General features: G+C 42.3%; 2 protein-coding genes across 2 annotated transcripts; one reads left to right on the plus strand and one right to left on the minus strand.

Moving 5' to 3' along the window:
• Nucleotides 1–13,576: 13,576 nt before the first annotated feature.
• Nucleotides 13,577–37,209, plus strand: LOC135881705 (dual specificity phosphatase 29-like). Its single transcript, XM_065408386.1, has 3 exons — nucleotides 13,577–13,752; nucleotides 31,776–31,996; nucleotides 36,962–37,209. The coding sequence occupies exons 1-3, from the start codon at nucleotides 13,577–13,579 to the stop codon at nucleotides 37,207–37,209; spliced, it is 645 nt and encodes a 214-aa protein (XP_065264458.1).
• Nucleotides 37,210–50,279: 13,070 nt separating this feature from the next.
• Nucleotides 50,280–243,458, minus strand: KAT6B (lysine acetyltransferase 6B). Its single transcript, XM_065407517.1, has 17 exons — nucleotides 243,394–243,458; nucleotides 234,893–235,783; nucleotides 142,015–142,123; nucleotides 136,415–136,530; nucleotides 136,070–136,151; nucleotides 127,917–128,049; nucleotides 121,241–122,172; nucleotides 120,141–120,262; nucleotides 118,210–118,325; nucleotides 116,641–116,782; nucleotides 110,510–110,671; nucleotides 104,804–104,897; nucleotides 61,633–61,864; nucleotides 57,890–58,049; nucleotides 56,997–57,263; nucleotides 55,289–55,583; nucleotides 50,280–52,759 (listed from the first exon to the last, which is right to left on the minus strand). Exons 2-17 carry the CDS (start codon nucleotides 235,511–235,513, stop codon nucleotides 50,280–50,282), a joined length of 6,063 nt encoding a protein of 2,020 aa, XP_065263589.1. The 5' UTR covers nucleotides 235,514–235,783; nucleotides 243,394–243,458.
• Nucleotides 243,459–243,793: the final 335 nt, after the last annotated feature.

Genomic DNA, 243,793 nt, shown 5'->3' on the forward strand with positions numbered 1-243,793 from the left:
TTAAAGAGCTCAGAGGACCCCCCTCTGTCTTAGGTTCAAAGTACAGCAACCTTTGGTTAAGTCTAAAGTAGAGATGAATTGGGCATGTCCCAATTTTTCCAATAGCTCATCTGTGCGTGGCATTGGATAGTTGTCAGGACGAGTTACAGCATTTAGCTTACGGTAGTCCACGCAAAAGCGTATTTCCCCATCTGGTTTGGGAACTAGAACCACTGGAGATGCCCATGCACTGGTAGAGGGGCGGATTATACCCATCTGTAGCATGTCCTGGATCTCCCTTTGTATAGCAGCTTGGGCATGAGGTGACTCCCAGTAGGGTGGGGTTCTAATTGGGTGAGCATTACCTGTGTCAATGGAGTGGTATGCCCGTTTGGTCCGTCCTGGAGTGGCTGAGAAAATCGGTGCAAAGCTTGTGCACAGCTCCTTGATCTGCTGTCGCTGCAGACGTCCCAGGGTCGTGGAGAGGTTCACCTCTTCCACGCCACCATTCCTTTTTCCTTCGTAGTAGACACCTGCAGGCCACTCCGCGTCATCTGTTTCCTGGGCTGTAAACTGGCAAACGTTTAATTCTCTGGAATAAAAGGGCTTAAGAGAATTAACATGGTATACCTTAGGCTTTATGTTGGAGGTGGGGGAGGCTATGAGATAGTTAACAGCTCCTAGGCGCTCCTGGACCGTGAATGGTCCTTCCCACGACGCTTCCATTTTATGGGCCTGGAGCGCCTTTAAGACCATGACTTGGTCTCCTACTTTGAAGGACCGTTCTCTGGAATGTTTATCATACCAGGCCTTTTGCTCTTCCTGAGCATCCTTTAGGTTTTCTTTAGCAAGGGCTAAAGAGTGTCGGACGGTGTTTTGTAGGTTGCTTACAAAGTCTAGAATGTTAGTTCCTGGAGAAGGCGTAAACCCCTCCCATTGCTGCTTCACCAACTGTAATGGCCCCTTAACCTCGCGGCCATACACAAGTTCAAATGGTGAAAACCCTAAACTGGGATGTGGTACAGCCCTGTAGGCAAAAAGCAACTGCTGCAACACTAGGTCCCAATCATTGGAGTGTTCATTTACGAATTTACGTATCATGGCCCCCAAAGTTCCATTAAACCTCTCCACCAGACCAGGGAAGTGGTACCTGGAGAGGAGTTGCTAGGATGGGCTGGTGCATCCTGCCTAGCCCTTGCTACTTCCAGTTCATGCTTCCTTTCTTTTTCTCTCACCTCCTCTTTGGCTTTTTCCAGCTCTCTCTCTTTTTCTTTCAGCTCCATCTCTCTTTCTTTCAGCTCCATAGCTCTCTTGTGGGCCCCCTCTTTGGCTTTCTCTTCTTTGGTAGTCATTTTCCTGTTTTCTTGTGCTGGGTCACACCCCTCTGCAGTTGACTGAAACTGGGATGTACTCAGCTTTGGCTGCTGCTGAGTTAACAGAGACTTTCTAACTAGCTATTCACGAGGATGTAAAAAGAAAAAAAAACAATTCAGCTTGTAAATTGCCTTTACCAGTCAAAGTTTGCTCGCTTTGAACCCTTCTCTTAACAAAGGACCTTGTTAAAAAAAACTTAACACCTCTGCCTTCAGGCAAGGAGGGAAAGATATGCATCTACCTTCAGCTCTGCTTTCCAAGCAGCTAGAAGGAAAAAAAAAATCTTACTGGCTTTTGGGTTTAAAACGATCTCCACCGCTGTGCCACCATGTCAAGGCTGTATCCCCACTTTGAACTTTAGGGTACAAGTGTGTGGGCCTGCATGAGGACTTCTAAGCTTAACTACCAGCTTAGTTCTGGTCCGCTGCCACCATTCCCTACCCTGGGAAGCTTTTAGAAACCTCTCACCAATTCCCTGGTGAATACAGATCCAAACTCCTTGGAACTTAAAACAAGGAGAAATCAATCAGGTTCTTAAAAAGAAGGCTTTTAATTAAAGAAAAAGGTAAAAATCATCTCTGTAAAATCAGTATGGAAAATAACTTTACAGGGTAATCAAACTTAAAGAGCTCAGAGGACCCCCCTCTGTCTTAGGTTCAAAGTACAGCAAACAAAGATAAACACTCTAGTAAAAGGTACATTTACAAGTTGAGAAAACAAAGTAAAACTAAGACGCCTTGCCTGGCTTTTTTACTTACAAGTTTGAAATATGAGAGACTTGTTTAGAAAGATGGGGAGAACCTGGGTTGATGTCTGGTCCCTCTCAGTCCCAAGAGCGAACAACCCCTTAAAACAAAGAGCACACACAAAAGCCTTTCCCCCCCCCAAGATTTGAAAGTATCTTGTCCCCTTATTGGTCCTTTGGGTCAGGTGTCAGCCAGGTTACCCGAGCTTCTTAACCCTTTACAGGTAAAAGGATTTTGGAGTCTCTGGCCAGGAGGGATTTTAGTACTGTACACAGGAGAGCTGTTACCCTTCCCTTTATAGTTATGACAAGGACCATGTTTTTGTTTCCCGTTAGCATTCAGAGGGTACTAGTATGTAGACAGTCATACTGCTAAATTAGATCCAGATCTGTTGCATACTCTTGAGTACACGAGAACTTGATCTCAGATATTTCTCTCTCTCTCTCCACCCCCCTCTCTCCACCCCCCTCCCCTCCCTTTCTCTCACATGCAGTGTTTGCAGCAATATTTTTTTTCTTTGTGTAGATCTTATGTTAAGTGGAGTTAAATAAGAAACCTCATGTTGCACATATATGGAGCTTGATAGGGCCAGGATTTCACTCAAAGTCAATGGCAAAACTTCAGTAGTCTTTAGTGGGGCAGGATATGCAATGAACAGGGAAAAAATCAGTATTCTAACCCTCTACAGAAGAAAGTACAGACATGAATGATTTTTCGTAATGTTCATTTCATGCGTGGAAATGTTTCAACAAAACTCCTGGGTTTTCACTTTGTTTTCATCATTCAGCTTAAGTACAAACAGCAGTAAATAAATTCACACCCTGGAGTCTTGGAGTGAAATCTTGATTCCATTGAAGTCAATGGGAATTTTACCACTGATTTCAATGGGGACAGTCCATGGGCATTGTCCTGGCCATGAAGTCCACTAGGGACTTTGCAATTGCTATTTGATTTTACATGGAAGTCACCCAGACACTATGGTGATGGACAGCAATATAAAATCTTAATGGACAGATGGTGCCAGTCTGCTCTCCTGAATTGTTTTGCTGTTTTCTTTCCTTCCTACAGTGCTCTGAAGATCTTTACACACTCACACATATATACATACTAGGCATTGCCGGAGAAAAAATGGAGTAATACTGAGGCTGCAGAATCCTAAGAAGTCAAGCCAACACTTTCACACATGGGTGAAGTAAGTTAGGCATCAGTATCCATATTTAAGCCCCTACATAAAAGTGGCCTGGCTATCAGAGATGCTGATCAATGAAACCTGCAGGTGCTTGGAACGTCTTAAAGCACAACTGCTTTTACTAGAAACAAAACAAGTTTTAACCCAAGCTAACACTGCAGTGAAGACAAGCCCTAAGTGTCTTCACTCATGCAAGTCAATGGGGCTATCTGTGTGAGGAAAGTGAACAGGCTCTCATTTGGGGAAAGCCTGACTAGTTCGCTGTGGACCTTCCCCAACCTGGCTTCACTGACTGATTATTCCCCACCCCTACACTGCACATGAACTAAAAGTCACATATCTAATCACTTGCTTTCTACTTGGAGACTTTGTAAAATAACTGTCAGCATGCCAGGCCTGGTCTCAGAAAGAGAAGGACCAGCTGGAACTAGGCAGATACCATTACTGGCCTAACCCCCTGTCATGTTTCTATAGCTTGACATTTAGTCACAGAGGGTGAAATTCACCTTATGCAGAGGGCTGGTACAAGGGCTAGGTACCACTTAACACCTCCCCAAGAGGGCTGAGTTTAGCCCATGGAGTATATTTGTGGGATAAGCCATTACACCTTGAAGAAGTGGTGCTCTAATCTTATCTCTGCACCACACTCCCTCCTCGATCAATTCTTCCTAAAAATGTGCCAGGCTCCCCCTCCTTCAGCCTGTAGCAAGGTGGAGGAAATAAAATAATGTACTATTAGCATGCATTATTTATATCACCGGAGCACCTAGCAGCCCTAGTCATGGACCTGTTCTACAAACACAGAACAAAAAGACAATCCTAATAATCAAAGTGCCTTACAAACAATCAAGTCTCCTAACACCCTTGTGAAGTTGGCAAGACGTAACTGCATTTTACAGCTATGAAAAGAGTCAGATAGCACAGCTGCCAGTAGCAAAACCAGAATTAGAACTCAGGGGTGTCTGGTTCACAGTCCTGTGCTCTGACCACTAGACCAAGAAACATTCTTCTTTATAGGCCACAAGCATCATGTGGGAGGTTCTGGTGTCCACTACATCTATGACATGTGACTGTAAAAGTCACCTGCCTTTACTGCTTTAAGCCAATGACTCTTTAGCCTTTAGAAAACTGTTGCTAATAGAGACTGGAGCTGTGTCTACACAACAGGGTTATGTCACAGCACCTTAGCTATGCTGCTATAATCGCTGTAGCATAGACATTGCCTAATTGGGGACATTGGCAGGAATTCTTGCTGTTTAGCCATGGACTGGGAAGCTGAAATGGCTGCATGCCTGTGGACCCTTAAAGAGAATAAGGAACTAGTCAGAATAGACAGGCAGATGGGAAAGAAGAATTCTTTGCAGCTAGGGAGGCAGTGTGGGATAGTAGATAAAGCATTGGAATATGAGTCAGGAGATTTGGTACTATTTTTGGCTCTGCCACTGAACTGCTGTGTGATCATAAGTAACTTATTTCCCCTCTCCATGCCTCAGTTTCCCTCCCGCCTTTTGTCTTGTTAGATTTTAATTTCTTTGGGGCAGTGATCATCTCTCACTGTGTGTTTGTACAGCACCTAGCACAATGGGTCCCTGGTCTCAGCTGGGGCCTCTAGACTCTTTCACACAGATAATACAGGCAGAACTGGCAACAAGAGATGTGTCAGACTTGGGTAGTCTTGAGAGGGCTTTGTAGCTATCTAAGGGCAAAGAAGAGGAATCAGCTGCACAGGGACAGGGTTGGTTGAGGTTCCTGCAGAGAGTAGAGGACACATTCTCTTTTTTCCTTGCATCGGTCCTTTTCTCTCTACAATAGACGTCTGGACATAAATCTCACTGAGCAAGTTGTCTGGTGGCTTGGCATGCAGCAGTAAGATTTATACAGCATGTCAAGCCAAAATATTTAGAAACAATAATACTTTGGTTTTTACAGAATGTCTTGTATCCATGGACCTCACAGTGCTTTAGAAACGTTCAGCAGGGCACATAAAACAAGGGTGGGGTATCTACCCGTCATTACTGGAGATCACAAAACTACAACTTTCGCGTGCAGATCTGAGCTCCAGAGTTCGGGGATGTTTTGCTCCCCTTTATACATGGGACAACTGACACGCACAGAGGTTAAGGGTATCATTTCCAAGAAAGGCCCCTAATTTTGGGACACCCATGACCTATTTTCAGAAGTGCTGAGCACCCACAACTCAGTTGGAGCTGCACCTGCTCAGCACCTCTGAAAATCAGCCCACGGGTGTCTCAAATTGGATGCCCAAAGTGAATACCCAGAGTGGACACTTGTGGAAATTTTGGCCTTTGGGACTAGCCCAAGGCCACACAAGTGAGTCAGGTGCAGACACAAGACTATATTTTCTGACTCCCACTGGACAACGCTCCTTCTCTGAAACAAACACCAGACAGCCCAGCTCTAACAATACTGCAGACTTCCCTTCAACAACAACAACAAAAGATAAACCACAAACAATTCCATTTGGCAACTGTGGAGTGGATAGTGAGCATAAAGAAGAGATTCCTTTGCAGAGCCTAATGCATGCTGCTTATCCAAATTAGCTGCACAATTACTTCTATCAATGCAAAAATAGTTGAATGTTTTTTCTAGTGCACAGCACTTGAGAGAGACTTAAAATGCAGTGTAATTTGCCACAGTGTATGTCCTGAAGTGGTTTGCTAATGAAAAGAGGATTAAGTTTCCATTATTCTGAATTACCATTTTGTGAAATCACTAACAATATTTTCATTTATATACATATAACCCGGGGGGTGGGGGGGAATATTCCTTCCAACCAAATGCTTAACAAATAAAATTCATTAGATAATGTGCACTTTGCTCTTATTTATGCAAAGTAAGATTAGGGTATAAAATTGCAGATGCCGGAATTTCTATCAGCCTGTGTCTGATGATAAGTTTAAAGATCATCACATTGTCATTCAGAAGCAACAGGTTTTGAACCTAATGGTTATGTCCTGGTTTGCAGAAGGGGTGAACCCTGCAAATGACTCAGGGTGAATAGGGGAAATCATGCAAGGAGCACCAGCCTCAGCTCCCACTGAGAGTTGGCACTGAGTAAAGACTAACTACTAATTAAGAAACTCAGGGCTTGGCCCTAAGGGAATAGACAGCACTCAGCATCTCTGAGGATCAGGCCCTTCACGTACAGCCATCTGTCTGAGTCTTGCATGGCAAGGGGCCGGAGAGTAGCCCAAGAAAGTTATAATATTTGACTCTTCCATGGCACTTTTCCTCCATAGATTCCAAGGGAAGATAATGCATATCAATCTCCCCACCCATTTTCCAATCAGAGAAACAGAGGCACAGGGAGATGACATGACTAGCCCAAAGTCACACAGTGAATCAGTGACAGAGCTGAGAACAGAACTCAAGTCTCTTGTCTCCCAGTCCAGTACACTCTCCACCCAGTAAATAGCCAGCGGGGCTCGAAGCACACTGCTCAGCGTGAAGGAACTGACTTGGTACAGTGGCATAGCAATTTCTTCTCTCTGGAGCATATCTTAGTTTCTCCTCTGTAAAGTGGGGATTCCTATTATTTAATATTTCTACTGAAGGGGCATCTCAACACTCCAGTCATGGATTAGGGTCCTATTGTGCTAGACACTGTACCCAAAAATGATGGCCCCACACTCCAAAGACCCTACAATCTAATAAGAGTGCTTCCCAAAAACTCTATGGAAGAAAACGGACATAGAAGTGGTAAGTATTGTTATTCACTGTCAACAGGAGAGAAAAGCAAAGCTGAGACACACGTTCTAAGTCTGTCCTATAAAATAGACCGAGCCCTCTTAAAAAAAAAAAAAAAAAAAAAACTGACTTTCCCTGCCATAACTTGATTTGTCTTAGACATAATTTATCATATTTATATTTGAGGCAGTATCCAGGGGCAAGAGAAGGAAAAGAAATCCAACCAGTTTTTAACCTCTAATCTAAATTCAGGGGGTTGATTTGGGGAGCAATCCTCCCTTAGCTCTGTCTGTCATACACATAGAAGACAATGAAAGGGCAGATTAGAGTGACTTGGTTCTTTGACTGACACTAACCTTTCCTCCCAAATAAATACTTGACAGTAATTAATTCCAGAGCTTGTGCAGCAAGCCAGCTTTTTATAACTGAAACAACATTATTTCCTACTTAAGTTTAGAATCAAATCTGAAATATATATTTTATTAGGGGAGTATCAACGAATGCTTCCTTGTATTGTAATTCAATTTAAATATCCCCGCAGCAGATAGCATTGGCAGGGGATGAAAGTGCATAGTTTGCTTGAGAGTTCAGGGGGGAATACGGCTTCCCAAGACAACCAGCAGAACTGAGCGCGTCTCAGAAGAGGTTCCATTTTCAGAGTGCTAACAAAGCTTAAAACTGAAACAGTATGTTGCAGTACCACAGATGATCATTTGCAGATGTAACTATCCAGTTTTAAGGTCTGCACTTTAAGTGCAAGACTATCGATGTTACAAATCCATGTTCTGTGATCACCAGATATAATTACCAGGGACATCTTTCTCTCTCTCACACACAGACTCACTTAAGGAGCCAGGCCTAGAACCTTCATCAGTCCCTCAGTATCAAAATTACAGGCCTCTTCCACTTGAGCTAAGGAGAGCATTCTCCCAGCTAGCACCAGCAATAGGTCCTTTATCCTCAGAGTCTGCCACTAGAAAGGCACAACACTCCTCTCTCACCCACGCAGTTAGAACACATTACGTTGGTGTCTCTGTAAATAATGTTAGACAGCCAGTGTTAAACAGACTGCTGGCATGAGTGTGCTTTAGCCATTAGAAGAAAGAGTTCTCCTCATGAATTATTGCTGAAGGTGCAGAAATAGAACTCAATGCTTCTAAGCTCTGCAAAATACAGTGCAAGGTGGATATGCCAGAACTGTGAGCACTCACGTTTCCTTGCAAAACTCAGAAGCCCGTTTAGCCAAACAACCAGTGCCAGTCTAAGAGGTGGGTGGGCAATCAGGGCAGAAGGCCTGGGGACCAAATCGGCAGGGGTGGGGGGGGTGCACATTGCTCAACCTTCCCCCTATCCCTTTCCTTCTCAGCTGGTTGCCCCTGGGTGTTGTGGGGGAGGAGACAAAAATGTGTTCCATGGGGGGGGGGGGGGGGAGAGGGGGGAAGGGAGGGAACTCCTAGGACCAGCCCTGCAAACAATAATATATTTTAGGAAGTTTGGCTGAAAGATGGTGTCACAGTTTCCAAGGACTGTGAACCTTTGACCCCTTTGTGGCCTCCATGAGAGCACCCCTCTTAAGTCTCAGGCCTGTAGCCATCAGCTTTCTCAGGTCAAGATCCCATGATCCACTCCCTCCAGCTGGGAAAATTAAGCTGCAGAGTCTTGCAGGTCACTGTGATCACCTCAGCAGTCTGACCTTAGCTCAGCACCCTGCGGTATTCTTCTCTGTTGGGCAGCAGCCACCTACCTGGTCTTGCTTCAGGCTAGCTGCTGCCTCATTTTCCTGTCTCTCCGGCTGTATCTCCCCACCTTCCCAGGAAGGGCTCACTGTCATGTCCAAGTCTCTTTCCAGGCAGCATTTTATTCTTCAAACATAGAACTCAGGCAAAAATATCAAACACAAAAAGCAATACCTCTGCCCACCTCTCCTGCTACAGCTCCCAGAGACTTCTCCCATGGCGTCTCTCGCAGCTGAAAGGAGGACACACCATTCCCTTCAGGGCCTACCACAGGAGCCAGTCTCCCTCCTGGAACTCCTCTCAGCTGAGCTCTCTCACCCCTTAATAGGGATCACCTAACACCTTCACAGGGCTGGCTGACCCCAGGTCTTTAGGGGGTGACCAGCCAGCTTCCATAAAGCAAAGTACTATTTAATCAAACAAAAGCATTACAAAAAACAAAAACAAAAACTTTAAACACAATAAACAGCTTATGTACATGTCTAGCTTACCAGATGTCCCCCATCTTCTATATGGAGAGCCTCTCACAGGGCCTGTCCTCCTTGGTCAGTTTCATGCCAGTTCTTGGATTGGGTGAGAGTAACCTTTTCCCCTACATCAGAGTGGGCACTTTATATGGTTTCCTGTTCTCTGGAACCAGGTCAGACCAAGCTATTCAATTTCCCCTAGTGAGATGGGCCTTGTTATCTGCCTAGGGATGTAAGGGTTTGCATTCATTATTTCCCCTCTCTCCCCACAGCGATTTTAATCCCTGCAGGAAACTCTTTAGCTCTCCAAGAACCCAGAATACAATCCTGAGCCCATAAAGATACGTATCACTTCTATAAAGCTGATGCAATAGTCTTTGGATAGTCCATGTGTCCATAATCTCTGTCACAGCTGGATCCCAGTGCTAGTGAAAATGAGCCCAGTTTCTGAACAAAGGTGCACACATCCCAAGCAAAAAGGAGCTTCACAATCCTGCATGTGGTTCAATAGAAAATAGCCATTTTTGTTGAATTTTGTGGAAAAGCAACATTTCATAGGCACCATTTCCGCCCCTCCAAATATCAGTGAACAAATCCAGTAGCTAATTTAGACGAGTTTGGGGGAGCCAGTCCAGGGTACTTTGCCTGCAAGGAGTGTGGGTTTCTAGCCACTGGGAGGCAGACTGACATATTTGGGAGGATGGAGTCCTATTCCGTCACCTCCCTCTGCTATGAACCTCCTTTTCCAACTGAACTGCCCATCACTGCTGCCTATTGCTTAGACTCATGACCAGCAGTGGGGACTGCTGGTTGTATGAGGAAAGCAGGCAGGTTTTATGATCACAGCATACACATAGAGAAGTTAGAGAAGAACAAATACATTGCAACCTTCCAGCAAAAGTAACACTACTACAATTCTTAGAATTTAGAACAAGAAAACCAAAAACACAGAGACACTAAGCAGGCTGCTCCCAAATTCAGAGGCACAACTCACCCCACTATACTCTAGATTGGCTCAGGTTGCACACATCTCTACAGAGCCCCCTTCATCTACAAGCAAGACCAGGAAACTCCAGAGTAATTAAAGGGAAAGCTCTACAATTTGAGTACAGGTTTCTGCAGGGAGATGGAAAAAACAATAGAGACAACGGGGGAGAGCAAGTGGGCAAGGCTAGCAGCTGTGCAAGGCATGTGGACAACATGGAGGAAGGAAAGTTGGTTTCCAGTTGATGTTTGGGAAGGAGGGGAAAAAAGGAAGGAAACATTGAAGACAAAAACAAAACAACCCTCCCCCTACCACCATTTTAATTTAGTGCTCCAAGGTGAGACTGGGAGAACCAACACATACAGGGCAACAGAATTAAACTGTATTCAGAACACTTTGGATAGAATCAGTGCAGACCTATTGCCTTTTGCCCACTCCCGTATTCTAAGGATTTTGGCTCCATAGAGAGGAACACTTGTCAGAGGAACTGACTTCAAGCACAAAGAACAGATCAAACTTCGAGATGAACCCAGAATTCTAGCTTCTAAAGACAGGGTTTGACGTGGAGATCAGCTGCATAGAGTAACATTCCACAGGCAACTCACAGAACAAAGGCTCTCTTTGTCTTTGGTAACCTTACTGTCCATGAAAGAAGAACAAGAGAGGCATTACAATCTCTGTGTGCTTTGCAAGAACCCTCCTATGATATGCTGCCTGGATCTATGGCACGAGCATCCTTTTTGTAGTATGCAATGTTTCGGAGGCAGCATGGGTATGAAGCTAAAGTTGTGTCAATTTGGACTGAACGTGACTCAAATATACATTTACCACTTGCCATTTGCGTCCCTGCTGTCTCTGATCCTCTACTGGGGATGTACTGGGTCAATAAAGAGGTTGCTCTTTAAAACATGTTCTAACTACATTAATAGCTCCAACTCACTATAGTCCAGATTGAAATTACCGTGCCATGGAATTTCCCCTGAAATGTTTTGTTTTTTTCTTAATGTGACTAGACTAGATTGAAAGTAGTGGGAATCTGAGAGCCAGATTCTCAGCTGGTGCAGACCAGCACTGTTGTGTTGGAAGGCTGGCTCAAGGTAATTTTCCAACAGACAGAAAGGTTTCTGTTTGGCTTTGGCTAGGTTAGGATTGAATGTGTTTAGTTAGATCACGTTAGCTAACATATGTGATGGGTGTGTCTCCACCAGGAAAAAGGTGTGTTCTTCCCAGAAGGTAAAATCCTAATGACAAAGCAGTTTGTAGTTTTCACGTGTGTCAGCAGGTCAAGTTAAAGCCTAGGCTCATAGGGTACATCTACACTCCATTAAAGAAAACCCGTGGCACAGAGCAGCTGTCCAGAGTCAGCTGTTTCAGGCTTGTGGGGCTCAGGCTGCAGGGACTGTAAAATTGCCATGTGGACATTCAGGTTTGGGCTGAAGCTCAGGCTGTGAGATCGAGACTCTCATACCCTGGGCTCCAGCCTGAGTCCAATGTCTACACTGCAATTTTATAGCCCTGCGAGGCCAAGTGCTCGGGGCTCTGAGACTCACTGCCATTGGTCTTTTATCGCAGCATAGACCTTAGGCCTTAACGTGTGTGAAACCTACACATTGCCTTGTCCTCGTTAGGATTTCACCTTGAGTTAACTAACAAATGTTTCAAGTACACACCTTTTCTCCTAGTGAAGACACCGGCTTAGTGAAAAGTAGGGAAGGAGGGGGAGATTGGGATGATAAGGAAAGAGAAGAAGCCATCTTGGCATCCATCACTGGACAGACACAAGGGGCCAGAGCTCTTGCAAGCTGAGAAAGATGGGTCCTTCAACAAAAGGGGTTGGAGACTCTGGGACAAAAGATTGGTAAGAAATCTATCTTGAACCAAAGCTGTAGCTCATTAAGTCTTAGCCATTAGAAACCATCTTTTTATTTTTGTTTGTAACTCTAATTTTATTTCATCCTTTAACCTATGCTCTTTTGTTAATAAACCTGCTTTACCTTTAATCTAAACCAACCCAGTGCTGAATGGAAGTAATTGTTAACTCCAGTTAATGTGGAAAGTGACTGGGCATTGTCTGTTCAAAGGAGCAAACCAACCTGATTATCCCTCTGAATGGTCCAGAAAAGGGCTGGACTTTGCAGAGCACATGGTTTGGGGAAAATGTGGGACTGGGGGGAGTTGGGGTTATCTTGCTAGGTATAACCAAACCCAGTGGAAACTGGAGCAGGGCTGTTGTGTTGTAGGCAGGCTGCTGGGATCGGAGCGCTGAATCGGGATTGCACAGCCCACAGACACTCGGGGAACTACACGTTCGTCTGCTGGCTGTTGGTGTCTGGGCTGTTAGCCACAGCAGCAGAGCAGTTAGGGCACCCAGGGTTACAGGGCAGGCAATGACACAACCCCTCACTGGTCTGGGTCGCACCCCACAACATGGCGGTCTATGACCACAGATGAGAATTAAAACTCCTCTTTAGCTGAAGATTGCTCCCTTTGTTTAGCATGCAGCCTTTCCGAGCGTGCAGATGGCAGTCACGCTTGCACTCCTGAGAGCAGGTTCAGTCGGTCACACCTGCTATTAGTGCCCTGCAGCAACAGGGCAAACTAGGAAGCCTGGAAACAGTCACTTAAATGTTCAGTATGCAGAGCCGTGTGAAAAGTTTAATAGAGTAAAACAAGGGCACGCCAAGGCCAGCCTTAGGGACAAACTCAGCCACTCTCTGATTTGCTGTATGTTAGATAAAGGTGCAGCCTGTGGAGACTAATGACTAACAACCTGGAGTCCAAGTCTTACCAGAAGGGACCATTGCGATTGTTTAGTCTGACCTCCAGAGAGGCCATAGAACTTCCCTGAATGGATTCCTGTGCGAACTAGGGTAGATCGTTTAGAAAAAATGTCCCATCTTGATTTTAAAATTTCCACTGATGGTGAAAATTCCCTTCACTGGCTCTTTGGAGGCCTGGGGGGGGGGGTTTCAGAAGCACCTGAGGTCAGCTGAACTGTAACCCCTGACTTTCCTGGGAGCAAACTACCTCTGGGAGCAGAGTTGGGCCAACGCTGAGCGCTTTGGAAAGTCCCACCCTTTATTTGTCTTCACTGCAAGCAAGTTTATCCAATGAGCTACTTCTAATTCCTCTCTCAAGGGAGCCAGCAGTACAAACGAATTCCGATTGTGGGGGCTGCATCTGCCAGAGAGGTGTCTATCATTATACACAGCTCCAAATCCAGGCATGTTGGTTGTGTTGCTCTCAGTGTCACAAAGGGGGGTGGGGGGGCTTTACCAGAGTGGACCCGGCTGGCTTTGACACTTCTCCCAGCTTTCTATTCTTTTTATGGTTGCATTTTAGTTACTGTCACGAACCAAGTATACAACGCCATATTATCCCCTGGGGACAAGATGTCTTCAGCAGATTTGAACATCATGAAGAAAAGTGCCTATGCAGCAGTGAAAGTGGACCCCGACGGAGACTATTATACCCCCGGCACATTTGAACTGGAGCGGCTCTTCTGGAAAGGCAGCCCAAAGTATACTCACGTCAATGAAGTCTGGCCTAATCTCTACATCGGAGATGAGTAAGTGATAAACGCAACCCACCAATGGAGCCACAGGGGTTCCTACCCCACACTCTGTTAGCCAGCACATAAGCTGTTGCTGGCAGCCCAAACCAGTGCTCAGTATAGGAATAAGGCAGCCTCAGCCCTTTTCAGGATACACAAAAGCAAAGATTTCCCCTTCTAGTTTTCAAGCACCACAGCCCAAAGAAAAGGTTTTCATAGCCATGTAGGCATCTCTCCTTACCAAGGATTACAGTAATGGTGCAATAGTGACAGCAGGACAGGCTGCAGCATTTGTGGGTAGTCATGTACTATTTTTAGATGGTTAATTTCAAGGAGTAATTTGTCATTTATTACCAAGTGACAGTCCCTCTGTCATGTTGAGTGAAGGGCACAGGCTGAGTGCACAGAACCATGGGTGGGACTGGCTTTAACCTGAAATGGAATTGTTGGAAGTGATTGAAGAGTCTTCCCAAAAGCTGGAAGCATTTCAGTGTTGGTAAGTCACAGCCTGGCTGGGGGCAGGGGAGTGTGTCAAGGAGGAACAGGGGGGCTCTTGTGCATTAAAACTGTCCAGGCATTAAACAAATTTGTCCTTATTCATAGGGCTAGGCTACTTTGAACTCGTTCTCAGCTGCAGGGTGCATCTCACTGCTCTTAGCAAATGAACGTGAAAGCACAGGATTAATCTGGAAATGGCTATAATATTCTGTTATACAGAACTGGCTCCATACACAGACAATCAAACCTGTCTGCAGAGCAGGAGAGCTTTTCTTAACCCTTAGGCACTATTGGTCGAATTCCCATTTTCCCCCTACTCCCTTCCCTAATGGGATATTTATTTTACATCATTACTAAAAGGCAAAAGCTGCAGCCCCACCAACTCCGAAGTATTCATAATATTTTTAAAAGGTCCTAAATTCATCTCCTGCCAGATTATAAAAGTGGAAAGATAAACAGCTTTTTAAAAAAGTTATTTGAGTCCCAATATTGTTGACCAATTAATTCTGTGGCACCAGAAGCAATAGAAAGACCCACCTGAGAGATCTGGGCTATAAGCATCCAGAGGCTAACACTTTACAGAAGAATTTTTTCCCCCCCCAAGTGTGGCGATAGTCTGGCCAACAAGCTCAGGGACAAGGGGGGGAAGTGGGGAGTGATTTTTGTTTCATGCTAGATTTTTTTAACCCAAGATTCAGCAAAAGCAAAATGGGCTCTGTTAAATTCACCTGGCACTTTCTTTTCCCTTCCGGAATTATTTTTAACGTAATAGGTGGAAGTATTCTTCACTTGTCTTTGTGATGAGTCTTCAACTCTGCCCCTTTGAGCTGGTGCAGAGAGGCCCAAGTGGCCAATCAGAACATTCAGGGTCCCTAGACACAGGCCACCATCTACCAACGGTTATTTTTCCAACCACAATTGTTTCTGTAATTCTGCCTTGTTACACCTCGAATTTGAACATCTATAAGATAAATGCTAAGTATAAAGCACTTGTCCACTAAAGCAATTAATCAGGGAAACAAAACAGAAGCCCCACTACTTTACATGAGAATATTCAGAGATACGTTGTTCACTTAGCTGGGGTTGGCTGTTGAGAGAGTATCTTTTGGGGGGCAGAGCACACTAACTCCTAAGAAAATGGGGCAAGCTTTTAAGAATAGGTGGGAAAGGGTCACATGATGGCAGCACTGCAGGTAAAAGCCATTGTGTCAGAAGACCTTGCTAGCCCATCCCTGAAGCATGGGCTTCACAATGAAACATTTTCCCCACACTATTAGAGGCAGGGAAAGAAAGCCATATGAGAAGGAGAGATGACTGAGGATCAAGGGGGAAAGGAAAGAAATAAAGGAGGAATGGAAACAGATGAGGCCCAGCTTCACTAGGCTGATGGCCCACAAAAAATTAATTCTTTAGCTAGGGCTCCAGTTCACATAGGGTCCAGCCTCCAGTCCTCAAGGATTTGGGACATGAACTGATCACCAGGCAGGACTCTGGCCCCATTACTGGGACAAGGTGGCAGTTAGGCATTTAATTCTAAGCAGATGAAGTCCAGGATAATGGGGCCATAATAATCCATGTATACACAACTCCACATGCTGGCACATTGGCAGTGCTGCTCTCAGTGTCCAAAGTGTCTTTATTAGAGTGGAACTGATTTGCTTTGACACTTCACCCAGCTTTATGTTCCCTTTTAGTTATTTTTATGTCCTACGCCAGGGGTGGCCAACCTGTGGCTCCGGAGCCACATGCGGCTCTTCAGAAGTTAATATGCGGCTCCTTGTTTAGGCACCAGCTCCGGGACTGGAGCTACAGGCGCCAATTTTCCAGTGTGCTGGGGGGTGCTCACTGCTCAACCCCTGGCTCTGCCACTGCTCCTGCCCCCATTCCACTCCTTCCCCTGAGCCTGCCATGCCCTCACTTCTCTCCCTCCCCCCCCACGAGCCTCCTGCATGCCACGAAACAGCTGATTGACGGGGCTGCCGGTGGGTGAGAGGCACTGGGAGCGGGGGGGAGCTGATGGGAGGATGCTGGCATATTACTGTGGCTCTTTGGCAATGTACATTGGTAAATTCTGGCTCCTTCTCAGGCTCAGGTTGGCCACCCCTGTCCTAAGCATTGAACACAAGATAAGCCCCTTGGGACAAGATGACCTTATTTGTGACCAACAGCTTCCGCCCTCAACTCATCAGTGAGCCTCGTTTTAGGGCCTGGTTGAAGAACTGGTCACCAAATAGCTACTGTGGAAAAGGCAACAGATGTCAGGTTCATTTTGGATCCTTATCAACCAGGCTAAATTAAGGGCTGCCCTTAGAAGAATTTAGTGGCATGCTCATTACAAATCAAGTGTACACACACATACAGAGTTTATCTTCAGAGCCTCCACATCTGGGCCTCATTCCTGCCTTCTGCATTTATGAGGTTAACAGCCACTGCTTATGGAAATGCCAATTAATTATCCTGACTACATAACCACAGCATTATTCTAATGCAACACAGGCTATCATGGAGCCCTGTGAGGCCACTCATTCCTTTTGTTACAGGACTCCGCTGCAGCTGTTTCCCAGAGGCAATGAAATCCTCATGAGGCCTGTCAGGCCCAGAATAATCAAAGCCTCAAGTTTAACATCCTGTGTTCAGCTCCAATTGAAGTTTTCCTCCAGCAAGTTCTAAAGACTTTTAAGACCAGACCTTGGAGACGATAGGAGCCTCCCAGTGACAGGAACAGAAATAGGCTTTTGGTTCATCCATGACCAGGATTAGTAACATGTAGATCATCTTCAATAGGATAGGGAGCTGCTTTGTTTTGTTTCCTTCTTTTAACAGCACTGTTTGATGTGAGGCACATGTCTTCTTCAGGTGGCCTGGTTGGCTGATCCACAGCCATAGGGTACAACCAAAGCACAAGCAAAACTGGTGCTCAGAGGGAAACCCAGCTCCTAGTGCAGAGCCAGAAAGTAGAGATGGTAGCTGCCAAATTGCCCATCACTATGGCTGTGATTCTGGGTTAGATCCAAAACTAAAAAAGGCCCATTTTCTGGTTCCAGAGTACCATTCACAAGCTTTCAGCTAAAGATGATGGTGGTCTCCTAAGATCTTGGCCTCATCTGACCTCATCAGACCCCAGCTCTGATTAGGCCTCAAGGTCTGAACCCTAGCCAGAACCTAATCTATATCTGAACACTGTCTCATTGGCCTGTCTCTACCAAAAAGAGAAACTAATCAAGAGATCCCTCCTTACATAATACATTTTAAGACTAACTTCCAGCTGCAAAGCAGAGTCAAACTCCTGTAGGTTTGGTGAAAGGGAGCCTTCTCTATAGTTCAGCTGGTAGAGCTGACAACCATGCTTGCTACCAGGGGTGTGGTCTGAGAACTGACTCAGGCAATTAAGTGTGCAGGTAGCGCACATGGAGAGATCATCTAGAAGATAGGAGACTGTGCTAATTAAGCACACAGTGAGTGTTTAGCCACCCATTGATTGACTCCCTCCCCTTCCTGAAGGATTTTGTCTGGCAAAGTGATGTGGCTACGTATCAAGAGAAATGCCATTTGGATTAGTTCAGAGGAAATCAGATGGGAATTGGCTCAGTGCAATGCACAGGTACTTCACACTGTTTAGAACATATGAACTCTTAGGACATCCACTGGTATTAATCACATAAAAATAGAAACATTCCAGGTCGTATTGATAGTGACCCAGGAGGTAGAAATATGTACACAGAATGGAGAGGGTGTGGGATCATTTTATTTTAAAAAGAAAGAGACACACATGTTGGAAGGTTTCATTGTAATATTAGTATAGTCATCTGCCAGTCTTAGTGGAGGCTTTATGAGCTGGAAGGTAAATATGTAACTCTATACAAAACAATCTCTCAGGGACAAAAAGTGATGATATGGACTTGAGCTTTAAATGCCAAGATACAAGCAGCACTGGCAGTTTACCCTGACAGTCCTCCTCACAAATCATTTTGGTCTCCAGCTGATTTGCAACAGTTGAAGCAATAAGGAAGAGTGTCAAAGTCTGAAATTAATTGTCTATGTCAAAAATGTTTCAAAACTCTCATGCTTTTGATGTGGGGAAGGTTAAGAGGAGTTTCCTTGCCTATCACAGCATCTACAAAACCTCAGTCAGTGGATTTGCTTTGGGCACTGGATTGCTCAGTGAACCCTGGCTTTCCCCACTCAGCAACTGATGAGTTCCTCTGGTTGTGAAGAACTTGCTAGGTAGTTTGCAGAGGGGAAAAAATTGCTCCAATTCATGCATCTGTGAAGACAAGGCAATGCCTTGTGGGGGACAAATGCTACATTATCTCTACTTAATCTGCAGCCAGCAGTGCTACTCTAGATGCAGGAGAAGTTGAGGAAATCTCCCAGTATTAGTGGAGATTGTCAACAGCTGCCTTAGTAATGGCAGGTTGCAGACCACTCTTAAGGAAACAGAGGTACTGTCTATATTCAGGAATTCCTCATTTGACACTGAACATCTGGCAAATTAGTGCCCTGCCCCTAGCCTTCCCTTGGTGGTTAAAAATACTTGAAAATTTATGAAAAGACAATTCCTTCCACAGTATCTCATTGCCTCAGATTTTCTTAACCCTTGTCAATCCGAGTATTAACTTGAGTATGATACAAACTAAGAAAGCAGCTGTTCGTGTTGCTCAATGATCTCCCTCAAGTGCTGGATAACAGATGAGTGTCCATAATGCTATTAGATACACCAGCTGCCTAGTGAGATAGCACTGACTATGAAATGCTGTTGACTTACCTGGGGGCTATAGGAGGAGTAGATAGTGTTGCTCTGTGCATTTCTTGTTGAGTGATCTCAGAGGGTAGACTTTGCTTCCTGCAGGGCACTCAGAGGTTTTCACCGGGCTCCATCTTGTCCCTCCCCATTTAACACGTGTGTGAGGCCATTGGGAGGGTGAATGGAGAATCATGGTGGTGTCTTCAGTATGTGGATGACACCTGGCTTGTGTTTCTGTCTCTTCTGACCAGATGGCGCGGTTGAGCATCTTCCCCAGTGTCTGGCTGAGACTAAAGCACGAATGAAGGCTGGGTTGTTGGTGCTCATGAGTGAAGTGCCAATGAGAGTGGTGGCGATGGTGGGTTGGGGTAAACAAGAGAAAGGGAAGGGCAGTATTATTTTATTTTGCAATAAGGGTTAGCTAACTGTTGCTGGGATGAAATAGAATTTGTAGCAGGACTTGTCTTTTTGCTATGAACTTTTATTTTAAATGAAGATCACAAGCTTGGATGGGTACCATCTTTTTGTCCTTGTATAAATCTTAAAGAAATAAGTACTATTCTTTGAAGAAATGGCTGCAATTGAATTATATTTTTGATTGGGCCATTTCCCCCCAACTCAGTACTAGGCAACATGTTCTGAGGTGTGCATATAATCTAAAGTAAAAAGGGATTTCATCTTCTATTTCCCCCATATGAGGGTCATTCCCATCTCAAGCACCCCCTTTTGTCACAGAACTTTACAAACACATTGATGGGTCCATCTGCCTCATATTCCACTATAGAGGCCCTGATTTTGTAAAGAGCTGAGCCCCTGCTTAAAGGTTTTGCTGCATAAGGATGGACTTGAGCACACGCTTGACTTTGAGCATACACTTAAGTGCTTTGCTGAATCAAGGCCACCGTACCCAGTATATCTCTTGTTATTAAAAGGCCTGGTGGGTTTTTACTCAGGGACCCAAACTTTCCTCAATGCCTCCCTTCCTAGATTGAGATGTATTGTCACTTTCCTAATTATCTCCCAATACAGTACTTCACCTTCCCTGCTCTGAAGTGCATTCAAGGCAGACATTGAAGATCATAATGGCTTATGCCATGTAAAAAGAAATCAAGCGCTAAAACCCAGATGGCCCAGAAGAGTAAAATGAAAGCGATTGGAGGATGTCAAATGCTGATAGTTTCACCTACGCTGGGCATTTAGAGCGAACTTTTCCTGGCATTGTGGCTTTATGTTCAATTATTACCAGAGAAATAGAAATATCTATCACATTTACAAGGCAATAGCATCACATAGGGAGGGAGTAAGACAGAAAACTCTTAGCTGGACTATTAAACTCGGGTGGAGAGCTAATTGCAAGAGGAAGAACTTCTGTATCATGTGCTAGCTCAAAACAAATTAAAGATTGAATTATAAACCCTTGAACAAGGTTTATAATTCACACTAACAGCCTTTGTGTGGCCCTAGCTCACTAGCTGCCTTACCCAATTGGTGTTGGGAGGTATTCATGTTTTACATACTCCTTTCTTTCATCTAAAATGCTATTACTACAGTAGCAGTGGAAGAAGAAGATGGAACAAAAGGAAACGCACACACCTTGTGATCTACCCAAGAGTTCTAATGATGTTAAAACACAAAGGCACTAAACTATGAACTGAGATTTTCACAAGTGACTCATGGTTGTCGGTGCTTCTACAGGAACATCTACACCAAAGGTTTGGGTTGTGCTGTAAATCAACCCACCTGCTTACCGATTATCTTGAGTTAATTGAGATGCTTGTACATTCTAGTGTGTGCCCTGCACAAATATTTGTTCCTGGTCATGGTTGTGTGAGCTACGACTGGGAACACTATTTGCATTCAGAAATGTGCATGAGCTTCTACATCAGAATTTACAATCATGTTAGTTATCTCAAGATCATTGGCAATCAAAGCGACGAAGAGTCCCGTGGCACCTTATAGACTAACAGACATATTGGAGCATGAGCTTTCGTGCCTGAATCCCCACTTCCTCAGATGCAATCAAGTCACTTCAGTTAAAGCAAGACCAAAACCTATCACTACTATTTATTATTTTAGAACCTAGGAGCCCCAGGTACAGACCAGGATCCCATTGTACTAGGTGCTGTATAAACAGGAAAAAAATGGTTTCTGCCCCAAACAGCTTAGAAACTAAATATAAGAAAAGAGACCACAGATGGAGACAGACAGATGGGGGCATGCAAGGAAACAATGAGACATTATTAGTCAGTATGATCGGCAGTGGTCTCACCTTGCCAGCAGCCTACCTGTTGTAAAGGGCCTACGGTTGCCAATTTGGTTGGACGCATTCCTGGAGCTTTCATCACATGACAATCTTTAGTTAAAAATTGATCTTTAGTTCCTGGAGACTCCAGGGCAATCCTGGAGGATTGGCAACCCTAAAAGGGACCGATTATCAAAGGGCTAATCTGCAGCACGTTCTGAAAATTCTTTACGATATCTCAAGTTGGGCACTCAAAATCACTAGGCACTTTTGAAAAATCTTGGCCTGAGGACCTGATCCTTTGTTACTATGAATGGCAAAACTTCAGTTTAAGCCAATAGGAGCAGGTTATAAATACAGAACCTCTTGCTAGCGGAGGGAAGAGGTCCTGTTAAGGACCTAACACAGCTTAGTTACTGGAAAGGGAAATCACACCATTTAAGCTTGCTGGAGCTCTCTAAAGAAGAAAGCAAAACAGCATACGAGGTGGAAGCAGTGGCTGTGGAGTGATTTAACCATTTATATTTTTCACAAAGATAGTGTGCTCAATGCTGTACAGAACAAAGGCACAAAGTCCTGGCCCTGCAGAATATGCAACGTACTAGAAATCATAGGAAAAGTTCCTGGTATAAGCCTTCTACAGAAATTACAACTAACCCTTTCAGACGGAGGCAGCCAAACCCATATTGAGGCATCTAAATACATAGTCTTACCTGCAGAGGTGCAGAGAGCTCACAACTGGATCTGCAGGTGTGCATTCCACTGAAAGTCGGGCATTTATTAAGGCACCAGTTCAGTAAAGCGTATGCTTAAATTCCACTGAAGTAAGTGCAATCTAAACACATGCTTAAGTGCTTTGCTAAACTGGCATCTTAATGCCCAGAAATGGATCTGAATGCTTAACTTTGAGCACTCACGTTTGAAAGTTTTCTAGTTTTAGCAGCTAAAGAAGGAACGGTTTGATCTGGGCCCATATTAAACAACTGGTTATGGGACAGGCACCAGTGGGAATAAATGGCCTTTTCTGTGGTAACCTTGCCTGCAAAAGGTCAGTTCTGAACTCGAGCAAGTCCATAGAAGAGCACTCAATACAGCAGAGTTTAAAGCAGTTGACCCGAGAGGCTAAGCTAAGAGGAAGGCGAGGATGACAGACAATTTAACATCAGCCTGCACAAAGCACTAAAGAGCACGATAGAGAATAATCCTTCATTGGCAGGATGATGGTCTAGACAGACCTCAGAATGTCTCTTCTGTATCTTATATCTATGATTAATTCAGAGCAGAAGAGGGACTCACAATGATAACAGATTTTGTTTATCACACCGTAAGCATTTGTAATGTTTAAGATGGATCAGTTGCTCCTCTTCATCCAATCTCAACTGACAGAATGGCTACATGAATAAATACATACCCAATATGCCTCTGCTAATATAAGGGGTTAGTCCAAACTGATCAAGAAAAATTATACTAAAGCTTCAGGACATAAGATAGTCAACAGCAGGCATCAGGAAGGAACTCCATCCTCTAGCCCCAGCCTCAAAATATGCTTGCCCACGACGCCTTGGGAAAAAGGAAGGGCAAAGAGGAGTACTTTCCACTGAAACTTCAGGTATTGTCTATTGCCAGGATACTGCAGTACGTATACCAGTGGGCAGCTCCAATAGCATAGACCCCCATGTCTGTAAATCTAAAGAGCCCTGGGAGGTTTCATTTAGGTACTGTAAGGAGAAGTAGAATGGAAGTGACTATGCAGATATAGAAATACCATGCTAATCTGGGAGTGGCTATGATAAACCCTGTGTTAACCCTTGGGCTTGCCCAGAACACACTAAATGTTTTCCGGAGCCTGAGCAGACGCTGACTTATCTGAGCACTGATGCTGTTAATAGAAAAGCACTGTGCCTTCACTCTGACAAATGAGACTCCTGTGTGCTCACTAAACATTACGGCCACTGAACACTTAAATGCGAGATCTCAGAGCCCTGCAACGCACTATAACTAAGGCTCTCTACTGGTATAGTATCTGCATCTAAGGGCTTGTCTACACTACAAAATTAGGTCGGATTTATAGAAGCCGGATTTATAGAAGCCGGTTTTATGCAGCCGACTGTGTGTGTCCCCACATAAAATGCTCTAAGTGCATGAAGTCGGCGGACCGCGTCCACAGTACCGAGGCTAGCGTCGACTTCCGGCGCATTGCACTATGGGTGCCTATGGGTACCTATCCCACAGTTCCCGGAGTCTCCGGCGCCCATTGGAATTATGGGTTGAGATCGCAATGCCCGAATGATGCAAAGCAGTGCCGCGGGGGGTTCTGGGTACATTGCGTCACGCACCTCCCCCGCCGTCACAGCAACGGCAGACAATAGATTCGCGCCTTTTTACCTGGGTTACCTGTGCAGACAACATACCACGCCAAGCATGGAGCCCGCTCAGCTCAGCTCACCGTCACCATATGTCTTCCGGGTGCCGGCAAACGTGTGACTGCATTGCTAAACAGCAGCAGCAGATTACTGCCTTTTGGCGGTAGACGGTGCAGCATGAGTAGTAGCCTTCATCGGCGCTCGGGATGCTGGTAGCTGTGGGGCTGGCAGCCGTAGGGCTGCATTGCACCAGCCCCTTGCCTTTTGGCAGTAGATAGTTTATTTCGACTGGTAACCGTCCTGTCAGTATTGTCTGCTGAGCATCCAGAAGAGGCCGAGGGCAATCTGGGTGCTCAGCAGATCTGAAAGAAGAGCTTTCCTCAGGTCTGAAAGCAAGTAAATTTAGAGGTTGCCTGAAATGCTCATAGACTATTGTAGCCTGAGCGCCTTTACTGAGCCTTCTGGCTACTGTACAGCAGCAACCCCTTGCCTTTAACCGTCCTCGTTGGACAATGATGGTTACCAGTCGTAGTATACTATTTGCTGCCAAGTATTGGCTGCCAAGCACCCAGAAAATGCCGAGGGCTATCAGTCATGCTGCACTGTCGTCTTAAGATGTAAAAAATAGATTTGTGTTTTATTCATTTCCTTCCCCCCTCCCTCCGTCAAATCAACGGCCCGCTAAACCCAGGCTTAGGAGTTCAATCTCGGGGGGGGGGGGCATTCTGTGTGACAGTTGTTTGTATTTCTCCCTGATGCACAGCCACCTTTCTTGATTTTAATTCCCTGTACCTGTACGCCATGTCGTCAGTCGCCCGCCCCTCCCTCCCTTCTTCCCCTGGTCTTTAGATACTAGTTTCGCGCCTTTTTTCAGACCAGACGCCATAGCTAGCACTGGGATCATGGAGCCCGCTCAGATCACCGCGGCAATTATGAGCACTATGAACACCACGCGCATTGTCCTGGAGTATATGCAGAGCCTGGACATGCCAAAGCAAAACCAGGAGGACCAGCTGAGGAGGAGGAGGCGATTGCAGCGCGGCGACGATAGTGATGAGGAAATTGACATGGACCTCTCACAAGGCACAGGCCCCAGCAATGTGGAAATCATGGTGTTACTGGGGCAGGTTCATGCCATGGAACGCCGATTCTGGGCCCGGGAAACAAGCACAGACTGGTGGGACCGCATCGTGTTGCAGGTCTGGGACGATTCCCAGTGGCTGCGAAACTTTCGCATGCGTAAGGGCACTTTCATGGAACTTTGTGACTTGCTTTCCCCTGCCCTGAAGCGCCAGAATACCAAGATGAGAGCAGCCCTCACAGTTGAGAAGCGAGTGGCAATAGCCCTGTGGAAGCTTGCAACGCCAGACAGCTACCGGTCAGTCGGGAATCAATTTGGAGTGGGCAAATCTACTGTGGGGGCTGCTGTGATCCAAGTTGCCAGGGCAATGAGAGGCCTGGTGATATCAAGGGTAGTGACTCTGGGAAACGTGCAGGACATAGTGGATGGCTTTGCTGCAATGGGATTCCCAAACTGTGGTGGGGCGATAGACGGAACCCATATCCCTATCTTGGCACCGGCGCACCAAGCCACCGAGTACATAAACCGCAAGGGGTACTTTTCAATGCTGCTGCAAGCCCTGGTGGATCACAAGGGACGTTTCACCGACATCAACGTGGGCTGGCCGGGAAGGGTACATGATGCTCGCGTCTTCAGGCACTCTCTTCTGTTTCGAAAGCTGGAGGAAGGGACTTTCTTCCCGGACCAGAAAATAACCATTGGGGATGTTGAAATGCCTATCGTGATCCTTGGGGACCCAGCCTACCCCTTAATGCCATGGCTCATGAAGCCATACACAGGCAGCCTGGACAGGAGTCAGGACCTGTTCAACTACAGGCTGAGCAAGTGCCGAATGGTGGTGGAATGTGCATTTGGGCGCTTAAAAGCGCGCTGGCGCAGCTTACTGACTCGCTGTGACCTCAGCGAAAAGAATATCCCCATTGTTATTGCTACTTGCTGTGCGCTCCACAATATCTGTGAGAGTAAGGGGGAGACATTTATGGCGGGGTGGGAGGTAGAGGCAAATCGCCTGGCCGCTGATTACGCGCAGCCAGACACCAGGTCGGTTAGAGCAGCACAGCAGGGCGCGGTGCGCATCAGAGAGGCTTTGAAAACTAGTTTTGTGACTGGGCAGGCTTTGGTGTGAAACTTCTGTTTGTTTCTCCTTGATGAAATCGCAGCCCCCCCCCCACGCACCCGGTTAACTCTACTACCCTGTAAACCAAGCACCCCAACCTCCCCTACCCTCCCCTCTTCAAGCACCACTTGCAGAGGCAATAAAGTCATTGTTACTTCACATTCATGCATTCTTTATTAATTGAGCACACAACTAGGGGGATAATTGCAAAGGTAGCCCGGGATGGGTGGGGGAGGAGGGAAGGAAAAGGACACACTGCACTTTAAAACTTTAAAACTTATTGCTGTGGAAATCATCTAGGGTGGAGTGATTGGGTGGCCGGAGGCCCCCCCACCGTGTTCTTGGGCGTCTGGGTGAGGAGGCAATGGGACTTGGGGAGGAGGGCTGGTGGTTACAGAGGGGCTGTAGCGGCGGTCTCTGCTCCTGCTGTTGGTTACAGAGGGGCTGTAGCGGCGGTCTCTGCTCCTGCTGTTGGTTACAGAGGGGCTGTAGCGGCGGTCTCTGCTCATGCTGTTGGTTACAGAGGGGCTGTAGCGGCGGTCTCTGCTCCTGCTGCCTTTCCTGCAGCTCAACCATACGCAGGAGCATATCACTTTGATGCTCCAGCAGCCGGAGCATCGACTCTTGCTTTATGAGTAAAAGTTGACGCCACTTCTGCTCTTCAGCCCGCGTTTCAGCACGCAACTTCTCCTCTTGAGCACGCGATTTCTCCTCTTCAGCCCGCGATTCAGCACGCCACCTCTCCTCTCGCTCATATTGTGCTTTTTTAAAATCAGTCATTGACTGCCTCCACGCATTCTGCTGTGCTCTGTCAGCGTTGGAGGCAGTCTGTAGTTCAGTGAACATTTCGTCACGCGTCCTTCGCTTCCTTCTTCGAATATTCACTAGCCTCTGTGAAGGTGAAACATTTGCAGCTGGTGGAGGAGAAGGGAGAGTTGTTTAAAAGATACATTTTGGAGAACAATGGGTACACTCTTTCACGTTAGATTTTGCTGTTCACATCACACAGCACATGTGCTTTCGTTACAAGGTCGCATTTTTACTCTTATATTGAGGGCCTGCCGGTTTGGTGTGAGAGATCACTCACGCAGTGCCAGGCCACAGATTTCAGCTTGTAGGCAGCCATGGTAAGACACAGTCTTTTGGCTTTTTTAACCTTGTTAACAAGTGGGGATGGTTTAAAACAGTACTGCTCTCATTAACCATACCAAGCACCCGTTGGGTTGGCCATTTAAAATGGGTTTGCAATGTAAAAGGAGGGCCTGCGGTTTCAGGTTTAACATGCAGCACAAACCCAACTAACTCCCCTCCCCCACACACCCAATTCTCTGGGATGATCACTTCACCCCTCCCCCCCACCGCGTGGCTAACAGCGGGGAATATTTCTGTTCAGCAGAGCAGGAAGGGGCACCTCTGAATGTCCCCTTAATAAAATCGCCCCATTTCAACCAGGTGACCGTGAATGATATCACTCTCCTGAGGATAACAAAGAGCGATAAGGAATGGATGTTGTCTGCATGCCAGCAAACACCGGGACCATACGCTGCCATGCTTTGTTATGCAATGATTCCAGACTACGTGCTACTGGCCTGGCGTGGTAAAGTGTCCTACCATGGCGGACGGGATAAGGCAGCCCTCCCCAGAAACCTTTTGCAAAGGCTTTGGGAGTACATGAAGGAGAGCTTTCTGGAGATGTCCCTGGAGGATTTCCGCTCCATCCCCATACACGTTAACAGACTTTTCCAGTAGCTGTACTGGCCGCGATTGCCAGGGCAAATTAATCATTAATCATTAAACACGCTTGTTTTTAAACCATGTGTAATATTTACAAAGGTACACTCACCAGAGGTCCCCTGTGTGCCCACAGGGTCTTGGGTGAGTTCGGGGGTTACTGGTTCCAGGTCCAGGGTGACAAACATATCCTGGCTGTTGGGGAAACTGGTTTCTCCGCTTCCTTGCTGCTGTGAGCTATCTATGATGTTCTCTCCATCCTCATCTTCCTCGTCCGCCGAACCCGCTTCCCTGTCTCCAGTGAGGGACTCATAGCACACGCTTGGGCTACTGGTGGCTGCACCCCCTAGAATGGCATGCAGCTCCTCGTAGTAGCGGCATGTTTGCGGCTCAGCCCCGGACCTTCCGTTTGCGTCTCTGGCTTTGTGGTAGGCTTGCCTTAGCTCCTTAATTTTCACGCGGCACTGCTGTGCGTCCCTGTTATGGCCTCTGTCCTTCATGGCCTTGGAGATCTTTTCTAATGTTTTGCCATTTCTTTTACTGTTTCGGAGTTTGGCCAGCACTGCTTCATCTCCCCAGATGGCGATCAGATCCCGTACCTCCCGTTTGGTCCAGGCTGGAGCTCTTTTGCGATCCTGAGACTGGGACTGGGACTGGGACTCCATCACGGTTACCTGTGCTGATGAGCTCTGCATGGTCACCTGTGCTCTCCACGCTGAGCAAACAGGAAATGAAATTCAAACGTTCGCGGGGCTTTTCCTGTCTACCTGGCCAGTGCATCTGAGATGAGAGTGCTGTCCAGAGCGGTCACAATGAAGCACTGTGGGATAGCTCCCGGAGGCCACTAATGTCGAATTCCGTCCCCCCTAACCAATTCCGACCCCCCTAAGGCCGATTTTATCGCTAATCCCCTCGTCGAGGTGGTGTAAAGAAACCGGTTTAAAGGGCCCTTTAAGTTGAAAGAAAGGGCTTCGTCGTGTAAACGTGTCCAGGCTTAAGTCGACTTAACGCAGCTAAAGTCGACCTAAACTCGTAGTGTAGACCAGGCCTAAGTTGGTTGCAGTGTTGTTGTAGCTGTGTTTGTCCCAGGATAGCAGATGCAAAAGCTTTTGAGCTACACAGATCTCTTCTTCAGGTCCTTTGTAGCTCAAAAGCTTGCCTCTCTCACCAGCAGAAGTTGGTCCATTACCTCACCACCTTGTCTAATATTTGCATTTAAGGCATTAATTTCTGACAGTCTCCTGAGAACCCAGTCAAGGAAACAGGAAAATTACATCCCAGATGAATGTTGCAGTGTCAAATGTTAATATGTCTGTCATGTGACCTATTGTTTGGCATTGTCTCTGTTCAGAACAATAACAATGTACATTGTTTAATTCAACTGCTATTTATTAGATTGAGCTGCATTTGCAGAATCCAAATTTGAATTTACCTCTCATGGACAGTAAATCTTTATTTTTCCATTGACCCTGACTACAATGTGGCCCTACTTGCTATTCAGCAAGGATTCCACTTGCAGGGGTTCTGAGCACAGAATTTTTAACTGAAAGCATCATTTCATTGCGCGCGGGGGGGGGGGGGGGGGGGTTTGGGAACCACGACAAAACGAAACCTGAAAGCAGAATCTGTGTTTCACCTCAGGCATGGCAGACTCAAGAGAGTAGGCTAAGTCACTTGCCCTGGCCTTCTCCCCAGAAAACTATTTCATCTTCTTTTTAAAGTCAGGGTCAGCTTTAGAATCATAGACTATCAGGGTTGGAAGGGACCTCAGGAGGTCATCTAGTCCAACCCCCTGCTCAAAGCAGGACCAATTCCCAACTAAATCATCCCAGCCAGGGCTTTGTCAAGCCTGACCTTAAAAACCTCTAAGGAAGGAGATTCCACCACCTCCCTAGGTAACCCATTCCAGTGCTTCACCACCCTCCTAGTGAAAAAGTTTTTCCTAATATCCAACCTAAACCTCCCCCACTGCAACTTGAGACCATTACTCCTTGTTCTGTCATCTGGTACCACTGAGAACTGAACTCTAGGCACCGTTCCAAGCATGTGCTTGGGGCGGTACTTTTCAAGGGGCGGCACTTGGTTTGTTTGTTTGTTTTTGCTTCGGTGGCGGCACTCCACCCCCCCCTTTTTTTTTCTTTTTTTGCTTGGGGCGGCAAAAAACCTGGAGCCAGCCCTGTTTAAACTATCAATCTTTTTGATAGTATTGTAACGGAGTTACTCTGTGCTCGCTAGGTCTCTATGTGGGGCACATCTACACGGAGCCCCCAACGAGCGGGGCACTCAAGTTGTATGAACTGTAAATAATTTCTCAGTTCACTGGCAATTCTGAAAAAAAAATTACCATCTTGGGTTGATCTGAAAACAAATTATTTTTGAAATTTTCAGCAAATCAAGTAGTCAGAAAAAAAACGGTTTTGGGTCAAATGAAACATTTTGTTCAACATCGGCTGAAATGTTTTGATTCTGAGCGTTTTAAATGTTTTTAAATTTATAAAAATAAAACAAGTAAATTTTGAAAGTCATTTTGAATCAAAAAACGTGAAACAGTTAGTATAGAAATGAAATGTTTAGATTTGTTTGGAATTATTTTTAGTTTTATTTTCCTCTGAATCAGTTTGACATATTCTACACAAAGCCACAAAATGTTTCAGTCAACCAAAATCCGCATTTTTTCCCAAAAAATTTCAGTCGAAAAATTTCACCCAGTTCCGTGGCTCCTCCTAACCATCTCGGGAAGTAGCTCTGAGAGGAAGTTCAGGGGGGTGAGCATACTTCCTGCCTGGGGGAGTAGATGAAAGTGTGTTTGAGCAGTAGCGGCAGCAGGAGACTGCACTGACTCTGGGCTCTCCTCCAATAACAATGCTGTGTCTCTATTGTTCACTGAGCTCGCGGCTGTGTAATTGTTCTGGGGACTCTGCTAGATTGTGCTAACCCACCAAAACAAAGAGCCCACGGTAACAACAGTAGAAACTGACCGTACAGTCTTACCATGTATAAAACACACAGCTTATTAGACACTGCTGCCAAACAATGCTCTTGTGTGGGAGCAATTAGAGCTATGTGCCTTGATGCAGCAACAGCTCTTCTGCATCCCTCAAGGAATTCTCAACCACACTTGTGTGCGCTTGGGTACAGCGGAGTACAATTAGAATTTCCTTTTTGTATCTGCTAGCCAACAGGGTTAGGAAGAAAGGATAAAGGATTCATATTAAAAACATAAGAACAGCCATACTGGGTCCTTACAATCTTTACAGGGCCCATCTGTTTGCTGGGTGTTTGTACAGCGCCTAGCACAGTGGGGCCCTGATCCATGACTAGGGCTCCTAAGCACGAGGGCCACATTAATAATAATAAATAACAATAGGTTGTTCTTATCAACAGGTTTACTGAAGGTTGGACTGCCACTAGTCCTGTCCTCAGCACGCCTGGGTGCCCAAGCATGGAAAGGGAAGCATTAGCTTTGCACATCCCGACCAGTTTAAGAAGCTTGAATATTTTCAGTTTCATTCCCACCCCCACCCAATAGATTCCCCCTCATCCCAGGCGCCAATTCCTCTTCACTCCAGAAGTAGGAAGTATCCCCTTTTACTTCTCTAAAGAGGTTACAGCTCTAAATCAATGGCTGATATGTGACCTTCGGGTATAGTGCTTTTGTCTTGAGACACCTTAACGTGATCCGTTAGTACATGGCAGCAAGGAGGAGGCTGACAGAGCTTCTAGACCCTCTGGACACATGAGCATGAACAAGTTTTTTCCTCTAAGTGTAGAAGGGAAAAATCCTAGCGGTTGCATTTCTTTCAGAGGTAGTAAGAGCCATGTGAACCCTAGCTGAATTTAATCCTCATTTGTAACTGACTCTTTGATTAGTCCTGTCATATTAAATGCTGGGAGAGAATGTGTCAGATGGTTAGAGCCAGGGAGTGGGAGGAAGGATTAATGGGTTCTATTTCTAGCTCTGCCGCTCACTCAGTTTGCGACCTTGGACAAGTCAACTTAACCTCTCTGTAGCTCAAGTTTCCCCCACTGTAAAATGGGTAGAACCAATAACAGCTCACAGCATATGGCTGCTAGGCAGCTCAGTTTGTTTGTGACATCCTGGGATGAAAGGTATTGTGTAAAGGCAGGGGATCAGACTGTTTTTTTGAAGTATCATCAGTGTTGTTGTGGTTTATCACTTGCGAAATAAGAGAAATATTTCTGAGCGGATGCAGCATGAGAGAGCTCCATTCACACACCTGACAGTGACGTTTGTTTAACAGGAAAACTGCATTAGATCGCTACAGCCTTGAGAAAGCCGGCTTCACCCACATCCTCAATGCAGCCCATGGCCGGTGGAATGTGGACACAGGACCAGATTACTACAGTGACATGGCCATTGAGTACCATGGGGTAGAAGCAGATGATCTCACCACCTTCAACCTCAGCCAGTTCTTTTATTCAGCTGCTGAATTCATTGAAACTGCACTCCAAGATCAGAGAAGTAAGGAGGGGGCAGAGTACGGTCAGAAAGACCTTGTTTGCTACAGTTGATCTCAGTGCACGAGTATTCATCAAAAGTAGCCACTCCCAGGGGGTGAAACAGGCAGAGACAGTCAAGGACCACCGGCAGAGGACAAACAAGCAATGGCTAATAATGGAGCTGGTCATTTCGGGAAAGTCAATGCTGGTATAGGGTTCAGGTCATCTCACAGCCAGGTCAGCCATTCAAATCAATGGGATTTGGTAGCAATCCAAGAGTCCTTACCTCCTGATGGGCCAATGTTAAGCAGCTATCTCCCTGGCAGACAGGTGTCCCTAGCACAAGCAGCACTCATTTTACACTCCTATGAAGCAAACAATCTCAGGAGGAAAGTTGTGAACTCAATGGGCCATGGAGCTAGTCTGCCATTCCTAGAGGTGGTCCCTTTCCAGTTAGCTGTGAGGCCTATTAGCAGGGTATCTGCCCAGGCTGTACTTATCCTGCATATGTAGGACTCCAGTCTCCAAGCCTGTCACTTCAACATTTCTTACACTAAAGCATTAGGTTTGCTATAGAGACATATCAAAGCACTTTAGTACTTTTGCCATCAGATCATCTCCAAGCTGTAACAGGGATTTATTTTTGTCAACTTCCAAGCCGTAGGAGACTGAAATCACTTTGACAGCACAGATCTGGAAACATTAGTTAAAGCCTTTGTAATTTCCCAGCTTGATTACTACACTTCATTATTTGCTGACCTCCAGCAGCGTTCTAGCTAAGGGTTTAAGCTGATGTGAAGCACCACAGCCGCGACCCCACACTGTCTTTCAACATTTACTCCGGTTCTTATTTTTAAAAAAATCTCAACAGGGTGTTTTACCAGGAGCCAGCAGAGAAACTTAAGATCCTCCTGCTGACCTACAAAGCCTTTAATATCAGAGGGCCACATATCAAGTTTCCAACCTCTTGTCAACTTGTGTTCTTGGCTGTTTAGATCAGCAGCTGCTGGTTACCTGGCATACCCCCAATAACCAGCCAGGTCTTAAGCTTTCAACAAGTACAGTCCTCAGCTACAGAATTTGCCCCTGTTAAGGCAGAAAGACAATAAATCATCACTATTTTAAAACTGAAGTGCCAGTAGCATTATGTGTTGCTTTAAGATTTTATGTTCTTAGAAGGAAGAGAGGTCCATAGGTGAAGGAAGCTACTTAAAATTGACAAGACTCCACCCAAGTACTGCTTCTGGAAAGGGTGGGGAATAGTTAGATTTTCTGGGTGGCTGAAAGCGTCTGATCTCTAGCCTCACTTCTAATCACATTCCTAGAGAGGGACTTAGGCCTAAAGAGCTCATCTACACAAACATGTAGTTTGTGGCAAGCTGGGGTGTGAGTCTAGCCCACACTACCCTGCCACAGATTAACTATCTGCGTGCTCCCTGCTGACATGCGTTGAGTTCATTAGAATGCTTTGCTCCAGTCTTCTTTAAAAAGGGACTTGTTAACAGTTCTTTAGAGCACTTTGAGCATGTGCCAGCAGGGTGCACCCGGACAACTAGTCCACAGCAGGTTTGTGTGGGGTACAGTCACACCCCAACATGCCACGAACAAAATGTTTGTGCAGACAAGTCCTTAATAGCTTTCACTTCCCCATCCCGCAGCCTTCCCTTCCTGTTCCCGCATCACAGCATGAAAAACATGGTAAACACACAGAAGTCAAGAGAGAAGGACTGTTTCAACAGCACTACATTAAAGTGCACAAGCAGGGTCTACATGGACCTGTTAGTGCACAGCACACTAGTGCACTTTAGAAATCAAAGCCCTGTCGTGCGCATTGCTGCTCCATATAGACAAGCCCTGAGAAGTCTAGTGTGCCTTGTGTACTGATAAACGGTAGGGGGAGAGACTCAAAGCAGTTTGCAAGGCTCAAGCTTCAAAGCTTCCAGTTTAAAGGCTGTATCAAACACTCATGAAGTCTTGAGGCTCGACCAAGCATCAGTGCAGCAATGAAACAGAAGCCCGACTCAGAGAATGGAATGATTCACTTATTAAAAATACTTCTGAATTCAAGAGTAACTAAATGTGTAACGCTGACACTTCTGTATGTAGCTGTTCTTCTGGCTGCTGCATTGGTAAGGTGTTTGAATAACAAGGACAGAGAGTTGTTTTGTTCTTACATACACTAGCGATATATATAAAGATAACCATTGCCTGTAGTAGCCCTGGAGAAAAGAGGACAAGAATGCAAATAAATTCATGTTGGGGAAACAAGGGGCACTGAATACATATTACTCATACTGCAGCCAAGTATGGCACCATTAAGCCTCACCTTCTTGTCCAGATGGGGATGGTCATTTTAATGCATTCAGTCAAACATACACTTGCAATAGATTTAGGGCCTTTTTTTGCTGATACAGCGGTTTCAGAAGTATTGAAGTGTGCATTTTCCCCATTCAAATAGTGGGCTACAGACATAGGACATGTGAAGAGATAAGAGGCAGTTAGCCAAGCAGCACATACTCCCATCAGTTCAAGGGATCAGCCTTAAAGAAAGCTTACACAAGAGTACATAACTACCCTGTTCGATAAAGACCAGTCTCTGTTTAGCCACCTAGCATAGCAAGCTGACACTTCTTTCATATGCTTAACTTAATTCCAGGCATCCTAGGAGTATAACCACCCAGCATGTTTGTCTTGTTAATGCCCCTCAGGTTCCTAACCCAGACTTTGGAGTAAGTAGTACAGAAAGGATGGTTCAGGGGCCAGGGCACTAGCTTGGGAAACCTAGGTTTGATTCTTTGCTCTGCCACAGACTTGCCGTATGACCCCAGGCAAATCACTTAGTCTTTCTTTGCCCTGGTTCCCCATCTGTATGATGGAGATCCTGACCTCCCAGAGGGGTTGTGAGGATAAATACAGTAAGATTGTGAGGCATCCAGATACTATGGCCATACAAGGAGCTTAGCAAGATAGATTAGCACTCCAAAGCATTTGAACAGCAACACACAAACAGGCATCACTTCACCCACCCACACACTGCACAATTGGGCCCTGCAAGACAGGGAAAGTTCCCATCTTTATGGAAAGACCTCCAGGATCTTTAATGTTCACGCACAGCAGACAAGTTCTCCATCCTTGCTATTTCCAAAGAGACATGCACATTTTTCTCCCTCCTTTACATGATATAAAATACAGGTTCTCCTCTTGCCACTGATGCGCAGAAAGTTCTTCTCGGTTTCCCAGCTCCCCAAGCAAAGCCTTTATCCCTCAGCCTTCCCCTCCTGTCAGTTATTTACTCCACCATTCTGCCCCAGCCCATTTAAAAACCGGAGGCTCGAGCAAGAGTGAAGGGCTGAACAAATGGGAGTTTTCATCTGTTTCAAATATTCAGAGTAATAATAGAAGGGATTATCATTCTCTGTTATCAGTGAGGCTGGAAATCTGCCATGATGCCTCTACAACTATCTGCTGGGATTAGGATGCAAGCTGTGACCATTAATCCCCTTGTGCTGGCAGTTCTTGATGTGTCCATGACACAGCAGTGCTGCTCCTGCCAGGAAATCATTCCCTCCACTCCCAGCATCAAGGAACGAATTGCTAGGAGTCGAAGCCTGGCCCCACCGGATGTAGCCGACAAAGTAAAAATGCCTCTGGCCTTGCAATGGTGTTTGTGGTGTTATTTGACCATAGGAGGTTGTGGTAGACAGAACTTCAGATGCTGCCTTTATCAGGGTACACTGATTTAAAAAAAAACCCAAAAACTCCATGGCAGCTAGTCTCAGAGCCCAGGTCTATGGACTTAGGCTCCTGGGGCTCACACTACGGTGCTGCAACTAGTAGCGTAGACGTTCCTGCTAGGACTGGAGCTCGGACTCTGAGACCCACCCTCCTCGCCAGGTTTCAGAGCCTGAGCAGGATCTCTCCTGCCATACACAAGCCCGAGTCGGTCGACCCGGGCTCTGAGACTTGCAAAACTCCACCCCAGCTTTTCTCCTTCCAAGGTTTTGTAGCCCACAAGCCTTTGCATCAGTTCCTGCAGCACATGGAAGGGCCCAGTACCACTCACTCTCCTCCACCGGCCCCTGGCTGCTGCCAGTGGGGGACATCCCACTCTCATTCATTTGCCTTACAGCAGCCCCGAGAGGCTCTGGCAGAGACTGACACCTCATTGTGCTAGAGCTGCCTATACGCAGTAAGAGACAACCCCGATCCCAAGAGCTAAAATCTAACCAGACAAGACGAACAGGGTGGGATGAAAGGAATTGTCATCCCCAGATGAGACACAGGGGGATTAAGTGATTCGTCCAAGGTCACACCAAAAGTCTGAGGCAGAGCAGGGAACTAACTACTGAGTCATCCTTCCTCTCTGGCCCCTGGTATTCATAGACTCCTAGGACTGGAAGGAATCTTGAGCGATCATCTACCTGCACTCATGGCAGAACGAAGTATTATATTACTAAGTATTGGTAGGGAGCAACTGGACACATCCTTTTCATCCTCCTGGAGGGCATGAGTATCTGGTTCATCAGGACCTCGCTGGCGCTGGACCTCTGCCTCCTAATTCTGCCCTCCACTCAGAGAGCACACACTCCTTGATTCAGCAGAATGAGTGAAGCACAGTAAATCATGGATCAGTGGGAGCCCAATAAAGGGGAAGCTGTAGCTTGGCTTAGCTGGTTACCTACTGTCGCATTGCAGCCCATCCTGCCTGGCTGTAAATTGGCAATCCTCCAGTTAAAGCGTTAGGAGATCCAGATTCTATAATGGGACTCACTGGGTGACCTTGGGCAAGTCACTTGACCTCTCTGTGCTTCACAGTCCCTGCCTGTACAAGAGGATGGTATTTACCTGCCCTGCAAGGAGGCTGTAAAGCATATTAATGGCTGTGAAGCACTAAGATCTCTGGGCGGAAGGCCCGAGAGAAGGGGAGAGTGTTTATTATTGGTAAATCTGAAAGCCTTCTCTGTATTTGCTCTCTTCACTTGTGCAGACAAGATCTTGGTTCATTGTGCCATGGGACGCAGCCGATCCGCCACCTTGGTCTTGGCTCACCTGATGATTTACAAGAACATGACAGTGGTTGATGCCATTGAGCAAGTGCTGCAGCACCGATGCATCCTCCCAAACCGTGGCTTCCTGAAACAGCTGAGAGAACTGGACATAAAGCTGGCTCTGGAGAGGACAAATGCCAAGAACGGCATCCAAGTCAATGGAGAGGAGCATGGCACAGAGATCTAGCATTCCTCATGCCCTGGGGTTACTGGAAAAACACCTAGCAAGAGAAAACTGGAGTTGGAAAACAATACTGTCAAAAGTCCTTTGTTATAAGTCCAGAGGGAAGAATCAATAGCATCTGAAATGCCTTAAAGGGAATCTCAGGTTGGAGACAAGATAAATGGAGAGCGGAAGCAATCTCGTTAGGGAGCGTAACACAGAATCCCCTCATTTTAGTGCTGTTCTTCAGGGCTCTGCTGTACAGAAGAGAAAAAGGCGGGACTTGTGATGGAAGGCAGTGGCTCTATAAGAGCTATAAGGGTGGTGCCCAGTACGTAAAGGATCGGGTAAGCGTGCAAGTCCATGAACTGCGATTCAGGCCCAGCTGCTCCTGCTGCCCTATTACAATAAATGTTGAACAGCTGTTATTTTAATACCATTTGTGAGGGGCTAATTTATCCCACCGCAAACCCACATGTAAAGCCTGACACATTTACTTAAATATAATCACCCCATGGCACAACTACATTTATTATACATGTCAAAAGGTGTTAGCTGAATAAGGAAGCATGAGCCCAGCTTCACCTGTGTTGCCTTGGGTTAGCAGAACCTTTCCACATAGTGACGCACCCTATGATAACTGCCAGTTCAGCACTCACTAGTTTGTGAGTCCATGCTGTAGGATCTAGAGAGAGGGATAGGAGTCCTAAACAGCCTTGCAAAGCCTGAGCCAGAACCCAGAGCTGTAATCCTCCTTTAAACTAACTGGGGTGGGATACATGGGCAGTGGATGAAGCTTCCCCTGGGGGAGGCTAGCTCCTTGTCCCACCTCTTCCACCTGCAGCCCCACTCACACTCCACCCCTGTTCCACCCTGCTCGGCCCCCCCTGCTGCCGCCCGCCACATCTCTACTCACTCCCCCGCCCGCTGCGAGACACCCCCACGAACTTCCCCACACACCACTCCCTGCATCCCTCCTCATCCTCACCGCCTCTCGCCTCCTCATCCCGCCACCCACAGCCAGTCACCTCCTCACTCCACCGTCCACCATGTCCCCGCTCATCCCTGCCCACCATGATACCCCCCACCCACCGCTGCTCACCTCCCCACTCCACCACCCACCGCAAGATCCCTTCCACCTGCCGCATCTCTCCTCACCCCCCACCTACTGCCACTCGCCTCACTCCACCGCATCCCTCCTCATGCCCACCTGCCACCACTTGCCTCATTTCACTGCCCGCCATGAGACCCACCTGTCCAACCATCGTTCGCCTTCTCACCCTCCACCCATCGCATCCCTCCTCATCCCCCTGCCTGCCACCGCTCACCTCCTCACTCCCCCACCCACTGCAAGACCCCCCTGCCTGCTGTGTCCCTCCTCACCCACCGCCACTTGCCTTCTCACTCCCCGACCTGCTGCTGCTTGCCTCATTTCACCACCCACCATGAGACCCCTCCTGCCCGCCACCTCCTCACTCCCCCACCCACCGCAAGACCCAGCCTGCCACATCCCTCCTCACCCTCCACTCCCGTGGGGGAGGGGGAGTGAGGAGGGAGGCAGCAAGCAGCGGGGACCTCCGGGATGGAGGGCGGGGGGAAATGGAGGGAAGGAGAGGAGAGGAAGAAGACTCACCAGGGAGCAGCAGCAGGCAGTGGGGGCCTCAGGGAAGAGGTGAGGCCACCACGGCCCAGGTGTCCAGCGGCAGGTCACCGGCAGCTGCACCAGGGGAGGCTTAGCCTTCCCTGGCATATTATTCCCACCGCCCATGGCAGGGTGGAAAAAAGAGACTTTGGGTTTAGCTCCCTGTACCCAAACACAGACTCCCTTCAAACCCCCAAAATCCTAAAGCCAGGCCTGTTGGAAATGAACCAGCGCTGTAACACTGCAGTTTCATCTATTGAGGCTATTATTCTTTGACAAGGCCAAAAGCAGACGTTTATGGGAAGGGTCAGAGATATGATTTGTATCTAATCCGGGGAAAATAAAATGCACTTTGTTTAAGTGTTTGCCATTCTCAGTCTGCGTCTTTGAAGAATGGCCAGTTTTTACTCTGTTCCCACCTTCCCCGCTACTACCACATCCCTGTCTTATTTGCCAGAATACAGTTGACGATAGTCACTAAGAACAGTTTGGGGGCTGGTCCGGAGGGGGTGTCATGCACCACTCTCTCAGCGATGGGGTGCAAGTCACCTGGAAAACGTAGTTATGCTCCAGCATCCTAAAGCTTGAATCTATTATTTGAATATGCAGTACCGAACTCCAGCAGGATACGATTTGGTTTGGTAAACCGATTCTGGGCAGCTGTTTGACGCTCATAAGGCCTCTTACCATCAACTTTCTTCCAATCGCTATTGGGGAGCGAAATTCCAGAACAGCATTACAAATGGGAACATTCAAGATGGCATCAGACCTAGCAAACTTCTCAACAGGTAGCTACTGTGAGCAGCGGCCGAGGCCATTGCCCATTGCTACAGCCCCCTGCTGTAGAAAACATGACAACACAAAGAGCAAAAAATTTGTCGTAACTGAGTTTGGGAAGCCAATGAAACATCCCGAGCTCCCCCCACTGCTGCATGATCAGTGCCACCCTGCCATCCCTCTTCCAACTTCTTTACCAGTTACTGCAAGGTCCTTTTTCCTTTCCCCCATCTCTTCTCCCCAGCCCCGCATCCCCCCAGTTATGGCAGTGCTGGGGGCACATTCCCTCTGTTTGGATTTCTGGGTTCTCCTCCACCTCTATGCTAGTCTATATAGGTTCCCGTACCAAGTTCATCACCGCAGTATCTGGGCCCCTTCCAGGGGTGCATTAAGTAACATGACTAATGTCTGGCCCATTTTTTCTCTCCCCAGGGGGAGATGAGTGGGCAGAGGAGTGTTGTGTTCTGGATTTTCTTTTTTTCCAATATACACACACAGTTCATAATATGTTTAGGGTAGAGAAGGCAAAGTCAAAGCAATACACTTCGTGCTGAGAGTGGAAGGCAGCGAGGTTTGGGATGACCCTTTGCTCCTGTAGGAGCTTATTCTGCCGTCTCAGCCCAGCCCCCAAGAAGCTCTGTCTCTCTATCCTTATTGTAGAAAGTTCCACCATGCCAGAGAAGAGAAGTTGCTCAGCAGTTCCTGAGGTCCCCTCCATTACCTCTCTTCCTCACCAATTCCTGCATTACAGAGCACCCAATTCTCTCCTCGCTCTCCTCCAACCCTCATTCCATTACTCCAGCACTGGACACCTGTTTCCCCTGCCCATAGGGAAGTTGCATTGTCCGACGAAATAACCACAAGGCAGGAGCCAGGAACCACTGTGTTCTATCCCTAGCTCTGCCACTGGCACAGACTGTGAGCTCTTGGACACATCACCAGCCAGGGTGCACGGATGGGCTGGGGGAGAAGAGATGGTGCCAGGAGACTGCAGTAGCCACTGGGCTGGCTGTGTAGGGGAGAGGAGACATGGATGATGCCAGCCAGGAAGGAGGCACCAAAAGAGGCATTTCTGGGCAGGCCTGGGAACCTGGTCTCCCCAACCCCAGCTCCCTCAGCTTTCTGAGAGGTGTAATCAAGCTCTTAACTTGGCTGCTTGTTTCCCCCTTTTATTCCCGGGGGGATAACACCTACTTCACAAGGTGCTTGAACATTAATGTCTGCACAGCACTTTAAACGTGGGGCAGGGAACTGCCTTGGGTACCATTAACTAGCCCTCCTCCCTCTTAACTACTGCAGTATGAGGCACCCATTTCTCCCTCACCGGGCACCTCTCTTTACCCCTCCATTAACCCCCCAGCCCAGGAATGCAGCTCTAGGGTATGCTATATTCCGGACCCCATACCCCAGGTAACCCTCCCATTTCCCGCTGAAGCAAAGCTGTTCGGCAAGGTGATGCTTTGGAGAACTAGTAGGGACAGTCCCGCCTGCCCCTGGAAAGCGCACAGCCCCGTGTGTCAGAGCGACATGAAGCCTCGGGATCCTGTCTGACTCGCCAATGAGGCTGGATGCCATGCCAGCGCCAATAACTAAAATCCCTCTTCCGCCACCAGCTTGCTAGGAACCTTTGCTTCTCCCTCCGGGATGAGGACCTGGCCAGGCTGGTCCTGCAGGATTCCTGTCATTCACTATATCAGGATGTGAGGGTGAGAACAGCCCTCAGGCTCCAGCTGGTATAAAATGTGGCAGTAATCACCTTCATGGCTTAGGCCACTGTGGATGTATCTAGCCTTTGCGCCAGTTCCTCCTCGGTCCCCCAGACAACTGCTGCTCCCAGTTTGGAGCCTTGGTCATAATCATCAAAGCCAGGAATGGATCCGCACGCACCTATGTTACACTCTGCATTGCCAGCCATCTGCCACCAGGACAGTCAGGAACAATGCAGCTCATAAAGCCCAGCATGAAGTATGCCAGAACCAGGGACAAAGTATTCCCAAGCAGATTTGGCTGTAGAAGGAACTTCTGGAGGACAGGAGATGACTTCAGAGTCTAAAAGCCTTTAGGAATGTTGCAATCACTTCCTCTTTAATAACGCTTTTCCTCCATAACTGACGGTCACAACTTCAAACCACCTCCTGTTCCAACCATCCACTCCCACCCAAAATCCTACCCCAGCAGAACTTTCTATAAGAAGGAGCCAGAGACTTCATGAAGTACATCAGGGATGTTACTGTTCCCAATCTATTTTACACGGAAGGTGTTCAGATGCTCCAGTGATGGGCAACAGCACAACACCGCCACCAAATAGATCAATTTAATCACACAGAAAGTGAGTGCTGGAGGGTTTCCTGACCTGGAAGCTGCTGGGCAGCTAGCTAGCCAGCCAACCATCTCATTTGTGCCACCTCCTGGCTTCTCTGTTTTTACTCTCTTCATGTGACAAGCTCTAGCAGAGCAGCATGCAGAGAACACACAGATGAAGAGAGTCGCGCTCTCATTCTGCACAGCAGCTTTTGGAACAGGGCACAAAAAACAAAACAAAATAAAAACCAACAGCAACAACCCCCTATCCCCCCCCCTCCCCCCCCGCACGACATCTCCTGAGCAGGTCAGGAGCACAGCAAAAAATAGGAAATAGAAATACTGCCAAAATACACAACTGTCAACATTACACATAGCACATCTCTTGTAGGTTGCACCATCTAGTTTTAACAGGCTTTTGCTAAATGTTCGAAGCGTCCAAATGTCAGAAGGCTCGCTCCTAATGAGTTTAAAGGTTCTGTCTACCATACATGATTGACTGGGATACAAGACAACGAACGAAGTTAGGAGAGAAAGATGTCCCCTTATTGCTAAGGGCTTTGTTCTCCTGGAGCAGCACTTGAAACAAATTTAACTGCTCAAACAATATACGTTCTCTCTCTTGAGCAAACTGCTATTTCCTTTGGGCTGCTAAGGAGTGGTTTATGCTTAACATTATAAACAACCATGCTTCAAATAAAAACAGTTTTAATGAGGTTCTGCATGTCTGCTTTTTTAAAGAGAAAAAACACACTGAAGAAAGACAGTGTAGGTTAACCTGAGGATGGAAAATAAAACATTTACAAACCACCATATTGTTTTCATTATCCAAGACGGAGCTGTTGCTATGCTCTCATTTATAACTGTTTATATCACGAAGAAGGAGCTGGACTTGGGCCACACTACAAAACATTACCATGCTCAAACATGGCTGCCAACAATTGTGTTAACTGACACAAAAGGTGCCGATCTACTCTGCCCACCAAACCCTATTCAGCATTGTGTCACCTAATACTAGCACTGGGAACTACATTCAGACATGGTGAAAGTTTGCAGCATGGACCAGGCCTTGATGTTTTTCCGCCTAGTCAAGACAGAAGACTAAAACAAATCACATTACTTCCATACCTTATTGACACCCTCAAAGGGACACAATCAACACTCTCTCCTCAGGAGTTTGCTCGTCTAACTCAAGATCTCAATTAGAGAAAGGCTCATCTTCATGGCCCAGGGAAATTATTGCCTCACAGGAAACCAGAGCGCTTTCTTCTTCTGTACCAGGTGAACCACAAATTAGGGTACTACAGGGAGACTGTGGAATCGAAGCAGGGAGAGCGAGCTGAAAGTGGGACAAAGCATCTCAAGCAGATGGGGTGGATTCTGTCTTTGAAGGCAATGAGAAGCTGCTCTTTTGGGGACGTCTCAGGGGAGAGGCAGAGCTATACCACATTCCCGAGGAGCCTTGTCTCGAACTGAGTTCATGTAAGCACCGCTCATGGACTTTACAAACCGACTGTCGCTAAGTGTGTTTCAAAGATGTATTTTTGGATGCCTTTTACCTGCTCTTTGTGGGACCTGAGTAGCTCTAACGCGAGATGGTGAGAAAGGGATTCCTGTTTCTTCATTCTCCTGGGGCAGCCATCATCCACCCCCCTGCAACACCCATGTCACAACACAGGCTGGTGCCACCAATCATGTAGTGTGCATATTTTGCCACTCCAAACCACCTCAGAAAGAAAATTCTGGGTCTAAAGCATTCACAAAGGCTTTGTGCAGGAGATAGTTTACCCTTCCTCCCTCACAAAGACCTTCCAGGCCAATCCCTCAGTGTGCACCTCCTTTTCGACTGGAGCAATGAATTAATTTGGAACAGCTGACCCAGACCTAGTATCCTGACCATCTTTGTACTTAGAGCACACAGCTGTAGACTTTCCTCTCTTCTGAGGAAGAGTTACACTCTTCTTCTTGCCAATAAGGCCTATACATCCCATCACACTTTCATAGGTCCTCGCGTCGACCATGCAGACAAATGGAATGCATCATCGTCCTCACTTCGCTCTGGTAGGTGGCAGCCAGTGAGGATCAAACAAAACTCATCCTCCCCTAGCCAGGGTACCAGCTGTTTCAATTCCTGTCCTTGGCCAGTTTGGTGGCTGTCCTAGCTAGAAGTGGATTTGTAGCTGGTTTGTTAGTAGGTCCCTTATTGTGAAAAACAGACTGGAAATTATATTACAACAAAGCTCTCTTGGGTCTGAGGGACAAGCGAGTGTCTGCACAAGTCTCACTGGAAGGAGAGAGCAGATGAAAAATTCCATTTCCGGTGACCTGTTTGCTACTGATGGGGATCAATTGGGTTTGTGAGTAGTGATTTCCCCACCAGGGATAGGAAGCAAATGCTGAAATAATTAAATGAATCCATCTGGCACAACAATGGATCATGTGCTCCTAAGACTGAAGGCCCACTGCTTGCAAGCTGCACCCAGGGACTAGATCAAGCCTATTATGCAGAGATTCTCAACTGGTCTGTGCAATACACACTGGCTCTTCCTTATTTCCAGAAGCTTGTTGCATCTTAAGAAACTTAAATATTTCCATAAGATTACTTTCCAATATAAGCAATTGCTGTACTTACCTCAGGGATGTTCTTCCATAGTCAATGGGAGGAGAAGAGTCCATGTATTAAAATGTGGCCCATGCTAGGAATATAGCTGAGTCCCCCTGCTACAGTGGTTGTTAATAGTGGGAAGGGACTGCCACATGGCAGTCTTGCAGACCAATTCTCTGTTTTCCCCTATTAGCAAACTCATCAGCTTACAAAACACAGGATCTGAGCCATTTGCCTATTAGGAATCTGCAAGTTGCCATCGTACCATAAAGATAAAAACAAGTTCTCCTGAAAGGAACTGATTAGAGACCAATACCTTGAGGGCTCTAAAAATATCACAGGAAGGGCCAAGTTGGTTGTTCTCCGTCTAAGGCTAGAGGACTCTTCTGGATGCTGCTCCCTAGGAAACTAGTGCTTGGTCCAGTGAGTAAAATCAATACAACGTTCGGCACAAAAAGAATGAAAAATCATCATCATCCTAACAAGGGTGTGGGAAAGGGAAGGGATTATAAAAAATGGTGCAGAGAGTAGCCAGCCAGAGTTTCCAGCTGGCAGGAGCAGGAACAGCCAACTCAAGGTACTCTGGACAGTCCAGTCAAACCTGTAGAAGTTGTCTCTGCCCTGCTGACTGGCTGTTTGCTCCAACTCCCACCCTCACAGCCTCTTCACCAGTTTTATTCCATACCTACCCTGCCTTACTCTCCCCTCTGCCCCTCCACTCCCTTTCTCTTTTCTTTCCCTTTAGCTCAAGCCCTCCTATGTAAAGCCACCCATTTAAAAAACACCCTAACACCTGCAGAACTAACATCATGTTTGCCACCATCACACTGGTCACGCTGCTGGTGTGTTATTGCCCTTCCCCCACCTGTCTTGTCCAGTTAGACAATATTGTCTCATTGTTTCCATGTACTCCCCATCTGTCTCCCTCCATCGGCCATCTCGTCTTATTCTTGGATTGTAAGCTCGTTGGATCTTTCTGTTCTGTGTTTGTACAGCACCTAGCACAATGGGCGATGACTGGGGCTCCAAGGCACTGTGAGAATACATATAAATAATCATAATAAGAGGTAGGAAGCAAACTGGCTGAGAAAGAAACAAACATCCAGTATCCTGATGCAGGACAGGTGTTTTGCTGTATCATGATTGGTTGCCACCTGCCTGACAATGAAAAAGGACTATGCCAATAGTCTGCAGCAGTGGCAACCAGGCAACAGAAAATACTTTTTCTATAGCACCTTCCATCAGAGTATCTCAATGTGCTTTTACAAACATGAGTTATTCAAGCTTATCACTCATTATCCCTATTTTAGTGAGGGGGAAATGAGACACAAAGAGGCTAAGTGACATGCCAAATTTACATACAAAGGTTCTGGCACAGCCAGAAATAAAACCTCATTCTGCACATTAGCCACAAAACCCTCCTGCTTCCTGACCTTCTTGATCATTACTGATCTGGGCTTCATTTGCACTGAGAGAGGGGAAGTCTTCATCTGCCATTACAAATCCCCCAAGCCATCCAGTCCCCAATAATCACTGTAATAATGGATTTACTAGACACACATATGCTCCCTATGTGTAAAAACAATCAATCAAAAGACCTTTGCTGCATCAGTTATCCGTTTTTGTATCAGTAATATGTAAATTCATAGGTAAATTCATATGTAAATGCAGCAGGGTGACCCCTCCCTTAATATGGCAGTTTGCTGGATTATTCCACTGTCACCATTCTCATTATCTATATATGCATAATATACCAAATGGAGTTTTGCATCAGCCAATCTGGTTGACAGCTAGTTAATTTACTGGTAAAAACTCATTATGTGCAGATTTAGGGACAGTGGGATTATTAAAAGCTTTTGTGTCTGGGAGTGATTACACAATACCTGCTTTCTGTTGATATTACAATCCTTCCAACAGGATTAGCTCGCAGGTTGGGTCTTCCTAATTTGGTTAAACTAACCCAAACTTAATGTGCAGTGCTAATCACTTACCAGTGATTGACTGACAAAAAACTGAGCAAAACTGGCATCTTGGGGAGAGTGGTGTTTCAGTGCATTGGGATTTAATGGCTTGCACGTCAAGTGGGCTCGGTTTACAAATGAAATATTTGGCCACACTAGGAGCGTTTTGCTGTATAGCTTATTCCAGCCCCCACTCCCACAGCAAAATAAGCTATACCGGCAAAGGCAGTTTTGCCAGTATAACTGCATCTACACTATTTACCGCTATGTCAATCAGGGATCACACCTTATACTTCTGACCAACATAACTTTTCTAGCGCAAGCTGAGAGTGTAGATCTGACCTAAGTGCCAGCCATGCAAACTCGCCAGAGGTTCAGAGTCAGGCGGGTTCTTTCCATCTTTCGCACCACCAGCCATAATAAAAGGTTCTGCTATCCTAACTAGGCCCTCTTCACACTCTAGCAACCCCATGTTCTTCCAATTATTCCTACAGTAGCATTTGTGCAAAACTCATGATCTCCACAGGGAACACAGATTACAAGTCAGCAAATAATTCTGTTGATCCACTCAATGGAAGAGAATCCAGCCGATATTCTCTTTGCTATGTTGGTTCTGCAGGGATAACAGGAGTAAAAGAAAGTGAAAACTTCTTTGTTACTAAAGTGAGCAGAGGTGAGTGATACTTAATCTACATAGGGAGCAGATCTGTTTAGGAAGATAGGAGAGTTTTACAAAGCAGAGTTGTTAGCATATAAATGCCACAAATGAAGAACTCAAAAGATGTCAAAAGCATTTGTCCTTCTGAAAGTAATTTGTTTTTGAAATTAAGTATTTGAAAAGTATTTATTGTGTGCACACAGTACACAATTTTCCACGAAACTTTCCATCATATATTACAATGCTAAGTTCTAGCAATACTCGAGACGCAGCATGCTCAGGGCCAGAGCACCACACACTAAAACAATAGATGGACCTGGCGTGCCAATGAGTTACAGTGCTGTAAAACTGGAGTCCCACAGAAGTGGGTAAGGCCCAGTTGTCTTTATTTTTGATTTCATATAAATATACAAATACAAGTCACATAATATGCTGCTTCTATTTCAATGTGCAAACATTTACCACACAGAGCTGCAGAGCTCTAGTTTAGAAATTCACACACACACAAAATCCTGCACGTGTTAATCTCCCATCACACATTGAAATAAGCAGTGTTTTCTTAATTTCTCTTTCTCTTTGTTGTATTTCCCTAAAAATAAAGAGGCTATGGCAAAAACATTATGGCAGATGCTGCTCTTGCAAAGATGTAGGCAGGTGTTTAGCTTTATGAACTATTCATAGTCCCACTGGTTTCAACAGGACTATTCAGAGTGTATAAAGTTAAGCATGTGCATAAGTCTTTGCAGAATCATGCCCTTAATGCAGCATTCTGGTTGACAGTTGAAACTCCCAAGAGGCAGGGGTTCAAAGTTATGATTCTCACAACCACTGTAGCCCCTGTTCATACACACACCTACATGTGTGAAGTTACGTCACACGAGTAGCCCCATCAAATTCAAATGGGATGGTTTAGACATATAAAGATACTCACATGTGTAAGAGCCTGCAAGACCAGGGCCTTAATCTGACCACACTGGACATACGTATTAAGGTGTGTTGTTTTTGTTAAGTAATACACACATTTCTGACTTTTGAGCAGTTAGATGCCCACCTATGAAGCTTCTTTTATATATGTTTTTCAAGGATGAATTAAGATGGCTGATGCTTTTATTACGTCTACCATGTTTTAAAACTGAAATTATGAAAAAAAAGTCAATATCAGCTTTAAGTGTAGAAACATTTTTAGAAATTCTCATAAGGATATTTCTTTTTGTGGTTTTGTTTCACATGGACCTGACCTAGATTTGACAGACACATTTCATGATGACTGCATTTATGAGACATTTCAATTTTTATATATCTACAATTGCCAGGACAAAGTTGTTTAAATATGCAAAACTGTGCGGAAAGTTAAATTCTGGATGTACAAAACATCTTGGAATCTGGATAACTCTGCATTGAAGATAATAGTCAAAAGGACAAAGGGAACGCAGCTTTACTATTGAGAGACAGCTCAGCACCAACATTGTGTACACTACAATAAAAGAGCCTTTTAACAAAGTAACAACTTTTTTTTTTGAAAGAAAAGCTCTTCACATTAATTACATATTAATTTTTTTGTAATGTTTTATATACGTAATTATTCAATATTTTGTTTTATTCAAGTTTTTTTAAATTATCCTAGATATTTTTATTTTCACAAAGTATACGCAGTTGTGAAGTGTAATCTACATTTAACCTTTAAAGGCCTAATCCAAAACCCATTGACTTTAAGAGGCTTTGGATCAGGCCCCCTAGTCAGAGAGATCTGTAAAGAACACAGTAAGGCAAAGTGATAATTTCCCATGCAACATCAGACTATGACAAACACAAGAGGCTAAAAATGGCTCATCATAATTTATTTTATGTTAAAATGTACAGCTTGGGGTTGTTGGTTTTTTTTCTTTTTTTTAAGTGACTGACTAAAAAGATAACAGATAAATACAAGAGTGTCACTGGGTCCTATTTTACACATGTATCAAGCCTCTTCTGCTCGGCCCTTACAGTCACTCTGTACAGGTACAAAGGCTACAAAAAAGGAAGCAATATAAACAGACACATAACTTTTGCCTTTTTACATGCGATCTGTAAGCTTAGTTTGAACTATTCACACGCTACTGCTCTATTTTTTTCCCCTTAAAAAATAACTTCAATATTTTATAAAGATAGAAAAATCTACAGATGGAATGAAAATGTAAAGTTAGAGGCATTTCCATAAAATAGCAACTTTACACCAAATTCACTATTTTTTAAAATCCTGCCAAGTATTTGGACATATGTGAAAATGTTTCAAAACATGACAAATAAACACTGAGATATGCTTCATTCAGTCAAAAAAAGTCTGCAATTATAAAACAGAAAGCTGCCTTTTTATTCCCCCCTCCCCCAAAAAAACCAGAAATCGGTCACCAAAAATGGAAAAGAGTCTCAACTTTACACCAAACATTTAGCAATAAAACCCTTTGAACTAACAAAAATGTGAATAGCTTTTACAGTTTTTTTTATTTTTACAAGTTTTATAATTAACAAAAATATAGTTTTGTTTTTTTACCCTCAAATTAGGGTAACCTAATCAAGGCAAAAAACTTAAGAAATGGCTTACTGTTAAGCACAACACTTGTACAGTACTACAAAATGCACTGTCACTAACAAAGACATTAGCGGCATGCGGAAGTGTCACCTTAAGAAACAAAATGTACAATAAATGAAATGCTAAAAGGCATTTACATGTGGGGGAAAGTGGAGAGAAATCTCAGGGTCCAGTACTAAGTTTTGGAGTCTATGTATCCACATTTTTAATGGGAGCAGGCACATAAAATGGCTCTGAACCATTGGCTGCTGTGTAATTGCAGTTCGTATAAAGAATTCTTCCTTTCCAGAGAACTTCAGTTAAAATTAAAAAACAAACAAACAAAACAAAACAAAAAAAACCCAATCCCACCCCCCTAAAACAAAATCAACAAAAAAGAGAGGTACCCCCCCCCAAAACAAGAAAAGAAAAAAAAAAAAGAAAAAACAAACTTGTATAAGGCTTTCTGCTGCATACAGCTTTTAACATGGTGACAACAAATGTTTTTGCATTCACACCAATTGCTGGTTTTGAAATCGTACTCTCCTATTTGTGCAGATCAATCCAATACGCCAGTTTGGTAATCTGACTCTCCAAAGAGCCTACCTTCTCATGTAGGATCCATTAAGAGACTGTTTAGACATGCCAGTATTCATGTAGCCATGATGCCCAGGAGGAGTGTACATCATGTTACTGTGTGGTGTGGTCTGCATTGGTTGCTGTGCATATGGCTGAGTTCCCATCATTCCCATCTGCATCTGCATAGGGTACTGGGGTGTTTGATTCATATATCCGTGGTTACTATGATATCCGCTGTTCATCATGGGCTGGGACATACTATATCCATTCATAGCATTAAGGGTGTTCATATTCATGTTCACTGAATTGACATTATAAGCGGGGGCTGGCATCAAATTTACACTCATATTCATACCACGTTGCATCGTTAAGGTCCGTGCGGGTCCTTGCATAGCCACAGTCTGTGAAGCACGCCCATAGATTTGTGACTGATGGGCTGCTGCCGCTGGGGGCAGAGGGGCTGATTTGGTTCTCACAGACACATGGCCTTTGCCAGCCATCTGAGTTTGCAGTCTTTGGGTATGGGATATTCCAATATTTGATGCTGCCATGTTACGCTGCAAAAGGGGAGGAGGCAAATTCATGGGAGGTGGAGTAAGATTAGGGGGTGGGGTCATAGTAGCCTGTGCTTGGGGTCCTCCAGGAACAGTGTGTGGAGACTGAGAAAGCTGAACAAGCCCTGTGTTACTTAAGGGTGTGGACAAAGAGGCACTGTTTGCATAGGAAGTTACAGCAGCTGAATGGCTGTAAGGCAATGAATGATCCATAAGTGTGTTAGTTAACTGTTGCAGTTTGGCAAGGCTAAAGGTAGCAGATGGCTGTGGGTAATGCCCTGCTCCAAATTCACTCTGACCCATTCTTTCATATAGGCCAATGTTGGCATTGCCAGTCTCTGGGATTTCAGTTAACTGCATAGGTGGTGTAAAATTAGCAGCCATGCTGCACTGAGATAACTGTTGGTTGCTGCTCGGTGGCCTTTCAACAACACAGCCTTGAGGAGATTTTACATTACAGGTAGGAGGAGAATTGATGTTGGTTTGTTGCATCATACTGCAGCTTCCATTAATATTAGACATTTGCTGCGTCACTGCACAGCTACTCTGTGTTAGGTTACTAGATGTAAGGTTGCTATACGAGCAACTGTTTTGGGAAGAGTTGTTTCCACAGATGCTACTTCCCATTGTAGAATCATAACTGCTTGGGTTTTCATAGTTTTCCGTTGTGCTCTCGATGCTTCCTAGATCACTAAACCCACTATCCACAACTTGTTGTGAATGATCAGAAACTGATGGGACATCCATCATTGGGCTGGTCTCCATGTTCTGTAAAGATGGCACAGAGATGGCACTTTGATCTGGGCTGATTTGAGCATAACTGTTCTCTAATGGAGGAACGTTTGGACTATTAACAGAACGAACTGACTGGCTAGGATGAGAATGGACAGATGAGACTGGGCTACTGTGGTCAGATTGTTGGCAATCATCCAGTGTGGTCATTTGTGGACTTTGATCAGTATGAGTATAATTCTGCAGGCTTCTACATGCCTCTTGCGTCTCTGAACAGTCCTGAAATGCATCTTCCTGTTCACTTGTTTCCTGGGTTAGAGACTGGACTGCTTGTACTGTCTCTGAATCAATCTCCATGGTTTCAGTACTTTCTTCCTTGAAATCAGAATTTAACTCTTCACTCTCCTTTTGGTCCTGATTATTATCTGTATGATCATCATCAGATTCAGGTACAGGCCCCGAATCTTCAGTAAGCTCTTTATGGTCACCTTCACACTCAGCTGCAAGGTCAACACCACAGTCCATTAAGTCCTCCTGATTTGAATTACCAGTTTGTACATTTAAGTCTAAAAAAGACTCCTGGTTGTCTAGCACTTCTTTGAAGGCTTCTCCTGGTAACTCCTCTTTCTCCACTTCTGTTGAACCCATATGGCTATCATCTTCATCATCTGCATCATGATCCTCATTGTGAGATGGTTCTTCCTCCTCTTCTTCCTCCTCTTCATGATCATCCAAATGCTCAGGCTCATCTTTTTGAGCGCACATTTCCTTCTGTGGGTCTTTATCTTGATTTTTTGCACTGGCAACATCTTCCTCTACATTTTTTTCTTCTTCCTCTACTTTCATTAGATCATTTTCTATGATTTCAAAGGGTTCATTGGGTGGGTTTAGAAGCTCAGGTTCCAGCTCTTTTACCTCATCTTGAGGCTGCAAATTCTTAATAGGCTCTTTAATCTCCTCCTCTGCAATAGCAGGAACTTGGCAGGGCTTGTCTTCAGATACTTGCTTCTGTTCCTCTACTATTACCTGGTAGTCAGGCTCCATAGGAGTCTCAGGTGGGGTGTATAAATTAAGTTTAAAACCAGGCTTTCTTTCTTTGTTCTGCCGCCACTTAGATGGACCACGCTTCACTCCTTTGGGCCAGCCCTGTTTACACCTCAAAGGTTCAGGATTGTCTTTAGTGCTTTCTTCCAAGACAGCTACATCCTCTGTGTTGTCTTTGGGAAGCAGAGAATAGAGAAAAGAAAAAAAGGTCTTAGTTTGCATAAACAAATCCATTTCCATCAACAGACAGAACTCATTAATCCAAAATTAACTTATACATTCTTTTTTAAAAAAACTTTGGATAATTAAACAAAAGTTATACTGCCAATAAATAGATACTCTTAAGCTAACCACACACGACAGTAAGTAGGGGCAATATTTACTATACACCCACTGCTTCCCACTCAGTAAAACTGCACAAGAGTTTTAAACATTATAGCATACTAGCTGAATAAATGTAGACAGATACCTTATTTGTAGCACTATAACAGTTAGCCTCATAACTATATATGTATTTAAAAATGCCATCTGATACTTCCTGAAAGAATTTTAAGCAAAAAACATTTTTAAACTACAGAAAATGTACCCTACAAACCTTTTATTTAATATGAACTATCTCCTCACCTTGTGGTATTTATAAAATGTGGTGGACAAATAGAATACAGAGCTAGTTTTCAGAATAAAACAGAATGCTACAAAGTTTACAATTGTTAATCTCTCCCACTAGTGAGATAAACCAACCCCATAGTGATTTTTACACACAAGAGCTCACATACATGCACCCCTTTATACAGTAATATGTACTTTTATAAAAGATGGATATCAATTCTCATTATCTAGATATGGAATGCATTACTACACCCTTTTTGTTACTGCAGAAATGATACAGCTGCTGGATACACAAAGGTGCTTTAACTCTAGGAAGTACTATGCTGAGTTTGATGCACATAAATTATTGCTCCAATGCTGAAAAAGGAAAATAAATTTTCCTCCTCACAAGAAGTGTCTTGCAATACAAACCAAAATGTGGGGGGAGATTCCATGCAAAAACACATTCTGAAACAGAACTAAATAAAATTGAAAGCAGAGACGAAATTAAAAAAAACAATTCAATTAAAAACAATTAGGAAGAAATGTATTTTGGTGTTGAATACCACTGCCTTGAAAGACACAGCTTCAGAAAAAGTGTTACACTCTTAAATACGACCTCCCACTGAAAGGGTTACTCCAAACGCATTGCAACAGTTGGTTGATGTGATAACTAGACTCTTAAGCCTCATCTATACACAAATACCAGTATAGTTAAAGCAGTACAACCCCACTACTGTGGATGCAATTTTATCAATATAAGTGTGCTTACACCAGTACAATTTATTTCTGTACAGGAAGGGGGATAAACTATACCAGTATAAGGCACCTTTACACCGGTAAAACGGCATCTACACTAGGGGTTGTACTGGTGTAACTATATTGGTAGACTATCACACCCCTAACCAACATGGTTATACCAGTACAAAAGCTGTGTGCGAACCAGGCATCAGCAGATGATCTCTCAGTTGGGCAACACAAAAATTTAACTTCCCGACATGTCCTGAGAACTATTAGTTCTCCAGTACCAAAGAGATACCTGCAGTTTTTGAGAAAAAAGTGTTTATATGTAAGAATCCATAATTCATTCCAAAATTGGAATTAAACTGATGTTTTCATCTGAGAGTCAAGAGGGAGAGAGATGAGGATTTTCCCAAAACTGCTCATTGGTGAATACACTTTACATCCTTTAGCTTTCCAGCTGGGCAATATCCTTGAAATCTAACTTGGTGAGCAGCTGTTAAAATGTGCATTACATAAATTGTTGTGCACTTTTTAGGGAAGACCTGGGATCCTAGAACCAAACATCTCCCTACAAATCAACAGAAGAATCCGGGACTTTGGCAGTTGTGCCAGGGCTTAAACAGCCCCAGGCTATTTTGAAAGATGGAAAGGGAAGTCTCTGGATGCTCATGGTGGAAGAATGTGAGATCTCAGAGTTTATTAATATAGCATTGCAGAACTGCCAAACTAAAGTGAAGAGGACATAGTTCCTGGAGAACTATGCAAATTTCAGTAGTTCTCATAACTAAATTGCTGTCAATGCTGAGTGCAAAAAAAAAAAAAAAAAAAAAAAAGTCTTCCGTATCAACTACCTCCTGCTTTTTGTAGATAAAGGTTTCATGAAACAAACTAAAGAGAAAGAAATCCCCTGGTTTTTCCTGGAAAAGTATGAGGAGGCCTGTTGTAGATATACAAGATTACATTTTTGTTCTTTCCCAAATGGTAAATACATGAATATCCCAAACTGAAACAAAACCTGCTAATTTTCTCCTGAACAGGAATAATGAACTGAGGTTAATATACTGAAGAAGCTGTAACAGGACAGAGAGAGAGCAGAAAAATTAAACACTAAAAATACTGAAAAAAGAGCAACATGCCTAAAGCTATTACACAAAGCAAGCAGATAAAGTGGGACTAATAGCATAAAGCATATCTCAGAGGGCCGGAGCATTAGTAAAAATGCATGTCATTTTGATCGTGAAATGTAAAAATTTCAACAGCTCTGAAAAGCTGGTCACAAACCGGCTAGTTAACTACAAAAGCAAGTGTTACCTTTGAATCCCAAGTGACAAGTTAACTTTAACATAGTTTAAAAATAATGTTCAACTTACTTCCACACTGAACATCATTTTTATAATGATTGTCTTTCTCCTCTTTGTCCTCCTCTTCCACCTGGTTCTGCCTACCAGGTTGATACTGGAATACTTTTCTGATCACAGGCTTTAAGTCATCATCTTCCCCATCTATCTCACAAGTAGGTTCCAGCTGTGGCATGGGCCGCTCTTCATCCGAGTGATCAAAGGGCTCATTCAACACCTCTGTGGTTTCAGAAATTGTCTCTGTTGTGACACTACTATTAACCCTTCTGCGTTTACGACCCCTTTTCTTTTTCAAGATGAAAGGTCTCTAAAAAAAATAATTCCAAAAAATATAACAATGAACTGTTAGAGTCCAGGAGGAGTTAGCTGACTTGGTACATAGAGAACAAGTTAATTTTTGTGAAATGCGTTTATGATGGTCTAATCTATTTATCAATTTAGAAGTTAGCTTATGTTACACTTTTAAATCGAGATTCGATTTTTTACTGCTATATATTAAACCCATACAGTTAAGCAATGAGTGTGTACCATCTGAGACAGAATGCACACTGTAGTCTTTGTTCTATGAAGGTGAAAATTAAGATCTACAGTTTATGGTTGGCTTCCAGCCTTTACTCTGGTTAAATAACTAAAAATTCACAATAGTAGTATATAAAATATTTATGCTTACAAATACCTGGTTGTATACTTAGTATCTCATAATTCCACTAAAAACATTTGCAAGACTCAAATGTACATCTTACGCTTTTAGATTTCAGGTTCCTTAAAATTATGAAGCTGCTTATAAACAAACAAGCAGAAAATGATAAACAGCACAGTGCCAAGACAAACAGTCCAAGTCTCAAACTTGGTATAAATAATAGCAATATATTAAAGAACGTTACAGTTTAGCAGCTGTAGAAAAGAAGGGTTTGAACAGGTTCAACTAAAATTTCAATGAGATTTATTTCCACTGTTACCTATTCATTTCTCAAAGATTCACATTTACTTTAAAATTCTCTAACCCAAAATATACACAATGGGACACTCATCTGTAAATTCTTACCAAAGCAATGTAAATACATGCATTAAGCCAAGTAGCTTAACATTTATGGGTTCTTAAATTAAGTTACTAAACATTCAATGTGATTACATAATTTTCAGCAAAAAAAAATCAATACTCAAGTTTAAGCAGAATTTAGAGGGTTTAGTTCTTGGAATAAGAAGGCTCTGTTTAAGAAAATAGAAATGTAATATTTCAAGAAACAAATTTTTCTTAAAAAAATGCATTTGCTTTATTAACATATCTTGCAAAAGACCTTCTTATCCTGCTAATCTTGTAACAGGAGAAAACAAATAATTGATTTGACTCCATCCCAAAAGGACAAAAAAAAACCCAAGTGAGGGTATGGAAGAACCAATTAAAATGTTTAATCAGTACCAACCCTAAACAGCAGAGGGCAGTCATTAGTTTTAAAATAAATTCTAATTCTGATGTTTAGTGCCATCCATTTTTTCATAACAATACAAAAAAGTCAAAAGGAAAACCAAACTTCCGAGGAAACAGCTATGAACTAGAAAGGGCTCAGTGTGCAAACAATTTAGATAAAAAAAATGAACAGTCTAAGGAAAGCTCGTAAACAGAAAAAAAACCTGCCTTTTTTTACATCTTTTTGACAAACATGGTTTGATTGTAATGGACACTGAACAACTTTAACTGAAAGTGCTAAAAGTAACATACCTTTCTTTTTATGGCCAGTGATTGTGGTTTGGTCAGCCGTGGAGGTGAACTTTGATGATTCCCATCCCCCTCATCATCCTCACTGCTTTCTTTAGATTGCTCCGTGGATTGCCCTCGCTCTCCAACCACTGCCACACTCTCTGGAGATCGCAAGTATTTATTTTTAGATTGTACTTTTGCAGGTGATTGCCTACTATTAGTTCTTGTGGAGAATATTTCTTGCTCTTCCTTTTCCCAGCAGCTAGCCTGTTCCATCAGACGCTCAGCCTGAAGGGTTGGGGTTAAAATAATGGGTCACTGAAACGGTATTAGCCATATCAAGTTCAGCTAAAGAGTTACAATAAGTCAATCCTGATTAGCACTGCTGCCTAACCAAGCAACAACATTTCAGCTGAATCATCTAGTAGCTACTTTACAACAGTTAGGATAACAAACCAAAGAAGATTGCATTTCATGGGATATTTAGCACTATTAATGATGCAGCGAATTGATTTAAGTCCTTTAGCACTACATTACATGCCCACTGACATGGATCACTTTGAGCAAGTTCATAAACACAAAGAATCAATTGACACTGCAGCCTTTGAGCTCTGCACCAAATCTGATCTGATTCCATGCTCCTAGACTACTTCAGGAGCAGTAAATACAACTTCATAACAAGCGAAACAGAGTTTAAGTTTTCATATTCATTTTCCAAAACTTACTGTACAATCTCCAAAAACCCTGAGTTATAACTGATTAGTGCTGAAGTGTTTCACACAAGCAGTTTTCCCCATAACTAAGATCTGACAATGTTAAACAATGCTATATTTAAGACAGCCTACTACTTAATGATAAAGACTGGAGAAGAAATCCAAAGGAAAGGAATTCAGACAGACAATGTCTGCTGTTACCTCTTTTTCAGCTTCCCTCTCTTCTTCAGAAACCGCAGCATTAGAAACAAGCAGTGGAGTCCATCTCAAACTTTCTGGGTCTACTTCATTGACGCGTGGATTAGCTTTTAGTTTCTCCATGTGGCTTGAGATCAGTTTTTCCCTTCTAATTATTACAAATCTAGAATTCAAAAAGGATTTTTGATGTTAGAAAAACATCAAGATAAAACAAAACAATCTCACATCTTAAATCTCGCATAACTGCTTTGGAAAATAGAGGTCTGGGTAAAAATAGAGCGGGAGATGGAGACCACTAGATACACATTATTATATCTTACATGCATGCAGGAGAAGTATCACTCATGCTGGTGTTTTTTATCAGAACAAAAATGAGTATAATAATTTAGAAGATAAAAGAGGGATATTAACAGGATTAAATAGGGAAAAGGAGAGAAAAGAGAATGCTCCTGCAGCAGTAGATGTTTACAGACATGTGGAAGATGTCTGAGCACGGACCCCAGGGCCACCTTGCCCATCCCTGCCATAACTCTCTCCAGTTGTGATACAGAACATATTAGAACAAAGCAGAATATACATGGGACCATGGTGCTTAAAACTGGGAAAGTTAGTGACTAGAGTATCAGTCCTGTAAACAGGATCTGATTGGGCAGGAAAGCAAATTACAAATACAGGTATTCTAATAGAAGAAACAATACATAAGAATGGCCCTACTGGGTCAGACCAATGATCCATCTAGCCCAGTACCCTGGCTTCCAACAGTGGCCAATGCCAGATGCTTCAGAGTGAATGAACAGAGCAGGGCAATTTCGAGTGATCCATCTCCAATCATCTAGTCCCAGCGTCTGGCACTTGGCGGTTTAGGGACACCACGAGTATGGGGTTGCGTCCCTGACCATCCTGGCTAACAGCCATTGATGGATCTATCTTCCATGATCTTATCTAATTCTTTTCTGAACTTAGTTTTACCTTTGGCCTTCACCACAACCCATGGCAATGAGTTCCATAGGTTGACTGTGCCTTATGTGAAAGAAGTACTTCCTGATGTTTGTTTTAAACCTGCTGCCTCTTAATTTCATTGTGTGACCCCTAGTTCTTGTATTATGTGAAGGAGTAAATAACACTTCCCTGTTCACTTTCCCCATATCATCCATGATTTATAGAACTCTGTCATATTCCCCATATCCTCTCTTTTCTAAGATAACTTAAAGAGCAAAGCAATCCTTTGGTTTTCCTTGGGAACCACTTCTATCATGATACCTGTAAGAAACTTAATGAACTGAAGGGCAGATGGGTATAGTTGGCACCTTGTATTTTTTCATATCTATCTAGTTATATATAGTTATTTGGAGAAGGGGGGAAATTGCATGGGTAGATGTATATAAAAACCACGTGTATCTGACTTAATCCCTTTCTCCCACCCTTTGTGGGTTGCTTTTTAAAATTTGGATGCTGTTTGGGGCAGGGACCATGGGCCAAATTCTCTGCACAGGTCCGGTGAAGGCAACAGAGCTGCATCACACATATACCAGCAGAGAATTTGGATTCATGCTTTCATATTTGTTTGTGCCAGGTGCAATGGGGCTCTGATTGTGACTGTCGCCCATGGATGCTGCTTTCATTGTGCAGGGGATTCTGGAAGGACGGCACAGTGCTGTGCAGACAACAAAACTATGGTTTCAAAATCAAAAGTCTGGAACCTGACACAGAAAACACAACACACTGATCCTGCAAACACATACACATGTGAGTAACTTAATGCACCTGAGTACATAACTATTCACATGCTTGAAGTTACTCATGTGCTGAAGTGTTTGCAGGATCGGGCATTGGTGAGATTATTTCTGTTTATCGAGAAGCATCTGTTTATAAACTAGAGGCATATACCATTATTTTTAGCACCACATCAAAAACCAAACATGGAAAAATATACACTGAAGGATCCTCCCAACTCATCACCATATACATGGAGACTCTCCCTCCTTAACCTACTCATTCCACCCAATCAAGGAATTTTATCTCATGGTTTGTTCTCATGTAAGTTATATTTTAATTTGCTGCATGACTGTTGGAGATTGTGTGACCTAAAATACAAAACAATATTTCTCAAGACAAAATATAAACCATCAGAATATTTGGGAACTGTCGTGGTTCCCTTCCCGAGCACAAGCAAACTCTTAACTTCCTTTAACAAACCTTCTCTCCAAAGCACTTACATGCTGTGTCTGACATTGCAAAGTAGAACATTATAATCCTAAATTACGCCCTATCAAGATTGGCAAAATCAAGGGCAGAGATCGAGAATAGCTAAAATGAAGGATATTACCATTGGCTCTCCTCCTATGAAGGAGAACGCCTGCTTAATTCCTATGTAGCGCTGCCGACTTTTGTGATTTTATTGCAAGTCTTGTAATTTTAGGGTCATTTTTAAAGCTCCAGCTCCTGGAATCATGAGAATCAAATGTCTAGCCATCATAGTTGCAGAGAATAGCTTGTAAAGTGAGTGCACTCTAACAGCTCAGAAACCAGAAGGCAAAGAAAAAGAACCTCAAAAATATATATTTTTTTTTAAAAAAAACAAAACTTATTTTTAAGTTAATCTCATATTTTGGTGATGGACTCATGATTTTATTTTTAATGCCTGAGGTTGGTAATAATGCCTACAGCAAAATGTACATGTGTTATCGAGTCCACAGTTACTGCCTTCTTCCTTGCTTTGTATGATACATTTTCCCAGCAATCACTGTCCCTTCACCAACTAATTTTGCAGACTTTTCGTTTCTGAAGATGAAATTTTCAAAAGTGTTTAAGGGCTTACTTACGCTATAAGGCCTATACCAGCGTGGCTCTAGTGTCACAGCTATGCTGGCACAACCCCATAGTGTGGATACAGCCTACATCAATGGAAAGGTTTTTTCTATCTGTGTAGGAACACCACTTCTCCAAATGACTGTAGCTAAGTTGACAGAAGCATTCTTTCATTGACCTAGCTGCGTCTACGCCGGGGGGCGGGGGGGGGTCAGGTCAGCATAGTTATGTCACTCAAGGCTCTGGATTTTTTATATCCCTGAGTGATGCAGTTAAGTCGATCTAAAATGGAGACCAGGCTCATGAGACATGGAAGCACAGATTCCACTGAAAATTAATAAGACCTGTGTCTTAAATCAGTTAGGCCTTTTGATAATTCCACCCTAAATGCTAAATCTAAATTTTTTCAATAAAGTATATTCATAAAAAGAGACATGTAAAAAAGGACCCTGTCAACTTTAAAAATCTACTAATGTTACAAGCGCTATTAAAAATTTCTATAAATGAAAGCAAATAAAGAAAAATATTCTACTGTTTTGCTTTCTCTGTGCATCTGCCTGAACTTGTATATTGTCAGTTAGGTTCCCTTGTTTGTGTGTCTTTCACACAGTAATAAGAGGAGAAAATCTTTTTTTTTTTTGGTGGGCGGGGAGGGAGGGACGAGGAAAACATGATTGTAAAACAATGAAAATTAGTGAGGGGACTCTGGCGTGGGTATGCTATCTGAAACTACCTTCAGTTTCAAAACAGGTGTTGGCTAGATTTTCAAGTTGGCAGTCCCTTCTAAGGCAGTGACTATCACCATTAAGCCTTCATAAAAGTCTATGCAAAGTACACTAGTTTTTTCCTATGATAAAAGGTGTACTCTCAATGAGTATTGCTACAATGAATATTTTTGTCTTCATAAGTACTCTCCAAATAGCATATGCTTTACTGACCTGTCTTCCCTCCTGTCTATCATGCTGTGCTGCTGCAGGGTTGTAGCAATATCATGTGGACACATTCCAGTGGCTCGGCTCATTCCCTTGATGCTGATATGTTTTTCATGGTGGCAATAAAGGTATTCTAATATGACGCTTTTCCAGTAGGCTAAGTATGAGAGACGACCCAGATCAGACAGCGGCTTTTCAGGGGACCCTGCTTGTCCCTCTCTTCTAGAAAGTAAATAACCTAACAGAGGGAAGAGAAAGAACATTTTATTGAACCAACTCACCTTGAGAATTTAGGACATGTCCTATTAGAGAGACTATATATAACAGACATGTCAATGCGACCACATGCTATGAAAACAAGAGAAAGATTCAGCTGAAAAAAAGGCAGAAAAGGCTGTCTTTCCCCGTTCCAGTAGTATCTAAGAAGGTTTTGTAGGCCTTATTTTTCTGAATTCCTTATAGCAAACGTCAGATTCATTTGTGTGGTATCAGCATTTCAAACCTGCATCCAAAATGTTTTAATCATGGAAAAAAATAATTTTTTAGGTCAATAACTTGAACAAACACACTGTCATTTAGACGGTTTCTTGCCAATACTGGAAATCAGGAGATAACATGGAAGTTCTTACATGGCACCATCACAGGGAGTAACAGTCAATTCACTTTTCCTATTGGCAGCTGTGTATTATCAAAGAGTCACCTTGACTAAAATGCAATAAACAATGTACAGTATAACTTGTGGGTTAACCTGAACTTGTGAGAAATATTTTTTAAAATGCCATCTCCTTTAAGTCAGCTGTAAGAACATTCAGCTAGCTCAAGTTTTAGGTCTTCCACAGTAATTCCCTATTTTGCAGTATAATACAATAATCCTGTTCAAAAATGTCTTCCTCGATATATACCATGTAGGTCTCAATGGGATAATCTAGGCTAGTCCTTTAGCCTGCCTCAATTTCAAGAAGCTTTAAATTATAAAACAGAGCAAACCTGCTTAAAGATAGTGAAAAAAAAATCTGGAAGCTGTTATTGTAATTAAAATCTATTTACGGAGAAGAAATGGCATCAACTAATGATGTCCACCTTTCCCTGATTAAATACTCCTTTAGCTTCATCTTTATGAACACTATTCAAATGCAGACCTTAAACAGCAGGTGCCCATATTTATGAAATTACATTGCTCAAAAAGTGTCAAACTAGAGCCCACCAGCACCGCTAGTTTTCTCTCTTACAAATAACTTTCTAAAATGGCTTGATGCATTAAACTTCAAAAACGAGTCAGAATTTCATTTCTTTAAATCTCAAAGCTCACTGCAAATGCGCCTTTACCATAACCAACTTTGCGTATCCCAAGACAAAATCAGCATATTCCCCATTACATTTCTGATTCTCCCCCCCCCCCCAATTTTAAATCAATATTTTTCACTATAAATTAAAGCCAGGTGGTTAACATTTTGGTTAGTGAAAGACAGTCGTTCTTATGGACTTATTTCCTCGCTTTTCTGCATACTTTATATTCTCCAAATCAATATTTTATAGTGTGAAACAATGGTCTTTATTTTTCTTCTGTTGTGGGCCCCATCAGGGCTGACAATTGGAAAGTGTATCTACTCTGATCACTCTCTTGTCTCTGGACCACAAAATGTCCATAATACAGAAAGGCAGACATGCCATTACACACAAGATGATTAGTAACATCGTGGGTGCAGTTAAATATTATTCAGATATCTACTAGTCTGTTAATAAAAGGATTTATGACTAATAAAGCCTTCTAGTTCATTAGGAGGAAAGTTGCCCCACAGGAAATGTAAAGTCTGCTTAAACATATGGAAACCATGAAGACACCTGGGCCAGTACAACCTGTTCTATTTGCCACACAACTGCCATCTTATATAGTGCTACTTAAGCTTACTGCAGTGAGGTAGCCTATAACAATATACCCATTATATACGGTAGTGCCTTACAATGTCTGTTGACTAAGATACATTTTCTAACAAGCTAAGTCACTGTGCATACAGAAGACACTGGTCTTCATGTTCTAAGACTGATTGTATTTGGTCATTGTGTACTGGGTAGGCTGAAGGCCAAGAATAAATATCTTGCTTCAGACTTTGCTATACCACAGCCCCTATTTACACCCGTACATTGTGTACAATTTTGGGGAAAATTTTAGTTTTAACTGATAAGAATTCTAAACCAGCTTACTTATGCTGTAAAGTAAGACAAACTTTGTATTTAATGTATACTAGATGTCACTGCTAATGAGACAGAGTGTGAACTTTCAGTTCAAGAAATGGTGGGATGGTTTTAGATGCAGGCAGAAGGAGCATCTGGGTTTGTACAAGGATATGAAGTGTCCCATAATGCAGAGATTGAAGCTGGTTAAATTATCAAGTTATTTGAAATCATCAGCTAATGCCATAACTTGCAAAGACACTCAGACACAATCTTTTATGTTGTTTTGCTTTTTCTAACATCATGCCATGTATTATAGTGTTACTGCTCAGTGTATACTCTCCCAAAGTATCTTTGCATATCATTATGGTTGTGTAGCCTAGTGAATAGAGCACTAGACTGGGATTCAGGAGACTCTGTTTCCATTCCCAGTTGCTGGGTGACCTTGGGTAAGTTACTTAACCTCTGTGTCTCCACTTCCCCCCATCTGTAAAATGGGGATGATTATCTCCTTTATAAAGCACTCTGAGAACTACTGATGCAAAGCACTACATAAGAGCGAGGTATTACTATTAGATCACTATAAATAACTTTACAATTTCACCAATTTATACTCTGGAGCACAGGCTCCTTCTGTTTGCTACAAACTCATACTCCCAGAACCTCCTACTATAAAACTTTGTCTACATTAGGGGCTTGTTAATTACACCCATTCCAGTGTAACTAACAAGGAGGTAGCACTGGTGTGAATTTTCCCCCTAAAATTCTGCAGTACGCACAGAGTAAAATGATAAAAAGTTTAGAAAACTTGACCTATGAGGAAAGGTTAAAAAAACTGGATATATTTAGTGTTAAGAAAAGAAGACCGAGAAGAAGAGGGACTGATAAGTCTTCAAATATGGTAAGAACTATTATAAAAGAGGACGGTGATCAACTGTTCTCCATGTCCACTGAAAGTAGGACAAAGAAGCAAGTGACTTAATCTGCAGCAAAGGAGATTTAGAGTAGATATTAGGAAACTTTCCAACTATAAGGGCTTGTCTATACTTACGCGCTGGTTCGGCGGCAGGCAATCGAACTTCTGGGTTCGATTTATCGCGTCTTGTCTGGACGCGATAAATCGAACCGAGAAGTGCTCGCCGTCGACTCCGGTAATCCTGCTCGGCGCGAGGAGTACGCGGAGTCGACGCGGAGTCGACGGGGGAGCCTGCCTGCCGCGTCTGGACCGCAGTAAGTTCAAACTAAGGTACGTTGACTTCAGCTACGTTATTCACGTAGCTGAAGTTGCGTACCTTAGTTCGAATTGGGAGGTTAGTGTAGACCAGGCCTAAGGGTAGTTAAGCACTGGAATAAGGGAGGTTGTGGAATCCTCGTCACTGTAAGTTTTTAAGAACTGGTTAGACAACCAGTTAGACTTGCCAAGGATGGTCTAGGTATACTAGGTCGTGCCTGAGCACAGGGGGATGGATTAGATGACCACTCAAGGTCCCTTCCAGACCTACATTTCTATGGTTCTATGGCCTACCAGGATGCTCGTATCATATTACCGTAAAAATAATTTGCACTCACAGTGTAAATAGTGCAGATTAAATAATAAGTTCCTCTTACTTACAGTGTACACAATTTAATTGGTTCTGTGATTTAAATTACATCTATTACATTAAACTTACCAAACAGATGCCAAATAATTGATCTAAGTTGCGGGTAAATAAAAAACATTGATCTTGGTAGCTCGTGTATTTATCCTGAAGCATCTGAAATGAGTACAACACGCCCCTGTTAAAAAGACAGCCCCAGTGCTGGTATCTCCATCTAGTCTTAATAATGGATATTGTCAAAATGACGACCTAACAGATTTTCTAAGGATATAACCCATGACTTGAGACTAGGAATGCTGGCAACATTTGGAGGAAAAAGCACAATAAACAGCCATTAGTGGAGACTGTTTGTTACGAATAAGAAGTGAAGCAAAAGTACTACTAGGTCTAACTTAGTTAAGAAAAGAGTCCCCTTGCTCTCTTCACAGGGATGCATGGTGCTAACTAAAAAGTATACCAGACCCATGCACAATAAAATTAATATCCAGAAAAATATTAACATTTAGCACTCCTAGCCCTGTCTCCAGTTTTGAGAAACAATTTGTCCATGCACATTCAGGCCCCTAGTTTTGTTGTATGAACCTCCTCATTACTACTACACTTCATCAACAGAAGAGATTAAGATTATATATGGGGAGGGGGGAAGAACTGTATAATCCTTTTTAATTAGGAAAACTCTAGTCCACAAATTTAAGAGCAGAGAAGTGTAGCCCCCTAGGATTCCCATTAAAGAAATTATAGCAAACAGGAATAAGTCCCCGTTCGAACTGTTGCTATGCTCAGTTTGATACTTAATTCCCTTGGAATCCATCTGAATAAGAATTTATCTATGAAAGATTCTGCAGAATGCTTATTTAAAGCAATTAATTATATATGTAAGTAATTTATTCTACATTGAACAATTCTGCAAAAAGCAATCTTTTTAATATTTATGCCACCTTTATGTAACTTAAGAACACAATCTCCCTTCTTTGGCCTCCATGGTTACACTCCTAATGAGAGATGGGCCGATATTGCAGTGATCTAGATTTTGAATACTCCAAAGTTTGGGGCTGTCTGGATCTAGGGTTCAATTTGAATTAATCCTGACTCGCCAAGCAAGAGACTCAGCGGCTTACAAACATAGTATGAAAAAGGCAACCCTGAGCCATCATTTTCTGATCAAATTCACACATTAATATAAGTTTTTTCACAGCATCTTTCAATATCCCATGCTAGGGAAGTATCAAGCCAATTGTACCAAGTCTCTCTGCTGACAGGGTCATAAATCTGAGATCACATATATGTAAGTGTGGTCAATTCGGCTTCCTCCAGAGACTGTATAGTCTGAGGGAAGCAAAACACCAAGCTCAGCAGACTGAAGCAAACTTCCGTTTAATCTGACTGGAAAATCAGTTCTTTTTTCCTGGAATTGAGATATTTTGCTTTGTGCCGTTCTCCCTACAAACTCTAAATGAAGCTCTAACTTGCTGCAGGACCTGGCCACGTCTTTTCTACCCAGTTACCATTCAAATCTGTATTGAAATAATGAAGTCTTACTAATCGTTTAAAAAAAACCACAAAGATTTATTAAACTACAATTGCTGTCTCCGTGGATTCAAGACGAGACTATCATGAAGATGCCCAAACAACTTCTTAGTTTGGGTTGGAACGGGGGAGATCAGTCCCAAAAAACAAATCAAGTGACAAGTGGTCTGGAAGAAAACTGCACAGAGGAAGAAGTAAAACAGACAGAAAAAAGTTCCCCGCTAGAAAAATTAATAGTATCTATTTGGAGACCATTGCTATGAGCATTATCCTGTCAAAAGGTCTGCAGAGGAATGAAGTTAAGCCAGTCGGGCTTTATAAAGATGTCCAACTGCTGAGAGACACAACTGGATAGCTGTCTTGCGGATCTTCTCCGTGGGGGGCTGATGCCCTTTCTGCCCATATGGCTGTTGTGGAACATGGACAGTGGGCTCTGATCCCTTCAGGAATTAGTTTATCTGTCGCTGAATAGATATTTCAGTATACAGCACCCAATCAACCTACCTATAGAGGATTTAGTTTCTTAAGCATTTACAGTGAAAGGAAATGAATAAATATGTTTTCCTTGTTCTCCTGACGTGATTGGCTATACTAAGATAAATTTTAACTGCTCATTAGCACTTGCCATGTTTTTCCTATCATGTTAAGAGAATGAGGGAAGAATGATCTCCTCTGATATATGGAAAAGTTAACGTTAACAATGAATTAATTGAGAGTATGATCAACAACCTTGTCCTGGGGGGAAGATGAAATAATATTTGTGTCTTCTAAATGCAGATGTTTCAAAATTCTTGGAAAAAGGAAGCATGTCTTTATGTAGAGGAAACACAGGGAAATAGAGGTGACTGACTTGAAGGGATACAAGAGTTGTAGCAATTTAGAAAGATCTCATGTCAAGAAGATAGAACTAGCTGCTGTGAAAGAGAAGGAAGGAAGGAAGGAAGGAGCCCACAACCCGATGGTCCTCCTGTTTCCATCAAATGAGGAACTGGATCACTGTGGATGAATGTTGTACTCTGCTTTTCATCTCTTGTTAAGAACAGCTGCAGGCCTTCAAGGAATCCCTGAAGCTCTCATGGATGTGTAACCTGAAGACCAAGAAGCTGCAGATACAGATGGATTGATGACATCATTCCATGACACTTCAGAAACCAATGTCTGGATCTTATCAAACTTTTTCTGTGTCAGGAAGACTTTGGCTCTCCTTGTGTCAATCCCAACTCGTAGGTGGACTATCCACTCAGAAAGAATCAGATAGCTCTTTAGGTTTATGGAAGTTGTCTTCCTAGTGACTTTGAGCATCTGATTGGAAAATCATCTAAGAAAAGTCATAGCTGAGCTATATGGGGAATGACTGGAATATAAAGATAAGCTTCTGCCAGATCCACTGAAGTAAGAAGGTCTCCTGCAGTGACAGTGAAAGATGTTGTCAGTGCTGTGGAATATTGTTGCTGCTGTGGCATTGTTACTGCTGCCAGTGTTGCTGTTCTTGGGGCGCCAATGTCAGCTGCACTAGCAGACAGTGGAGAATGTTAATTCAGCAGACCTCAATGTTATTCACAAGAAAGACCACAGGCTCGGTTCGGTGGCAAAGGCGATCAGCCAGGTTTATTTGTCAACAAAGCACATAGAGCCTCATAGGAGCTACAGGTACACTAATACATGTATGCCTGCGACAAGGTACCTGCTCAATCAGTACACCAGGATGCTGTTCCCCTGGCTAGTACAAAGTTGCCCCTCCTAGGACTTCTCCTTTTATACATGGATACAAACAAGTTACATAATACACTCCAGACGTTGTTAGTTACCACCCTTATCCTTATACCTGCTAGTTCGAACGAAACATTCTTATCCATTATCCTGTCATCCCATCCTTATCTTACGAGGGGTCGGTATATTCTTGTACCATCTCTTAGTAATGCGTACATGTAGTTACTCAAGAGATGTGTGTTTTTGTACCATCCTCTCCAGTCAGGAATGTGCTTACGTGGTATTAGCTAATACCTACTGTGTTGTTATTTTGTCAAGGCCAGGCCAACTCTGATTCACAGCCTTTGGTTTAAACTGTTAGTTATGCCTAGGGCTCCAGCCAGGTCTACAAAAGGTAGAGTCTGCATCCTGAATTTCATCTTCTTTGTTGACTTGTTCAGTTCCTCTTGAGGTCTAAGATGGCCTAGATATCTTGAGCCCGTGTGCTCCTCATCCAATATGGAGTAAGAGAGGAAATCCATGCCTGAAAGGGCCAGACCTTCTTCTTGGGAAGGAGGGAGGCCTGGATGGATGCCTGATTCCTTGCCAGGTGACTATTATTCAACTAAGAACAGACATTCAGGGAATTCTGAAGCTGTTTTCCCCTTCTGTTGTGGACTGGAGTGAAGAGAGTTGGGGGGGGGGTGGATTTTTGGATTTACCCATGAGGAATTCCTGAGTGGTGAAAATGGTCTGGCATGCTACATCCCAAAGAAAGGAAAAGCAATGACTTTCTCTAGAAGAGATGTTTCTAGGGAAACCTTGGCTGCTGTGGGGGAGGAATGTGGAGCCCCCTCTCCCCCAACAACTCATTCACACTCTAAAGGCCTTCTCCTGGCAGAGCATGAGTCTGTAGGCTGACAGACTTCCTTTCTGCAACTCCTGAGATCTCCTCACAGATGGATTCCTCTCATCTTTCTGCTAGCTCTGCTGTCATGGGGAGGGAGGAACAAATTGGAGACAAAGCTTCAGGGTAGTCCAATTTGGGATGCAAAACTCCAGAAATTTGCTGCTGGAGTGCTATTGGCTTAGGCAAGAGTGCTGATCACTCCACTCTGAGGCAAAAAAATGTGGGCATGTTGACTGAAGGGACTTGGCCAAAACCTAAACCCATGTCTGAAATGCTGCTGGTATGTGAGAGGCATAACAGAAGCTGCTTTCAGGAAGAGGCCAGAATCTAGAATGCATGTTTTAGATTAAACACTGCTCTACAGCCAAAATGCTTCTGAAATAAATGTAGTCAAACTTTACTAATTCTGGGTCACTGAGAACGAAAATGATGCTTAAAATTGTTGATTGGCTCTAGTTTTCAAGATATGCTATTGGGTCAGGATATACGACCCTTGATTTGGGAATGGCGGAGGATAAGTGAGTTATAAAGGGAAGGGATCTCAATTTAAACCAGAAATGACTAAAATACGTCTTTGACTGGATCTATGAATAAATCTATGACTGGGTTTGGACAGTACTTGCTTTTTAGGCAAAACAATGAATGATGCAATCTGAAGCTGGTATTGCGTCATACATGATATGAATTGCATCATGTTATTCCTAGAAGTCATGGATGATGCAATCATAATGAAGCTTACATCACTCTGCTGAACAAATTGCCCTATATCAGCTCTAGAAATCATACAGTGTCGTGCTCTCTTATTTGTCAGTGTTTGATTTTGCAAAGGGACACATTTCTGTTTAGCCAAAGTGAGCAGAGATGCCTCGTACTTGTATGTGAACAGTGCAGATAACTTCTGCTATGTTTGTGGTGAAGTGACTTTTGCATCACAAAAGCGCAGTATAAGCACTATGGTTAAGAAAGCCTATCACCTTTATTTTGGCTGCAAAATTGGAGATCAGGACAAGAGGTGGGCCCCACACATATGCTGCAACACTTGTGCAACAAATCTTCGCCAGTGGTTGAACAGAAAAAGGAAATCTATGCCTTTTGCAGTGCCAATGATTTGGAGAGAGCCAACAGATCATACCAGCAATTGTCACTTCTGCATGGTGCCTCCAGTTGGGAAAGGTGTGTCAAAGAAGAAAAAGTGGACTGTGCATTATCCAAACATTCCATCAGCTATACGCCCAGTACCCCACGGAGAAGGACTGCCGGTTCCTGATGCACCAGAATCATTCTCACTTGAGTCAGACGAGGAAGAGGAAGAGGATGAAACTTCTGGTCCTGAACCATCAATGTCACAGGACCCACATTTTCTCCCATCCTCCTCCTCTGAACCACACCTCATAACACAAGGTGAACTGAATGACCTTGTCAGGGATTTGGAACTACCCAAGAGTAAGGCAGAGCTGTTGGGCTCCAGACTACAGCAGTGGAATCTCCTGGCAGGTGATGTTAGGGTTTCCATGTTCCGTGACCGTCAAAAGGATCTTGTCCCATTCTTCTTCATGGAAGGTGATCTTGTAGCCTGCAACAACATCGATGGTGTGATGGCAGCCCTCAACATCGTTCACAATCCAGATGAGTGGAGACTGTTCATTGATTCATCGAAGACGAGTCTTAAAGCTGTTTTACTGCATAATGGCAATGTTTTGCCATCAATTCCAGTTGGACCTGCAGTCCATAGGAAGGAAACCTATGACAACATGAAACAACTTTTGAGGTGCATAAACTATGACCAACATCAGTGGCAGCTTTGTGGCGATTTGAAGGTTGTTGCTCTCTTGCTTGGTCTGCAGACTGGATACACAAAGTACTGCTGTTTTCTCTGCGAATGGGATAGTCGTGCAAGAGATTCCCACTACATCAAGAAAGATTGGCCACTCCGACAGTCATTGGAGCCTGGGAGGAAAAGTGTTCAGCATCCACCACTTGTTGAATCAAGGAAGATTTTGTTACCACCCTTACACATCAAGCTGGGTCTGATGAAGAACTTTGTCAAGGCCATTGACAAAACACAAGCAGCTTTCAAGTACCTCCATGGAAAATTTCCAAGGTTATGTGAAGCTAAGATAAAGGAAGGTGTCTTTGTTGGTCCTCAGATTCGTGAACTTCTTCGAGATGATGCATTTGACCATGCACTGCGTGGCAAGGAAAAGACGGCATGGAAAGCCTTCCAGTTAGTGGCAATACATTTTCTCAGAAACAACAAGGCAGACAACTACAGGTTGTTGGTGGAAAACCTCCTCAAGGCATACAAAAGCCTTGGTTGCAACATGTCACTAAAGATACATTTTTGGCACTCTCATCTAGATTTTTTCCCACCAAACTGCGGAGCAGTGAGCAACGAGCACGGCGAGCGATTTCACCAGGACATTGCAACAATGGAGAAACGCTATCAGGGCAAATGGAGCCCATCAATGCTTGCAGACTATTGCTGGACAGTGACAAGAGATGCTCCATTTAATGAATACAAGAGACAAGCCAAGAGATGCCGAGTAGACACTGAATAGGACTAAACTATGTACAGAATAGTTTTTTGCCTTTTGTTTCATAATACATTTTATTTATATAACCCTTTTGCTGATTTTTAAAGTGTTACATAAAGGACAGGTGAAATATTATCATGTAAAGCAACCATAAACACATGAAAAGACCTAGGTTTACAATTTATGATTAAAACTCTACTATCTACACAATATACATAGACATAAAATGTAAAAACTTAAATATCTTAGAAACAGTAGCCAATCAGTTGTTTTAATTGTCATATTTGAATTCAGCACATCAAAATACATAATAAATAGCACATTTTATCTCTGAAGCAGACGACTTCTCAAAAATTGTAGACCAGTGTTACCATCTAAGCCAGTCCCTAAGAGTCACAGAATTTTTAACTAGCCATCTGATGCATTCAGCACACTATACAGAGGCACATTTTTGGAAAGTTTTCCTAGAACATACTATACCTCTGGACTCAGCAGACTTACAAATTGGCATCTACTGAGAGACTTGCTGCAGTGCTCAAGGGAAAACAGTTATTTTCAACAAGGTTGTCATCATTTCTTCAACTGGACTACATGAATTGGTTCATACCTCATTTCTTAATAGACTTTAAACTTATCACTCTTTGCAGCAGCATCCATTGCACTTTGTTAAATACAGACACAGTCTTGTGGAGAAAGCGGTCTCTTCCAAATGCTCGCATCTTGTTCTGCTGAAATTTTGAGGATTTTATGGAGTTTTATGTAAGACCCCCTACTCATGAAATAACCTGTGCCACCACAGTCACCACCTCTCCAAACTAAGCATTCCCAAACTTTCTGATAATATCTTGGACACAGGTCGCTTTTTAAATTTTAAAATTAAATATAAAAAGGGCAGATTGCCCTGAATTAGGGGTCTAACTGAGCTTCACTAAGATCAGCCGATGGAACTGTTAAATTTGCTCATCTTCTCCTCTTTTCCAACACTGCCAGGCTGTCTCACCAGCTGCATTCCTCACATAGCCAAAAAGAGCCAAGGACATAGGCTGTGCAGTGGGGGCAGCAGAGGTAGGCTGTGCATTGAAGTCTGGTGAGAGCAAGGTTTAGATAACATGTAGGTGGCCAGGTAAAGATTTATTGATATCATGATGGGGTACCTTTGGGGGCTCCCCTACGATCCATATATATATGCTTTAGGGCAGCGGTTCTCAAATTGTGGTCTGTGGACCATCAGTGGTCCGCGAATAGTTCCCTCTCAGGTGCGCGCCTGGGTGGCCACACACGAGAGAATGAAGGGCCACCCACCTAATTAGTGGAGCCGCGCAGGCATGGCTCCACTAATTAGGTGCCTGGACCCTGGAGAAGACGCACATGTAAGGTAAGGTGGTGGCCTTGGGGGGATTAAGAGGTAGGTGGGAGGGGGCAGTGGGGTGAGAAGAGGGGGTGGGGGGAATTTGGGACGTGCAGGGCTGCGGCAGCCAGAGAAAGAGGCGACTTTCCCCAGCTCCAGGGCTGTGGCTGCCAGGGAGAGACAGCCCTCCTTCCCAGCCTCAGCTCTGTGGCTGCTGTGGCGGGGGACAGATCCCTCTCCTTCCCAGCCCCAGCTTGGGGGCTGCCGTGGCGGGGGAGAGAGGGTACATCCATCGCATTAGAAAGGTAAGACTACTGATATTAAAATATGAGTTGTGTGCTCTTATTTGTAGAACAAAAATGTTAATTATTATGAAAAAAAAATTTATAGAGCGCTTTTATCCAAAGCGCTTTACAATAGTTAGCTAACGGTACAAACAATATTTGGAAAGATCATTAAGTGGTGCTTAATGACCCTCAGCAATTTTCAAGTGGTCCGTGGAAAAAAAGAGTTTGAGAACCACTGCTTTAGGGTCATTTGGGATGAAAGGTGCCATTTCAAGCAAAATATGAATTTAAATTCCTCCACAGAAGAGTCTTGGCTGAAACAACAGTTACGGTTCCTTGAGTGCATTTACCACCAAACACACTCAGAAAAAAACAGGAAACCGATAGGTTAAAACCCCACCCAACTTTCACAACCTGCAAGCAGGATTTTGCCTTCTCCATATTATCTCATTTACACTCAATACAAACAACCATGCCTCTTCCCTACACCTGCATCCAAAAAGTGTAACCCCCAATGCTTAGGACTGCAGTTAAGGCTGCACTTTGCAGGTGCAGGGGGAGGGCAGAGGTGTGCATGTTTTGGAGTGCGAGAGGACTGGATTGGATGAGTAAGTGTAGAAAAGGTGAAATCACAGTTTGTAGGTTGCATGGGTTGGGTGAGGGCTTCACTGGTGGTTTCCTGTTTGTTTTTGTAGTTGTGCTGATGGTAAATGCACTTGAGCAACCTTAACTGAACTTCAACTGATTTTTTTGAGGAGATAATATATTAAACAACCATTTCTACTTGTAGGACACTTTTTAATCCCAACAAATGCTTAAAGTATTTGACTTATAGTAATATATTAAACATATGAATCACTTTTATCTGGCCCAGAAATAACCTGTTTCTGGAGTGGCCCATGGCAGATGGTTAACAGCAACATTAAAAGTTTAGAGCAAGACTATAATGTCCAATTGCAATACAGCTGGTTTTAGGGAGGAAGAACGTAAGACAGCATTTGGCCAGGCCACCAGATTTAACAGTTCTTCTCCCATGAAAGTGCCATGAGATATTTAACAATCAAAATTGTTGGAACAAATTATTAAACAATCAGTTTATAAGCCCATACAGAATAACAGGGTTATTAATAATAGCCAACAAGGATTTGTCATGAACAAATCATGCCAAACCAACCTAATTTCCTTCTTTGACAGGGTTACTGGCCTGGAGAGGGGAAGCTGTAGACTTGATATATCTTCATTTTAGTAAGTTTTTTCATACAGTTCCACATGACATTCTCATAAGCAAACTAGGGAAATGTGGTCTAGATGAAATAACTATGAGGTGAGTGCAAAACTGGTTCAAAGACCATACTCAAAGAGTAGTTATCAATGGTTTGCTATCAAACTGAGGAGGATGTACCTAATGGAGTCCCACAGGGGTCTGTCCTGAGTCCAGTACTATTCAATATTTTCCTTAATGACTTGAATGATACAGTGGGGAGTATGCTTATAAAGTTTGTGAATGACACCAAGCTGGGAGGGGTTGCAAACACTTTGGAGGAGAGGAGAGGAATTCAAAACAACTTTGACAAATTGGAGAATTGGTCTGAAATCAACAAGATGAAGTTCAGTAAAGACAAGTGCAAAGTACTGCACTTAGGAAGGAGCAATCAAATGGACAATTATGAAATGGGGACTAACTGGCTAGGTGGTCGTACTGCAGAAAAAGATTTGAGAGTTATAGTGGATCACAAATTGAATATAAGCCAACAATGTGATGCAGTGGAGAAAAAGGCTGTGGTGTACTAAAAGGAGTGTCACATGTAAGACACGGGAGGTAAGTGTCCTGCTCTACTTGGCACTGCTGAAGCCTCAGCTGGAGTACTGTGTCCAATTCTGGGTCCCACACTTTAGGGAAGAAGTAGACTAATTGGAGAGAGTCAAGAGAGCAACAAAAATGACAAAAGGTTTAAAAAATCTGACCTCTGAGAAAGGTTAAATAACTGGCAAGTTTAGTCTTGAGAAAAGAAGACTGAAGGGGGGTCTTCAAATATGTTAAAGCGCTGTTATAAAGAGGACAGTGATCAATTGTTCTCTATGTCAGCTGGAGGTAGGACAAGAAGTAATGGGCTTAACCTGCAGGAAGGGAGATTAGGTTAGATATTAGGAAAAACTTTCTAACTATAAGAAATAGTTAAGCTCTGGAATAGGCTTCGAAGGGAGGTTGTGGAATCCCCATCACTGGAGGTTTTTAAGAATAGGTTAGACAAACACTTGTCAGGGATGGTCTGGGGTTTACTTGTTCCTGCTCAGTGCAGGGGGCTGGACCAGGGGACCTCTAGAGGTCCCTTCCAGCCCTGTACTTCTATGATTCCGTAAGTGGTTAGGACCTCGGCAGTACCTCATGTGAAAAAGAGCACTTCCAGATATATAAGGCATGCTAAAACCAGTCAGGGCCCCCGTTTCAAAATAAATTCTTAGGGAGCATCCCCCATTGAATCACTAAAACCACTTCCTGCGGCATCTATGTGTTCCCTGAATGTTCCTCAACCATACACTAACCTAGCCCAGCCTTGCTTAGTTTGCTGAAGCTGACAGTATCACAGCCCAAAGCATGACCGTGGGCCATTAATTTTATGTGGTAAACAAAGGATATGGATCTGATCCAGAATGGCCATTCCTAGCTTTCTATAATGTGAATGTTTACATTTATGCTGTTCCTTTGAGAATGACATCATAGAAGACAATTGCTTCATTCTTGTGGAGGACCTTAAGTGTGACATTTTAAAATCTGTTCTGACATTCTCTTTCACTGCATGTCATGCAGTACATGGGAGCATCTGACTCTTGGATAAGAGAAAATTTGGTTATGTTACATATCTGAGTCTAGAGGGTGAATAGCCTGTTCACCAAGACTACTGCCTTACATCTGCCATTCATATCCTCATGTTAAAAGGATTGAAGGACACTTCTTGAAAGAATGCTACATCACAGATCAGATGCTTCAGGTACTTTATTATGCAATTTTAACCAGCTACCAATAAACTATATTTCATGGAATACCTAGGTTAAGAGACAAAATATAGGCAATCCATAGAAAACTAACACACACTTCCTCTCCTGACTTTTGGATTTTTCTGAATACTTATCTCCTGTTTTCATTTTTAAATAATTGTAGTTGGATGTTACTCCTAAAACAGTACACCGTGATGAAATTAATATATTGATATCTAAATTGTTATCAAAGTTGCTGATATAAATGGGACCAGTTCCCATTTCTCAGAGCTACTGTTTCTGACTGGCTTTCTGCAGACTTTGCTTGACTGCACTACATTGGTTCACATTCAGAAGAGTCTCTATTCACTCATAAGGGCTAGAAACTAAATTCTTTAAAAAAAATTAAATAAAGGATAAATTCCGCAGAAGCTGATGGAGCCACCAGAGCCTTGCTAGGATAGTATATAGGCAATGCCAGCTCCGTCTGAACCCAGGCAGAAACGTATAGCTTGCAGCATTTTGTTTTGATAAAACACATTTGTTTTTCAGTTATGCAAGAACAACAACAACAAAAAAACATTTAAAAAATGAGCCCCTTAGGCTGAGACTCGTGTGATCTGCCTTTCAGCGAGGATGGAATTCTCATGTCAGAGCTATAAAACCCTGGAAACCAGAGTTTACAGTGGAAAAGTCAGCACAACCTTAACTCTGCCTCTGTCACTGGGAAGCAATTTAATATATTAAACAAATTAACCGCCTCAAAATATATTAATAGCCCCGAGCAAATATTCGCCTTTTTGTAATGTTTAGATTACACTAATTGCCCTCTTCTGGGAAACTAGAACCTAATGTTACTCTGAATAATAAAAAAACCCCACAACATTCCCATCCTTTCAAGTAAAGAAATAAATAGCTAATAAAATTCTGGGAACTAAGGGGTTGAGTAGCTTAAGGCTCACAACTGAAGTGTCCTCAGCAATAGCTGGCCATCAGAAGCAGTTTGAGAGAAGGAATTGCTGGCCTCCATATTGAGATTACCCTGTACACTTGTTTTTAAAGTGTTTTTAAAAACAGGGTTACCTCTCTAGACTTGCGCAGGCTCAACAAATGGATCGAAAGTGGTTTGAAAATAACTCAGTACAAACCAGTTACATTGCAAACACCATCCTGTGCTGCAAATAAGTACAGTAACTCCTCACTTAAAGTCCGGTTAACATTGTTTCATTATTAGGTTGCTGATCTATTAGAGAACATACTTGTTTAAAGTCACGTAATGTTCCGTTATAAGATGGTTTGGCTTGCCCTGCTCCGCCCGCCTGCCCAGTGTTCCAGCTGGGGTGAAGGGTCAGGGCACGGGGGCTTGCCCCACTCCGCCTGGTATTCCAGCCGGGGAGTGGGAGCTTACCCCACTCCGCCCACCCAGCATTCCAGCCAAGGAGCGGGCCAGCCCCCGACCCCACTCCCCGGCAGGAGCGCCGGGCGGGTGGAACGGGACAAGCCCCTGCGCCCCGACACCACTACGCCCCTGCCTCAGCCAAGCTTCACAAACATCATTGGTGAATACAGTATTAAATTGTTTAAAATTATTTATATACATATACAGTATAAGTTTTAATGTCTTTTGTCTGGTGAAAAACGTTTCCCTGGAACCTAATCCCCCTATTTACATTAATTCTTATGGGGAAATTGGATTTGATTAAAGTAGCATTTTTCAGGAATGTAGCTACAACGTTAAGCGCGGAGTTACTGTATTTCAAGTGGAGCCTGACACAGGAAGTCAGATGATTACTATGGCCCTGGCTAAAAGGCGTGACAAACCTGGAACAACTGTGCTTGAGGCCCTAATAAAGTAACTATTTCCCAGGTTAGAATACCTTTCTCACATGTTTTTAGCTCATCCACACTGATTTACTGTACTGAAACATGAGTTTAAATTCTGAAGTTCAGCCAGTGTAGTCAAGGCCTTAAAATAAAACAAGGTAGAAGTGTGTGACTAAGGATAAGTAGATATTTTGAACTTAAATCCTTACTTTGCTCTGCTAATTACTTGTGGATTGAAGGTAAATAGTTTCCTGCACAGCTCTGTTAAAGACAGAGGATATAATTGTTTGACATCCACTCCATTTAAAAGTTAAACTCTTCACCTTATTTAGCTAAGCCCATTACTTATGGAGGCATGTGTGATTACATCAAATAAAGTTTATATTTAATCTCTCAAGTATCAGTTTGGAATTTCACTGATGTCAATCATCCAGATATTATATCAAGAAAGTAATGGATGATGGAATTGTATGACTACATACACAGTCCCATCTCCCTGTGTTCAGACTTTGCTTCTCATAGCGCTGCCTATCTGGGAATCTAATCTGTATCCTAGTTTGCTTTTCAAATGGGTGTAGCCAGAGAATTCTATTTGGGTTCTTAGAAATAGTAGGAAACAGAACCCTTATTCCTTTTGTGGCGTGTTTACAAATCCTTTTTGGCATCTTCTGTATGGCCTGGACACTTTACTACTGCTCACTGGAAAAGCCTCTTGCTAATCTGTTACAATTCACATTTCATGGAGCAATAGCAATAGAGAGCAATAATTATTTCTTCTTTAAATAGGGAGGTTGAAGGAGTGGGAGTTCTGGGAGAGGAGCACAGGAGTCTCATAGCAAGGTCGAGTAGAGCGGTTTTAAAGAAACTGGTATTTCACTGGGAAATTTTTTGCTTCCTCCATGTTTCTGCCTGTAATCAGTTTATTGGAGACCAGCTTTCAAGCCACACAGAACTCCTCTTCAGGTCTGGGAAAGAAGAGCTCTGTGTGGCTTGAAAGCCTGTTTCTCTCACCAACAAAGTTGGTCAGATAAAAGATATTACCTCACCCATCTTGTCTCTCTAACATACTGGGACCAACACGGCTACAACTACACTGCATGTAATCAGTTTGTCAAAGATCATCACCCACTTTCCACTCTGAGTGTTCAAAAAACTCACACACTCCTCTCACAGATGCCATTTCTGTTTGGATCTCAACCCACTTTCTGCTGCAAATGGTTCTAAAATTGATGGATATACAGCATGTAAGCCTGGTCCAATTAATGTGATTTTTTTCTTACCAGGCTGGAGAATGACAGTTAAAGCATATCACCATTTGAAATTTTTCAAATTTTTTTTTTTTTATTTTTTTTTAAAGAAAAATCAGGGGGAAATTTCAAACATTTTCAGGATTCGCCTTTGCAAGAGGAAAGAAAATATGATGAAAAGATATAAGCTTTCAGACTCCCAATAGGCTTTTCAGTGTCTTTCTGACGGTAATTTAGAGAACTCGTACACAAATCAGTAGCTCAAATTTAACCCATTAATCACTAGAACCAGAAGAATTGGTCCTACAGGAGACAGTGGTAATTTCTAGGGTAAATTAAAAGAACAGAACTCAACTGAAGTGTACTTGCACATTTTTGAACAAATGTAAGACCTACAGATGTCACTGCTTCCATGTACTTTAGCTGACTTCTCTGAAGAGGAATCAGGAACTCTCGCTAGTGGGCTATTTCACAGAAAGTGTCACGGTGAAGTTGTCACTTAGGAGGAAGACATGTTTCCTCCTCTAGGAGGCAAAAGGAGGCAGGGAAGGCTTAGCTGCATTTCTCAGAATGATCTCATATTTATATAACATCACTGACTGGAATAGGAACTCAGAATCTGAGTTGTCAAGACTGAATCAGTCCATGACAACTGTGATCTGAAGTGAGAGAGTCGCAGAAGGAATTCCCTGAACCGATAAGAACTGGAAAGTCTGCCAAGAGGGAGAATTTCAAAAGGTAAATTTAACCAGTGCAGGTCTGTTCAAGGCATCTGTTGGTGGAGACCAGTGGACTGGGGGTAGGAGTCCACTGAAGAATCTTCATGCTGACACAAGTTAGCAGTACCTCTAACACTGAGCACTGCACTCTTAGCAACTAGGTCCAGTGTCTGGATGAAGCGAAGCCTGTTAGCTCACAGAGCAGCCACAGATTGAGGGTTTGGGAGAATATCACAATTACAGCATGTTTGAATCAAAGAGTACTTTTCTGGGTTGACAAAAATAAAAAAAGGAGGACGACAAATACCAAAAGAAGCTTATGCAACTTGCCTAAACAAACCTGGGCTATCCAACTGTGGCTAGCCGTATGCACGAACCACCTTTCTGCATATACACAGTTATTGTATTTTTCTTGATTTACACATGCCTTTCTCAAACTCAATGCAAAACCAGCTATGCACTTTGTTAAATACAAGACAAAGACAACACAAAACCACCTCCTCTTCTTGCTTCCGCATATCTCAAATTATGCCAACAACCAAGCTACTGGGGGGCTTGTTAAAGGAACTGTTGGGATAACGGGATAACATTAAAATGGCTTCCTATAAATACATCATAATTGGGTCAGACTGATGCCAGACACACAAACGTACAGGTCCTTTTATAAAACAAGAACAGACGGTTGCACTCAAGTTCTGAAGAAAGCTTTTAAAAAATTCATAAGGGCACTCACTCCTTAGAAGTTGGGAAAAGAACATGCTCTCTTACTGACTGGTGCTTGAGGATGTGCATCTCTTATTGAAGTGGGAAAGTGGGGGTAGGAAGGGTTAGCTTCTAAGAACCTTTGTAGCTCACTAGAATCATGTCCCTGGAAATAAATTATCATCTCCATTGATTCCCTGGACTTGACTATGACAAGATCACCTGTAGTGGAGAGAACCACAGAGCTACTCCATTACCCAAAGGGTGCTTGTGAAGCAGAAGGAAGTCTGTAACAGAGAAGACTACATGAAGGATGGTCTGCCCTTCCATGAGAATGATTTATAATTTTCTCCTAATGTTTCTTTTATTCCCTTCAGCACAGTCTCATCAACATAGCTCTGAATACTCCCCCCCCCCCCCTCCTGACCTATCTCTGGGAATTGCTCTTTTCTTACTCACCTCTGCTTTTGTAGCATTTCTTCCACAAACTGCCTCATAGTCATCATGGTGTTGCTTATCTTTCAAAGGCAAGTCTCTGGCCTTCTTCCCTATAAGCAATAAAGTGAAATTTACAAGTCTCTCTCTCTCAGGCACCAAGGAACAGGATTTCAAGAGCAGGATTCTTGTAAATTTCAATTTACTGCTTGCATATAAAAACAGAACAGAAAGGCATGCTAAACAAGAGCTCTCATCACATTCCAAAAGGCTTCTGATCACAGCAACTGTGCACCAGGTTTTTTAAAAAGCTATTTTAAAACCCTTTAACAATTAAATCAGGATTGCAATGATGTTTAAAAATTAGAAGAAAATTTAAGTAACTGGGAAGACCCTAGGACAAGGTACTCATACATTAAGGAAGATCCAGATTTGGGCCTATTAACCCAGACAGTATCCCCTAACAAAGCTTCTTTAGTTCATCTAAATCCTAATACTATAAATCCTACTGTATTGGGGGGGACCAAGTTAAAACACAGCAGAGTCCTGCCACGGTTAAAGAATTGCTCAGTCTTGCCTGCGTAAACAAGACCAAAGCATGTTTTAATTATGTTACCACACCACATTACAGTTCTGTGGCTGTGGTATGATCCAGTCCTGTCTATTACACAGAACTACTGTTTTCACAAAACTAATCCCTGTTTAAAACTCTGCCAGGGAATTATGGTGTTGTAAATCACATCATAGAATCTTAGAATATCAGGGTTGGAAGGGACCTCAGGAGGTCATCTAGTCCAACTGCCTACTCAAAGCAGGACCAATCCCCAACTAAATCCCCAAATCCCTAAATGGCCCCCTCAAGGATTGAACTCACAACCCTAGGTTTAGCAGGCCAATGCTCAAACCACTGAGATCCCTCCAAACTAGTCATTTATTTCATTTTGTAGGCAATGTGTCATGGAGCTATTTTTGCTAAAGTTCCCCAGCATTGTTAGTACTGGTTCAGTTCCACCAGCGGTAGCAATAGCGGAATCATGGATGTAGGCAGGCCTTCAGGTAGCTGCCAGGTTTGAAGCTGGATGTCATCTAACCCTGCTCATAACCTGCTGATGGCACCTGACCTATACTAGTGCTTCTGCTGGTGGAGCTCAACTGGTGGTAGCAATGGTGGGAAATTTTAGCAGCAGTATCCTAGATTAGACAGGACTTTTGAAAACCTGCAGCAATTTACAACTTGTTTTGTTGTCCTGAGATAAAAATCAAAAGCTTTCTATCATCTTTTGTAGCTCATTGGTGTCTCAAATCAATTTACTTCATTAACTGCTCGTGCTGCAACATGAACAAAAGTAGTTACACATATAACTGAATTTCTCTTAACCCACTGCACTGAATTTCCAAGAGCTCTATTTTAATTTGAAAAAAGATTTGCTGATGTGACAACATACTGCACTTCAGCAATATTCAGTCTAAGCACCATTCAATACAAGTAGTCAATGGATTTTTTTCTACTGAATTTATTTTCAGTCTTATTATGTTTAGAGTAATGAACATTTAAAACAACTACTGTCTGTGCATCACATCAAAAATCCTTTTAAACATCACACTTTGTCAGAGCACTAAAATAGCCAATGAAAAGACTTCACCAACAGGCACTCTGCTTTCATGCATAGACATCACCTCCTGAATATGCTATTATTGGAAACTGGACATTGGGAGAACTAACCAGTTTTATGCTTTTCCTGCTAACATCTTGCATGCTGTTTTGGCTTTCATGCCACAAACAGGTTTCATACATAAATCTGATATCCGCTTACAATGAACAACATATTAACAGCTGTTTAAACAAAATTGATGAATGGACAAAAGTCTCATGAGTATTCTGTCTGATCACTTGTCCAGAGTGATTACAGTATAAAGAGGAACATTTGGACTTCAATTTAGTATGCAATTAGTCAGTTTGTACAGCTAGCCAATATGCAATTAATTAGTGCAACAAGGACCATGTCATTCTCATGCACCTAAGCTGATTATGTAGTTAAGCACTATGCTCTGAAGTTCACTGTATTTAATCTATCTGCCACTGAAGTCACAAATCACAAATCACAATTCCGCTACTGATAGGAGTGTGATTGGGACACGATGTCTATCCAGACAGTGAACTGCATCAGGCACTATGCAAGGAGAATGGATTTGGAAGAATAATCTGAAGCTTTGAGACACATAATGAGTATTCAGTCCTATTAAGAGCTGCAAAAATTAACCTCTCAAAAATTGAAAGTTATTAAAGATCGCTTTAATATTGAAACTTCTTTCTGCTGTAAAGGCCATACTCTGTATTTCACTTGTCTCACTTTGCTATTCGCACAGCACAAATAACAATAGCATTCAGGTGCTAATATGTTAGTAAAATCATAAATTCACAACACACCATTACACACTGCACTTAGATCTGATCTAGAAAGATTATGTAGCAAGCTTTTGTAATACCCTTGACATCTCAAGTCTGCCAATCCCAGTTTCAAGTGTGCCTGCATACTATATACACATATGCAAGTATATGTACACTTACACACACAGCATCACAGGCAGCCCCTGTACCATCTGAATGGTTCTCACAATGAAGATGGACTCAAATTACTTAGGAAAGCTTTTCAGATACATATACTACAGATGCCATCACATTGCTGAAAACCCCGAGCACACAAAAGAGCTGCAACAAAACCGAACTGCTGCCAAAACTTGGGAACAGCTTGAGATCTGAAACTTTCTCACACAGAGGCCCTCACAGACTAGAATGGGGTCTTTCAGAAAAAGAAAAAGTCAGCAGCACTATTTCGTGTTCAAGAGATTGCTCTTAAATAATCTGCACTGCTGAACTCTTATTTTCTTTCCTACATTTGATTTTTTTTAAAACTTACACCATAGCAACAGAAGGTATTAAAAAGAATCCATCTAATGCAAAGGAAGAGAGGGTGAGTGAACTTTTCTCAAAAGCATATTCTGTGTTTTTATACATCCCCTTTAAAGGCTTCCAATGAGTGAATAACCAGACTCAGAAGGGTTCAGATCACACAGGTTTTTATTAACCTGAGTTTTATTTATCATACAACCTGGTAAAATAAATCCTTAATATGCAAAGTAAGAATTGGAAGGGTTTAGTGCAACATACTGTATCAAACAAGAGCTTTGAAAGCAAAATAGCAAAAACTGGTAACAATTTTTATGATATACTACCACCTAAATGGAAAGGCAAGATATTTTCACAGCATTTTAAATTATACCAAGAGACAGCTTTCAATCCTGTGCCATAACAAACAGTTTGTTTTTAAAATGAAACAATGCAAGAAATTATTAAAAAAAGAAACAATGAGAAAGCAGATGTACAGTATGGTTGATGTTTCAGCACAGAATTTCAAGCTCCAAGTAGAAAATACCAAGGAAAAGAAAAAATAGAGAAAAAACCCAGAAAGGCCAAAATGTGAGATTAATATAAACGTACCCTCCCAAAATATGACTTCTTATTATTTTTCATAAATAGTCTGTCCTATTTATGGCAATATTTTCCATGTGTGTGCATCCACACCTCCCATACAGGTCGGGGGGAGGGGACTGTCAAAGATCGAGGACCTTGAATAGGAGTTTATATCCTTTTTGAAGCTGCCTTAAGAATGCTTTCAAAGGGGCCACAATGCCATGGTCCTTGTAAACATTGCTGCTGAGAAAAAGAAAGGTCAGCTGTAACTTGAGATCCTTAGGTAAGTGAACAACCTGCTACATTCTCTTTTCTTCTTTGTCCGGTTAAAGAAAAAGCTTTACTTACTTTGAACAGGGCCAAGTCAAAGTTTCTCTCATTATTGTTACGAGGAAGAATGGTAGCTATCACTCGCCTCTACATTCTCAACTAAACGCAGCACAGGGGGCCTGAAACCTTTGGTTCCTTTATAGAAAGTTTCATAGAAGAGGCTAAACAAATTCCCTTGACTAAGGGAAGGAAGGGTAATGCAGACAGCATTAAAGTCAAAACAACAAAAAGCTCCCTTTGAAAATTAATTGGCTAACACTCACTTCACCTGTGCTGGTTGCCAGTAAATCCTTGACTGGGTTTTTTTTTTGGTCTACACAAAGTGGACTAATTAGAACTGTAGTGAGAGAATAAGTGAGAGGAGAGGAATTACAGCACCTCTGAAACCAAAACCATGGTGCATGGTGCCAACAGGAGGAACAGATTTGTCAGCAGGTTAAGCAGTTCAAAAGATCATTACTGAGATTTGATTCTTGCCCTGGATTTTATGTGCAGATCTCTTGATTTTAAAAATATATTAATGACTTCAAACACTGAGATGTTTATAAGTAGCATATGTAGTTGTAACAGTTGAATAAATGTCATTAAGAATCACCGTTACATTGACGTCGAAGGCTAAGCAACAACTTCGATTGCAAAATATACCAGATGGTTGATTTGAAGATGGTGATCATATTTTTAACAAACTCTGAGGACTGCAGAAGGTATCAAAGGGTACTTACTATGAGATAACCCATATTTCCAGGTAAGCTATTTATAATCATCTCAGCTGATAAGTCTGTCATTCCAAGACAGAGAGAGATTGTCTCTAGCACTACTAAAGGGCATTCAAACAACTGGGAAGGGGGCTCATGGCGGTTCTGTAACCAAAAGTCACATTGTAGTGGGGAGAAAGGGGCAAATAACCTGTAATGTGGTGCAACTTCCAGGTCTCACAAATCCTATATAAAACTTCCCATTTCTTTTGTATCAGAAAAAGTTGGAACTGGGAACCACAGAGGGTTGCCTGAGGTCAGATGCAAAATCCTTGCACTCCAGTCTGGCTAAACAAAAATTAAACCAAACTGCAGCATATAATTATGAGCTCCAGGTAAGAAGCAGGTGTAAAGCAAAGAGATGAGGGCTCAGACTTCACCCTGGAGTCTCACTGTGGCAACAGTTAGCTACCAAATACTGTAATCAATACAATGAAAGAGGTGTGTTATATTGCCACCCAACTACCATCATGGAGAGAAAGAGCAAACTATGAAACACACTCTGGAGGGGTTAGTCTCAAGGTGTGGTGAGTCTGACCTGCCAAAGGGATAGAGATCCTCAACAGCAGCATGCGGGGGCGGGGGGAAATCACACACTCCAGAGGAAAGCTGACCTGCCTGATGAAAGTGATTAGGATACTGGAGGAAAAGTGAAGTAGCTAGAGAGGGAAAACCGTTTTCCAAATTAGCCTCTCTTTTCTAATTATCATCCCCTAAGGGCAGAAAGCCTGACTCCAAGGGCTTACCTACATGGGGACATTCAAGTTCTCATTCACAAGTCAAGTGGCCTTAGTTTGCTGTAGCTTAATCCTCCTTCACAGCAAACTAAGGCCATTTGACTTCTGAATGAAATCATCCACACAGGAATTTAATGCACTTTAACTTATGTGCATTAACCTTACAGCTTTAGCTGATTCATCTTAACTTTCCTGAGTGCCTTTAATCCGTCTAAGGAAGTAAGGGAGGAGAGCAACAGACATGTGTGTTTGAATTTCTTATGCACCTTTACAGAAACATACACAGAGAAATGGATTCTGATACAGGGCTCCTGTGCACCTTGCTGACTGGACTAATGAACATAGTGTGGCTGAGCAGGAGCTCATGGCTCATGCACCTGCAGCGCACAAGCTGTGCTTCCCTCACTCTCCCTGTTGGCGGGAGAGAAATGAGAGCCCAGCTTGCAGCTCCAGGTTCTATCTGGATCCTGATGGCTTCTTCCCCTGAGGCTGAAGTGGGGACATGTGACGATCCCAGCATGGTTTCTCCTTCCCACTCAGACCTGCATGAGTATAGGGAGAGAAGGTTTGCAAGTGTTCCCTCTAATTTTTCCCAAGCATGTGCGGAATGAATTTTGTTATGTGCACCAATATGGGGGTAATGTGTCACACATCACCTCCATATTGATGCACATAACAAAATTCATGTGGCGGGGGTGGGGCTGAGGTCTTAGATTTAGCTGCGCTTTTAGGAGCAGTGTGGGAGGGGGCTCAGGGCTGGGGCAGAGGGTTGGGGCCAGGGGCGGGGTGCCTCACCCCTGGCCGCAGCAAGTCCAGGGGAGAGGTATCTCTCCCCGCTGCATTCCTGAGCGCCTGCATGACATTTAATAGGCTGCTGCGCAGCCACACATCTTAGAGGGTTCTGGCCTAAGATCAGGGAACAAAGCTAGGAGTAGAGCAACCCTATGTTCTTTTAAAAAGAAGGGAGGGGAAGATTGAGGGCAGGGTGGCCTAGATGCCAATACAGTAACTCCTCACTTAACGTTGTAGTTATGTTCCTGAACAATGTGACTTTAAGTGAAACGATGTTAAGCGAAACCAATTTTCCCATAAGAATGAATGTAAATGGGGGGGTTAGGTTCCAGGGACATTTTTTTTGCCATACAGTACAGTACTATAGTTGGGAGGTGCCCCTGCCTTTCCCCACACAGGCACAGCCCACTGGCACTGGAGACAATGAGGCAGGCAAGGAGGCTGAAGGTGCTGTAGGCTAGGAGAAGCATGTCGCGCAGCAGCAGCGGCAGGGTCCCCTACTCTGCAAGCACCGGGGTGGGGGACTCAACCCTCGGCCCACCCACACCACCCCTTCCCTCAAACCCCCACCCTTAACCCGCCTCTTCTTCCCCCACCCCTTTACTCCGCACGCCGCATCCTCGCTCCTCCCCTCTCCCTCCTGCCCGCAGCAATCAGCTGGTTTGCGGCGTTCGGGAGGCAGGGGAGGGAGGGGGAGCCTGTGCACAGAGTCCTCGCTTCTCCCCCCTCCCTCCTGAACGCCGCAAGCCAGCTGATTGCCATGGGCAGGAGGCGGGGGAAAGGCGCTGATCCGCAGGGTCTGCCGGTGGGTGGGAGGCGCTGGGGGGGAGGGGGGTTAGGGGAGCTGATAGGAGGGCTGCCAGCTGTGGACAAAGCAGACAGCCAAATGACGTTATAGCGAAGCATTGCACAACTTTAAATGGAGCATGTTCTGTAATTGAGCAGGGACGTAAGATCAAAACAACGTTAAGCGAGAGGACGTTAAGTGGGGAGCTACTGTATATGAGAGGAAGGGAAGGAGCTGAGTGCCTTAGGAGGACTTAACTGGAGCAGGGAATGCAGGAGGAGGACCTTTAAATGTGCCTGATATATCAATGGATACATCTGCATATGATGTGTGATGAAAGAGAAAAATGGAGTAATGGGGAGAACATGAACAGTGTGTGAGACTGGGCGGGAGGAGAATGCAATGGGTGATGGGGATTAAGGAGAGGAAGGAGAATGGGGAACAGGAATAGCAGAGGGAGAAGACTGAGGGACTAAGAAAGGAAAGGGTGACTCAGGGATAATCGGAGAGGAGAGAGAGTGAATTAATGGGGACAGGTAGATTGAATTTAGATGAGTGTGTAAGTAAAAGAGAATGTATATGTGGCTACATGAAGGATAAGATTTAAACCTGCATGCAGTCAGGCATTCTACACAGAGCAGGGAGGGGGGAAATCGGATGGAACATTGTTGAATGGGAACAATCCCTTGGTCCCTCTGCAACCCAAACTGAGGACAGTGTCTATAATACCAAATCTCACAAAACATACTATTTAGGAACATTTATGTAACAGGCTAGTTTCATCTATCTGACCCAATCCTCTTTGTTAGGAATAATACTTTTATACATCACTGTACAACATGCATGCCTGTTTTTCAGTCTAAAATTGTTGAAGATATTTAAATAAATAAACAAAAAAAAAACCTTAAAAAAGTTAAATCAATTAAATAAAGGAGTTTAGTTTGAAGTTTGCTTGGAGTGACGTGTGGATAAGGTATCGGAACTAAAAACAGCAGGTATTAGGTATGGAACACAAACATTTTATGCCAATTTTCCAGATTCTTAAATCCTCTATTAAAACCTGGAAATGGCAGACTTCCTGCATTCGGATGGAATTCTTATAATTTCAATAAGTTTCTTAGGGATCTTTCAAGAGTCATGCTGACAGAGGAAGGGACTGAAGTTTTCATCTGAGGCAATCAAATACCAAAGGTAACATGTTGGTAATATCTAAAACAGACTGTTAAGGGAAGAATGAGGTTATCTTAGTGAGGGCGCTGTCTTGTTGAAAGGAAAGTGCTAGACTACATATGCCACGGGCGAATCACTGCTGTTTTCATCAGCACACTGCAATATAATTGGACTGTGTGGTTGACCATAGAAGCAAATATGTTGGTCAATGCAGATGCTTTTTTATTAAAATCTGTAACCTTTCTGGGTCAAGCCTGCCTACTCGCGCAGTCTACTTTGCCTATCAACTGCCCTGTCTTGACTGTTACCATGTTTTAGCCTTCCTTCTGGTTGCTCTCAATGCTAGCAAGTCATCACTGAAATACAGATGCTCTTGGGTTAAAACAGTCGTATTCATGATGTCTGAAGTGACATGCCAGATTTCTTTTACCATTCTGATAAATGCACAGTGTCTCGAAGCTACATAAAATATGCTGAGAGATCCCCACAGGCTGATTTTCTTGGAATAATCATAAATCAACCAAACTTGTTTCAAAATTCACCTTTAGAAGAAGTTCCTCTCTCTGAACCAGAGGATTGTGGAAACTGCAGCCCACACACAAAGGTTTTAAACAATATTTTGATTCAGCAAAATGAGCCAAAACAGATCAGCATTTTTCCAAACATAAAATAGCATGAATTCTACAATATTAAATTGTATCAGTACTGCATCATATTCTCTATAGATGGAGATAAGAAAAACCTGGAGATTCCAGCACTGCACCTTACAAAATGATGCATAAAAATTACAGAAGCTGCAGTAGCTCAAGCCAAGCAAATAAACAGGAGGGCAGGAAGCTTTGCACAATATAGGTATAGGCTGCTAAAAGGATGTGGGACCGTGTGGGGAAGAGCAGCTGTAGTGCCAGCTTTTTCAGTCTACACCAGGACTGCAATGGTGCAGGATGACCCGATGCAGGATACAAAGGCGGTGGAGTCGGGCCCAAAGCATGTGTAATCACAATGGTGCTAGCAGTGCTAGTGCACTATTGCAAACACTCATGCATGGATGCAAGATACTTGCAATGCAAAATTCTCTAGCGTAGAGAAGGTCGGAATGAGTTCCACAAAAACAGAACTTCGAAAAATATCTGCCTGGCCCCTAGTCCACTTCTGCTTAACCTAGAGAGCTACAGCCAGCTTGCTGCCCAGGATTTGATTAACTACTAGGCACAAAATGCTCAGCTCATGCATAGGGCTGCCCACCCCGTCCCACCAGCTGAGGTCACATGATGATGATGTCATCGTATACAGCCTGGAAGCCATGGAGCTCGCTGCCTGTAGCATGGACCATAATTTGTTCTACAACAGACTCCTCTGGATCCACCCTAGGATCTCAGGTGAGTGGCTGGACCTGGAAGGCCCTGTGCTGCTTTTGGTTTGATAGCCAGGGAGGAGGGGAGAATCTGTTCTTCTTCGAGTGATTGCTCATATTGATTCCAATTAGGTATGGGCGCGCCGCGTGGACAGCCGTCAGAAAGTTTCACCTAGCAGCATCTGTCAGGCTGGCAGTGGAGCGGCGCCTCCACGGTGCTCAATATATGACCCTGCCGACCGTCAGTTCCTTCTTACCGCCTGTGATGGTCATTGGAACTGTGGCGTCTTGCTCAGCAAGTTCTCCACATTTCCCTAGCTTTATTTAGATAGTAGTTGTTCTGATTTTTGTTGACAGTTTCTTTTGGTTTTGTTGTAGTTAGTGGCAGTTGGGTTGAGGGGGTTTACCCTCCACCCCAACTGTCTTTCTTCTGGGCTCTCATGCCCAAGTCCCTGGGATTTAAGCCCTGCAAGTCCTGCTCCAAGCCCATGCCAATGGGAAACCCCCACGACTCTTGTCTGAAGGGTCTGGGGTAGGCTCACCAAGTCAAGAAGTGCAGGATCTGCAAGAGATTTCATCCTCAGACTAAGAAGGAGCGGGACTTTTGCCTGAAACAGCTCCTTAGACCCCAGCCTCCTTCGGCGCGGCAGGACCCGGCACCAGGCTCTTCGGTGCGCAGCGCCCCAGCGGCTATGGTGGAAACGGCACTGCGGATGGACTCTGGCCGAGACCCGCAGCACCACCGCTCCCCGGCACCGGAGCCAGCAATATTGACCCAGCACCGCTCCCACTCCCCGGCACTGAAGCGGCACTGGAAGCCGGAGAAAGGTGGCTCTCCTTCACAGAGACCCCCACACACCTGGAGCCGGCCTCTGTGGCACGTCCAGTGGAGAAGCGCCCAGGGGCGAAGGTCGTGGACGCGGCACTGTTGACTTCGGCCCTGCTGGGGGAGCCACTGAGTCCGGTGCCATTGGACTCCCCGCCCCGCAGCATTGTGGAAGTTCAGCTGCTGTTCACCCCAGACACCTTTGCAGCTGCGAGGGATCTCATCGCCATGACGGCACCAGGTCTGCCCTGCTCCACATCAAGTCTCCAGGCCTCAGTGGATGGCACTGTCTCGAGGCAAGCCAGTGTTGATCCATCTGTTGGCACCGTCGGCTACGTTGGGCAAGCTCGGCACCGCTCGAGGTCCCAGCACCACTTGGAGTCCTGGTACTGCTCCTCATCGCGGCGCCGGTCGTACTCGCGGCACCGTTCTGGATCATGTCAGCGCTCCTGGTTGTGGCGCCGCTCCACTCACCGGTCGCTTTCACGGAGCAGGTCCCGGCGCCGATCACCGTCTCTGCGCAGTTCCCGGCCACAGTACCGATCCAGGTCCCGGCACCGCTCCCCAGGCTCGCAGCACCGCTCTCCTCCTCGGCACTGCTTGTCAGCGCAGATCCGCTCGGCATCGCCCTAGCCCTCGCAATCCCAATCTCATTCCTCGGGTTTGGAGACGGGGTCACGGTTTTCGGCTCGGGACTGCCACCAGTCAGACTGTAGCTGCCCTGACGTGGGGGCAGGACCATGGCCACCACATGGGCAGGGGCCCATCAAGTGGCCATTCTGGACCCTGTGGGAGTACCACCAGGCCCAGGGTGCACAGTCTGGAGCTTCCCGGTCGGCCACCTCTGAAACAAGGGTGCCAGAAGCCTCGGCCAGTCAGCCCACTCCGCAAGGTGAGGAGGAGACGTCATGCCCCCTCCCCAGCTCGGGACCCCGAGCCTGGACCTATGGTCAGCGACGCAGGGCATCAAGCCCCTGTGGAACAGGGAGGTTGAGATGACCCTCTCCCCACCTTGGCCTCTTCGTCCTCCTCCCCTGACGAGGCCGTGGCAGGCACCTCCTTCTCCAGGTCGCCCCCCCAAACATCTGCGCCCACCAAGACCTCCTGCACAGGGTGGCGCGCAACTTGGGTCTGCAGGCTGAGGAAGGGACATTTGGTGGTGGACATTTGGCCCCAGAAGGTCTGTCGAGGGTGGCCTTGCCCCTCATCAAGACCATTCAGGCCTATGCCAAAACCATCTGGCAGACCCCGGTCTCCATTCCCCTATGGCCAACGGGGTCGAACGCAAATACTTTGCACCCTCAAAGGGGTACGACTACCTATTCACGCACCCACAGTCCTGCTCACTGGTGGCTGCAGCCGTGAATGAGAAGGAGAGGCACGGGAAGCAGGCCCCAGCGCCCAAGTCTAAGGATGCCAAGCGGCTGGACTTGTTTGGCCGCAAGGTATACTCCACCGGGGGTGGGGGAGACGCTCCAGCTCAGATTGCTGATCAGCAGGCACTCCTGAGCCGCTACAACTTTAACTCCTGGAACTCCATGCTGAAGTTCAAGGAGCTTGTGCCACCTGAGTCCAGGGAGGAGTTTGGGGCCCTTATTGATGGTGGCAAGATGGTGGCACGGACCTCTTTGCATGCCTCACTGGATGCTGCAGACTCAACCGTGCGTACCTTGTCCTCTGGGATTGCCATGAGGCGCACCTCTTGGTTGCAAGCCTCTGGCCTGCCTCCTGAGGTTCAGCAGACACTCCAGGATCTGCTCTTTGACGGGGAGGGCCTGTTCGCGGAGCAGACTGACTCTAGGCTGCATAGCCTTAAGGACTCAAGGGCGATCATGAAGTCCCTAGGTATGCATACCCCAGCAACCCAGTGGAGAAACTTCAAGCCCCAGCAGCCGCAACAGCGCTCCTACCCTCCTCGGCTGAGGCAGGACTTTTACAGGCGGCAGGGGCGGAATGGCAGAAGGAAGCCCTCCAACCCCCTGTCTGGACAAGGCCAGGGCCTGACCAAACCATCGTTGGGTTCCAAGCAGGCCTTTTGAAGGGACGCCCAAGGACGGCGTACAGACTTACCCCCGGATCCTTCCCCGCCCTTTTTGAATCGTTTATCCCACTTCCACTGTGCGTGGTCCCAAATAACCTCAGACTGCTGGGTCGTGGACATCATTCAAGGCCTTCAGCAATTCCCGACCTTGACAGCATGAGGGTGCATGAGTCTCCTCGGCCACATGGCTTCGTGCTCATACGTGACCCGGCACGCCAGGCTCCGACTCAGGCCGTTGCAAGCATGGCTCACCTCGGTCTACCGCCCGGGGCGCAACAACTTAAATTCAGTGGTCACTGTATTGGGGCAGGTCCTCGCCTCTCTCCGCTGGTGGCTCAACCCCTGAGTGGTGTGCGGGAGAGTCCTCTTCCACTGCCCCCAGCCTTCCTTGTCCCTGGTCACAGACGCGTCAGCTCTGGGGTGGGGCGCAGATCTGGGAACTCTTCAGACTCAGGGCCTGTGGTCTCAGTCCGAGCTCTCCCTCCATATCAACATCTGGGAGCTGATGGCAGTGTGCCTTGCTTGCCAAACCTTCCAGGCCCAACTGCAAGGTCGCTGTGTAGCAGTTCTAATGGACAATACCACAGCCATGTTTTACATCAACAAGCAAGGGGGAGCCCATTCCTCCCCCCTCTGCCAAGAAGCCATTCGACTGTGGGAGTTCTGCATAACCCACTCCATTCACCTGGTCGCGTCCTTTCTTCCAGGGATCCAGAACACACTGGCAGACCACCTCAGCAGGTCCTTCCATTTGCACAAGTGATCTCTCCGGCTGGATGTCGTGCACCACATCTTCCAAAGGTGGGGGTTTCCCCAGGTCGACCTGTTTGCCACCCGAAGCAACAGGAAGTGCCCAGCGTTCTGCTTCTTTCAGGGTTGCAGCCCGGGCTCCCTCACAGACGCATTCCTGCTACCCTGGACAGGTCGCCTGCTCTACGCCTTTCCTCCGTTCCCTCTCGTGCACAAAGTCCTGCTCAAAATCCACAGGGAGGGGGCAAAGGTGATTCTGATAGCTCCAGCATGGCCTTGCCAGCACTGGTACATCAGGCTGCTGGAGCTGTCAGTGGACGTACTGGTCACAGTGCCTTTCCTCCCTGACCTACTCACTCAGGACCACGGTCGCCTCTGCCATCCTGACCTCTGGTCCCTCCACCTCACAGCTTGGAAGCTGCATGGCTGAACCCCAAGGAGCTTCTGTGTTCGGACCAAGTAAGACAGGTCCTGCTAGGCAGCAGGAAGCCCTCCACTAGAGCCACGTATCTGGCGAAGTGGAAGAGATTTTCGTGTTAGTGTGACCAGCGCTGCACACTCCCTCTCCAGCTGCCGGTACCCCTCATTTTGGAGCATCTCCTGCACCTGAAACAGCAAGGCCTGGTGGCGTCTTCCATAGGGGTTCACCTCGCTGCCATCTCGGCCTTCCACCTGGGCGTGTCTGTCCACTGTCTTCACCAACCCTATGGTTGGTCGCTTTCTCAAAGGCTTAGACATTCTATACCCGCAGGTCTGCCAGCCTATCCCTGCCTGGGATCTTAACCTGGTCCTTTTGAGGCTCATGGGGTCCCCGTTCGAACCGCTGGCCACATGCTTCCTCCTGTATCTTTCCTGGAAGACAGTTTTCCATTACGTCTGCAAGACGCGTCTCAAAGCTGAAGGCCCTCACCTCGGAGCCGCCTTACACTGTCTTCCACAGGGATAAGGTGTAACTCAGACCGCACCCGGCCTTCCTCCCCAAGGTGGTGTTGAACTTTCAAACCAGCCAGGACATTTTCCTGCCTGTCTTTTACCCGAAACCTCATGCTGGTCCCCGGGAACAGTGGCTGCATTCCCTTGATGTCCGCAGAGCCCTGGCTTTCTACACTGAACGCGCTAAGCCATTCAGAAAATCGACCCAGCTCTTCGTTGTGGTGGCAGACCGGATGAAAGGCCTCCCGGTCTCCTCTCAGAGAATATCCTCCTGGATCACGTCCTGCATCTGCACTTGCTATGAGCAGATGGTGACCCCAGCTCTCACCGCACACTCCACTAGGGCCCAGGCCTCGTCAGCAGCATTCCTGGCCCAGGTTCCTATCCAAGACATATGCAGGGCAGCGACTCGGTCCATACCTTCACATGGCACTATCCATCATCTGTCATGCCAAAGACAACGCAGCTTTCGGTAGAGGAGTGCTACAATCTGCACTCTTTCACTCCGACCCCACCGCCTAGGTAAGGCTTGGGAGTCATCTAATTGGAATCGATATGAGCAATCACTCAAAGAAGAAAAAACGCTTACTTGCCTTTTGTAACTGTTGTTCTTCGAGATGCGTTGCTCATATCCATTCCAAACCCACCCCCCTTCCCCTCTGTCAGAGTAGCCGGCAAGAAGGTACTGAGGGGGCGCCGGGTTGGCAGGGTCATATATTGAGCGCCATGGAGGCGCCACTCCAGGGGGCTCCACTGCCGACCCGACGGATGCTGCTAAGGGAAAACTTTCCGACGGCCGTGCATGCGGCGCGCACACCTAATTGGAATGGATACGAGCAACACATCTCCAAGAACAACAGTTACAAAAGATGAGTAACTGTTTTTTTAATCCCCAACCCTTGTAATAGTTTAACAGTGGACACCATTGTACAACACTTTGAAGCAAGTTCAATGTAATCAGCTGAAAAATTGTGGTTTTTTGTTTTTAGGCAATCAAATAATAAATCAAGTTAAAATTTAACCAGATTGTGCAGGAAATGGCATGGGATTTGTAATGTACATAAACAGAGCCTCTGCTCTAAGTCTCATCGATAGCATCACAGCATTGTGGAACAAGGTTCAGTTCTAACTCAGTCAGAAGAATACCACCTACTAAACCATTATCACCTCATGAACCAGCTGGGATTTTATCTGGAGGTCTCCCATTCAGGTACTGACTCAGTCAAGTCCTGCTTAATTTATTGTTCTGCTGGAAGGTGTTATTGGCTGCCATCAAGTGGTCTGATCTACACACAATTGCCTTGTTAAAACTGATGGGTGTGTAAAGCACCTTTTTCAGGATAGATGGGGAGGAACAATTAAATGCACTTTTATGTAGTGATATCTGGAAATAATATGAAGCAATAACCCAATGCAATGGGCTGCATGGCAAGGCTGATCACAAGCTAAGCCACATGGGCTGATGAATTTTCCTGGGACCAGTTGTAAAACACAGAGGGCTTGTGGACTGAATGGTTGCAGCTATGTGCGTCTATGTATGAAAAAAGCAGGAAGCTGCAGAAAGCCAGGAGAAACTGAGAGGAGCAGTGATGAGTGTAGCCCTGGGAGGATGCCAAGATACAGAGCTTCTAATGGGCACAATACTTGCTGGAAAGGCAGACTTGGATCTCCGAGCAAGGAAACTGCCTGCTGTTTGTTTCTAGCAGATTCAGGGAAACATGTCTTTGTGTACATTCTTCATATATAAACAGGACTGCACAAAAGAAATACTTGATTTGCATCGTCCATTTCTCCTCCTAATAGAGACAACCTGGTCAGGCCCCGAATATCGACTAACCACTGTGCAGCGTGGTTTTGCAACAGAAGTGGTATGGTTGCAGAACATAACTATATCATAACAGGTTTCAGAGTAGCAGCCGTGTTAGTCTGTATCCGCAAAAAGAACAGGAGTACTTGTGGCACCTTAGAGACTAAAAAATTTATTTGAGCATAAGCTTTCGTCGGCTAGATCCTACTTCTTCGGATGCAAAGAATGGAACATATATCACATTGGTAGATGTGCAGGTGAATGAGCCCCTGATGGTATGGCTGATGTGATTAGGTCCTATGATGTCGTCACTGGCCAGACGAGTACCCAGAAGTCACCTCCTACAAGACAGGCCCAACAAAGAAAATAACAGAATACCACTAGCTGTCACCTTCAGTCCCCAACTAAAACCTCTCCAGCGCATCATCAAAGATCTACAACCTATCCTGAAAGACGATCCCTCACTCTCACAGATCTTGGGAGACAGACCTGTCCTCGCTTACAGACAACCCCCCAACCTGAAGCAAATACTCACCAGCAACCACACATCACTGAACAAAAACACTGACCCAGGAACCTATCCTTGCAACAAAGCCCGATGCCAACTCTGTCACATATCTATTCAAGTGACATCATCATAGGACCTAATCACATCAGCCATACCATCAGGGGCTCATTCACCTGCACATCTACCAATGTGATATATGCCATCATGTGCCAGCAATGCCCCTCTGCCATGTACATTGGCCAAACCGGACAGTCTCTACGCAAAAGAATTAATGGACACAAATCTGACATCAGGAATCATAATACTCAAAAACCAGTGGGAGAACACTTTAACCTGTCTGGACATTCAATGACAGACCTGCGGGTGGCTATTTTACAACAGAAAAGCTTCAAAAACAGATTCCAACGAGAAACTGCTGAACTCGAATTGATATGCAAATTAGACACAATCAATTTAGGTTTGAATAAAGACTGGGAATGGCTGAGCCATTACAAACATTGAATCTATCTCCCCATGTAAGTACTCTCACACTTATCAACCTGGGCTATCTTGATTATCACTTCAAAAGTTGTTGTTGTTCCCCCCCCCTTACTTAATTGGCCTCTCAGAGTTGGTAAGACAACTCCCACCTGTTCATGCTCTCTGTATGTGCGTGTATATATATCTCCTCAAGATATGTTCCATTCTATGCATCCAAAGAAGTGGGATGTAGCCCATGAAAGCTTATGCTCAAATACATTTGTTAGTCTCTAATAAGGGTACGTCTACACTTACCTCCGGGTCCGACGGCAGGCAATCGATGTTCTGGGATCGATTTATCGCATCTTGTCTAGACGCGATAAATTGATCCTGGAAGTGCTCGCCGTCGACACCGGTACTCCAGCTCGGCGAGAGGAGTACGCGGCATCGACGGGGGAGCCTGCCTGCCGCGTCTGGACCCGCGGTAAGTTCGGACTAAGGTACTTCGAATTCAGCTACGTTATTAACGTAGCTGAATTTGCGTACCTTAGTCCGAAGTGGGGGGGTAGTGTGGACCAGGCCTAAGGTGCCACAAGTTATATCATAACAGGAACATTGAAAAGAATGCATATGGTGCAGGAAGCGCAACCTGATTAGAAAAGCAGAAATGAAAATGACCAGGGAACAGCCAACAAAAAGGGTGTAGGACTAGGAAGTCTCACTGAACACTGATTCATACAGGAATCAGAAAGACTGTTAGAAGCACATAAGTTAAATAATGCCTTTGGCTTATGTGATGGCTTGGTGCAAGAGCTTAATTTACCATCACCCCATTTATACCTATGTGGAGGTGCAAACCTCTATAACCATCCCTCCAACTTGAAGGAGCACGTGTGCACACACACAAATTTCGCTTTTATAGGCTTAAAAAACAAACAAACAAAAAAAACAATTCCTGAACGATTAAGTCCTGAATGTCTATGGGGCAGGAGCGCCTTTCTTTCTCATATATGTAAGTAAGTGAAGGCAGGTTAATTTGGTAGCTTTAAGCAGTTCCTGAAAGAAAGAGCAAATCCTGAATATGCCTTTATATATATATAAAGAAAGGAAGGAAGAAGGAAGCTCCTGCCCAGGCATATTCAGGATTTGCTCTTTCTTTCGGGAACTGCTTAAAGCTACCAAATTAACCTGCCTTCACTTACTACTACACCAACACACCTCTTCCAATTCTCTAGAACACACAATGTGATCTAAAGAGACAAATCACACTACCCCAATAGAATAGGACACCATCACAATCCAGGGACAAAATCAACACCTACGTTGACACAAAAATCAATATTTATTGGGCCAAATTTTGAAACACTGGTGTTTAAAGTTAGGCACCTAAATAAAAGTAGCCCGGTTTTTATAAGTACTGAGCACCAACAGCTTTCAAAGAAATCATGGGGAGTTAACATGATCATCGCCTCTGAAAAATTAGTTTTCTAAATTTGGATTTCGATGCCTAACTTTAACTACCCTATTTTGAAAATTTTGGTCATTGGTTTTCCCAAGACAAAATAGCATCTGACAATGAGTAACAATACTGTATTTGTAAACTGATATTTTTCTAATGGCACAAGTTGGAATAATGAGTAATGTTGTTAGAGTTATTCCAAATACAAGTGAAAAAACACTGTGTGGAAACTAACACACGTAATATAATGTAATATAGGAATATTTAGTAAAGTATACTGGGTGCAATAAACAGTCACCTGAATCTTCTTCATAGCTAATAACATTGTCCAAAACTCTTACTTTTAGAATATAAGTCAAGTTAATTTTAGAGTAAGCGAATTAAAGAAAGTCAAACCAAATCTGGGTTTATATGTGAGCAGTTCTTCAGTCTCAACAAATAATTTGGAACTGGATATTGCATTTCCTGGGCCCCACCAAAACCACTGCAGTCAAGAAACAGACCATTATTCTATAAACATACATCTTACCAGATTTTCAAAAAACAGAATGGACAAAGTGCATAATGTGGTGTTATAGAACATTTCCATTGAACTTAGTTGTCACATTCAGTAAGACATGTGAAAAGAGACGTTGGCTGAAGACAATCAATTTTCATCCATGCCATTTAATTGTCTTAATATACAAACTTCTTCCTTCATAATTTGGTCTGCTCTTCTTCAAAACATACTTTTTCACTCAAGAGAATTCACAATATTCTTTTTGTCTGTGGGAACCAAGGAGCTTGAACATAGTATTATACTAATAGTTCTAATCAGGTTTAGAAACAACAGTAATTTCAGCTCCTCTCCCTCACTCCAGAAGCAGTTTATTCCAGGTAATCTAACTGAAAAATACAACATGGAATAGCCATACAAATAGGTTACTTACACATAGCCAGCTGTACGTTAACAGATGTCGAGAAGAAAGGGACAGACGGTAAAAAGATAAATATGGATCCTTTATATAATTTTGTTATTTATTTTTGTAGTAAAAACCCAAGAGATTTTCCCTTGGGCGTCACATGCCAAAAATCAACCTGATCTTTCTCTAAAGACAAACTTGCTCCATGAAATCTAAGGGCTTGGCTATACCACCCTGCAGTTTGGACAAAAGAAGTGTGACTAGCAGTGTGCACCAAAGCGATATGCTCTAACTCCCCCGGGTGGGTGCTGTGGGCGCAAATCAAAAGGTTCCTAATGCATGTTAATGAAGTCCTCTTCAAACGGGACTACATTACTGGGAACTAGGAACCTTTTACTTCGCACCTCTAGAGTCTACATGGGGGAGTTACAGCACATCCCTTAGGAGCGCCCTGCTAGTAATGCCCCTGTAGTCGGAACTGCGGGGCAGTGTAGACACAGCCTAAGTAAAAAGGACATCAGATGCTGCACAATTCAAACTATACATGATTATCATGTATTTTAAAAAAACTAATAGGATGCAATCAACCAATTATAGAAAGTGCTACTAAAATGAAAGTAGTCCAGTGATTGACTTTCTCCTTAGAAAGTTTAATGAAAAAAAAGGGTCACCTCAACAGAAGCTTGGGCAAATATAAACAGAAAGTTATATGTGCAATGTTAATTTTTATAAAATGATAATCATGAGCCATGAAAAAGAGGCACTTCTGCTATTTGTAAGCAGTAATCTGCTCATTGTTTTGAGATAAGTATCTGATATGTCTCAAACCTGCAAAGCGGTGCAGCTGTTTCTCAACAGCATGATTCAGTGAGCTCGATTTTGATTATTTTGGGCTACAAACTCTGCTGGTTGTCTTTATGAAATCAACAGATATCATCAATTATCACTTCACAAAAACTGAGATACAACAATTATTTCCTGTTTCAAGTAGAGGGAAACACTACAGTGTGACAATGTGGTAAATTAAGACTTTTTAGTATTAATCACTATGTCAAATTTACAACCACTTTGCAAAAATCACATTAGAATGAAACATTCTGCAGACCAATGTTTCAGGTAAGTGCTTCTTTTAATATTCTAAACTTTGACTGTCATTTTGTGCTGATAGGCCAGGAAGGTGGGGGTTAATTTTACCCTACTCAGCAGAATGTTAATTGGGCCACTCCACTCTGGCTAGTTGTGAAACAGTATGTTTCTCCTCTGAGTATGTGATAATTAAAACCCTTATTCCCAGAATATGTGGCAAGTAAGCAGAACTGAAAATGGAGAGAGGTGACAATTGTGGGAGGGCACTAGAGCGATTTAGCCTGCAACCTCACTGGAAAGTGGGTGGTGGTTACCAACCTGAGTGAAAGTGGAACCTCAGCTCTAAACCAGATGCCCAACTGTGCTTGTTCACCTGGGTAGAAGTTACCACCTAACTCAGGTGAGAGGGTTGTGTGTGTGGACGGGGGAAGATGAGGGATAAGGGCAACACCAGGGTAAGAACCTGGGTTATTTCTGCAGTGAAGTCATACCCTAAATCAGTAGTTCCCAAACTTGTTCCGCCGCTTGTGCAAGGAAAGCCCCTGGCGGGCCAGGCCGGTTTGTTTACCTGCCGCGTCCGCAGGTTCAGCCGATCGCGGCTCCCAGTGGCCGCGGTTTGCTGCTCCAGGCCAATGGGAGCTGCTGGAAGCGGCAGCCAGTACGTCCCTCAGCCTGCGCCGCTTCCAGCAGCTCCCATTGGCCTGGACCAGTGAACCGCGGCCACTGGGAGCCGCGATCGGCCGAACCTGCGGATGCGGCAGGTAAACAAACCGGCCCGGCCCGCCAGGGGCTTTCCCTGCACAAGCGGCGGAACAAGTTTGGGAACCACTGTCCTAAATCATCTCTGAGAATGAGGACAATTCCAGGGCTCTGATGTACTGCAGGCTCTTTACAGAAAGAGAATTGGAACACAAACTTCAGCAGGGCTACCTCCAAAGCCCCACTGGTACCTTCAGATTAACAAATGCAGGAAAGTAAAAAGGATGGGGGAGGAGACGGGTGGAAGAGAGATCCAGTAAGATATATAGTGCATTGAGTTCCTGTGCCTGTCACTCCCTCCTGGACTGAATTAAATGAGACAACACTCCCTTGTGCTGTGATCCAGCTAGATCTCACCAAGCTAAGCATGGCTGGGCCATGTCAAGGCTCACCTAAGAAAGTGCCAAGGAACACCTAAGTTTTGAAGTGGTGTTGGCAATTCAGTAGTGCCAAGGAACACCTAAGTTTTGAAGTGGTGTTGGCAATTCACTCTGCCCCTTGTATCAGTACTAAATCAAAAATCTAGCATGGTGTTATTTGAGGATGTGGGTCTTTTACTATGTGTGTGGTCTTTCAGATAAGGCACAAAACTGAGGTTCTGACCACCTGTGGTCATTAAAATTTCAACATCCCTTTTCATCAGAGCAGAGGTGTTAATCCTCATGCCTGGGCCAAATTCAAACTCAAGTAACTACCCTCCTAAATTCCCCCTGCTGTTCTAATAGTATATGGTATTCTTCACTTCCTGCCCTAAAATGTGGTGTAATCTAACCGCATAGTTAGACAGCTGTTGTGTTCCACTCCACTGGTGGCTGACTTTCAATGGTGGATGAAGTGATCCGTATCTATCTCACTGGGGTGTTGTGAAGCTTAATTGTTTGTAAAGCTATTGGATGAAAGGCACTATAGACATAGTATTTTTATTAATCCTAATGTTTTTTTAAAAGCAGTGTGGTCATGCTGCGTAGAATGTTGCAAGACTGAGAGTATCAAAACTCTATAGTCATAAGCTATTGTCTTAGTCCTGCTGTTATACCATAATGTGTTTTATTTGCATGTTAATCCACTTGCATGCCCCTTTGAGGCAGGAATCATATTATTAGAACCCTATGAATTTTTTTATTTATAAATTCTTCGTTTTATTTTTTGGGAAGTTTGTTTTCTCGTGAGAAGCCCATTGTAAGAGGGGGTTGGGTCCTGCCCCTAGGGTGGGAGGCTCTGGGGGAAGGAGGAGGGTGCTGCAGAATGAATCAGCCCTACACTTACATTGCAGCGGCAGCTCTTCTCCTGCAGGGCTGGGCCCAGCTCCCCACTCTGGGCGTTGCGGCACACGGGGTTGCGTTGCCACTCAATTTTGGCCCACCCGCCTCTCCAAATTTGAGTGAGTATTTGCTAAAAACATGGGGCTCTACCTATTATCTTAACTGCCTATGGTGCCATATACTCTTACAATGCTTTAAAATCATAATGAAATCTCAATTTCCCATTTCCCCACATATGCTAACCCAGCTTCTCTATCCTCTCCCTAAATGACATTACAAAGTCAGATTCAAAAGCACAGAAGGCATTTAACTGAAACATTTACCTACAGAATTTTGTTTTGAATTTTATTGTGATTTCAAATTGAGGGGTTTGGGGTGATACAGGGGTACGTTTAAACAAATTATCCTAAGGCTTTTCAAACAGGTTAGATGCACAGATTTGCATAATAAAGCTGCAAGCAAGGATACAACCATGAATGCCAGTTTATATATTTGCTACAAAGAGCAGAATTGTCACTAGAGAAGGTAGGTAATGAAATTCCTCTTTCCCTCTCCCCGGCTTTTTTTTTTTTTTTTTTTTTTTAAGAAAAATTGAAATAATATGTTCTTTTCATAAGAATTGTTCCGCTAAAAATATATTACAAGTTAAAAAAAATATAGAAAGTGGAGAATGCCTTAGACTAACACCTTCTTCAGCTTTAATCACAAATAATTGCCTCTTTTTTGTACTAATGAGCAGTGCAAAATGGAATGTAATTTAGACATTCATTCAGTGTAATAGCTTTGTGAGCTAATATTACTGCAGAGAGATCTATTCTCAATTTCCTAGAGTACAACAACAGAGCAGCAGTAAGTTTTTCACTTCAGGGAGCTTTTCTGCCCTATGTAAATATAAATAGAAATCCCATTATCTATTGATAAAAACAACAAAGCAGGTTAAATAAAGTTTTATATGTTACTGTTTCCCATAACAACCATCAGCTCTGTAGATCATGAATGTAAATAAAGCACTTCACTTACTGAAATCAATGAGAAACCTTCCAAATCCTTGCCTTTGATATTGGGGCATGATCATTATGCAGGAGACATTGTACTTCTGCTGGCAAAGCTTTTCCTGAGGGAAGGAGAAACAGATCAAGTATGTCAAAGCACTGCTGAAGTGGGCAATTCCCTGCACCTGCCACTGTCCTTGTAAAATATTCCAGAAAGGTGAAAAGACGTATCTGGTCAATACCAAAGCAGAATAATTCTAAGGTATTCATTAATTATAAGGGGGGAAAGTATCAATCAAAGGCACCCTCTAAAATATTTCTTTTTACTATTTAAAAAGTCAGCACCATAGAAATTAAACAAAATCCCAAGGACTTGCATAAACACTGTAATGAAGGTTAAGTGCAGAATGGGGGGGGGGGGGACTCTTTTCATGTGACATTGATTATTCTGTCAGGTATATACAAGGGGAAATAATATACACACACTCACCAAAGAGAGCAAGTTAGGTTTGCAGCAATTGCCATGTTAAATAACTTACTGCCTTTCACCCACATTTCATCTTCTACCTTTTAGCAAATACCTTTAATGCTAGTACGATTGTGTGACTGAAGCGATACATTTTTTTCCCACAGACAAATGCATTCTCCTCTGATTACAAAGTGAAGAAAAAATGCTTGGGCCATCAGATCTCAGCATTTCAGACAAGACAAAATCACATCACTATGAACATAATAGAGGCAAAGATTACACTGACTGCTTAAGACAAAGGGGAAAGCAGACACAGAAACTAAAGTAGGAAGCAACCCTTGTAATATAGTCTGAAGGATTTTTGTTTTTTAAAATTTGGATGCAATGTAGGGGCAGTATTGTTTTAGCCGTAGTATCCAAAAAATGTCAAAATCCAGTGAAGAACAGTCCTGAGACAGGCCTCTTCCTGTCTTTAGGAGTAATGCAATTAAATATAAGTAACTTTTTAAAATAAAACTAACAGCATCAAAGACCTAAATCAGACCATTCAAATCCAGGGTGACATATTCAACAGAAAGCTGCAGCAAGCATAGACTTGATAGGCAGCTACTCAGGGTAACACATGTAAGGAGATGCCAGAATAATACGGGAATTGTCACCGTCACAAGTGGCAATAGGCCAGTCTCAAATCACGCTCCTTCACTTATGAAATTTGATTGCCTCTTTGCCACATTTCATAAAAGTATCCCAGCTCCTGTGCAGATTTATACTGACAGTACTGCTTAGTCTCCAGTATGGCCCCAAACCCCTTGAACTGACTGCCATAATATGTACTTTGAAATATTACTGTGCCCACTGCAAAGGATTCAGGGGAATTTTTGCCCACAAAAGAATACTAGGTACAGAAGACTGAAAAGAAAGGGCCCCAATTCAGGAGAGCACTCCAGCATGTGCTAAGTCCTATTGAAGTCAATGGGATTCTAGAACATGTTTCAGTGCTTTCCTGAACTGGTGCCAGGGACATGACAAAGATAAGAGGCTGGGTGAGCTGTTGAGAAGAAGAGGGCCAAAACAATTTTTGGGGAGGGCAAAAAATTCCAGTCTTCATTTTGAATGCTAATGCATCTCCTGCAAGTCCTTATACCTAGTAAAGTTTAGGAATGATACCTCAGACAATGAATGTACTAGAAGGTATGTGCCAATCTCAGAAGTGGTGGTACTATTTTATCTTTAATCTACATACTTAGAATCATCTAAACTATGATCGATGAATTGGCCTACAAGGAAATAGATCAAAGGCATATGAAATTCTAGAGTCTGAGGCAGTGCAAATTATGTCTGTCAATCTCGCTGTTACTTAGGGAATGTCTACAATAAAAACACTACAGTGGTATTCTTCCATCGCTGTCGTAAATCCATCCCCCTTGAGACGTGGTAACTAAGTCAAAGACTTCTGTCAACCTAGTGGTATCTACAGTGGGGCTTAGGTAGGCTTAACTGCATTGCACAGGACATGAAATTTTTCAATTTTGCCCTGAGCAATGTAGTTAGGTCTACCTACGTTTTAGGTGCAGACCATGCCTTAGATTTTCTTCAAGCCTTATATTTGAGGACAAATGTATCAGTCCAAAAACACCTCAGTAGACTATGCTGCTACTCCAACTTTATCACTTTCAACAGATCTCTTTAAAAAAAAAATTCTTTCAGATCTTTTTTGTTATTAAGAGCAATCTGAAGGAAAATGAGAAAAATCACCTAATTTCCAAAGATAAAAATAATTGTATGACATGTTAGTTTGGAAGCCACTGATATACCAAACCTCTGACTTGACAGTTGACAGAAACAAATATAGGTTCTCCCTATTCCAGGAAATTCTACTTTTACCTTGCAATTAATTTTACTATAGCCTCTGTCAAAGCAATATAGAGAAATTCCCTCTTAGCAATAATTGGAATTGTTGTTTTAAAATTCAAAGTATCACCACAAGTCATAAAGACATCCACTATGAAAATTAGTAACTTAGGGCTTGATTTTCAGAAGTTTAATGTGCAATTAAAAACTGCAAAAAAATTCAGGTATTTATGCACACAAGTGACCAAAGATGAACAGAAATGGTCATTTGTTATATGTGTAAATAGCAAGTTTTACCAAAATACATCTGTAAATACACATGTAAATTGTGCACATTTTGTACATCTAAAACTTTTGAAAATCAGGCGTAGTATATCTATGCAGAATCTGTAACTAAGTGAATTATATAGAAAAAGATGTCATGTCAAATTGAACAATTATAAATCACCAGATAACCAGTAAAAACAGATTTAACTGAATACTAGGACTGTCAAGCGAAAAAAATTAATCGCAATTAATTGCACTGTTAAACAATAATAGAATACCATTTATTTAAATAGTTTTGGATATTTTCTACATTTTCAAATATATTGATTTCAATTACAACACAGAATACAAAGTGTACAGTGCCCCCTTTATATTTATTTTTGATTACAAATATTTGCATTGTAAAAAACAAAAGAAATAGTATTTTTCAATTCACCAAATACAAATACTGTAGTGCAATCTCTTTATCATGAAAGTTGAACTTACAAATGTAGAATTATGTACAAAAAAACTGCATTCAAAAATAAAACGATGTAAAACTTTAGAGCCTAGAAGCCCACTCAGTCCTACTTCTTGTTCAGACAAACAAGTTTCTTTACATTTGCAGGACATAATGCTGCCCGCTTCTTGTTCACAATATCACCTGAAAGTGAGAACAAGCATCTGCATGGCACTGTTATAGCTGGCTGTGACACTGCACTCTATATGATTTTATGAAAATATGCTAATGAGTGTGAATATAATGTAACTAGAATATGCTTCATGCAAAAGGTCTCTTGTAAGGTATCCTTACAAAGCTTATAATTTACTGAGTGTGGTCATCCTATTTGTATAAATGTATCATTCTTGTATCTGAAACTAGAAATATGAAATATAACTCTGAGGTGCTATTGTAGTTATGCAAAGTGTGGGCCATTAATGGTGGTTTAGAATCTTGACGGCTCCCATCAACTAGGACAATTGATTGTAGATGGCTGTTTACTTGTAAATCTTCCTGTATACCTGTGTGCTGGCAAGTGGGTAATGAAGTCTTACAGTGACATGAGCATGTCACCTGAACTGGAATCCATCTTTAACCTGGTGCTTTTCCATTTAGAAGGAGGGGTGTCAAGTATCAGGGGGTAGCCGTGTTAGTCTGTATCTACAAAAACAACAAGGAGTCTGGTGGCACCTTAAAGGCTAACAGATTTATGTGGGCATAAGCTTTCGTGGATAAAAACCTCACTTCTTCAGATGCACTCTATGCTTGGTAATTCACTTTGTTCTGTCTGTTATTACTTGGAACCACTTAAATCCTACTTTTTGTATTTAATAAAATCACTTTTTGCTTATTAACCCAGAGTATGTATTAATACCTGGAGGGGCAAACAGCTGTGCATCGCTCTCTATCAGTGTTATAGAGGGCGAACAATTTATGAGTTTACCCTGTATAAGCTTTATACAGGGTAAACGGATTTATTTGGGGTTTGGACCCCATTGGGAGTTGGGTATCTGAGTGCTGGAGACAGGAGCACTTCTTAAGCTGTTTTCAGTTAAGCCTGCAGCTTTTGGGGGACGTAGTTCAGATCTGGGTCTGTGTTTGTAGCAGGCTAGTGTGTCTGGCTCAAACCAGGCAGGGCACTGAAGTCCCAAGCTAGCACGGAAAACAGGCTCAGAGGTAGTACATCAGGTGGCAGTCTCAAGGGGGTTGCTGTGATCCAACCTGTCACACCGGCGTTGCAAGATATTTATGTGCCAGATGCACTAGAGATTCATATGTCTCTTCATACTTCACCCACCATTCCAGAGGACATGTATCCATGTTGATAACGGGTTCTGCTCGATAACCATCCAAAGCAGTACCGACCGACGCATGTTCATTTTCATCATCTGAGTCAAATGCCACCAGCAGAAAGGTTGATTTTCTTTTTTGGTGGTTCAGGTTCTGCAGTTTCCTCATCGGAGTGTTGCTCTTTTAAGACTTCTGAAAGCATGCTCCACACCCCGTCCCTCTCAGATTTTGGAAGGCACTTCAGATTCTTAAACCTTGGGTTGAGTGATGTAGCTATCTTTAGAAATCTCACATTGGTACCTTCTTTGTGTTTTGTCAAATCTGCAGTGAAAGTGTTCTTAAAATGAACAACATGTGCTGGATCATGATCCGAGACTGCTATAACATGAAATATATGGCAGAATGCGGCTAAAACAGAGCAGGAGACATACAATTCTCCCACAAGGAGTTCAGTCACAAATTTAATTAATGCATTTATTGTTTTTAAATGAGCATCATCAGCATGGAAGCATGTCCTTTGGAATGGTGGCCGAAGCACAAAGGGGCATACAAATGTTTAACAAAACTGGCACGTAAATGCCTTGCAATGCCGGCTATAAAAGTGCCATGCGAACACCTGTTCTCACTTTCAGGTGACATTGTAAATAAGAAGCTGCCAGCATTATCTCTCGTAAATGTAAACAAACTTCTTTGTCTTAGCAATTGGCTGAACAAGAAGCAGGACTGAGTGGACTTGTAGGCTCTAAAATTTTACATTGTGTTGTTTTTGAGTGCAGTTATGTAACAAAAAAAAAAATCTATATTTGTAAGTTGCACTTACACAATAAAAAGATTGCACTACAGTACTTGGATGAGGTGAATTGAAAAATACTATTTCTATTGTTTGCCATTTTTACAGTGCAAATATTTGTAATAAAAATAATATAAAGTGAGCACTGTCAACTTTGTATACTGTGTTGTAATTGAAATCAATATATTTAAAAATGTAGAAAAACATACAAAAATATTGAATAAATTTCAATGGGCAATCTATTGTTTAACAGTGCGATTAAAGCTGAGATTAATTTTTTTAACCTCAATTAATATTTTTTTATTAATCGCGTGAGTTAACTGCAATTAATTGACAGCTCTACTGAATACAGATAGAACTTTTCTCAGTTAACGTAAGTTTTTGGGGGAGGGGAATAAAGTTATTGTTATTGTCTATCAGACAGTGAACAATTTTATGAGACTTGCAGATGGGATTTCAAATTTTAAAAATTGTCTTCATCTATTGAAATTACATATGCAAAAATACTTGAATAAGAAGCATAATTTTAACAGTGGAAAAATTATGAATTGTTAATATTAAAAAGCATATAGAGATATTGCTTTACCTTAGAGAAATATCCAACTAAGTGACAGCCTTTTTCATCATTTTTTGTAAGAACATAGAAAAGGAATGGCTCAACATCATAATACAACGTTTTGTGGTCCAGAAAGAGCTTGGCTAACAAGCAAAGATTTTGGCAATAAATTTTGCTCACATTTCCATCAACCTAAAAAAAAAAAAAAAAAAAAAAAATCACAGATAAATTTTTTCCCCACAAAACCATTATTTCTCACATATTATTTTGCATAAAATGGTATCTTGTACTTACAGTATCCTTTAAGAAAACCTGAAAAATGTAGTATTAAGGAAAAAAACGTTAATTTCAGAATAGAAATTCTCTATTAGTGCTAATTGTTTGCATTAGCAAGAATCTTCAGAAGATCTGGATTTATCAAACAATCAAGGTTCTCTGATCTGATAATTGGTCCAGTCAGACTTGGTTACATCTCTTTCACTTATTGCCCTATAATCAAACAGATATGAATAGCAGATAATGCAAACATTATTAAAGCTATCTTAAGCTCTGGATCATTACTGAAGGAGCTGCCCTCCAAAAGTAGAACAGATTGAACTGCATTATTCTGAGTCCCTGAAGTGTAGGGCCAGCAAATGGGATGTCCGTTTGGTATTATACACTGCAGTATTTTAGATATAATTAGAGAAGATAAAAATTCTACACTGGAGCGAAGATGCTACTGAGCAAGAGAAGTAAATTTTCACGCTAAGTATCATAATTAGTCTATGTCGGTTATAAGTATAAAGAATCAAGCTGTGATACTGATGGTTGCAGACAGGCTAGGCACAAGTGCAGATTTCTTTGATCACAATCAGTTTCTCCCTGAAATGAAGAGCATAGTCATTGTAAGCCGCCGAGTCTTTCCCCAAGATTCTTCTTCAGGGAAACGATTACTTGCAACTAGAGTTCTCTGATGATGGGACCATCTGTATTTCATTTACACAGAGAGCCTTCTGGTCTAGGCACAGCACCAGGAAGAAATTCCTGTATTATAATCCATTACCAGAGTCAGTTTCTGGTGTGGCTTGGACAAGTCTCTGCTTTACCTGCTGTAAAGTGGGTAAGCACTAACCTCATACGGGTATCTGGGGGTAGATCAGACAATATCTGTAAGTTAGCTTAAGATAAAAAAACATTACTTATGAGTTAAGAACTACTGATACAAATACTTTTATCAAAAAGAACGAGGAGTACTTGTGGCACCTTAGAGACTAACAAATTTATTTGAGCATAAGCTTTTATGGGCTAAAACCCACTTCATCGGATGCATGCAGTGGAAAATACAGTAGGAAGATATATATATATACAGAGAACATGAAAAAATGGGTGTTGCCATACTAACTATAACGAGAGTGATCAATTAAGGTGGGCTATTATCAGCAGGAGAAAAAAACCTTTTGTAATGATAATCAGGATGTCCCATTTCCAACAGTTGACAAGAAGGTGTGAGTAACAGTAGGGGGGGAAATTAGCATGGGGAAATAGTTTTTACTTCTCTATGCAAAAGAATAAATGGACACAAATCAGATGCCAAGAATTATAGCATTCAAAAACCAGTCGAAGAACACTTCAACCTCCATGGTCACTCAATTACAGACCTCGAAGTCGCAATACTCCAACAAAAAAACGTCAAAACCAGACTCCAATGAGAAACTGCAGAATTGGAATTAATTTGCAAACTGGACACCATTAAATTAAGCTTGAATAAAGACTGGGAGTGGATGGGTCATTACACAAAGTAAAGTATCAAAGGGGTAGCCGTGTTAATCTGAATCTGTAAAAGCAGCAAAGAGTCCTGTGGCACCTTATAGACTAACAGACGTATAGGAGCATGAGCTTTCGTGGGTGAATACCCACTTCTTCGGTATTTCCACTACATGCATCCGAAGAAGTGGGTATTCACCCACGAAAGCTCATGCTCCTGTACGTCTCTTAGTCTATAAGGTGCCACAGGACTCTTTGCTGCTTTTACACGAAGTAAAAACTATTTCCCCACGTTAATTATTTTTTCCCCTACTGTTACTCACACCTTCTTGTCAACTGTTGGAAATGGGACATCCTGATTATCACTACAAAAGGTTTTTTTCTCCTGCTGATAATAAGCCCACCTTAATTGATCACTCTCATTATAGTTAGTATGACAACACCCATTTTTTCATGTTCTCTGTGTATATATATATATATATATATATATATCTTCCTACTGTATTTTCCACTGCATGCATCCGATGAAGTGGGTTTTAGCCCACGAAAGCTTATGCTCAAATAAATTTGTTAGTCTCTAAGGTGCCACAAGTACTCCTGTTCTTTTTGCTGATACAGACTAACACGGCTACTGCTCTGAAATACTTATGTATAATCTCACACATAGTACCTAACAATTTCAGAAGTATTTTAAGCACACTCATGCAACTGACTCCCTTGTACGAAACTGGGGATTTTTTTTGTTTTTTTACACACATGCAAACAAGTAATAAAAACAAATGATAAAGTCAGCCTTAATTAGATTTTAAAAAACTTGTAATGGTTAACTAAAGACATTTCAGTTCCTCTAAAAATGTTGGCAATTAATATTGGATTTTGTTTTTCAACTCTCCTAAAAGAGGAAGTGTCCAATTGTTATGTTGTTTCAATGGAAGACTTCCTTGATATTAAAAAAAATTCCTAGAAACAGACAATCCTTTAAAACATTCTATACGCTATTTTGTGAAAGAGCATTCATGTGACGATGGAAAGGCATTCCGTAACTTTCTGATAAGACCAGCTTGTTCAGCAGTTCAATGGGAAAAATGGACTACAATCTCAGACACCAATGTTTGCTAGACTAGAATGGAGTAATAAATTATGACAATAAGTCTCCTCTTAGATCTGTCAAAGTTTTGCACTGGAAGGAAGGCATACATAAACATAAGATGCCCTGGGGCATTTTCTGCTCCTTGGAGAAACAGAAGGAGAATAAGAGCCTATCCCCTTCTCTGTCCTGTCACGCAGGGAATGAATGGGTGCAGTCACTTTATCTTGTTGGAAGTCTGCAGAATTTCTATCAACTCCTCATTGAGTTTCTGCAGCTATCAAAATTAGAAGTAATGGCCCCAGCCAACACTTCAACCAAACTGAAAAAGTTAGTCTTCAAGAGTCTCAGTAATCCTATCCAAGTGTCTCAAGGACAGAAGGAAAAAAGGGCCATCTGATGAATCCAGATTTTCCTTCCACAGAATATTCTCTCTTCTATGGCTCTTTTTGAGAGACCCTTAAGAATGCTTAAAAAAAAGAAAAATGAAGGACTGAATAAGTTTTGATGTACGGATTGATGGCAGCTCACAGAATAACACTAACATCGTGGCAGATTCACCTGTTGCCCTACTCTGTATTAGCAGGTATTAGACGAATCCAGTAGAGAGGAACAGGTTAATCATGTTCAGTGGTGACTCACTGGGAAAAGTGCGGCTTTTTATACTCTGGAAAAGTTTAAGGAAGGTGGGAGTAACTCTCTGGATGAGAGAACTAGGGTGTCGCTCACCCGTGTCATGGGAAAACCATAGGAGCAGAAATATCTGGGAGAAAAAAAATGTAGGCTGGGGGAAATGAGCGACTAGTAGGAGGAACACAAAGGGGGCACCAGCTAAAGGGGGGCATGTGACCCCCGTGACTCTTCCCTGCCCCACTCCCCACGTGACCCCCCCCACGTAACTCATCCCCAACCCCAGCCCGGGAGCCCCACACTCTGCTCCAGTCCCCCTGGCATGTGTGGAGCCACTAATGCACTCTCCCCTGCAGCCTCTGGCCATGCTGCCTGCCTGGGCTGTAGGCAGCATGGCTGAAGGCTGCCTGGGAGAGTGTAGCCGCTGCGTGCTGCACCAGGCAGCATGGCCGGAAGAGGAGAGGCTCTGGCCCCACCTCTTCCCTTCTGGTTCTGGCCGTGCCCCTTCATCTTCCTGGCTGCTGGCCTTGCTCCCCTCCCCGCCCAGCATTTTGGGGAGGGTCATGTGACCCTTTGGGCCCCCCCCACGAGTCGCCATTGGCTGGGGTTGGTGCAGTTTTAATTCAGAATTTTCTTTTAGTTAAGAAGATGAAATCTGTGAATGACTAGAACAAGTGTTAAGGTTTGGTTCAGTTGCATGGGGACTCCACCAGATTACATATCAGTATTTCAAGACATGGAATAGACAAGCATACCTGCAGGGGTAACAAATATATTTACACAATATGAAAGTGCTAGGTAGTGGAATTTTTTAAAATTCAGAATTACTTTTCAGTATTGATAGTCAGAAATACTTGTGCCATTCTTCTGAGAGAATTAAGATGGTCCTAAAACCCTGGAAGTCTTTTCTGCTAGTAGTATTAGTACTGGCGCTTAAGAAATATGAGTAAGTAGGTTAGGGTAATTGGGTGCAGCAATGACACTTGAAGCCATGATAAAGAATACTCATTAGTTAAACTCAAGGGTCTTTTCACAACGGAGCAATGTGGTCAAAAGTCCTTAAGAGATTAGCTCCAAAATGTCCCAAAGAATTATATTCTATTTGGTTTAATTTCTGAACTAATTAAATTAAAGGCAGTTTACCTTGACCCGACTTGTAACAGGCTGTGAAAGTAATACAGATAGCTAACAGGTTCAGCCTGGGACCTAACACACCCTGGCAGAATGCCTCAGGAGATATTTCTCAGGCTGTCTGTAGGGGGAATAACTTTAGTTTCAAAATTTAACTTCTGAACATAAGAACATAAGAATGGCCATACTGGGTCAGACCAAAGATCCATCCAGTCCAGTATCCTGTCTGCCAACAGTGACCAATGCCAGGTGTCCCAGAGGGAGTGAACCTAACAGGTAATGATCACGTGATCTCTCTCCTGGAGTCCTAAATCAACCATGCAGAAAACTTTTACCTTTGCATTTCCTATACAGTCAATGGTCATGCTCATTGTTCACTTCCTTCTCCAAATAATCAGAGTGTCACAACTGAATGTCTATAAAAAGTCTATAAAATCATGAACCATGAATGGTGTGGAGAAAGTGAACAGGGAAGTGTTATTTATCCCTTCACATAACACAAGAACTAGGGGACAACCAATGGAATTAATAGGCACTGGGTTTAAAACTAACATAAGGAAGTATTTCTTTACACAACACACGGTCAACCTGTGGAACTCATTGCCATGGGAAGTTGTGAAGGCCAAAAGTATAACTGGGTCCAAAAAAGAATTAGATAAATTCATGGAGAATAGGTTAATCAGTGGCTAATAGCCAAGATGGTTGTGGAGCAATCCCATGCTCTGGATGTCCCTAAACCTCTGACTGTCAGAAGTTGGGACTGGACGACCAGGGATGAATCAATCAAAATTGTCCCACTTGTTCATTCCCCAAAGCATCATGCATTGGCCACTGTCAAGAGACAGGATGCTGGGCTAGATGGACCAGTGATCTGATCCAGTATGACTGTTCTTATGTAATGGGTAGAAAGGAAAAAAGAAGGGTGCCCTTATCATCTGACCAGAAGTAAAAGAACATGTAGTTGGAAGATATAGTTTCAATATACATCTAAAAGCATGCTGCACCAGAAGGCTAGAAAGCTCTTAAATTCTACATAACTTATGAGTACACGGGATATAAAAGGTGGGGAAAAGTGAAAGAGGAGACTTATTTTTTGAGTACAATATGAATATTAGTGGGGAAATATTTACAGTAGAACCTCACAGTTACGAACACCTCGGGAATGGAGGTTGTTCGTAACTCTGAAATGTTTGTAACTTTGAACAAAAGTTCAAAGGTATGGTTGTTCTTTCAAAAGTTTACAGCTGAACATTAACTTAATACAGCTTTGAAACTTTACTATACAGGGAAAAAAATGTTGCTTTCCCTTTATTTTATTTTTTAGTATTTTATACATTTAACACTGTACTGTATTTGCCTTTTTTGGGTGGGGGGGGGTCTCTGCTGCTGCCTGATTGTGTACTTCCAGTTCCAAATGAGGTGGTCTGGTTAACCGGTCAGTTTGTAACTCTGAGGTTCTACTGTAATACAGTTTTATCTTTTTCTACTGTGGCCTTCAACTGGTATATAATCAACAAATACATGTAAGTTTTTCTTTTTTAAACAATCTGGATTTTAATATACCTACCTCAAATACTGAAAGATCATTTCTTCTGTAGATTTCATTGGCTGGAGGATGGAACCAACCACACTTCTTTGAGTGTCTTAGCAAAATGTTTTTACTTTTCATATATTTAAGACAGAATTCACACAGGTAAAGCTTTGATAGTCTGTTGAAGTATAAAAATCATGAAGAGTTTTAGAGTGCTGTTACAGTTATAAACTCTGTGACCAAAAATCACGTTCTCCCTCTCCACCCATCTTAAAAATATTTGAACAGACTTGAATTAAACTGTATTTCTGTGTGTGCCAAATATGCACCACAGAGGGAAGATTAAAACAGGCATGCATTATTTGAAAGTAATGCACAGAGATTCATGTAAGTGATTTTCTCCTAAATGAGATGAGAGGCTTTATTACATAGTAGAGTTGATTCAGCTGAGTCAGAAGTGAAGAATGCCTCATCTTGGCTGATCCATGGCCTGGACTGTCATTAGCTGCCTCACCAAATCACAGAAATTAGAGAAAGAGAAGACCAACTAGATCACCTAGTTTCATAGAATCTTAGGACTGGAAGGGGCCTCGAGAGGTCATCTAGTCCAGTCCCCTGCACTCAAACTGCCAGAACAGTAAATCCCTGCAGTAAATTTTCTAGCACTAGGTTTATCCTCATTTTGAAACTACAGAAACAGAAGGACACTGTTGCATAAACTAATTATATTATAATATCTTTGGAGCAGAGGCCAATTTACATGTGCTCTAAAAGCAACTAGCATGTCCTGGGACTGTATATAGGTGGTTATAATGATTTACTTCCTTCAAGTATTTGTAAGCACTTATGTCCACATCTCCATCATCATTTCGCCAACCTATAGACATTTATTTCTTAATCTTTCCTGGAAAATCATCCCTGAAGACTTTTAATCATGTATATTTTTTTCCCCTATATCTGCATCTTTTTGGTAATTTGGTGCCTAAAACTGCACCTATTCTAGGGAGAACTGCCTCCATCACCATAAAGAGGCATTATCAATTCTCCATTCCATAATGTAATGCCTTTTGCAAGTGCAGCCAAGAATCACAATGCCCATTTTAGATGCCATATCACACTGTTGGTTCATACTAATGTACTACCCGCTATCACCTCAGCCTCCTTGTTGCTCCCTGTAGCTGGTTGCTCAGTCCCCAGTTTGGCAGAATTGAGGAAAGTATACAAATAAGTGAAGTAGGCTGTTGCCACTGGAAAGTCCTCTAGTTAATAACATGAAATTGGTCTAATCCAGTATACTTCTGTTCCCTTGATTTCAGTATATTCTGTTCACAATACACACCTCATTCTCAGTGGAAGAGGGAAATACCAGCTTGGGGGAATAAAGGCAGGATTTACAGCATGTTTGCAATAAAGGGACAACTAGGAACTTGTACAAAATTAATAAGACTGCAAAAGAAGTGCTGTAGAAGTAATAGTTTTGGGTGCTGCCTCAATGTGTTAGTCAAATTTAATCTCAGCTGAAATACTGTGAAACAAAAGAACAGGATGAAGCCCCCATCCTCACCATCACATAAAAAGAAACAGTAATCTTGACCACTCTATTACCTTGCATATTCCTGCGGATAAGGTGAAGAGTACCAGGTCTGGATCTCATACTTCCCGAATTCTATCACTGAAGGGTACCGGCCATTTGTTTCACTGCTGTTTTTACATCCAATTTTCTGTCAGGTGTAACAAAAGCAAAATGTTTCAGTTATAAGGAATGAGAGGAGGGTCAATTCACATCTTCATTTTCATTTGGTTAAGATTAGAAAACCTTCAAGTTTCTCTGACATGATTAGTTGTTAGAAGTCTCTGGAAATGGTCAAATGTGGGGCTAGAACCCAGGCTGCAGAAAGCCTGGCAGGATTGGAGTGCAGCAGTAAAATCTGGCTGTAAGCTCCATTCCACTGGAGGGCTTGGCACTGGATGCTGCTGCCCACAAAACAGGCAGGGCTGGCAGAGGCTGGGCCCAGCTAAACAGGTTTCCTGATTCAGTAAATCTCACAGGCAGTTGGCAGAGCTTGTCTGGAGTCCTGGCTCAAATTCCAAGAGGCCCTTCCCAGCAGAACCAAATGAAGAAGGATGGTGACACTGGGAGCACCTGCTTTACCCCAGAAGTGGGCTTACCCCTCCTTCAAGCAGGCGCTGTGGGTACCGAGGGTTCAATTTGCAACCTCCAGTGCCAACAGGATGTTAAAATAAGTTAACTTTAGCTGAGATGACAGTAGTCCACTTGCTAGGACAATGACCTCTAGTGTCCACAGAGGAGGTTAAATGGGGACTTTGTGTGTGTGTGGGGAGGTTACCTTAATCAAATAAAGCCAACAGAATATACTCTGACCTGTGGGAGAGGGATGAGAATTTATTTATCAAGAGAAGTAGCTAGCAGCAAACTAAGAGGTAAAATCCTCAATAGCCAATCTCAAACTAGGCCGAAACACTTAGGGCTGAGATTGTCCCTAACTTACACTGTGTGTCTATACCAGACATATTCTCGGTATTTGCACTTCTGGCCTACAAGGGGAAGTTTATTACTAAGAGCCAAGCTAGACGCCCTTAAAAAAGACTGAGGGGTTGGACGAGGGCTTGCACAGGAGATCACAAGTCTAGATTCAGACACAACCCTGGAAAAAATGGTAGTAGTGGGTGTTGTTATGTTCACCCTCCATCCCATACTCTCAGAGATGCAGTTTTTGCCTGTCTCCTTGAGCTCCACCTGTGAATAGCACCTTCCACAATGAGATTCAAAGAAAAAATCTTGTCCTTTCACACTGGCACAGGAAAGTAAAAGCCCTTTTTGCTAGAGGGAAATCCAGTTTGTACGTCGGGGGCTCTCTCAGCCAAGTGTACAAGGAGCAAGGGAAGAAATACAGCCTCAGCAGGGTATATATTTATAACACATACTAAAAAAGAGAGCATTATAGCACCAGCTGGTGCAATAGTTTTAGGCAGATCCAGCTCAAACATTTCAATGACCATAATAATCTTATAGACTATTAAAATAACTGGGCAAACATAAAGCAGTGAAGTTATATACTGATCATAAAATCCAGTTTTGCATTTCTTATAGAAGAGTGACAGGACACAGATTATCTGGTGGCTTTTCATAGTGCCTGCTTTCTGCATAGAGGGGGGGAAAAGGGTATAAATGCATACCTCCTAGTTACCAACACCTACATTTTCAAAGGGCTGATCAGGATTTTAGCCTTTGATTTCTTGTCTAGCGAACAGGAGCCAGATATCTAAAATCCACAAGTGTCACTCATCTGGTTCACTCCACCGGGATGATAGGGCTCCAGTCTAAGGGAATACTACTGTATACAGAACATCTCCACTAGACATTCATCAAGTATGAAACACTAGGTCAAAGGAGCATATCAAAAATACCATGAGGCCGAATGAACATTGGAAAAATAATTCAATGTTAATTTATAAAGGTAATTGAATTGACCACAACATGCTTCATTACTGAAATGATTTTCAGTCAGTCTTACCTCCAGAGAAAGTTCCCGAGCCTGCTTAAAAACTTCCACATCCTCCTCTGTAACAATTTCCTTGCTCCCCACCAGAATTACATCTGTATTTTCTTGTTTGATGCTTATTTTGATTTCTGTATCTGTTATTTAAAACCAGCAGAAGGTTTATTCACAGACATGAAGACCACATGCCTTACAGTTCCTGTGTGGTACTCCTAAATAGCACTGCAGGCAGTGACGGCTCTTAGAAACTCCCATTATAGTTTAGATTTGGAATCCTTTATACCTGTTATAGCAACTATGCCCCACCTCCCTCTCTAGTTTTTAAAATTGCAGCTGCAGGAGCTATTTTCAGTATTTTCTTGCGTATCTCTTGTAGGCCTTTATAGGCTAGTTCAACTGTACTACATGAATTCTGAACACAAACCTCCTGAAACGGTTAAGGTGATACTAAGTATATGTATAATGTATACTAAGTCTCCAATGCTATCTCTCTATAAAAATAAAAAATCTGTGTCCCCTTCAGTGCTAGTTTAAACAAAAAACCTTTTAAAAAATTAGGAGACCAGTGCTATGTTAAATGTACATTCAGACATTATAAATATATTTCCTCTTACTTAAATAAAAATAATCAGAAAAAGGACATTTTACAGCAGTACAGATCAAGTGTCGTGGAAACTGCAGCAGGATGGAATTGGTCATGAAAAAGCAATGGAGCAGAGGGAAATGAAGAATTGAAATGTCCATCATTATAAGCACTGACAGCACACAATCATAATGACAGCACTACTGCCAGAGAAAGGGCAGGGGAAAGAACAAGGAAGTAGCATGAAAGTGGCTACTCATGCGGTACTACAAAGCCATAAGCAACGTTATGAAGGCATTTGGGGCTCCTAGTGCCACTACAGATGCAAAAATAATAATAAAACGGTGGTATAGTATTAGTCAGAAAAAACATTTTGGAGGTTTAGTCAGCATTAGGTAAAAGGTCAAAGTTTCATTGCTTTTGTATGAGAGTGAAGTAAGAATAAGAGAAATAGCTAAGACCTATGTGACAAAATAAGAATTTTGGTTTTGGACGGGACGCAGGTTTGGTTGGAGCTTTGACCTTTGCTTACCATCATCCTGATCAGGTTTAATCCTTCCGTCTGCCAAGCTCCCCTTCCCTGGTGAGGGGGTCCCCATCTGAGGGGTCACTTTATACTTTAATCTGCCTAGAATCCTGTGCTTTTTAAGGAAAGTTGTTCGCTTGAAGTGAGCAATTGCTTTAAAAGCACGTCCTCTAGACACACCCCATCCAGAGGTGGAGGAATGAGAAATAAACCTACTTCTAATCTCTTTCTTTCCATAGAAATGGGTATTAGATTTTGATGTGGAAGATAACTCTGGTTTACGACGCATACGTTTGGGTGGTGCATAACTCGGGTGTCCCTTTTTTCGAGACTGTCCCTGGGTGGTATAAATATGAGAAAGTCCATCAAAGAGTCCCTTTAGCTGACTGTTATTAGGAAGGCTGCTAAAGGAGGGTGCACTTGACTGACTGGAAGAACTTTGGGGAGAGTTAGAAGAGGTGGAAGTGCAGGATTTTTGTGAACTGGGGCTCTGACCAGAGATGGGAGTTTGGGGTGGAAGTGAAGAAGGTGGAGGTTTTAGCTTTTGTGTGGTACCTGTAGCCAACACATGAGAAGTGCATGACTGTTTCTGAGAGACCTTTTTCCTTGGACGATAGTGCTTTGAAAAGTCTATTATTTCACCTCGTGATCTGCGACCATCGGGTGATGGTGTAAAAAACTTAGTAAGGCCATCAATGAGCCCTTTGGTTTTCTTGTTAACTTTAAGTGTAGAGGCAGATATGTAGGTGGAGGTGGTGGTGATTTTGGTGGTGGCACCAGGCCGAGTGGGGTCTGTAACAGGCAATCTGCTGCTTGAATCCTTCACAGATGCAGCATGACCAGATGAAGGTGTGGTACAGACTTTAGTCTTTTGACCCCTACCAGGTGACCCCCTTCCTGTGAATGCATTCATGGATCCTTCATCACTGGTTACAGACCTATGCAAAAATTTGGAAAATAAAATCAGTATTAAAAAAAACTACAAAAACTGCTGTCAAAACAGTTCTACATAAAACATATATGCCATTGCACTTAAAAGTCAAGAGTGGAACAGTGACCCTTAAAAATACTTATGCACTACTGACACATGATTCCCTGAATGAAAGTGAGCTGCTGATACCGATCAGATTTCACTGGGTAGTCCATAGCATGTACCAATAGTAAGGGGGTGGGATAGAAAAAGTCTTCAGTATATACAACACATATTTTAAGGAAAAAATATTCTCTCTTTTGAGAGAGAAAAATTGTTAATATACTGGTTTTGTTCACATCAACCACTTCACTTCTGTGAAATCTGTAACATACATCCAGAAGATGCACATGTCCTGTGCTACAAAGTATACACAGCACATCAAAACATGTTATTGATTTCAGCAGAATGTTCACTAAAAGACAGCAGAGGTGTTCCACCAGTATGGGGAAATAATACAGCCAATCTTCAGGAAACTGATATTTTTGTATGATTTTATTAGATTACACTGATGAAATTAGTATTTTTTTTAATAAAAGACCATAAAAATATCCCTTTAAAAAAAATGAAACTCAAGGCGGAATGAGGTAGTTTTTATGCACAGCACTACCCATACAGCTAACAAAGCGACCTCTCTATTTAAAAAAATAAAAGTATAGTTAAAGCAAAAAATAGAGAGATAGAGGGAAACAGCAAAAGCATAAATAAAATAATGATCAAAGAAAAGTCGTAACTGGGTTAGGCATGACATGGAAGAGCTTGAGGAGAAGTGGTGAAGTTTACTAAGAATGAGCAGAGGGCGTGCTCCAGGCCAAAGCTTGCATTAAAAAAATGCTGATTTAGCTGATGGCTAATGACTGAATGAGAAGACAGAACACTGAAGGGAATATTGAAGAATGGTATTTTGTTGAAGTAAATACAAACTGAACAGCTGAGGTTATTCATAGTAAAGAAATACATGTAATCAGGAAGTGTTATACTGCAAACCCAAACAAAGCTGCATAATTACATCAAATTATTCCACTCCCTCTTCTCTCCCCCAAATGCATCCTTACATTTATTTAAAACATGTGTGTATTTTGCAGAGGAAGGTTTCCTTCCACAGATTTTTCCCTTCTTAATTGTGAAGCTGAAACAATTAATTCCAACCGATTACTTTTAGTTAGAGATGGAACAGCCTGGGGCTACCATCTGGTACCTGAACTCCAAGAGCCCACCAGCCATAAAACTGGGCCCTGCTTCACTCCCACACATCACTGAATTGGGGTAGCTGAAGAGCTCTTACAATTCCCAATCGTGTTTAAAAATAATGCCTTTTTTTCTAAAGTCTTCTGAATCTGTTGATGCCAGAAGTTCATATTTCTAGCTACAACACCTATTGTCAGTACCAGATGTGCCAATAACCATCAGTGCCCAGAGGTTAACAAGCATCTGGTGTTATTTAATCTCCTGCTGTAACTTGCCTGTTCAGGTTTCCATACAGAGGTCCTTTTAAGCAATGCTATTCCACTAGTACCGGATAAGATTCCATACATTATGTCAAAAGGGCTAAGCAGCTTGAGCAACTTTATGCACATTAAGGTCCAGCCCCATATGAAAGATGGCTAGATTCGCTACCTCCCATATCCTCATGCTGCTTTTAAAGTGGGATTATTTCTGCAGTAGATTCCATCTAGGGAATTATTCTTCTCTAGTCTTCTTACCCATCCTTGTAAATTAAGATATAATCCCATTTTTAAGGAATATTGTTCAATGGGAAACCATACACTCTTTTTAGTTTTAATGACAGAAATACATACATACATACAATTGAGAAAACGGGGAAATAATTTATTCTTGGACAAATCCTACAAATCAGTCACCAGGATTACCCAAGAATCCTCAGACACAAGTGGGGAATGAGATTTTTATAGTCAAAACCATCATGCAAGCTCTTTCAGAGGACTTGCCCATTTTTAAATGTAGTATTAATTATATGGTAGTGGTGCAATGACCCAAATAGCTAAAGGTAAGAGTGGTACCACATGCCATTCTAAATGTTTCCACTTTGTTTTAGCGGAAGTGAAATCAAGGCCCTCAGGTGCCAACCGCAACATGCACCATGCTTGGGTGATCAGATTTCAGCATCCCAAACTTGGACCAAATTTCTCACTAGGGACTAGGTAGTGAGGAGGATAATGGGGCAGCAGCACTACTACAGTGAGGCTGAGATAGCTCTTCCTTTTTTTTTTTTTAACTCCTACCCTTGTACTTATCCACAAAGTGAAGTAGAGAGTCTAGGGTTTCCCCTCCCCACTCCCTTGCTGGTGTGCTTCTCACAGTCCCCTGGTTAATATCTTCATTTCTCCCCAGGGCTCCTCCAGCCCTACCAGGGACATGGAGAAGCCAGAGGGAGGGCAGAGCTGGAAAATCCCTCATTTTCCTCCACACAGGTGCCCCTCAATGCCCCCTTCATTACCAACACTTCTTCAAAAACAAAGGGCCAAAAACTTGGTTAATGCAGAGTTAAGGTTGCCAGTAGTGCCTCATACGCTTTCAGAACATCAAATGCACCTGTACTTAAATCTAAGGTGATGACTCCCGTACCGCTGCCCTCCTGCAATTAGCAATAGGCACTGGAACAAATCAAAACCTGACGTACCTCTAATAAAATCTGCGCTCAATTTTGTCCAACTCAATGCTACATCGTTACTGCTCTTCACACGTTCTTACTGACACTGGGCTAGGTTCCTAGCTCACTGATCCAGAGCTTAGTTGCAGCAAGTCACCACAGCTCACACAGCCATTTGAGGAGAGATGCAGCTGATGCTAGAGGAATCAGGAATCTCTCTCTCTTTTTCTCTCTCTGTGATACACAGGAGGTCTGAGCAGACACCAGTTGTTAAAATGTCTGTAGAGTTTTAGTTTGCAATGTTGTTGTATCCATGTCAGTCCCAGGTATTACAGAGACAAGATGGGTGAGGTAATATCTTTTATTGGACCAACTTCTGTTGGTAAGAGAGACAAGCTTTTGAGCTACACAGAGCTCTTCTTCAGTTCTTAAGGCTGCTGTAACAACTGCTACTGTCACCTCCAAATACTGGCATTCCACTGTGCGTGGCAATAAGACAGGGGAATATAAGAGTGCTTCATCCATTTCTAACACTGTCTTGCATATTCTCAGTGCCCATTAGAACTCCACATTATCTGCACTGGCTTTCACCAAGTACCATGCGCCCTCTCTGTCCTGCTCTACTGCTCTAGGGAGGTCTAGCAGCTTGGTGGCACACAACAGTGCACTGCCAGTCTCAGTCAGGGCTAGGTAAAGGTGATTGGCTAGGACAAGGATGAACGGGTGTTAGAATCTGGCAACTCTGGTGGTTTGTTGAGAGTAAGTGAAGTGGTTGAATATAGGTCATGCCTAGCTAATTTGTGTTTACTAAACCTAACCTACACTCGACCTAATAGTTTCCATCACATTACTCTTGTGCACTTTTCACACTGTCCTCCAGCTGCTCAGGAAGGGTACAGTCCTATACTCTCTCACAGTGATGTAAGGGGGCAGGGTTAAGGTTTTGTGGAACACTTCCTCTAACAATATATATCCCAGTTGTCAAAGGTTTGGGTTTGTTTTACCGTAACTCTTTATTTGTTAGTCATTCAGAGGTTTAAGTATAGGTGCATATGACATTCTGGAAAAGTATAAGATGCTGCCAGTCAACCTTAACTCTGCATTAACCAAGTTTTTAGGCAGTGAATAGTAGATTTTTGACAATGTGGAGTGAAGAAACCTTAGGACGGTCTTAGGTGTGCAGAGAAACATTTGATAGGGGCCATAGGACTGGGGCAAGTAGTAGAGTTCATTAATGATTATGAAGCTCTCCTACAGTACAGTGATGAGAGCCACAAAAGTACAAATGAATAGCACTGGAGAAAAGCATTGAGGGGCACATGCGGGGGCAAAGGTAGGAACATGTGTTGGACAGTGACATGCTACTATCCTTATCATCTTGCTTTGCAGATTCAAATAACCCATTTCTCACATTCAATATTAATGCAAAAGTTTGACTCAGCTTCTCTGCTAGGCCCAATGTGCTACCAACTCATCAACCTGCCTCTCTGATGGTCACCTCTCTCTTTGATTTTGCCACAGTAGTGGGGATATCCAGGGTACAACCTGAAGCACGGTAGTACAGCAATAAAGAAGTGGAGAAAGGGGATGGCAGAGGAACTTCATTGTGAAATGGAGGTGTCAACTGAGTGATCATCATCCCAGATCTGCTGAACTTGGTCCTAAAACCTACTGATACGGTTGCCAAAAAATTAGAACAATCCTGGAGAACCAGGAGATCTATTCACTCTAACTATGCAGCAGTGTCTGCACAATCATCTTCTCCTTCTAACACCACAATGTTGGACAAAAGGTCACTGGGCTCCCATAAAGGATGCTACAAATCAATCTACTTTTTAACATTCGCACCTAATTCCTAAATAGTAACTGTCATTATTAGATGAGCAAAAAGTAATTCATGTGCTCTAGACCTTGCAAGCTGATGCTATAGTGTCAAGATGTGGCAATCGATGTGTGCATACATCACTGAACTTCACTCTTGCAACAAGAAATGTATGAGTGATTGCCACAGATGTTCTTAGTGCAAAGTTGATTAAATGAATCAACGAGATGGCTTTAAATTTTGCCTTTTTTTTTAGGATGTCTTTTTAGTCCATGCTATGGATGTTTCTTGCTTTGCTCTGTTTTCTCTTGTGTGTGAGCATGAAAAGATGGTGAAAAGGACAAGAGACGTATCTCCTCCACCCACAACAGCCCTCCCTCCAGCTTTAAGATGTCCAACAAGTCTGTGTTCAGTTACATAAACATTCACTGGGAAGGTGGGTGCCAAAGGTGCTACAGGTTCCTCTTCTCTCAGACACTAAATATCCCATGGGCTGGAGAAAAGCATGAGGAACTGCAGCCCGCTCCCCTCCTGACTGGCGTTTACTTAGCAGCAGCAAAGGTCAAAAAAGTTATTTTTCCAAAGTAACTCTGGACTCAATAGCTCGGTCTCATGGATACCTCTGGGGCTTGAACTGAGCACTGACTCATTATGGAGCTTGTGTTGTAGGTAGGGATTTTATACCTATTAAGAGGGAATTTGTACCAATATTAGGAGGTGGCAAGCAGCATTTCTGAAATAGCATATTCTTGCAAATAAATACTCAGCACAGAACAGTCTCCTGAATAGGTGACAAATCAATTGGAGGAAACTTTGCAAGACATCTTTTGGAGTGAGGTGAATTACATTTTTCACTTTATCGGTGTATCATCCATTTGATATGGATTGTGCAGATAACCCAGGTATGATAGATTTTTATTTTTTTTAAAATAATCGATCATATGGCTATTTGTTATTGAGGATTGTTGGCGCCACTTGTATTTGGGAAATGGCACTGTTCACATATGAATTTAAGTCTAATTCCTTCCCTGGATCCAACAGTGATTCTTTTTAAAGTGATGCAAACTTTTAGGATAACTTTTTGCTCCCATCAGAAGACTCAGAAATACCAACTGTACTTAATTATTTTCCATTACATTGAAGATTACGCATGTGATTTTTTTTTCAGGCTGTAGTACTCAGCAAAAGCAGTAGTTTAATTTTAAATAAACTGTCACCTAAAATCTCACTGTATTACATTTTCAAGAACACTATAGTCAATTGGAAAAAGGGAACCTACAACATTCGTTGCTTTAGTTTATTTTTCGGTCGTCCAATAGGTTTTGCATATCGTCGTCTTATTTGCGCAGCTTTCTCGTGAAGTAGCTTTCTTCCCTTCTTCTTTGGTCTGCAGACCTGGCAAATCCACATCCCTGCATTGATTAAGAAAAAACATAATTGTTTTAACTGTACATGCATATGGTGTGTGTCCAGTTTGTACCCAAGGTATAGAAAGCTACATCTCAGGTGCATTATGCCAACAAGTTCTACTCCAGCAAAAAGGATGGTTGGGGGAAGGGAAGAGAAACTCTCTATAATTCAGAAGGACACTTTTCCCCTTCCCATAGCAACAAGGATCATGGGAGACTGGCACTAGCAGAAGGATTCTAACATGTCCCCTCTTTCTACTGCCAGACCTCTCCCCATCCAGGAAGTACTAGACCAGGGGTCGGCAACGTTTGGCATGCGTCTCGCCAGGGTAAGCACCCTAGCGGGCCGGGTCAGTTTATTTACCTGCTGACGCGGCAGGTTCGGCTGATCGTGGCCCCCACTGGCCGCAGTTCGCTGTCCCAGGCCAATGGGGGCGGCGAGAAGCGGCGCGGGTGAGGGATGTGCTGGCAGCGGCTTCCCGCCGCCCCCATTGGCCCGGGACGGTGAACCGCGGCCAGTGGGGGCCGCGATCGGCCGAACCTGCCGCGTCAACAGGTAAATAAACTGGCCCGGCCCGTCAGGGTGCTTACCCTGGCGAGACTCATGCCAAACGTTGCCGACCCCTGTACTAGACCAAGCTTTCAATTGAAAATGAAGTGATGTATGTGAAGAGTTTTACTGTAGCTTCAGTGTCTATGTTCTCTCAGGCTGTGTCTACACTGCCACTTTCAGCGCTAAAACTTTTGTCGTTCAGGGGTGTGAAAAAACACCCCACGAGCGACAAAAGTTTTAGCACTGAAAAGCATCAGTATAGACACGCTTTATCGCTGGGGAGAGCTCTCCCAGCAATTAAAAAAACCCCACCCCCTAATGAGCGGTGGTAGCATTATCGCCGGCCCGGTGGGTTTTTTTTAAAATTGCCAGGAGAGCTCTCCCCCGGCGATAAAGCGTGTCTATACTGCCCACATGGCCGCGCAGTAACCTGGGTGGTGTAGACATACCCCCAGTTTCATATTGTTAATTACCCTCGTTTAGGTTTCCCGGATCAGTCAATGTGAGGCTGAAGAAGAACACTAGAGAACGCAATCATTAGGCTTCTCATCATACAAACCCCTCTGCTGAGAGCACAACAAGATGCCTTAATTCAACACGTATCAAGCTTATGTTGCAATCTGCTTTGAGACACTCAATAACAGACTTAAAAGTGGCCATTCTTCAACCAAAAAAACTTCAAAAACAGTCTTGAACAAGACTTCAACGAGAAATTGAAATTTCCAATAGAACTGGAATTAATTTGCAAACTTGTCACCATCAAATTAGGCTTGAATAAAGACTGGGAGTGGCTGGGTCACTACAAAAAGTAATTTTCCCTCTGTTGATACTCACACCTTCTTGTCAACTGCAGGGAATGGGCCACATCCACCCTCATTAGCACTACAAAAAGTAATTTTCCCTCTGTTGATATTCACCTCTTCTTGTCAATTGTTGGGAATAAGCTACATCCACCCTGTTTGAATTGGCCTCGTTAGCACTGACCCCTCACTTGGTAAGGCAACTCCCATCTTTTCATGTGCTGTAATATATATACCCGCCTACTGTATTTTTCATTCCATGCATCTGATGAAATGGATTATAGCCCACGAAAGCTTATGCCCAAATAAATTTGTTAGTCTCTAAGGGTATGTCTACACTACGAGAGTAGTTCGATTTCACTTAAATCGAATATGTGGAATCGATATTACAAAGTCGAACATGTGTGTCCACAGTAAGGACAGTAATTCGACTTTGTGAGACTTTGTGAGTCCACACTAACGGGGCAAGCGTCGACATTGGAAGCGGTGCACTATGGGCAGCTATCCCACAGTTCCCGCAGTCCCCGCTGCCCATTGGAATTCTGGGTCGAGCCCCAAATGCCTTCTGGGTAAAAAAATGTGTCGAGGGTGCTTTTGGGTACCTGTCGTCATCCGTCCGTCACTCCCGCCCTCCCTCCCTCCCTGAAAGCGCCGGCGGGAAATCAGTTCGCGCACTTTTCTGATCAGTGACAGCGCGGACGCCACAGCAGTGCGAGCATGGATCCCGCTGCGACCATCGCTGCAGTTGTGGCCGTTCTCAACGCCTCGCAGCTTATCATCCACCTTTACCAGAGGCAGATGCAGAGAAATCAGGAGAGGAAGCTACGGCACCACCGTGAGGGCCTGAAGTCGGAGAGTAGCACAGAGCTGTCAGAAACCACGAGACCCTGCGCCCAGGACATCACGGTGGCAATGGGTCTTGTGGATATTGTGGAACGGCGATTCTGGGCCCTGGAAACAAGCACGGACTGGTGGGACCGCATAGTGCTTCAGGTCTGGGATGAATCCCAGTGGCTGCGAAACTTTCGCATGCGGAAGGGGACTTTCCTCGAACTTTGTGAGTTGCTGTCCCCTGCCCTGAAGCGCAAGGACACACGGATGCGAGCAGCCCTGACTCTCCAGAAGCGAGTGGCCATAGCCCTCTGGAAGCTTGCAACGCCGGACAGCTACCGGTCAGTCGCGAACCACTTTGGTGTGGGCAAGTCTACCGTGGGGGTTGTTGTCATGCAAGTAGCCAAGGCAATCCTCAAGGTACTGCTCTCAAAGGTAGTGACCCTGGGAAACGTGGAGGTCATCATAGATGGCTTCGCCGCGATGGGATTCCCAAACTGCGGTGGGGCTATAGATGGGACTCACATCCCTATCCTGGGACCGGACCACCAGGCCAGCCAGTACATAAACAGAAAGGGCTACTTTTCAATGGTGCTGCAAGCACTGGTGGACCACAGGGGACGTTTTACAAACATCAAAGTCGGGTGGCCGGGCAAGGTTCATGATGCTCGCGTGTTCAGGAACTCTGGTCTGTTTAGACGGCTGCAGGAAGGTATTTACTTCCCGGACCACAAAATAAGTCTTGGGGATGTGGAGATGCCTACAGTGATCCTCGGGGACACTGCATACCCGCTAATGCCCTGGCTCATGAAGCCCTATACTGGCGCCCTGGACTCAGAAAAAGAACTGTTCAACTACCGTTTGAGCAAGTGCAGAATGGTGGTGGAGTGTGCTTTTGGCCGTCTCAAGGGGAGATGGAGAAGCTTACTGACTCGCTGTGATCTCAGCGAAACCAATATCCCCATTGTGATAGCAGCTTGCTGTGTGCTCCACAATCTGTGTGAGAGCAAGGAGGAGACCTTTATGGCGGGGTGGGAGGTTGAGGCAAATAGCCTGGCTGCTGATTACGCCCAGCCAGACAGCCGGGCGATTAGAAGATCCCAGCGGGACACGCTGTGCATCCGGGAGGCTTTGAAAGCTAGGTTCCAGACTGAGCAGGGTAACCACTGACTGTTAAGTTTGTGGACATAGAAGCTGAACCTGCCCCCGTTTCTTTACCCAGTTACTGTTGACTATCCTTCCAAGTTACATACCCCCTTCACCACCTTCCCAAAAAATAAAATCTGTTCCGTTTTGTTATTGAACACCGTTGTCTTTATTACTGTTTTCGCGGGAATGTTTTAAACCGGGGACGCAGACTGTGGCGGGGGGCGGGTTTAGTGTTCTGATGCAAATGATGCTTCTAAACTCCGGGAATGACAGGCTCCGCAGTGGTGGACTGGTTGTTTCAACGGAGCCTGCCAGCACTCCTGGGCGGGACTGCGTGTATGTGTCGGCCAAGTGACTTTCTGGCAGGGGGAGGAGGGTTACAGATCCCCTGCTGCGTGGCTCTGAGATCCAGGATAAGGACCGCGGCATAACATCTCTAACTGCCCTCCCCCGCCACAAAGTCACAGATCAACCCCCCCACCCCACCCCCAGAACATGAAAACCACTTCCCAGACTGACCAGGGTAACTGGTGACTGCACTGTGTATGTGTCCTGATGCTGTACCTGCCCCCGCCTCTGTACCCTGCTAAAGGTGACTGTCCTGTCCAATTACCAACCCCCTTCCCCCCCCTTCAGACAGAGTCTCCTCTAAAAGAAAATCATGGAAACAGTAATTAACAGAAACGAATATTTTATTATGAACCACACATGAAACGGGGGGGGGGGTGAAACTTGGACGGGGGCTTGTGTGAGGTGGGTAGGAAAGGACTTTTCAAACTTTGGGGAACGAGAGCCTTCTAGTGCTAGAGCAGTCTGCAGGGGTTGACTGAAAGTTTTAACGGCCCTTGCCGCCCCTCCTTCTTTGGACTTTGGGTGAGGGGGGTGTGGGACTTTGTGGCGGGGGAGGGCGGTTAGAGATAGACTGCAGCGGGGCTCTGTCCTCCTGCCTCCGGTCTTGCAGAACATCCACAAGGCGCCGGAGCGTGTCCGTTTGCTCCCTCATTAGTCCAAGCAGCGTTTGAGTCGCCTGCTGGTCTTCCTGACGCCACCTCTCCTCCCGTTCCATGATTGCTCGGTGCATTTGGGACATGTTCTCCCTCCACTGTGTCTGCTGGGCTGCCTGGGCTCTGGAGCAGTCCATTAGTTCTGAGAACATGTCCTCACGCGTCTTCTTCTTCCTCCGCCTAATCTGCGCTAGCCTCTGGGAGTGTGATGCCAGGCTGGGTTGGGAGACAGTCGCAGATGTGTCTGTGGGAATGGGAAAAAGGGAGTGAATTCCTGAGACAGATAAATGAAGTTGTGAACAAAGAACATAGTCTTTCTCTGTGAACAAGACCATGCACTGCACCTCTCACATGCGCACTCAGGACAAGGTCGAATTTTCGGCCCTCGCCTTCAGTGCCTGGGGTCTGGCAGTTGCGGTCTGAGAAGCAGGGCAGGACACCTGAACTTTTGTAGCAGGCAAACATGGTAAGCCGTAGACTTGTGGCTGCTTAAAACTTTAATAGTAGCACTGGGCTCCTTTCGCATTGAAAGCAATGCCAGTCTCTGCTGGCAGCAATCAGGGAAGCATGAGCTCTGCCCCTGTCCCACCACCTCGCGGCTGTCCCAGGGAAAGATCCCTGTATGCTGCCCCTCTGCCGCCTCCACCGCGTGGCTGTAAAGCAGTCCCAATACTAACATTCCCCTCCCTAATTCAAAGCAGGGCGTCATGAGCGACATCACGCTGATGAGGATCTCGGAGAGCGACAGGGAACGGATGCTTCGGGAGAGCATGCAGAAACCAGGGCCGTATGCCGCCATGCTCTGCCGTGCTATGATCCCAGAGTACTTGATAGAGTCATGGCGTGGAAACGTGTCGTACCATGGTGGACCTAATAAGATCGCCTTGCCAAGGAACCTGATGCACAGGCTTGAGCACTACCTCCAGGAGAGCTATGCTGAGATCTCCCATGAGGATTTCGTTTCAATTCCCGGACATATAGACCGTATTTTGGTCTAGCTGTACTGGAAGGGACTACAGAGTGGAGCGTCTTGGGCAGCCTAATCATGAAAATCCGGACATTATTTGATTTTTTTTAAATAGTTGGGACTAAGTAGTTAAGCGCCTAAGGCAAAGAAATCATGAACAAACAATTGTTGATATTATAAATATTCCTGTTGTGTTACAAATAAAAGTTTATATGTTTAGATGACTTAATGAAAACCCCATTGTTAATATTATAAATATTCCAGTTATGTTAAAAATAAATGTTTAGATGTTTAAAGCACTTACTGCTTGATCCTTCCCCTGATTCGGTGTCCGGGGTAACGGATGGGGACGGTTGGTAGGGGATCTCGGTAAGGGTGATGAAGAGCTCCTGGCTGTCGGGGAAATCAGCGGTGCAAGCGCTGTCGACTGCCTCGTCCTCCTCATCTCCTTCCTCATCTTCCCCGTCCGCTAACATTTCCGACGAGGAACCGGCCGCGGACAATATCCCATCCTCAGAGTCCACGGTCAGTGGTGGGGTAGTGGTGGCGGCCGCACCTAGGATGGAATGCAGTGCCTCGTAGAAACGGGATGTGTGGGGCTGGGATCCGGAGCGTCCGTTTGCCTCTTTGGTTTTTTGGTAGCCTTGTCTCAGCTCCTTGATTTTCACGTGGCACTGCGTTGCATCCCGGCTGTATCCTCTCTCTGCCATGGCTTTAGAGATCTTCTCGTAGATCTTTGCATTCCTTCTTTTGGAGCGCAGCTCGGAAAGCACGGACTCATCGCCCCACACAGCGATGAGATCCAAGACTTCCCGATCAGTCCATGCTGGGGCCCTCTTTCTATTCTGGGATTGCACGGCCATCTCTGCTGGAGAGCTCTGCATCGTTGCCAGTGCTGCTGAGCTCGCCACGATGTCCAAACAGGAAATGAGATTCAAACTGCCCAGACAGGAAAAGGAATTCAAATTTTCCCGGGGCTTTTCCTGTGTGGCTGGTCAGAGCATCCGAGCTCGGACTGCTGTCCAGAGCGTCAACAGAGTGGTGCACTGTGAGATAGCTCCCGGAGCTATTAGTGTCGATTTCCATCCACACCTAGCCTAATTCGATATGGCCATTTCGAATTTAGCGCTACTCCTCTCGTTGGGGAGGAGTACAGAAGTCGAATTTAAGAGAGCTCTATGTCGAACTAAATAGCTTCGTGGTGTGGACGGGTGCAGGGTTAATTCGATGTAACGGCGCTAAATTCGACATAAAAGCCTAGTGTAGACCAGGCCTAAGGTGCCACAAGGACTCCTCGTTGTTTTTGCTGATACAGACTAACATGGCTATCCTTCTGAAACCTGCTGACTCAAGACCCTTTGTAGCTTGCCCTCTTGGGTTTCTTCCCGTAGCACCTGTCATCTTCCCCCTCCCCGCTGATTCCCACCAGTCCTGCTTCCTTCTCTGAAAGTATTTCGTTCTTTTCAGAACATTTGTGTTCAGTTGGAGCTTCCAGGTTCTAGACATGCTCAGTGTACTTTATACTGGCTGCAGTGCTAAAAATTCCCCACTTCTCATTTCCTATGTGCCCGTTAGACCTTTTCCATACCGTTCAATTCCAAGATCCTGAAATAGTTCTCAAGATAGTTCTTGAAAGCCATTTCAGGTAACATGGTTCTGCTAGACGATGCAAGCACTAGTAGATGGTGAAGCCTAGGTAGGAGATACAGCTTAGAAACAATTAACAGTAGCAGGATTTTCCTAACCACTGTCCCAAAAAATTTTCTGGAGGAGGCTAAACCATGTCACACACAGTGGCAGCAGACTATAGCATGGTTTCTTTTAGCACTGTTTGGTAAGGCAAATTGTTTTAGAACCTTGTCAACAGTAATTATGTTAAAGAAGGTTGTACAGTAGTGGATGCTTTTGTTCCCAGTGTAGGTGGGGCCAAACTTTATAACACTGCTTAAAATATAATTTTGCCATGTTCACATCTATTTTCAGCTTCTCTAAACTCCCTTCCAAAATGTTAACCAGCTTATACATTTTACAAAATATAAGGAGGCACTACAAACCCATCTACGTCAATGGCTCTTGAAAAAAAAGGCCAGATTACATCTAGCTGTAATTTCAAAAATATGAAATTTTTGATATGCTAACAACAACCTAACCTTACTTGGCCAAGATGAATACAAAAATATTGATTATTGAAGAAAAAGGTTATTGATTATTTAACAAAAACTTTATATCTGGAGCAATTTTAATAATGAAATATAAGAAAAACCAGTGATCAGCAGTGATACAAAAAATGAGATATTAAATACGGTACATATAATCCTAGATGGAGAAAGAGATCCTTTGAGAGAAGAGAGGAACTCTGACCACATGATTGTCAAATGGCTTTTTACAATGATATCCTCTGGAAGACACAAAGGAGGCTTTCTCCATGTGCCCTGATATGTTCTAGTGTGTATATCCCATATGTTGTCACCTATGGCCTTGCCCAACAGCTTCACTCTGAATAAATAGTTCAGTGACTCAACTCATGTTATAAAATTGATCAATAGGAATGTCATTCACTTTGCAGGAAGGAATCTTAGGAACAGTCAAGCTCAAGAGGCTTTGCTTTTCATGTTCAGGACCATACTGCTAAGCAATCTATACATGCTGAAAGTCTAACCTGGCACTTGAACATCTGGTCTAATTAATACATTAGTACAAGAAAGGTTTTCAGTATCACCTTTAGGCATTCGGGAAAGTGGTGGGTCACAGCATTCCATGTGGAACCCTCTATCGCAAGAATCACAGAAGAGCATGTTATCCTGAAATTGAAAAAAAGGCTTAATACGAAGTTACTAGAGATTCTGCGTCACTACTTTTTGTATTTTTAAATCTGACAGTAAGAGAAAAAAAGAAACTGAAAACAGTGATTACAGAGCTTATTACATTATATAGAGGCTTATATTTTTACTCTTTTTAAAAGTAGCCTGAAATTGTAAAGCTGAAGGGACTAGCCCACAGAATATGGGTGAATATGCAAACACTGAACTCAAAAGACACTGTGCTATTAAAATATTAAACTTACTGCATTTTTGCCTTGGATTCTACATGCACTGCACGTCTTGCATTCGATACACTGCCATCTTAAGGCCTTTACATTTGCTGTTAACTCAGGACAAAATTTCAAACATGATGGATGCCCTGCAAAATAGAGTATTTAAAATGTGTTGAGGTTTAATAGAGTTCCAACTCCTGTGTTCTACAACAGCTACGACACCACTGCAGTTTCCATCACTAGAACCCTGCCAATGTCAACTATTCTCAGAACTTTATATTACTCAACTTATTTTTCCTCTTCTGAAGAGGATATGAAATAGCTGCTCAGAATGCTTTAATGTGGGGAGAGATGGAAAGTTTGCATTTACTGTAATCATAATGTGTCAATAAGTCCATAAGCACCTGAAACTGAATGATGTCTTGTCCAGGCTGTCTCCACAGCATATTAAACTATCACTGACTCTGAAAAAAATGCTTTTCATACACTTGAATGCATCCCTTTCATAGTTGCCACAGTGAACCATAACTTATTGAAGAGTTTAATATAATAGCATTAATACATTTCTAAATTTTAGAACTAGATTACAGTATTTTTAATGTATGCACAATGGAAAACCTAATAAAATATATTTAATGAACTATATAAATATATTCCTTTCATTTTAGTTATATTACTACTTAAACTGTCCTACACCACACACATGTTATGGCAACAGTAAAATAAAAAATGGAATAAGATATTTATATGTAAGAAAATCTTTGGCTTCAAACAGAAATAAGGAGTATCTGACCCATGACCTCCTATGAAATGGACCCCTCTCCTTCATGGGGAGTGAAATTTGGTGAGGAGACACAGTTCTCATGGTTAAGATAGTCAATTCCTCCTTCAAAGAATGCAAATGATCAGGCACCTTAGCAAATGCAGTGGTATTCTTCTTCAGGATTGGTTGAACAATTATTGCCAATGACCTCACCAGTAATCACCCTTAATTCTTTCAAGGCAAATCTTTAAAGGAAGAAGAATTTGCCAATTCTGTACCCACATTTTTTTTAATTTTTTTTTTTTATTATTAATGGAGATATCCTATCTCCTAGAACTGGAAGGGACCTTGAAAGGTCATCGAGTCCAGCCCCCTGCCTTCACTAGCAGGACCAAGTACTGATTTTGCCCCAGATCCCTAAGTGGCCCCCTCAAGGATTGAACTCACAATCCTGGGTTTAGCAGGCCAACGCTCAAACCACTGAGCTATCCCTCCCCCCATATTGATGAACAAGGCCATCAGACTACAAATTGTCAGGATGGTAAGAAGCTTTGGAGCCATACTAACTCATCACTATTATTAGACAGGTGCATTGTCATAGTCACAAGGAATGCTCTCGTACATATTTATTAGTACACTCTCAGAGGAGAGACTGGCCATGTGATCCAGGCTGTCTCCTCCTCCAAGTTAGATTGCTGTAAATCTCTTTACCTGAAGATGAGCTAAACCATCACAAAAAAGCTAGATTGAATAAAGCATAAAAGAATTTCCTATCTTTGTCCTAATCTCTAAAACCCGCCAACAGGCAGGGACGTGGCTACCTCAGGGACGACCTCACCACTCCATAATCCTTCAAGCAGCTTTGCTCCAAAGTAGCAATGCAGCTGGAGAAACCCAGTTTTAAACTATCAGGTGCTGGAGGAGAAGATTCATTAGACAGAAGTTTTTATTTTAATTGATTCTCAAATTCTAATTTAGGCTCTATCTCTGCCTCTTTATCATCTATGGCAATTGTCTCAACCTATCTGCCTCAGTTTCCTCATCTGTACATCTGAAAGATTTATGTTTACCATTGAGTGATTTTGTGACAAATCAGTTATTTTTAAAGAACTATGAAAATAAGCATTATGTAACAGACAAGCAATTATTATCCTGCTAATCCAGAAATGTTAATATCCTGAGTTTCCAAGATTTTGTGGTCTTCTATTTCCACCATTCCTGTTATGCTGCGCAATTCAGACATATCACTTGCTTCCAATGGTCTTCTACGTGGAAGAGAATTATTCACTAGAGTGCCCTTATTTTTAAGCAGAAAGGATCAGGACACCTGTCACAGTCAGGATGCAAGTAAAAATGTTTTAATAGCTGGAGGTTTCTTAGTTGTTCATTCCTCCTTCCAAACCAACCACCCTTTCCCAGTATTTTGGAATAAAAAATGGGACATGGGCCAGTAAATGAGCAGAGAGTGGGAGGCAGCCCTCCCTATCCTCTTACTTTTGGCTCCAATCCCCATTCTCTTAACTGAAGTTATCTGTCCCATCCCCTGCAGACCCTAATTCCCTTTCTCCCTCTGCCCTGTCCCCTACTGTTCTTGATTTGTTCTTCTGTCCTCCTCCCCAGACCCCCATGCCTCTGACTCCTTGCACTTTGCCTTTTCAGTCTAACTTAGATTTGTACACATTTTCTAGATCCCTGCCTCCTCAACCTCCAGCCGTCTTCTCTTCCCCTTTTTTTCCCCACCTCCAACATAACTATCTCCTTCTGTCCTCTTTCCAAACATGTCCTAAACTGACTGATTAAAAATGAGTCTGCATGACACTAGCTCCACTCTCCAAAGCTCTTTGGCACCTTTCACTTCTCAGCTGTGCAGTGGGGAGCGAAAGCAATATGATCCTTCCTCTACACAGGTGAGAGGCAGCCAGCATGAGGATCAAAGGGCTATTAGGAAACTGCCAAAGCTGAACAATATCCCTGCTACAGTACACAGGAGCATCAGCAAGGCCAGGAGCAGGGTGACCAGATGCCCTAGCTAGTTCTATGTGTACTCTGTTGGAGAAGACCAGCAGTGAGCAGGACAGAGCTCCCCCAAGATTTCAACTCTGAATGGCCTCTTTGAAAGAACCCTCCTGATGATGGAGGATTACAGTCACTTCAGAGGGAGAATATGCCGCCTTAGTGCACCCAGGCCCTACATGATTGGGAAATGGAGATGAAACCTGGTTCCCAACAAACCCCAGGGCCAGTTCCCCTTCCTTTTAGGAGTCTTCTCCCTCCCATGCATACCTAAAGTTTCCCTCAGTTCTTGCTGGAGTCAGAGAACCCCCGTATGAAACAGCACGTGACTGAAACAAAGAATGCAGGGGAGCATAGAAAAACACACACTGATAATAGGCATTGCAGTTTAACCCCTGAATCCCAGTTTCACAGATAGACTTGCTCGGTCCAGCAAGAATGCAGATTATTCCAATAGTTTCTTTAACCCCTGTACAGAGGAACCTGCTTGTAGGCGTGCTGCAATGTGCAAATCACAAGTCCAATTACAATGAACCTCCACACAGTCAAGTTTTTCTGTTTATATGGTGCTCTGAGATTGGTTTTTATTTTAATAAATCATCAGTAACTAAACTTTAGCCATCTGGTGATCTGATTGGCAGTCTCAACATTTCATTTTGTATATCTAATACATCTGAGGAACTAATTAAAGATAATTTAGTCTTAATGAGGCAGAGAGAATGTATCAGTGTTAATTCAAATGGAAGCTGATCCATGAAAGTCAAGGCTTCCAATTCTAATGCTCCTTAGAACTGCCAGAGATTGTTTTATAATGGAAGAATAGCTGATATTTATTACATCCTGATTAATGCAAACCATGTTTGCAAAAAAGCCAGTGTAACAAACTAAGTACCAATCCAGTTCATTTCTAAAGAATATTAGATTTGGGGTTGACAGAAAGCACAGAGAATTTGGTAAGTCACAAATAAAACAGTTAAAGGAAACATGAACTTTCTAATATAGAAAATCTAGCAATTTGCTTTACTGTATGGTGTAAATACATAAGGATACATGCTTATGGAAGTCTGTCGCAAGGTGACACAAATCAATTCAGAAGTGGATAATGGCAAAACTTTATCCTGCATTAAGAAAAGGGAAATTTTCATTTGTTATAGAAGTCCACATTCTATTCTATGCTGTCCTGTTTTATCCAGATACTTATATGAGCCATCGCTGTGGTAATTTGAGTGCCTCACAATCTTTAATGCATTTATCCTCACAACACCCTATAAGATAGGAAAGTGCTATTATCCCCATTTTACAGATGGGGAACCAAGTCAAAGAGAGATTAAGGGCTTGTCTACACTGTAGTGCTTCAGTGTAGATATTATCTGCGCTAACGGACAGGATTCTCTCATCAGCGTAGGTAATCCATCTCCCCAAGAGATGGTAGCTAGGTCGATGGGGGAATTTAGGATGGCTTAATTACAGCGCTCAGGGTGTGGTTTTTCAGATCTCTGACCAACTTAGTTAAACCAACCTAATTTTCTAGTGTAGACCAGGCATATGTGACTTGCCCAAGGTTACATAGGAAGTCTGCGGCAGAGCAAGGAATGATCCAGACAAAAAGGAAGAGTAAGAGCTGAGAATTATCTGCATACTTATGTCTCCAATGACCAGCCAACCTCATTAATTCTATTAATGACCTCATATACATGTTGACCAAGAGGTGACAGAACAGAACCCTATGGGAAAAGTCCTTTGGGAAAATGAGCAGCTATCTAAAAGTCCTTTATGGGTCTGCTCCAAAATTACTTGCTATAAACACTAAGTTGTCACAATATCGTACAAGATTAAGTTAACTCAGGGTAAAGTACTTTTAAACTCGTACTCTGGATTTCACATATACAAAGCAAAGATTATGAATTCTATGCTAAGAGGTAGAATGCAAATGTAAGTTTGCCGCAAACTTTGGAAGAAGAGTAACTGCCATGGAGCCAGCAGCACGGGAAAGTGTGGTGACCAGGAGAAAGCTGTCAGGGAGCTCGTCAGAAGAGGAAGATGGGTTACTGTACACTGAGAGGAGGGAGAGAGAGAATGAGCAGTTTAAGCAACTTTTCTTAAAATGATATGACATCTGGGGACGATTTTCAAAGGTGCAAAGGACATCAACTTTCCATGCAAGTTGGATGCCTAACTGGCCTTGTGCTTTTGAAAGTCTTCCTCCAATCTGCAGGGATGCATGACTATACAGTATTTATATAATTAATGTTAAAAAAAATGTTTTAATCTTCATGCATTATCGGTCCACAAATTGTTTCCACCTCCCCCCCCGCCCCCCAGGATAAACATGGGGAAACTGGTATACTGGCACTTAGCTAATATTTCAAGTCATTTACAAAAAAATATTATTTGTATTTTCATCCATATATTTTTTGTAAAAATTAATAGGATTTTATGTAAAATCTACAGCAGAATAGATAATATCGAATTCCTCTATCCTCTACCCCAACTTCTTTTAAATACTGTAACTCAGTGCTTATGAAATGCATCAAACTGATAGCCTTGGAGATGATGGATAAGATTTTGAAACATGGATGCCAGAGTTAGGTTTCTAAAATCAAAGCTTTTGCCCCAATTTTCAAAACCTTCTGCCCCCATTGACTTCAGGTGGAGCTGAAGTCAGTCAGCTCCTTTGAAATTCAGGCCCAAATGAATAATCTGAATTTAAGAGTCTAATCTTTAGTTATCCGGGTTTGAAAAGCTTGGCCTAAGACTATTTTTGACTGTAACAGGAAATTTACATGCTGAACAATGACCAAAAAGATAGATTTACAGATGGCTCTTGTACAATTTGCAAGTAGAACCAACTTACCGCTGCTGCCACAGTCTGCGCAGGAGAGCAGTTCTTCTGGTTTTTTTTCACGATTTGATTCTTTAGTCCCCAAACAGAAACTACATATTGGAATGGGATCAGCTCGTGGCTAAGGCAAAAATAAATACAAATTGTTGTTACTTTTCTTACATAAAAAGTGGTATTCCAGTCCTCTTTCCTCAAAATCAGAGGACAATTTACCTTCATTTTATTTTCTAAATGTTAGTTTCTTGGTTTATCAGACACTTATTCTGGTATATGAAGTTAATTTTTCCTAATCGATATTATGTTGTAGTCATCTCTCTCACCTTACATTAACTAACATTTGAGCCTCAATAGTATCATTCATCATAGTAGTATCAAAGTGTTTTATAAATGTTCATTTAGCCCCAAACACAATCCAGTTAAGATCGTTTATCTTCTTTTACAGATGGGGAAAACAGTGGCATAAATGGTGAAATGACTTGCTCAAGGTTGCTTCACATCAGTGGAAAAGCCAGGAGCAACTACCCATCCTGTGCTCAGTTGTATCAATTTAGCTGGAATAAATGGGCCAAAGGTGTTAACATAACCCAGTCACCTTCTAACATTAAACAGTGTTAAACAAGGTCTGGGGTTTGGTATACACAGACCTCAGCCTGCTTAGTACCATTGCAAACACAGCATTAAAAATCTTTTTAACCTTTTATTAAAGATACGGAGAAGGAAAAACAGTGAAAGCATTTAAAACAGGGGTGAGCAAACTTTTTGGGCCCAGGGCCACATCTGGGTGGGGAAATTGTAAGCAGGGCCGGGGCAGGGGGTTGGGGTGCGTGAGGGAGTGTGGGGTGTGCAGGAAGGGGCTCAGGGCAAGGGATTGGGGCAGAGGAGGGGTGCAGGGTGTATGAGGGGGCTCAGGGAAGGGGGTTGGTGTGCAGGAGGGGTGCAGGGTGTTGGAGTGTACAGGGGTACAGGGTGAAGCAAGGAGCTCAGGACAGGGGATTGGGGTGCAGGAGGGGTGCGAGGTGCAGGAAGGAGGTTTAGGACAGGGAGTTGGGGGGGTGCAGGCGGGGTTCGGGCTCCGGCCCGGCGCCGCTTACCTAAAGCGGCACCGGGGTGGCAGCGGCGCGCACCGGGGCCGGGGCAGGCTCCCTGCATGCCTGCTCTGTCCCCGGCCCCACGCCGCTCCAGGAAGCGCCCCTTGCTGCACGTCCAGGTACCTCCCCCGAAGCTCCCATTGGCCGCGGTTCCCCGTTCCCAGCCAATGGGACCTGCGGGGGGCGGTGCCTGGAGGCAAGGGCAATGCACGAAGCCCTCTGCCCCTCCATCCAGGAGCCGCAGGGACGTGGAGCTGGCCGCTTCTGAGAGTTGCGCGGGGCCCACGGCACCACGGGGGGCAATCCCTGATGGGCTGGATCCGGCCCGTGGGCCGTAGTTTGCCCAACCCTGATTTAAAATGTAAAGCATTGAATGAGGCTTTCATTTTAGCAACATCCCTTATTCCCTTTCCCATTAGCTGGAGAGAGTTTTTAGAAGGAAAAACCCCTTGTTTGACAGTCTCTTCAATGGGAGTATCCGAGATGGGAAAAGAGAAGAAGCTAGTTGCGACGGGCAGGAGCTGTTGCTAAAGTCCAATCTCATTTCATCTCAGGTGGTGTTTGGGATTTAGCTGGAGCTGGTAGAGGTGGTGATGTCATCTGGATCCCGCTCTCTGGTCCTATCTAGTTAGGACATCCCTCAGGATTAGGACGAACAAGGTCCGGGGTGTCAGAAGAGGGTGGGGGTGGCAGCCATCATGGTGAAGCTTGTTCCACTAGCCTCAATCTGTTCTTTTTGTATTTTCCCCCAAAGTCTCTTTAAAGACCCAAAAAGGGAGTGATGAGTGGAATAGCCCATTCCCTCATTATTTTGTCCACCAGTTAGGCCTAATATCCAACACAACAATTTTGATTCATTAATTTCCAATTCCACATGTTCTGTTTTTACCAAGCATGATTTCAGCATAGTCCCTGAACCATCTCAGCAGGCTTTTTTCTTTGGACTAATTCAGTTTTTCCTGTTTGGTTTTCTTGCACCTGTTCCCACCACCATTTGTTGTTATAGGTTGTTGTGACATCTTATGAACTTTTACATACCTTTTACAGTGGGGCTTACAATTAGAGTACATTGGTAGGCCCAACTACCAAAACACCTCTCATCTACGCTTACTCCAACTTAATACAACACCATCTCTAATGAGACAAGAGCAAGGGGATATTAAATAAAATTGAAGATGGCAAATTCAAAACTGGTAAAAGGAAATTACTGTTCCACATCAGAGACATCTAGATTGTGGGAACTCATTGCCAGTATATACAACTGAGGCTAAGAGCTCAGCAAAATTCAAATAAAGATTGGGCATGTGTAGGGAAAACAAGAATATCACAAGCTATAATAATAACTATTACAAAAATAAATAAGAACTTTGGAAGAGACCAAGACCCTCAAGCCTCAAGGCATAAGGTAACTCTAAATCAGGGGTAGGAAACCTATGGCACGCGTGCCAAAGGTGGCACGCAAGCTGATTTTCAGTGGCACTCACACTGCCTGGATCCTGGCCACCGGTCCGGGGGGCTCTGCATTTTCATTTAATTTTAAATGAAGCTTCTTAAACATTTTTAAAACCTTATTTACTTTACATACAACAATAGTTTAGTTATATATTATAGACTTCTAGAAAGAGACCTTCTAAAAACGTTAAAATGTATTACTGGCACGTGAAACCTTAAATTAGAGTGAATAAATGAAGACTCAGCGACCACTTCTGAAAGGTTGAGGAAACTCTCTCTGAGGACACGTTATCCCATAACTGTCCACTAGAGGGGTTTCTTGCACCTTCCTCTGAAGCAGCTGGTACCGGCCTCTGTTGAAGAAAGGATACTGAACTAAATGGACCCCACTGATCTGATCCAATTTGACAATTTCTATGTCCCTATTAAATCAACATATTATATGGGAATAAATTAGACAAACACAAACTTTAATTTAGGAAGTCTGAGTTTTTCAACAAAGCACATTTTTCTGATCAGGAATTCACTTGAGGGGTCTCACTGTTCTTCCTGTTCGTCATTTGCTGTATGACAAGCTAACATCAACATATTAAAATACTTCAAAATAATTTGTGTAATAGATTTCAATGTGTTAAAAACAAACAATCACATTACCCAGAAAAGGCTAGCTTACTTAAGGTGCTTATGGGCCTGATCCTGCAGACACAACCAGGCACAGCCCTTTTTTCAAATGGAAGTACTCACAGTAGGAAGTACTAAATGTTTGCACAATTAGGTCCTAACAGAATTTTTAAGTGTCATAATTACTAGAAGATAACAACGAAACAGTTAAAAAATTCACGTGAAAGATCTGGAATGCAGCAGAACTATAGTATTAGTTTAGATACCAAACTGAAAAAATGATATTTTAAAAGATACACAAGCTCCAAATCAACATTTTTGCATTTCCAAATTGAAAAAGAGGCGAGAGAACACTTAACCAACCACTGATATTAGATGACGTTACCATAGAAATTCCTTTTAAGAACATACAAGTCTACATTTACTTCTCCCAATGGTTCTTTACTACACCTAGCAATACCAAGGCCTCATACATCTGTTTATGTGTAGACTCCTGAATGCATAGAGGTAGTAGTTTTCATAGCTGTTAACATACTGCATTAAATAAACATTTATGTCTCAGAACTACAGTTTTGTTATTTGCTAGTATGTCCCTTTAAAATATAATTCAAAGGATTTTGTAAAAAGCAACAGAGGGTCCTGTGGCACCTTTAAGACTAACAGAAGTATTGGGAGCATAAGCTTTTGTGAGTAAGAACCTCACTTCTTCAGATGCAAGTAATGGAAATCTCCAGAGGCAGGTATAAATCAGTATGGAGATAACGAGGTTAGTTCAGTCAGGGAGGGTGAGGTGCTCTGCTAGCAGTTGAGGTGTGAACACCAAGGGAGGAGAAACTGCTTCTGTAGTTGGATAGCCATTCACAGTCTTTGTTTAATCCTGATCTGATGGTGTCAAATTTGCAAATGAACTGGAGCTCAGCAGTTTCTCTTTGGAGTCTGGTTTCTTACCCACGAAAGCTTATGCTCCCAATACTTCTGTTAGTCTTAAAGGTGCCACAGGACCCTCTGTTGCTTTTTACAGATTCAGACTAACACGGCTACCCCTCTGATACTCAAAGGATTTTGATATTCACACATACTCTCAGACAGACACAAACACCTCACACCATACCACACACAAAATCCACCCTTAGCAAAATATTTTTGATTCTATCAGGAATCATAGATTTATTGGTCTTAATTTTCTTAATTTAAAGGAGACTAAAACATCATCTCATGCTGTCAAATATAACTGCAGACAACACATACTGATTAGTTTTATTAATGCCACAAATTGTTACAAATTATGTTCACTGCTGAAAAATCAAATCGCCACCTTGAGAGAAATAATTAGGAAAATTATAGCATTGTGTCATTTCTAATTCAATCATGTTTCTAAAACAGTGAAAATGAATTTCAATAATTTATTTTAAATTGTTGTGGGGTGACCTTCAATAGCTTCATTAACCTTATTGGTGGGAGCATTCTACATTTCAAAGTTTAAAAAACAATGCAAGAAGTGAGAGAAGAAAAAAAAAGCTGTGGTGATTGTTCTTGCTCAACAGTGGCCTTTTGAATTCAGTAAGCCCCTCCCTCCCACTTCAAGCACATTGCAATTTTTGCCTATGCAAATGTACTTTCTAAGAGTTTTAGGAACATTCCTCCAGTACAGAAACCTTTAAAGAATTTGCAAAAACAACTACAAATTTGTTACTGACCCCGCCATCACCTTAAAAAAATGTCAGGCAACCAGTGCTACCCATTGGTGGATCCAGTTATTACCTGCAACTGCTCAAATGCAGCATCTTGGGAACGCTTTTGGCCCTTTAAATAACAATTAAAAGAACAATCTGATTTAAAAAGCAATAATATTCCCTCAACAGAGGCCAGTGAAAATCCTGTCTTTGCAGTCTTAGTATTCTTTCCTTCATTTGATTTAACAATGGTTTAGTTATTTCTGCCATGCTTACTGCAATAAATAATTCACAAAATGTCACATATCATTCATGTAATGAAACAAATCCAGGTCTACAATCTCATTTGTCTTTCCCAGATGAATTTTTTGCTGTAAGAGAGACATGGCTATCGGCCAGCATTCATGCTCTTTTTTGTTTTTAACTAAAGGTAACATAAAGGACAAAGGTTGTTGTTAGTTCAGGGCTAGAAAGACTGATGTCCCCATAACAAACCTAATAATAGAAAGCGTACAGATCCTATCACTTCATGCTACGTTTTCTAGAACCCTACAGCGCTGATGTTCGCCTTCAGCCATTTATATTAATGATAACTATCTCAGCGCATCAGTGCATTATAAGACAAAAATAATGTCTGCTGTGCTATCTATCACCGAAAATTCAAAACACTTTAAGACTCTTTCCCAATACACTAACTCAATTATCCAAAATTATGTGCCTAGGATTTTAAATGAAATGGCATACAAACTGGCTGTAGGATTATTTTGGCTCACAGTTGTCTCAACTAGGACATGTACAAGAAATAATTTTTTACTGGATCAGGATATGATCCAACACAAACTAAAAATAGCACATTAAGTACTGTACATACCTCGTACCTATACCTGTGTTTTCAAGTCGTATCCATTAGTTTAACTGCCCAACCCAAGTCATTAAATACCAGTGTCAACACCACAAAGGTAACAGGTAAAGAGAACAAAGTAATTCCACTCTGCCTCTTAATATGAGCAAGAATTGCCAGGTAAGCTCAGATCCCACAATCTTTGTAGTTGGCAATAACTGCAGGAAGCAGAAAAGACACAGCATGACTTTCATCTTATTGTGTCTTGTAAACTGAACTGATTTGATAGAAAACATGTTTTCTGATTGTAGAAGATAATCACAACTAATAATTTTGCTACCAACTTTAAATTATTTTAAAAGCTCATTTTTTTTAAAGAATGCAGTTACTAATTATGTTAAAAAAAACATGTCTAGTCAGATGAGCTATTAGAGTCTGCATGCCACCTGTCCAAACAATGTGCCATTGTTCCTTCAATACACCTAATTAATCAAGGGCCATTTTTCCCCACCTATTTACTTTGAGAGCCAGTGAAAATACACCTCTACCTTGATATAACGCTGTCCTCAGGAGCCAAAAAATCTTACTGCGTTATAGGTGAAACCGCATTATATCGAACTTGCTTTGATCCACCGGAGCGCGCAGCCCCGCCCTCCTGAAGCACAGCTTTACTGCGTTATATCCGAATTCGTGTTATATCGGGTCAAGTTATATCGGGATAGAGGTGTATTGTGATATATATGATGATTTCATTTTGTTTTTAAATATACTAACTTAATATTTCTAAATTATATTTTCTCTTCAAGAGATTCTGGCTTACCAGATCATGCAGAGTGATCACCACTAGTAAAATTTCCAAGGTTAAAAATTGCCTCCCCTCCCGTTTCTCCCTCAGTTTGAGAACTTGTGCACTACCAGGTTGGATAAAAATCAATTATTTTAAAAAAAAAAAAAATCTAAAAAAATCGGATTTTTTTCTATTTAAATCAGATTTTTTTGATAAAATGCTTTTTGAGGAAAAAAAAACTAAAGAATTTTAATTAAGATATCTTTGAACTATAATGTATATCATCATGAACTAGGGATTATAAATTCTAATTCTATAGTATGAGACAATATATTCATGTAATGTTTAAGAAAAGTTTTGTAAATGAGTTCCAATCATTCATGGATTAGGGACCCAATTTTATGGGGTTCCACAGGCTTCTGTATAGGATTATTTAGGTTAATCTTTCTATCTACACAATGGGACTCGGTGCTCAGTCTAGAGCAGTGCTTCTCAAAGTCGGGCTGCTGCTTGCTCAGAGAAAGCCCCTGGCGGTCCGGGCCAGTTTGTTTACCTGGAAGCGGCGCGGGCCGAGGGATATGCTGGCCGCCCTTCCCGCGGCCCCCATTGGCCTGGAGCAGTGAACCGCAGCCAGCAGGAGCCGTGATTGGCCAAACCTACGGACGTGGCAGGTAAACAAACCGGCCCGGACCGCCAGGGGCTTTCCCTGAACAAGCGGCGGACCAGCTTTGAGAAGCACTGCTCTAGAAGAAACCATCAGAGATGCTTAGTTTCGCAGTTCTCAAACTGTGGATTTGTGTCTCCAAAGGTAACATGCTTATTAACAGCAAAAACGTTTTAAATAAATAGATAATATATAGAGGTGAGAAATAACAGACCTCAACTCTATTGTTCCTCTGCAAATTTGTGTACACAGAGTCAATCCCTTACCTCTCTCTAAAAGTGCAAAGTTTCAAAAAGTTAAATGAATAGAAGATTGTTGGGGGCAGAATAGATCTGGACAAGGAGAAGAAGTCTGGAGATAAATGTGAGAAGCGAGGGACATATGCTTGTTTTGTTAAAATATTATATGTTTGCTGTTGAAGAAAAAATCCAGAATACTTTATGTTGTTGTTTTAATTAAATAAAACAATTTAAATGTCTGTCTGGTGATGTTCTCCTCCTAATACAGCACGGCAAGAAAATCCTCCAAATATTAACAATTAACCTGTTGAACTGGAGTTCAACCTCCCAATGACTTCATAAATATCTGCTTCAATTACCTTTGGTATATGAAATAACCAAACAATCATTCATTTTCTGATATAGCTGTAAATCTAATCTGAAAAGTTTTAAAAATAAATCACTGTTTAAAAATGTATAGTGTGTACCTTCTAAAAATGAAACCTACATCTATCTCCGAGTTGTGAAGGATATGTATTAAGAATATAACAACCAACAAGAATGCACTTTTATGTAGAAATCCATGATTAAATCGAGTCTTCCTGACTAGTGATTTAAATCATGATTTAAATCAAATCCACCCTGTGTGCTACTGATAACTGCAGCAAAAGCAAGTTTGCGAAGATTTCAGATGCTAAGACAGGGGAGGAGGGGACTTCCAACACACTTTCCTGATATATGTTAAAAAAAAAAAATTAGGACTCTTGAAGCATTTTCTACTATTCGTTAATGTGAGAGTATCATGACAGGACATGTGTAATTCATTTGTATTTTAACATCTTACTAGGTATCAAACTACCATTTGTGTATACACCAGACTACTGTAGTCAATCAACCCCTTGAATGTCACAAAAATACTAGAATGCTACAGTGATAGTAATTTCACTGCCATCAATAGTTCTGAGACATGCCCATGGGGAACGCAAGTGCCCTCCAGCTGCACACTTCATGACCTGGAGCTGCCCAAGGGCACCAAGCTGGCTCTTCTACAGTACATACCAAAGACAAGACTGAGCTATAAAATAATAAAAATATTTTATATAACCACTGAAGTAATTTATCTACAATGTTCAGCAGTTTATGTTATTTTAAGTTTAATAAAAAGAACTATTTGCTAAGAGGTACTTTTTCATTAATGTTACAAATACAGTACTAATGTCAAAAAGGGTTCTACTCTCAACACTGACAATTTCAAAGTATGATGTTATGTTAGTTAAACCAGTGCAAGTTGTGTTTAGACAAGATTTAAGTACCACCATCACGGAGCTTAAGTACCACCATCACCATCTACCCTATGCAACCTGTACTTATAGCTTTCATGAACCTCAGGTATTTGTCATAAGAAATTAATGAACTTTTCCTAGTGAGCCAAATTAACAGTTGGTGTAACTCCACTGGATTTTAATGAATTTACACTAGGACAAATTTGGCTCAAGGGGGCAACAGAGCTTGTATTTCTTTTCATCGGTTGCTAATGATCTTATGGAAGTTGCATGTTCTTCAGACACTCTCCATGTTACTTAAGACTGGGGCAGTGTGTTGGTGTTTAAAGGTCATATGTCAAACCTATGAGAGATCTTCCAGAAGTTCTAAGTTCCCAATCCTGCAAACTCCTATGTCAGTGAGTAGCTTCATACCTTTGTGTAGTTCCACTGAATTCTATTAGACTATTCTTATTTGTACAGGGGCAGCACCTAGATCTCCAATCAAGGGTCAAGATCACATTGTGCTAGGCAGACTCCTACCATGCTCAAAGTTACTTATGTTCTTAGTGAGAGTCCATATTACACATATGCACTAAAGAAATCAGATTTTTAAATTTGTGCTTTTTTAAGAAAAGTTACAAATCTTTTTGAAAAGTTAAGCTCATTATTGTCCCACAAACTCTCTTATCTCAAAACTTCACCTCTACTAGAAAAGAGTTAAGTATTTTATATATATTATATACACAGACATTATACATCTAAATTCTGTGGATACAGACAGCATGCGAGTAATTTCAGGCTGAAAGGAGCTTTTTTAGCAAGTTAGATGCTGGGGTCAAAACTGTTTAAAATGGAAATTGCCACAACCTTAACTGTGGATCCCATGCCATGGTCCCATAATCTTTATCCCTCTGCAGACTGTTAAACTCTATTTACAACCTCATGAAAGACTTCTAAAAACATTCCAATTAGAAGCATAAATCTACTCTGGCATTTTCTATATTTCCATAATGTTATTAAATGGCCCCTGAAGATTCTGCTTTTAATTTAAGTTCCTATTGAGACAGTGGTCTGCATATATAGACCACTGCCAGAGCCAAGCTAACTGGCACCCTTTTACTGCCTCAGAAGTAGGGTGACCAGACAGCAAGTGTGAAAAATCGGGACGGGGTGGGGAGTAATAGGAGCCTATGTAAGAAAAAGACCCAAAAATCAGGACTGTCCCTATAAAATCGGGACATCTGGTCACCCTACTCAGAAGACAGGCCAAGGACCAAGGGCCATATTATTTTGATGGTTGATCACGGATGAGGCACATTGGCATGGTATGATGAGTTCTTTAAACTGCATTTCCCTAACTGCACCTGTTGTGTTGATAAAAAGTAGACTATTCTCTAGAACCGATAACCCATCTCCTTACTTTTATACACACACACACACACACACACACACACACACACACACACCGTTTCTGCTCATGCTTGTTTGTCATCTAAAGTCAAACTGTCCCTCTGACATCACAGTTGATTGAAAGGATGATTATGATGTCACGGTTAGGATTTAGGTTTCAGGTGCGTAACAAAGAGGAGCAGGTGCTTGGAAATACTTCTGTTAAAAGCTCTTTAAATATATATTCATACTACCATTACCAGCTTTTTATCCAAGGATCTCAAAGTGCTTTTAAACATTCAACTGCCTGAGCCTCCAACACCCTTGTGAAGTAGTAAAATGGGGATAACACTTTTTACAATTGGGAATCGGAGGCAGTAAAGGACTTGCTCAAGGTCACACAGCACAGTCATGACAGAACCAGGTCCTCGGACTCCTAGTCCTGTGCTTACCCTCAAGATCACTTTTTTTTTTTTAGCTTAAAAGTGCCAGAATGCACCTAAGCTCAAAGTAGATAGGCTAACAAGTATTCACCTAGCACTTGCATTTTTAGAACAAATTTCCATCCAAAGCCCTTATTAATTACTGTACAAACACTTCACCCACCACTGATGTGCACTCAACTCTGGAAGTAACACAGTTCTCAGCCACACTATTTTCCCCTAATGTTTCAAAGCAATACAGAATGCTCAGTAGCAACATTCACTAATTACAGTTGATGGAATTTTGTATAAAAGGTACATCTTTATGAAAAAATCCTAGGTTTACATGCATAACATTTTAGTGGGGGAAGAAATGCAGAAAACAGCATACACTAAAGATAGGTTTCTAAATGGGATATTTTTCAAGATTCTCATGAGGCAGCACTAGCTTTGTCAAACAGGAAGAGAATGTTTCAATTTACACTAGTACAGGTGAGCTCACAAGAGCTACTACTTAGACAACAGTATCCAATTTGTAGCTTTGGATGTCTAGAACAGTGGCTCTCAAACTTTTGTACTGGTGCCCCCTTTCACATAGCAAGTCTCTGAGTGCGACCCCCCCCCCTATAAATTAAAACCACTTTTTTATATATTTAACACCATTATAAAAGCTAGAGGCAAAGTGGGGTTTGGGGTCGAGGTTGACAGTTCGCGACCCTCCATGTAATAACCTCGCGACCCCCTGAGGGGTGGTCCTGACCCCTAGTTTGAGAACCCCTGGTCTAGAATATGAAAGATGCTATAAAAAGTCAAATTCTAGTCTATTTGAAATGAAACTGTCTATGTTCTACACATGATTCAAGAGATTAAAAATAAAACCCTACACTAATCTCTATAATGATGTATTACATCTGCCACAGTAACATTCAAATGCCCCAATCAGGATGACTGCCCCATTGCACTCGGCACTATACAAAATAGACATATATGTAGAACATTTAAGATTAAAATTCACCCCATGTGGAGGGGACCTCCTCAAAACCTAGGCACCAATTAAATACAATTTTAGCAATTTAAGTCAAAATAAGACTTAAGTAATGCCAAGGCCTTGGGTTGGTTCCCTACAATGTTATCTCGAAGTCCACTGTCTCTTGAATCTTACTCTTTATCTGGTTGCATTTTATAACTACATAGACTGAAACCTAAACAATAATCTCCTGCCACTGTAAATCAGTATTTCCCAAAGTGTGGGGCACACCACCCTGAGGAAGATGCAAAGAAATAGCTGAGAGGTGAAAACAAATCTCTCAGTTGTTCTCCAGTGTCTCAGCTTTTATTTTTTAAAAAGTCAACCTCAAGCTGTTATGGTTGTGGAGAAAACCACGACCTGAGTGTAATGGAGGCAGAGAAGTCTGTCTGAGTCTGCAGAGAGCCTGAAACAGTAGCTCTGCGATGTCAACTCCCTTAATCATTTCAATGGGCATCAACTCGGATGCCAAGGATGATACTTCAAGTGTCAACATAACTATTTCACTGTTCATCAGAACATGTAAAAAAAAAAAAAGCATAGAATTAGCATATTATGAAGAACACTGCATGGCAACATTGAACGGAGTCTGATTGATTTTAATTTCTTGAACAGGGACTCATTTTTCAAAATTTCATAACTTCAGTAACTTCTCCTCACACAGCCCTTTCAAATGATACAATAAAACTGAAATTTAAGTAACTTCTTAAAATTCCAGTTCCTGAATAGAGCAACTTCCTTTAAACAAATGTGCCATTTTTTTTATATTCACTTTTAAAATATATGTTTATAAGCATCATTTGAGTTAAGGAAAGCAGCTTCTTTCAGTTACAGTAATCTTAGGTGTTCTTTCTAACCACATACATTTTCCTCACAGAAAGAAGGATTTTGAAGTTGAGAGTGCCCCTTTAAATTGTGCATTCAAGTTTGGTAGGCATAAAAAAAAAACTACAAGTAGCATTAGTTATAGTCCCTGTACAAGCATCTCTTCACCGAATTTCAGTTATACCCCAGTGATGGCATGCAATTTCTAGCTCTTGACCTATCTTGAGTAGAAACATGGATCAACATTCATGTCGAACTCCCCATCAGTACCCGGTCCAAACCCGAGAAGCTAATAATCCAACCAGTGGCCCAAATTCAGTGATGAATCCTGGTCAGGTGCCACCTGAGGCATGTTGCGCATATGCTAAGAAAAGCCAACTACCAATTGTGCCAAATTGTACTAAGTTACATGATGGTTTGGTGACATAAACAAATTAAAAGCTGGATCAACTCATCTTCACTTATGACCTAAGCTTCCATTTAAACCTCAAGTGAAGAGCAAGTACATTAATCCCATTGTGCTGCTGGATACGCTGACTTTAGTCAGTCCTGATTACTTACCAAGCAGGGAAAGTTTCAGAGTTAGAAGTTGCCATCTTGCAGAGGCCTAAGCCAAGCTAATGCCATGTCCTGGCCACTCCCACCAAACCCCCAATGTGAAGGCAGGGTACCTTCCCTTTCCAGTGGCATCACAAAAAGGAAGGAAGAAAATTTCTCCTTTCCCTGCATAGCAAAGAGAAGGTTGGCTATTTCACTCTGCCATCCTTTTCAGCCATCCCATTCAAAATAAGAATGGGGATGAAGAGGACAATCTCCTCTCTCTTTCCTCATAAAAATCACTGAAAGCGTTGTGTAATATAGCACCTTAAACTTAGAGTTAACTCTAAGCTAAATAATATTCCTTTCCAGTTTGATCACCTTGTAGTTCTGAACTGCTACCAATCACTTGCTGTCAAACCAGAAAAGCAAATTTTCCCCATCAGCACCTGATCAGAATATCTCAGTACAAATCTAATTTATATCCAAGATGCCGTCAGATCTCTGTCATCACATGAGGCACCCAAGTATGTTATAATTGCCTGATACAAGCTGGAACTTTGCTGTAACTCTCAGTCATCAGTGGCCAATGCCCTTCTATTGGGTAGTTTAGGTATCCTGGTCCATTGCAGAAAGGATTCCACATCAAAGCTCTGTTTCTGCTTTCACTCTTCAAAATTGCAGTTCTTTTTCATCTGCTAGTCACTGGCTTATGGAACTAGGAAGATGGAAAAAGGTGTCCCTCAAACTCCTGACTAGGTTTGTCAAGGTTCACTACACATGCTACCACCACTTTATATCTTATAAAGGATCATAATAGCATTAGATTTTGCCTAGCAAAAAGGACCTGCCTAAAATATTTCTGAATGTGTTACAATTTTAATTGCATCACAGGAGTAATCACTTCCAATCTGCAGTCTAACCTTCAAGCAACCTATGATCAGAATCAGTTATAGAAATAGTTCCTCCATCAGAAGCATTTGGTTATGCTAATTTTTTTTTTAAGTTATTTGAAATAGACCTTCTGAAGAAACGTGCAAGAAAAGAAAAAAAGAAGACAGCAATGTAGCTTATAAGTTTATAGTCTGAGGAAGCTATAGTTTAATACTTTTCATAGATTCCAGTGTGAGAAGGACCATCATGATGATCTAGTCTGACCTCCTATGTAATATAGGCCATAGAACGTCCCAAAATAATGCCTAGAGTAGATCTTCCAGAAAAACATCCGATCTTGATTTTAAAAATGGTGAGTAATGGAGAATCCATCACGGCCCCTGGTAAATTGTTCCAATGGTTAATCACTTTCCTGGTTAAATTTTTACAGCTTATTTCCAGTCTGAATTTGTCTAGCTTTAACTTCCAGCCATTGGATCACGTTATACCTTTCTCTGCTAGAATGAAGAGCCCATTATTAAATATATGTTCCCTATGTAGGTATTTATAGACTGCAATCAACTCACCCTTTAATTTTCTCTTTGTTAAGCTAAATAGATTGTGTCCTTTGAGTCTATCACTATAAAGCAGGTTTTCTAATCCTTTAATCATTCTTGTGGCTCTTTATATCACCTAGACCTCCAATAGAAACTACTGTCCACTACATCACCTGCAGCCAGATAACAACACCCTGAAACTTTTAAGGTAGAGTACAGCGTTTGCCATTAGCCTGCTGCGTGAACTTGGGCAAGTCATTTCACCTCTCTGTGCTTCTGTTTCTAATAAATATTGACCTCTTTGTAAAGCCCTTTGAGATTTACTGATGCAAAGTGCTACATAAAGAGCTAGGTATCATTACTGTAAAAGAACAAACAAATCCAGTGGAATGCTATAGATAATCACAAGGGAGTGGGAGAGGATTTTCTATTTAAAAGGAAAGGCTAACTAAATGTAATGACAGATGGGTGGAGGCCAGGGATGTAGGCAAACTTGAAGAAAACCTAGTAACAGCCAAAAAAGAGCTCAAAATCCATTCAGGGACCAGCTGCCAAGGAAGAGAGCAGAGAACACTCCTTCAGTGTTTTGTTTGGAGGATCCCCCTCAGTTCCCTCCAGCTTTCAGTGGGGCTTCATGCTCAAGTCCCCCTATCTCTAGGGGATCTTATGGCAAAGACAACTTCAGCTTTACACTAAAGACTCGCAGATCTACCTCTCTAAACTGGATCTGTCTCCTTCTGTCTAAATTAATATTGTAGCCTCTTTCTAGCATCTTTGTTGAGGTGCAGCTGCCAAAGTAAGTTCAATGCCGCCAAAATTAAATTATTGATCTTTTCCTTCCCAAGTTCTCCCACTAGCCTCAGTCACCCTGGACACCTCCACTATCCTCCCTGTAACTCAGATCTGTACTCTGGGCCTCATCTTTGACTCCAGCTTCTCTCGAGATCCACACAACTAGACTGCATCTAAATCTTACTGCTGCTTCTTGTGCAAGGTCCTCAAAATCCAGCCTCCACGACTTACAAAAATACCAGGTTTGTTATCCCCAAAGAGTCAGTGTACACACCAGCCTGTTTGATTCAACTGAGGATCAGCTCCTATACGGATTCAACTGAGGATCAGCTCACAGCACTGAGATACATTTATAATTATAACAATCATAAGTTTATTATGTTAAGACTTAAGAGATAGTGAGCAAGGATAATACATGCTTTCTAGAGACCAAACTTAACTTTAACGGGCTAATCATATGTCTAAAAGCTGTCTTATCTCACCTAAATGTCCTTTACAGTGCTTCCAACCAAGGCAAGATGGGATCCCCTTTTCATGAATGCAATCGTACTGCCCTGTTGCTTTCTCAGGTGCAGGATAAAGAGGTGTCCATTTGCCTTCACCTTTTATCCCCCAAATCCAGTTTGTCCCCCGAGTCGGGATGACCCCCTCTCCTCCCTGTGATTATTCCCTGGTGTGCTGACTTCATGCTGACTTTGTATGCAAATAGAGCGTTTGCTGTGTTGGTTTATAATGCTTAATTTACATGTCAACTGAGGCATATATCCTTTATGTGGCAGAAATAGGTTTGTCAACCCTGCCTTGATTCAGACTTTTTAGGAACATATTTTCAGGGTGTACGCATGCACACCCATCTAACACGGTATTTGTACAAACATTCACAACAATATTCATGACTGGTGTGCCTCTGTTTTTTATTGAAAACCCCACATGCTATTCTTTATGAATACATACTATGAAAGCAGTGTCCGCTAGGTGTGATGAGTTTGTCAGACCTGTCATGAGTTAGTTATAGAAGAGGGGGTTCTTAGGGTCACATTCTTGTCTTCACTTTTAGGCTTAACACTGCCTTATCAATCATCCCTTAAACACCATCAACTATCGCTTCTGTTGTACTAACATGCCACCACTTATCCTTGGGAAGGGCACCTTTAAAATCCAAAGAGACACTATATTATCCGTCTTCAAATCTCACCTTACAACGTGCCTCTGCCACGATGCCTACAAAACATTTGACAAGGGGCAGGCAGCTGGTGTGCTGTGATACTGCTTATGAAGTTCTTAATAGTCTTCCTGTTTCCTTGTACACCCCTGTTAGTTGAATCCTACTGTTGTCTCTCCTCTTATACTTTGATTGTATGGAACTCTCTGGGGCAGGGCCCTGTCCTTTTGTTATATATGTGTACAGTGCCTTGCACAACAGGGTCTCTAACTGCTCTTGCAATACAAATTATAAATACGAAGATAAAGCAGGATATCGGGGACATAGATGTGACCATACCAGTGATCAGACGGAGATACACTTCAGAGCCTAGGGGCCTAGTAAGCATGATTGTTTTCAAAGCCTTTGGGAAAGCATATCCTCTAAGGGGACTGAAGCAACTTATTTCTTTAGTATTAAATTACTTCATTACTATAATGCTGTGCTTGCCCAGATGTTCACATAACTGCATATTTTCTATTCATAACTTATTATCAAAGTCATCCTACATAAATGTTGATAATATGTTTGCAGTGTAGCACAAGGTAATTAATTGTTTTGGGAAGATGTTTAACTGCATATTAAATTGATCACATATGTTTTATTTAACATACTCTTTTGGGGCAAGGTTGCTATCACTACAATACTGATTTGAATTGCCTTGGAATAAACAGAGCAGTATGGGCTTCATGGGACCAAACAGACACTTGAAATGTCATCTTAATCAGAAGAAGAACTCCAGTCATTGTGCTTCAGCAGTAAATTGTTTAATTTCCACACATCAAAGCAAATCACACAAGAAATAAATACCCTCATCCTCAAACAGAAAACCAACAACTGGCCTGTTTGCCTTTGAGACTTAAAAGGGCTAGAAAAGGGAGGCCAAGGAGAATTGATTTGAAGTCTGAAACAAGACAATGTCAAATGCAATGCAGAAATTCTAATCAAACAACGTTCATTCCTCAACACATCCACTACCTATACACGGACCTGTATAATATTGTTTTATTGAAAGTCAAACATTGTGGAATTCACATTCATGGAAACAGATTATTTCTTCATCATAGACATATTGTGCTTTCATTTAATTAGTTTAAGAATAAGCAGAGTACAAATCATATTTCAGCTGTATTAAAAGGGCATTCAGCTCACTTACACGGCTGCACATTAGCGAATTTACACTACCTAATACCAATTCACCATGTTAACTAGTGTGAAGAGGCTTGCAGGAAACATCAGGCATTCCATTTATCTGTTGTTGAGAGTTGCTGATTTGTCTCTGGTAAATATCCCAAGTAAGTACTATGCCATTTAACAAGAGTGTCATTTAGGTGCACTATGCTGTATTTACATAAGTGCCTTGTACATTATGCAACAATACAGATAATGAACACACATCCTGAAAGCTATGAAAACAGATTCCTGGTCTCCCTGGTGAAAAAGGGAAAAAAATGCACAAATGTCCGATGGAACAAGTGTGAGGCCATTTAACTTCTGATCCAACAGAAACTGAACTCTACTCTCAAGAGCATTATTATTTAACAGTTAAGACACTGAAGTCACTCATGGACTCCTTGCTTTACAAACCAGTACAGATGAGACATGATGCCATTGAAAATCCACCAATATTTATGATAAATACCAGTGCAGTTCATACAAGTCTTCTGAAGGAATTATGACTTATGTGAATAGCAGTCTTAGTTTATCAGGTGCTGAAATCCATGGCAGAGAGGTAATGAAGGTGAATAAGTCAAGTAGTCCTAAGCCATGTGGAGATGCTTAAATTGTTGGTATTTCAATAGGAACCAGACAGTTACCAAATGGAGCAAGCTGCCTGTTCCATTAATCCATGCTACTTTAGATACATAAATAATAGTGCCTATTAAATGGTTCCGAGTACAGTTCCATGGGAAAAAGTAATTCCATTTTATAATTACTCTGACTAAAGAGACGCTATATCATCACACTTAATTTTTAAAACAAGCGAAATGTCTCCATGCAAAATTAGACTAAGTAATTTTAACAACTGATGCCACATACTCAAGTCCACAAGTAGCAAAGAACAAAAGTAATGTTCTGTTTACAGCAGTCTACCAGTTTTTGGCAAAGTTTTAAGATATATATATTACTGATATACATAAGGATGAAACTGAAATGCTTTAAAAAAGGAAATTTTAAAAGATTGGATTCCAAATCATTGATAGTAATGTAATATATATGATTAACATACACTTTTTATTATTTAGACACACATTTTCAAAAATTGGAATGTAGTCAGGCTGCCAAATCCTGATTTTGACCCCAAATAAGCTGTCTGATTTTCAAAAGTGCAGGGTACCTAGCAGTTCCTACTGCAGTAAGACCATGCTGTCTACAGAGTGAAATTAAAGCCTGGTTCTGTGAGGCCAATAGGTAAGGATCTCTCCACCATGCTAGCTTACAGAGGGATAGCTCAGTGGTTTGAGCATTGGCCTTCCAAACCCAGGGTTGTGAGTTCAATCCTTGAAGGGGCCATTTAGGAATCTGGGGCAAAAATCTGTCTGGGGATTGGTCCCGCTCTGAGCAGGGGGTTGGACTAGATGATCTCCTGAGGTCCCTTCCAACCCTGATATTCTATGATTTTTTTGAGGGATTTTCCGAACAGCAGAGCAGACAGCCTCAGTGGCGTAGCTAGGGGGAAGGAGGAGGAACAGCCGCTCCCCCTGAGCACATTACCCAAAAGTAGCGCCTTTTTAACTCAATCACAAAAAAACGCACCACCCACTGTGGCGTGGGCTTCAGCAATGGGACCTTTGAGGGCGGGTCCTTCAGTGCCGCCGAAGACACCCAGAGCTAGTGAAGGTCCCACTGCCGAAGACCCGGAGCGCCACCCCGTCAGTAAAAGCGCCGCCGGGTGAGTAAAAGCGCCGCAGGGGGTGGCACCTTTTTAAGTCACTCACAAAAAAGACCCGTCGCCTAAATGCCGCTGAAGCCCCGCGGAGCAAGTGAAGGTCCCGCCGCTGAGGTGCCGCCGAAGACCTGGGTGAGTACAAGCGCCGCAGCGGGTGGCGCCTTTTTTTCTGATCACTCCCCCTGTTCCCTCCACCTGGCTACGCCACTGGACAGCCTGTACTTTATAGATAAGACTTTAGAGTACAGTCACAGTATCAGGGTGCATCTGGCTATTACTCTGCTTAATGTAACTTTTGACAATACCTTGAGCATGTTCAGATCTGCATCAGGAGAGAAGACAACATGGCAATAGCATTGCTAGTAGCCGCTGGTGGGAAAGCTCACTCCCTCCAAAGCAGGGTGGATAAAAATCTATGATTTATTTAAAAAAAAAAATTAAAAAAAAATTATTTTTTTATTTAAAATAGGATTTTTTTGATAAAATGCTTTTTGAGGAAAAAACCTATCTAAACATAGTTTTAATTAAGATACATTATAACTCGAAGATATCTCATCATGGAATATGGATTATAAATTCTAATTCTATAGTATGAGACAATATATTAATGTAATGTTTAAGAAAAGTTTTGTAAATGAGTTCCAATAGTTCATGGATTAGGGACCCAACTTTATGGGTTCCACAGTCTTCTATATAGATTAGTTAGGTTAATCTTTCTATCTACACAATGGGACTCAGTGCTCAGTCTAGAAAATACCAGGACCTGGGGCACAGTGGGGGCAGAGCCTGGGAGGAGCAGGGGTGGACTGTGGGCAGGGCTGACGGCACTCCAATGTGTCCCGATATTTTAGTGTTGTGATCTGGTCACCCTACTTGAGATCTACCATACCATTCTCTCATTAGAAGGAAAAAACTGTAATGGCAGCAGGCTGTAAAAGAGACCCAGTTTGGGAATATTTAAATGAAGTTACTCTACCTGTTGGAAGACAGGCATGCGTGCAAGATATAAACAGTGCAACAAAGAAATGCAAGGCCTGGTCGCCCGAATGAAACAACATCATGAGAAGTGTTCCTTCTCAGGAGGAAGCTGCGTTGAAGATGATGAAGGGAACATGTCTGAACATGCAGGATCTTCAGGTTGGTAAACTTTTTTTATTTCATAGGCAGTCCTTAAGAATGAAGTGTCTTCCTTCTGGACTATTCTTGAATTCTCATGTTTGAGCAAAAAATATAGTTGTTACTCTATGGTACTATCATTTTAGATGCAGTTGTGATAAAAAATAAATAGCTGAAATAGGCAGATCTTCCTTTTACAATTTCACCTTTCAAGTAGTACTGAGTGTCAGTGAATGCAATGAGTAATACTAAATGAGCAGTATGGTAATAATAATTAAATAGCTGCATTGACTTATTTTGTTTAGGAGAATCCATCCTTAACATACAGGATTCTGAAGACTATCCACCTTCAAGATCACCATCATTTTCTATAGTTTCAGAGTTATCTGCCAATGATAGTGTTTCAGTCACATTATGTATGTCACATAGCCACCTGTAGCAAAAAGGGGGGGAAAAAACCTCCATCATCCAGAAACAACCATAGATAAGTCTGTGACAAGAACCAGCAGATTACAAAAAGAAGTAATTGATGAAAAAATTGCCCGGTTTGTTTATGCAACAAACTCTCCTTTCCGTATGATTGAGAACCCACACTTCATTAACATGGCTCAGTCATTAAGACCAAAATACAGTCCACCCAACAGAGCAGATGTCACAGGCAAATTGCTGGATAAAGTGTATGAAAGAGAAATTGAGCAGTGTGCAAAAGGTCTAGAGGGTGAAATTGTTAACCTGAGTCTTGATGGGTGGAGCAATGTCCATAATGATCCTGTTGTATGTGCTTGTGTGACAACAGAAGAAGGGAATGTCTTCCTTACAGAAACAATTGATACATCAGGAAATGCACACACAGCAGAATACTTACAAGTAGCAGCAGTAAAAGCTATAACAAACTGTGAAAAAAAAATTCAAATGTCTAGTACGCAGCTTGGTCACAGACAATGCTGCAAATGTATCCAAGATGAGCCGAAAATATTTATAAGAGAGTGAAGAGAGTCCTAAGCTAATAACATACAGTTGCGGTGCTCATTTGATGCACTTCTTAGCCAAAGACTTCAGTGTTCCAAAAACAAAGGCTAATGTTGTTGAAATTGCAAAAACACACTTCCGTAACAACCACTTTGCAGCAGCTGCTCTGAAAAAAGTGGGAGGAACCAAGCTAACTCTCCCACAAGACGCGCGATGGAACTCAGTAATGGACTGTTTTGAGCACTATATCAAGAATTGGCCTAATCTGATGACAGTTTGTGAACAAAATCGTGAAAAAATAGATGGCACTGTCACAGCCAAAGTTCTCAACATTGGGCTTAAGAGAAATGGTGAACACATGCTAAGTACCCTGAAGTCTATTTCTGTAGCCTTGAACAAAATGCGGGGAAATAGCTGTTTTATTGCTGATGCTGTTGAAATTTGGAGGGAACTGAGTGAGATCTTAAAAAGAGAAATATGCAATGACAGAGTTAAATTACAAGCATTAAAAAAATGAATGGTACAAGCACTATCTCCAGCTCATTTTTCTTGCAAATATTATCAATACTCGGTACCAGGGTCAAACCTTAACTGCTGAAGAAGAGGAGTTGGCTATGACATGGACATCCAGCAATCATCCCTCCATAATGACAACTATAAAACTTCAGAGCTAAGGGTGAACCATTCAAGAAATATATGTTTGCTGATGATGTTTTAAAGAAAGTCACACCACTGAACTGGTGGAGGTCACTTAAGCACTTGGATTCAGAGACTGTTGAAGTGATAATCTCACTTTTAACAGCAGTAGCTTCTTCTGCCGGTGCAGAAAGAATATTTTCTTCCTTTGGACTAATTCATTCCAAACTGAGAAATTGTTTGGGACCTGAAATAAAGCAGGAAAGCTTGTTTTTCTTTTCTGGATTATGAACAAACAGGAAAATGAAGGTGAAGACGACTGACTTAGCTGCAGAAACCAATATTTTAAGTTTCTCACGTTGACCTGGCTGACATAGTCGATTTAATTTTTGTTTTTTGTTTTTTAAATATTTCATTTAACTATTTTAGTTAAAAACAATTTTAACAAAAACAAACCTGATTTTAAAAAACTTGAATGTTTAACTAATTCAAAAATTCATATGCTTGTTTTGTTAAAATATTATATGTTTGCTGTTGAAGAAAAAAATCCAGAATACATAACGTTGTTGTTTTAGTTAAATAAAACAATTTAAATGTCTGTCTGGTGATGTTCTCCTCCTAATACAGCATGGCAAGAAAGTCCTCCAAATAACGATTAACCTGTTGAATTGGAGATTGTTCACCTCCCAATGACTTCATAAATATCTGCTTCAATTACCTTTGGTATATGAAATAACCAAACAATCATTCATTTTCTGATATAGCTGTAAAACTAATCCGAAAAGTTTTCAAAATAAATCACTTTAAAAATGTATAGTGTGTACCTTCTAAAAATGAAACCTACATCTATCTCTGAGTTGTGAAGAATACGTATTAAGGTTATAACAACCAACAAGAATGCACTTTTATGTAGAAATCCATGATTAAATCGAGTCTTCCTGGCTAGTGATTTAAACCAATTTGGTTTAAATCATGACTTAAATCAATTTGATTTAAATCAAATCTACCCTGCTCCAAACAACCAGGCTTTAGCAGCGAAGAGAGTGAAAAACAGTTACCATTTGGGAAACTAATCACACACAGAGACTAGAATGACAAAAAGATTATTGGATTTCTAGGCCTTGTCTACAATAGAAAGTTGTATACTGCTATAACTAAACCTAAAGCTGTACACACACTGCTTATATATTTTATTTCCAAACAAGAAGGGGAATAAGTAGTATAAGGCACCTTTAAACCAGTATAACTGCATCGATACTAGAGCTTTTACCAGTATAAATGTATCAGGTAACAAAATGAATAAATAATTTAAACACTCTAAGGTGCCACAAATACTCCTGTTCTCTAGGCAAAATAGTTATACTGGTAAAGCTTTCAAGTGTAGACCAGGCCCAAAGATCCAATAATCTTTGTCAGTGTAATCCCATATATTCTAAGGGAACAGTAAACAGACACACTGAAGTAAGAGCTATTGCAGGGATCCACTTTTAGGGATGACCTCCAAAACCAATTTTTTTCCTCTACAGAATTATACAACTTTCCCTTCTCACAAGCAGGAAGTAAAAAAAAAAAAAAAATTAAAAGCGGGGGGGTGCTTCTAGAGCAGGGGTAGGCGGCACACGAGCTGATTTTCAGTGGCACTCTCACTGCCCGGGTCCTGGCCATCGGTCTGGGGGTCTCTGCATTTTAATTTAATTTTAAATGAAGCTTCTTAAACATTTTAAAAACCTTATTTACTTTACATGCAACAATAGTTTAGTTATGTATTATAGACTTATAGAAAGAGACCTTCTAAAAATGTTAAAATGTATTACTGGCACGCGAAACCTTACATTAGAATGAATAAATGAAGACTCGGCACACCACTTCTGAAAGGTTGCCGACCCCTGTTCTAGAGAAACAGCATGATGGAAACTACCAAAGGGCATACAGGGACACCCCTAGTCTAACCAATTTGAAAATTACTTTGTTTGTGATAGGTTAAATGACCACTAGCACAGACAGACAGGTCCAAGTCTTCCGTCAAGGTTTTTATAGTCAGACTCTGGGCTCTGGTATTTCTAGAACAGAGCCTGTCGAGACCCTGTCTTCCTTCAAGACAGATCATGCTATTTGGTAGGCTCTAAAGGCACTTGCTCCACTCTCCACGTACCTCTCCGTTCTCTACAACTAATTTAATTTATGAAGGGGAATCATTTCCTCAAGAAACAAAAGTGTGGTGTGCACACAATGGTTCTCACAGCATGTAATTAGAGATTATGACATAGGCCCTGTTAAGAATTAACTACTCTGGTTATATTTCAGACCTTTTGGTGGACTAAGCATTTGCTGTCTAGTTGCAACGACTATAAGAAGGGCCTGGAAGGAGAATCCTGGCAAGGAGATCCTCAATTTAATAACTCTACTAGTCCTCTTTGAAGTGAGCAGCTTCTCCAGCAAAAATAGTACAGAATGATCAGGTAAATTATCTTTTGAAGAGGTTTCTCTATTTATGTATTTCCTTCCCTGCCTTGTATTTTGATCTTTAGTTGTGTCTGAAGGGCAGACAATCCACTAAAATAATTAAAATTGCACAAAACAGAAAATAAAGTTTTCCTCTTAGGAGCTGTTGAAACGAACTAGAAAGGCAGAAGAACGTCTGGAGAAACAGTCTACTTATGCCTATCTCAACTGCTTATTTGGCCCCCATCACCACAGCATCCGAGCACTTTGCAATTGTGTATTCATCCTCACAACAACCATGAAAAAGGGCAGTGCTATTATCCCCATTTTACAGATGGGGAATTGAGCTACAAAGAGGCTAAGTAACTTGCCCAAGGTCATACTGGAAGTCTGTGGTGGAGCAGAGAACTGACTCCAGGTCTTTCTCATATCCTAGGCCAGGGATCGGCAACCTTTGGCACGTGGCCCGCCAGGGTAAGCACCCTGGCGGGCCGGGCCAGTTTGTTTACCTGCCACGGTTCGCCGCTCCAGGCCAATGGGGGCTGCGGGAAGCGGCGCGGACTGAGGGATGTGCTGGCCGCCGCTTCTCACAGCCCCCATTGGCCTGGAGCAGCGAACCACGGCCAGTGGAAGCCGCGATCGGCCGAACCTGTGGACGCGGGAGGTAAAGAAACTGGCCCGGCCCGCCGGGGTGCTTACCCTGGCGAGCCGCGTGCCAAAGGTTGCCGCTCCCTGGCCTAGGCTATGTCCTAACCACTGGAGATTCCTTCCTCTCAATTTACTTGTGATGGTACCCCAAAAAATCCCCCCAACATGCCACACAAAACCCCTTCCTGATAGGTGGTATTGCTGATCTGAATTGGTGTCCAAACAATGCAGACCTCTTTCAGTACTGAAATCTGTATTTGTTTGCTTCTGTTTAACTTTACTAGGTTGATTACAGAAATCTTATTTTAAAAAGCCCAATAAACTTAAATGTCTATAAGATTAAAACAGCGATAATTAATGTATTTTACATAATGCTATTTCAAGGTAAAGAGACAAGGTTAAAATCTTACAGGAAAATCCTAGCCCCACTTAAGTCAATGGGAGTTTTGCCACTGACTTTAAGGGACTAGGATTTCACACTTATGGTTTAAAAAAAATCTTCTGCAAATCGTTTAAGTGAACCAGGTTTGGATGTGTCATTTAAGAGGCCCTGTGCTTTACAAAAAGCAGTTATGTGTTTTACTATTGGTAAGATAAAATGTACTTACAATTCAAACCATTTTCTTTTAAAGTTTGTTTGAACCTTACTTTCAGGGCCAAATAAACTGGCTGCTACTAAATCCAGTGTATGTTTCATGTTTGCAAAACGATCAAGCAAGGCATACAAGACTTAGTAAGAAAGCACTCTAAAGTAACCTGATCTGAGCAGAGCGCCTTAGACCACTGCCAAAGAAAAAGCATGATCTAGTTATTCCACACGCATCAAAAACATTTTGATAGGCTAATTAATCATGAACATAACTTTTCAGACATTACATAATTTCACACAGACTTGCTTCCAGCTCCTGCCAAAAAAAATAACAATTTGTATGAGAAATAAATCAATACTTAAAAAGAAGTGACAGTGACAAAACAAGAAAAAGGGAGGGAAAGAAAGGGAAGGGTTGGGGGAAAAGATGAACATTAATACTGCAAAAAAAATCTTCATCTGTTTAATTTTACTGCTCAAAGCACAGTAAAACCCAGAGTACAAAAGTGAGACATTAGTTCAAATGTACGTATAAAAAAATAATTTCTCTCCCCGATGACATCCAACACAAAGTCACTATCAGCCTATCTAATTGTGGTCTCCACAGTTAGATACAAAAGGAAGCCATAAAACACAGTTTCTCAATCTCTGGTACTCCTGTTTGGGGAAGTTAATATCCCTCAATGATAAAATACATTAAATTTATCATCTGGGATAAATTGTTACTTGTAAACCCAATAGAGTTGAATTATTAATATTTTATATTGATGCAATATTCTCTAAAGCTTTTATCTGTTTGACAGCATGTCAACATCTGTCTTCAATAAGTCAATATATGATCAACATGATCTGTTCAAAACAGATGCAAAACTAATCAAAAAACATGTTTAAGTTTTTTTTAAAATTCCCTTTCAATATAAATTGAAATAAAAACAATTAACAAGACATTTAAATTGCTGTAATCATTATTACAATCAGGAGAGGGTCGGAAAGATAGTCTAATGGTAGGCTACTAGACTGACTCCAGACTCCAAGTGACATGGATTCATTTCCCAGCTCAGCCAGAGTCTTCCCACATGACCTTGGGTAAATCACTTAATCTACTCTGTATCTCCGTTTTCTATCTGTAAAAGGATTTTTACCTCACAAAAGGTGTTGTGAGAATAAAATCCATTCATGAACATAACTTTGGGAAGCATTCTGACACTATGCAGATGAAGGTCATGAATGGGCTAGATAGATAGGACAAAGAAATGAAACATACAAGTCTAGATTTCCACTTCTGAGTCCTAGATCAGTTGCTATTCGGATGCCACTATGATTTCTGCTGTTGTCTGGAATATTTAAATCATCTGCTAACTCTATTATACCAGGTTTGCCAGAATTCATATGCACAACAATAAAAATCAGGAAATTAAAAATGTTAGTTGCCCCGTCAATGAAAATGTATGTAAGGAGCCAGTGTTAACTACTTTGCATCACTGTTAAGTGGTGCTCCCTTTAAGTCTAACAGAGGGCTTGAAAACTCACTTGCCAAAGGCAATAAACAACACCATTTAATTTATACTGTGATAACATGCATAGTGTGCTGCTTGCTAAACAATAAGAAATAATGTCCTTGATCTGAAAAGCATAGTCTGAAAAAGGAATTTTCTTTGGAAAATGAGGTGTGGATGGGGTTATATCATCTATTTCCACAGAATTTTAGTTATCAGGGTTGTGAAATAAGTTTGCATGGCAGGTTATGTGGGCAGACAGCAGTAATGTCACTGCTACAATTTGTGAAAGCAAACAAACAGTAAAAATGATAAGAATCATGTTAATTTCACATCTCCTTCTGGTTGGGCAAGTTATGGTTGGTAGCAGCAGTGGAAAGCAGTGGCGCTATTGACTGGGCAGGACAAACCGCCTCATTTCTCCCCTCCCCCCGCAAAAAAGGTCTGGAAAGACATAGACCACTGAAGACTAATATCCATAAAAACCTACTCCAGAACTGTCAAGAGCTTCTAGAGTTGGCAGCATATTCTCACACACTTGCCATCAAAAGACCCTCCCAATGCCCTATAACCTCTCAACTTAAAAGTCTACCTTCTCAACCTCTCCAAAATAAAACCTCTCAATAAAGACAGCCTCCTCCCCTATAGATAGTCACTTTATGCCATCTAATCACAAACCACCTTCTAGTATTATCATCCCTCCAAGTCCACTCACTCCTATCTGCAAAGTACCTCCCCACAAGGAAGCACACACGAGTCTCACCCAAACACCAGAAGACAAGTGCTCTGAAATGTAACCGACTCCATCACTGAGGCCAAGTTGGAGGACATGATCCATCCACGGTGAAAGAGCCAACTAATACCCTGACTCTGGGTGACAATCAACTACCAAAAATACACTCTCTGTGCATGCTTCAAAACCCTGATCTCCAACAGCAGTGAAAATTGTGGGAATGGGGCAGTGGTAGTGAAGAATTGATGGAGACTTTCTTCCCTTTCTCCATCAGTCCTCCAAAGACTGGCTCAGCAATTGCAATGGAACCAAGCAAGTAGAAGCTTTAACTAATGCTCAGAATTGAAACTACATACATAATAGGACTACACTCCCCAATGCGCACAAGATTTGATAGCATGGGTGTCATGAGCCAGCAGACTGAAAGAGGTAATGGTCCCTGCAATGAGATCCATAGAAGTTAAGGAATGTGCAAGCTTGCAGCACTGTTTTAACCAAAATAAATCAACTATTGGGAATTTACATGCTGCCGTAAGTGAATAACATTCAACTTGCTATTTGCACAAGCACATTTTAATTCTAAGACTGACTAATTGGGTCACGAATCATAACTGCAATTACTACAAATCTATAGGATCACATAAACCAATCAACCAGCAAATAGGAAGCAAGTGCCAGATATTTTTTTAAAAGGTTGTCATAACTTTGGAAGCAGTGTGTTTCAAGGCCATGCATAATGTAAAGCAATTTAGAAATGATTGTCAGTCTTCATTCAATGCTTTAAATTTAGTAACAAGTTAATAGCATTCAAGTAGAGTTGGGGAACATGTATACTCAATCTGATCAAAGATCAAAACAGGCCATGCTGTATAATCTCTCTCCAGTGCGCTCTCACACTGGAGAAACTTCATTACATCGCCTAGACAACCACTGAATCTATTTTAAACAATTCAGTTTTCCAAAAAGCACTAGATTCAACCATTCAGAAATTTCAGAGATTACTCTTTTGCTTTGGCTAGGATTCTGTAGGCAAAATAAAAATTCTGAAGTTCTCTGGGAGCAAACAGGTGACAAAAAAGATCATACGGGCAGACACCCAATAGGCTCTAATGATTTGGGTGCTCAACTTAAGATATCATAGGAGTATGAAGATAGGTTCTCAAAACTTTCTGACAATCAGGCCCCTTTAAGATGTCCAACTGGGCTCCCAAATATGAAGACACGTAAAAATCACTTTTGAAATTTAGCCTATTAGCTACTTAAATAGCTGCACTCATAACCTGTCTATTCCCATAAATGAATAGGTGATAACATGGAATCAAAAACCTGATAAGTATCACTGTAAGTTGCCTTACAATTATATAGGACATCTACTGAATTGTTACTATGAAATCTATGCCAAGTGGGTCATGTAATGCCTGCTCTGGTGACCTTTTGTCTTATGGCCAAACTATTGAACAAAGTTTGCTAGTAACATGGGTGTATTTTGAGCATGTTTCTGATACACTGATATAGTCTGTCTGTACACGGTAGTCCACTTTTACTACATGTAAATTACCAAAGATTTAGTTATTCACCAACACTATTGAAATTACTACACAAAACATAATGTTAAACTCACATAATGTGTTGGTATTCAGCCCTCCCTTTGGCCAATTCCAGTCATGTAATGACCACTGAAGGATGATGAAGCCTGTCTCTAATTAGAGACCCCCATTCTTTCTACTAAGTGAGCTGTGTGGATGATCCTTTAACTCTGCAGGGGAAAATGGTACCAATGGCAAAGCACCAATCTACACTAAATTTACAGCCACATGTACTTCTGCAACAACATCAGGACTATTTGTTTACTCCATGTTTTAGCTTGGTGAGTTCTGAAACAATCAAGAGAGTAAATCTTGAGAAAGTCCAAGTTTAAAATGAAATAGCCTAAATAGAGCATTGCTACAGGAGTACTTGAGCAATATCCTGCTGATCCTTCATTTTATCAACTGCTAAGAGAAGGCGGCTTTACAGAAAGAAAAAAGAAGACCAGACAACCACCCACGTTCATAAATTGTACTCGAATATGTATAAGCTGGGATCAACAGCCTCAAGAGAGCATAGAAGTTCTAGACGTCGCTTCTGAATACCTCATTAGTGCAGAGCAGTGCGGCAAGTCAATTAGAAGCCCAATTACATTAAGTTTGTAAATCACTTTAAAAAAACCTAAATACTAGAAAGTTAATATTCACCTACCCCAATTGAAGATACCGGACAATTATTGTATCCTTAGACCAGGGTAATAGAGAACAAAACTATGTTGAAATACATGTATACTTTCTGGAGTGAGGAGAAGGAGATAACATATGTTCTCTAAACCCTGTTAACAGCTATAGTGTGGTTAAGGATCTATTTCATATTGTATTAGCTGTGTGTCTAATTTAGAGCAAATCTATATAATAAAACATCTATTTTTAAAGAATCATTAGTATATTAACAACTATGTACAATAACAGTGTATCTGATTTTTTCCCCCCAGCAATACTTCACTTGATACTCATTCATCTCCAGGATTATCATATAACTACCAGTTTAAGGCTGAATCAATGTTTTTTCACTTGACTGAATAACACAATCAATAGCAACAAGGACAAAAAGCGAACTGCTGTTCATGCTGCTAGTTCCCCCTGGGCTTGGTGTTACAGAACAATGTTAGATAGATCCCACCACACAGTGCTCAATGTGAAGACTGATCACTCTGTAGGCACAGTACAGGGTACTGATATCATCTATACAGCTAAATCAACAGAGATAATTATTTGCACCTTAAGAAAATTAAACAGTTGTCAAAGCAAACGAGTTGAAAAACTATTTGTATCTTGCACTGCTAAGAAGAAAAAAAATCAACCCCCCATTTCTATATACATGATACACTTGAGTATAAGATATTATACACTGCTACCTCGATATAACGCGGCCCGATATAACACGAATTCGGATACAACACAGTAAAGCGGTGCTCCGGGGGGGCGGGGCTGCGCAGTCCGGTGGATCAAAGCCAGTTCAATATAACGTGGTTTCACCTATAACGCCGTAAGATTTTTTGGCTCCCGAGGACAGCGTTATATTGAGGTAGAGGTGTATAATTAAAACAAAACAGAGTTGACTATAGATAAAAGCTTTTTTTTAAATTTGACATATATTTGCAAATATGAAAATCAAATTGTTCATGCCAACTCCTGGAATCAACAAGGTTGCCCTTTCAACCCATAATGTCATAAAGACTTCAAAAATTACACCAATCACAATTTCATTATATATTTGGCATACAGAAAACATGTTTTATATTTTGTACATTACTTAACACATTTTCAGTTTAACACATGAATAGCAAGTGGATAAGGGGAAAAAAAGAGATAGGAAATGGTTACAGGATTTCACTGTTTAAATCTTTAGAAGTATTTGTTTAAAATATATTCCGAGAAATCTTTAGTGTGCACATTAGGTTTACTCGCTGGTCTGTCCAATGTGTGTTCTGATCCTTCTAAAGAACCAAGTATGTGGATTCTGTAGAACCCAGTGATACTAATATAGTTCGGTTCCAACACAGTGTTACCTTTATATCATGCAGCAAAGTAATGGTTAGTACCAATGTACCCATTATGCTACAGCCTAGAACTTCCACAAACATGAAGGCACTAGCTTCCGTATCCTGGAAAAAACAAGTCTGTTCACATGCTGTGTTTGGGATATTCCAGCTAACTGAATCCATACCATGTGCATTTAATTGACTGGCAGACTCACATTCTTTAGTTATATTTAGCATTAGCTTTCATCTTTGCAAGGGTTTACAGAAATTACTGAGCAAGCACATATTTTGCTCTACTTTGGGTAACAAAATGTCACTTACATACTAGCGTTCTCTTAAATTATTTAGATTTATAACAGAACATATAAAATTTAAAAAACACAATTAAAAATAAAGCTAGCAGCTACCACTCCCCCCTAAAATCAAAAATAAGCACATATCAAAAATAATCCCCAAAATACCCCCTCTTCAAAAACTGGAGTAAATTAGATGGGCCCCATAGAATACCTTGAAGCAGGGGGTCTCAACCTTTTTCTTTCTGAGCCTTCCCCCCCCCCAACATGTTATAAAAACTCCACGGCCTCCTGTGCCACAATAACTGGTTTTCTGCATATAAAAGCCAGGGCCACCGTTAGGGGGTAGCAAGCAGGGCAATTGCCTGGGGCCACATGCCACAGGGGCCCCCTGAAGTTACATTGCTCAGGCTTCGGCTTCAGCCCCAGGTGACGGGGCTCAGGGTCCTGGGCTTCAGCCCCATGCAGTGGGGTTTCGTCCTTCTGCCCTGGGCCCCAGCAAGTCTAACACTGACCATGCTTGGAGGACCCCTGAAACCTGCTCGCGGCCCCTCAGCAGGCCCCGGACCCCTGGTTGAGAACCACTGCCTTGAAGGTCACCAAATTTGGCTAATCCGTGTGAAGCACAGAGTGAGAGTGTACAGATTCTAAAGCTAGAGAAAGACTTTCACAGAGAACAACTTACTGGCAATTCATTCTTTTTTATACCACCTTCATCTTGAGCACCTGTGGTGATTGCAACAGCAGTTGGCATCTGAAGAAGTGAGATTTTTTACCCACGAAAGCTTATGCCCAAATAAATGTTAGTCTTTAAGGTGCCATCAGACTTCTTGTTGTTTTTGTGGATAGAGACTAACACAGCTACTCCTTGATAGTTGGCGCTATATGTTTCAAGTCAAAGCAGTGCTGTTGAAAGATACCTGTAAACTGTTGAGTCCCGATCCAGCTCCCCACCCAAAAAAAAAAAAAAAAAAAAAAGCTGTACATGTGTTGTAGAATCAAAGCCAGACTTCCTGGGATCTACTTTTATTAACAAAGGGGTAATTCTAAAATATACTATATAGCACACTGTCCAAGCTTTCATCCAAGGCCTTGCTGCTCCCTGAGTTGACTGGCGGATTGATTCAGGAACCATGTACCAGGCCAAAGGTGCCTCTGCCAAAGGCCGAAGCCCACCTCCCTCATATCCACAATGAAGTGGAATGAACCACACCTGACCATAAGGCACCAGTAATCAACATGAAGTCCCTTGCAAGGTTTCAACACCTGCTACCAAAGTGAGGAAACAAGAGAAACCTACCAACCTGTAATACTGTCATATTGACAGCCCTAGAAACAGAGTCTATTTTTAAAATCCATAAAACAGGCCTAGCATAGGAAACATCAATGAAGGTTTGCTTATCAACATGCCTCAACTGTGTTCTAAAGATACTCAGATTGTGTGAATGAGTGTAGATTCATTTACTTTAATGTAATAACACTATCTTACACCAACTGAGGATCAAACAATCTCCATGATCTATAAATCGTTGGAGTCTCTGATGAAAATGCTAGTTAAGGATATGAAATTTTATTGATAGGTATAATGTGCAAACTTATTCCCTAGGAACTAGACTAGGACTTCATCTCATTTACATAAACCACTGAACAGCCAAAGAGAGAGTATTGACCTCCAGTAATTACTGACCTGAACTAGATTTAAAATAAATAGTCACCTAGAGGTGAACGGCTTCATATCCCATTACCAATCTCTTGATGGAAAAATATATTAATGGATTGCAAAAACCCTTTCAATAGGCTTCTCACACTAAAAGCAAAGTCTGCAGAAACTCCACAAAACTTATCTGAACATGGTACATGTAAACATTGAGAATGTGTTAAATTGATGTCTTTTAACATAAGTTTCCAATGAAATTTCACTCATGTCTCCATGCACATCTTCTACAAGATGATTAGTATATTTGCAAACCTTATGTGAAACAAGCTACTGCATAAAACTAAGGGGGTGTCAGTCTAAAATATATTGGGCATCAAGCAAGTTCACATAGGAGATTGAAATTTATGATATTAAACCTCACACTACTACAACAGCTGGGACCAACAAATGCAAGGTAGAAATAAGCCAAATAGCTGTGGAAGACAGACAGAAGAATGCCATTTTCTTCCATAACCTACAAGTGAAAAAGGAAATGACTAAGTAAACAATAAGCCTCATCAAAGAACTAAAGCTGAAAGTCTGCTTCAGTGGCATTCCATTAGCACCCAAAATTGATATTTCCCTTTGTTTACATTTTTACCTCTTCAAAAAGCAAAATATTAGAATGTCTGTAAATTGCCATTGCAACAGTCACTCACTACTCTTCCTCTGTTTACACAGCCAACCAAACTTAATTTTCTATTGCAGAACAAAGCAAAGGGGAAATATGCTATTGGATGTACACACTTGATGTTTATTAAATGTGTAGCAATGATTTCAAAAGTGATATAGTCCCAGAACAGTACATTAAGTTATGCCAGAAATCTCTACGGTTGTTCTCCTAGTTTAATATTTTAGTGGAATGGCAAGAATACTTTTTATGACTCATTGGATTGTTTGGCATTATGAGGTGTGTTTATTGTAACATGTTGTAGATTTCTGTAAGTGTAGGTAGACCTTTACTTTTAAACTGTATTAACACTATTGTTTATAAACCAATGTATGTTTTGTTGTAACACTGTAGCATAATGAAGAGTTCCAATATTTTGGGCAAAATGCATCTCAAATAGGAAATGGGGTTTTTAACTTCACAATTTGTTATTTTGATCTTGGTGTATATTTTTGCAAATGTTATAGGACAACAACAAGTTGGGTAACTCAGGTGGGGCACAGGGAACAATAAAGTATTATATGGCAGTGGGGAACTAGCTAGTTTCTACAGGAGGGGAGCACAGCTGATCTTAGGAAGCCCACCAAAAGCCATATGCACACTTTATTAAGTCTGTAGGATGTGTATGTCGAGTGGGAGGGGTATTGGTGGTAATGTAACACCTAGACAAGATATGAGGCGATGAACAGAGATAAATGAAGGGGGACGACCTTATCTAGTTACATTTTTGATCCAACAAATTGTAAGCATTTACCTTTTTTAAAAAAAATGAATATAATTCTTTGCCTTTCCCTGTCCTCCTAGATGCCCCTATTCTCATCCTCTATACCTCCCCCAAACCTCAGCATCTCCTATCCATGTCCCCTGCTCCCAAGCATCTCCCCTTCATCTGCTCTCCCTGTCCACTTTTCTTTTGTCTCCTCCACAGCCTCATACCACTCAGTCCCCCACCCACAAATTCACCTCCCTCTCTGTCCACTGTTTCTCCCTCTAACCTGAATTCTTCTCCTTACAACTCCCACCACCACCCTTATCTCCGACCCTCCCACCCATGCCTGGAGTTAGAAGAAAGACTATCACATTTTATTTTTAAAAGGTTTCTTAGCGTTCTACTGCTCTGTATACATGTGAAAACAGCTTTGTGCAGATGCAGGTAAACAGAAAATGGTGGGAAAACAAGGGGAAAGCAAATAAGGTACACCACAGAGAATTTCTCCACCCTTGACAGTGTGTACACAGAGTCAGGACTAGAGCTTATATCAGCCTCCCCGGGAAAAAAGAGGCTAAACAGTTGACACCAAAAATGCAAAGCATCCTTAACTTATAAAACTGTATTACGTAGCAGAGCAAGATGGTTAGTTTCCTAGTTCTTCCTTCTCTCCCCTCTTGGTGCTCATACTTGAGCTTGAGAATACATCCTCTTCCCTCTTGCTTTCCTTCGCCTTCTATACATATCCCTGCCCTTATGAGCCCCTAAATTACCACTTCCCTGATTTTCTTACTGTGGCGTTTATTCCATCTCTTTATAATAATTCCCCCACTAAGCCACCTCCCTCCTCCTCCTACAAAAGCCAAACCCATAAGGCACTTCTTTCCTGCAAGGTGAGCAAAACCAAACAACTAAATTTGAATTTTCCCAGACCAAGCCACTTTGGAGAAACAAGTCAGAAAAAAAATTAGGAAAATTTTCAGTGTCAACAATAACGTTTTTGTAACATTATGGGTCAGATTCTCACCTGTCTTAAACTGATGTAGGAGCCACACTGATTTATGGCAGCTGAAAATCTGGCTTCATAACTTAATTTTTCCACTGATTTTTTCCAAAGACCCCCCTCCCGAAAAATTCTACCCAGAGATGAGTTATGACACGTGAAATTTCAGAGGACTTGGTTTCTTTGGGGGATGTTAGGAACAGGATGAAACGTTAGGCTTACAGTGCGAAGCTAGCTTTAGTCTTAACTTTGGAGTGGCTAACACCACTCCATGGCTCTTGCACTTTTTATTTCAGTTTTATTACCTCATCAGATTACAATCTCCTCTAAAAGGGAGATGAGAAGGGTATTTTTTCTGCAACAGAAAGCAATCCTGACCAAAACAGGATCTGCCCATTAGCCACCCTATCTCCACAAAGACAGCAGCCTTATTAAATTACAACTGTTTGAACAAGGTCAAGCACTCGGGGTTTAATTCAAAGTGTTTCCAGGTATAATGTTGTCAGGTCAACTTAAACAAGCCAACAGAGGCTTTGAGCCTGATTAAATATTAAAACAGAATCTTTCACATCTGTTTTTACCCAAGGATGAAATTACTGTACATCACTTCAAACAGCTCATTAATACACTGTACACATATCTTGCCTCAAAGGTTACAGGAATATCAATGCTTTCGGAGTGCCTGCAGTGAAACCTACACAACACAGCTAGAAGTGAGGTCACTTTATACTTTAGCAGGATGTCAATATTTCTTTATAAATGTGAGGTAATCAGTTAGACATAGATTAATTTTAAATTAAAGGATGGAAACCTCCAGTGAAGCTAAACCAGTTACTTTTGAGCTGAACCTTTTAATCATTCATCTCATTTTCTTTGATAGATAACTTGATAACAGACGTTGCCACAGAAAGTTTGATCCAACAGTAATTATTTTTCAAACTGTAAGGCTGTCATGTCCAACTAGAAATCTGTGGTAGTTTTTTTTTTTTTAATTTACAAAGCATAATTTTTAATTGGAACATAAAAAAGGTCCATCAGGATCATCTGTTTAAGCACCTTCCATTTCTAATGATACTTTGATGCGAGATAAGGGAGAGAAGACGTTTGAAGATATGTTTTCTTTGACAATGATACACACTGCATTAATGTACTCAGTGAAATATCTGTAGTACTCTAACAACCAAAATGATTGAATACTCCTCCACTATGACTTTTGTGAGACAGCCTAGAAATGAATCATACCATGCTTTTGAATAAAATCTATAAAAATACACCGTGCCAATTTAAAGACTTATCTTTCAAAATGTATGGGCAGGGTGGGACATGGGGAAAAGATGCAGGAGAAAATGACTTTGTATCTGATCTCTACTTATCTTGGAAGAGAGTGACTGTGATCCACAAGCCAACTGCCTACTGAAGTGGAGTTTAAACGTGAATTTGCCACGAAACATTTTACCTTACGATGCAGTTTTACCAGCCCAACACTACAGAAGAAAAATACTCTGTGAATACCAACAGGCTTACATAACAAATAAGAGAAACCTAAAAGAAACTTTCAGAATGTTTTGGCATCTATACCGAGGGTCAAAACTACATATTTTAAGCACTTCTAGTTAATAAGGCATGAGACAATTTGCTTAAGACAAAATAAAATTCCAATACAACACAGTCTTCCACCACCCACTAATTTACACTTGAAGGATATAATCAACGAGACCAAACTATGCTTAAATGTAAAGTCAATAAATTCTTTTTTGGCCGTTGACACAAAAACCTACTGGGAATTTAACACTTGAGGAAATTAATCATTATAACACTTTGGCTCAATGCACTTCTACATTGAAATAATTTGGTCTGTAATCCACTTTATTTAAAGCAGTAAATTTTAAAGAAGCTGGCCTCATTAAACTGGATCCAGTTCAAAACGGTCTTCCATTAACACTGTATATTTGAACTAAATCAAAATATTCATTTCCTATAACATGTACAATTGTTCATTATATAACAACCCAAACAAACCACCATCACTAGAGTGTAATAGAATAAAAGCATTTAAATTTGATTTGATCAAGAGTCTACAGAGATAGATTTGCCTACTGCAGAGACAGATTTTCTTTAGGCATTATAGGTGTCATCAATTCTTATGTTCACCAAATAAATCCACAGCAGCCCAAGTTTTTCCAAGTACAGCACCCACATACTATGACAAAATCTCTGCTACCTGAACTTTTCTTTAAAAGCTTAGTTCATTTAACATGGATTTGGGATGCTTTGCAGAGACACTACAGACTAAACTAAATCGTGCTGAACATATTTTACCAGGTCTTAAGAACACAGGATCCCACCTCTACCATGTCTCTACCCTTTTTTAGTCTGAGAAGGGAAGGCTGTGAAGGACTTGCTCTCTCAGAGGCAGATCCTTCAGTTGGTATAGCTGTCGGCTACATTGCAGTCAGTTTATACTCGTTGAGGATCTACCCCTCTGTGCCCCACATCCCCGCCATTTCCCCCTCCTCCTTCAAAGAGGAATTTGCTTCCATTTAAAATGGAAGCCAGCATGTTTACATTTTATTTTCAGAGAAAAGTCCCCCCCAGTTTGTGCTTCTTTTCCCCCATCTCATTTGGAAAGGCAGATAAGCCCAGAATCCTGGCCCTCACTATAAGATATAAACCTGCTTCTACACTAGGTTTCGTTCTGCAGCAGTTCTGTGTATGTTTGAGAAGTGTGTTTCAGGGATCTGGGACGCAAAAGGTGTTTCCATCATTAAAAGAGCAGAATTGGCACCTTATAAATGGGGCTCCAGCCCTGAAAACAGCTAGTCCATTGCCAGACCGGATACACTAGCGAGGCTACCTCTGCGCAATCCCTACTACCCTGGTTGACATGGAGCAGGGCTCAGAGCAGGATAATGTAATTCCTGTGCCTGGTATAGTGAACCCAGCAGCAGGGCAGTGCAGGTGGCAAGGAAGAGAAGTGGTAGAATGGGCAGTTCAGAGAACACATTGATGGGCACAATTAATCCCTGCACCCTGGGGAACTGGCTCAGATGCAGCAGTTTCCATCAGACAGTTGCAGCACAGCAAAAACCCATCATCTCTTTCAGCACGGAGACACTAATTTTCATGTTAAAGCTGGTCTTCATTGGAGACAGGCTGTACACCTCCATTTCAAGCAGACTGCATCTGTCCACTGCATCCTAATCATCAGTGACATAAGGTAGAAACGGAGGGTGTGTTGGCAGAAATGTGGCATTGCACAATTGTGGGGTGTCTCTCTGATTAATATGATCATTGGAAGAGAACAGAGAAAAGCCAAATTTAGTTCTCTTACCTGTAATTTTGGTATTTCCTAAAATGGATCCACTGCTCTGGACCAGTCATAGGTCATGGGTATTTCTGTCCCATTTAGCAGAAGTGAGGCAGAGCCATTAGTTAAAAGTGCCTCCTGTTGGTATGTTAGCTGAACCCATAATGCCCTCCCCACACAAATGCTTCCAAGGCCAGGGAGGCAAAACTAAATCATTAATTTTCTTTTCCTTCAGTTTAAGTTGTAATGTGTTTATGTCATGACTGCAACATGTTAGCTCCACTTAATAGCCCATCTTGTCCTGAATTGAAATTAGACATAAAAAAGGTTATGCAAAACTAAGCCCACAGAGAATACTACATATAAATGTACTAGGAGACACTAAAACAAACAGGTAATGCAAAATCAGTCCTTCTCCTACAACAGATTTACGGCTCTGGACAGAAGTCATAGGTAATGGGAAGTAACAATCAGTGACCATCAACTAGTCATCTGCAGAGGGTAATAAAATAGTGGGGAAATGCAAAATGTCACTACAAGTAAAAGAAAGTGGCTGTGGTTCAAACAGAAACGAGACTAATAAGAAACCCTCTATAAGATAATATCAGCCTGAGATTTAGAAGATTTAGAAGCCTATTGAATTAGTCTTGAATTCAAAAATAACTAGCTTGCCGAAGCAATAATTATCTCCATATATTTACATATAATCTGTATTAATATACATATGAAAACAAATTATACTGGTATCTCTTGGTCCTGAAATGCATGGATAGCACAGTAAAGCATCTACTGGCTGAAAGGTTTTGTTTTTTTGTTTTTTTTAAATTTGATGAGTATAACAATTCAATTTTGAAATCTTTAGAAAAAGAATGAAGTTTCTGGTGACCAGTTAGCCTTGCAGGTTTCCTTCAAACAGGGTTGGTATTTTTCCACCCAACATACTACATATCTTTTCTTCTGTAGCATAAGCACCAAAATGCCAAAGGAGGTTTCCAGACTACCAATTTATCTGCCTGGAAAAAGGCATTCACGGATCCTTCTGGCACAGCAGAATGTGGAGGATTACATGCCCTTTTTATGACTGCTAACCCCATGAAAAAGGCATATGATCTCCTCTATAGATCATTTTTGTAGACACCTGGAAGGAAAGTGCAACATGGGAATGCTGAAAAAGGAGCAAAAAAATTAACTAGTACCATTGCAGAGGAAGCCATTTGGTTGAGATTAGTTACAGAATCACCAGGATGGAATCCAACAAATGCATGGAATTTTATTAATTAACCAGTCTGCTAGGGGGAAAAAAAACCCTGTACGTGGCTTGGGATTTCTTTACCTTTGTGGGTCAAAACATAAACAGCCCCTCAGCGAGGGATGTGTTCTAAGCCTTGAGGATTTCTTCCAGGGGACTTCAACCAATAGCTTAATGTGCTTCAACAAAAGTGGGTTTGCTGGTATTCTAGCTTTTAAAGCAAAACACACACACACGTTAACACTCAAGAGCTCCTTTTGTATCAACTATAATGAATGCTGGAGTAGATTTAATGTATGATGTGGCCTCGTAATATACTTGGTTCTTTGGAAGTAAATCCTCATTATCCACTTCGGACCTCAACTGCAGCGCAGAAGGGAATTGCAGGTTTCATGCAACTTCAGGGATAGGACTGTAGGCATTGCTGCTGCTAATGTCTACTTATCTGGACTTCAATTATTTAGAAAGCACTGAAGAAGTTTGTCCTCCAACAAGCTGAAAAATGACCTTGTGGCAGATCAGTTGGGCTAAAGATAAGCACTGTGTATTTTGGGACCTCTCTCTGTTTTAAACTACAATGACTGCCAGTCAGCCTTGCTGCAGAGGTGGGAAATTAAGTCAACCCTGAGCTTTACTGCCAAATCATGATCTGGGGGAAAGAGGAAACTGTGTCATTGGCAGGCTGGCGGTCAGAATTACTGTCCCCCATGTCAGTGGAGCATCCTGGGTTGGTGGCAAAAAAAAAAAAAAAAAAAAAAAAAACAGAAACTAGGCCAACCTAGGATCTCTCAAAGGGAGAAACAAACTGTTAGAAATCACACTGATTCATCATTTCAATACTGAGCTGTGGCAGAACAGAGTACTTTGAGTGTTTGTTAAAGACAGATGAGGCACTCAACAGGAGAAGAGGACAGTGGTATTTATAAGAGAACAAGAACCAGCTATTATGTCAAGCAGTGGGGTCCCATGCACTAAACACCCTTGCAAATCATCTCCCTCAGGAGTACTGAGCTACACTAAGAGTGAAGATGAAAGAAAGGGAGGGCTAATTCTCAGGTATTTTCTGGCCCTGCGTTCTTTATGAACTTTGTCCCTAAGGACAGCTTTGGATTGGGAGATTCCTGTGGCTTTAAGAGTTCTGTGGTCGTGTGCATACACCAGGAAGTTCTTCCTTTTTCCTCAGATGAGCTATCTGACAATCCAGTAGCAGGAGAGCATGCAATGAAAGAATAATTAGCTTCCTGAATTAGATATGCTCTGGAGATTATTTTGAGGAAGTTCTATGGCTTGCGTTATGCAGGAGGTTAGACTAGGATCACAGTGGTCCCTTCTGGCCTTGGAATCTATTAAGTGCAGAGACAATGAATGCAGACACAGAGAAAAAGTGATGGTAAGGCCCTCCCCTCAAGCGCTTAAGACAAAAAGAAAATTGTTCTAGTCATCATCTGCATGGGGCTCCTACAGGGTCTTCCTTCCCTTACCTGGACTTGCTTGCAGGCGTTGTGGGGAACAGACTGACAGTGTTAGTTCAATGATTGCTCTGCTACCGACCCCAAGAGGATCCCAAACTCTATACCAGTAAAGTGGAGGCTGGCTCATGCTGTATGCATGATGCTATAGGGCTGGTTACATCAGCTTTACAGCTCCTGAGAATGCCCCCACACCACAGGAAGGCCAGCAACTGCAAAATAAGCTATTTATCCAACTTGAAGGCAAGCAAAGAATATCTAGTTGGCAGAATGGTTGCCAAAACCTCTCAGAAAGTAAGAGACTCAACCATAAATTCACCACTTCACAATTAAGAGTACAGACAGTCACATTCCCATCCTCCTGCTTCACATTCCACTATCCTGCTTTCATAACGCTTCTCTTTACATTCCCCCCACCCTTCCTCATTGAGTCTTGCACCCTTTTTTTCTGTTTACCAACAATCTTCACACGACAGCCAGGGTGGTAAATCACTGTTCCAATGTGCACAATCGAGAGGGCATTGAAATTGGCAAATGCGTGGGGGCAGACAGAAAGAAAATATTGTTTTGAAGATAAACAGCTTACAGCACCACAGGAAAATTCTGAAAAAACCCCAATTATTTGCATAAATATCTGAAGCTCTGATGCTAAGCAGCCTTAAACACAAGATCATAGCACATCCCACAATTTTCCCCTGCTGAGAGTTATAGTTAAAATTCTAACAGAAATACTTACTGGTTAAATTAGATAGAATGAGATATACCTTTTATCAGACCAACAAATATGTTATAGTACACAAACTTCTGGTCCTAAAAGATTTTTCTTCTTCAAGTGCTGACAGTTTGTAAATTAAATGATTTGTAATGTAAAAAGAGCTTTATAAATAGTGCTTATATCATCATGAAAACCTTGCAATTCACTGCTACAATGTCACAGACTAATGAGTTTGCTTCTTTCTTTCTATTCATTTGCACAGCCTATATTCTTGCATCTAACTGCAGTCAATTCCATTAGGTTTCTATATAACTGACCAACTACAACAGCCATAATTCTTTCCCCATAAATATGGTACATTAAATGATCTAGGGTCATAGTTACCACTCTTAAAACAATTCCACAATGTACACTGGACTCAGTTTATGTTCTGACAAGGCTTAAGATGCTTCACCCTGCAGCCCACAAAAGTTTGATTTAAAAACACACTGTATAGTAATTAGATTTAAGCAACAGAATTACTTAAAGTAGTACACTCATTGACGGGTAGAACTTTTACAGTAATAGATTAGACTCATTACCTAAAGAGACTGAAAAGTGGCAGGAACTTCATTTACCTCCTATTCCAGAAATTTACACATTTAGTTCCAATGACAGCGGTCGATTGGAACATGTAGATATGAGTCCTGCAGGTCCACCAGTGCCAGATAATGACCTCGACTGATGGAGAGAGGAAATGTCTTCGCTGATTCAATCTTGAGGCAGTGGCAAACTTGTTTAGTACACCTAATCTTCTGGAAAACCCTGGAATACACTCACTTAGAAACCCTTCTATCCAGAAAACTAAAATGGTAACTCCTATATTGCACCCAGATGCAAGACAGTTGATAGCACTCTTTAGTAATATTTTTATCGCTTAACATAAAATACTGAGATATCTGCATGTTCTTGTGCACAACATATTTTGTTCTCATTCGAAGAGCAAACACACACGGTTGGGGAAATACAAGTGTACTATTTAACAGGCACTAAAGTAAATACGCTATGAAAGCTGAGAAACAAACCTTTCTTTCTGAACAGCCTGTAGTCTAAATTTAGGATTGCCCCTGACTGGAGCAGAGGAGTAAGAGGACAGAAATAAGAAAATAGCAGATTTCATCAAGCTAGAGCTGTACTTTATAAATGTCCCAACTGTTAACATTGTACATGTGATCCAAAGACTGTATTTAGGCGCCCATTGGGGTGATTTTTCAAAAGTGACTTAGGAATACAACTCCCATTAATTTCAGACTGCAAATTCTGATGGAGAAGTATAGCCTGGTCAAAGCATTTCAGCTCTCTTGACCTGTGGAAGTTCAATATATTGGAGGTGATGTTGGTTGAAAACATAGTGCGGACTATTTGTACAGCAATTTTATGTCTGAGTTTTTGTTCTAATAGGAAGGATGTTAATGGGCGCCTGGACTTGTCTTTTTCAGCATAGATGAACAGCTGAAGTGTAAAATTTACCAGAAAAAAGTCGTCGTAAAATCTAAAATTCTACTAACAATTAGCAAACTAAAGAAAAGTATGAAACACCCAGTTTAGTAATTTGTCTATAAAATGAAAAATGAACTAGAAACGTAAATGAACCCAATTTAGACTTTTTTTTTTTAAATAGTGATTTTTATCCATTCTGCTTCCACAGTGTCACTCACTCACATGCGCTCTCTCTAGCTGGTTGCAGTTTTCTATGGTGGAATTGATGGTAATATCCCAATCAAGTAACTTATTCATAAATGTACATTGAAAACATCACTAATTTAATTCTTCTAGTTTCATAGAGTCACCAAGGATCTTACTATTGCAATTTCTGATCCAGTATTTTACCATCTCCAGTATTTACATTTGTGGTGGTAGCGGTGGTAATACTGATAGAAAGCGTCTCTATTCTGCAGGGCTTTTCAGCTTCTCACTTTTGGCTTCTGCATCAAGATAGTGTAGACTGCCAACACGCACAACCAGCATGGGAGGGTCCCAGAGCTCAGGCTGCAACCTGACTCCAAACCTGTCACCACTGCAATTAAACACCCCATTAGCCCAAGCCCTGCGAGCCTGAGTCACCTGACATTGGCCACCTGCGGGTTTTTAATTGCAGGATAGATATACCCTTATAGACAGTGAGAAATCTAGCCCGCTACCCTGTCTCTCCCCACCCTCCACACACCCTATATTCCCCCATACAGAAAAAGCCCAAACTTACTGTTTAAGGATTATGGGCACTGGAAGAATATTCAAGTTTCCTCCAAGTAGTGTAAAAGAATTTCATCAGAACCAGAATACAGCAAACCTGTATTGTTAAATACATCAGCAGCAAAGGAAGTAGTTTGGTAGCCAAGCAGAGGGTGTCTGAGGTCTTAGGTGCTCAAGAGGGCCAAGAGCTAGTTCAAGGGTTTCATACCTTCTGGTTAAGGCTTGGACATAACGCATCTCTAGTTTCTCTCCCCTCTTGCAGACAGAGGTGAGAAGTGAAATGAATTCGTAATTCAGATCCCTGAAATCCTCCATAGCAAACATTATCCCAAAATAAATCAGCCCATATGCTAGACATGCCTTAAAATTATCAGTAGTCAAAATAGTTAACAGTGACATTAATTCTGAAGCCTAATGATGACAACTAAACACACACCCTGAGATGATTCAAGCCATTCCTACCTCTCAGAGCTTTTCCTTCTGCATGTCTGATCGCACACACAACCCCCCCCCCGCCCCCATCATTGGTTCAGATTTTTCTCTGAGACCATGAGGGCTAAAACATTCAGTTCTTTTGATTAATAATGAAAGCTTAGATTCTAGAGGAAGTAGTGGATTTTGTTGCAGAAGCCAAGGAAATTCAGAGGGTTCCTCCAATTAGAACTGTTCATCTCCACAGCATATGGAAATGCATCTTCTAGAAGCCCATCCCATTTATTTTTTTTGAAGGGACTGTGTGCTAGCAGGGATCAAGTGAACTTGGGGACCAAAGTCAGGCTGTTGAAGTTGATCTGATATTTTTTGGAGCTATTCAAGTAGCTCTGGCCTACCTGATGGAAACCTGAAGCGAAATTCTTGTGGAAAAAGGGCAAGGTGTACTTCCATCTAGTAAGACTGAGTTGTAGCTCCACACTGGGAGTTTGACTGAGCACAGCCCCTACCACAGCTGGTCTTGGTGAAAGGCCATCTTTGTTCAGACTCCCTGGGCTGTGATCTAGATTTATTAGAATTTCCCTAATCCTCCAATGGGGATTAAAAACTTAAGTATATGGGGAAAATGGGTATGTCTGTAAGGGCTTAAGTTTGGTCTACGCTGCCAATTTATGTCAGTGTAACTAAAGTCACTCAGCAACATACTCAGCTGAGCGACGTAGTTATACCAACCTAACCCGTGTAGACAGTGGTATGTCAACAAGGAGAGAAGCTTCCCCGTTGGGTGTAGGCAGCGTCTTCACTAAACTCTACAGCAGCGCTGCTTAAGTGCTTTAAACTATACACAAGCCCCTAGTCATTGTGTCACTGAATTAGAAATCCAAATCAGTTCAGTTTACAATCAAGTAAAAACATAACTGCTTTCAGGACACCTATGGTTTGGTTTATATAAACAAAAATACTGGACTGTAAGTATCTTACGATTTGGCTGACAGCTCTGTTGGCAACAGGGATATAAATGAAATACATCAAGCCACATTACTAGCTTTTGATAACATCCTTAATTGTTGTTGGGCATAAAGAGGCAACAAGATGGCACCTGGTAATAACTTAGAGGAAGGTTTGGACTTTGGTCAGATATCCAGTTGACCCTTGCCCTTCCTAGTCAAAGAGCCCTGCTAGAAGGAGCAAGTAAGCCTAAGGGAACCGGCACAGAACAAACAAAAAACTCTTTTAAAAAGGATCATCTATTGTTTTCAGGTCATGTTTGCAAGGTGCATTCACTTGACTACCAATAAGCTGAGGATAACAGCTGAATCATCTTTAAGGTAGGACCACCGCATAACCTGTGACACCTTGAGATTCTCTTTTTTTTTTTTAAATGAAAATAAATTTTTTAAAAAAAAAATCAGAAATTTTTCCAGTTAAAATGACTTTAGAAGTTAAGAAAATTTTATGAAAGACACCTTTGTAGGATTAACAGTACCATTTGGCCCTGAAAGTAGTCTTCTATAAATCGAATGCATTCCTGCTTTTGATTCAGGAGTCTGAGGCCATGTCTACACTACAAACTTTGTTCAATGAAAGTTATGTCAGCATAAAGCCCCTGCAGTTAGCACATTGCTTCTTTGTGAGAGTACTTGGCTTCTTGCGCCAGCGTTGTGTGTACTCACCAGGAGTGTTTGTGTTGCTGCACAATGTAATGCACCAGAGTAGGTGTCCCAGTGCACAACCTGCCACCATGCAGCACACTTTCTTTTGAGAAGTTTTGGCAATGCATGGTTGGGCAGAAACAAGTCATGCAAGGGTGACGGGAGCAAGGGGTCAACTTCCCAGTGTGTAACTATCTCCATCTTATGTCATCTACCATCCCATAATTCTTGTCTTTTTTTAAAAATCCCTCCTAGCTGTTTGCCATCTCTGACAGAAGCATAAAACTTGCACATATCTTCACTACTGTCATAAGTGCTGCAAGCACAGGACACACGATCCGCCAGTATTTGCAGAGCTGCAAGAACCAACTAAGCAGGGAACATAATGATTTCTTGGAGAAAATATTGCTGTGGGACACAGCAAGAACTAATTCAAGTTTGTTGATGGCATTCCCAGAGTAATTGCAGATGGTGGAGCGCACTTCTGGGCCTGAGAAATAAGCACTGACTGGTGGGATTGTAATGCAGGTTTGGGATGATGAGCAGTGGCAGCAGAATTCCTGGATCTGTGTGCTAAGCTCTCCCCAACCCTCCAGCACAGGGACACCAAAATGAGAGCTATACTGACAGTGGAGAAGCGAGTGGCGATCACACTATGGAAACTTGCAACACCAGACTGATACCAGTCAGTGGGAAATCATTTTGCAGTTGGAAAATCCACTGCAGAAGCCATTGTCATGCAAGTGTGCACAGCCATTAATCGTCTCCTGCTATGCGGGACTGTGATTCTCAGCAATGTGCTGAACATAGTGGGTGGTTTTGCAGCAATGCCATTCCCAAACTGCAGTGCAGCAACGGATGGCATGCATATCCTGTTTTGGCACCAGACCACCTTGCTATAGAGTACATCAACAGAAAGGGCTATTTTTCTATTGTTACGCCAGCGTAGACAGTTCACCGGGGACATTTCACTGACATCAGTGTTGACTCGTCAGGCAAGGGGCATGATGCTCGCATCTTTAAGAACAAAGGACTATTCAGAAAGCTACAAGCAGGGACTCTCTTTCCTGACTGGCAGATTACCTACCATTGGCAATGCTGAAACGCCAACAGTGAGACTGGGGGACCCAGCCTATCCTTTGTTTCCCTGAAGCTGTACACCAAGGAAAGACTGAACTATAGGCTCAGCAGGTGCACGACAGTTGAATGTGCTTTTGGTAGATTTAAGCGACTATGACATTTACTCACAAGATTGGATATCATTAAAAAGAAATCCCAATGGTTATAGCTGCCTGCTGTGTCTCCATAATATCCATGAAGCAAAGGGGGAAAAGTTGCCACTGGGTTGGAGGTGGAGTAGTATCTGTTGAGTTTGAACAGCCAAAGACAATTAGAAGAGCTCAATGTGGAGCTATACAGCTCAGGGCGGCTTTGAAAGAGCACTAACACTGAGCCACAGTAATACTTTGTGGTGTACTGTGCTCTATCTGGCCCTGTTTTGGGACCGAAAGGAATTCTGCGGTGCTTGGCGTACATCTGTGAATATAACACGATCACTGCACCTATTAATTTTGTAGTGCTTGCTGTACATTTATGGATTATTATACGGTGTGTCACAGATCCTATGAGTTGTGTGTCAATGTACAGTAACAAGTAAGTGGGTGCTTTCAGAACTGCTAGGCACTCTGAAGCATATGTTGTGAATTAATAAAGATAAATTATTTTCCAAATAACAGAATTTTATTCAGTAACAAAACCAGTGCAGAGAAAAATCTGTGCAATTAAAAGCAAATACATTAAAAACGTGAAAAATTAATGAAACTGAACTTAAGGGAAAGAACATTCATGTCCATTTTATCTCCACATACAGCAACCATGCATTTCACAGGTCAGCATATATGAAGCTGTGGTTGTCCTTAATGTCCCCCAGGGTGGACTGGTAGGGGTAAGGGATTCGGCCCCTGACACCATGTGGAATGTTGAGGGGAGGAGTGTAGGGAGATGCTGTAATGAGGTTTTCCATGGATTGCAAAAAGGGAGGTGAGCCCAAGATTGTTGAACATTCAGGTCCACAAAAGTATGCAGCATCTATGTTTGCTGCTGGAGAAGCCCTGTTGTATCCCGGTACATCTCCCTCTCCTTTTCCTCCTGGAACTCTCTCTTATCAGCTCTTTCCTTCTCCGGGCTATCTGCAATGGTCACCCTCCAGGATCTTTGCTCATGATCTGATGCTGCACTCGCTTGCAGGATCTCTCACTGAATGTGTCATCCCAAATCCTCTTCTCTCCTCTCTCTGGCGTTCTGTGCATGTGGAAGAGGAACCCCTCAAGGTCTCAATAGTGACAGCTGCAGATAGAAACACAGAAGTACCACTGTCAATGCAGTCACAACAGAAGGTGAAAGTTAAGATTCAGAACTCCCTTCCCTTGCTTTCCTGAAGTTTTATACAAGACATGCTTATTGACACTTCTGCTTTAGAGTGCATGTCAACACTCACAGCACCAACCACGGTGAATATGGCCCACTAAGGATGAGGGAAATGAGGGGGGTATTGCTTGGTTGCATGAAACTATGAGTATAGTGCAATGGCACTGAATACTGGCACCATTTTCCATAGGCAGTGGTGATTTTAGCTGATAGCTCACTCCTGAGGATAACAAAGGCACAGAGTCCACAGCTGCTACTGGTGTCCCAAAGCAGCCTGGCCCGTACGCTGCTTGCCTATACTGCAATGGTGCCTGCCAAATGTATCGCTGACTGGCATGGGAAAGCGTCCTACCATACCTAGCGACAAGGAGTCCTGTGGCACCTTATAGACTAACAGAAGTATTGGAGCATAAGCTTTCGTAGGTGAATACCCACTTCGTCAGACGCATGTCACCACCATGCTCCAATACTTCTGTTAGTCTATAAGGTGCCACAGGACTCCTTGTCGCTTTTTACAGATCCAGACTAACATGGCTACCCCTCGGATACTTGCTACCATACCTAGACCTTTGCAGGAGAGGACAGCAAAGTACCTCCATGGAAGTTTCACTGAGCTCTCAAGATGAATCAAGGGACATCCCTGTGTACATAAACAAACTGCTCCGCATGGCCCTCTCCCGCTTAACTCTATGAGGGAACAAAACACAGATAATTCTCTCTCTCTGTTGTATTGCTATCTTTTAGTATGAGCTGATTAATGAAAAGTTGATAGCTGTGTCCTGTTAAATTAGAAGCACCATCAGTAAATCATTTTAATGGGAAACACACTTACCTGAGGTTCCTTCCCCTGCATCAGGCTTGCCTGTGCTAGACTGCCAGGACTGACTGGACTGCAGTGGGGTCTCAAACAGGTCCTGGCTCGCAGAATAGCTTGACCCTCCCCGGTCACGTGTCCCCCATCCTCCTCCTGTTCTGTGTTTTTCATTCCAGGGACCTGTGACTCTGGTTCCTCAGAGGTATCCACGGTGGTCTGTGCTGTGGTGGTGGGGGGGGAGGGGGATGTCTCTGCTAAGTATAGCATGCAGCTCTTTGTAAAAGCAGCAAGTCTGGGGCTTGGCACCGGATCGACTGTTTGCCTCCTGATATGCCTGATGCAGTTCCTTCACTTTCACACAGCACTGCTGCTGGTCCCTGTTGTAGTCCCTTGTACTGCAACCCCCATGCAATCTGCTCTAGATGTCCACATTTCTACAGCTGATCCCTAGCTGTGCCTGCACAGCCTCTTGTCCCCACAGTGCCAGGAGTCCCAACATTTCCTCACTACACCAAGCTTGAGTGTGTAACTGGCATGGTCAGCTGGGCATGGTCAACAATGGAGAGCTGCTAGGTGTGCTCGCCAAGATGGACAAACAGGAAACATTTCAGAAATTTGCTGGGCTTTAAAGGGGAGGTAGGCCTTCTGGCCTCTGTGACCCCTGGGCACTGGAGTTCACAATTGTGCTCAGAGCGGTCAGTGTCAGGCATTGTGGGACAGCTTCTGGAGGACTGTTAAGGTCAACATAAAGAACGCAGTGCCTACACTTGAGCCCTGGTTAATATCCTGAGGTTGAGGCAGCGCAACGCCTGTCAGGGAGGTGGTGTTACTGCATCGCTGTAATGGGTCACTTGCATTGATGGGAGGCAAATTTAAGTGTAGACACATGCACAACTAGGCTGACGCAAAGCAGCTTACATCAACCTAACTTTGCAGTTTAGACCTAGCCTGAGAAAGAGCTAACTTAAATGCCTTTAACACTGTAGTTTGGAGAACAAAGCCCTGTTTTCCCATACAAGTTTCCTGGAGACTTCTTTGCCTCAGTAAAGGATTCTAAGTGCAGAGAAAATTTCCATGCTCTTCGATAATTCCTGCTATTCATTTGGATGCTTGGTCCTTCTATTAAGGGCCTCTCTACTCAAGCATGAGTGTTGTAACTTGTGCACTGAAGAGTTATCATTTTCCTCCAACTGTAGAAATCTGGGATATTTTGCTAAGAGTCCACCTAAAAGAAAAGGCCTTGTGCTAAAGCTCTTCTGTAACTATAACAGTAGCAGGACACCCGCTTACAACATAATTAACATTTGTTAAAATTTGGATGGGACCACAACTGCACTTGATCCCACTTACATCATGGATAGGTACTGCCCACTCTGCTAATTTTAGTAGTGTCAGGTCAGAAGAAAAACTGTGCTGTAACCAACCTGAGCCAGCTATCTTTTTAGTACACATTGGACCTGAATGAATGAAAAGAAAAAAAGTAATGTTAATCGGGATGAGGGGAAGAAATAAAAGTGAAGCGGATGGCAAAGTGAATTAGTTTTCCACCCCCCCAGAAGATAAGCGGGATTTGAAACACTCTAGATTTTGTGCTACTACTCCCCAATGCAAATTTCACATTTTCCAGTAGCATTTTATATCAAAAATTAATTTCTTTTTATTTTAAACTTGCTAGTGAATTGAAATACAAATCTGGGAAAGGGCAGGAAACAGTCTACTGTGCGGTATCCTACACTAGGATGTGAAATGCACTCCGATTGTGGTTGGCTTTTTCCTCCCACTATCTGTTAGCAATGGAACCACAAAAATCTAAGTTAATATTTTATTGGGAAGGGTACTACAAAAGCAGTAAACCCTGTTCGGCTCGAAATCACTGAACTAGTAATTAATTTAGGCGAGAAAGTGAAATCTATTCATCTAAAGTACTCTATATCTCTAATAATCCTAAAGCCTTGCTGAATTACTCGTGCTACTATTTACTTACTATCCCAATTAGTGCTTCTGATGCTTCAGTAATAAGCTTTTAAGATAACCAGATATAGAGAATTGTTCACACATTTTTAAAGAAGCAACGAAGCACTCAGACAGCACTGCTATGTCTTCTGATGTGCAGTTTTGATGCATGTTGTCGAGGCTGTATGGACTTACCTACTTTGTGGACAGATAGGCAACTGCTCTCTTGTGTTACAAGTCTGAAACCTCTGATGCTATAGTCATGGTTGGCATTGTGGGAAACTAGAATTCGATAAAATGTCATGGATGCACGTGCAAAAAGAGTTTTTTCCCCAAACTGTACTGAATACACAAACAACTCCAAAAACTCTTATCCCACAAATGAATACACCTCTACCTCGATATAACACGACCCGATATAACACTAATTCGGATATAACGCGGTAAAGCAGTGCTCCGGGGGGGGGGGGGCGCGGGCGCTGCGCACTCCGGTAGATCAAAGCAAGTTCAATATAATGCGGTTACACTCATAGACTCATAGACTCATAGACTTTAAGGTCAGAAGGGACCAATATGGTCATCTAGTCTGACCTCCCGCATGATGCAGGCCACAAAAGCTGACCCACCCACAACAGAATCTTCCAGCCTGCGACTCCTGCCCTATGCTGCGGAGGAAGGCGAAAAACCTCCAGGGCCTCTGCCAATCTACCCTGGAGGAAAATTCCTTCCCGACCCCAAATATGGCGATCAGCAGTACCCCGAGCATACAGGCAAGAGTCTACAGCCGGACCCTCATTTTACCCGCGATGGCACGTTAATGACTAATTGACTAAAATCACATAATCCCTTCAAACCATTCCCTCCATAAACTTATCAAGCCTAATCTTGAAGCCAGAAAGGTCTTTCGCCCCCACCGTTTCCCTCGGAAGGCTGTTCCAAAATTTCACCCCTCTGACGGTTAGAAACCTTCTTCTAATTTCAAGCCTAAACTTCCCCACGGCCAGTTTATATCCATTCGTTCTCGTGTCCACATTACTACTCAGCTGAAATAATTCCTCTCCCTCCTTGGTATTAATCCCTTTGATATATTTAAAGAGAGCAATCATATCCCCCCTCAGCCTTCTTTTGGTTAGGCTAAACAAACCGAGCTCCTCGAGTCTCCTTTCATAGGAAAGGTTTTCCATTCCTCGGATCATCCTAGTGGCCCTTCTCTGTACCCGTTCCAGTTTCAGTTCATCCTTTTTAAACATAGGAGACCAGAACTGCACACAGTACTCCAAATGAGGTCTCACCAGCGCCTTGTATAACGGAAGCAGCACCTCCCTGTCCCTACTAGAAATACCTCGCCTAACGCATCCCAAAATAGCATTAGCTTTTTTCACAGCCACGTCGCATTGCCGACTCATAGTCATCCTACGATCAACCAGGACTCCGAGGTCCTTCTCCTCCTCCGTCACTTCCAACCTATGCGTCCCTAACTTATAACTAAAATTCTTATTAGTCATCCCTAAATGCATCACCTTACACTTCTCACTATTAAATCTCATCCTATTATTTTTACTCCAATTTACAAGGTCATCCAAGTCTCCCTGCAGAATATCCCTATCCTTCTCCGAATTGGCAATACCTCCCAACTTCGTGTCATCCGCAATAACCTATAACGTGGTACGATTTTTTGGCTCCCGAGGACAGCATTATATCGAGGTAGAGGTGTAGTTATATTCACAAATACCTATAAAATAATCAATGGTTATAACCTATTTAGGAAGAACTGAGTGAACTAAAGGGGAGGGGGAGTGGTACTCTGTCAAAAATGACAAAAATATCTGTTTCCAAGTTGCTGATAACTTGGAAGAAAATGATCTCAAATGCTTATGGATCAATGTCCTACCAGAAAAAAAAAAAGCACAACGTGGGGTATTAGTTGGAGTCTCCCATGTGCCGAAAGAAAAACCAACAGGCAGCAAGTCCACAAACAACTTTACTGTGCATTAAACCAGTGCCACGCCTTTCTGCCCCCTACACAGTAGATGAACTGGACACAGGTCTCTCCCACACTAAGTGTGGGAAAGGAGCAGCAATGGATGGAATATATCCAGAATTTCTGAAGGATCTTGGTCCGAAGGCAAGAAGGTGGGTGGCAAACTTTTTCACCAACATCATGCACTCTTCTGGCATAATACTGAAGGAGTGGAATGTAGCCAAAATAATTCATTGTTGAATCTGCCACCAAATCATGAAGATTGGACAGAGGCTTTCCAAAAGGATCAGTTTTAGCACCTGCCCTATTCAATCTCAATACCAGTGTGCGTGTGTCCCTAAATGCACCCCCCTCCCCACAAGAGACACATCCGTCACTATGGTGGTGATAGGGGGGTTGGATAAATGGAACATCTGCACAGACATTGTGAGGGTTCTTCCACCAATTGAGGGAATCTTGTATTTGATGAGGGACTGATACCAGGCTGTCCAGAATGTCTGTTCAGCATGTAAACCATCCTGAGCCACCACTGGAAGCAGCAAAGGCGTGTTACCATGGCGCATTACAAAGCTGCTCTGTGTCCCAGTAGCTGAAGACAATTTCTTGTTGATGGCTGTGGACTTACTTGATTTTTTGAAATCAAGTTTGAAACCGCAGTGAACCTGTCCATGTGAAGGTAAGCTGTAGCTGTTACTGTGTATAAGGTGATCCCTATGATTCCAAGTGGACATTTCAATGTTGAGTTGGATATCTAACCGGTGGAACAGGGACAATGCTATGCTTATGGTAGAGAGAACCTGATAATTCCAGCCCTTGAGAGCCAATCATCTAGGTATGGAAAAACTATCCCGTTGACAAAGTGGCGACCACTGCCAAAACTGTCAAAGAATACCCTCAGACCAAAGGAAAGGCAAAAAGGAAGTACGTGATACTGGAAGTGATCTCAAATCAACCAGAAACTGAAGGAATCTCTTTGTGAGCAGGATGAAGCACAACATGAAAGTACGTGTCCCTGTCTGTAGAGGGCCAAAAAACCCAATCCCCTTGATCCAATGATGAAATTATAGCTGCAAGCATCACCATCCTAAATTACTGTATCTTCAAACATTGTTTATGAGTCTTAGATTTAGAATCTTTTGGGAGACCAGAAAATACTTGGAGTAAAATCCCTTCTCCCTATGCCGAGCTGGAACTCTTTCTATGGCTCCTAAATGTAAAGGGGAAGCTATTTCCTGTTTCAGCAAGTGTTCATGAGAGGGGTCCCTGAAGAGGGACAGGGATGGGAGGTAGGAGAGGGAAGCAAAATGAATGGCATAACCTGACCTTATAATCTCCAAAACCTATTTGTCAGATGTGATTTGCTCCCATGCAGACTGAAGGTGAGAGAGATGATGGTATACTGGCGCAGCTGGAGATCAGAGAAGTGGGTTTTTTTTTCAGACTCTCAACCAAACCATCAAAATTGATGTTTTGATTATGAGGATGGGTGAGTGGTTGAAGTGGAGGTAGTGTGTGCCTTCTTTCTTTGAAACATTGGTTTCTTTCTAGATGTCTCAGAATATTGGGTGGGCTGGGCAATCTCTGTGCAGTTTGGGACCTACTAAATTGTTTACCTGCAGGTCTATAAATCCCAAGTGATCGCAAAATGGTCCTCCAATCCTTTTAGGTGTGCAATGATTCATCAGTAATCTCAGCAAAGAGTTTTAGACCATCAAAAGGGAGGTCCTCAGCAGTATGTTAGACTTGTCTAGGGAACCCAGAAAACCAGAGGCAGAATGCCTGACACATAATGACTGCCAAGGAGATGGAGTGTGCTACAGTGTCAGCCTCATCTAGGAAGGCCTGTAATGATGTTCTAGCCAGTACCTGACCCTCAGCTATTATGCCATGGAACGGTTTGCAATGTTCTGCTGAAAGGTGTTCAATTAATGTGGTGAACTTGGAATGGTTGATGTGATTAGTATTACCAAGCTCTTATAGTGCAATTTGCATTCCTAAACTATAAAGGTCACAGAGAGAACTCTTACGGCCAAAAAGGTCAAGGTGTTTTTGGTCCTTGTCATATGTGGTTGATTTAGAGTGTTGCTGTCTGCCACGTCCATTTACCACTTCAACAACCAGCAAGTTAGACAAAAGATGCAAAAATAAAAACTCAGTTCTTGGCTGGGACATAATACTCCTTATTATCGATGGTACAGTTGCTGGGGTCTGCCAGATGGTCCTGGCAGAATCTAGGAAGGCCTCATTAATGGCCATGGCTACTCAAGCAAAAGGTGTCATTTGCAAAATGTCCAAGAGCTTGTGCTGCGACGCTTGGACCTCCTCGAGGGGAATTTCCAATGAGCCTGCTACACATTTTATTAGCTTCTGAAATTGTTTGAAGTCATTGGCCAGAGAAGGTGGAGGAGAGATAACAACCTCATGCAGGGAAGATGAGGAGATATTAGTTAGTGGAGTAGCCTCCTTGACTGCTCTGGCCTCTTGCTCCTCAAAGGTTTTCTCCTGTAGTTGAGGTTGTGGAGAAGAAACAGATAGAGTAGGGGACTGCCTCCACTGGTGGTTCCAAGGAGAAAGGCTAGGAGCTCATGAGAACTGTTGTCAGTAGGCAGCCCAAGGGTTCCAATATGGCTACTCAGGAAGACCACAGGGTATAGGGGATGGCATCCACTGCTGCTCATACCATTGAGGAGCAGCCCTGGTTTGTCTCTCACGTGAACCATCACAATGACAGATGACAATTTCCTAACTCAAAGAGTGTGGCATGCAACACAGCGGAACTCTATATTAGACCTTCTCTTAACAGATAAAGAGGAACTCATCACAGAACTAAAAATTAATGGTAGCTTAGATACGAGTGATCATGATCACATTAATAATGTGCAAACAGAATGAAGTCCAAACCAGCAATATATACATTTGGTGCTTTAAAGGGCCAATTTCACAAAACTGAAAACAATTATGAGCCAAATCAACTGGGAGGAAGAATTTAAATCAGAAAAATGTGAATAATTTGGAACAATTTAAGAACACTTTATTAGATACCCAAAAAGCTACAATCGAGGAAGGTTAAAAACAAAACAAAAACAAAAAACAAACACACAGATGTGGTTTGGAGGGGAAGTGAAGGCAGCTATAAAAAATAAAAATCTAAATATAACAAACGGAAGAAAAGAAGTCAAGAATAATGGATATAAATCAGAAGCTAGGAATTGTAGAAAATTGATAATGGAAGCAAAGGGTCACAAGGAGAAATCTATGGCCAGCAGAGTTATGGGCAATAAGAAGGAGTAGTTTTAAGTACAGTAGGAACAAAAAGAATCTTAATGGTATTGGTCCATTACTAGCTGGGAATGGTAGAATTATCAATAATAATGCAGAAAAGGCAGAAGTGTTTATTAAATATTTCTGTTCTGTATTTGGGGGGAAAAGCAGATGACAGTCATATTCTTTCCATTCTACATGTATGTAGTATCTCAGGAGGATGTTAAACAGCAGCTACTAAAATCGGAAGGTCTGGATAACTTGGAACGAAGAGTTTTAAAGAAACTGGCTGGGAAGACTCGCTGGACTGTTAATGTTGGTTTTCAATAAGTCTTGGAACACTGGGAAAGTTACAGAAGTCTGAAAGAAAGTTAATGTTGTGCCAATCTTTCAAGAGGGTAAATGGGATGACCCAGGTAACTATAGGCCTGTCAGTCTGACATTGATCCTGAGCAAGATAATGTAGTGGCTGATATGGGACTTGGTTAATAAAGAATTAAACAAGGGTAATATAATTAATGCCGATTAACATGGTTTTATGGCAAATGGAACCTGTCTAACTTTTTTTTTTTTTTTTTATTATGAGATTTCAACTTCGGTTGATAAAGGGAATAGTGTTGACATAATACACTGACTTCTGTAAGGCATTTGACTTAGTACCAACATGACATTTTAATTAAAAAAAAAAATAGAAAGATATAAAATGAACATGGCATATATTAAATAGATGAAAAGCTGGCTAACTGATAGGTCTCAAAATATAACTGTAAATAGGGAATCAACATTGTGTACTACCAGTGGGGTCCCACAGGGGTCAGTTCTTGGCACTACTGTATTTAACATTTTTATCAATGACCTGGAAGAAAACACAAAATCATCACTGATAACGTTTGCAGATTACACAAAAATTGGGGGAGTGGTAAATAATGAAAAGGTCATGTCACTGTACAGAGCGATATCAAACCATGTGTGTGTTTTAATATGGCTAAACATAAATGTATACATTTAGGAACAATGAACATAGGCCATACTAACAGGATGGGGGACTCTATCCTGGCAAGCCGTGACTCTGAAGATGATTTTTGAGGGGAGGGGGTGGGGGGGGGGAAATAATCAGTTGAACATAAACTCCCAGTGCAAAATGCTGTGGCCTAAAGGGCTAATGCAATCCTGGGGTGCATAAACAGGAATCTCAAATAGAAATAGAGAGGTTATTTTACCTCCTCTGTATTTGGCACTGGTGCAGCCACTGCAGGCATATATTATGTCCAGTTCTGGTGTCCACAATTCAGGAAGGATGCTGATAAATTGGGGAGGGTTCAGAGAGGAACCATGCGAATCATTAAAGGACTAGAAAACATACCTCACAGTCATAGACTAGAGGAGCTCGATTCATTTAGATTCACAAAGAGAAGGCTAAGGGGTGACAGTTTTTAAGTACCTACATGAAGAATATTTACCGGTAATAACGGGCTCTTCAATCTAGCAGAGAAAAGTATAACACAATCCAACGGCTGGAAATAGAAACTAGACAATCCACATTGGAAATAAGGCATACATTTTTATTAGTGAGTAATTAACCCTGGAACAACTTACCAAGGGTCCTGGTGGATTACCCATCATTGACCATCTTTAAATCAAGATTGGATTTTTTAATATAAAAGATCTGCTCTAGGAATTATTTTGGGGAAGTTCTATGGCCTGTTATACAGGAGGTCAGAGTCACACCAGGAAATCACAATGGTCCCTTCTCGCTGTGACACCTATGAAACTACAAGAGAGAATGTATGTATGTATGTATGTATGTATGTATGTATGTATGTATTAAAAAAACAGACCTAACCTATTTTTAGATTAACATTCCTACTACTACAGTAGCTAAAGTTCTGTTATTCTGTTCCTATTAATACCTTGTATTTATAAAAGTTGTCAACATGCCTAGAAGAGTGTTTAACAAACATCAATTGAGAAAAAATTCCCCAAGTATGAATTTATGCCTGTTATCAAAAGTTCTCTACAGCCTCACCCATTTTCTTCCTCTGTGAATGTTTTGTTTTTGTTTATCTAAATGCAGTGTTATGACTCCAAAACCCACTGGAGACCAGTAATAATGTGCACACTATGCTATATTTTTACTGTAAAGATTGCAGGCTTTGACTTGACAGACTCCATATCACTGCAGCCTTAAATATCAGCATATGTAGGTACAATGACCATCAGCTATTTGAGTATAAAACCAGAAATTAATAAAAACAGAGGAGAGCGTGCATAGAGGGCGAGGGAATAAAAGCAAAACTTACCCTCACCTTGAATTCTATTATCTTGAAAACAAATTCCCCTTTGGAAGCTTTTTTTAAAGGAAAAATAGCTTGGAATAGATTCAGAATCCCAGGCCTAGACAGCAAAAAGCCAGCGGCACTGCATTGACATTAAAACAGTCTTCACCAAGAACAAGCAAGAAAGGAATAAGTACCATCAGAAAAAATCTCTGCAGCTCCACCTGATGAACAGTCTCAGGAGCATTACAGCCAGCTTTGGGAAACCACTTGCAGGAAAAGCAAAGCAGCTTTAACTTTCCTTCGTGTGTCTGGCAAGAATTTGTTGCCTATTCTGTATAAGCACAACTACAAAGAGTATTTTAGAAAGTAGATACACAGGACATTAGGATGTTTATGCACATACTTACAAGTTTCAAAATATCAACAGACAAACTTATCTGATGTTACTAGTGAACAGAGAACATGTGTAAACACACACATACACACTTTACAACCAAATGCTGCATTGATAATGTGCAGTGAAGCTAGAAATCAATTTTTGCACTGCTGTTGTGGCACTTGCTTGCATAAAAAGACTTCTGCTACATATTGTCTGCCTCTGTGAAGTTAGTCCCAATTATGGGTCCAATTCTCCTCACATGCTAATTTTACACTGGTTTAACACCACTATCTTCAGTGGAATCACTCCTGATTTACACTCGTTTAGGTGAAAGGAGAAAAACCCATTACTACTATAGTTTATCCATGACAAAATGAGACATTAACTCCAGAACTCTGATAATTAACTTCAAAAAGTATGAGCATTTTATTAACCTACAGTCCTTTGCAATTACAGGTACTGTTGCAATGAGCTATTAGGCTCCTGCCTGTTTTGCCCAAAGAAAGCACTAATATTTACATAATTTTGCCTTTGCTAAAAAAGAGTCTTTGTATAACCTAGCAAAGGTTACCAAAGTGAAAGATTCGTTATAGTAAATTCAAGTGCTAATTTCCATATGTATAATTACGCTATAGTTACATTCGAATCTGTACACTCCATGTAAACACACAATCATCCCAAAGAAGGGGATTTTAAGGACTGAATAAGACATCCTTTGTTTTCAAACTGGCATTTATATACGGACACTCCCCGGATTACGCAAGACCCGACTTATGCAAATTAGCATTTTCAGAAAAAGTTCCATAAGCCAGAGATAAGATTTTCGAGTTGCGGAAATTTTGGCATAATGTACAGGTATACATTTCCAACTTACGCAAGGCTTTCCGGAACGGAATGATTGCATAAGTCAGGGGACATCTGTATTAGACTTTATTCCACACACTGACAAAAGTTCTAGAACTTAGATCATAGACCGGAAAAGATCTCAGGTAACATATTTATTTGATAAAATGGAGAAGAGTAACGATACCCATGGGAAAGGACTTGCAATTAGAATAAGACACTTCACTGGAGTAAGAAAGAAAGAAAAAGAAAAAACTATCAAGAAATTCCACTGGGAACAAGAGAAAAATCCATTTGTTAAGCCTAAGAAGCTGCTTCAAATATCAGTTTATGATGAGATGCAACCCACGGTTAAATGTAACCTTTTGCTTAGAAGTGGAGGCTGATTTGATTCAAGATAATGAAATGTGGCAATTGGGATAATCAAACAAAGTAGAAACCTATTTCTTCTTTATTCAGAGTTTAGAATTATTATTTGACTAAGACATCTTTGATAGATCTGGCAAAACATCTTGCTGCCCAGGTCTCCTGTAAATGTCTCCCCTGAGAAGCATATTAAAAACTTACTATAACTATTTGAAGTATATTATTATTTGTCACACAGGCCTTAAACGGATAATGTAAAATGTAAATCACAGTTGTAAAGTCTATCAATTCCTTCTGTACCAAAAGCAGACCTTATGTTCGCCTTTATATACATTTAAAATATATGAAGTCAGATATTTCATTGCAATCTTCATATAAAAATAGGCATTTCAAGTTCTGCACTAATCCAGTTTTAACAGGAATAGCATAAGGAAATTTTCTGGTGTGGGGTGGAGATCAGTACTTAATTTGTAATGAAAGAGGTGCTCAAGTCATTTTTTACTTTCATAACTGACATGGCAAGCCCAGAGGTGCCGGGGCTATGAACTGCCAAGCCTAGAGGTGCCAGGGCTCAGCCCTGGCAAGCTGTGGCACAAATTAAGCGGAGGTGGAGGGTGATGGATGGTTAGTAGAAGGAATCTGATCAGTATAAAAGGCGTGAGTAAGCAAAACTGTAGATTTACCATTAGACAACTACTTTTATGAAGACATTAGGGAGGTGTGCTATTTTAAGTCTGAAGAGGCATGAGAAAAACCAGACCAACAGTAAGTAGGTTGAATAATTATTCAGCACTCAAAACACTTTCCTTCCTTAAATTATACCTGGTCAGGGCTCTAAAATATACCTTTCACCTAAAAATACATAGTGACACTTCAGACAACACTTTACACATTTCTACATGAAGAAAATCCTTCTTGAGTAGACCATGATGCATACTCTCTATGAACACACACTTCAAAAATCTTCATTTTCTGTTATGAAAGGGAGAAGATAGTCATATGGTATACAGCAAGTTGGTATGAATATCTCTCTTCACATATTCAAATCACTACACAACTCATGTAATTCAAATGCATCTTTAAAGGTTTTGACAACTAGGGTTTAAAAAAGGTCTCTTTGGAATTAAGTTTTAAAGGATCTCTTGATCTTTACAGAATATAGTTTATCTTTGAAAAAAACTAGGGCTGTCGATTAATCGCAGTTAACTCAAAAAAATTAATCGCGATTAAAAAAATAAATATTTTTGGATGTTTTTCTACATTTTCAAATATATTGACTTCAATTAGAACACAGAATACAAAGTGTACTTTGCTCACTTTATATTATTTTTTATTACAAATATTTGCACTGTAAAAATGATAAACAAAAGAAATAGTATCAGGTGAACTGAAAAATACAAGTACTATAATGTAATCTCTTTATATTGAAAATGCAATTTACAAATGCAGATAATTTCACTCAAAAACAAAACAATGTAAAAAACTTTAGAGCCTATAAGTCCACTCAGTCCTACTTCTTGTACAGTCAACCGCTAAGACAAACAAGTTCGTTTACATTTATGGGAGATAATGCTGGCAGCTTCTTATTTACAATGTCACCTGAAAGTGAGAACAGGTGTTCGCATGGCACTTTTGTAGCCGGCATTGCAAGGCATTTACGTGCCAGTTCTGTTAAACATTTGTATGCCCCTTTGTGCTTCAGCCACCATTCCAGAGGACATGCTTCCATGCTGATGATAAACATTAAAAAAATAATGCATTAATTAAATTTGTGACTGAACTCCTTGGGGGAGAATTGTAGGTCTCCTGCTCTGTTTTCCCACATTCTGCCATATATTGCATGTTATAGCAGTCTTGGCTGATGACCCAGCACATATTGTTCATTTTAAGAACACTTTCACTGCAGATTTGACAAAACACAAAGAAGGTACCAATATGAGATAAAGCACTCGACCCAAGGTTTAAGAATCTGAAGTGCCTTCCAAAATCTGAGAGGGACGAGGTGTGGAGCATACTTTCAGAGATCTTAAAAGAGCAACACATGCAGAAACTACAAAACCCAAATCACAAAAAATCATTCTTCTGGTGAGATCTGACTCAGATGATGAAAATGAACATGCATTGGTCTCCACTGTTTTATCAAGCAAAACCCATCAGCAGCATGGATGCATGTCCTCTGGTATGGTGGTTAAAGCACGAAAGAACATATGAATCTTTAGCGCATCTAGCATGTAAATATCTTGCAACGCTGGCTACGACAGTGCCATGTGAATGCCTGTTCTCACTTTCAGGTGACATTGTAAAGAAGAAGCGGGCAGCATGATCTCCTGAAAATGTAAACAAACTTGTTTGTCTGAGCGATTGGCTGAACAAGAAATAGGACTGAGTGGACTTGTAGGACCATGTAGGTTTTACATGGTTTTGTTTTTGAATGCAGGTTATTTTGTACATAATTCTACATTTGTAAGTTCGACTTTCATGATAAAGAGATTGCACTTCTAATGGGGGAATTGAAAAATACTATTTCTTTTGTTTTTTACAGTGCAAATATTTGTAATAAAAATATAAAGTGAGCACTGTACACTTTGTATTCCGTTGTAACTGAAATATATTTAAATATTTTTTGATTATTTTACATTTTCAAATAAATTGTATTCTATTATTGTATAACATCGCAATGAATTTTTTAATCACGATTAATTCTTTTAATCACTTGACAGCCCTAAAAAAAAAAAAAACCTGTACATTTCTAAAAACTTTATGAAATCGTAAAGAGCAGCAAACATTATACAGCTTGATTTACCTTGACTTGCAAATTGATAACATCAATGCTTGCAAGTTTTAAATTTAGGTTTTTTTATTTTGTTTAATTTGTCAATGCTGTGGTGTCAGGAAACAAGGCCTTCCTTCCTACAGAGAGGCGAATCACCACCCAAGAGGCATTACATATGTATTCCATATGGTGAACTAGGCTCACACTTACTTCTAGAGCCTGGATGGCTGATTTCTCATATTTTAAATGTGCCCTCTCATAACATCCTTGGCAAATCTCGAATCCTAATATAACCATATTCTTTACAAGACAGACTAGGCAACTGTGGCAAATGTCCATAATAGATGCTGTTTGGAAACAGAGCGAATCATTTTCACGATAAGCTCTTTGGGGCAGTCACCATACATATGCACAATGAAGCCCTAAGTCTATGATGGGAGCCTGTGAATACTAAAGACGTCACCCACATATTAGTATCTTTAGGGAACTCTGGAAACCAAATCTCAAAATTAATTATCTGAATAACGCCAGTTTCCCATAGAAGAACAACTTATCTGAAAGTCTAATTCCATCTGAACTCAAGTGAACACATACACAGGATTCCAAAATGTAAAACATGGAAGGTAAAATAATTATAGTGAAGTAAGCTAACAAATCAAAATTACTACTAAGTACACTTGCCAATACTGTCAAAAGAAGGTAGAAACCTACAGACAGCCTAATCAGAACCCATAAAAGTAAGCAACAGATAGCCAGAACCACCACTTTGTCATTGTCTCTATTAACATCTAAGGATTTTGATTTCTCTGACATTTGCCATGTGATTTATACCTTAAGTTAGGCTGCTCTGACTTCAGAGGAAGTCTTTCTAAAAATTAAGTAAACAATAAAAGCCTGAGCAGTAAACTCAGCTTCCTAAATAAGCCAAAATAAACCTCTGGTTGCTAATCCATTTCTACCCAAATTTCATTTTATTAGCAAGTAAGTGCTCACAGAAAAAATTAAAACAAGATTGAAAAAAGGGTAGCATTTAGTCAAACATTTGAGAAACCATTATTTCAATGGATTTAGTTAACTGCATGAATATTAGAGAAGCTTGTTTTTCTTTTTTTATTGAAAATATTGAACATGGTGGCTAAATAAAAAGAATTCTTGTCGTGTTGCTATGCTGTGTACCTGGAACCAGGCTGAACACCCTTTAGCATAGTCTTTGTCCACTCCAAATCTAGAATTAAACAACACAAGAGCAGCTGCTCAGTGACTGGTCTGCAGAATTCAATGAATGACAAAAGGTTACCTTAATTCAATGAGATAATCAGCACACATTTACCCACTACCAAGAGTTTTCTAACCATCTGCAAGGCGGCAGAGCTAACTGCCTAGAAAACAACTGGCAGCATGCTGACATGTCCTCAAGTCCCTCATGTCAATAAAAATTTATCTCTTAGCAACAGCTAAAAAGAAGCTGTACTTACAGAAATTTTAGAAGCATCATGAGCCAATGACTTCTTAGCACAGGACGTTGATTGCTACGGATCCCTAAACAGATGTATTAAATATATTTTTACCAATGAGATTAGACATTCATAAACTATTTAACTTTTTCGTAAGAGATAACAAAGGGGTACACATAAAGGCACAGCCAACCTTATTTAAAGCTGCTACCCATTCTCAATCATACCAGAAACAATGAGGCCAAACAAAAATGCATGTGACCTATTGAACAAGAAATCAATGATTGCTGCTCTAATTTCTATCATCAGCCTTACATTCAGCTAAAACATAGGCTTGTGCTGACCCAAACTGAAATGCCAAGTATGTTAAAAATACATACACTGGAGTCTTTTTTTTTTTTTTTTTAAACTATGCCGTTTATACCCAAAAAGATTTTTCTTCCAAAATATTTTAAAGAGGAATTGGTAGATTAAAAACTACTTTAAGAAGAAACAAGTTTGTTACTAAATTTAAATTTAGTCCCTTCCAAAAAAAAGATGTTCTCTTTTGCCTATAAATATAGTAGTAAAAGATTTTCTATTAGATGCAAGACACATAAAACAAAAAATAAAATAAAATTTGGAGCCCAAAACTGTCTGAGGGTTCCTTTTTTAAAAAAGGAAACTTCTGAAAATCATTGTGCCCATCGCTAAAGTCTTGATACCACCATTAAAATAGTCAGTGAATTAAAAAGGTGAACCACGTATAATACTAAGTTCAGATAACATGGCTCAAGAGAAGATATACAATTTTTTTCCCTTGAGAGACATTTTTCAGTATCTGTACTGAGTTTCATCTTTGCTTAAGAATTCCCTTTAAAATTTAAGTACACTGAAGTGCAGCATTGGGAGAGAAAACATTCTGGTCCTCAGAGGTTAGGTATAGAAACATGCCCCTCTTTTACCAGACTGCAAACTCTTTCTCCCTTTAGAAGCTGCATAAAACAAGTTAAACCTGGCATGTTCACACAAAGAAATCTGGGCATCCAGTGATTTTTACCATAACATAACAGAGCTCCAGGCTGTCAGTGTCATTTTCTAAAATAAAACAAGTTTAGAGCAAGTTTACCAACAGATTTGCACTCAAAGCCTCATCTTAAAAATTATCTGCACGAGTCTACTTTTATCATCCTGGTCTGTGGCTGCATACCAGCCACACTGAACATTGTTTTTTCCCTTTTTGGTCATTCCTCTTTATCAAATGGTATTTGTAATTACGGTATTGTTAAGTCTCTTTGAAAAGAGATTCAAAGCCAGACTTTACTAGCCTTACTCATATTGAATAGCCCCACTGATTACACAGAATAAGGTATTATTCACCATGAGTGGGGGAGAGAGGCCAGAATCTGTCTCTCTATTATTAAAAAGTCAAATTTATTTCAATATCCTCAGAATTTTGTTCTAGGAGGTAGTCACATTTGAAGATTATTTACAGCACTTGTTTGAAACAGTGATACCATACATGAACATATGTTGTACCCTGACTGGATTCTTTCCCAAGCACACACAAATTTCCTAGTAAACCAAATCTTGGGTGACACTCACTTACCAATGATGGTAGTCTTTCAAAAGAAATTATTTCCATTCCTAATGTCTATGATTTTATTATATAGGACTGTAGGTTATAAGATGAACAGAAAACAGAGTTAAAATTCATTCTAGATCAGGGGTCGGCAACCTTTCAGAAGTGGTGTGCCGCGTCTTCATTTATTCACTCTAATTTAAAGTTTCGAGTGCCAGTAATACATTTTAACATTTTTAGAAGGTCTCCTTCTATAAGTCTATAATATATAACTAAACTATTATTGTATGTAAAGTAAATAAGGTTTTCAAAATATTCAAGAAGCTTCATTTAAAATTAAATTAAAATGCAGAGCCCCCCCGGACCGGTGGCCAGGACCCGGGCAGTGTGAGTGCCCGTGAAAATCAGCTCGCGTGCCGCCTTTGGCATGCATGCCATAGGTTACCTACCCCTGTTCTAGATGCTTTAAGGTAAAATTCATCTGAAAAAGTAATCTGAAAATCAGGGTGGATAAAAATCAATGATTTAAAAAAAAATCTGTTTTATTTAAAATGGATTTTTTTGATAAAATGCTTTTTGAGGAAAAAAAGCAATCTAAAGATAAGTTTAATTAAGATCCATGATGAGAGATCTTTGAGTTATAATGTAATAGGGATTATAAATTCTAATTCTATAGTATGAGACAATATATTCATATAATGTTTAAGAAAAGTTTTGTAAATGAGTTCCAATAGTTCATGGATTAGGGACCCAATCATATGGGGTTCCACAGGCTTCTGTATAGATTAGAAAGATTAACCTAAATATCTACCCAATGGGACTCAGTGCTCAGTCTAGGAGATACCATCAGAGATGCTTAGTTTTGCAGTTCTCAAACTGTGGATTTGTGTCTCCAGAGATAACATGCTTGTTAACAGCAATAATGTTTTTAAAATAAATGAATAAATAATATATAGAGGTGAGAAATAACAGACCTCAACCCTATTGTCCCTCTGCAAATTTGTGGACAGAGTGTCAATCCCTTACCTCTCTCTAAAAGTGCAAAGTTTCAAAAAGTTCAATGAACAGAAGATTGTTGGGGGCAGAATAGATCCGGACAAGGAGAAGAAGTCTGGAGATAAATGTGAGAAGCGAGGGACAGGCAGTAGAAACAAAAGTGAAACTGTTTGAGCAGTATATTCCAGAAGTCTTGAGGTCTTTGAATGTAGCCTTCACTGATTTGACATCCACCATACCATTCTCTCACTAGAAGGGAAAACCTATAATGGCAGCAAGCTGTAAAAGAGACCCAGTTTGAGAATATTTTAATGAAGTTCCTCTACCTGTGGGTAAGACAGGCATGCGTGCAAAATGCAAACAGTGCAACAAAGAAATGCAAGGCCTGGTCACCTGAATGAAACAACATCATGGGAAGTGTTCCTTCTCAGGAGGAAGCTGTGTTGAAGAAAGGAACATGTCTGAACATGAAGGATCTTCAGGTTGGTAACAACCAACAAGAATGCACTCTCTATGATTAAATCGAGTCTTCCTGACTAGTGATTTAAATCAAATCCACCCTGCTGGAAATTAATATTAAAGTGGGTGCTATGCAACCAGGGAGGGAATAAGGAACAACCTTGATTATCCAAACTTCATGAGAGATGATCAGGTACCCTAAGACTTTCAGGTATGCAAGGGTAATAAAATGGAGGAACTACAACTACTGGTGCAGGAAGTGAAACCAGATATTAGAGCAGTGGTGGGCAACCTGCGGCCCATCAAGGTAAGCCACTGGCAGGCCGCCAGACCGTTTGTTTATATTTGCATGGCCGCCTGCAGCTCCCAGTGGCCATGGTTCGCTGTTCCTGGCCAAAAGGAGCTGAAGGAACCAGCGCAGGCCTGCCCAATCTAGGCATGGCCCAACACCTAAACAGTTTTTAAATGAGGCTACTTAAGAGCTTAGGGCTAGTGATAGGGTGGCTAATGAGAACAAGGGTATGGACGTAGAAATTACCACATCCAAGGTGGAAATCAAACTCAAACAGCTTAATAGGACTAAATCAGAGGGCCTGGACAATCTCCATCCAAGAATATTAAAGGAACTGGCACATGAAGTTGTAAGACCAATAGCAAGGATTTTTAATGAATCTGTAAATTCATGGGTCGTACCCTATGATTGGAGAATTGCTAATATATTGTAAAAGTGATCAAGGAAACCACAGGCCTGTTAATTTGACTTCAATTGTATACAAGGTCTTGGAACAGATTTTGAAAGAAAAAGTAGTTAAGGGCATAGACATTAACAGTAATTGGGATAAATACAACATGGTTTTACAAAAGTTAGATCATTCCAGACCAACTTTATCTCCTTCTCGGAGAAGACCAAAAAAAATCAGTTAAGACAAAGGAAATGCTGTAGATCTAATCTACCTGGATTTCAGTAAGGCATCTGACACAGTTCCACATGGAAAATTATTAGTTAAATTGGAAAAGATGGGGATTAATATGAGAACTAAAAGGTGAATAAGGAACTGGCTAATAAGGAGACTACAGCAGGTCATACTGAAACGTGAACTGTCAGGCTCAAGGGAGGTTACTAGTGGAGTTCCTCAGGGATTGGTCTTGGGACCAATCATTTAACAGTTTCATTTGTGACCATGGCACAAGAAGTGGGTGTGCGCTAATAAAATCTGCGGACGACACGAAGTTGGGAGGTATTGCCAATACAGAGGAAGACCGGAACATCATACAAGATCTGCATGACCTTGTAAACTAGAGTAATAGAAATGGGATGAAATTTAATAGTGCGAAGTGCAAGGTCATGCATTTACAGACTAACAAGAATTTTTGCTATAACCTGGGAATGTATCAGGTGGAAGTTACAGAGGAGGAGAAAGATCTGGGTGTATTGGTTGATTACAGGATTCCTATGAGCCACCAATGTGATGTGGCCATGAAAAAAGCTAATGCAGTCCTAGTATGCATGAGGCAAGGTATTTCCCATAAAGACAGAGAAGTATACGTACCATTATACAAGGCACTTGGTGAGACCTCATCTGGAATACGCTGTGCAATTCTGGTCTCCCATGATTAAGAAAGATGAATTCAAACTGGAACAGGTGCAGAAAAGGGCTACTAGGATAATCTAAAGAAAAGAAAACCTACCTTATGAGAGGAGACTCAAAGAGCTTGGCTTGTTAAGCCTAAGCTAAACAAGGGCGAGGGGAGATATGATTGCTCTCTATAAATACATCAGAGGGATAAATACCAGGGAGGGAGAGGAGTTAAGTTAAGCACCAATATGGACACAAGAAAAAATTAATATAAACTGGTCACCAACAAGTTTAGGCTTGAAATCAGACAAAGGTTTTTAACAATCAGAGGAGTGAAGTTCTGGAACAGCCTTCCAAGGGGAGCAGTGGAGGCAAAAAACCTAACTGGCTTCAAGACTGAGCTTGATACGTTTATGGAGGCAGTGACGAGCTGCCAAAATCTTAACAACCGGTTCCCTCCTTACCCCACGAGGGGGTCGTGGCCTGCCCCCCGGGACTCCTCCCCCATCCAACCCCCCGTGTTCCTTGACGCCCCCCCCCAGAACCCCTGCCACATCCACCCCCCTTCCCTGTCCCCTGACTGCCCCCCGCCGCCCCATCCAACCCCTCCTCTCATTCCTGATGGCCCTCCGGGACCCCTGCCCTATCCAACCACCCCTTCTCTCTGTCCCCTGACTACCCCTGGAACCCCTGCCCCTGACTGCCTCCCACTGCCCCATCCAACCCCTGCTCCTTCCTGACTGCCCTTGCCCCCATTCAATCCCCCTGTTCCCTGCCCTCTGACCGCCCCAACCCCTATCCACCTCCCCCACCCCCCCAAACTCCCCTGCCCTCTATCCAACACCCCCTCCCTGTTCCCTGACCGCGCTGCCTGGAGCTGGGCCAGGCTGGGCCGAGCTTGCAGCGCCTGGAGCCGGGCTGGGCCGAGCTCGCAGCGCCTGGAGCCCAGAGCATGCACCGGCGGCAGGGCGAGCTGAAGCTGTGGGGGGGGACGGGACGGCCGGGGACTAGTCTCCCCGGCCGGGAGCTCAGGGGCCAGGCAGGAGGGTCTCGTGGGGCCACCGTACTACTGGGTGCCCAGCCCGCCCTGCCCCTAAGAGCCAGAGGGACCTGCCAGGGGGCGAGGTGGGGAGTCCCGGCGGTGCTTACCTGGGGCAGCTCCCGGGAAGTATCTGGCAGGTCCCTCTGGCTCCTAGGGGCGGGGTAGCGTAGCTGGGGGGGGAGCAGGGGGTTACCTGCTGCGGCACGTGGCCCTCCTTGCGCCCCCCACCCCAGCTCACCTCTGCTCCGTCTGCTTGGGCCTGAGCGCGAAGCCGCTGCCTGCTTCTCAGCCCTCCCAGGCTTCCCGTGCGAACAGCTGATTCGCGGGAAGCGGGGGGAGGGGGGGAGAGGAGAAGCGGGGCAAAGCGTTCATGGGAGGAGGCAGAGGCGGAGTGGAGGTGAGCTGGGGCCGGGAGCTGCCAGAGCTTTACCGGTTGTTAAATTTAAAAGCCCTTTTAGAACCAGTTGTCCCGCGCAGGACAACAGGTTCTAAAAGGGCGTCTAAATTTAACAACCGGTTCCTGCGAACCGGCTCCAGCTCACCGCTGTAAGGAGGGGATGGTATAACGAGACTGCCTACAATGGCATGTAGCTGATCTGCGACTGCTCACAGTAAATATCTCCAACGGCAGCTGAAAGGACACTAGATGGGGAGGATTCTGAGTTATTACCAAAATTTCTTTCCTATGTGTCTGGCTGGTGGGTCTCATCCACATGCTCAGAGTCTAACTGCTTGCCATATTTGGGTCAAGAAGGAATTTTTCAGATTGGCAGAGACCCTGGGGGTTTTCGCCTTACTTTGCAGCATGGGGCACGGGTCACTTGCAGGCTTAAACTAGTGTAAATCATAGAATCAGATTATTAGGGTTGGAAGGGACCTCAGGAGGTCATCTAGTCCAACCCCCTGCTCAAAGCAAGACCAATCCCCAACTAAATCCCTAAATGGCCCCCTCAAGGATTGAACTCACAACCCTGGGTTTAGTAGGCCAGTGCTCAAACCACTGAGCTACTCCCCCCAGATGGTGGATTCTCAAGGGGGGAGGGATAGCTCTGTGGTTTGAGCATTGGCCTGCTAAACCCAGGGTTGTGAGCTCAATCCTTGAGGGGGCCACTTAGGGATCTGGGGCAAAATCAGTACTTGGTCCTGCTAGTGAAGGCAGGGGGCTGGACTCGATGACCTTTCAAGGTCCCTTCCAGTTCTAGAAGATAGGATATCTGCATTAATTTATTTTATTTTAAGTATTTGGAGGGCTATAAACATAAAGGTGAGCTGAATTATTTATATTAGTACCAAGTGATGTAACCAGGAGCTGTGGTATGAAACCAATAATAAAAATTTCACCACCAAAATCCAATTGGTTTACAGAGCAGTTTTACAAAAGGAATTTTTTTTTTTTTTTTTTTTAAAAACACAAAAGTATAATTGCTGGTAACATTTTTAATTCGGCTGGACAGAGCACTACAGGTTAATGACTTCAGTGGGAGCTAAATCCTTATTCCAGGGCGAAATCTGACCAAATGAGCATCCTGCAGGAAATAATCCTGGCAAGTGTGCCGGATGACCAAATAGATCTTTTCTTCCTCTGTTTCAGTGTAGATGCTTCTCTTGTGAAGCATCAAAGAAATGTAGTTTTGAAGCAGTTTAACATGTTTTGCTAGTTAAGCTAGTCTTTCATATCCATGTTAAATTCTACCTGTTTAAAACATTATGCAATATACATACTCCAGGAATTCACATGAAAATTGTTGGTTATAGCTAGGATTTCAGTGTAGAGACTTGTTCTGTTTGAATGCTCATGTATGCGAAGAGGCAGTGATTGGAATTATATCTGAAATGTTATCAGAAAAACTTCATTTTCTAACATTAGAAATCCGTTTCTGCACAGCACCTTCTGCCCCTACTGTAACTGAATAGTACAAAACATGGGATCTGAAAAGGCACAGAGTGTATATAGGTGATAATAAAGAGTGACTGAAGTTTTAAAACTTTCAGTTGGCAAACATGAAAACAAGATAACATAAGATAAATGTTATGTACAACTGTAAATTTGTTAAGCTGTTGTTCAGCTGAGCAGTAACTAACACATCAGTTACTAGTATGGAGGGTTCAAATCAATAAGACAAATGGATGCAAAGATTAAATGTCGGTCACATACCAGTTCTGGTATGTCAATCGCTGAGAAATGTTTAGATGCACTAGCCTGTCTGCTGCCAAATTTTGTTCCTGGTAATTTACTTATGGCTGGAGCGAACATTTAAAGTTGAGTAAAACTAAGTTACTTAACTTCTCAGTCTAAGTATACAAATACCCTCTCAATAGGGTAACTGTTTACGGAGATCAATATTTAATGACTTAAAGAAACCCACTTTGGTTATACAAGAAGGTTACACAAATTTAATCCATAGCAGATAGAACCCTGATCCTGCTAATTCTTACTTCCTTGAATAAAGGTTATTTGTGTGAATAGTCCAAATGCTTTTAACTGAACTATTTGTGTAAGAGAGATCTGCAGGATCAGAGTCTAAGTTATATGTATTTCAAGTTTGGAAAAAAGTACTTATCACAGAGAATCAAACTTTTTCAGGCCAAATTCTGCTCTGTTGTGCAGGTGTAAACATAGAGTAACCCATGTAATGGGGTGGAATGAAATCCAGCATGTGCAGTTACTTGAGAAGATTATACTAATTTTGTTCACATGAGCCCTCTAATACTCACACCTAAAACAAAAGTAAAGTGCGACTTGCATACAGAAACTGACCAATGAGGTCCTAAACATATACCCCAAATTAAAAAAAACATAGTGAGAGAACCAAAAGTGCCACTGGGGCTAAACAACAAAGTAAAAAGCAGTGAGAGACAAAAAGGCATCCTTTAAAAAGTGGAAGTTAAATCCCAGTGAGGAAAATAAGAAAGGAGCATAAATTCTGTCACATGAAGTGTAAAAATATAATCAGGAAGGCCAAAAAAGAATTTGAAGAACAGCTAGTCAAAGACTCAAAAAGTAATAGAAAAAATTGTTTTTAAGTCCATCAGAAGCAGGAAGCCTGCTAAACAACCAGTGGGGCCACGGACGATCAAGATGCTAAAGGAGTACGCAAGGACAGTAAGGCCATTGCGGAGAAACTACATGAATTCTTCGCATCAGTCTTCACAGCTGAGGATGTGAGGAGGATTCCCAAACCTGAGCCATTCTTTTTAGGTGACAAATCTGAGGAACTGCCCCAGATTGAGGTGCGACAGAGGACATTTTGGAACACTGTTTGGAACTGATTAAACAAACAGAAATAAGTCACCAGGACCAGATGGTTTTCACCCAAGTGTTTTGAAGGAACTCAAATGTAAAATTGCAGAACTAACTGTAGTCTGTAACCTATCATTTAAATCAGCTTTTGTGCTAAATGACTGGAGCATAGCTAATGTGATGCCAATCTTTTAAAAAGGGCTCCAGAGGTGATCCCAGCAATTACAGGCTCGTGAGCCGGACTTCAGTACCAGGCAAACTGGTTGAAACTAGTAAAGAACAAATATTGTCAGACATAGATAAAATATAATTTGTTGGGGCAAGAGTCCACATGGTTTTTGTAAAGGGAAATCATGCCTCACCAATCTACTTGAATTCTTTGAGGGGGTCAACAAGCATGTGGAAAAGGGGGATCTAGTGGATATAGTATACTTAGATTTTCAGAAAGCCTTTGACAAGGTCCCTCACCAAAGGCTCTTAAGCAAAGTAACCAGTCATGGGATAAGACGGAAGATCCTCTCATGGATTGGTAACTGGTTAAAAAGATAGGAAACAATGATTAGGAATAACAGGTCAGTTTTCAGAATGGAGAGAGGTAGATAGTGGTGTCCCCCAGGGGTCTGTACTGGGACCAGTCCTATTCATAAATGATCTGGAAAAAGGAGTAAAACAGTGAGGTGGCAAAGTTTGCAGATGAAACAAAACTACTGAAGAGAGTTTAGTCCCAAGCAGACTGTGAAGAGCTACAAAGGGATCTCACAAAACTGGGTGATTGGGCAACAAAGTGACAGATGAAATTCAGTGTTGGTAAATCCAAAGTAATGCACACTGGAAAACATAATCCCAACTATACACCTCTACCCAGATATAACGTGACCCAATATAACACGAATTCTGATATAACGCGGTAAAGCAGTGCTCTGGGGGGGGGGGGGGGGGCGGGGCTGCGCACTCCGGCGGATCAAAGCAAGTTCAATATAACGCTGTTTCACCTATAACGCGGTAAGATTTTTTGGCTCCCGAGGACAGCGTTATATCGAGGTAGATGTGTACATATAAAATGATGGGGTCTAAATTAGTTGTTACCACTCAAGAAAGAGATCTTGGAGTCATTGTGGATAGTTCTCTGAAAACATCCACTCTATGTGCAGTGGCGGTCAAAAACACAAACAGACTGTTGGGAATCATTAAGAAAGGGATAGATAATAAGACAGAAAAAATCATATTACCGCTATATAAATCCATGGTACACCCACATCTTGAATACTGCGTGCAGATGTGGTCGCCCCATCTCAAAAAAGATATATTGGAATTGGAAAAGGTTCAGAAAAGGGCAACAAAAATTATTAGGGGTATGGAACGGCTTCCATATGAGGAGAGATTAATAAGATTGGGACTTTTCAGCTTGGAAAAGAGATGACCAAGGAGGGATGTGATAGAGGTCTATAAAATCATGACTGGTGTGGTGAAAGTAAATAAGAAAGTGTTATTTACTCCTTCCCATAACACAAGAACTGGGGGTCACCAAATTACATTAAAAGGCAGCAGGTTTAAAACAAACAAAAGGTTTTTCACAACACACACAGTCAACTTGTGGAACTCCTTGCTGGAAGATGTTGTGAAGGCCACGACTATAACAGGGATCAAGAAAGAACTACATAAATTCATGGAGGATAGATCCATCAATGGCTATTAGCCATGGATGGTGTCCCTAGCCTCTGTTTGCCAGAAGCTGGGAATGGACAACAGGGGATGGATCACTTGATGATTACCTGCACTGTTCATTCCCTCTGGGGCACCTGGCACTGGCCACTGTCAGAAGACAGGATAGTGGGCTAGATGGACCTTTGGTCTGACCCAGTATGGCCATTCTTATGTTCCTATGGTTTCATGCAGGTGCAACTCCATTAGTACACGTACACACACACACAAAGTTTAACCTGTTTCTGAAATCTTCTAGCTACTGTGTAATTTTAATTGAGCTCAAGGTTTTCATAGTTGTTAAATGAAAAGAAAATATATTGCTGTTAAATTCTTCACATGTATCCCTTTAGTTTTAAAGTATGATGATTAACATTATAAGAGAAGATTAACATCATGAACTACATCCAACTAGTGCAGGTAGGGTCTGTGCAAATACCCTCTCCCTCCTATAAATTCTGGACCTGAAAGAGAAATGGCTTTCCATCCAATTTATCTCTACAAACTTGGAATTTAATTGGGGTTTTTCTAAAAAACAGCTGCCAAGATATTTTCAAATTAGGCAGAGTTCTCAAACATTTCCTCAGATAGTATTAGTTTATTAGGTAAAATAACCTATTAATAATAATTCCTTAGCATCATACATGTCAGGATCTCAGCATGCTTTTTAAACCATTAAAGACACACAGTGCTCCTGTGAGGTGGGCAACAACTGTCCCCTTCCAAAGAGAGTGGAAGGAGCTATGCAGAAATTAAAATAACTTGCCCATTAATACTGATACACAGCCAATAATACAATCCATATTTCTAGACTCCTAATCCTTAAAACAGTTTCCAACAGATTTCCTGCTGAATGACTAACTGAAGATGACTTTCCTCAGTAGCTATGCTATTAAATTATAAGATAGAATATCTTTAATTGTTAAAAATTACCAATAGAAATGAAGCTACAAATAAAAGGCAAAAACATCAGTGTTAGATAAGCAGGAGCCACAGCTCTGCTGTGAGAGGTGGGGAAAAGATTGTGTCTTAGTGCCCTTTTAAAAAAAGATTTAAGTTACCATGAGGAGTTAAAAATACAACTAGCAGGATTTCCCCCCTCCCTTAAGATGTGCAGCATATAGAAATGTCAAGTGCATTGATACAAGGAATTTTTTGCTGCATGTCACAGAACTGATGGGAAACTAAATTTAAAATGGCCACAGAAAAGCAAATCACTGGTTTCTAAGATCACACTGCATCAGCTCTAATGCTGTGCAGCAGAGCTAAATACAATGCACATATGCAAGTGCTGTAGCAGATTCTTGAAAGATATATAGCAATGCATCAGATTAGAATCTGCCCCAATAACTTGTTTTCTTCAGTCATCATTTCTCTTATAAAAAAAATGGTAGATGTTCAGAAAATGTCTATGATTTGCACCTGATCATTTTCCAAAACTGCCTGAAGGCTTGCATTCATAAGACAGCAAGATTTATTGCCAACCAACATGCCCTACTAAATTGGAATTATTCCTATTACACAATTTTCCAATATCAGAAAAATAAAGATTTCTAAATGTGTGTGAATGGTTTCTTGGAATAGAAGTTATTGGCAGTGGTGCTAAATTTCAGTAGCTAGTGAAAAAATTTGGATACGTTAGAAGGTTTATAACTGGTCAAAGCTAATCATATCAGAAGATTCTATTCCTGTTTATCAGCTCTAAAAAGTATGTTTATAGACTGACTGATGAACACTGATGAACATCCCCGTTAACTGGCTCCTGCAGTAGGTCTACTGGAGCACACAAAATGAAAGCAAGAGGAATAAAGTCGGAAATCAAAGCAAAACATCTTTTCTCCTATAATTTGAGAACCTGGCCATCTATATAAAGTGGATCTTCCTTAACTAGCCATTGTTAAATAAGTCAGCCAAGCAAAGAAGAAAATAATTGTTACATTAAAATGCTTTTATAAAACAACAAAATTGTTTTTGATAAAAGTATTGCTATTTTGACTATTTAAAAAGAGGCATTACAAAAAGAGACAAGGATTACGTTGAACTGATTTCTATACAGCCATTTTTATGGAGCTTGCTTTAATTACCTTCACATTCTACCACTTCAATGAATTAAGCTTCAGAACATGCTTGTGAATTAGGTGTTCTCCACATTTTTACAGATGAAGAAATGGAGAGGGGGAATGATTAAAGTCACTATTCAACAATAAGCTCCAGATGAGAGGATGGCAAGCTCACAGGGAGTCCGACAGATTTTATGCAGGTGGACGGCTATTGGAGCCAGCTGCAGGATCAGGGCCTATGGATAACTTCAAAGTCGCACAGGAAATCTGTGGCAAACCCAATAAGAGAACCTAGATCATCGGTCAGTCCTGTTTTTAAACCTCCCACACAACACACACGATTCACTTAACAGTATTTTTTTCTGTTTTATGTGTTATATGAATTCTTCAAGGGTTTTTGAAGCGGGGTTTCCTCTGCTTACAATTTTTCAGCTAATGTTTTGACTATATGAGGTAGCTGTACATAAAATCCCTCAAAGTAATTGTTCTACAACAGTAAACAAAAAAGACTACTGTACACACAGGGCTATCCTCTCCTATAAGTGGACTGGCCAAAATAAAAAGTGTATCCTTTGTTAACTCAAGTACTATGCATAAGGCTCCGTGTTTGTCACGGAGGTCACGAATTTTGTGACTTTCCGTGACCTCCATGACTTCTGCAGTGGCTGGTGTGCCTGGTCTGGGGGCTGCCTGAGCAGCTCAGGCAGCCGCTGGGCCAGTTACACTGGCTGCTGCTGGGGCAGTCTCGCACCCTTCCTCCCCGCCCCCAGCAGCAGGAGTTTGGGTATGGGGGGGCTCAGGGCTGGGGTGCGGGGTGGTGCTTACCTAGGGCGGGCTCCCCGCAAGGGCAGTGGGTCTCAAACTTTTTTTTTTACTGACAACCCCTTTCACATTGCAAGCCTGTGAGTGCGATCCCCTCTAATAAATTAAAGGCCCTTTTTAATATATTTAACACCATTATAAATGCTGGAGGCAAGCGGGTATTGGGGATGGAGGTTGACAGCTCGCGACACCCCCCCTCCATGTAATAACCTCACAACCCCGAGGGGTCCCAACCCCCAGTTTGAGAATCCCTGGGCTACAGGAACTTCCCTCCCTCAGCTCCCAGCTCCACATGCTGCCTCTGCCAGCAGCATCCCCTCCCCCCCCCCCAGCTCCCATTGGCAGCGGTTCCCAGCCAATGGGAGCTGCAGAAATGGGGCTTGGGGCGAAGCAGAGGGAGCACGTGGAGCTCAGGAAATGGGTAGGGAGCTTGCCCCAGCCCCGCCAACCCTCCCCCCCAGCACCCGGGGTGCCCCCTGAGCCATCCCACTGAGGCACCTCCCCCTCCCCCAAATTTTAGTCAGAGGTATATAATAAAGGTTACGGACAAGTCACGGGCCGTGAATTTTTGGTTATGCCCAGGACCGGTCCGTGACTTACTAAAAATACCCGTGACTAAAACGTAGCCTTAACTATGCCTAATCACCAGGATGAAATACACTGATGCCACCAAAAGCCTTGGATTTGCACTGACCAAACTGCACTCCCCATTAATGCTGCCTCCCACCACACAGACACCACATTTTTAAAAAAGTCAATTATGCCAGGCCACCCCTGAATAAGACGTTGTCTGGGGACAAGAAATTAATAGTTGGCAGTAAGTGTTGCCAACTGCATTACATTTATGCTGGCCCTTCCCACAGAGGGCTCTGCTGCATGACAGGAGTGCCACTCCCTCTGGCACAGCCCAAAATGGAGCACTTTGTGGGGTAGTGAAGTTTCCCCTCTCCTGGGCCAGATCTCAGCCCACCCAAACAACAAGGAACACTTAGGCTCCACCCAGCGGATGGACTGCTGGTGTTGGCTGCAGGCCTGCCACCTTAGAGGGAAATAAGTGTGGCGGTGGCCCTGGCCCCAGAACTAAGAACGCCCTGCTGGGATGGCAAGAACCCTCAACCCCAAACACACCCCTTTTGCTGGGTGGCAGGACACAACAGCAGAGACCTTACACATACACAGGACTCTCTTCTGGGGTGACTGAGTCCAGCATAACCTCCCTCTGCAGAGGATACAGCTCCCACAGCACTCAAACAAGAACACCTGAACTCTTCCCCTCCACCCACCCTAACAGTCTCTCTACAGCTCATGACATCTGTTTACACCATTCCCAAGTGGAAGGTAGCCTTTGCAACTATGAGGACCATAAACTTACAGCTAGAACCTTAGATTCTGCAGAAGCTGACAGTATCCATCCATGAGAGAGTCTTACTCAACCAGGGAGAGTTATTGATTTTTCTAACTGTGGCTACACAGTGTCACCGACTAAAACACAAAACACCTGGGGGTTTGTTTGGTTTTTTGTCATCAGCAGGGAGGTCATCATAAACATATTCAAACCAAGTCATAAAACCAATACAAGGCTTAGATTGGGCTAGTATGGCCCAGCTGCACCTTTCTCAAACTGCTATCTTGTCCTCAAGAAATCTTTTTTTTTTTTTCTTTTTAAGTTCACCTCTAGTTGAAGAGTTGAAAAAGGTGTATAACCAATGCAGAGATGTCCAAGTCCACTGAAAGCCTACAACAGTAACTCTGAGAGGCATGAGTGGCCCCTTCCAACTCACTGAGGTGTTAACTGATACCCAGAGATGATGATCTGAATGTCAATTTTGTTAACCATTTTATTAAGCATTTAAAAAGGGAGGATCACAGATTTGCACAACTGGTCTCATTTGGGTGGCCTAAGTGGGTGGTGTTTGAGAGATACCACAACCACTTATTTCCCTCTCCACCCCTCCACACACACACACACCCCCCAAAAAAAACAAAAAACTATTAACAGTGAAGCCCAAGGAGGCTACCATGGCCCATGGGCATATTCAAGCCACCACCACTCAACTCCGGTATCAGCCAAAAACTCAAGGAGCCCAGTAGAGGTCAGAGAGCACCTCAGATTTGTATGTCTGCACATTCTACTGTGATCAGTCTCTCATTCTGGGAATTCATATAGGCAGAGTTTATTTTGCAGGTGGGGAATTGTTCCCCCCACCCCACCCCAAAAAAACCAAACACACACACACTGCCTACCATTAATTTTCACACTGGTCACCTATACTGAAAAAGATAAGTCCAGGACCTCAACATTTTCACTGGAAAACCACAAAGCAAGCAAATAGCCCCAGGTATATCTGCAGTTAACATTACCTTCCAATATATTGAACTTCCACAAATCAAGAGAGGTGAAATGCTTTGATTGGGCTCTACACCTCATCAACATTTGTAGTCTGAAGTCAATGGGACTTGTGCTCCAAGTCACTTAGTCACCTCTGAAAATCCAACCCTTAGGCACCAAAATATAGGCTTCAAAGACTAGCTTTAGGCTTTTACTTTTCAAAAAAAAATTTTTTTATACATATCAGCCAAAAAGTTACTATAACTTCAATGTATTCAAAGTCCAAATAACTTTTCCTTGTTAACACTGAAGCAATATTGTTTTGAAGTGATAAAGGCTTTGCATTTAAGAAAAGGTTTTAATAAAAATGCAATTTTAGCTCTTGATGCTGCATACACGTATACATATGGGTTTTTCCTATTGAATGAAATGGGACTATTCATGCGAGTAAAGTTATATAACTGCTTAAATATTGAAGGATCAGAATCTTAATTTTTACAAAACTACTCTAGGCAAAAAAAATTAAGAAAAAGAGTAAGACACCCCACCAGTAGTGACATTAAAATTTAGAATAGTAAATTTTAAATGCTGTGCGATTTTTTTAATCTACATTTGTAGATTGTACCCTGGTCCGTCATTTGCCTAGATGGTGTCCCTAGCTGCCACACCACAATGGCACCCCAACATTGTCCCCGACAGCCTTAGTGCTCAAGGCCTGCAGTATCACAGCAGCCACTCCCCAGGTCTCTGACTGGCTGGGCAGTCAGCATTCTCCTTGGATACCTAATGCAGAAACCAACAGGAAGAAGCAGCCATCTAAACAATAGGCCATTGCCTGCTGGTTGCTGCCTAGACCACCTTGCCCTTTTACCTTTGCATAACTATACCTTGCCACCCTTGTGCTTTGCCTGACCCTGCCCTGCCCACCCTCACCTCCCTAATCCACTGACCCTCTCCCATGGAATGGCTCTCCTGGCTAGTGACCCGTACGAGAACTCCCTCCTGGCCCCTGACTGACTCTGATTCTGACTCACCTCCTGATTAACAGACGACCCGTGCACACTTGAGTTCAGCTCTAGACTGCCCCATATCCACTCCAGCCACCAGGCATTACACTGGTAGTACAGGTTCTCAAGTTAGTTTATAAAATCTCAACCCAATTTAAAATAAAATTATTTTAAAATAACTACACCAAGCAATTTAAACCAATCATTAAAATTCTTCTACCCTGGTGGGGTTCCATGTTTACTACCTCTCTACAGCCAGATCAAAGAATTGCTCTAGGACATTCTATGGCCTATTATGCAGAAAGGTCAAACTAGGTAATCATAGTGATTCCTTCTGGCTACCAGCAGTTTATAGGTAAAGTGTTTTTTGCACCCTAACTGGTTACTGCCCTGGAAATAACCTGGCATCTTGTAAACGTGCTCTGACTCAAAGCATCACCAATCTCAAAATTCTACAACTGAAATCTTGTGAATTCTTCTTACAATGCACAAGGAAGAACAGAATCCATCTCAGGGCACGTCTTCACTACCTGCCGGATCGGCGGGTAGCGATCGATCTATCGGGGATCGATTTATCGCGTCTAGTGTAGACATGATAAAATCGATCCCCGATCACTCTGCCGTCGACTCCGGAACTCCACCGCAGCGAGAGGCGGAAGCGGCGTTGGCGGGGGAGCGGCAGCGGTCGACTTGCCGCCGTCCTCACAGCCAGGTAAGTCGACCTAAAATATGCAACTTCAGCTATGCTATTCGCGTAGCTGAAGTTGCGTATCTTAGGTCGACCCCCCTCCCCGTAGTGTAGGCCTAGCCTCACTCACCCACAGTTACGCTAGTACTCAATTTTGCAGTCCTTGCACACAGCACCAGCACATTATTCATGCTAAGAAGAGTCCCAGCGCCAAAGACTTCAAAATTGGCATTGCACTTAAGTTGCCAAGAAAAGGTTTTCTAAACCACTTGACTTCCAAACTCTCCTCTCTCAGGAAGAGAGATTCTCTACTGCAATTTTGAGATATCAAATTACGAAACTTTGGTTGATTAGCAGTTAATTTATACTCAAAGGATCTTAAACAAAGGGAGGAAGTCAGAAAAGAAAAAAAAGCAGAAAACAGTTCCTAGTTTTTCCACCACATGTTGTACAACTGTGCTCTTGTAATATCAAGGAACAGTGGGATGTACAGACAGTTGGAATCTCAAGCATCAACAAATCCCAACTGTACTACGATGAGCAAACATTAGCCAAACAGGGGAGTTGAAAAGAACTACTTAATAAAATTAAGGCTGCTCTTGGGGCGGGACCAACTTTGTCAAACTAGACAAAAGACTAAAAGAGAAAATTAATTTTGGTTACTAAGGTAGAACCTGTTGCTTTTAACATAGAAATAATCTAGACAGAACAAACATTTGTAAACTAGTTACATTTGCTAATGAAACAAAATGTAGGCTGTCAGAGAGCAAAATAGGGAAATCCCTAAAATTTTTCAATTTGTAGGGCAACTGGGATGATGCCTGGTGCCCTGCAAAAAATCAGAGCTTATAGAAAGGCTGGAGAGAAGTGAATATGAACAAAAAAAATATTAAAATTATCCAAGTTTAACGCTCTGCTGTCAGCTACAATACAAACACTTCCTTTAAAACAGAAGCACATTACAATGGCTTCTTTCTTTTTGAAGAAGCACTGTTTTCAGAAGATTAAGTAAAAGGACTTCCTTGTAAATTTAAGCGCCAGTGCCTGAAATTCTATAGTTTCCCCCCAGTCAACAAAGAGGACAATCCATTTGTGGTTGGTGGGTATAATGCAGGAGAACAAAATCCTGGCTTTGCAGGATGCAATTTCTGCTTAGCAATAGCATGACAGTATAGGAGAAGAGTTCTTGAAGCTCTAGAACCAGTCTGCAATGGCAAGGGTAGGGGAAAAGACACTGGCTAGGTTCTAGTGGTATGGGAACTAGGGTCTTCACCGTCAGCAAGGAGAAGAGAAGAGTAGCAGCTCGGGGGGGGGGGGGGGGAGGAGAAAACACACATATATATATACAAAAACTATCTTGGAGGAGAAAACTGTGGGAGGTGCAGAGGACTACCTTCTTTTTTTGGAAGATTAAACTAGGCTGCCAACTCCCTAATTCATCAGACCAAAGTGATGGCCACCAAAACCCATAGGTGCCGGCTTCCTATGGGCCCAGGAGATGCTCAACCCCCTTCTCCGCCCCAACCCCCTTCTTCTCCCACCCCACCCCTTCTCCCAAGACCCCACCACGCCTCTTCCCACCCAGTTCAGCCCCCTCCTCCCAGCGTGCCCCATTCTCACTCTTCCCCCTCCCTCCCAGAGCCTCCTGCATGCCACAAAACAACTGATCATAGCAGGCGGGAGATGCTGGGGGGGGGGGGGGGGGGGGAGGTGCTGATCAGCGGGGCAGCTGACTGCCAGTGGGTGCTAAGCAGGACTGGAGAACCCAGGGCTGGAGCACCCACAGAGTCGGCGCTTATGCCAAAACCACCACCACTTTCCATGAAGAGAGATTAAGATCTGGTTCAGTGTCTAGAAAAGGATTAGAAAAAAAGAACTGCAGGAACCAGATTAGAGGATTCATGGAGGGATACAAGGATTTTAGTGGGGTTTTCGGTAGAATTCCACCTTGTGGCCTCAAGATTTCTTGAGAGGCCATTTACTGAACCCCTCAGAATGCTTGGCATGAAGGCCTTGAGGTAACTAGCAGTCCTCTTCTTGAGCCCATACTGATAGAGATCAAGGGCAAAGAAAAAAGTTTCTCTGTCCTTATCCCTGGGACCGGCACAAGATCAAGCAATATGTGGAAGACAGACTTCTTGTGGCAGTAGAGTGGGAATTTTTATAATCTTGGAAACTCCCTGGGATTTTAAGGACTAGTCAAGAGTCAGGCCATGAGCTTGCAGAACGTAGAGACACGGGTTCAGTACTGGACCTGGATTCAGGAGGCTGTCTATTATCCCCTCCCCGCCCCCATCTCCAATCACCTCTCCCCAATAAAATGGAGCAGGTCCATGAAGTAGAGTCACTCGGCCTACCAGCACCAAGAGGCACCCTCCTCTTTTCATAAAATCATAGAATCGTAGGACTGGAAGGGATCCCGAGAGGCCATCTTATCCAGTCCCCTGCACTCATGGCAGGACTAAGTATTATCTAGACCATTACTAACAGGGGTTTGTCTAACCTGCTCTTAAAAATCTCCAATGATGGAGATTCCACAACCCCACTAGACTATTTATTCCTATGCTTAACCACTGACAGTTAGGAAGTTTTTCCTAATGTCTAACCTAAACCTCCCTTACTTCAATTGAAGCCCATTGCTTCTTATCCTATCCTCAGAGGTTAAGAACAATTTTTTCTTCCTCCTCCTCCTTGTAACACCCTTTAAGTACTTGAAAACTGTCATGTTCCTCTCAGTCTTCTCTTCTTCAGAATAAACAAACACACATTTTTTCAATCTTCCCTCATAGGTCTTGTTTTCTAGACTTTTAATCATTTTTGTTGCTCTCCTCTGGACTTTCTCCAATTTGTCCACATCTTTCCTGAAATGTGGCACCCAGAACAGGACACAATACTCCGGTTGTGGCCTAACCAGTGTGGAGTAGAGTGGAAAAATTATTTCTCATGTCTCACAGTTCTTTAAGATTTTCTGGAGGAGCAAAAGGGTTTGAAAGGAAGGCCTAAAATCGCTTGTTTAACCAGCTGATAATGAACGCATTCCGTTTGGGATCTGTTGCGGGGATTGGGGACCCTGATAGTTCTGGGGGAGATTGCAAATAGGTTACATGATAGTGACCTAGTCTGCTGATACCCACTGGAAAACTTCCCTGTAGAGTTTACATTTGCCTGGATGGATGAGCTAATGGCCATAACTATTAAATTGGCTGGACACATGAAGAGCCTTCAGAGATCCAGATCTTCTCTCTACTTAATGCAAAAGCAGGACAGACTTACTCATGAGGCACCAGTTCTTGGTTCAAGTAGGCTATCACTGGTGAGTTCTCCAACCTGATCATGATTTATTGCACTGGATGGTATTTCAGAGAAACCAGAGCAAGCCTGACAGCCCTAACTTCTAATACACTGCCTCTGCCTGGAAGAACTAAACCAGGGGTCGGCAATGTTGGCACGCGGCTCGCCAGGTAAGCACGCTGGCGGGCCGGGCCAGTTTTATTTACCTGCTGACGTGGCAGGTTCGGCCGATCGCGGCCCCCACTGGCCGCGGTTCGCCGTCCCGGGCCAATGGGGGCGGCAAGAAGCGGCGCGGGCGAGCGATGTGCTGGCCGCGGCTTCTCGCCGCCCCCCATTGGCCCAGGACGGCGAACCGCGGCCAGTGGGGGCCGCGATCGGCCGAACCTGCCGCGTCAGCAGGTAAATAAAATTGGCCCGGCCCGCCAGGGTGCTTACCCTGGCGAGCCGCGTGCCGAACGTTGCCGACCCCTGAACTAAACCTTCTGAACATACCAAGTGGGAAATGAGCATCATATCCACTGGCACCTATGGGGAGGGGAGGAAATCCTTCAATGAGGACTTGGCTCAAGAGAAACTGACCCATCCATTCAGGTCAGAGAGGGCTTCCCTGAAAGGAGGGCCTCCAATTTGAATTCCAGGAGATCCCCAGTAAGTGAAAGACTAAAACATACCAGTTGTTGGCAGGCTGGCCACCAGGGTCACCTGTAAGGATATGCAGCTCCTGATGGATACTTCTGTAAGATCAAAAGCTGGAGTTGCTTGCAGGCCTGGAATTGCATTACAGAGAGCAAGAGCTCTCCCCTCCTCCTTTTTAATCTACTACGACTCCAAAATGGGGTGAGGGAGCTTTTCTCCTGGTTCACAACAAGCCCAGAGTTTCAAATGTGAGGAGATATCCATCTGGATGCTGCCTATTTAGCGACTTTGGACACAAATCCCTGAAAGAGGCCAGATATATAAGGCATTAAACAGACAGTTCGTCTGAGAGCAGCAGCTAATTACCATCACCATTTTGTTGGATGCTCCAGGGGACAGAAGCAAGCACAAATGGTAATGTGGTGTACCGCTTTATAGTCAGTCTGCTGAAAACCTCATGAACGTCTGGTAAGCTGGGATAATGGACAGGTTTAGAGACAATTGCTGAGGTCAATGGACAACAGGAAGTCTCTTGGTCATTTGCCCCTGGGGACAGAGTATAACAGGAACTCCATCTTTAACTGTTGTATTTAATAATTGGGTCAGTTATGACAGGACTAGGCTCAGCATCATTCCCCAGATCATTCACAGACATGAAAGTACCTTGAGAAGACCCATACCTGTTTGGTCCAAGGAACTGGCAAGATGGCTCCTAGCAGATGGGAGAGGGTTTTGGCCACAGCGAGTCTGGTCTGACAAAGGGCAGAAGCAAGGGTAAAACTCCATTAAGTAGTTTGCAAGAGCTACTTCGAGGACTCAGGAGATTCTAGAACAACCATGCAGGCAACAAGAAATGCTTCCTCTTGGCACCTCTGACTCAGGAGGATCAGAAGGAAAGAAATAAAGCTGATTACACCCTCTTTAAATTAAGGCTCAGGCTTGAAGTTTGTTGCTTGAACTTGTTAGTGTTCAACTTGTGCCCGACTTCAGGCCAGCAGAGAGAGAAAAATAGGCTTATTCCTCTGGAATGAGGAAGATGGAGAGGGGATTATTTGCTCTTGTTTTTAAAAACTGCTGGTGTAAAGAGATTTTTCTGTCTGAAAAATCTTTATAAACAAAAGTCTTGGCCAGCCCAGAATATTTTTGGGCCATTGAAGGAAGAGAATATATTCTTTCCTCAGAAATGCACCCAGATGGGGTTGGAACTAAGGAAGCTAGGATGTTGTCTGTTAGTTGAATGGAGTCCTGGAATATGTGGCTTAGGTTCTTCACTAGCAGAAGACATATGGAGAATTTCTTACAGACTAACTCTGCGAGTGGGGCAGGTGGTCCTGGATAATTTAACGTCAGCTATGGTAGGTCACTGTAGGCAAACAGACGTCAATGGGTGTGGAACACTGCCCTAATTATGGAACAAGTACAGTGGGAAGAAGCAGGAGAGACAACTTCCTTTCTGCCTGGCTTTTTGCTTCTGCTCTCCAGTATATCTGAAGGCCAGATGGGCAAGGTGGAGCAATTAGCAAAACCTTTAGCCAACAGGCTCCAGCTGCCTTTCCACAGGGAAGGAGCAGAGAGGGGAGGAGCCTGGAAGAGGGGGCTGGGTGCCAGAATCTTCTCTATACATTGGCTCCCTGCCTGACAGACAGAAGGAGGAACACCCAGTGTCTGCACTGGCAGAAGCAGCATCCCAGACAATTGAAATTCAAACCATGCCAAGTTATAATTCGAAAAGCAAGTAAGGTCTTCATAGGCCAGTAAAAACATTAAATAAGAGTTCAAAGTATGAAAAATTAATAAAACAGCTTGTTTTTGCAATAAGATCAATTTGTAGGGACAAATTGAAAGTGAAAAAGAAAAACCATACAAAGAATGACTCTTGGCATAAAAATCTAATGCAGAGAACTATTACTCAACTGTGGGGTTTTTTAAAAAAGGCATTCAAGAGGCCTAAGAAAATATTAAAAATGAATACATATCAAATGACATACATTGTCTCTTCTGATTCACCCATAACATAGGAAAGCCCAATAGCTATACCTGTGTTATAGACACCCACTATCTGTCACAAACCACTGCACATCCATGTCTACACAGAGTAAGCTCTTGCAAATGATCAACCCACATCCCTTGTTTTTAAAACAGCCCCTCTTTATTAGTACATGAGTGTGTGGGGGAGAGAAGGTAAGTGTAAGCCACCACACTAGTCCCAAAATAGTTATCTGTGATGCTCTTTAAAAGTTCAATTCATTTAGCTCTAACCACACTTTCTGCCGTCCAGCCCAGAAAGCTTATTGTTGAAAACCTAGAGGACATTCCTAATGGAATATGTTTTACCTATGGGCCAGGTGCTTCCATCCCCTCATGCAGATGGAGAGGAGCAAAAGGATATTGAGAAATAAGTGGCTCCATTGCACACTTCTCTTCCCATATTGCTGGGAGCCCTTTGAAGCCCCTCCATGTAAATGTAGTACAGACATAAGAACTGCCATACTAGGTCAGACGACGGTCCATTTTGCCCAGTATCCGGTCTCCAACAGTGGCTGTTCTACAGCTTCAGTAGGAATGTACAGAACACAGCAATTACGGGAGCAATCCAGCCCTGTCTTCCAGTAGTCAGAGGTTTAGGGTCACCCCAAGCATGGGGCTACATCCCTGACCATCATAACTAATAGCCATTTATAGGCCTATCCTCCATGAATTTACCCAGTTCTTTTGGGAACCCAGTTATACTTTGGCCATCACAACATCCTATGGCAATGAGTTCCACAGGTTAGCTGTGTATTTTGTGAATAAGTACTTCCTGTTTGTATTAAATCTACTGCCTCTATTTCGTTTGGCAATGGCAGGTTTTTGTATTGTGTGAAAGGGTTATATCACTTCTCTATTCATTTTCTCCACACCATTCATGATTTTATAGACCTCCATCATATCCCCCTTTACTCAGTTATCAGCCCTAAATCTTTTCAGTCTGTCTTCATATGGAAGCTGTTCCATACCCTTGACCATCTTTTTCCACTACTCTGAAACTCTACAGGAAGCAGAGCTGACATTTAAACACATGCTCTCCTCTGGACTCATGCAAGTTTTCTATCGGAAATACACATGGTAGTTAAAGCTTGCATTAACTCTACTCTGTGGCTTCTATTCCCAGTGGAGCAGGGAGGTAATACACAGCTATGGTGGAATACCAATGGACTATACCACTCCTAACATAACCCTGATGCCAGAAGAAAATGGATCCAGACAGCTTCATGGAAAAGGCTAACCCAGGATCCACACACCAGTGCTCTAACATCTCTCTGGACCCTTGGGATTTGCATGCAGCACACCTCATCTGTGAGTTCACAACCCCACCCCTCCATCACCAACATTTAAAAGGAGTTTGCAACTCCTGTTTTGCAAGGCAAACTTCAGAGTTCCCACAGCATTATTTTGTTTATTACAGCAGCATCTAGAAGCCCCAACTGAGATCAGGCCCCCACTGTGGGGGACACTATATAAACACAATAAGAAACATTACCTCACACTGGGTTCCCTCCAAGCCCCCCACAGAGGGGAATATCAAGGTCTGCATTTGGTCCCACCAGTCTGAAAGCTCAGTTTACTTCAACCAACCTTCATAGAGTTCGATGATATACACACACAGCTTCTCAGTTATCCCACCCTGATGTGCTACTACTTGTATTAGTAAGTACAACTTGTATAAGCAAGGGTTTACGAAATCAGACTAAATGTCCATAAAAACACTGAGATCTTTGAATTCAAGATGCTATTTTAATCATCATTTCTACAGAAGGGGCAACATGAATGGTCATGACCAATCTTCTGACATACTTTCTTTTTCTCCAGCATAAGAAATCGTACTTTAGTACAGTGTATATACCACCACCGATTTAGATCAAAGAGGGGCCTTTAAAATATACTAGCCCTGTCAAAGTCTAGCGTTCAATCTGAAAGGCCAGTTGGCTACATTTTGGTAAATCAAATTCAAGGGATAATCTTGGGACACACCTTGTACAACCATTCTGTGAACTATTCCTACTTTCAGTTAAAAAGTTGCACCACATTTTTTCCTTCAGTACTAACCTGTACACTTATGGAACGTAAGTAAAACAGCAAGATGAACAATATAAGACACATTTAAATAATTTATTAAAGAGATGGTTAATTTAAAATAAAGTCATGCAACTGGTAGTTACATACAAGACATTGGCCCCATAATAGTTTATAGGTGAATTCTTACAATATAGTTTAATGTGGCAGATTCTCAGCTGCTACATGTCAGCCCAGCTCTGTTATTTGAGTGGAGCTACACAGGTTTCCAGAAGCTGATGTAAAAACTTTGAGTAAAATCTAAGCAGCATAAATTAGCAGTACATCTTTATACCTGAATTTGCTTCATATAATGAAAGCTCAATTCTTGTAACAACACTTGACATCAGAGGACTGATTTGTTGGACATATGTTCAAAAATCAAAGTTAGATCTATATAAGCATTTCTTAGTAGTACAATGAAGGCTAACTTTTCCAGCACTATGACCTATGTGACCATTTGCTTGCCCTGAACGAGTCACTATCCCTACACTACCAGTGGAGATTTCCTCCTGAGAACACGGATCATGAAGATCCGACATATTATTAATGTGTTTTTGTTTGCTTCAAATGATTCACTTCAGTGTAGAATACTGGAATTACAGCAAGAATTCCTAAAGGTACTTGTAATGATGAAGCTCTCAGTGGTTTGCATAATTAGATCTATACAGTGTATGAATATAGAAAAAAAAAAATCACATGGTAAGCAATACTCCTGAATTCCTATTCCAATTCTAGGGCCTGATGCACCATGCACTTTTCATACATGAGCAATATCACTGAAATAAATGGGTAACTTTGCTTGAGCACCCCCATCTACATATAATTCTGCAGGCTCAGGCTTCTAGTCAGTGTCACTTTGCCATCAGCTCCATAGCTGCATTGCTTCTGTACAACAATGTAGAATAAGACACAAGCTAGGCTGAGAGGAGAAAGGAATGAAAGAAATCAGTGTGAAAACTGCTAAGAGGAGGATTGATAGAGATGCCGTTTGCAGCCCCCATAATTGTCAAAAGAAATGTGTATGTTATGCAAAGTCAGAAGTGAGCACTAACAAAATGCATCTGAAGTTCAAAAGCCACTCTGCAATTAATCCATTAAAAAAGCCACTGAGATGAATAATGCAAGCAGAGTGAGATACCAGATGGCAGAGTCGGAAAAATTCTAGTGAAGTTTCCAAAAGCACACCACAACCTCCAAGTGAGGAATGACCAAGGGTTCCCTTTAGGTATTTTTTATGCCATTGATGCTCTCTCATCATCTCATCCTTTAAAATCTTGGGATGAAAACACAGGGATAAGTTTGAGAAAGAAGTCAGAGCCATTAAACACCTCTGCTGGAAGTATAAGGCCCACCTTGTAACAAAGCAGATGTATGATGGTCAAGAAAATTAAAATGGGCTGAGAACATTCTTCAGGACACTGAGAGCCACAAAAGATCCCATGGTAGAAGGAAGAGGAAGCAACACATTGATCTGACATCTGTAGTTCAGTTCCTAGATGCATGTATTATTAACTTCAGCTCACAATAACCACAGTTCTAAGGCGGAGTATAACTAAAATACATTTTTTTGTTGTTGTTTTTTTTTTAAAAGGACTTAAGACTACATTAGAAATTTATTAACAATAGATCTACTAATTAGTGTTACTATAGTTGTAAAACAAATTGTGTCTGATCCATGCATTATAGTACAAAACTACACACACAAAGAAGTGAACTGCTTGAATTCTACTGATTTTTATGCCAGGATTATAGCAACATCATAACATTACTTTATCAAGCTGGTGGAATAGGGGACAAAAAGACATTTCATCTCCAAAAGTGCCCAAGCGCAAGGGCACACACACCCCATTTCCACATAGCTCCTCTTCCCTATCTTAAAAAACAAAACCAGGAACAACCCAAACACTTCACAACAGCATATACAGCAATGCAGGCATCACCTTTCAGAATGTGTTAGTCAAAGATTCATTCACAAACAGTTAAATTAATCCAAAACTATTCCAAATTATAACAAGCAACTTCATATAAAACCAAAGGAAAACTGGAATAGTCATTTATTTGGATTTTGTTTTCACGTCTAGATTTGCCTTCATTTTCCACACTTACCTGGTCTTTTTCATGGGGTAGAAGGCTTACAGGTGGAAGAGAAGCTGGGAAAGCACTGGAATATTTTGGAGTTCCTTTACTGTCCAAACTACCATAATTCACCCTATATTGAGGTCCATCCTTCAGTAACCTCCCATTATTTACAGCACGCTTGGCCCCCAACCGTAATCTCTGCTGAAAGACAGGGTTGTTGAAAATACTTGCTAGGTCATTTTGACTTCTCAAATATTTCTCTATGTTTTTCAGAGAGGAGCCATTTGGTTCCTGAAGCCCTTCGATTGCTCTTCTCAATAGTTTATTCCAATCCACATTACGAAGCTCATTAGAGGCTCCTCTAGATCCCTTAACAGATTTAGGAAGAGTGCCAGGTTTAACAGATGAAAACCGCCCAGGATTATCTGGGTCCTTGTAGGATGCAAGGCCTTTGTTGGTAACTTTAAGAATAGAGCCATCTTGAACACTTAGTTCCAACTGTTCTGAAACAGTTTTCTTATCTAATCCATGTGAAGCGCACACAGCATGACAAATTCTTTCTTCAGATGGCCTTTGCTTTTGCTTTTTAACCTTTTGTATAGCCTCAAGAATCCACTCTGTATAAAGTGGGTTTGCAAGTTTTACCATGGTTGACCAAGAATATCTTCCAGCCAAAAGTTACCCATAGAGGTTCCTCTTTATTCTTTTAACAGATCTTTCAAAGGTTATTCACAACTCTAAAACAATCAGAGAGTTCCACATGCTGTTTAGCAGCTTCTCATAAATATCCATCCTTCAGGAATCAGAAGAGACACAGAAACACGTGCTGACTGAAATTCCTTATCATTTTACCAACTTGGAAGTCTAGAAAGACTGTTCCTGGTGGTACGGGTACATCCTTATCAAGGAAGGTAAAAGCTTTAGAGAGAGAAGAAAAGAAACAAACAGTTAATGCTGAAATAGATACAAATTAGCAATAAAAATAATATTCTAGTGTCATTTTTTTTAGCTTGGAGATGGTCCAGTAATGAAGCCTCCATGTGACTTTTTAAAAACAGCACTTTATTTGCAAAATGTGTTTGAGAATTCCACACTTCCCTCCCCTTTTAGAAAGTGATCCACAGACTGCATAAATTTCTACTCATACCCAGTGTAACTGTAATTTTTAAGAGTCCCAATTCCCCAACCAATTACTCACTGCTTAGTTTTTAAAAGGATTCAATTCAGTGAAGTCTTTCCTGGTGGAACACTAGTGGTCAATAGACCTTCTTGAAGCCCACCACTGTAAAAAAGTAAACACCATACATATGCACTATAGGCTTGTAATTAATGAAGAAAGGATTAGCTGCACCTGTTAGGGAATTAGTTGATAAAGTGCCCTTTGTCAAGCATTCCCTCCTTTTCAACAGGCTACAAAAATTAAAAACTACCTGTTTTGTTTGATTAGTTTATATGTAGTTTAATCACAACCACCACCAGAACACAAATACTATATGACTGATATAGTGCCCATAACAAGTATCAATGTCACAGTATGTACAGGGATAACCATACACCACTGAGCTACCATCACCTCTGAGGCTGAAAACAAGGGCCTACCTGTGCCAGCAATACCAGAGCTTCTTAGCAAGGAGGAACTTTGCCAATGGAGTGACAGGACGAGTCAGATAGGCATAATGTAATTACATTTATAATTCCTATTTTCAGTATGAATGCACATGGTACATTTAAGTCAAGTGTTCTATGTGCCATTTATCTGTGGCATTTGTCTCAAGACACAAATTGCCTCAGTTTCTTCTATTAAGTGAGTGATTACATGGCCTCCAAAGTTAGCTGAAGTTTAGAATACCATAAATAGTTTCTTGGTAAGGTGTAGACTCATTTTGTGTCAAGGTGTTAAGCAAATAAATATACCCATACACGGAGATGAAAATATACTTAATTGTTAAGATTATTCTGTCTCATGATGTAATCTTCAAATCTTAAAAATAGGTGTTTAAAAAAAAAAAAGTTAACCAACTACGTCTGAGGTCATGCCCTATTATATGCCAGCTTTAAACAACAAACACCACTTGATAGGATTAATAGTTTGATAAGAGATAAAGTAGAAAATAATAAATACCACCACATGGAACAGAACTCAACATTTAAACTGATTGTTCTTTTGAAAAGTAGAAGATTCTCCAATTCTCCAGAAAAATCTAAATTTAAACAAATATACATGTGTCAGCAGTTGAGGCAGCACACAATGACTCAACAGCAAAGTGCAAAGCCAATATTAATATCTCATGTAAAAAAAGTGGCTTTTGCAATCAAGCCTGTCTATCCAATAATAAGCTCACCTTGTTCTTTTAAATATAAATATTCTTGATCTACAATACAACTGAAAATTGAGTATATGGCATACTGTATTACCAGAAAATCGAATTGCAATTCCACAGGTCACACTTATCTAGCAGTTGTAATTATTCTAATCTTCTTACAAGGTTGTAAGTAATTTTCAAGAGGAGCAAAATAGGCATGTGTTGGGTCTTACATTTTTCTTCTTTCTTTAAGTTTCAACTCCAGATCAGGTCTCATGTGGTACTGCCCAGCAGGATTAAATAGTGGAAGTGTGGCTAGTTACTAATTAATTTAAATGGCTCTAAACCAGAGGTTCTCAAACCATGGTCCGTGGACCACCAGTGGTCTGCGAGCTCCATTCAGGTGGTCCGTGGATAGTTCCCTCTAAGATGAGACAATGAAAGGCCCACCCACCTAATTCTTGCAGCCACGCAGGCATGGCTCCATAAATTAGGTGCCTGGACCCTGGAGAAGACACATGTAAGGTGAGGTGGTGGTGGCCTTGGGAGAAATAGGGGGTAGGTGGGAGGGGGCAGTGCGCAGTGGGGTGAGAAGAGGGGGCAAGGGGAATTTGGGATGTGCAGGGCTGTAGCGGCCAGAGAAAGAGGTGACTTTCCCCAGCTCCAGGGCTGCGGCTGCCAAGGAAAGACAGCCCTCCTTCCCTGCCTCAGCTCTGTGGCAGGGGAGAGACCCCCCTGCTTCCCAGCCCCAGCTCGGGGGCAGCTGTGGTGGGGGAGAGAGGGGAGACGCCCAGCTTGTGGTCTGCCATGGCGGGGTAGAGAGGGCACATCCATTGCATTAGAAAGGTAAGACTACTGATATTAAAATATGAGTTGTGTGCTTTTATTTGTAGGGAAAGAATTTTAATTATTATTAAAAAAAATTACATTTAGTGCTTTTATCCAAAGCACTTTACAATAGTTAACTAACGGTACAAACAACATTCGGAAAGATCATTAAGTGGCCCGCTGAGTCCCTCAGCAATTTTCAAGTGGTCCGTGGAAAAAAGTTTGAGAACCACAGCTTTAGACCCAAGCAAGAGATCAGTAACTCAGTTTTTATGAATGGGTCATCCTTTAGGTTTGGTTGGGGCTTAAGTAGTTTCGGGATTACAAACAAAGAAATTCAACAGACGGCCAGAATAAAAAGACATTCCGAATAAAAAAAAAAATTATATATAATATAATAATTAAAAAAATTATATATATATATATAATTATATTATTTTATATATATTATATATATAATTTTTTTATTATTATATTATATATAATTTTTTTTTTTATTCGGAATGTCTTTTTATTCTGGCCGTCTGTTGAATTTCTTTGTTTGTAATCCCGAAACTACTTAAGCCCCAACCAAACCTAAAGGATGACCCATTCATAAAAACTGAGTTACTGATCTCTTGCTTGGGTCTAAAGCTGTGGTTCTCAAACTTTTTTCCACGGACCACTTGAAAATTGCTGAGGGACTCAGCGGGCCACTTAATGATCTTTCCGAATGTTGTTTGTACCGTTAGTTAACTATTGTAAAGTGCTTTGGATAAAAGCACTAAATGTAATTTTTTTTAATAATAATTAAAATTCTTTCCCTACAAATAAAAGCACACAACTCATATTTTAATATCAGTAGTCTTACCTTTCTAAAGCAATGGATGTGCCCTCTCTACCCCGCCATGGCAGACCACAAGCTGGGCGTCTCCCCTCTCTCCCCCACCACAGCTGCCCCCGAGCTGGGGCTGGGAAGCAGGGGGGTCTCTCCCCTGCCACAGAGCTGAGGCAGGGAAGGAGGGCTGTCTTTCCTTGGCAGCCGCAGCCCTGGAGCTGGGGAAAGTCACCTCTTGCTCTGGCCGCTACAGCCCTGCACATCCCAAATTCCCCTTGCCCCCTCTTCTCACCCCACTCCTATATATATAGGATTTGGATATTGCACTGACTCCAACACTGAAGCTTGTTGATCTAAACAGACTGGCTAGTGAAAAGGTAGCCCCACCCATTCAAAGTTTAATTCAAGTCCACACTAGTACACAAGCCACTTACCTATTACTGTTTGAAAACTGTTTTGCACATTTGAGAACAGTTTTCAGACTGCTGTAGCTAGAAGTGTTTAAATATAAATGGATATTCCATTGTGGACAGGGTTAAGTTTAAGATAGAAAGTCTACTCATGGGAGCCATGCTCTGGTTAATTACACAAGGAAGGTTCTAATACAGTTTCTTTTTGGAACCAAGTAGCACATGGATGAGAACTGTGGGTGAAGACCATTTCAGACATAGCTGCAATGCTCAAATAGGGAGAGAGCTTTAGGCTGAAAACAGCCCATGCTTTAATTTTTGATAATTTCTGAACCCTGGAAACTGTCTTAAAAAAAAAAAAACCCACAAGTAAATATACCTTAGAAGTCACACTAACACCATTTTATAGGGCTTGCCCATATCCTGGAATAAAATCTTGAGGGAATTCCTTGCAGTGGCTACATTTCTTTAAAAATAAAAGGAGAGAGGGAGAGTTGTGTGGCTCTACCATGGATTTTCCATGGGGGATAAAGGTCAGTGCCTTAATTAAGCCCTCAAAACCATAATTGCTGAGTCATACAAATTTGCCACATTTTAAATTTACTCAAGTTTATACTACTACATTAATGTCATATGAACTACCATATCATTTCCATTAAATTCCAAACCACACAGTGTAGGTTCTGTTCTAACCTCTGATGATACTGATGAAGCATATCAATATAAATACTGTAACCTGTGGGTTACAGGAATTTTTATTAGCCAATGGCTGTGGAAGAGGTGTGTGCAAGCTATAGGCTACTGCTAATTCTGACTACACTGCTGTGAAACTCTTGCAGCGAGCAGCAGAGTCACATTTTTATCTGTTTACTATAAATTCCCTCTGTGTCACACAACCTCCTGCATACTAGCACCTACTAAATCAACACTGGTGGAGTGTATCACCAGAAGTTCAGGAGAATTTCCACTGCATATGACAAGGTTTTCTCAATGGAGAAGCAAGACCTCTAAAGTTTACTTGCTCCAGAGGTCCAGCAGAGCCTGAGTTTGTTAAGCTTCAAGGCAATACTTGTGCAGTCAGGCTTTTGAATGACTTGTTTAAAAAGTTAACAAATAATGAGTGTTATTCTGTTTGTTTGTCATGGAGTGTATTTAATTAGGCAAAGCAAACAGACGCCTTCACAATGGGCACCAAAAAGGTCTACTGTAAATGAAATACTTAATAGCAAACATTCTCCCCAGAACATAGCCCAGTTCAGAGCTTTTGTGTCTGGCTTGCCTTACTTTGTAGAAGTTCTAACTTTTTTTTTTTTTAATTAAAAAAAAAATTTCAGAAATTGGACATATTGGTAGCAATTATTAAGCCAAGTCTAAGACAACCAAAAATCAGATATAGTCTTTCAGATTCTATTCCCCAGTACATACTCAGAAAAATATGACTCCAAGAGTCTTTTCAAAGTTAAAACAAGTGAATACTGCAAGATTCAAAATAAAGCTACAATTAATAATTTTGTGAACTATGCTTCTCTAGCACTGCTAAATCTAGATCAAAGTCACACACATTTAAAACTCAAAACTGCAATTGTTATTTGGCTAAAAGTTTGTTAGCAACTTCATTTTGTTATGTATAATATAATCACCAATCTTCTTGGTGTCCACATTAATCTTCCAAAAAAAATTCATCATTAAATAATATTCTATTAAGACTTTAATAAGCTCCAACAAAGCAAGGATTAGTTTCACCACCATAATCTTAAATTGGGAGGGACCAGTTCCAAGTCTCTTGGTGGCAGGCATTAACTTAGTGGGTTTAGCTGCCTCACACTGTGTATTATGGTTTCAGTTTCTCAAATGCTCAATTATGCCTTGTTTTGAAAGTCATAGCAACTTTGATTACTTTTAAAATGCAGTATTCTAGCAGCCAAGTGGTTAGGAGTCTGTAATCCTTTATATGTTCACAAAATGTAGCCAGACATTAATATTGAGCATGCAGATACAGGAGCTCTGGAAAGCACAGTATCTTACTTTGCAGTACAAGAAAAGATATCTCTGTTCAATGGTTGGCCTGTGTTTAAATCATACGCTAAGCTAGATCCAAAATAGTTGCAAAATCATAACTTAATTTTTAGAATGAAGCTAAATTGTGAAAAACAAATCTACTGTAAGGCTAAAGCTAATTAAAGTATACCTTGACTGAACATGTCATTACAGGATTATAGGATTAGTGACTATACTCAAGAATGACATCTTCCTTTAGACCAAACTAGTATCTGGATCATTCAGAAACAATTCTAGATTCAGAAAACAAACTGTTTGCTTAAATGGAAAGAAGTTTTAATCTAGCTGTTCTTTTTAATAAGAAAAACAACAAGCTTTTCACACAGATCTGGGGGAAACAAGAGCTCAAAGTTGTCCTCAGTTGCTTTCAATATTATGCACAAATAAAAGTTTTTAAAATATGATTTTAACAGAATAGATGGGGGGGGGGAGAGAGAGAGAACAGAAAAGACAGCGAGTTGTGCAACCTACTGGTGACCTGTAAAGTACCATTTCATTCAGCTCCTTCCTACTTGCTCTGTTCAGAGACAGCAGGAGCAGCAGCAGGCCAGCTCTCTGCTGCAGCATCAGGGTCAGGTAAGGATTGCAGCAGGAGTGGAGAAAGAAGAGAAAACTGCCATTGCATTAAACAAACTCTCTTGGCCACACTCCTTTCATCCAGCCCATTATTTAGAATTATGCAGCCCATCAATTCTAATTCTTCCCTACTATCCCCTCAATTAAAGATTCAAGACTTAAGTTTCCTTCTCAAAATAAATACAGCCACAAAAGAAAAATCAGACAGGGGAACTCCCAGTTCGTAAGACACTCTTTAAACTAAAATTATTCAGATCATGGAGCCAGTGATTTTTTTTCTCTTCACATGGTATATACCTTTAATTATGAAAAGTGAATGAACTAGTACTTGTATAAACTTTAGCTAACTGCAAAGGGAGAGGCACTAGCAACTTTAGCTGCAAGAAACAGCTTAAGGGGTTATTTAATTTCTTGGAGAGCAGCATGTGTAAATCAGGATCTGATTAAGTGTTTGGATGCTGCAATACCCCACAAACCAGCGTAAGATCACACATTAAAACAGCAACATGACAGAAACAAGCACCAGCAGCAGCAAGCAGCACCACCACAACCTGACAGCAACAAAACTAAACGTTTGCCCTTCACACCTTCCCCCCTGCATGTTTTTCAAGCACTGAACGTGACAGTGATTTCAAGTCATCAGCGACTGGAAGGAGGGAATATTTTAACTCCATGCTTAATCTGGGGTTGATGCTTTTGTTGGAGATATATTTTTGAGGAACTGGGGGTAATTTAAAGGCAAAGTTTTTTTGCGGGGGGGGAGAATTTGTAATTCTCAGTGAGATAAGTGGCAAGTTTTGGCAGGGGATGTATTTTAAACTAAGTGTTTTCAAGGTGGAATTTTTGAGGTTGCATGTTTATTTTGAAATGCACAATATTTTTGCAACCTGGGGTCGGGAGGATGTATTGGCAAGTCTCAGTCGGCTATCGCAGGGGGATGCTTTATTGGGAAGGGAGATGAAGGGTGTCATTTTATTTTAATTTTTAAATCCTCCCCCCCACCGCCGCATTTTAATGCACAAACGTTCTGCACGTTTTATCTGGCAGGGCTGCAGAACCGGGTGGGTGGGGAGGGCAGCATCACTGTGCAGCTGTCCGCACATGAGGCGGTGCCTGTGTATGTGTGACATGCTCTCCCCTCCCCTGGGGGAGGGATGCTGTGGGGACAGATCTCCCCTCCCCCTCTCAGGGTACCACTCACCTCTGCTGGGATCAGGGCTGGGAGGGGGAGGAGCAACCTCCAGGTGCTGCTGCTGCTGCTGCTGCTCCCCCTGCTGCTGGCTCTTCCCCCTGCTGCTGCTAGGCTGAGGCAGCTGCCGCCACTGCTGGCTCCCCTCCGCCCCCAGCTGCCGTACTCCCCCTGCTGCTGCTAGGCTCACCTAAGCCGCCGCCATTTTGTTTCACCCTGTTGTAGTTAACGTGAATCCGACATGACACTGATTACAGCCCAATGGAGTCTCATTAAAACCTTACCTACCCCCCCCCCCAGCCTCGCGCGCCCCGCCCACCGCCGCCCGGCATTGGGCCGCGCCGCACCAAGCTCATTGGCCGCTCCTCACTGTCCATCACCAGCCCGCAGGAGCGGCGCACCGCGCCCAGCAGCCAGCCAGGCTCCCCATTGGAACGTGGGGCGTGCCAATCACGAGACACGCCCCTTCCCTCACAAGGAACCCCGCCTACCTGTCAAGGGGGAGGCACTGTGGACAACCATTGGCCACTGCCGCCGCCAAACACCCGCAGGGACCCGGCTAGCCCCTGGCCCAGCCTTGAACTCTACCGATTGGCAGCCGATTACTAGTTAGGGCGAGGAATCTCGCAACCTTGCCCTTCTATTGGCTGCCGCACCCGTCAATCTCGCCTACTTCCCACCCCCTCCCCCCAGTCACCGCCTACTCCTGAAGTTTGTTCGAGAGGTGAGCGCTGGCAAGCGACAGCC

This window comes from Emys orbicularis, chromosome 7, assembly GCF_028017835.1.
Source record: "Emys orbicularis isolate rEmyOrb1 chromosome 7, rEmyOrb1.hap1, whole genome shotgun sequence".
Classification (NCBI taxonomy): domain Eukaryota; kingdom Metazoa; phylum Chordata; order Testudines; family Emydidae; genus Emys; species Emys orbicularis.

What these genes read in the sequence shown, in the direction of transcription:
- LOC135881705 (XM_065408386.1), top strand. Translation starts at nt 13,577, where the DNA reads ATGTCTTCAGCAGATTTGAACATCATGAAGAAAAGTGCCTATGCAGCA. An exon ending in AATCTCTACATCGGAGATGA is followed by an intron (nt 13,753 to 31,775) that starts GTAAGTGATAAA and finishes TTTGTTTAACAG; the next exon opens with GAAAACTGCATTAGATCGCT. An exon ending in TGCACTCCAAGATCAGAGAA is followed by an intron (nt 31,997 to 36,961) that starts GTAAGGAGGGGG and finishes TCACTTGTGCAG; the next exon opens with ACAAGATCTTGGTTCATTGT.
- KAT6B (XM_065407517.1), bottom strand. Translation starts at nt 235,513, where the DNA reads ATGGTAAAACTTGCAAACCCACTTTATACAGAGTGGATTCTTGAGGCT. An exon ending in GAATCCAAGGCAAAAATGCA is followed by an intron (nt 136,152 to 136,414) that starts GTAAGTTTAATA and finishes TTTCAATTTCAG; the next exon opens with GATAACATGCTCTTCTGTGA. An exon ending in ATAGACAGGAGGGAAGACAG is followed by an intron (nt 58,050 to 61,632) that starts GTCAGTAAAGCA and finishes TTTGAATTCTAG; the next exon opens with ATTTGTAATAATTAGAAGGG.